The sequence below is a fragment of the Gymnodraco acuticeps genome, unplaced genomic scaffold, assembly GCF_902827175.1.
Source record: "Gymnodraco acuticeps unplaced genomic scaffold, fGymAcu1.1, whole genome shotgun sequence".
Taxonomy (NCBI): domain Eukaryota; kingdom Metazoa; phylum Chordata; class Actinopteri; order Perciformes; family Bathydraconidae; genus Gymnodraco; species Gymnodraco acuticeps.
Window position 1 is genome coordinate 2,702,663 of NW_022991216.1, and position 266,014 is coordinate 2,968,676.

At 40.5% G+C, this 266,014-nt stretch overlaps 1 protein-coding gene across 1 annotated transcript; it reads left to right on the forward strand.

The window, feature by feature from the left end:
- Positions 1–92,897: 92,897 nt before the first annotated feature.
- On the forward strand, positions 92,898–225,910 carry lamc3 (laminin, gamma 3). The gene is made up of 28 exons (XM_034238942.1): positions 92,898–93,484; positions 102,394–102,698; positions 127,738–127,868; positions 130,675–130,841; positions 144,069–144,257; positions 145,799–145,916; positions 154,421–154,519; positions 155,596–155,732; positions 156,600–156,719; positions 171,016–171,214; positions 184,358–184,467; positions 188,138–188,365; positions 202,677–202,865; positions 203,105–203,350; positions 204,969–205,122; positions 205,444–205,586; positions 205,753–205,931; positions 208,878–209,058; positions 210,628–210,863; positions 211,912–211,988; positions 212,592–212,726; positions 215,739–215,943; positions 216,451–216,597; positions 217,608–217,710; positions 219,196–219,398; positions 221,008–221,148; positions 221,255–221,354; positions 223,520–225,910. The coding sequence occupies exons 1-28, from the start codon at positions 93,097–93,099 to the stop codon at positions 223,756–223,758; spliced, it is 4,869 nt and encodes a 1,622-aa protein (XP_034094833.1). The 5' UTR covers positions 92,898–93,096; the 3' UTR covers positions 223,759–225,910.
- Positions 225,911–266,014: the final 40,104 nt, after the last annotated feature.

Genomic DNA, 266,014 nt, shown 5'->3' on the forward strand with positions numbered 1-266,014 from the left:
AAAGGTGAAATTATATTCATGTTATTGTGCAGGGAGTAAGTATGGATGGAAAGTAATATGGGTTCATGTCAGTTGAATAAAGAGTCAGTTCTTCACAAACATGCGTATATTTGCACCTGAATGTTCCAATAAGCACACACATTAGTTAAACCACAAAAGGGGGAGAGGAGACGTGTAGTTTGATTAAACCCGTATTGAGGAGCATCTATTATCACCTCGGAGCTATTCCTCACACTCAGGGCCTTTAAACAATACACTTAGGCCCATTCCCAAACCGCCCCCTACACCCTACCCCTCCGTTTGCGCGTTCACGCAGAGGGTCCGCCATATTAAGTGCTGTTCCAAACCAACGAGTGTGGAGCGGTGTGGAGGGGGAGTGGGCTATCAAGCCCTCAAACAGCGAGTCTGCAGCAGTGCTGACTTGAGACCGGTCTCTACCTGACCGGAGTCACGCTGTGTGTGTCCATCAGGAAACATGCTGTTTACAAGTAGTTCCAGCAAACATCCACTGATAAACTGCGATGTTAGCAACCTCATGATAACCTCATATATGTTTTAACTTAGGATCATACCTGTGTTTAGTCTAGAAAAATGTACATGTGTGCATTTTATTATAAAGTTGTGTATATTTACAGACTGTTGCAAAAACTAAGAAGCTTATAAACATCAGGTTTAAAACTAAAAGAGCTTTACAAAAAAGCAACACAATGAAAGATGTTTGGAGTTTTATTTGAGTTAATAATTTAAATTTTTTGTCTAAGAGATGCTGATTTAAACCGTTGTTACATCAGGGTTGCCAACTTTGGGTACCTGGCTGGAGTGAGATTTTGATATCATGGGTTTAATTACACATATGCGTACGAAATGACTGCTATCGTGTCAGTAGCGGGACCTTAGCATATATATAGGATATACAATATATACAAATACACAATATTGGACACAGACTATAAAGGGCACACAGTTTCATTCACTAATGAAAGTCAAACACATGTTTGTTTCTACTGTTTTATTGTGTGCCTGTCGCGATAAGCAATTCATTGATTTATAGACTCCGGAGTATTTTTGTTGGATAATCTGTGGTAGGGCTAACCCATACAGTGGTGGGGCTCAAGTCAGTATTTTCAATGTAATTACATACACACTATATCGCCCCCCTTGACAGTGAAACGCCACGCGTGAGGTTTAGATTATTTCCCTGTCTCAATCCAAATTGAACTGAATAAAACAAAAAGCCACATTTGTCTTGTAGTAAATAAAAAGGGCGACCTGGAGCCAACCCTGCAATTTCCCCACAGGTGAAAGAGTTGACATGCTGAAAACCCAACCCCTGCAGGGGGGTCTGGGGGGAATACTAACATAAAATACACATTCTGTTACTCTATTGAGAAGAAAAATAAATAAATCTATTACTACACATTTAAAAAAATGAATGCCATTTTAGTTTTGTGTTACTTTGTTCTGAAAGCTGAACCTGCTGCTCCTCACAGAGAGAAGAGGGAAGAGGCTGTGAATGACTTTACATTGTGGATAAGGGTGGATAGCCCCCATTGTTCTGTGTGTCAAAATGAAAGACAGCCCACACACCTATCAATCATCAAACCGTGGGGTCTTATTTCATTACGTGTTGATTTCTATCAACACGTAATGTATCGATATAGAGATGTAGGCTACTACAGCAAAAGTATTCTCCGTCGGGACTTCCTGCAACAACACCAAGCCGTTATCTTGATTCTGATTGGCCAGAAGACATTATCAAAGATGTTCTATTGAGAAGACGATCACTACGTGACAAAAGTTTTCAAAACCGTTTCTAGTCTTCGGTATTCTTGTTTTGGCGTGAGAATAGTTTGGGCAGCGTGAGAGCGTGAGATTGAGAGTGAAAGCGTGTGTCACACGCCAGATGCGTGAGAGTTGGCAACCCTGTGTTACATACAGTTACGGCATTTCCTGTTTCTGCCGGAGAGAGGGGAGGCCGTCCCAAAGCTTGCCGCTGTATTTATACCCTTAACCCTTAATGGAGGGAACTTCATTCAGCTGCGAGTGTGGCTACAGACGGAGTTCACTCCGTCACGGAGGGGTAGGGTCGAGGGAGTGATTTGGGATTGGGCCTCAACCAATGGCGGCGCCATGGTATGGCTGGGGTAGGCTACAGCCATACCAAGAAATGGCTTAGCCCCACCATGAAAAATGATGTTAAAGTAAGCAAAATAAAGTCCGCCAACTCGCGCGGAGTAAATTGCACAGACGGCAGTTAGTAATATTGATTTCAGTAGCCACTTGTCTGGAAATACAGAAACGGTTTTGAAAACTTTTGTCACGTAGTGATCGTCTTTTCGATAGAACATCTTTGATAATGTCTTCTGGCCAATCAGATTCAAGATAACGGCGTGGTGTTGTTGCAGGAAGTCCCGAAGGAGAATACTTTTGCTGTAGTACATCTCTATATACATCGATACAACATTACGTGTTGATAGAAATCAACACGTAACGAAATAAGACCCCACGGTTTGATGATTGATAGGTGTGTGGGCTGTCTTTCATTTTGACACACAGGACAATGGGGGCTATCCACCCTTATCCACAATGTAAAGTCATTCACAGCCTCTTCCCTCTTCTCTCTGTGAGGAGCAAAAGGTTCAGCTTTCAGAACAAAGTAACAAAAAACTAAAATGGCATTCATTTTTTTAAATATGTCGTGTAGTAATATATTTATTTATTTTTCTTCTCAAGAGAGTACCAGAATGTGTATTTTATGTTAGTATTTCAAAAAATCCCCCCAGACCCCCCTGCAGGGGTTGGGTTTTCAGCATGTTAACTCTTTCACCTGTGGGGAAATTGCAGGATTGGCTCCAGGTCGCCCTTTTTATTTACTACAAGACAAATGTGCCTTTTTATTTCATACAGTTCAATTTGGATTGAGACAGGGAAATAATCTAAACCTCACGCGTGGCGTTTCACTGTCAAGGGGGGCGATATAGCGTGTATGTAATTACATCGCAAATACTGACTTGAGCCACACCACTGTATGGGTTATCCCTACCACAGATTACCCAACAAAAATACTCTGGCACCGCCACTGACCTCAACGTATAACTGTGACCAAACCGTTTCAGGTCAAGCATGTGGGTAATGCTCTTGAATGCAGCTCAAAGCCTGACTCCCCCCCAGCTACTCCCCTCATTAGGGCTGTGTATTAAGGCACCTGTTGGCCTTTTGTTCTTCGTTGGCTCTGTCTGTCATGGTCCTGGTAGGCTGTCTATTTGAATAATTGTGTAAATTGATCTCAGTTTCTGCTATGTCATGCTCACTTGCTGCTTCCTTACAGATTGTCCTGCACATCATTCCTGTGGTGAGTAGGGCCAGAACACATGAATTGTTTGTATGCCATTTTTACCATTGTTCTTAGGTTTACCTGCTGCTGTTTTTGCCTTTTGATATTTTGTCTTTGGCAGTTTGCTTGTTTGGCATGTCTTATAATATAGTTTTACGTTTTTGCTTAATTTGGTTTTGTGTATACTAGTTATTTGCCTTTAAACTTTAGCTTTAGTTGTTAGTAGTTTAACTGGTGTCTTTCTTTGTATTTTGCCCGATTTGATACCATGTTTAAACCAACTGGGATCTTTTTGTTTAACCTTGTTTCAGTTGTTTTTTTATTTTAGTGGAGTTGAGTGTCGGTCATTCATCCTCACTGTTTGCTGTGGTGAGGAGCAATCGGGAGCACGGGTGAGGTACCTGTTATTTTGAAACGTGTCTCTGACCCACAGTTAATGAACCTGTGTCCTGATTACTTGTGACATTAAGTGTTTTGGTAAAAGGTAAAGCATTGCCTTTGTGTGTATAGGGGGCGTTGTCGGTCCTTTAAAATGAATATTAAAATGTATTGTCATTGCACAGAGTACAAGTACTAAGACAACGAAATTTAGTTTACATCAAACCAGAAGTGCAAAACAATAGTGATCGTATAAATATATACATCCGACAGTATTTACATTATGTATAGTATAAACATTACAAACAGCAGTTTAGAAAAGTAATGCCCTTTTAACTATGGTATAAATAAGACACAATACAGAATAGATACACAAATATTATGGACTGTTTTTGTCAGGTTTAAATACCAAGAATACATCTGAGTGTGCCATAGATGAGATGTTCGGACATTTTATAAATACAGATACGTTGGTTGACGTAAGTGAAAAAGTCAGTCGCTGAGTCTCCAGGGGTATGAGTATGTGTGGGGGGGGGTCATTGTTCTGAGTTCAGCCAGGTGATAGCTGAGGGAAAGAAGCTCTTCCTGAGCTCTTCCCCTTTTAAAACATCTAATTTTGTATAAATATTATTTAACAAACCACCCTATCACACATACAGTGCACATTTCCTGGTAAAAGGAGTTGGGGGGAGGGGGGGACGGGGGACTTTAATGTGAGGAAAAGAGGGAATTTGCACTTTCCTTGGGGAGTGATCACAGCCACCACACTGAGATAAGCCTCGGAGAGGTCAATAAGGAAAACCATTAGCTGACAAATGGCCTCCTCTGTAATGTCATTATAGTCCAGGCCTATAGGAATCTGAGGGTGCAAATCAACACATGAGAAGGAACAACAAGAGCCTGGACATTAAGACTAATGCATCCCAGAGATAATCCCTTACTACTTTTGAATAACATTTAAGTTGACACTTACACTCAGATGTAAGTGGGACATTTCTGCAATTATTAGTGCTTTAATTGATGCTTCTAATCTTTAATCCTCCATACTGTTAGGGTTCAGAGCTCAGGCACTTCACTTATATCTCACACTGGTTTCACTTCATATAAATACGCATATTTCTTCTTAAACTGCAAATATGCTTAAAAAATAGACGAAAGACTAATTTTCGATAGATGTATAGTATGCCTTTTTTTTGCTAGTGTTCGGCATCACAGACATGCCGGTTATTTAATAGTTACATTTTTGTTTTGTTTTTTATATCTGTTACTTATTCAGCTTCTCTTTCAAAGTCAGCACCCAGAGTTGGTGAATGTTGGCATATTGGATTCCGTTATATGTAGTTTCTGTTGGGTTAAAACAAATGTTTTCAGGTTTAAAATATTGTTTCTGTAAATGTAATCTGTCTGCAGAGTTATTTTTCCTGTGAATAAATGATGATTGTAACAAATTACACCAACAAAAAGCAGTATGTTAGTGGGTGTATGTTTTTTTTGTCCAGTAAAAAGGGCGCTGGACAGGAAGAGGGTTATTTGGACAAGAAGAGTACAACGCATATTTATTTTCTCCTAAAACTTTGTGTCTTTTGATCTCTGGCTGAGACGCATAGAATACTAAAAACTAACATTTGGCAGGACTTGGCCCGGCGAGATCTTCACATTATTCAGGGCAGCTCCGTGGCCTTGTTTACACGTACACATTCTTGCCCTTCAGTGATAGCCCTGATGTGGGATTAATGTTGTCATTTGCGCCCATTGTTCACACTCCCCCGCCTCTCCTTCTCCCTCCATATGTCCCGTCCTCCTTGTGTTGCTGTTTCCTCTGTAGCCTCTAGCCTCTCACCATCCTCACATCCTCCCAGCCTGCTTCCTCTCCTCCCTCCACTGACTTTTAAATGAGCAGAGCACCCAATAGATATATCACTAACTCCATTAAACAGACACTGTTAGCCTTAAGGTGCAGCCTTGTGTGTGACTATTTGTGAATATGGGTGTATGTATGTGCATATAGTGAGAAAAATGAGGAGAAAGGGCAAAGCACAGAGGTAAGGAGTGTGAAATGGTGTGTGTGTGAATTAACTGCATGTGTGGGTGGGCAGCAGTCACATATAGCACTGAGGTCAAATCTGCAAAGATTGAACATAAGCCAAATTCCCCTTTTCTATTGGCCTAGGTGGGAGAGACATTCAATTAATGACCTGGTCTCCCCGCCCGCCTGCGTGTGTGTGTGTGTGTGTGTGTGTGTGTGTGTGTGTGTGTGTGTGTGTGTGTGTGTGTGTGTGTGTGTGTGTGTGTGTGTGTGTGTGTGTGTGTGTGTGTGTGTGTGTGTGTGTGTGTGTGTGTGTGTGTGTGTGTGTGTGTGTGTGTGTGTGTGTGTGTGTGTGTGTAAATAATGCATCTGGGTGGAGCACAAACAAGAACCTCAAATAATGCAAATTATTGCATTACAGATGATCAAGGGATAAAAGCAGAGCAGACAAAGGTAAACCCATTTGAAGGTATCTGCAATGTTTGATTTATAGAACAACTTAACAAAGGCCTGGGTCTGGCTTTTAAGCATGGATGAATCATATTTATCAGTCACAATAGACACAGACCATTAGTTACAGTACGTGTGCAGCCGATTATGATGCAATGTATTTTTTCTCAGCCTCCTGTAAAATTCCTCAGACATATCTTTGGTATATTTGATAAAGCTTTAACAATATCTGCATAAAAATGTGAATGCACAAATTCCTCATGAGTAAAGATCAATATAGCTACCTTACCTCTTGGGGGAATTCTGATCTAATGGATGCAATACAAGGAGGAAGTGTGTAGCGTGAGTGGTAATTGGACGGAAAGGGATCATCACACTTACTTTGCTTTAGAGAGATGGGGTGATGGTCTCTGGGTGTATTCATTACAGCCTGTCCTCCTACAAAAAACGACCATATAGGTCGATTGTTCAGCAGCTAAATACGACCCAGAGTCACGTTTTAAAGTGTAGCACCTCTAGTGGTCGTGTAAGAAACGACATGCTCCTGTCGATTGCAAACGCTCCGGAGGGTCGTTTATTCACAAATAACCCTCTCTGGAAAATCCTAAATTGTGGAATAGTTTGGCCATTAAAATGCTTTTTTATTAGATTGCTAGCGAGAAGTGTATATTGTACTTTTATAATCTACGTCCAGTGGATGTGTAGGATCTACAGTTTGATAGATATACGAAGATGATTTGAGGTCTCGCCAGGAGAATGTGTACTGTATATGGGGCAGCTTCCATGTAAAGTTAGCATGGGTGAAAACAGTATTTCCGGTCTCGAAGTTTTCATAATAAAACTGGAAGTATTACCCACACTGTCAAATGATCTCCATTACTCATCCACTTAAAAACATCAGTTTATCCTTGTTAATTACACAATATTGATTGGTTTAAATTGTGTACAATGCTTTTGTGTTTTTAACCTTCGATTCGGAGAAACAAATAGTTTTTTCGGAGTTTAGATACTACAGAGTTTCCGAAGACACTACACTACCCAGAATCCCCAGCTATCGTTTGGGACTACAACATCCGCCTTGCTTTACAAACCCCGTGATTAGCCCTCAAGCTCTGTGATTGGATGTTGGAGTGGCAGTGCGACAAGGTTACGCCGAATGTCAAACAGCTCTTTGAAATGGAATGGAACCACGCCAGACTATCCAAAACTGGACTTGGACGGGTCCAGCCCAACCCTCCCCCCAGAATTACACATGCTGGCTATTGTGTGTTTCGCAATATGTTCTATGGCACGTCTCTACTGGGAATTGTAGTTTTATAAGACGTTTTCGTATTTCCCACAATTAGAAGTTGCCAGTATTAAACAGTATACATCCCTGGAGGTTTAGGGGATACGAAACACATTGGTGTTATCAAATTTAAAACATATAATTAATACATGGGTGAAAATTGCTTGTGCCCATAATGGGCAGCATTAATATACCCACATGACAGCTAAGGTCAGAAGAGCTTTATTTAACAGCTGGTCTTATGTCTGTGACCCCTCCTGTTGTTAATTGATAAGCCTGAAACATGCACTTGTCAAGGTTCAGATGCACATTTAGCAAATATGGCAGTAGCCATCGATCATCTTAAGATAAGATACTTTATTGATCCCAAGTTGGGAAATGTTTTTGTTACAGCAGCATGTACTACTTTGTTCTACTCCACTACAATTCAGAGGTCAACCTGGTATTTTTACTCTACTACATTTATTTGTGTTACTTTGCAGATTCTAATTCTAATAATTCGTTACACCTGAGTAAAATTCAGCCTTATCAGTTTGTCTGTTTTGCACATCCACCTGTTAATATCTTTGGACGTCCTGCACTAAACTGTTTTATTGTAGAGATCACTACAGTATCTTCTTGATATTTTCTATTCTATATTTCTATCATTGACCCCTATTTTGTATGTAGGCTACTCTTAATATTTAAATGTTTTCATAAAAATTAAACTTATTCTACAACTAAATTCAATAACGTGCTTTAACCACTAGGAGGTACGGTAGGAAAATACAGTTTCAGTCTCTCAATGTGAAGCTTATGCATTGTACCATGAACCTGTATAGACCTGTAACAGTCAACTGCATGAGGAGTTGGAAAGGTAGTTCAGAAAATCAGTAATATCTTTAAAAACTACAAAAAAGTCCCTTTCTATCAGTTGTGCACCGTTATGGTGTAAATACAGACTATCTACTTATTGGATCAAATATAAAAGTCAGCCGAATTAGTGTTGATACTGCAAGGAGACGTATTGTGTGAAAAGAAAATGGAAGATGTTGTTTAATTGTTGATATTTTATGGTCCACGTCACGTATTCAGTTTTGGCGGCATCTCTTCCCACTCAACGCAAACAAGTGTGACAAGCAAACATTCACTCATCTTTTCAAATATTCAGTTACAAAGCTAGTAGCAAGCTAAGTTAACATTACATAGCTGATGCTGAGCTAAACATGTTTGCTAACCGTCCATATGCGTTAATGTGACTGACCTCTCCGGGTGGGTTTTCAAGTGCCTGGTGAAATTTGACGTTGTTGCACCAGCATCCTTGATTTTAATATTGCAGACTTTGCAGTGTGCGCTCCTTTTGTTGGTGCCGCCGGCGTTTTGTTCGAAGTTTTTATAGTTGAACCCAGAGCCATATAATAGAAGAGTTACGACATCTCCGTTCACTCCAATGGACCAGTTTTTTACAGCAATGGCGGATCGTGGAGCCTCTCAATCGTTCCCCGGAAGTTAGCTTGCCGCTAACTTCCGGGGAACGATTGAGAGGATCTGCGGCTAGCAGTCTATGGTTGCAGCATAATAGACCGTTCGTGATGGACTTTTGAAGGTAAGAAGACGTTTAAAGATTTATATTGCAGATATTATCAGAACATCTGAATCAAATTAACTACACATGTGTATTAAAGGATGTTAGTGGATTATCCCTTCAATCAGTATATTTAACGTTTACAGATAACAGATTAGGCTAGGATGCCGGATAAAGTTAGCAACACACGTTAACCATGAACAGCCTATTCATCCGTTCTCCTAATGTTATTTCCTCCAACGTTGTGGAATTAGAGAAAAGGGGCTTCTTAACGTGCTTTTATCCGGGGTGGAGGGAGTTACATATTTGTTAAATATAACATTGGGGCGTGTGATTGTAGTGGGTGGAGGTGGTGACCAGGTGAAATGAGGATATCCATCTTGGAGTTCAAGCTAGTATAATATAGTTAACGTTACACAATAATAAGGAAGAGAGCTATTTTTGTGATACATCGCTATTTATTTGGATTTAGAGTGGATATTTGAGACTTCTAAACAGTAAACTAAAACGTAACTGATTGGTGAGTGTTTTTAGCAGTCATATTATGTCCTTGTGATTCTGTTGATTATAACCTGTCTGTATTTTATGTTGCAGCTCAGCTGATTTTGGATTGATGGCAAAGGGAGAGGGACTTAAGTGAGAGTGAAAACACAAGGTACGTTTAAAATAGGTCAGCAATTTCACATCCTATAGGTTGCTAGATGTATCTAACCCTTTCTCCTGTCTCCCTCTTTCAGCACAAGAACCCCAGGGGGATTCAATGGAGCCTGAAGACCTGCAATGAGACCCTGAGCCTGAGTCTCAACTCCCAGAGCTTTGCAAGCCTCTCCCTGTTCCTTATTTTTGAGTAAACAGACGTTAAGCTTCCCGATGGTGTGGTCTTCGTTTTGTGAAAAATATGATTACCTCACATATGTTGTTGCTGTTGTTGTCTTTTGTGATAGTTAAATTGCTCCTGCTGACTTGAGCCAGCCATTCTTTCCTCCTCTCTGTGTCAGTGGGGAAACCTTACATGTGTACTCCTTTCTCTGAGCGATTGGAGCATCCCCCGGCAGCACAGCAAACCATGGGGGAGACTATATGCCAGGACAACACGGAGGAAAAGGCACAGACAAACTGCATGCATGCTATTCAATGTTTATTGAATTCCATTTATTTACTGTCAGTTGACAATCATTGATAGGCACCTGTCGGTCTCCTGTCCTTTCTGAAAGTCATAAAGAAGACATTACTTATTTAGATTACTTATGTCCTCAATTACCAGGGGATTACTGAAACCACCATGAATTAAAGAAATTGTAGAAATGAACCTAATCAGAATTTTGAAACCTTCCTTCCCTCCCTCTAAATATATCAAACATTAGGAAGTGATGCTCCTGACTACCATTCAAGTTTAAGAAGATAATATTTGTTTTAAACAATTCAAAGCAATAAACAACAGCAACAGGCTCTTTAACCATGTATATGTTAACAGGTAAGATAGCTGTTCACACTATGTATATTTTCTGCTATTTTATTTCTATTTGAGATGTTTACATTTTCGATTGTTTAATTCTAGTCTTTTAACTGTCTTATGTACAATGCCTTGTCTTTTGCTGCTGCAAAGCAAACATTTCCCAAATTGGTATCAATAAAGTACTTCTTATTTTATCTTAATCCTCAAATATTAGCAAATTTAACTTTTTCAAATACTGATGTAACTACATACACATCGATTTGTTGTATAAATATTGCAAATCAAAACCTTTATTCACTACATATTACCAAAAATCATAGTTCTATCTCCTGTTATTAATGCATTCACATTGCCCGCCATGAACTTCCGGGGAACGATCCTCGTCTACATGAACCACGTGACGATAACCGTTTTTGGACTTCCGTTGTCGTAACTCTTCTCTCTATATAGCTCTGGTTGAACCTAATTACAAGCGGTACAGCTGCAGGTGTGCCGCCGGTCGCCATGGTGTTACCATGATGTTAATGTTAAAGGTGGGGTAGGTAAGTTTGAGAAACTGGCTCGAGATACACTTTTTGTTATATTCCATGGAATGCTCTTAACATCCCGATAGCCGGCCCGGCTAAAATAACTGGATGGCCGACCTGCCTGTCAGCCTCCCATCGGGGCACAAACTTATCTCGTGCCCTCATTGGTCATGTGCGCGTTCGTGTGTGTTGGAGGAGGGGCTCTGTGAGGAAGTGGCAGATTTTCTCCGGTTGTGTATTTTCAAATTCTAGCGATCTCGAGCCGGTTTCTCAAACTTACCTACCCCACCTTTAATACGCCAAAAATAGAAAACACAATAATTGTTCACGAGTCCCAAAACACGAGTCCAAGTCGAGTCCGAAGTCTTTTGAGCAGGAGTCCAAGTCAAGTCTGAAGTCTCTGTGTGTGCGACTTAAGTGCGACTCGAGTCCGAGTCACAGACTCGAGTCCCCATCTCTGTCAAGACCTACAATTAAGACCAAACAAAGCAAAAACAGACACAAAAAAGGAGCAGTCACAATAAAGTGAGTACTTATTTTGTTATATTTGTTACCCCCATAGTAACACCACACCAAGAGAACCAATTATGCTTTTGCGCACCAGTCCCCAACCATTTTCTGACACTCTGGCCCAATCCCAAACCACTCCCTCGACCCTACCCCTCCGTGACGGAGTGAACTCCGTCTGCAGCCACACTCGCAGCTCAACGAGGCTCCCTCCTGTCAGATGGAGGGAGTAAATACAGCAGCAAGCTTTGGGACGGCCTCCCCTCTCTCCGGCAGAAACAGGAAATGCCGTAACTGTATGTAACAACGGTTTCAAATCAGCATCTCTTTGACAAAAAATGTAAATTAATAACTCAAATAAAACTTCTAACATCTTTAATTGTGTTACTTTTTTGTAAAGCTCTTTTAGTTTTATACCTATAAGCTTCTTAGTTTTTGCAACAGTCTGTAAATATACACAACTTTATAATAAAATGCACACATTTACCTTTTTCTAGACTAAACACAGGTACGATCCTAAGTTAAAACATATGAGGTTATCATGAGGTTGTTAACATCGCAGTTTATCAGTGGATGTTTGCTGGAACTACTTGTAAACAGCGTGTTTCCTGATGGACACACAGCGTGACTCCGGTCAGGTAGAGAACGGTCTCAAGTCAGCACCGATGCAGACTCGCTGTTTGAGGGCTTGATAGCCCACTCCCCCTCCACACCGCTCCACACTCGTTGCTTTGGAACAGCCCTCAATATGGCGGACCCTCCGCGTGAACGTGCAAACGGAGGGGTAGGGTGTAGGGGGCGGTTTGGGAATGGGCCAATGTCTCCAATGGCAAAATTGACATTTTTTCAAACCATGTTAACATATAAGGGGCATCTTAATCCTTCCATTCAACGCACATTTAGCAAAGCAATTACAAGAATGTGCCTGAGTGTTGTGTTCTAATCAACTGGGGTTATTATAGTGTCATGGATTGCGTGTGTCTTTGTAAACAAACTATTAAAAGAACACGTCGCAAGTAAAGTCTGAAGAAGAGCATTACAATCATTGAAATTGATGCTTTCTGCAGATCTATTTGTTGAGACTTGAGAGAAAAGGCACAGTTTATGTTGAAACCGTTCGAGTGAGTGGCAATTAATGTCTGTTGCCGGACTGCAGTTAAGCTCGGTTTCTGTAAAAAATGGCAACAGAGTGTTTGGCCTGGTATTCATTAATCACATACGGCATTATACATACTGTTGTTTCTGGTGTTTGCTCAAGGGACTAAGGAACAGACGGAGGCATTTATACGCCTCCTTGTTGAGCACCGGTGTTGTGCCGTAGGCTGAAGGCTTGCCGCAGATTGAAGCCCTGTTCGCGGGGATGCGCAACGGTGACGTCATCTCGCTTATTGAGCGTTCGCCTAGTTTTCTAAGCGGAAAAACGTAAGAAATTATTTACTTTCTCTCTTTTGAATGATATATTTCCCATCAGATTAAACAGCAAACGGCTGAATAAATAATGTGCATACAATTATGAGGAGGCTCGTTTTAAGGACACTTTTCAGATCTGTCACAATCTTCGTATTGGAACAAACTTCCGTTTTTAAGTGTAGTCCCACTCTGTTATGTTCCTCCTTCCTACAGAACAGACAATTCAATCTTTATTTCAGACTCAAGGTCCATATCACATACAAAATGACAAGATACACATCAATAAATAAGATTAAAAAGCTAAACACAAAACAAAAAAACAAACAGATAAAAAACATAAAATCAGTCCAATCACAGCGAGCCACACATGCTCACTGTCTGTAGAGGCTATTGCACCAATGTCTCCAAATCATTGAAGAGAACCGAGTAGAACTCTTCACAGGGTTGATTAAAATCGAGATAACATGATTGTCTAACACACTCTCACTCCCTAAGCGTCCAATAACGACGTTTGGTCAGTGTCCGTGGCGTCCAGTTGTGACGCCCCTAGGCTCCTTCAGCGTCATAAAGTGACGCAAATAGCTTTCAACTGATTGCAATGTATTCCCATCTGCGGCGGGATTTGACGCTCATGGAAGCACGGCATTCGTTTGTGTCGGCTGCCCTTAAAGGCAATGTGAGCGTCCATTCCCATTGGATAACGGAGAATTGTACACCCAGAAGTAAGTATTCCCCTTACTGTCGATTGATTTTACAGTGATATCTGCACTACTCATTGACTAAAAAACACCAGATTTTCCTTGTTAATTACACAACATTGATTGGTTTAAATTGTGTGCAATGCTTTTGTATTTTTCCCCTTCGATTCGGAGAAACAAATAAAGGAGTAAAGGATGGCAGAAGACACTACACTACCCAGAATCCCCAGCTATCATTTGGACTACACCATGTGCTCTGTTTGACAAACCCCGTTTTTTTCACTATTCATTCCAATGGCTGGCGTCTATGTCACGTGATCTTCAAAGGGTCTAGCTGCGGCCGCGGCCAGTACACGATGGTACACGATGGTACACGACACGCCCACCTGGCACGACACTACGGTGGCTGAGAAGGGTCTAGCTGCGGCCGCGAAAAGTTGTACTTCCAAATATGGTCAGAAGAGAGCACGCCCAACACGTGAGGTTTACAGACAACAAACAACATGGCGCACCGAGTACAGGTACTTAACGTATTGTGGTTTTAGATATAATTACATACTATTTAGGTTCTCGTTTGTTTGTCGATGTGGCTGTTTAGCGCAGTGTAATTGTGTTTATTTTGCTATATATATATATATATATATTATATCTTAGCTTGACACGCTCGACGTTCAGTTAACTTAGCATATATGCTAACTGAACATGCATGTACTCTAATTTTTACAAGAATCTGATTTTATGTAAGTTTTAAATATTAATTGAAGGTGTCTTTCACATTTGAATGTTTTTTATTTAAAACATGTATTAGCTCTTATACTGTAGACATGTAAATATGTATAATTATTATTTTAAGTGTGGTTTAAAGTTAAATGGTAGTTATTGGGTAGAGCCAAGTAACCCAGGTGGATGCAATCAGGTAATTAGGACAGAGCCTCTGTTTTTAGATGGGGTTTATGCTGTAGGCCTGACATTTAAACTAGCTGAAGGGCTTTCTGTTCGAACCACAGTGAAATCTAGAGGTTGTTTTGTGCATTAAAGGGTTACCTTCTGAAAGTGAGGAAGTATGACCAGCTTTGTCCCATAGGATTATACAGGCCAGTCCATTGCTGCTTGTTTAAGGAGTTAACTATTTCCAATATTAAAGTCACTTAAATTGTATTCTATTTTATTCACCTATAGACAAACAACACAACACTCCGTGATGGAGCACGCCCAGAGCTCAACAAATTGGACTCGGACACCTTCCAGTGTCCATTTTGTGAAAGGACCGGGTCATACCCAGCCGTCACGTGTACATTATGTCTTGCATGTGCTAATACAATTCTCATTACAGTATGCCTGGTATTTTGCCATGGAGGCCAGCTTTGACTTCAGCATTGTAAGTATTAAGGAAAGAAGTCACATTAAAATGCTATAACAAACTTAATGAAAATTGATGCTCTTTCTTTAGCATGACATGTCTCTCCTGAGAAGGTGGTGGTGTGTTATCCTGGTGGAAAACTTTGGACTGGAAGGGTATGCTGCAGTGCTACAAAAACATTTGAATTTGTAATTGTATTATCAAGAAGATTTGGGGGGAACACCTGGCTCTAAAATTCAACCTTCTGGTGAAGAAAATGTGTCTTAATTGCAGGTATGGAAAGAGGTTTGCTCACTATAGTGAGGAAGGCAGGGCGACCCTTAGCGACAATGTCCCACGTACATTCAGGATCAGTCGTAAAAGGACGCATGCAAGCAGCACCATGGTCAGTGTATCGCTCAACGTATCTATGACCCTGTGTGCCTGTTTCAGAATGGGTTACTACTCCTAAAACACATACTACATAGAACTTATGGTACATGCAACATTTGTTTTGTGTGGTACTGTGTCATTCTGAATCGAGCCTGGATCATTTTTGGAGGAGTTAAACCGTGCATGTAAAGCACTGTCAAAATAATGGTTGACTGTCTACAGATGCCCCTGGACACTGATGAGGACCACTCCTATAACAAGAGGCCTTACAGCTTCCTTCCTAAAGAGTCGGTTAGTGAATGGACACATTAAAGTGTACAACCCCTGATGCATGTGATTTTATAATATTACATATGACTTCTTTATACCATCTTGTCTTATCAGTAAGATGGAACTTTGTTCTCATGACCTCGCCAAGAACATGAGTGAGGAAGCGCACCAAAGGCTGAAGGACTTGTGAAAGATTCCGAGGAGTTTATTATTTATTCAATATTTTTTTAAGTTGACCAGCTCTGATTTTCCATTTGATGTTCTGTTCAATAAATATTCATTGAGGAAAACGGTATCAGTGTCATATTTTATATACATCACAGTGAATGCTGAACTTGCCTGACCATATACTGCAGTTGAAAGTACACGATGAAACACTGGCTCAATCAATACAATTCCCACATGCTCTACCCCGGAACCTGTGGTCTTCAGACTCTGGCCCCCCACACCAACCTGCGATCCTTCGGGGACAGAGCCTTCAGTATGGCAGCCCCCACTCTCTGGAACGCTCTCCCTGCGGAGATCTGCAACATCCCCACGCTTGATGCCTTCAAAAGGGCCCTCAAGTCCCATCTGTCTGCCAAGGCCTTTGGCCCCAAATCTATTTGTTGTTTTGTCTGACTGCCTTTTGTTATGTTTGTTTCTACTCCTGTTCTTCTTTTTAAAGGGACCTTGGGTCTCATGAAAGGCGCTATATATATCCCATTATTAATACATCATTGGTAAGCATTTTTACAATATTCTGGCTTTCACTGTTCAAATGAGATGTCAACCATCAAAATGGGATAAGGGGTTCCAAGGGGTTCTCAAACGGATAGGTTATTAATTTATTTGCCTAATAGTTGCTTAAAACGGATAGGTTATTAATTTAGTTGCTTAAAACGCCTAATAGTTGCTTAAAACGGATAGGTTATTAATTTATTTGCCTAATAGTTGCTTAAAACGCCTAATAGTTGCTTAAAACGGATAGGTTATTAATTTATTTGCCTAATAGTGGCTTAAAACGCCTAATAGTTGCTTAAAACGGATAGGTTATTAATTTAGTTGCTTAAAATGCTACAATAACATGCCATGTACGGTCTCCACCGTAGGCGGCGTAGTTGTCGTCAATTCGCTTTTCATCTGCCATGCCTCTCAGCCACCGTAGTAGGTGGGCGTGTCGTGTACCATCGTGTACCGCCGTGTACTGGCCGGGGTTCTCAAACGGATAGGTTATTAATTTATTTGCCTAATAGTTGCTTAAAACGGATAGGTTATTAATTTAGTTGCTTAAAACGCCTAATAGTTGCTTAAAACGGATAGGTTATTAATTTATTTGCCTAATAGTTGCTTAAAACGCCTAATAGTTGCTTAAAACGGATAGGTTATTAATTGATTTGCCTAATAGTGGCTTAAACGCCTAATAGTTGCTTAAAACGGATAGGTTATTAATTTAGTTGCTTAAAATGCTACAATAACATGCCATGTACGGTCTCCACCGTAGGCGGCGTAGTTGTCGTCAATTCGCTTTTCATCTGCCATGCCTCTCAGCCACCGTAGTGTCAGGTGGGCGTGTCGTGTACCATCGTGTACCGCCGTGTACTGGCCGGGGTTCTCAAACGGATAGGTTATTAATTTATTTGCCTAATAGTTGCTTAAAACGGATAGGTTATTAATTTAGTTGCTTAAAACGCCTAATAGTTGCTTAAAACGGATAGGTTATTAATTTATTTGCCTAATAGTTGCTTAAAACGCCTAATAGTTGCTTAAAACGGATAGGTTATTAATTGATTTGCCTAATAGTGGCTTAAACGCCTAATAAATGCTTAAAACGGATAGGTTATTAATTTAGTTGCTTAAAATGCTACAATAACATGCCATGTACGGTCTCCACCGTAGGCGGCGTAGTTGTCGTCAATTCGCTTTTCATCTGCCATGCCTCTCAGCCACCGTAGTGTCAGGTGGGCGTGTCATGTACCATTTAGTACCGCCGTGTACTGGCCGCGGCCGCAGCTAGACCATATTGGGAAAATGCCTATTTTAAAGTTAGTTTGGCCATTAAAATGCGTTTTGATGTCATTTGATGCGAGAAATATGAGTTGTTATTTCAGATTATGTGTGCAGTGGATGTACATGATCTTTAGTTTGCTAATTATTACGAAGATTACTTCAGGAAATCGCGACGTTTTCATTGTTACCAAGGTGGTTGCTAGGGACGCTGCTATCTATATTATTTCTGTTATGTTGTGTAACTGTTTAATGGTGTTATCTTTATTGCTACCCCCTTCCCCGTCAATGTATAGTGTTGATCCACAGCGCAAACATATTAGTTTAACAAAATCCGCATCTAAAGATAGCCTACGTTATTTTCCCCTGTGCAATTCCAGTCTCACATCTCACAGCACATCGTCATTAACAAATACCGGAAACAGACCGAAAACATTAAAAAAAATAATAATAATACTTTATTCCGAGTGTGCTTGATTTTCTCTTTGAAAGTCATCACATAACGGCATTGTAATACACGGTTCGGCTGCATTAAATATTACATATCTGCCGTAGTTCTGTATTTATAGAGCCCTGATGAGAAGACTTCTAGACAAACATGAGGAACTGAAAACGTGACGTGGGTCATAAATATATCAGCAATTAAACAACATCTTACATTTATTTTCACACAATACGTCTCCTTGCAGTATCAACACTAATTCGGCTGACTTTTATATTTGATCCAATTGGTAGATAGACTGTATTTACACCATAAAGGTGCACAGCTGATATAAAGGGACACCTAGTGGTTAAAGCATGTTATTGAATTTCATTATTTTTATTATTAGATATTAATAGGATTCCTATAAAGTATATTCATTACTCGTTATTCTCTACTAATAGTTCACTAAAGACTGTATATAATTACTATTTTGCACATCCCTTTCAAGATTTCAAGATTTTCTAAGGTTTATTGACATATCATATAGGCCTACACAACTATGGTGTAGTTCTGCATTGAATGAAAAACTTGGGTCGCAGGTTCCTCAATAGCGCATTACAAGACATCTATCAATATTTGTGCATACCTCCAGCAATGTTAACTATGTTGAAGCACTTATTTTAACTGATATTATACATCATGTATTATACTCTTATAAGATGTATGTAGATATTTCATCTCCGGCCTTGTCAGGTATTGAACAATCAATACATAAAGAACACAGAATTGTTAAATATAAAACACAGAATTTGTGTGATTATACTAAATGATTTACAAATAAACACCACTGCATATTTACAACTGTTACACATGCTGATGTAACGCAAATGTTTCCAACCTGGGATCAATAAATGATATCTTATCTTAAGCTGATCGATGGCTACTGCCATATTTGCAAAATTTGCCTCTGAACCTTGACAAGTGCATGTTTCAGGCTTATCAATTAATGTAATGTAATGTTATCTATTAACAATAGGAGGGGTCAAAAACATAAGACCAGCTGTTAAATAAAGCTCTTCTGACCTTAGCTGGTGTGTGTGTATATATATATTAATGCTGCCCATTATGGGCACAAGCAATTTTCACCCATTTATTAATTATATGTTTTAAATGTGAGTGTTTCCTATCCCCTAAACCTCCAGGGATGTACACAGTTTAATACTGGCAACTTCTTATTATGGGAAATACGAAAACGTCTTTTAAAACTACAACTCCCAGTAGAGACGTGCCATAGATAGAGAGCATGTTGCCAGCATGTGTAGTTCTGGGGACGGGGTGGGGGAGGGGGGGACGCGGTGGACCCGTTCAAATCCAGTTTTGGACAGTCTGACGTGGTTCCATCCCATTTCAAGTGCTGTTCGAGAATCGGCGTAACCCTCGGAGCACACTCACCAATCACAGAGCTTGAGGACTATCACGGGGTTTGTCAAACAGAGCACATGGTGTAGTCCAAACGATAGCTGGGGATTCTGGGTAGTGTAGTGTTTTCTGCCATCCTTTACTCAGAACAAATATTTGTTTCTCCGAATCGAAGGGGAAAAATACAAAAGCATTGCACACAATTTAAACCAATCAATGTTGTGTAATTAACAAGGATAATCTGGTGTTTTTTAGTCGATGAATAGTGCAGATATCACTGTAAAATCAATCGACAGTAAGAGGAATACTTACTTCCGGGTGTACAATTCTCCGTTATCCAATGGGAATGGACGCTCACATTGCCTTTAAGGGCAGCCGACACAAACGAATGCCGTGCTTCCCTGAGCGTCAAATACCGCCGCAGATGGGAATACATTGCAATCAGTTGAACGATTTACATCCCTTTATGACGCTGAAGGAGCCTAGGAGCGTCACAACTGGACGCCACGGACACTGACCAAACGTCGTTATTGGACGCTTAGGGAGTGAGAGTGTGTTGGATTGTCCGAGTCTTCTAGGCGACACATGAATTTGTACATTACATTTCTTAAAAGGGCTTGACAGGTAGGTACCCCCAAGTTAACAAACAGCTGGCTGGCACTGTGCCATCTTGGTACCCTCAGCAGCAACCGTAAAGCATCATTGCATGCAACTTTTAGTTCTAGCCTTGTAGTTACTCCACAGGTGAGCCGTGTACAATGGAGTACAGAAAGCTTTAAAAAGTGATACCTTGACATCTACAGAGCACTTGTGAAATGTCCGCATTAATATGTTTGCCTGGCCATACAGTTTGCAGCGCTGTCTATGGATGTCTTTGTCATCTGTGAGATCATCAGAAATATAATGACCAAGACTTAATCTCACTGCACACAAGAAGAATGTTGCTACTGAGAATAAAATTAGGAAATACAGCCTTTGTATCCTCTTTACTTCGCACAATCATGATACTACTCTTCTTGGCGTTATACTTAATATTAAAATCAATGCCATACTGGGAACAAGTCCTCAGAAGCTGTTGTAAGCCAGCACTGCATGGGGAAAAGATGATTAAATCAGCTGCGTACATAAGGTGGTTGACAACAGTAGCTCCGATGACACAGCCAGTTTTACACAAGTTCAGTTTCCTAGACAGATCATCCATGTACAGATTAAACAACAAAGGAGATAAAATCCCACCTTGCTTGACCCCATTACCAACATAAAAATGTTCAGATACAGTATTGCCCCACTTCACCTGCATAGTCTGATGTGCATACCAGAAGGCTAAGATCCTTATTATGTACTTGGTTACCCCTCTGGCACATTTGGTCAAATAATTTGAAATGATTCAGTCTATCAAATGCCCTGGAAGCATCAATAAAACACAGAAACATGGTGGAATTATGGCTTCTATATTTTGCTATAATGTATTTTAAAGCAAAAATACACATAGGTGCCGTTATTACGTTCCCTTCTGAGCTAGGGGAACCAAAGGGAAGCAACACAACCAGAATGGGATTGGTAAATTATTATAAGTGGTTTTATTATAAATAGCAGCGGTAAACAAAATGGCAGACATGCAGCCTGGAACAACAAACAAAAGCCAAAAGGGCACAGGTTGACAAATAACCAAACAAAGGGAGGACTCTAAAAAGGGAGCCTGTTTATATACAAAAAAATAGATAATACCGGAACTAAATAGAAACTAAAACCCTCACTATAAAAGTGGTACAGACTAACACAGGGAATATATACAAAACACACAGCAAAACTAAAGGCAACAGTCACAAAAACCTAAGCTACTCTAAACACTATGTAAACTACTCTAACTAAGCTACTCTAGGCACTACTAATGCACAATATCACACTACCAGACACAGACCACACAAGTTAACCACAGAACGAAAAGCAAGTAGCGAGAGGTGTCTGTTCACTCAATAGACCCCTCCAGAGTGATGATTGTCCCCAGCTTTGTAGTCGTCTCCAGCAGGTGTGCGCCGGCTGTGCGCTGCGATTGGAGTGCGTCGGGCCCGGCGTGCTCCAATCACAATCTTCAGGGGGCGGACCAGGAGATGGCAGCCAATCACGACAGGGCAATCGCACAGCTCATTTACATACACACACACACAACAGAGTTAAGAGCACCAGGAAAACAGCAGCCGTAACCCTCCCCCCTTAAGACACAAACCCACAGGTTTTGTGGGCCTAAGCACACTAACGAAAGCTACCTAATATCACCCACACTACTATCACAAACTCAACCTGGACAAGCATCGGCCAACACATTCTCCGAACCCTTTAATGACGTCTGTTGTAGTCCCGCACAATCAGAGCCCATGCAGGAGACGCTGATTGTGCTTGGACACGCTAGGGCAGAATATGTAGGGGTCATAACAGGTACACACCACAATTGGCCAAAGGCTGGGTCCAACATGAATCTTAAAATGTTGTAGAGCTACCACCAACACTAGGATCCGATGAACGAGCTGACGCTCTCGGGTTACCGGGAGAGTCGAAAAGTCGAGAGGCTTGTTGCGCTGGTCTCACGTATGTTAATTTCGTTAACTAAAACTATGACGAAATATGTTCGACAACGACCTTTTTTTCCATGACGAAAACGAGACGATGACAAGACCGACGGCAGTAAACAATAACTGTAACGAAATCATTATGCAATATCGTTGACGAAAAGTGACGAGACGAAAATGTAGTTTACTAAATAAAAACTATGCCAAAATCTCTCTTTACTTTCGTTGACGAAAAATGAGGAGACGAAATATTATCAAAGATAACGTTACATCTCTGATAGTCAGTTTTTCTCCCAGCAGTTCCATTTCCGGTGCTGCGGCAGGGCAGCAGCTGTGTGTCTGTGCTGCGCGTGGCGGTACATTTGAATTACACCGGGCAGCGGCACACTGAACTGTCAGGAAGACTCGGGTCTAACTCATGGTCTAACTAACCTTATTCAACAGAAAATAAAATTGCAACAACAGGGCTTGGGAGCAGTGGTCGCACTCACGTTAACCGAATTAACCCCCCCCAGTCAGCGCGAGTGAGTGATACATTGTTTACTCGACGGGTAATAATGGATTATGACGGAAAAGTTACAATCCTGTCCGTCAAAATGACTGACAACGAAAAAGTCTAAAGCCACCACTGCTTGGGAGAAAGAAACAACGTGATATTTGGGCCCATTTCCGCTACAATGAGGCGGAGAAAAAAAGCGAATGCATTGTTTCATCAGAAGGGAAGCAATGTGGCCATAACACAGCTGGTAAAAACACCACAAACCTGACCAGATACTCTCTGCAAAGCTGCTTAATCATTGAACCTGTGTTTTTCATCAAATAAGGACAAGATATAATCTTATTTATTTATATATGCTAAAATGACAAATTATTGGTTTTGGCTAGACTAGTTTGACTGAAATGTTCTATATAATCTGATGACTAAAAAAGACTCAACAGTTTTCATTGACAAAAAGTAGACTAAAATAATTAGTTTTAAAATATGACTAAAATGCCTAGACTTTTAGTCGACTAAAACTTGACTAAATAAAAACAGGATGAAGGTGACTAAATATGACTAAAACTAAAAAGGAAATTTAACACAGGACTAAGACTAAAACTAAATAAAAAAATAGCTGACGAAATTAACACTAGTCTCACGACATCCTCACGAGGGGGAGCCACAATTTCTGGCTTCTCCTCAGACACAGCTTTATCTGGAAGCACCGGCACAATCACAGGATCAGACAATGGGACATTAGAAACACTTTTACTGTAAAAGTAAAAAAAAAAAGTAAAAGCACTCCCTATCCTCTCTTGTTACATCATACACATTTGATGGCTGAGTAAATGGTGCGGCAGACACACGGCGGGATCTCTCAGTAGAGACCGGGGAAAATACCGATTTATGCGTCAACTAGGGCTGTGCATCTTCACTGGTCTCACGATTCGATTCGATTACGATTATCCTGTCAACGATTCGATTGAATTCAATATCACGATGCATCACGATTCATACCAATGCGTTGCATCCTCAATTTTCTATATTACTGCACATGGCTTATTTTTCGTCAATGCATACATGCAGTAAATACATATGAACTCTCTTTTTATTATTTAGAAAGTGCTTCAGAAATCAATAACATAAATGTCTTGACATTAATTTATAAACCAAAATAAATGAATTGTATAGGTCTAGCCTCCCTATATCTGTGTGTGAAATTGTTCCATCCTCAAAAACAAAAAATAATGCTTTTGCAGTCTAGCTGCAGCTTCTAGCAACAGTCTTCTGTTAAAAAAAGGACACTGAATGTCCTGAATGTGGCATCACACACAGGACTTGAGTCTGAACACAGCAGACAACAGGAGTAACAGCATAACAACTAAAATACTGCATGTGGGTGCACACTATTCTCTGTCTTACTGTTGCATAAATCCCATGAATGTATGAGATTAAGTTAGCTTCATTATATCTCAGTGATTAAGTGAATAATAAAGTTTCTATCGGGTCACTATCAGCCTGTCACTCATTATTTTCAGGGAGGGGGCGGGGTTTGGAGGAACGGAGAGGAGACGGTGATCGCGGAAGCTTTTTTCCTCCTGCCTTCACAAACTTTACACACGTATATATCGTCTGAAAATTGCTAGAGGACATTCATACTCTGCAATCCAAGACTTAATTAAATCCACCAAAAACCTGACATGATTGTAACGCGATTATTTTTGAAAAACATAAATCCCTGTGTCTCTGAGCCGCAGCGACACGGAGTGATTCAGAGCGGGTCCTTCTGCTGTTGGTTCTGGACTGGTGTGCTTGTGTTGGTGGATAAAGCAGACTGCTCCGTGTTTGGTGTTGCTGTGCCGCTGTCACGTCTGTTCCCTGATCTCTGCGTCACCGACCGATTTGATATTAAAGTGACAGAAAAATAAACGTTATAGTAAAGCCGCGGCCGGAAAATCAGGAAGCAACGTTACTACGCTATAATCGATTATCTTCCGTCATTGCATCGATACCGAATCGTCCACGTCCGCATCGCAATGCATCGTAGAAACGATTATTTTCAACACCCCTGGCGTCAACACATACTCATCGGCTAACACAGCAGCAGCGGAGAGGGAATTTAGTTTTTGCTCATTTAAGTAAACAACAATGTGCTCCGGCAAACATTTCTTAAAGGAATGGTATGCTCATGACACTCATTTTTAAATAATTATCATCCGATAGAACAGACCAGTCTCTGCCAGTCTTTTTTTAATTTTTTTAATCCGATGACATTATCAATGATTTTAAACTGATTAATTACCGAAATAACATCAACACTGTGGGCGGCGCCATTTTACCGGACGTGACGTAAACCATGCGTTTGGTTTCGAGGACACGTTGATGTTCATGTTATTTAGTTATTCTCTTCAAATATGCCTTATTGTATCGCGAAACATTGCCACAATTCTGATAGGAACAATCCACGGAATGCTCGGTTCCATCTGTTGCCAAAAGGTAAGCGTAGGAAGTACGTTCGGAGGCAGTGGCTAGCGAAATGTGGCCGGCCCGAACCGAAAGATCCACAGGCGCATGTATGCAGCGAACATTTCAAGTTTCCGGACGACTACTCTGAGAGTATGATGAAACATAACATGGGATTTATTGAACAACCATTACTTAATGGAGATGCAGTACCATCGGTCTTTCTGGTGTCATCACCCACCAGGACACCCGTTCGGCCAGTTGAGAAATCGCCCTCTGCAAGTGTGAAGCGACGGAGGACCAGGTGTAGTGCTAGGAGTAAGAATAAGGTATGTTATGGCGCATTTCCATTGCAGCGGGTAGCCCCGTTTAAACGTCCTTTATCGTCCAGGCCAGGCCAGTTTTTGGTGGCCTTTCCATATAGCGTAGTACCGGCTAGTGGGTATTTTCCCCCAGTTTTTCCGGCCCCATAAAATCGTGGTTCTAGGTACACCATTCATGTACAGGTCTTCCTACTCGCCTCCCGAAATCAATTGCACGAGTATAGGGATCGTCTCCAGCAAGATCACCGTGCTGTTCATCCTCATCGTCACTGTCCCTGGATTCCTGACGGTTCTGACTACTTGGCTCGAACCTGTATGGCTGAATTCCCCCATCCAATCTATTCATATTGCTCAAAACTTCTTCCTCGGCTGACGAGTCCGAACTCAAATACTCCGCCATGTTTTCGTGTGTTTACAAAGTGAACGCATGGATGACGTCACGACCATCACGTGACTACTGAAAATGGCCAAAATGGCAGCGGCCTGACGGAATATACAAGTTTTGATAAAAAAGAGCTATAAAATCATTATTTACCGGGGAATATCGCTGATTTCTTCAGGGTATGGTTTAAACATAATGTTTCACTAAATACTGAAGTTTTGATTAATTATCTAATGAGTGGAGCATTCCTTTAAACTCCTCCAACATGATCAATTCCCTCAGAGCAGAATAATCCTCCGCTTTACATGACGTAACCCATTTAGCAAAAAACATTCCCTTTGTCCTAGCGAACTCGGCGTGTGTTTGATCAGCACCCTTCCTATGGTCTCTAAACTTTTGCCTGTAAGCTTCAGGGACTAACTCATACACTCTGAGGATGGCAACCTTCACTGAGTCATAATGCAGGCTGTCCTCTAACGTGAGAGCCGCAACTGCTTCCTGAGCTTTTCCATATAATTTGCACGTTGCCATCAGAGCCCAAACTTCAGCTGGCCACCGCAACGCTGTAGCAATGCGCTCGAAGGCACCAAAATAGGCATCCACCTCAGTCTCACGGAAGGTTGGCACTAGGGAAATGTTTTTACTCACGTCAAAGGCAGGTGAATGAGGTGGAAATGGCAAGTTTCTTCCGGCAGGATCAACAGCACCGGATGCGCGCAGTTGGGAGTCTAGCTCCAGACGACGCATCCGGACTTCCTTGTCGATTTCAAGCTTTCTTATTTCCAACTGGAACTGATACTGCCTGTCTTGCTCCTTGTCTTTTGCCTCCAGCTGAAGACGTGCGAGACGGACCTTTAGCTTAGCCCCCTCTCGGGAGTCTGGGGCTGCTTCTCAGGTCGACTATTTTCATTTCCTCGCTCCTCGGTCCTCGGTCTCACCGGAAGTTGATTTGCCTGCGCCATCTTGAGTACCGTCCCATGGCTCTTATTTCTGCCGGAGGACCGAGGATCGAGGAGCGAGGAGCGATAATGGAGGAGCGATAACCGAGGAACCACCAGACCATCCTCCGATGAAATCCTCAGATACTCACCCCGCCCCCTTACTGTGTATCGCTCACTGATTGGACGAGGCAGTGCATGCACTGATCTGATGCTTCTTGACATGAGAGCAGAGTGAAGAAAATACATGAACCTCACGGGAGTCACTCCTCAGTTTATACCGTGTTTTGTTTCAATTCATGTATCATTTAGTTACAAATATGTGATATATCTGAACAACAAAGTGGTCAAAAATCATTTAATTCATTTTTTGGAAACATTTTCATGATCGCTTTTTTCGTTTTACATTTTCATTTATTGTCATTTCCATTCAGTCAGTCATTAAGTGCTATTGAAATGTTAATTTACTACATATCCAAACAAACAAACAAAGTGTGCAATCCAATGAATGTTAATCTAACTGGGTTTTGATAGATAACATATCTATTTTTCTTCTCTCAATTATTTTATTTCTATTGTGCACTCTAATCAATATTAATCAAACTATTGTTCGTTTATACATTTTAAGAATGGCGTTTATCTTTTTTGAGAATTAGTTCTTGTTTTATTTTATTTATTGGGGTCTACAACAGATGATACAAATATTTGTGTCAGTAAATGTGTACTAACAGAGGCGGGGGGGTGTGTGGAAATAACGGGGACAGAGCTGCTGTCAGACGATCAGCTGTGCAGCGTCATCACAAACGGACGTCGCTTCACGTGACGCTCCGGAGGAAAGGACGTCCCATTGCTCTTAAAACTCATTTCCCTGCTTCTCGTGGTTTCCTTGCGTCCCTCCATGCTTCCCTGGTGGGAGGGACTAAACACAGGGAAACGACGCAAGTGAGGGAAGCAAGGATTTCATTTAATCGACCTGAGAAGCAGCCCGGGTTGCCAGGAGACGGTGGGTCATAGCGAGGCAACGCGACCGGTGCTTTAAACTGCCCACCGTCCTCACCCTCTACCTGAGCAACTGAAGGCTCCGCCTCAAACCTCTGTTGTCTCCCAGCTTCAGACAGGACATGGAACGCAGCAAACTCAGCTTGTACAGGCAGCACCAGGAAACCCCTTTCCACCAACTCATCCACCACCAAAGCCTTTAATTCTTTTTTTAACGTTTGCTTATTCACTAAGAGACTGAAATGTTGCGCTATCTCATACAAGTCGTCTCTACGACACTGATCTAATTGCTCATGAGAAGGATAGACCAAAAATGACTCAAGATCGAAAAGTGCCATACTCAGCAAAAACTGCACACAAACCTTACCAAATTGTTTCCAGCTATAAAAACCACCAATAACCCCAGGAAAGTAGTTAATGATCCCGGACGAGTCCCCATGTATTACGTTCCCTTCTGAGCTAGGGGAACCAAAGGGAAGCAACACAACCAGAATGGGATTGGTACATTATTATAAGTGGTTTTATTATAAATAGCAGCGGTAAACAAAATGGCAGGCATGCAGCCTGGAACAACAAACAAAGGCCAAAAGGGCACAGGTTGACAAATAACCAAACAAAGGGAGGACTCTAAAAAGGGAGCCTGTTTATATACAAAAAAATAGATAATACCGGAACTAAATAGAAACTAAAACCCTCACTATAAAAGTGGTACAGACTAACACAGGGAATATATACAAAACACACAGCTAAACAGTCACACAAACCTAAGCTACTCTAAACACTATGTAAACTACTCTAACTAAGCTACTCTAGGCACTAACGCACAATATCACACTACCAGACACAGACCACAGAACGAAAAGCAAGTAGCGAGAGGCGTCTGTTCACTCAACAGACCCCTCCAGAGTGATGAATGTCCCCAGCTTTGTAGTCGTCTCCAGCAGGTGTGCGCCGGCTGTGCGCTGCGATTGGAGTGGTCGGGCCCGGCGTGCTCCAATCACAATCTTCAGGGGGCGGACCAGGAGATGGCAGCCAATCACGACAGGGCAATCGCACAGCTCATTTACATACACACACACACAACAGAGTTAAGAGCACCAGGAAAACAGCAGCCGTAACGGCCGTGTTTTCTTTTAAAACCAAACTGGTTGTCAGCTGTGGTAATATACCTTTCCAGCCTGTCCAACAGAATTTTCTCCAACACTTTGGAGAGAATGTTAGCTAAAGCAATGGGTCTTTAATTATCAATGCCATTCATTTCCCCAGCTTTATCCTTGATGACTGGCACAAGTAGCACAGATAACATGGAAACTGGTAAAACGCCATAATTAAGGAAACCAGTAAGACACAGAGCAAGAAGAGGAGCAAGCTTAAGACTGGCATATTTTAAGTGTTCAGCCGAGATGTGATCCGGGCCACAAGCTTTGTTATTTTCTAGATTCATTATAGTGTTGTCGACTTCCTCTGATCTAACTGTAACGTTTTCAGTAGTGGTGCACGATAATTATCGGTCCGATATTAGGAATTATGACGTCACCCCGATAAACCCGATAACAGTATTAATAGCCCCGATAATATACAATATATTTTTTGGGTAAAAAAAAAGAAAAAAATACTGTGGTGTGGGTGGATTGGGATGAGGGGCGCTTGTTTTTCACTCGGCTCCTCCCGTTTTGCCAGTACTGTGGTATTAGTGGTTTAGGAAGAGGGGAGTTTTTCACAAATCCAGCGCTCCCTAACTCATGCCTGGCTGTGACGTAAATGGTGTGCGGCCGTGAAGCCAGGACAGTAAACAAACATGTCGTCGGTAGTATGGGACTATTTCAAAGTTTCAGAGTTAGATAGTTCGCTTGCTATTTTTATTAACAAATGCAATGCAGAAGTTCCACGAGGAGGGAAAAAAGCAACGAGCTATAATACTTCCAACCTGATTAGTCACCTGAAACATCGCCATCGCTACGATGGTGTGTTAAAAGCGTACGAAGACGCCTGCACTGCTAAACTAGCGGTGAATCCAAAGCCAGCTGTAAAGGCACCGGGGCTTTTACCTATCGACGAGGCTTTTGAAAAAGGCAAGAACTTTATTTGGGAAAATAAATATGGTCACTTTGAAGAGTCAAAACTGTTCTTGGCTTTGTTTTGTTCATAGTAGTAATGCTCATGTCATTTGCTCACTACTAGTCTTTTTTTTACCACCAGGTGTGCAAAAACTACAGGTACATTTAATATATATATATATTATATTATTATCGGTTATCGGTATCGGTCTTGAGAAGCAGGAAGTTATCGGTATCGGTTTCAAAAAACCAATATCGTGCATCCCTAGTTTTCAGTGGAGTAAACCTTTTCAACCACAAATGCATCACTCTTAACACCGTTGAAGAACTCATGATAGTGTTGTCGCCACAGTTCAGCAATGTTGTCTGACCCACACACTCCTTCAATAGAGACGGTAAGGGAGTCTTATAGCTGTTTATGACTTTGACCTCTTTCCAGAAATCATAGCAACTATTGTTGCGCAGCTTTCTGGCAAGTGAGTCAGCCCTCATTGTGTCCTCATTTTTTTTAATGAAGCGGACTGCATACTTATATTTGGCATTAGTGGCTTGTTTATGTTCAAACAAAGACTCCTGTCTCTGCCTACCTGATTCTGCCCACAATTTAAAAGCATCTGCAGCAGTGTGTAGCTCAGTCACATGTTCATTCCATCCAAGTTATATACCATGGTCCTTTTTCTTACTGTTGTAAAAACCCTTACTTGAGGCATTTAACACATCAATAATAAGATTATGTAAAACATAGATCTCTACCATGTTGCACATTTTTACAGTTGGTGTCACTGCACAGCATTGTTTCTCTTGGAATTACAACCAAGTCTAATGATTTGTCCGTGAGTGAGGTATAGTGATTAATATCCTTCTCACTTAACCTTGACCAATCCAGCCTCCCTGTGTATGTTTTATTGTCATCAACAGATAGCACCGGAATATTTTCAACATTTAGGGTCAATACAAAAGGAATATGATCTGTAGTGGCCAACTCATAACAGATGTCAATGTTGTCCAGAGAAGCGTGTGCATATACAGTGATCTAGCCATGACACAGTATGCCATGCTTCACTAATATATGTAATGCTTTTCTCAGGTAGTAGAGATTTACTTGACAGTATGAGATTATTATCGTTACAAAAATGCAGTAAACATTTGCAAAAACAGAGATTTATCATCCGAAATGTCAGCATTCAAGTCCCCCACTACATACACACAGGTTGTGGCATTATCCTTAATGAATGCGTTAACAAATGCCATTCTATTGCGATATTCATCTTCATTTTCATATGATTCATAAGGTGTGTAAATATTTACGATAATAAATGACCTATTTTCATACTTGATCTCTATACCAATGACCCAGTCGACATCCAATCTTACCACTGTAACCAAAGGATCATATTTACTGTTCCGGAGAATCACCACTCCACCCGGTATCCTACCATGGGCTATTTTATCACGGAGATCATTGACTCTCCAACTCCATGAAAATTAGCCTGTAGTGTATTCAGCCTTTCCAGATCTTGCTTAGGTAACCATGTCTCTTATAAGCACATAATATCACATTCCTCCAACAGTTTATCAACAACCAGCCGCCTCGCTTTATCCCCGGCCAGCACTGTGCCCCACACGTAGGCCATTCGTGTTATATGACACCACCCACATCCTATTATTTATGTACACTGAACAAAAATATAAACGCAACACTTTTGTTTTTGCTCCCATTTTTCGTGAGATGAACTTAAAGATCTAAAACATTTTCTATATACACAAAATAACCATTTCTCTCAAATATTGTTCACAAATCTGAAAAAATCTGTGATAGTGAGCACTTCTCCTTTGCCGAGATAATCCATCCCACCTCACAGGTGTGGCATATCAAGATGCTGATTAGACAGCAAGATTATTGCACAGGTGTGCCTTAGGCCCCGGCCACACAAGGACGAAAACGGTCGTTTGCGTTACTGTTTAGTGTCATATAGACCGTTCGGCCACACGAGGACGACCGAATACGGCACTAAACGACTGCGGAAACGATAACGGGTCCCAAGGTGGATAGAACGGCATACGCAACGCTCTGGGGGGTCAAACGGCTCCGTGTGTACGCCCTATACGATCATTTTCTGATAATGATGAGGCAATAGCCCCGCCTCTCCCCACCTCTGCTGCTCACCCCGCATCAAAGTAAACTGCACACTGACTTCAGATGATTTATCTTTCTCTCGATATGGACATAAACGCGAGTGAAGTCTAATCTGACAGGACGGACACCTCTCAAACTACCTAAACTAGTTATAAATATGTTTATTTTTACTGTCGGCCGGGTCACTCATTACTGGATCAGCTGCTGCATGAGACAGACACTGACGCTGTCCGAAGAGAGGGAGGAAAAAGAGAGGCTCCGTGTATTTTATTATTATATTATATAGAGTCGTTATTCATTTGTTTTAAAGCTCAATAAATAACAAAGAAGACCTTTGACCGGCACTTTTATAATTTTGTCGGAAGATTTAAACTTTAATACACGTTGACTGGCGAAAAACTCTGCCCGGTTCCCTCAGCCCCCACCGCGGAGAATAAACAGAAGGGCAACCATGACAACCATCCTTCTTCGCTGCTTTTGTGGAGGATGTTACAGCGCCACGTACAGGCTCGGCATATGTACTGCAGCTTCTCCAGCGGTTGGAACTAAACGGAGCCGTGTGGACAGACACTATCCGGTGAATATTGCGTGTGGACGGAAGCTTTTTTGCGATTGCGTTTGCGTTAATCCTATGCGTTTAGCCGTTTTCGTCCTCGTGTGGCCTTAGAAAGGCCACAATAAAAGGCCACTCTGAAACGTGCATTTTTGCTTTATTGGGGGGGTCTGGGGGGGTCCGAAAACCAGTCAGTATCTGGTGTGAGGGGTAGGGTTAGGGTTAGGGTAATGTTGTGAATCGAGTGGCCCATGGTGGTGGTGGGGTTATGGTATGGGCAGGCATATGTTATGGACGACGAACACAGGCCACTCGATTCACAACATTACCCTAACCCTAACCCTACCCCTCACACCAGATACTGACTGGTTTTCGGACCCCCCCAGACCCCCCCAATAAAGCAAAAATGCACATTTCAGAGTGGCCTTTTATTGTGGCCATTCTAAGGCACACCTGTGCAATAATCATGCTGTCTAATCAGAAATGGTTATTTTGTGTATATAGAAAATGTTTTAGATCTTTGAGTTCATCTCATGAAAAATGGGAGCAAAAACAAAAGTGTTGCGTTTATATTTTTGTTCAGTGTACTACAGACATTTACATCAACAGATGCATGATTCTCGTGTTGTACAGGAGCGACCACATTGTTTGTAGCAATGCTATCACCCGCAAGCGACCCACTAACAGGCCGTCTTGGCTCATAATAATAATAATAATAATAGATTTATTTTGTTAGCGCTTTTACAGGTTCTCAAAGACGCTTTACAGATATAATGAAAATAAAGGAACAACAAATAAATATATAGTTAAAGTTAAAGTCAAATAATACAAAAACAATCACACATTAAAAGCCAGATTGAAGAGGTGAGTTTTTGTGAGTTTTTTGAAGGTGGTGAGGTCAGTGCAGTCTCTGATGGGTTGTGGGAGTGAGTTCCAGAGGGAGGGGGCAGCGACGGAGAAGGCTGCCCCCTCCCTCTGGAACGTGTGGGTGGGGATGGATAGGAGGTGGGCTTCTGATGAGCGGAGGCAGCGGGAAGGGGTGTGGTGGTGCAGCAGGTCTGTGAGATAGGGGGGGGGCTGATTGTTGAGGGCTTTGTGAATAATGAGGAGGACTTTGAAGTTGATTCTTTGACGGACGGGGAGCCAGTGGAGGTTCTGGAGGACGGGAGTGATGTGGTCTCGGGAGCGGGTGTGGGTAAGGAGGCGGGCAGCAGAGTTCTGGATATGTTGGAGTTTATTGAGGAGGTTGGATGGTATGCCGTAGAGCAGGGGTCCCCAAACCACGGGCCGCGGACCGGTACCGGTCCGTGGATCATTTGGTACCGGGCCGCAGAGAAAAAATAAATAATTTACATTATTTCCGTTTTATTTATTATCTGAGTTTGAACAATGTTTTATTTTGAAAACTGACCGGATTCGCTCTGTTACATCCGTCTATGCCGCTAATCCGTTGCCGCTAAAATGAAACCCACAAGCTAGCAAAATGAGTAAAAAACAAACATCTTTGGAAAGTTTCTTTGCGAAGGGAAAAAGGCCCAGTGAGGAGACAGAAGAAGAGCCTACGACTTCCAAGGAAAAAAAAGCTGCATTTAACAGACAATACCAGGAGTCCTGCTTAAAATATGGATTTATCGCGACAGGTGATGCCCGCGCACCAAGCCCGCTCTGCATAATATGCGGCAATCGGCTCTCTAATGAGGCAATGAAGCCTTCAAAACTGCTTCGCCACTTGGAGACCAAGCACCCTGCATTAAAAGACAAGCCTTCGGAGTATTTTGAAAGAAAAAAGCATGAACAAGAAGGACAGAAGCAATTCCTGAGGGCCGCCACATCAACAAATGCGAGTGTACTGAGGCCATCATACTTGGTGGCTAACCGTATTGCTAAGGCTAAGAAGCCATTCACCATTGGTGAAGAATTGATCCTGCCCGCCACTAAAGACATTTGCCGTGAACTTCTAGGAGAGGCTGCGGTTAAAAAGATAGCACAGGTGCCTCTTTCGGCTAGCACCGTCACTCGACGCATTGAGAAAATAGCAGAGGACATTGAGACACAATTGTTGGAGAGGATTAATACATCACCGTGGTACGCACTCCAGGTTGACGAGTCTACAGATATTGACAACAAGGCAATACTACTTGTTTATGTGTGATATCTTTATCAGGAGGATGTGCATGAGGATATGTTATGTGCTCTATCGTTGCCAACCAAAACCACAGCCGCAGAACTATTCAAGTCGCTGGATGATTATATATCAGGAAAACTGAAATGGTCCTTTTGTGTCTGCATATGCACAGACGGAGCTGCTGCCATGACCGGACGGCTGTCTGGTTAAACTACTAGGATTAAGGAGGTTGCACCTGAATGTGAGTCGACGCATTGTGTCATTCACAGGGAAATGCTGGCTAGCCGAAAAATGCCACCGGAACTTAATAGCGTATTGAATGATGTCGTTAAAGTTATTAACCACATCAAAGCACACGCCCTTAACTCGCGCCTGTTCGAGCAGCTTTGTGAGGAGATGGACGCGGAGCACAGACGCCTTCTCTTATACACAGAAATAAGATGGTTATCCCGAGGGAGATCGCTGGCCAGAGTGTTTGAATTACGAGAGCCGCTGCAGAGTTTTCTCTCAGAAAAGAAGTCACCGCTGGCAGCACATTTCAGTGACAAGGAATGGGTCGCAAAACTCGCTTACTTGTGCGACATATTCAACCTGCTCAATGAACTCAATCTGTCACTTCAGGGGGAAATGACAACTGTCTTCAAGTTGGCAGATAAAGTAGCTGCATTTAAAGCCAAACTGGATTTGTGGGGACGGCGCATGAACAGAGGTATATTTGACATGTTTCAAACATTCGCGGGGATTTTGGAAGAGACTGAGCCCGAGCTTTCATTCTCCCAGATGGTGCATGATCACCTGTCTTTTCTTTTAAAAGAGTTCGAGCGCTACTTCCCAACCACAAAAGACCCACGAACTGCCAAGGAATGGATCCGCGACCCATTTGTCAACAAACCAGGTGAATCAAGCATGTCTATGCAAGAAGAAGATCAACTGCTGGAGATCGCAAATGACGGCGGCCTTAAAAGTATGTTCGAGACAACAACTCTGCCGGTGTTCTGGATTAAAGTCACGGCAGAATACCCTGAGATTGCCACAACAGCACTGAAAACCCTGTTGCCATTTCCGACATCCTATTTGTGTGAAGCGGGATTTTCTGCAGTGACAGCAACCAAAACAAAATTATGGAGTAGACTGGACATAAGCAACACACTTCGGGTGTCATTGTCTCCCATTACCCCCAGATGGGACCGTCTCGTTGCAGAGAAACAAGCTCAGGGCTCCCACTGATTTAGCGTTATGGTGAGCTGTATTTTTCATGCACTTTATATTTGTTTTTGTGTTGTATCTTATTTTGAAGGCATGTTTAAACGTTACCATAGCGACCAGAGAGTGTTAGGGGGCAGAGAGGATGTTACTCATGTTATGTTGTTGGTGCGATGTTCCGAGGTCGCTGATAATAAAGTTGCATACGAGTACACAGTGGATTCACGTTTAATATTATATTTATGAAAATACCACAGTTTTTATGCTGGTTGTATCATTTTATTTTGTGTATTTATCCGCCACACCTTAAAGGCCGGTCCGTGGAAATATTGTCTAACATTAAAACGGTCCGTGGCGCAAAAAAGGTTGGGGACCGCTGCCGTAGAGGATGCTATTGCAGTAGTCGAGTCGTGATGTGATGAATGCATGAATCAGGGTTTCAGCAGCAGAGGAGGAGAGTGATGGGCGGAGACGGGCAATGTTTTTGAGGTCGAAAAAGGCGGTCCTGGTGATGTGATTGATGTGGTGGTTGAATTTGAGCTGACTGTCGAAGATGACTCCGAGGTTGCGGATGTGAGGGAGGGGGATAGAGTGTGGCTGTCAATGGTGAAGTTGAATTTCTGGATGGTCAGGTCACACTTCTCGTTCAACTCCAACTCTGACATTTCAAACACTTTTGCTCAGATGTTCCCAGACAGCGAAATTGCCAAACAATTTACATGTGGCGCAACAAAATCGGCTTACCTTATATGTTTTGGCTTGTATCCTCATTTTAAAGAGCAGCTGATTGAAGACGTAAGAAAAGCAAAGTGTCTTTTGACGAATGCCTTAACAAAGTGATACAAACAGAACAGATGGATATCATTCTGCGCTACTGGAGTGAACGCGAAGGGAAAGTAGCTGTGCGTTACTTCACTTCAGAGTTCCTAGGACACACTCAGGCAGAGAAGCTCTTGGAGAGTATCAACAGATCCCTGTCACCTCTGGACCCCAAGAAGCTCCTGCAAATATCGATGGACGGCCCTACAGTGAATTGGAAGTTCTTAAGAATATTCCAAGAGGACAAGAGCAAAGAGGACCCAGATGCACCAAAGCTCATCAACCTGGGAAGTTGTGGTCTGCATGTTGTGCATGGAAGTTTCCAGACCGGAGAGAGACAAACAGGTTGGAAAATCGGAGATGTGCTGAGAGCGCTTTGGCAGGTGTTCCATGACTCGCCAGCAAGGCGAGAGGATTTCAGTGAGCTGACTAAAACGGCAAGATTTCCTCTGAAGTTCTGTGCCACTCGATGGGTTGAAGACTTGCAAGTTGCTGAGCGGGCAATCGAAGTGTGGACAGCTGTGATGGCGTACATCCACAGCCACAAGAAACTTCCGAAGAGTAAAGTGCCAACATCTGCGTCCTACTTGACATTCAAGAAGGCAACCGAAGACCCTCTTTTTCTGGCTAAACTTGAGTTTTTCGCTTTTGTTGCAAGACAGCTGAAGCCTTTTTTGAAGGTATTTCAGACAGATGCCCCAATGGTGCCATTCTTGGCAAAGGAGCTCCAAAGCACCCTGACAGGCCTGCTGTCATGCTTTATCAAGAGAGAAGAGCTGGCAAAGATCAAGACACCTCTCCAGCTCACTAAACTGGACCCCCAAGAGAAGCAAATCCATGTCCGACTCAAACACCTGGACATAGGATTTTCAACCAAGCAGGCTTTGCAGAAGGCATCTGAGAAGCTCCAGTGAAAATCGTGGAGTTCAAAAAAGAATGCGTCTCCTTACTCGCAATGACCTGCAAGAAAATTATGGAGAGAAGTCCTCTCATGTATCCAGCTGTGCGGCATATGAGGTCCCTTGACCCTGTGATGATTGTGACAGAAACCGAAAGTACAACAGCAATGTTTGAGAAACTCCTTCAGGTTCTCCTCAATGCTGGATGGTGCCCTGCCACAGCAACACACTCTCACTCCCTAATCGTCCAGGAGCGACGTTTGGTCAGTGTCCGTGGCGTGCAGTTGTGACGCTCCTAGGCTCCTTCAGCTTCATAAAGGGACGCAAATAGCTTTCAACTGATTGCAATGTATTCCCATCTGCGGCGGGATTTGACGCTCATGGAAGCACGGCATTCGTTTGTGTCGGCTGCCCTTAAAGGCAATGTGAGCGTCCATTCTCATTGGATAACGGAGAATTGTACACCCGGAAGTAAGTATTCCCCTTACTGTCGATTGATTTTACAGTGATATCTGCACTACTCATCGACTAAAAAACACCAGATTATCCTTGTTAATTACACAACATTGATTGGTTTAAATTGTGTGCAATGTTTTTGTATTTTTCCCCTTCGATTCGGAGAAACAAATATTTGTTCGGAGTAAAGGATGGCAGAAGAAACTACACTACCCAGAATCCCCAGCTATCGTTTGGACTACACCATGTGCTCTGTTTGACAAACCCGTGATAGTCCTCAAGCTCTGTGATTGGAGAGTGTGCTCCGAGCCTCGAACAGCACTTGAAATGGGATGGAACCACGGCAGACTGGTCAGTGTATGTTTTGGTCATTGGATTTTCTTTTCACAAATGGATATTCAAAAACAAAAAACGACTGGATATTTGATTTTTGTTTTCAAATTGAAAAACCAAAATTGAAATACAAGGCATTTTTCTTTATCATGGTCAAAAATTGATTTACTAAACTTAAAAAACGGGATGATTTTCATTTTCTACTTCTCAAAACAAAAAATAAAATCACTAGAAAACAGAAACAAAAAACCCCCACGTTTTTTCATATTCTGCTACCGGAAGTTGTCTTTCAAAATAAGAGCGCAGATGAGGACGGCCAATCCGTGTATCTACGGTCCATTTGTTCTCACAACGAAAACAGCCAAGACACATATTGAGCCCAGATAATGAATGTTATTGAGGGCTGGAAATATAATAGGCCTCTGTCTAAAATGGACAACATTGTTAGGAGATTTCAACTATACAGCGATTCTGCACTGCGGTCACTCAGCCGTCTCTCGAGTTTGTTATTATTTTTTCTGCCAATAGTTACTCGTGAATGAGATCGATCCTGTTGGACTCAGTAGCCTACTAGTGAAACTACTCCCACAACAAGTAGCCTACTATGAAGTACTTACTGTGTACTTTTTGAGTAATCCTCTGTCAATGTCCCCTCCTGAGAACAAGAATGCATGTTTCTCTGCTATTTTGAATCAGCGTTAAAACAACTTTCTTCATTGTTGGACAGAGTGTTTTAAGAGGATGGTAGACATGATATCAGCAATACTGCCAGTCAGTAGTCCGGCAGCAGCATTTGTACTCCTTGGACAGTCTTGCCCGCTATTTAAATTGACTTTGATTGAAGTTAATAACAATATTGATATTATATAGATATAGCATATTTGATGCAGTCTTTCTGAACACTTTTAAAATAAAATACGGCAAATTAAGAATATTTGTAATAGTGCCTTATCCCTCTATGGCATGACTTTTTATTTTGGGAGGAAAAACAATGTTTCACCATGTGTTTTAGGAGCTTAGGGGTCAATGATATTATATCAATTATAAAATGTGAACCCCCCCAAACCCCTCAACCAGGGGTTGGTTTGTTGCCTCAGGGCAACAATTATATAATACGAGGGTATTGAAACACCAAGGATTTCTACAATTCAGAAGAAATAGAAAAAGCAACTCTATATGAATTCAAAAGGTTTTCTTTGTGTGTGTGTGTGTGTGTGTGTGTGTGTGTGTGTGTGTGTGTGTGTGTGTGTGTGTGTGTGTGTGTGTGTGTGTGTGTGTGTGTGTGTGTGTGTGTGTGTGTGTGTGTGTGTGTGTGTGTGTGTGTGTGTGTGTGTGTGTGTGTGTGTGTGTGTGTGTGTGTGGTGTGTGTGTGTGTGTGTGTGTGTGTGTGTGTGTGTGTGTGTGTGTGTGTGTGTGTGTGTGTGTGTGTGTGTGTGTGTGTGTGTGTGTTTATGTACTTCCTCTAAGAAGAAAGGACAGTAACAGAAGATCTCTGTGGCTTCAGGCTTGATCGCCGTTCAAATGACAGCGTTGGTTTCCCCAAAAGTGGGCGGGCTGTAAAGTGACGTAGATTTTACTCTCATCTATTATTCAAAACCATTCTATTTATTCTAACGTAATTTACATGCCAGTGTTTTATCTTTTTATTTATTTGTTTTTATTTTAAATCGTATAATGTCGGACTTTTTTTGCCATCTGTGAGGAAAATAAATGGCTTAGAAAATAATAACAAATTAGAAGGAAAAAAATATTTTCAAAAATACAGATTTCAGTATTTTGAGGCTCTAAGCCTTAAAGCCTCAAAATACTGAAATCTGTATTTTTGAAAATCTTTTTTTCCTTCTAATTTGTTATTATTTTCTAAATAACAGACTGTTATTTACTCAACAATAACACACAATTATCCTTGTTTTTATTTATTCGTTTAATTCTATAATCTTGGGCTTTTTAGCATGCTTTTTAGCCGTAAATAAAGTCACTGTAAACAGACGTAGGCCTATAAGGGACATTTCGAGCAATACACACCACAAACCCACTGAACAGATTACCCAAGATCCTCAGCTTGAAGCTCGTTGATTCAATGTTTTAGCCGCAATGCATGTTGGGATATGATGTTAATGCGATATGATATCCGAAAACATTTTTTTTAAAAAATACTTTATTCCGAGTGTTCTTGCTTTTCTCTTTGAAAGTCATCACATAACGGCATTGTAATACAAATACACGGTTCGGCTGCATTACATATTACATATCTGACGTAGTTCTTTATTTATAGAGCCCTGATGAGAAGACTTTTGGACAAACAGGAGAACTACCGCCAAAACTGAATATATGACTTGGATCATAAATATATCAACAATTAAACAACATCTTGCATTTCTTTTCACACAATACGTCTCCTTGCAGTATCAATAGTAATTCGGCTGACTTTTATATTTGATCCAATTGGTAGGTTATATTTACACCATAACGGTGCACAGCTGATAGAAAAGGACTTGTAATTTTTAAAGATATTACTGATTTTCTTTGAATATAAGAATGTAAATACTGAGTTGAGCGAATAGTCAGGGGATTTGGGCGATGGGAGACACATCTATGGAATCACAATTTCAATAGCTTACCATTAAATGACGGATATGCCTTTCTGTCTGTGATGTTTTACAAATCAGATATTAATGTGTAGAAGTAAAACATGAGAAATAGTATAGCAATATCCTGTAAAATTATGTAAAAACATGAATAAAACTACACATCTTCAGATGTTATACATACATAAGTGTCCTACACTAATAATACAAAGTTATAATTAGTATGCTGTGTGTACCTTGTCTGCACCGCCTAGTGGTTAAAGCACGTTATTGAATTATTTTTGTTGAATAATGTTATTTTTGTTGAATAATGTTATTTGATGAAAACAATATTAAGAGTACATACTTTCATAGGTGGAAAGTAGAAGGTCAATGATAGAAATATAGAATATAAAAAATGAAGATACTGTAAGTGATCTCTACAATAAAACAGTTGGATGTACAAAAGATATTAATATGAGGATGTGCAAAACAGACAAATTAATTAACCTTTATTAACACATTACAGAATACTTAGGTTAAGGTCTTCTTTCAAATAAGAAAAAAGCTACAGATAAATATTAAGCCTGACAAAGTGTTTAACGTCTAATATATTGCTTTCCTGCAATGTTAACTATGTTGAAACACTTATTTTAACTGATATTATACACATTAATTATACTCTTATGTATGTAGATAGAATAAGAAATGTGCAGAATTTGACAGTTTAATGGTGGAGGTACACACATATTGATAGATGTCTTGTAATGCGCTGTTGAGGAACCTGTGACCCAAGTTTTTCATTCATTGCATAACTACACCGTAGTTGTGTGTATGATATGTCAATAAACCTTATAAAATCTTGAAATCTTGAAAGGGATGTGCAAAATAGCCATTATACAGTTTTTAAGTAACTATTAGTAGAGAATAACGAGTAATGAATATACTTTATAAAGATCTGCAGATACATGTTTAGTCTTCTCAAGCACCAACTATCAAATATCTCTCCTGATTGTTGGCACTTGACAATCACCTTTCCCTGAATTTTACTCAGGTGTAACTAAAGTCTGCTTTAAGGGTTGTTTATATTTCACATCATTAATCAGAATCTGCAGAGTTACTCAAATAAATATAGTGGAGTAAAAATACCAGGTTAACCTCTGAATTGTAGTGGAGTAGAATTACAAAGTAACAATGAGCTGTCGTGTGGGTATATATTAATGCTGCCCATTATGGACACAAGCGATTTTCACCCATTTAGTAATTATATGTTTTAAATGTGTACACACCAATGTGTTTCCTATCACCTAAACCTCCAGGGATGTACACAGTTCAATACTGTCAGTGTCAACTTCTAATTTTGGGAAAAAAGAAAACGTCTTTTAAAACTACAATTCCCAGTAGATGTGCCATAGAGAACATGTTGCGAAACACAATAGCCAGCATGTGTAGTTCTGGGGGGGCGTTCGAGTCCAGTTTTGGATAGTGTGCCGTGGTTTCGTTCCATTTCAAAGAGCTTGACGCTCAGTGTAACCTTGGCGCACTGCCACTCCAGCATCCAATCCCAGAGCTTGAAGATTAATCACGGGGTTTGTCAACGGGACTGTAGTGCCAAAGGATAGCTGGGGATTATGGGTAGTGTAGTGTCTTCGGCCATCCTAAACTGAATTTTTTTTCCGGATATAATATCGCATTAACAACACCACATCTGGCTTCACAGAGATCTTCTGTTACTGTCCTTTCTTCTTAGAGGAAGTACAGAAACACGTAACTCTGGATTTGTTTTAATGTTTGAGGTGCAATAAACGACACAGCAGCTTTTTGGCATGTTAAAACTATTATTTTCTGCCTCGCTCATGAGAGTAACAGCTGGCGAAATTACAGCCTCGCCTACTGATTTCAAATGTGTGCTCTAAAATGATATTTATAAATGACTATTATCATTATTATAAGCAAGACAATAAATGGCAAAGATATGTAGAAAATAAAAGTATTTAAGATACGTTCACAAGAAACGTTACGTGGGAGAAAAATATGTTTCTAGAAGATATGTAGAAAATAAACGTATTTGAGATATGTTCATAATGAACGTAACGTGGGAGAAAATAAGTTTCTCGCTAAACGTAATTGAGAATGCAGTTTAGGTCTGTGGGAACGTAATTTTTAGGAGACAGGGTTGCGGGAGGGGACATTGACAGAGGATTACTCAAAAAGTACACAGTAAGTACTTCATAGTACTTGTTGTGGGAGTAGTTTCACTAGTAGGCTACTGAGTCCAACAGGATCGATCTCACGAATAACTATTGGCAGAAAAAATAATAACAAACTCGAGAGACGGCTGAGTGACCGCAGTGCAGAATCGCTGTATAGTTGAAATCTCCTAACAATGTTGTCCATTTTAGACATAGGCCTATTATATTTCCAGCCCTCAATAACATTCATTATCTGGGCTCAATATGTGTCTTGGCTGTTTTCGTTGTGAAAACAAATGGACCGTAGATACACAGATTGGCCGTCCTCATCTGCACTCTTATTTTGAAAGACAACTTCCGGTAGCAGAATATGAAAAAACGGGGGGTTTTTTTGTTTCTGTTTTCTAGTGATTTTTTGTTTTGTTTTGAGAAGTAGAAAATGAAAATCATCCCGTTTTTTAAGTTTAGTAAATCCCCTTTTGACCATGATAAAGAAAAACGCCTTGTATTTCAATTTTGGTTTTTCAATTTGAAAACGAAAATCAAATATCCAGTCGTTTTTTGTTTTTGAATATCCATTTGTGAAAAGAAAATACAATGACCAAAACATACACTGACCCAGACTGTCCAAAACTGGATTTGAACGGGTCCACCGCGTCCCCCCGTCCCCGTCCCCAGAACTACACATGCTGGCTATTGTGTTTCGCAACATGTTCTCTATCTATGGCACGTCTCTACTGGCAGTTGTAGTTTTAAAAGACGTTTTCGTATTTCCCATAATAAGAAGTTGCCAGTATTAAACTGTGTACATCCCTGGAGGTTTAGGGGATAGGAAACACTCAAATTAAAAACATATAATTAATAAATGGGTGAAAATTGCTTGTGCCCATAATGCGCAGCATTAATATATATACACTAGGGGTGTTCACAACATTTCGGTTCGGTACGTACCTCGGTTTTTTGGTCACGGTTCGGTTCGGTACGTTTTCGGTACAGCAGCATTTTTTTTCACAAAACAAAACATATATATTTTTGTATTATTATTAAACTGTGAATAATGTATTCACTCAAATAAATACAAAATATAATAAAATAAACATTAAGGTGCAGCATTTCGATGAACTGAAATAATCTGTATTTGAACTTTACTGTACTAGTACTCACAAAACATAAACAATTAGTTTTGGGTTTTTTATTATTATTAAACTGTGAATATTCACTCAAATAAATACAAAATATAATAAAATGAACATTAAGGTGCAGCTTTTCGATGAACGGAAATAATCTGTATTTGAACTGTACTGTACTAGCACCTAAGCAGCCAGTTTGACATTAGGACTTGCTTGTCATTGTATTTTCATGTTTTTTTAAAGAAAAATGAACTTGTCCACATTGCTTGCCGAAAGGGCAGATCTGCTGGCACTAACAATGTCTCCTGCTGTGGAGAACACCCTCTCGCTAGGGACCGAGGTAGCAGATACAGCCAGGTAGCGCTTTGCTAACATGGCAACATAAGGATATTTGGCGTTTGTAATAGCTTTGGCTCGGTCTGAACGTTTTGCGAGTGGTGGAGGCTTAAATGCTAGCGGGAGTTGGGTTTGCACTTCAGTCTTTTTTCTTTTGGTACCGGTGATATTCACGTTCGGGTGATGCCTTTTCAAGAGTGTGCAAGTTTGATGTATTGCCAGCCGCGTAACCAATTTTAGTTGAACAATGCCGACAAACAGCTTTGGTTCGGTCCACCTGTCTTTGTCCGTCATCCTTGTACGTAACTGCGAAAACAAAATGTTCCCAAACCAGAGACTTCAATGATGCTGGAGGATTTTCGAGCTCAACTTTATCTGCGTTCGCCATTAATTTTCGACAGTTCCTCAAATTACTGACTACATTTGAACGCATCCCTCTGACCAGCTCTCATAGTATGCCTCTCATCCAATCAAATGACTTGCTCGCTCTATGACGCGTTGCACCCAATGTGAGCAAATTACTCTGAATGCTGCGACGCAGCACCTGAGATTACTTCCAAAAAGTTGTTCACGTTCTCAATTTTTTACGTTTAATGATATATTCGTTCGGTACACTTCGGTACACACTTGTACCGAATAATTTCGGTACGGGTACGTGTACCGTTACACCCCTAATATACACACATGCCAGCTAAGGTCAGAAGAGCTTTATTTAACAGCTGGTCTTATGTTTCTGACCCCTGTTGTTAATTGATAACATTACATTACATTACATTAATTGATAAGCCTGAAACATGCACTTGTCAAGGTTCAGAGGCAAATTTTGCAAATATGGCAGTAGCCATCGATCAGCTTAAGATAAGATATACTTTATTGATCCCAAGTTGGAAACATTTGCGTTACATCAGCATGTGTAACAGTTGTAAATATGCAGTGGTGTTTATTTGTAAATCATTTAGTATAATCACACAAATTCTGTGTTTTATATTTAACAATTCTGTGTTCTTTATTTATTGATTGTTCAATACCTGACAAGGCCGGAGATGAAATATCTACATACATCTTATAAGAGTATAATACATTATGTATAATATCAGTTAAAATAAGTGCTTCAACATAGTTAACATTGCTGGAGGTATGCACAAATATTGATAGATGTCTTGTAATGCACTATTGAGGAACCTGCGACCCAAGTTTTTCATTCATTGCATAACTACACCGTTTGTGTATATGATATGTCAATAAACCTTAGAAAATCTTGAAATCTTGCAAGGGATGTGCAAAATAGTCATTATATACAGTCTTTAATTAACTATTAGTAGAGAATAACGAGTAATGAATATACTTTATAGGGATCCTATTCATATCTAATAATAAAAATAATGAAATTCAATAACATGCTTTAACCACTAGGTGTCCCTTTATATCAGCTGTTGAGATCTTCATATGAAGTGAATACTTAAAACGAAAGTTAATTGAGATCATAGTATGAAGTGAATACTTAAAAACGAAAGTTAATTATAAATCATATATGATCAATCATATTCTTGTATAAACCCATAATGAGAATGCTTCTTGACGGTTTTTGAATATGTATGTATGATTACAATTTTTTCTGTTGCTATTTGATAACTTTGCGTTTGAAAAGAGGGTGTTGTGAGTTTTCATAGTATGTTTAATACTTAAAACGAAAGTTAGTTATAATCAAATATAATCAATTATATTCTTGTATAACCCACAATGAAAATGCTTCATATTTTAGGTTTTTCTATAGTTACAGTATAAACAAAACAAAGTGGTTTGTTTAGGTTGAGTGTGTAAGGTCTATGATTTATGGGTGTCTCTGATAAAGAGAGTAGGCCGTTTTCTCCCTCTCCTCTGGCAGCAGTTCACAGGGAGGGGGGCTCCAGGCTTAAGGAGAAACACAGAGGCCTCAAAAAAGGGTCAAGTCCTTTTTACACTAACATAGGAAGGTGTGTCTTATGCCATAGCTATGGAACATGTCGAGTCATGTTCAGCCTTGTACATTAGAGGGCATGCACAGTTTTCCACAAATTAGGTGTAGAGGAGGAGTTTGTTTTTTTGGAGTTTCGTTCCGGTTTTTTTAGCATAAAGAGACTGGTTTTTTGAGAGAGCGCGAGAGAGAGGGGGGTTCCCCTGGTAGACTCTCTCCCGGTAGGCTTTGTGCTTCAGAGCTGGGTTAATAGCTCTCGGTAAGGTCCTCCCAGACGGGGTAAATATCTCTCGAATTTCTTGGTTGTTGGCTGAGTGGAATGATTTGATGAGAGATGTGTTTGTGAATATTATAACCCGCCACCTGTGAGGAGATCTTCCTCCGAATTATTGCGGACAGGTATGGGTTTTTGAATGTTAATCCGCCGTCTGTGTCGGAAAAAGTGTATGAATATTATAACCTGCCACCTGTGAGGAAATCTTCCTCCGAATTATTGCGGATAGGAATGGGTTTTTGAATGTTATACCCGCCGTCTGTGTCGGAAAAAAGGTATGAAACTGATGTGAATTGATTTGGTGAATGAAAAATTGAATGCGCTTTTTATTGTCACCGGTCTTTTTATGAGGAAATACCTCTAAATTCTATCGGGAGATTTTAAAATGTCACAACTGAATTGCAGTTGAAATTAAAACATTTTGGTAATAAATGTAAGACTGTGAATTAAAGTTTCATATTTGAACATGATCACAGCACCATTTTTTTAGTATGATTATAATGTTGTAAAGAGAGAAGGTAAAAACCCTGTATTAGTTTGGACCTATTTTTCTTCAAATAAACTGATCCCACCTGTTGGACTGGGATCATTTAAAAGACAACCTGTGCAATCCTCTCCTGCTTCAAAGGTAAGATTGCACCCTGCCACACACACTTAGGTAGGAGCACACTCCATTTACTGATATCAAAATCCTTCGGGATCCCTTAAACAGATTAAAAAAGAGTTGTCTGAATTGAAACAGCAGTTAATTGAACCTAGGTTCTTCGGGGAGTTATAGAGGTGAGATCTTGCTGACGTTGGTGGATCTGAGCCAAGCAGCAACCTTACATAGACTCAATAACTTCGGTCAGGTCAATTAGTAGGTCAGAGTAATTTACCGGAATAAATTATCAGGACCTCTCCGACTCTAAACACAGCTGTGCACCTTTATGGTGTAAATACAGCCTATCTACCAATTGGATCAAATATAAAAGTCAGCCGAATTAGTGTTGATACTGCAAGGAGACGTATTGTGTGAAAATAAATGTAAGATGTTGTTTAACTGCTGATATATTTATGATCCACGTCACGTTTTCAGTTCCTCATGTTTGTCTAGAAGTCTTCTCATCAGGGCTCTATAAATACAGAACTACGGCAGATATGTAATATTTAATGCAGCCGAACCGTGTATTACAATGCCGTTATGTGATGACTTTCAAAGAGAAAAGCAAGCACACTCGGAATAAAGTATTATTTTATTTTTTAAAAATGTTTTCGGTCTGTTTCCGGTATTTGTTAATGACGATGTGCTGTGAGATGTGAGACTGGAATTGCACAGGGGAAAATAACTTTACATGCGGATTTTGTTAAAATAATACGTTTGCACTGTGGACCAACACTATACATTGACGGGGAAGGGGGTAGCAATAAATATAACACCATTAAACAGTTACACAACATAACGGAAATAATATCGATAGCAGCGTCCCTAGAAACCACCTTGGTAACAATGAAAACGTTCTATGGACGCAATTTCCTGAAGTAATCTTCGTAATAACTAGCAAACTAAAGATCATGTACATCCACTGCACACATAATCTGAAATAACAACTCATATTTCTCGCAGCAAATGACATCAAAATGCATTTTAATGGCCAAACTAACTTTAAAATAGGCATTTTCCACCGAGAATAAAACGAAGTTCGGCCATGTTTTTTTTTTCTGCAGGGAGAAATTTGAAGATCACGTGACATAGACGCCAGCCATTGGAATGAATGGTGAAAAAAAACGGGGTTTGTCAAACAGAGCACATGATGTAGTCCAAATGATAGCTGGGGATTCTGGGTAGTGTAGTGTCTTCAGCCATCCTTTACTCCGAAAAAATATTTGTTTCTCCGAATCGAAGGGGAAAAATACAAAAGCATTGCACACAATTTAAACCAATCAATGTTGTGTAATTAACAAGGATAATCTGGTGTTTTTTAGTCGATGAGTAGTGCAGATATCACTGTAAAATCAATCGACAGTAAGGGGAATACTTACTTCCGGGTGTACAATTCTCCGTTATCCAATGAGAATGGACGCTCACATTGCCTTTAAGGGCAGCCGACACAAACAAATGCCGTGCTTCCATGAGCGTCAAATCCCGCCGCATATGGGAATACATTGCAATCAGTTGAAAGCTATTTGCGTCCCTTTATGAAGCTGAAGGAGCCTAGGAGCTGTAGTGGAAATTGTATTATATCCTGATATGTTTAAACCAAATGCTTCTCATTTGGTTAGATGTGCTGTTTGCCTCTATCTACACTACTTCAAGGCCACAGAGCTGTTTTGGCTACTGAGTTGACTCACACAAAGTCACACGAGAACTTCTACAGCTCAAGGCCAGGTGTCTAATAACAATATGACCATGTGAAGATTTCTTACCTTCCCACCCTTTTCCTCCCTTTACAAGCTTTGCTATCATATTGAACTGGGCACACTCGCGCAGACATATTTTATACTCTGTGAGACCTGTGTCTATATATATATATATATATATTTTATTGTATCTGATGTTTGTTTGAGTCATCGAATAAACATCACCAGAAAGACAACTCTGTCTGATTCACCATTTATTTGATTTGATCACTTTGACTTGTACTCTACAGTATTGGGGTTTTTAGATTTCCATAACAATTGGCGCTGCGAGCAGGGTCTCTGCAAGTTCGATTGGGAACACCTACGAACGCTGGTTGGTAGCTCCAGGATCCTCGGATTCCCTCTACCCCGCGACAAAAACAGTACGGGACGAGAGGACCAGCGGCGGGGGTGGAACTGATTGACTTCACGAGATCAAACGGACTTAAAAAGGCTTTCCAATACTGGGTGAGATGTACAGTGTCTAAATTGTTTAAAGTTAAACGTAATTAAAACTCCATGACATTTATGAGAGGGACTGCTCGAAGATAGGGTTTATCCCGTCGTAGATTGTGGGTTTACGATCAGTTTTTGGGTGATTTGTACTGAGAAACAAATATCACATAGGGTTTATCCCGTCGTAGATCGTGGGTTTACGATCAGTTTTTGCGTGATTTGTACTGAGAAACAAATATCATATCATCGACGGATGAAAAAAAAAAAAAGGTGTTTAAACACCCCTTGTTTTGTCAGGGGTGGCTTGGTAACATCTAGACTTTGTCATGGGAACAAGGCAAAGTAGGGGGCTTGTACACCCTCCTGAGGGCCCGATTGTAGATGTCATGAGAGTAAAATATGGTGAGGACAGTCTGTCTAAATTAAATATATGGACGGAAATGTTCGGATTTCCTAAGGGAGGTTCTTTGAGTAAATTAAAAATCAAAAACCTAAGAGATAAATTGAAGAAGGTAAGGAAAATAAATAATTTCCAAAACCATGTAAACCCCAGACATCTCTGTGTTCGTATACATTGCAGGCCTGAATGACCTCTCCTCGACTGGGTATCCTTTCCCTCCCCCGGGGTACAACCCTGGCAATCCGACTGGCCCACCTCAACCACCTCCACCGCCACTACAAGTCCCAGCCATGCAGTCAACAGACTCCCCGTAAGCTCGTCCACCCCCATCAGCCCCAAGTAGATGGGGACAACAGTGGGATAAACAAACCCAAGCCCAAGCAGGTGTTTGGGCAACACACCTCAGTAATGCCTTTCTCAACGGACTCACAGACACAGCGCAAGCTACGCAGAATGCTGGCCGGTCACAATACCGAGGGAGAGGCAGAAGAGGTTTTCCGAGGCAGAAGACGAGAAGCAAGACCTTCATTTGACGAAAGATGTTTCAAGTGTGGCAGTGTTGAACATTGGATTATGGGACTGCTCACAGAACACTGGCGAGTGGAGGCAGAGAGGGGGACATCAAGGACGGGGCCATTCACAATCAGACTGACCTACACCAGATGGGGAGGAGGGGACCCGATCGAGCGAGACGGAAATTCAGCCAGCATCATCGAACCAGGGAAGTGAATACACACACACACATCATGCTATTGAAAATTGGAAAATGTAGAAGACATGCCTGTGGTTAAAGAGGGTACATATTTGAAATATGACAGTGAAACAGCATTTGAGAAATGTCCCACACTAACTTTAGCTATCATGGGTGTTGATGTTCTATAGTAAAAGGGCAGATTTGCCTGATTGCAAATTTAGTGGTAGATTTATGCACTCAATAGGAGCGGCTGGGGTAACTGTAAAGGAGAAGTTTTTGTATCACTTCACAGTAGAGATAACGGTGATGATAGTCAATCCATTTCCCACATCAGTAAAAAAACAGTTTATTTTATCCTCCGTCTGCCTAATAAATTTACTGGGCAGAGATCTGAAACTCCGGTTCGGCTTAGATCTCATTTATTCCACAAATGAGGGGTTTAAAGTCCGGCAGCCATCTCCTACGATGGTTCAAAAACTGGCATTTGATGATAAAGAACTGTGTGAATGTGTATTAAATGGCTGCTGACATATCCTGATTCTCAGGTGTTGTTGCGGGGTGACTGATCAACGTGTTTTTCCACCTGCTGTGTTCATGGAGGCTTCTCATTTGCATTATACGTGCTAACGTTGTTGATGATCCGTGTAAATGTGGTTCCCTGACCGGGAATGATGAGAGTTTTCTGTTAGAATGTGTGAATGAGGAGCTCATGCTTAAAATGATGCTTGGAGTTCGCTGCGCAGCTGGTTCCTGTTGCACACCCACACAACACAAACTGTGTCAAATCCCAGGGGCGGTCCACACATTTCACTAGCCAGGGGGCCCACTGAGAGATAGAGGGATTTGGGTCTAATCGTTAAAGATTTGGAGTCAGTCACTGATTGGACATCTACACACACAGAATATGTTATGTACTATATGTCAGGTGACATGTATAAGATGAAAATGTGCACAAACGTAGCCGTTTTGCGCACATTGCTGTTGGTTGAGGATGATGAGGTAATTATCATATCTCTGAGCTTCCTGCCGCGCTTTCAGATGTGCCATACTCACTCTGGGCAGCTCACAGATATGACGTATGTTTAATGTCCACGTTCCTTTCAAATCAACCCCCGTACCCATTGAAACGTGAAGCTGTTGATGGCATTCAGCCAGTGTTTACCTCTCTGTTTAAACAAGGGGTCATTATTCCGTGTAACGATTCCGGTACGTACTCCAGTGTTTCCTGTCAAAAAGATCAGAGACAAAACCTCCTGACGAGTGGAGATTTGTCCAGGATTTACAGCTGTAAATGCTATGCAGCTATGCCCGCTCGTCCCAAGTCCTTATCTGATTATTTCCTAAGTTCCAGCCTCTGCAGCATTTTTTTACTGTAATAAGATCTCTCAAATGCATTTTTCAGTGTTCCTGTACACAAAGACAGTCAATTTTGTTCACATTTGAATATAAGGGTAAACCTTACAGATTCACACATTTGTGTCAAGGCTACTGTGTACAACCAGGCATTGTATACAAGGTTGGTCTCTCTCCAAGTTTCTAAAGGCACCGCTCTTATACAAGGCCAGTTTGATGACCTCATGATTTGCGCACCCACAGCAGAACAGTGTGGAGCTGATACCATTTCCTTGTTAAAATACCTCGCAGCCGAAGGCCAGAAGGCTAGTTTGTCTAAACTCCAATATGTACAAAGAACAGTTACATTTTTGGGTCATGTCATTTTGGCGTATGTTTTCATAACACACGGCTGTTGTTATGCTTGTTGTGATGTTACATTAGTCCGTTCTCTGCTTGTAATTATGCCGTTACAAGTTTCAAAGTTGTATTTATCATCTGAATTTGCCGAAACAAGTTTGGTATTCTGAAGACCAATACTTGGTTTGTTCTAAAACAGATGAAAACAAACTGTCTTTTATATAAAATTGAAGTATTATACAAGTAAAACTACATGTTGCTTTAATCCCATGTAATTGTAGAATGAACACAGTCTTCCTTTGTATAAGTCAGGTGTTTTGAGTAGTCAAAATTACCTAAAATCATTGTACACATTGGTAAATATTATTTTCCACTTGTTACCATTGTGAGGCTATATTTACGCAGCTCTGCGTGATTTTGTAGCTAGAATTCAGACTAATGCACTACCAGAGGTGGAATAAGTACTCAGATCTTTTACTTGAGTAAAAGTAGAAGTACCAGAGTGGTACAGTAAAGGTCCTTCATTCAAAATGTTCCTCAAGAAGAAGTAGAAAAGTATTATCAAAATATAATACGGTAAAAGTATTCATTGTGCAGATTGGTCAATTTCAGAATAATATATATGATATGTTTTATAATGATTGATCATGAAAGTGTTCTCAAAGCTGGTAAAGGTGCAGCTAGTTCGAATGGCTTTGTATTCTGCAGGGTAGCTTGTGGATTTACTCCAGGTGGAACTAAAATCTGATTATATCACTTGATTATATTTCACATCATTCATCCACATCTATGAAGTAACTAAAGGTATTAAATACTTGTAGTGAAGGAAAAGTACACCATGTACCTCTGACTTATGTTCACTGCCAACCTAAAAGTACCTTAAAGAATAGTAATCAATAATGTATTGAAAAGTTATTTAGCTGATTGTTTTTATATCGGCTCAGCCAGGTTATATGGGAGGCCCAGTCTACGTACACTCTAAAAACAAATGCTTGGCTTAACAAAGAGAATCAAGGCAATAGGTTGCATCGATGGTTATTGAGTTAAGACAACTTCTAATGAAATGTTGTTAAAGCAACAAAGTTATTTGAGTTAGGGGAAAAGGCGCTTCCTCTACATAGAGGTGTTTTCAATTACCACTTACTTAATAATTGGTAGCATAAACACAAGTTTTTAAGTTGATTACTCCAAAAGTTCCAACTTGTTTTACCGTATGATTTAAAGGTAATCTTAAGTTGTGTATACTTAATTACCACATGTTGAACATGGACAGATGTTTTTAGGTTGACAGCCATTTGTAAATTAAGTTGCTCCAAATAATATTGTATTCAATAGGGTTTTTCTCTTAGCTTATTCATGTGTTTGCCTTTAAAGAACAATTAAGTTATCAAGCCAATTGCATTACAATACTTCAACTTGAATTTAGTTTGAAATCAATTAATGCAGAAATCAGAGTTCAAATGACACAATATTAAGTTGATGTAATTACCAACATTATTACGTCAACACAACTTATAAATTAATGTTGCAACTTGAACTTTATCTAAATCAATTAACTCACATTTTTATCTTGCAACCAGTGCATTTAATTAAGTGGAGGTGAAAGGTCGCTTGAATTGGGTTTTTAGATGTACAGATCACTCATTTTGATATTAATATTAAACTTAGTTTTCTTTTCTTTAATGTTTCATCCTCGTGTAGAATGCTATCACGAAACACACATTTGGTTGTTTATAGCATAAAGAACATCTGAGTTAATGTGAGGTAGGGAAATACTCACTTGAGTATGTGCATATAAATATGTAATTTACAACAGCTGTAAGATGCTTGAAAAGTGCTTGAATTTGATTTTGGAAAAGGTGTAAGAACCCTCTTATTGACCTTTGCCTGAAGGTGACGAACAAAACTGTGTGCACACCTAGACCGGACTTAAAAGACGTTCCTCTGACCAACGCTGACCTCATTTTGTATGTTGATGGGTCTGCCTCTCGCGACCAAGGGGGCACTAATCGGGTGGGGTTTTTCCTGTTGTTTCAGATTCTGCTGTACTCCGTTCCGGACCAATCCCATGTCACCTCTCATAACAAGCAGCAGAGCTCATCGCACTAACTGAAGCCTGCACGTTTGCAGAAGGCAAAAGCGTGACTATTTACACTGACTCACGCTATGCTTTTGGGGTAGTGCACGATTTTGTGGCTATTTGGAGGTGTAGACAATTTCTGCAAGCAGTACAGACCCAGTTTCCCTAAGAAATTGGGTCTGCTAATTTACCTGCTGACTCAGCCGCAAAGGAAGAGTCTGATTTCTCTCGCACCTCACGCACCTTACACTCATTTGTTAGAATCCCTGTCTCCTCCTTCACTGACAACATGTCGTCACTTCAGCAGCTAGCTACACCAGTTGAGAAGGCTCGGTGGAAGGCTGTTGGGGCACATGGGTTGGACAATGTGTCAAAAGGGGGGATGTTAGAGGCTATAAATCAGGAGTGGTTCACAAGGGGGGTGAAGCATGCCTAATTTGCATTATGCAAAATTCATTTGAGCACCTAATGCTGGATTTCATTGAGTTTAGCCCATCAGAGAACATCTTAAATTAGAACAACGGTTCACATTTTGCTAAAGAGGGAACGGCACAATCAAAAACAAACTAGCAAAATGCTGTGCAGAGACAGGTCTGTCATGGACACAAGCTCTGCCCATTGTGCTGATGTACATGCGGATGTGGGAACGAACACGGAGCCAACTCAGCCATTTGAAATCGTTTTTGGGGCTCCTCCACAGATTGGACTCAAGGCTCCAGGATGTCCTCTTCCCTCCACAACTTTGTGTGAGGATGCTATGTTGCTATGTTGTATGTTAACCTGTCATCCACTTTAGCAACTGCCACTGGTCCACTTAACCATCTCCAACCCGGCGACTTCGTGCTGGTCAAGGATTTCCGGAGAAAGAGCTGGAAATCCAATCGTTGGCCCCTACCTGCTTCTGGTCACCCAGACAGTGGTAAAGGTCGCCGAGAGAGCTACGTGGGTCCACGCCAGCCACTGCAAGGTCGTAGTCACAGGAAAGGGGAAACAGAAGCAGATGACAACAATCATATATAGTATCATATAATGTCCTTTGTTTTCTGTCATGTTTGTATTAATGTTTGGAACTAATTGAAGCAGGTCACCATTGTAAAAGAGGTCTATGATCTCAATGGGTTTTATCTGTATAAATAAAGGTTTTGAATTGAATTGAATTGAACAAGTGACATGTCCTAGTCACCAACAGATGACAACAAGTGACGTGTCCTAGTCACAACAGAAGTATATGACAACAAGTGATGTGTCCTAATCACCAACAGAAGTAGATGACAACAAGTGATGTGTCCTAATCACCAACTTGCACCACACTTGCACTACATACACTAAAACACACTACACACAAGGTATCACGAGCGAGTGCCAGCTGAGCGGTTCCATATGCTCTCTGGTTCCTCGTTTGTGTTACCGGTGTGCGGAGTCTGACTGTCCGTGTCACAAAATCAACCGAGGGAATACACACACACACCCCATGGAGCATTCCCACCTCGTGATGACGGCTCGCCTGGGAAAACGACAATGCAACCGTGAGCAATACTACTGGAGAGCCTGGACAATAAAAAAATGGTTCCTCTGCATACTTGCCATGATAGTTGTGTTAGGACTAGTTCTATATTTTATGTATCCATGGTCAGCACACAGCAGGTCAGCCAAAATCGAGGTATCTACATGGGGAAAGCAGGGCGAACCACATGGGCAGAGGGGCTGGTCAAGACAGGGATTGGTAACATTACTCTAAGGGATGGGGAAGATAGCACAGTGCAGTTACGGTGTTTACAATATCTCGTATTGCATATTCAGTGTCCCTGGAAGAATCCTTTCTAACGTAGCATTCCCTGATGTTAACCATATTTCCCTCCAACTAGCCTGGCCCAGTGATGCTGGGTTTGGATAGGTACATGCACTCTAGTGGATTTGAATCCAGCAGTCACTGTCCTCATGTCCTTAATGTACACGACACATCATTACCCAGAGTTCCAACACCACGAACACCACAAGGTAAAAAGCCCATAACATAGATACCTTACACGTTCGGCTAGAGAACCTCACTTACGAGACGACGCAAGGCTTCCAGGTCATGCCTCATTCATAATAGCCTCTAGGAATATGCTCATGCAGCACCAATTTGCTCTTGACCTTTTCTTCGCCTCAAAGGGTGGCCTGTGTCATGTGATCGGTGACTCCTGTTGCACTTACATTCCTGACGCCACCAAGAACATCACTGACACCGTGCTGCATCTTAACAACTTGTTGGCCGACATGAAAGTGGATGACATATCCAACGCAGGCGGCTGGGACTGGTGGTCCTGGCTTACATCGGGGGGGTGGCAAGCATGGCTGGCTAGGATAGTTACACCCCTGATAATCATTTTCGGCCTATTAATCAGTTGTACCTATTTGATTATCCCAATACTGAAGAAAGGCTTTTCCAGCCTGGTATCCTTAGCTTTCGTTCAGTATACTGCTATTCCATTACAAGACAATCCTTTGCGCCACAGTGAGATAGACCAGCTAGAATCAGAAGAGTCTGATTCCGACACTACAATATAATCAATATAATCATGTGAATCGAGTGTACTCTCCTCTTATGCTTACATTATATTGGAGTCTGTCCTCCACAAAAACAGCCAGTTTTCTATGATATATTTGTGATGTGTTTACTTAAACCAGTGATGGAGTGTATTCATTGATGTGTTATATCAGTCTATCCTGTCATTTGTTTTTTATTGATCAAGTATGATCAAAAGGGGGGAATGTAGTGGACATTTTATTATATCCTGATATGTTTAAACCAAATGCTTCTCATTTGGTTAGATGTGCTGTTTGCCTCTATCTACACTACTTCAAGGCCACAGAGCTGTTTTGGCTACTGAGTTGACTCACACAAAGTCACACGAGAACTTCTACAGCTCAAGGCCAGGTGTCTAATAACAATATGACCGTGTGAAGATTTCTTACCTTCCCACCCTTTTCCTCCCTTTACAAGCTTTGCTATCATATTGAACTGGGCACACTCGCACAGACATATTTTATACTCTGTGAGACCTGTGTCTATATATATATATATATTTTATTGTATCTGATGTTTGTTTGAGTCATCGAATAAACATCACCAGAAAGACAACTCTGTCTGATTCACCATTTATTTGATTTGATCACTTTGACTTGTACTCTACAGTATTGGGGTTTTTAGATTTCCATAACAGAGCGTCATAACTGCACGCCACGGACACTGACCAAACGTCGCTCCTGGACGATTATGGAGTGAGAGTGTGTTGTCCTGGTCAGCATTCACAGCTGCTGGCCGCGCTCGCTTGCATGGCCTCAAATACCCAGCCCCTGGGTCCACGCTGGTAGATCCACAGGGCTTCTCAATAGCGGACACCCGGTCGTCGATGGCCATGGTCGTCACCCGCAGACCCTCACAGGCCTCTGTTTGAGCTTTGAGCATTTTTTTCACACAGCACATGTCCATATTCAGCTGTTCCAACCGCCCCAGCAATGCTCAGACATCAATGTGGTCATATGAAACTGGTGGGAGGTCAACCAGGGAGACGAATCTTGGTATATTCTCCCCACATTCATTGAGCACCTTCAAGCACGCTTTTACATTGTTAGCGTCTTTCTGTGCTCCTTTGTGTGTAACACAGCGCTGCGACGTTTGAGGGACAATGAAAGGATAAGATGTCATTTGTAAGTATAGTCCTATTTCTTAAAACCGTCTCTGTTTTTTAAGTGTCTGATCAGGGGCGTCGAATGGACCTGGAAACATTCGGGGCTTAGCCCACAGTGGCGGCGCTACAGTCGAATTTTCTACTGCAAGACTCCCCACACGCACATACACAATTGCGTCATCTGGTGTCACAAACGTGTGCCTGCATTAGCTTTGTTACGGCATTGGATTGTGGGAGATTCTCATAGCACCTGAGGATCTCTTGAGGGTAAGGTGCCTGTATTATCTCGGTGGACAAAATGTATGTTTTTATTTTATAAGGACAATAACGTACTGTTGTGTTTGTTTAGTTTAATGTTAATTGTTTAATGCTCAGTCACAGCAACATGTTTTTGTGTGATTAGCTATTTGTTTTTATATGATTTATCAACGTGATCATCAATAGCTAATCTGAGCACCAGAACCCAGCTCACGTGTCCTTTTATGCTGTCCATTGAAATGCAGGTATGTGAGTTTTGTACACCAGTTTATTTATGCCTCGACCACAAAGTCTTCCATGTTTATACGCTTCTTCCTCTGTGTCAGTTTCGGGAATATCAAGATCATGGGGGGGGGGGGGGGGGGGGGGGTGGTCGGTCGATTAATCGATTATTATTATTATTATTATTATTCGCCAGGGCTGCCGAATAATCGATTTTGATCATGGTCAGTTTCTGGCAACCCTAGTACCTGTCAGCCAATAAAACACGTTTATTTCCATGCAACTCTCTGATTGGCATAGGTGAGTCCAAGTCATTGTTTTGCAAGTCCGAGTCAAGTCTCAAGTCTTTGCGCTCAAGTCCGAGTCAAGTCTCAAGTCAGGATGGGCAAGTTCAAGTCAAGTCCAAGTCCTAAACTTTGACAAAACGAGTCTTAAACAAGTCATTAAGTGCTTTTCACGAAATGTAATGTAACCACGCCGCTCCTCCGCTCCCTTCACTGGCTTCCAGTAATTGCTAGAATCCACTTCAAAACAATGGTACTTGCGTACCATGCTGCGAATGGATCTGGCCCTTGTATACATCCAGGACATGGTTAAACTGTACACCCCAGCACGTGCACTCCGCTCTGCATCAACCAAACGGCTCGCTGCACCCTCACTGCGAGGGGGACCCAAGTTCCCTTCAGCAAAAACACGTGGGTTTGCTATCCTGGCTCCAAAATGGTGGAATGAGCTCCCCATTGAAATCAGGACAGCAGAAAGCTTGCACATCTTCCGGCGCAGACTGAAAACTCATTTCTTTCAACTCCACTTCGAGCGATAGAACTATTAACAAAGCACTTATATACTAATAAAGGGCTGGCTTATCTAAAGCCAGTTGAGTAGCACTTGAAATGTTTTAGCTCTATGAAACCTGATGTACTTATATGATTCTGTTTTCTTCAAGTTTGTATCTTCCTGGTCGAATGTACTTACTGTAAGTCGCTTTGGATAAAAGCGTCAGCTAAATGCAATGTAATGTAATGATATCGATCAACAGAATAATACTTAATAATCAAACTGCTCTTTATTAGTCACATTCATAATTTAATAATCCATTTTCTCTCTGCTGGTAAAGTAACATATTTTCTTCTAATTTAAGAGGGATCAGTAAGGTAAGGCTACCGTGACGGTTTGATTCAGAAGGAGTTTAATGTATAAGATCCCTGATGTTGAGGTAACCAGAATGTTTATTTCCACTGTGTACAACATGTTATAAGGGACCTACAATCTATCTTTATGCAAGGGATAATGTGCAGCGTCTACATCTAGATCCCTCTGCAGGTGGTACTTTATTTTGATGCTAATACTTTTGTACTTTTACTTGCAACATTTTGAATGCAGGACTTTTTATCGTAACAGAGTATTCCTTAACTCTGGTACTTTTACTCAAGTAGGCTACAAGGTCTGAACTTCTCCCACCTCTGACAATAATTCCTGGTTACCAAAAAAAAAAAACCCTGCTCTGAAGGTTATTTTAATTTTACAAATCCTGCACTCAGCTTTGCTTTCTCCAATATCATTGAAATGCAGCCAGATGCTGCTTATTTTTTCGGTTTTCGCTAATTTCTTGACTTTTTCCGACGCTCTAGCATTTAAATCCGTCTCCCAGTCACTCTGTGCAGCTGGCCTGTACCACTACACCTGCTGTGCCCCCCACCCTTCTTTCACATAATGGTATGATCCTAGTGTGTCCTCGCATATGATTGGCCGCATGGTGGCTCAGCAAAATAAAGACCCGCCCCTGCCTGCATGGATTTTCAGCAGCAAGAGTAGGAGCGGCTGGAGATTCTGCTCTCCCCGACGACGACGGGAGGCTGCTCTTCTAGCGGTATCTCGCGATCGGCCTGTTGGAGACCTCTGAATTAAAGTATCAAGTCACCTCAAGTCAGAAGGCTCAAGTCCAAGTCAAGTCCCGAGTCATTGGTGTTCAAGTCCAAGTCGAGTCGCAAGTCTTTTGTGATTTTGTCAAGTCGAGTCTCAAGTCATCAAATTGGTGACTCGAGTCTGACTCGAGTCCAAGTCATGTGACTCGAGTCCACACCTCTGCTGATTGGTCTGGTGGTGTCTTGCCTCTGTTGCATTCACTGAACACGGGAAATTACAATCCTTCCGTCCTCTAGGTAAAGTAGGCTACGGTTAATATTATATTATTGAGGGAGAATTTGTCCGGGGCTAAAGAAAAAACATCCGCCCATGTGTCTGATACTTGATAACCACGAATAGTAAGCAATGATATAACAGTAATGATATAAAATATATGCAGTGGCGGCGCCAGAGTATTTTTGTTGGGTAATCTGCATAGACTGGTAATCTGTGGTAGGGCTAACCCATACAGTGGTAGGGCTCAAGTCAGTATTTGCGATGTAATTACATACACGCTATACCGCCCCCCTTGACAGTGAAACGCCATGCGTGAGGTTTAGATTATTTCCCTGTCTCAATCCAAATTGAACTGTATGAAATAAAAAGGCACATTTGTAGTAAATCAAAAGGGCGACCTGGAGCCAATCCTACAATTTCCCCACAAGTGAAAGAGTTGACATGCTGAAAACCAAACCCCTGCAGGGGGGTCTGGGGGGATTGTCCCCCAGGAGATTTTTTGAAATACTAACATAAAATACACATTCTGGTACTCTCTTGAGAAGAAAAATAAATACATCTATTACTACACGACATATTTAAAAAAATTAATGCCATTTTAGTTTTTTGTTACTTTGTTCTGAAAGCTGAACCTGCTGCTCCTCACTGAAGAGAAAAGAGGCTGTGTGAATTACTTTACATTGTGGATAAAGGTGGATAGCCCCCATTGTTCTGTGTGTCAAAATGAAAGACAGCCCACACATCAAACCGTGGGGTCTTATTTCGTTACGTGTTGATTTCTATCATGTTGTATCGATGTATATAGAGATGTACTACAGCAAAAGTATTCTCCGTCGGGACTTCCTGCAACAACACGATGCCGTTATCTTGATTCTGATTGGCCAGAAGACATTATCAAAGATGTTCTATCGAAAAGACGATCACTACGTGACAAAAGTTTTCAAAACCGTTTCTGTATTTCCAGACAAGTGAACATCTACTGAAATCAATCTTACTAACTGCCGTCTGTGCAATTTACTCCGCGCGAGTTGGCGGACTTTATTTTGCCTACTTTAACATCATTTTTCATGGTGGGGCTAAGCCATTTCTTGGTATGGCTGTAGCCTACCCCAGCCATACCCTGGCGCTGCCACTGGATATATGATAATGTCAGACACTGGGTGTTTCTCAATCTCGAGTACGCTTGCTTGGTAGCCAATGTCTCTGGCATTCGGAAAACGAAGAGTGGAACAGGCGAGCAAGTGTGCGTCATATGAGAGGCCCCGCCTTACATTTTCCGCCACAGATTTGGGGAAATTGGTCCGTGCGCAAAGCATTGTGGGGATTTTAAGACCGCGGAGTCTACACATGTGCAGCCTCGAAATATCTCCAAACGAAGTACGCTGGGCTCGTTAGAATTCCAAGTATGCTGGACATTGGAACAGTACTTCGGCACTCGATGACGTAGTATGCTTGAAATAGTGGCTCTGGAGCAGCTTTACTCGAGATTGAGAAACACCCACTGTGTTATTTTCAATCAAGCCTAAAAGATTAATTTGTTCTTACTAGCTTCACTCGATTTAATTGCTCCTTTGAATTTAATTTTCCTCTGTGGTTTACTACTCAACACATTTTTGTATTGTAATGCCACTCATATTTAAATTTAAATTACATTTTAAAGTGACATTGAATGTTTTGAAAGGTGCCTAAAATAAAGTGTATTATTGATCTTATGTCTGTGCCTATATCACACTATTAATGTTCCTTATTTTAGACTAGGTTAATCCTGGTGTCAATAGGGAAGATCTGCACTGTTCTCTACATAACATATTCAGCAGAGCAGGTATTTCTCCTGCCAGATATGGCACCCCCCCTACAACTTTGTCCAGGACAGTCACACCATCACCAAAATCACACTGGTGTTGGCTGTTCCCCTTTAGTTTGTGCTCACAAAAGCATGTTACTCTGGGGCCAGCAGGTGAACAACGAAAGAAGGGCTTCCATATACGGCAGAGAAGGTGTTGGTGCTGCCGGCTTTGGAACCCCCTCTTTAGTTTGGGAGGGCAGAACGCATGGCTCCACTTACAAACCAACTCAAGCCCAAACCAGCTATGTCCTGTTAAGGGAGGCACAAATTAAAAGTGCAAATTGCAATGTAAAAATCTGAGAGTCAAATTTAAATGTAAAACTTGAGACCAGGGTGCGTGCAGCATTCTAATGAAGCCAATGAAGGGGATTAATACATTGGGTAATTGCCGGATCCCTTCTTTCTCTCTAAAGCCCTTTTTTTAATCAACAGTCAACTAATTACTAAACTCAGGGATGTTATGAAAATAATGTTTCAAGTAGATGGGTGGGTGGACAGAGAGATAAAAAGTGGCCTTCCCTGCCGTCTATTAAAAAATGAAAATAAAAAGCAGGGGCGAAGCTGCAAATTCTGCTCCTCTGACAACAGCTTAACAACAGCTCAGACATAATACATATCTACAACCTCTGATTTGTTACAGGGCCTTTTTCCAGCTCTGGGGCACCCTTAAATCATTCAAATGATTCTCCTCCATGGCACCCCAGGGCAAAACTGTCTATACCACGTTTGCAAATCTCATGAAACTTTGAAACTGCAGTTCCTAAATCGATTTGTTTTTTCTGTCCTGTGTTCCCTACGCTGTAATAGCTAATTATTTTCATATCAGCCGCAGAAACTGACACATCACCCAGGAAATAAGACACAGTGGGGAACTCATAATATATAGAGCAGGAAAGTGGGGTGAGTTATATAAAGCAAGGCCTCTGCAATGCACATCCAACATTTCGATGTCATGTTCTACCTTTGCATTCCTTTTGCAATGAATAGCAGTGTTGAAAAAGTTTTTTTTTATGTACATGTACAAATAAAATGTAAATCAAAATGTTGGCAAACGAGTTAATGTTAATAAGCGCTGCATCCAATGACACAGCAAATAATTCTGTCCACTGCTCCCCTAATGGAGGGGTTTACAGTCAGAGGTTTAAAAGTGTATAGAGCTCATTAAATACATTCAGCCGCAGACGAGCGCTGTTTGAGTCAGAGGAGGGGATTTACACACACTATACGGGATAAATATAGTTAAAATGAATGATCATTTAAGGGTGTTTTATCTGAAGACAACAGAAACTTTTAAGCCTTTAGTGCAGGGGTATTCAACTAAAATTCAACAAGGTCCAGTTGGAGAAAATCTCCCCATGCAAAGGTCCGGAACATCAAAATGTCTAACTTGCTTTATGAATTAGTGTGATATATATTGAAGTAGCTGTAGCTTTATCAACGTCTGCATGTAATCAACAACTGACTGCCAATCAAATAAAGAAAGTACAATTCAAAAACAACAATATTTATTGTCAATTAACATTGAACTATACAGATAATAAAATACTGTGGATATGTGTAATGTTCCTCTCGGGCTGCATTTAAAAATAAAATATAGAAAATAAATAAAATAGCTGTTGAAAATATGTGCATCTTAAAAGTGCTTAATTTTAGATAAATAAAATAAAGTGTAGCAGCAGCTTGAGTTTCCCTTTTTCTGTGTTAACCGTTTCACATCATGACTTAACAGTTTCAGACGATTATAGAACAATATCAGTCTTTACACATCATAACAATTGAACAGTTTTAAAGTTTCTCTTTCTTTCTCTCTTATATTGCAGTCCCTCACTCGCTTTTTTTTAATTCAGTGTGAGAATTGAGCTCTAGTTTGTCCTGCCAGGAGTTTAAATCTGGGCTGAAATGGTGTCAGGGCCATTCTCATACACACATGCAGGTGCTCATTGGTTAGCCTCGGTTAGCCTGCCCTGGAACGATATTTAGTTTTTATTTTTGATCCTGGTGGACTGATCATATCGGGCTCTGAGACTGCTTATTTGTTGTGACCTCAGTTCTGACTTGAGAGGGAATGTTTGGTCAAACACTTTGTGTTTTGTCTCACAGTGGCGTTTTGGCACTTTTAATGAGCACCACAGTCTCTGAATGAGACACACTGGTTCTGTGCTCCCAGTAGGCAGGATGAACATGTATGAATTATTTGTCTCTCCCTGTCTGCCGCTAACACGCCTGTTCACTCTCCTCTCCGTCTTCGCTCCCTGTATCGCTAATTATTCTCTTTACTCCAGTGGCGTAGCCAGGAATTATTGTGTGGGTGGGCCTGGAGAAATGTAGGTGGGCCAGGGGGAGACATATTAAGCGTGGGGTCTGAGCTGAAACTTCATTAATGATTTTAATGATTTTTTAATGCACTAATAGAACAGAACATAAGCATAAATTAGCAGTGAAAACAAAAAACATAGGCACGGCGGCCTCAGAATGTGTGTAAAACTGACATCCACATAGGGTACACAACGGTACTACTACTTTTATCGATAGCGCTTATGCTTATGCTCCAGGTTCAGCACCAACCACATCATAAAGTACGCGGACGATACAACAGTGGTGGGACTCATCAGCGACAACAACGAACAGGCCTACAGGGAGGAGGTGAAACATCTGACAGACTGGTGTAACACCAACAACCTGATCCTGAATGTCGATAAAACAAAAGAGATCATCGTCGACTTCAGGAACAAAAAGCACTGTCACCCACCAATCCACATCAACGGCACAGCAGTGAAGACTACAGACAGCACCAAGTTCCTAGGGGTGCATATCACAAGCAGTCTGACCTGGTCCACTCACACTACATCACTATTTAAGAAGGCACAGCAGCGCCCACACTTCCTGCGCAGGTTGAGAAGAGCAGAGCTCCCCCCTCCCATCCTCACCACATTCTACAGAGGAACCGTAGAGAGCGTGCTGACCAGCGGCATCTCCATCTGGTCGAGAGACTGCAACGCCAAAGACTGGAAGTCTCTGCAGAGAGTGGTCAGGACAGCAGAGAAGATCATCAGAGTTTCTCTCCCTCCCATCAGAGACTCAGAAACGCTCCCTGACAAAAGCCCAGAACATTTTTAAAGACCCCACTCATCCTCACCATGCTCTGTTCTCCCTGCTGCCCTCCGGCAAGAGGTTCTGCAGCATTAAGAGCAAAACAGCCAGATTCTGCAATAGCTTTTTCCCCCAAGCCATCAGACTGCTGAACAGCAAGTAGACCAGTAACATAAAGATTACATTACGCTGTGTAAAGAGCACATATTTGTTATATAGTATGTCTATTTTATTTATATGTATAGTAAGTCTTTATATTTTAAACGCACACTTTATCTTTAATTTTATCAGCACCACGTCACTATTATTTATTTATATGTACAATTTTAGCAAGTTTTTATATTGTCCTGTTCCTGTAAGCCAGTACAACGAAATTTCGTTTTAATAGTACACTCTGTGTCTTGTTGAAATGACAATAAAGTATGTCTATCTCTATGTCTTATCGATCCTTTAACATTACTTTTATCGGTTCTTTTGGAGAACAAAATAAGGTAAACTAACTAAACAAATTGTGAACAAAACTAACATTGCTTTTTATTTCAATTAAATACATAATATTTCACATAAAAAGAAACAACAATGTTTTCACAAATCGTATTAAATAATCTGATGACAGAATTGTAAACAGAATAGCTGAAACTTTAACTAAATAAATAACTCTGTTACCTCTAATCATTAACCCATGTTTGCATAATGTAGTTAACTCTGTGTGGTGCTGCTAGCATACATAACATACCTGACGTGGAAACGTTACTCGTGGATGGGGCTACAGAGCTACTAGAAAGACAGTCGAACCCGGTGCATTCCTCCGTCTGAATGTGGAGCACTTTTGCTAAATGTTTAGACAAATTGCTCGTGTTTAGCCCTTACATGCTAAACTCTTATTCCACTTTTGGTAACGAGTATTGTCCACATCGACACGGCTATAGTTTAACCACACCTCGGAGCGCGTTCTCTCCGCCATCTCCTCCGTGTGTGCGTGTTGCTGCATGTAGCAGCTGCGTGTGTGTAAACTGCCCCGCCCCCTCGCTCATTCACTCACGGCAAAAGTTACTTTACTTAGCCTACTATAAAAACTCACGGTAAAAAAATGCACTCCCTATTCCATTGTCATGAAGGTGGAATCTAACTATATCCAGAATAAGTTTTATTGGATCCAGGCTAGAAACATGTTTATTTCTGCTGTAAAGTTGGGCATTTTAACATGGGGGTCTATGGGAATTGCTCCTTTTTGCATCCATCCCCTGTCGGCCACTAGATGAACTGCAGTTTGTGGCACTTCCTTCTGGGCTTCCCGGCTCTGCGCTATGAAGCGCTGATTGGCTATGGGTGGGCCAGACGTGCATGTGGGTGGGCCCAGGCCCACCCGGGCCCACCCACAGCTACGCCACTGCTTTACTCACTTTCCTCTCCGCTTCTCTCTGCCGCTCTCTCATCTCTTCTTCTGTGTTTCTCTCCCTGTATCGCTCACTCGTCTCTTTCGCCCCCCGACGGTTAAAATAGAATAGCCCTGTCAAAATTGAAATCCCCTATTAATGTATTGATTATAGGCAAGGCAAGGCAAGTTTATTTATATAGCACCTTTCAACACAAGGCAATTCAAAGTGCTTTACAAAAAACGAAAGACATTAAGAAAATGGCATTTAAAATTAGTCATTAAAAAGAAAAGATAATAAAATAAACATTAAAAGAAAAAATACATGGATAAAAGTTACAGTGCAGTCTAAGATATGAATAGTTCAATTAAAAGCAGCGACAAAAAGAAAAGTCTTCAGCCTGGATTTAAAAGTAGTAAGAGTTGCAGCCGACCTGCAGGTTTCTGGGAGTTTGTTCCAGATATTTGGAGCATAATAACTGAACGCTGCTTTACCATGTTTAGTTCTGACTCTGGGGACAGAAAGCTGACCAGTCCCTGAAGACCTGAGAGATCTGGATGGTTCATAATTTAGCAGGAGGTCAGAAATGTATTTTGGGCCTAAACCATTCAGTGCTTTATAAACCAGCAGCAGTATTTTGAAATCTATTCTTTGACACACAGGAAGCCAGTGTAAAGACTTCAGAACTGGAGTGATGTGATCCACTTTCTTAGTGTTAGTGAGGACTCGAGCAGCGGCGTTCTGAATCAGCTGCAGCTTTCTAATAGATTTTTTAGTGAGACCTGTGAAGACACCATTGCAGTAGTCGAGTCTACTGAAGATAAAAGCATGGACAAGTTTTTCCAAATCCTGCTGTGACATTAGTCTTTTAATCCTAGATATGTTCTTTAGGTGATAGTAGGCTGATTTAGTAATTGTTTTAATGTGACTGTTGAAACTCAGGTCAGAGTCCATGACTACACCTAGATTTCTAGCTGTATCTGTTGTTTTGAACATTGCAGACTGAAGCTCAGCGCTAACTTTTATACGTTCTGCCTCCAAAAACCATTACCTCAGTTTTATCTTTGTTTAATTGGAGAAAGTTCTGACTCATCCAGTCATTGATTTGTTCAATGCACTTACTCAGTGTTTGAATTGGAGCATAGTCTCCTGGTGAAATTGTTACGTACATTTGTGTGTCATCCGCATAGCTATGGTAACTTATTTTGTTGTTTTTCATTATCTGAGCCAGTGGTAGCATGTAGATCAGGGGTACTCAAATACAAATCTTAAAGGTCCAAAATAAATTTTTCAATAAGACAAAGGTCCGTTTATCACGGTCATTCGAACTTTTAAACAATTGCAACAAGATTCTTAACACGAGGTTGCGAAAACAAAAATAATCTGTATGCAGCAGTTTTCATTGTTATTGTGTCTGTGCTTGACCCCTCAGTGTCGCAGTGTCAGAGCTGCACAGTTATGAATAAAGGCAGCTGCACCCTCTTTCATTCAGCATTCCCATTATTGCTTTATAAATGTCTTGCCCCCTTGTGTGTCCACTGAGGTTCGTCAGGCCCAACACATCTTCAACAAACTCCCCCTTTGCCTCATCATAAAAACTCACGAACACCAGCAACTGAGCATTGTCAGTGGTGTCAGTGGACTCATCCACAGCTAAGGAAATGCACTGTGCATTTTTTATTCCATCACAAAGCTGATTAATCAAATCACCAGCCAGTATTTATGTTCTTCTGGTTGCTGTGGAATCTGAGAGGGGGATTTGCTTGATTTTACCTGTTATTTCCTCTTTTTGTTTGCATTCAACATGGTCTCCATCACTTCAGTCATGCATTATTTTATACTTCAGTTATTATCCAGTGGAAAGTCCTTACCTACTGGCCTAGTTAAATCAAAGTGGTTACTTTTTTTTGGCTGGGCAGTGTAGTTTTACACACCATCTTATTTGACTTTCTCAGGAGTTAAAAACAGTTTTTTGGGGGCAGACCCCCACAAAGAAAAAAATATATTTACACACGTAAGGTCATCATCTTAATAGTTTTGTATGCTCATCCATGAGCAGAGCATCAAGTTGACATGTCTATTACAGCTGAATGCGGCGATTACCATTTTGTTCAGCAAAACGCCTCACAAACTGATTAAGACCAACAGCTTTAGTGCGTTTTGATTCAATAGTGAGTACAGCCAAACTGACAGGCTCTTCTCTGTCAGTGTAGACCGCAAATACCTCATTCCTTCGGTGCTTGGGTCCGAATGCTTCTCGTTTTGCGCCGTCCCGTTCAAAAGAAATCGCTGCCAATCATATGTCCACGCTCGCGCCAGGAACAGGGGAGGGGTTACATGACATGCATCTTGTGCTGCATTCACTTGCACTCGGACTTTCTCTCATAAATGTCCGATGAGCCACAACTTTTCTTTCAAAACAAAGCTGCCAACTGGGGTGGCAACTGACACCCTAAAAATAGGCCTTGCCACCCCGGTAGGTGAAACTAGACTACTAGCTACAGTACAGATGGAACTAGATGAGCTGTTAACTCTCGCTCTGAATTTTTTTTTTTTAAACTCTCGCTCTGACTCAGACAGGTTGAAAGAGACGAGACACACCTTTTTCCCACCCGCATTCCGCGAAGACCCGCCCTACTGTGCCTCTGATTCGCAGATTGTTGGGAAAAAACGCTGACGGGATGCTGAATGTGATTGGACCAATGCGTTGACAGACACACACACAGACAGTGGAACAGGACATGCAGAGCGCTGTTTGCAGTCTATGGACATAGAGGATAATTTTGACTCGTTGCGTTGTGGCGATGTCTCGCAGATAACACAGATAATACAGATAATTATGAAAAGTATAATTTGCTCAGAGTCCGGAGACATTTGTGGTTCGGTCCGGATCCGGACCGGAGTCCGGACTTTGAGGATGCCTGATGTAGATGTTAAAGAGAAGAGGCCCCAAGATGGAGCCTTGAGGTACCCCACATGTCATATTTGTCAACTCAGATGTGTATTTACCTATAGAAACAACCTTTTTTTCTGCCCTTTAAGTAGGATTCAAACCAATTTAGAACTGTTTCCGATTCTCTATGGGACGTCTTTGGAATATAGCTGTTTCCGATTCTCTATGGGACGATTTTGGAAAATAGCTCGAAATAAGGTCTGTGGTTGACACATTATAGGTCCGGGTCCGTATAGGTCGGCGTCTGGATCCGGACCGCGGTCCGCCTGGTGCCGACCCCTGCTTTAGTGGATAGTAGACCTAATGACATACAGAGAAGGGAGAAAGAGGACAATACACAACAGAGGGTGCGTTTCACTTCTCTTATTTTTCATTTCCTCGCTCCTCGGTCTCGGTATCACCGGAAGTTGATTTGTCTGCGCCATCTTGAGTAGCGTCCCAGTGACCTTATTTGTGCCAGAGGATCAGCGATCGAGGAGCGAGGAGCGATAACGGAGGAGCGATAATCGAGGAACTACCAGACCAGCCTCCGGTGAAATCCTCAGACACTCGCCCGGCCCCCTTACTGTGTATCGCTCACTGATTGGACGATGCAGCGCATGCACTGATCTGGCTGCTGTCAGACGATCAGCTGTGCGCCGTCATCACAAACGGACGTCGCTTCACGTGACGCTCCGGAGGAAACGACGTCCCATAGAGAACCGCAGTGACGCATCCTAAAACCCGGAAGTAAACTCCTTCCGGTTCTTTCGTCAAAAACGTAATGCAATTTCTCCATAGGATTTTGGAAAATAGCTCGAAATAAGGTCTGTGGTTGACACACATTTAAGAGACGGATCACGTTTTGTTCAGCCGGATAATCTCCACATGTCTATCCTACTTTTATTATTTTCGAATCATAAATCTAGTCACCAGAAGCAAAATGCTAACGTTATGCTATAAAGGAACTACAGCAGGGTCGCTGCTTCAACGTCACGCCAACTTAAGATCCATATTCAAACATACAGATTGTAAATGGTACAAGTTGAAGCGTTTGCTTTAACAGTTTGCAGGAGGCACGGACTTGCTTTCAAGCAGAACAGGGAAAACAAACTTAGCGGGAGTGTTTTATGTGTTCGGTGTAATGACGTAAAACGGCCTCGACAACTTCTGTAGTCCTATTCAGCCACATGTTAACAACCATCGTTTTTCAGACATGTAAACTCTTCAAAAATCACCAGCTGCTGATTTTATTTAATGTCGTAGAACAAAACGTGATCTGTCTCTTCAATTTGTGTCAACCACAGACCTTATTTGGAGCTATTTTCCAAAATCCTATGGAGAAATTGCATTGCTTTTTGTCGAAGGAACTGAACGTGGTAAAAATGCTAACTTACTTCCGGGTTTTACGACGCGTCACTGCGGTTCTCTATTGCTCTTAAAACTAATTTCCCTGCTTCTCGTGGTTTCCTTGCGTCTCTCCATGCTTCCCAGGTGGGAGGGACTAGTCGCAGGGAAACAACGCAAGTGAGGGACGCAAGGAATCCATTTAACCGAAGTGAAATGCGTCTTTTATAACAGACATAGAAAACAAGTCATTGTGCTTTAAATTCCTAGGTTTTTTAGGTATTTCTTGACTAAAAATATAGGCGTATCATCAGCTTGTGACCACAGCAGTTCTCCAGAGAAGTCTCATCCTCAAGTTATTTTATGACCATTTCCATATAGAGAAGATTTAAACAGGAAGTTACATTTGTGTTATTGGTGGAGCCTGGCCACCTCCCCCCACTTTCAGCCCATAAACTTTCTAGGACTTTCAGCTCTTCTTGAAATGAAATTGGAATAACTGACAGCCAATGAGGAGATCATAGAACATTTGTTTTCTGCCATAAACTGCACAAATGGCAAAAGTAATGGATGGGAAATGTTCATCCTACATAGAATGATCTCAGAGTGCAAAGCTATCTAGCAATCTGGTCTGAGCCCTGGATTTTGATAAGGGGTCAGGTGGGTTTGCACTAAAACGGCAGGCAATAAAGCCATATTTAAGGTTAAACTGCTCAGACTTACTGATGTTTATAGGGGTTTATATAATTGTAACGCCTGTCAGTTTCTATGATCAATGATAAGGTTATCAGTTTGACATGCATCACATTTTGATAATCAAAGTGATAACAAATGAAACCATTATGCCAGACAAGCTAACTGGCTGAGCTAGCTTGACCACCTGGACTCACATGGAATTACCATGTGTCTGTTCCTTTATGATGGAAGTTCACAAGTGAAACTTTTCATGAAAGAGATATGTAAGTGAATTTGACGATGGAAATGTGCAAATTGAAATACGACACAGAAATGTGAAAGTTGAAATTGGAGGAAATTCTTTGCAGACGACTTGAACACCACACACATTCATCCCATTCATTCCTCTGTGATGTACCTTGACATCTGTGTCGGGGTTAGAACCAGCATCTCCAGGTCTCAATTCCCTCAGTCTCCTTCTTTCACCACTGGACCTTCTTCTGCAGAGAAACAACACATTTTAGGCTGACACAAATACACAAATAAACATTTTAACACCAAAAAGTTTTCACAAAATGTTTTTGTTCAGACTAAATCTTTCTTACACTTGAGACAAACCCATGGTTGCCACATTTTTTCAAACATAGTCCACCGGTACATGACACTGATTTATGCTCCAATGGCTGTGTACCAATACTCCATAAACTGATCCAAGTACTGCTCATCTGTACACACCCTGAGGAGCACCACCATTACAACATTAAATCAAAAAAAGAGTCTGAGTTATAATGCTCCTTTTTTTGTGAAAGCATTGCCCACACTTGTTTACTTCTTGGCATGCAGCTAGTCTTTTTCACTTTCACATCATGTCAGAAGAAGGACTTCTCATTGTGACAGCTTGAAAGCATTCCTGTGTTTTACTCACTGGAACACCCACATCAAAAAATATGTTTTGTGTTTGCATTTTATGTAAGAAATGAATTAAAAATATATTATTTGGCTGACAGTGAACATGACAGATAATTGTGTCTGGGCTTAAACCGCCAACGTATTTTGTCTTTCTGTACTCTTGGTAACAGACATCCAATATGTTGATGCCAAAATAGCACCATTCTCACAATCAATGTCATTTCATCCATTACTCGTGAACTCATTTATGCTTCTCTGCAGCTACATGTGGGGAGAGTTTTTATTTTGTCTGTGTTGTTTGACATCTTCTCAGTTTGTGATGTATTGCTCCATTTGCCGCAAGATCCGAACTAGAAGAGGGTAATCCAGACTTGAAGTTACAGATGATTGGTCATTCTCAATATTAACAGCTTATACATAAGGTCATTGTTAAAAGTCAGACTCTGGACTCCTGCTATTAATGGAGCCATACTTAGTAATGGTCACTTTGTGGGATATCTGTCTTTGAGATGACAGGCCTGATGTGAAGTATATTCAAGTTATATGGCATAATGGATAATCAGCATGCCACTTTAATGGGTCTCCAGTTCCTTTGTATCATTCATTATCACATTTCCTTAAAGTACACCCATGGCCTGCTTTAATGGGAAGACAAGCGGGTGGGGGCTTGAAATAGATCTCCTTTTTTTAAAGGGAAAGTTTGTTCCATTCTTCTCTTTAAATCAATCACACTGCTTAAACTTAAACGGTTAAACTGCTTTTTTTCTTATTTGTTTACAATTCTTCATGCATAGAAGACAGTTGAGTACAGATCACCAGTTACAATGAAATAGACTTGCAGTCACAGGAAGTAGTACACATTTGCAATAAGGGAACAGTATACATTGAAACCCTCCCCTTCTCATTGTCCTCTTTTTCTGATGTCTATCTTATACAATGTTCATGAACTTTATACAATAACAGAAGGGATGTTTCGTAACAGAGGCATAATTGACATACTGAGGGACAATCCTGCAGGTGTAATAACAGTCAAACAAACAAGAAATTACAATATTTTGCTAATTAGACCAAGCAACCTTTTTCTTTTGGTGGTAGTACTGGTTATCAGCTCATCAGTAGTTTGTTGTTAAGCAACCAGTGCTTTGTGATAGTTTTCTTACAAGCAGTTATCAGAACTCCGAATAAATATTTATTACAGCGCCCTAAATGAAAGTCAACCTTACCCAAGATAAAAGTGCAGAATTGGAATGGTATTTTCCTGTTGAGTAGTTTTTTCCAGTACTTTATGAATCTCTGACTAACAATGTTTTATCACTGGGCACTTCCAAAATATATCCCAGGGTTTCTGCTTCCCTGTTCCCACATAGTCTCCAGCACTTTGAGTCTTCTTCTGTAAAGTGTGCTTTCTGCTTTGGGGTAAACTGCTTTTTTCATGTGACATTTTCCTTGCCAATCCTGTCAAATTGTATTCATTATTAGATTTTCTAGTATGAAAGGATGGACATCCGGATGTTAACTTGAATTTAGTTTGAACGGTGTAATTCATTATATATGTTTCAGTACAGAGGATTTGTGGCTGCAAAATGTTTTGACAGCCTTGCTTTGCAGGCTAAGTAGTGCTAATTTAATTCATAGTCAAATGGTTGACAGTGAGGATGATATTTCTTGTTGCAGCCAGTAAATCTTGTTTATTGATGAATTCAGACTTGTGGCGTGTTCTCTGGTGGTGAGGTTGATGTTGTTGCAGTTTGACAGATGACCGAGGGGATTGTGACCTTGCATGGCCTCTAGTTTCACTATGGTAAACTGGTAGTAAAGGTCAGTTACTGCGAGCTGGATGTGGTAACCCTGATGTGTGTTTTATAAATATTCTGCCTACACTGCTTAGCTTTGGCTGCTGAGTGATGGATACATCTCTCATCGTTATCTTGAAGAGACTTTTGGCAGTATCCAGAGATTGACACTGCATATCATACAAATCTATATTGATATCATATTAGAATAGGTTTAATGTCAGAGTTTCCAAAAACATCAGAGTGAGCCCCTTCAGCAGCTGCTGACAGGATAACTGCGCTCTGCAGCTCTGATACATTTCAGATGTGAGACACTTCACAAGATAGGAAAGTTGATCAAATGCTTTTACTCGTCATCCACATTTCTACTTTTTGGAAAATTAAGGGGAACACAATTTAGACTAAATAGAACACCTAGAACACATTTCTGACAAGTAAAATATCTGAAATGTGACATATATGTGATGATTCTGTTTAGTTTTGGTTTTGTTGTGTGCTTTTTTTTGTGTTTTCTTCTGTCTCCCCCCTCCCTTCTCTGTTTTTCACTGCAGGGCTGGTGTGTGACAGGGAGTTGGCTGGCTCCTCCCAGCAGCAGACGAGGCACACCTGTTTTCACTCACCTCTTCAAACTGTTGCCATAAAATCCCGGTCCTCATGCCACTTCCCTACCAGATAATTCCGTCGTGTTCGACCCGCCTGTCTGCCTCACTGCTCTCCTCGTTCCTGTGATCTCGTCGCCTGGATTTTTGTCTCCTGTCCTTTCTGTCTCCGTGCCAGCCAGCTTCCTGCCTCCACTGCCGTTACCTGTGCCTCTGCTTAAAGTAAACTTTTTGTTTTTGACCATCTCTCTCTAAGTCTTTTGCTTTGGAGTCCAATATCTCTAGGCCGTAACAATATATGTCACATTGGGCTTTAATGGTAAAATAACTCTTATTTATAACTTAATTAATGAGGATGATATTTTTGGTTTAAATTAGTTTGAACATTCTTTGAATTGAAGAATGAAGAATAAAGAATATATTAACTAAATATAATTTAATCAGCTAAATTAACTGAGCAGATCATAATAATATTTCTAAGTGTGCATATATGTCACTACGGGTTTTCTATGAAAGTTTAGGGTTAAAGTCCCGATGTGACATCGGTGTCACAGCGATATTTGTTTCATATCAATTTAATCAAGAAATGTTTCCACAACAGGTTAAATGTAATAAAGGACATGTTATGTCCATCCATCCATCTTCTTCCGCTTATCCGTGGTCGGGTCGCGGGGGTAGCAGTTCCAGCAGAGAGCCCCAAACTTTCTTTTCCCTGGCGACATCAACCAGCTCTGACTGGGGGATCCCAAGGCGCTCCCAGGCCAGCGAAGAGATATAATCCCTCCACCTGGTCCTAGGTCTACCCCTTGGTCTCTTCCCAGCTGGACGTGCCTGGAACACCTCCCTAGGGAGGCGCCCAGGTGGCATCCTAACTAGGTGCCCGAACATGTTATGTAAGCATTGTAATTCTCTTAAATGGCTTGAATTTTACCTTTTTTAGCAACAACAAAAAAAGCTTTTGAAATGTAGCTAGTTCTGTCATGTGGTAGCCTGGCACATGGACATCTTGGACATGTTATTATGGGAACACAAAATCAAATGACCTGGACCATGACCCCCAGACTGTTCAGGGTGTGTCACTTAGGGACTTCATGGGATAAAATAAAGGCTAAAGCTGTATAAGGAACTTTCCAGAACATTTAAAGGTCATGTGACACCTGTGTCACGTTGGGTCCTTATGGGTTAAAGAAGAACCGACTTGTCTAACAGGAAACTGATTTTCTTAGTCTGAGATGTGTTTAGTAATTCAGGCTCTGATCCGCTTTAAGTGTCTTTATGAAACAAACTGACCCTGTGATTTTGTAGCGTTATTAAAGACTGGCTTTTCACAATAAGATACACCTTTATGAAACTATCCTCTGGAGGTTGACAGAAAGAGATAAAACACACAATAACAGGAGGGATTTGAATCCACAACCTTGTAACTGTACTGTATATGTTATTCTCTACTAGCTGAGTTATTTTAACTCTGTTTCACTGTATCAGGGTGAGAGCTGGCCAAGTCAATAAGCAACTTTTCCAGTGGCAAATTGCCAGACAGAAAATAAATTCACCTCTCTTATTCTTATAATTGGTTGCTGCCCTGAGGCTGAGAGTACTGAACTGCCAAAAAGCAAACATTAAAACATCGCATTTTCATGAAAATCTGCCCAATGACGATGGAAAACTGTGGGGAAAAACTGAGAATACTTTGGAGCATAATATCATAATAAAATGTTTTTTACATTTTTAGTACATTGTTGGTTACTGTGATCTTCTACAGTATTGTTGGTTACTTTGAATATCTACAGTACATTGTTGGTTACTGTGATTATCTACAGTACATTATTGGTTAAGTTCACAGTAACCAACAGTGTACTGTAGAAGATCACAGTAACCAACAATGTACTGTAGAATATCACAGTAACCAAAAAAGAAAGAACCAACCAAAAAAAAACATTTCTAGAATAGCTAAAATATCTTAAATAAACCATCATATTTTTCTTAATATAAATAATCTTGATGCAGTGTAATTACTAGTTTGGCTATATTAGACATGTTATATACTTAGTAGATATATATTTGTAAGACCCTATGTCTTTGCAAACCGGAAGAACTACAACTGTGGTGCTGATTTGTACCAAGCTGCATAGCGTGGCTCTAGGGAATTGTAGTTTTTAAATATATTAGTGTTTTTCCTAAAATTGGAAGTTATAAATACTGAATTAAGAATACACTGAGGGTTTAAGGGGATGGTAAACACATTTGTATGATCAGATTTTAAATATCACGTTTTCAAATGGGTAAAAATACATTTTAACCATATTTGACCCAAATTCGACAGTGCCCCCAGTTTTGACTATACTCACATGATAGCTGAGGTCAAGAGCTTTCTATAACAGTATGTCCCATGTCTGTAGTCCCTTTTGTTGCTTAATTATAAGCCTTCAAACATGCACCGAGGTCAAGTTTCAAAGGTCAGTATTTCAAAGCAGGAGCTATGTGGAATCTTCATACTGACATGTGTTACTCTCCAGGTCAAGACCTTTCCAACAATGTATTTGGTGTACCTCTACGGCAAAGTTTTAATTTCCTAATTTCATGGTCACAAGCCATCCCAGGCGTATAGTTTCAGAGAGCACTTTCAAGGCCCAATATATAGAAGCTTTTTTTTTGTTTATTTGTTTTTGTTTTATGGAAATAGTGGCCAAAATGAGTCACCTTCAGAGATTACAATACCACAGAATTTGTTTCATTAGCCAATGCAAGCATACAAAGAATGTGCCTTAAAAACGCAACACAGAGGAATACAAATAGACAAAAGTAAGGTAATAATCATTATTATTATTATTATTTTGGCGGCTCAATTCCCAGTCCAGTTTGAGTCGCCGAGAGGCTAAGCTTGGCTATAGGCTGTGACGCGTTTTCAAAGAGAAAGTCCACACCAAAGTAATATAGTCTGACAATATTTAATAAACAAAAATGAACGATAAACATAGGGACAAAAACGGTCAACAGAAAAAATGACAGCACAAGCTCACACTCTGTCATCCGCACTCAACATCAAACAGGTGACGTATATACACTGTAAAAAAATATCCTAATTTTACAGGAAATAACTACATTTGTATAGTAATTATCATGTTTTTTTAAATAACTTGCAAAATCCTGTAAAATTACAGATATTAACCATCAATTAACAGCCCAAAACATTATATTAAGTATTAAGTATTTTAATAACAACACATGTATTTCATTTTTTTTAAGTATATTTACTATATTATAATTACAGTATTTTTGCACTTTCAGAAAATACATGCAGATGTACGTAAAATAAAAAATGATTATCTGTAATTAAATATATAACTCGTAATGTAAAAGTGTATTACTATTATAAGACTTTAAGATATTTCTTTGTCATTTAAATGTAAACACAAAACTGTAAAAAAAAAGTTAAAAATGTTTACATAAATAATGTTCTCGATATTCGATTGAATCCACCACAAACACAACATATCCAATGTTGAAACAAAAGTAAATAAATAGTTTTTCATGAAATTCCTAACTTTCTATATTGTAAACATCTTCAGTTGACAATATCATTAAACCAAATAAAAATCATAGAAAGTGGAGAAATCTCTGCAGGGAGGACCAAGGTTTAAAACACACACACTGTTATTTACTCAACAGTAAGTCACAGTTATCTTTGTTTTATTTATGTGTTATGTTGCTGTGAGTTTTTTCTATTTGTAAATATACAGTAATAAGTCTTATAGTCTTACATGCAGTATAATGTATGTTTTTTTGTTTTTTTTAAATGACATTTAAATAAAAAATTAAATAAGCAACTTCCCAATTTACAATAATACCCTATAAAAGGTCCTGATTGGTTGATATAAACGTCATCTAAGAAACCTGCCAATGAGAACTGTCCGCGCCTGTCATTCACATTTGAAACATCCATGTCAGTTTGAGCGGGTCTCCTGCGGAGCTACAACTGTCTGTATGTCTGCTCACGAGTTTATGAATTAATATCGGGATCGTTTTACATCTACACTTAAATATGAGCTTCGGGATGTGAACAGAGAACAGAAGACTTGAGATCTGGTGAGACCTGCAACTCTAATGGAGTTAAACATGTATTTAGATAATCCTTAGTTTGTGAATGTTTTATTTTTTATTTAAGATTACGTTTATTCTTCTAGTTCAGTGAGTTTTGGTCGTACAGTGATGAGACGTATACATATGGAATCTGTGGAATCTCAGCGTTCATATGATATGTCGTGTGTGCAGATACCATGAAGTAAAAAATATCACTTTTGCCAGTTATGTGCTAAAGTAGCATTAGCCCCGTTAGCCCGTTTTCAGTAAGTGCTGATTTAGAGCTTGGTGTTAGACTTGTGTTTCGTTTAGGTAAAAATTGTTTATATTGTCAGTTAGCTGAGTTTCTTCCCGTTAAGTGGGATATGCATCATTAATAGGTTGTTAAATGTTAAGAAGCCCTGAGATGCTGTTTCTTGCAAGATGTTGCGTCTTCCCCAAGCGGCAAACTCTGGGGAAGAGCTGGGACGCCAATACGGAAGTGCCACACACTGCAGTTCATCTAGTGGCCAGTAGGAGCAGTCTGCAGAAGGGAGCAATTTCCATAGACCCCCATATTAAAATCCCCAACTTTACAGCAGAAATAAACATGTTTACATCGTGGTTCAAAAAACCATATTCTCTGTATAGTTAGATCCCCCCTTCATGAATATGGATTGGGGGGGGGTGCATTTTTTTCTCAACTCATCTGTTTAATTAATATTAAGCCTTAAAGTTATGCATATATTAGGGCGTGGTCACATTGAGTGACAGCTCTGTCAAGTGACTGCTGCTGCTATCTTCTTGTCTCTCTGCTAGCTGCTCCGTGAAGCTAGCTACAGGGACTCTGCCTGGTCAGTTTATCCAGGGAACACAACCTGAAGCCGGCCGTGGTTGTTTGTTCTTCATGCTTATATATCGGACTATTGTGACTCGTTCTGCGGTTAAAACAGACGGTGCATGAATGGGGTTTTGCGGTAAGTGAAATTTGAGTACTTTATTTATGTGTTAATAATGATTTTAATCAGCTACGTAATGAATGTTGAGGCTTGGGTTAGCGTGTAAGCGAGTGGTAGCTACATATGTGCTAACGATGTTAATAGTAGCCTCCAAGTTAAAATCATATATATATAAAGGTTAAAACAAAATAGACAAGTGTTAAGCGTTAAGTGGGATAATACTGTTGAACAAACGGCTTCTGTTTGAGGTTGATAAAATAAGGTCATCCTTGTAACTTAGAGAGATATTTTATTATGTAGGTAGGAACTGTATGCATCACTAAGGTTAATTTAAATTGGCTATGCTCAAGTATGTAGACAAGCTAATGTCGAAGTAGTGTATGTGAAATCAACCACACAATAAGATGTGTGTATATTACAAATAATAATGTCATATTTCAAGATGATTAGTTAGATATTACAATATGGTTGGTTGAGCTGGAATTCATTATTGAGCTTACACGTTAACGTCACAGTCATCTGAAGAACGAACCCAAACCTTGTTGTTTTTATGAATTGCATTACCAAATGGGTATCAAATAAACAGTAAGCATTGGTAACACAACTTCCAAAGTTACAGTAAAATAAAAAGGACCCTGACTCAGACAATACACAATCCAACATGTTCAACAGAAGATAATCAGTTATATTGTTTGTACACATGGTACTTTACATATATATCTGTTTGTTTAAGGTGTCCAGGTGATGCAGACAGGCTGGACCAGAGAGTGAGAGACAGAACTGGACTCCTCACAGCAGTGAACTTCAGCTCAGGTACAAAGACTCTTTTTTTCATACTGTACAAAGAATCAAGAAAGATATTGGTTTAAATAAATGAAGTATTGACTTTAATACACTGATATACATTCCATTAAACAATACTAAATACTAGATCACCTACACATCAGTTAAGTTGAGGGTTTTTTCCATGCAAAAAGTTACATTTAGATATTTAGCAATATGACTTTGTCAGCTTTCTAATTTAATGTATTGAAGGCAAAGATATTTAACACATAGTGGGAACTGCTACTATTTATCTCTCAATATTGTCTGAAAAAACGTGGTAAAAGTTATTCTTTCAGTGAGACAACAGAGCAAGCTTCTACAGTTGCACTACGTTTTGATAACAGTTCAATATTATTTTGATAATAACATATATGAGAAGAACATCCAAGAGGAACATTAAAAGCTGATGTTATGAGATTTTAAGACCAGTACACTAAGAAACTATTTTTATTGTAAAAAAACAGTCAGCTGATCGAATGCAGCTATTTCCACATCTACACTCCATTAGCTGATTATTTCTATTTGCTTCGCTTTATGAGCTTCATATCGCTTGTGCCTTGTACCGCAGAGTTTGCAATGTCACAAATAAATGGGGCCAATCTTCAGTCAGATGTGAATGTGTAATCTAACATTTTCAGTAAGAATAATGGACAAAAGGAGTATAAATACAATTTATTGAAATGTGAACCAAAGCTTAATCAATCATTTTTAAATAAAAAGCACATATGGACAGAAGTTGTAAATGTATAAGTAAACACATTTAGTCAAATAAAGTGACAGACTAGGCCTGTGCAGTTAGTATCAGCTTTGCCCAGCATGGGCTCCTCCATCAGGCCTGGTCCTCCTCCATCAGGCCTGGTCCTCCTCGCTGATGAAAGACCCTCAGTCCTCTCCAAACCAACAAACAGGACGTCCATCACACGGAGGTTTCTCCCTGAAGTCTCAGCAGCTCTCTGGACACCACGCTGTCTCAATCCGTCCACACTGAATATATAAGAGGGGGAAAATGAAAATAATAAATGCTTTAGAGTAGACAATAAGAAATATAAAGTTGACTGTTGAGTTGCTCAGTTTTTTTAGATTGTCAATACTATTAGTGTATAACTAATATATCAGGTTAAGAGGCACATTCAAATAAAGATTGGAATACATTTTGTCTCTTGAATTGTTTGTCTAAAGTCAAGGATCTAGAACTGGTACTTAGTTTTAATGATACAGTCTGGTTATTATGCTGTTTGGAGGAGGCCTCACAGGTAAGAGCACTAACTAGCTACCATCACATGTACCTTAGCTTGACTTAAATGTATTAAACGTGTAATTAAGTGATATCAAAATATAAATAACTAATGTCATGCAAACATATTAATATTTGCTTGATTCCAGTCTTGAATTTAACACAATTGCATACAAACGTTAAGGGATTTTAAGATTCTGAAGTATTAAGCTAAAAACTCAATAACTTAGATTACTAGAAAATGCATTTCCTGCAGAAAATGCGTGCGAATGCTGTAAACTGTGAACATTTATGGCTGAATTTAGCTGAAAATGCAGAAAAAACTGAATATGTTATTAGCTGAATGGTAGCTGCTTTTAGCTACAAAAATGCAGAAAAAGCTTAATATTTAAAAGAAAAGGTTTAAAAAAGGTATAAACAACATGTATAGCCTTGATGTCCTGAAATAGCTGAATAATGTAATAGTTGAATGGTTTCTGCAGCTGAAAATAGGCTGAAGGAGTTAAATATCAGATGTAAGTAGTAGTGAATACATTTGTATTAAGATGAGAAAAGAAAGTAAAAAGGCTTGGGAAAGCAGCAGAATATTTGAACTGCAAACTTTTGAACTAACTTGATGGTGAATGATCTGTCGCCATGGCAATGGCATTTGATGACACCCCATAATACGCTTAGATGTGTTGATGGCTGCATCGTTACCAAACCTGTGAAGTTTTGGGCCATTTCGAGCATTTTCACTGAAGTTATGAGAAAACCGTGTTTCATGGTGAGCATTGTGTTGCCATGGCAACAGTATTTGAAGAAATCTCAAAACGTTCCCGTAGATGTCTTCACGGCTGGACTGTTAGCACATATGTGAAGTTTGAGCACTTTTTCAAAATGTTCATAGGAGTTATACATGACATTAGGAGGTTACATTACTCTCTCTCTTCTCTTGATCGCCCTCTCTCTCTTCTCTTGATCATTCATCATCATGTGTGTGTGTGTGTGTGTGTGTGTGTGTGTGTGTGTGTGTGTGTGTGTGTGTGTGTGTGTGTGTGTGTGTGTGTGTGTGTGTGTGTGTGTGTGTGTGTGTGTGTGTGTGTGTGTGTGTGTGTGTGTGTGTGTGTGTGTGTGTGTGTGTGTGTGTGTGTGTGTGTGTGTGTGTGTGTGTGTGTGTGTGTGTGTGTGTGTGTGTGTGTGTGTGTGTGTGTGTGTGTGTGTGTGTGTGTGTGTGTGTCTCCAATCTGCCCAGCAACACCATGACAACCAACTGCAGCACTGAGTCCCATAAGAATGCATTGGGGATTATATCTGACAATTTTGCCACTTGTTCAAAAACTATGGCTCTTATAAAAAAATTACCAGACACGGTCAAACGTTCCACCTCACTACTTACTGCATCTATCGACCCCGTTAGTGAAATGAAAATAACCGATGTACCAAACAAAGGCATATTCCAACTCCAAACAATAATAATCATTATATCAATGTGGTCACACATCCCAGGGGTGCCACATAACAAAGGGTTACCATGACAGCTGTGATGTTCACTCTTTTGACAGAGCACCAGTGGACAGTGAGGACTATGGAAGAGATGATGTGATGGCTTTGTGTGGAAAGCTGCTGAAGCCAGCCGGTGTCCCTCTCATCAGTCTCTCCAGGCAGCACCCAGCTATTCTTCTTCCATCTTGCAGATGAAAATACTTTGATATGTGAGTAATAACTAACTTGTGTCTAACATAATATTGAATGTGGTTTAGTAAAGTATTTAAAAATACCCCACATTGTACAGCTACAGGACAATCAGACCTTGTTAAACAAAGATCATCAGACAATTGTTTTGTCTTTGAGGTACAGCCGCAGCAGAGAGTCTGAGTTTGAAGAAAACACTAACATTTGATTTAGTGTTGTTTAATCAATCAATACTGGTCTTGAATTTCCTCACTGGATTACAAAATGCTCGAATCTTATTGTAGTAATACATTTACAATTGACATGGACATAATGCAGATTTCATCAACTGAAGATGAAAATATAGATTCAGCGATATGCCATTTTAAGGAAATAGACTGTTAGCGGTATTGACCGAAGCTCCGCAGCTGTAGCTAGGCGCTGTTAATGAAAACTCAAGTGCTCAATTTATTATTTTCACTTTTTTATTAAGAATTGACCAAGCATATCTTCCTCTTCGAAATCCCAGTTGTACTTCGCTAACACGCAGTGCCTGGGAGGGTGCGTTTGATTGTTCCCACCCTTACCACATTTATGGACTAGGTCATGTTAGACAAGCAATCCAGCGGTTAGTTTTAGGGTAAGCTCCATTGTTTGTTTTTTAATGTATTCATTTTAAGAGAAAGGGATTTCAGAAACAAGTCTCACAAGTTTGGCTCAAGGTAACATTAACAAAAGCTAACTGTTGTTAGACTATGTTCCCCCCTTCTAAACTTATGAAATGAATGAGGAAAATATGAACGACTCTTCATAGAGCCACATCCACACAGCTTTAAAGTTGTAGGAAGCGGAAGCATTACATTTGTGCCATCGCCTAGTTGTAGCTTCTAAGGTATTAGATTATGTTGAAAATGTTAACAAATATTTGTTTAAAACATAAAGATAAAAAGGTTTAAAAAAGTTATTGTTTAATGTTTTAAGGAGGTGACGCTACTCAGCCAAATCGGTGCAGGCAGTGAGTCAGCACGGTAGATTCAAACACACACACAGAGACGAGACAAGAAGAGAGAAACAGTCGGAGTAATTTCAAATGGCGTGCTCAAAAAAGAGAAAGGTAGACAGTGAAAACAGAGCATTTACTGACATTTAATCTTACTGGACCTCTTTGAAATGCATTTGAATACCCCTGCATTATAGTAACAACAACAATAATAATAATAATAATAATAATAGCTATGATAATTGGGAGGGGGGGCGCGGCTGTTCTTATGTTCTCTGAGGGGAGGCTCACCTTCCCATACTTTGAAAACCCCTGTGCTAGAGGAAAGGAGCCATAGACTTTTTATGATCACTTTGTTTCAACCGTGGAATAGGGTGAGCTCTCTGTGCATGTGGATTGTATGTAAAAGGAAAAACACTTTTTCTCTTTTTGTTACACTTAGTTTTTTCCTCCTTGTGAGTGTTTTTTCCGTTATTCCAGTACTTACTCTGTTAAGAGGGATTTTCTGTTCATTGACATTAAAAATACATTTTTTGTTACATTCAAGACTGTGTCTCTGGGTCGTGCATTTGGGTTCTCCAGTTTGTGTCGAGGTCGTGACACCTTTTCAACTACAGCACGTCTCTAAAATGGCTTGGCAGAAGAAATGGCTTCATATGTTTTGTGTTGATTTGTTATCGCCACTGTTTTAAAAATGCAATCTCCATGTTTTTGGATATTCATATCGATTGTTTTATGAATGAAAATATTTAATAAGTGTAGGAATTGCAGCTGTTGGTCAGTTAAGCACAGTTTATAAGACAGGGAAAATTATAGCATTAAAGTTTCTATTTTACAGTTGAAACACTATTACCGTAAACAAAAATACAATGCTTGGAAATTACTGTTTTATTTTACAGCTATAACAAAAAATAAAGTAATTACATATTACTGTGTTTCATTTTACAGTTTAAACACTATTACCGTAAACACAAATAAAGTACTTGGAAGTTACTGTTTCATTTTACACTGTTACTGTAAATAAAAACTTGTAAATACTGTGATTACCTTTACAGTATGTAACTGGCAGCAATTGACAAGTTACTTACTGTAATTCATTTTACAGTAAGTAACTTGTCAATTGCTGCCAGTTACATACTGTGAATTTCACTGTACGTTTCTTAGTGTAGTGACAAACATTTTTAACGTGGTTTACCGTCTATTCACTGTTAAATGTATTAGATATTATTTAATGTGCTATCTTACTAATGTAGTTGACAAATAACCATGTGAGGAGTTCATCTTTAACACTGCAAACAACTATTGATACAAACTTTAATATTTGAGTATTGCATTCGTACTCCATTCATAATATTCATGGGGACAATTATATTTGTGTGCACATTTTCGCTCCATGTGCCACAATGTTGTGACCAAAACATCATACGGCGTAAACACGGTTGTCATGCATAAATGAAAACAGGTTATAATGGACTTTCATGAAGGTGTGTGATGGCAGGAAATCTTTGTGATGGTGCAGCGCTCATTAGTTTGTCAGAAAAGCCCCTCCCTGCAGGGATATGACAGCCGCCTTCTGCATTGCTAAGTCAAGCGCTGGCAGCTGTGACATCAAATCACTGTTTGAAAGCATAACTCATCGCTACGACATTGTGTCATCAAGAAAAGGATGCCATACCTGCTACTGTAGTCTCAGTGCAACACGCCTCACACGCTGACAGCAAACCACACCAATCTGCAGCGAGAGAGGGAGGTGGAAGGTGGAGGCTAAAGGATCATGATGCATCTTACTTTTCAATCATGAAAAGTAAGATGCATAGGGAAAAGGCGCGGAGCATGTGGGAGGGCAGAGGGGAGGTTGAAGTGTAACAAGGCGCTGGGGGAGAAACATGTGGACAGGAAAACTAAAGGAAAATAAATATCTGAAGTTTGAACAAACTGAAACAATTATCCAATCAAAATATATCTTCTGTCCATATTCATTTTTATGAGCAGGAACTTAAGAACTTGTTTGACCTAGTGGTACTTTTCTTGAGAATTTCCATTTAATGCTTTACTTCTACTCTACTACATTTCAGAGGAAAATATGATACTTTTTACTCCACTACATTGATTTTGACTGCTTAATGCCTGAGCTCTGTTAAGTATAACATAAAGCATTCATGTGTTTCCATCTTACAATGTATTTATCAAAATAGTAATTACTAGAATAACAAGTATTTAATTGTATTTCACTGTACACTATTTCATTTTACATTCTGTTCTTGTATATCTTATTCATTTTACATATATATAGACTCCTGCCTTTATTTGATCACTAACAACACTCTCTGCATTATTTAACTTATTGTATCTATTGATTTGTTCTGACATACGTATATTACGCTGAATTCATTTGCATTACTTGCACATGGGTCTGCAACTTAATCTGCCTTATTTTTATCATAATTTATTCTACTCTGTTTCTTCTTGCACCATTTTTTTTTTTAATAAAGATAATAATAATGTTTTATGTCCTATAACTATGTTACAAGTTTGAGGAGCTTAGGACTTAAGATTTCCATTGCAATTTCACCATTGTAGCTAGTGTACATATAACAATAAAGCCTTTGAATCGTTGACTGTTACTTTGTACATATCAAAACACTGATATATAGTATGTTGCAGTACTTCTTATCTACAAAATACAATATTAAAATGATCTGACAAAAACAGGAGAATATACCAACCACTTTTGATACTTGTGTTACATTTAGCTGATAACACTTCTGAACTTTATATTATTCTGAAGTGGGCCATTTTGCAGAATGAATACTTTTTATACATGAAGTATATTTTTTGATGCTTAAACTTTTACTTAAATTAAACTTTGAAATACTACTTCTACTTGTAGTGGAGTATTTTAAAACCATCGTAATGTATGTGTACTTTCACTCAGTTAAAGCATCTCAGTACTTCTCCACACACTGCATTTAGGCATAAAAAGTAGCTGGCATTATTTTGGTTAACACAAATTAGCTAAATCCGTCCTGAGCCATGTATAAACACATTTTCTTTCTTTATATGCTCAAACAGAGATGTATACGTTTAGGTTGAGAGGCCTAACTATTCAGTGCGGAAAAGAGATTGACAAGTGATTGACACTTATTTTGAAAGAGATGTATACGTTTGGAAACTGTAAGTTCCTACATTTATATCCTACAGCTCGTATTTTGACATGTGACTTTCAACCGGTTTGTGTGAAGTCAGCAGAGGGATTTTTGACAAGCAGAGTGTCGTGCTCTTAGTGTGGGGTCTCTCTTTTTCTCCTAGGTAACAGGAAATCATGTGGTTGACAGTAGGGGGTCCCAGGGAAAAGTATAGCCCTGGGTGCTTTTGAAGACATCCCCCCCTAGTTTCAGCAGGCCCCATGCTGAGCTCATAAAGTCAACTCAAAATTTAAAGTAGTTTCCGCCATTTTAAATCAAGAATATTCATACGTGTGTTGACGTTTTCTTTTTCAATAATTTGATTCTCCAGCTTCAAGAATGTACAACAGGTAATGCCAAACATATTATTTTCATCCTGGCCAAATCATTTGCAGCTGCCGACAAGAGAAAACACCCCGTCATTTTCAGATCTAAAATATAATTTCCTTGCTGTGATATTCTCTATTTGCACATTGTAAAAACAAGTAGTCATCCGATGCAATGGTTCTCTCACACTACACATGGCATTCAGGTGGTGTAGTAATGAACCTGCTTGATGAATACAAAAGTATATTTACAGAGGCATTACATCCTTCATTATAATGCTAACAGATTTGATACCAAGCCTGCTCTGATCCAAAGCCAGCAGAGGATTTCACTGCAAATTGGTGAGGTCCTTTTAACAATGTCAATAAATCAAGGCAATCACAAGGAGATATGGGAGAGACTTTGCCGTAAATCCCACCGGGATCATAAATGTACAGCATCTAAATGCGTCTGTCCACACTCCCTGTCTCGCTCTGTCTCATGCTTTCTTTATTTTTGTTTGTTCGTCTCCATCTTTAAACACTCCCATGTGGATGTCGATCCAATCATCATTGAAATGGTGCTGCTGCTGATGTGCTGTCACTTTCAATGCTCACTGGTTCTTTGGATGATTGTGCCAAATGTCTAATGGCATTTAGCAACAGTTACATCATTCATAGTAAAGAGATTAGAGTGCACCTAATTAGCTCTCCACAACCACTTGTCGGACGTGTCACTTGTGGTACTGGTCGTTGACACTATAGATGGAGCTGTGTATCGACTTGTAGAGCAAGCACACTCAGGAAGCCATCAGGAGAGTTCAAGTATACAGGACACACACTCAGACTGGGCATCAGCACTAGGAAAATGAAGGAATTGACCGTTATAAACCTACTAGCAAGTGGTCTAGAGATTGTGACATTGAAACAATACCAGCATTTGATCCTTTAGTGTTAATATCTAGAAGATAATACTCTTGGTTTTGCTTGCATAAAATCACTGAAAATGTTCAATTCAATATGACATGCGAGTTTAGATATTTGTTATATTTGAAAGTTTTGTTTAAAGTATTTGTGTAACAATATTTGAAAGGGGGGAGTGGTGGTGGCATTTTAGGCCACTGGATGCTTTAGGCAAGGCAAGGCAAGGCAAGTTTATGTATATAGCACTTTTCAACACAAGGCAATTCAAAGTGCTTTACAAAAAATGAAAGAGATTAAGAAAATGGCATTTAAAATCAGTCATTAAAAAGAAAAGCTAATAAAATAAACATTAAAAGAAAAAATACATGGATAAAAGTTACAGTGCAGTCAATTAAACATTAAAAGAAAAAAAGTACATGGATAAAAGTTACAGTGCAGTCTAAGATATGAATAGTTCAATTAAAAGCAGCGACAAAAAGAAAAGTCTTCAGCCTGGATTTAAAAGTAGTTAGAGTTGCAGCGGACCTGCAGGTTTCTGGGAGTTTGTTCCAGATATTTGGAGCATAATAACTGAACGCTGCTTTACCATGTTTAGTTCTGACTCTGGGGACAGAAAGCTGACCAGTCCCTGAAGACCTGAGAGATCTGGATGGTTCATAATTTAGCAGGAGGTCAGAAATGTATTTTGGGCCTAAACCATTCAGTGCTTTATAAACCAGCAGCAGTATTTTGAAATCTATTCTTTGACACACAGGAAGCCAGTGTAAAGACTTCAGAACAGGAGTGATGTGATCCACTTTCTTAGTGTTAGTGAGGACTCGAGCAGCGGCGTTCTGAATCAGCTGCAGCTTCCTAATAGATTTTTTAGTGAGACCTGTGAAGACACCATTGCAGTAGTCGAGTCTACTGAAGATAAAAGCATGGACAAGTTTTTCCAAATCCTGTTGTGACATTAGTCTTTTAATCCTAGATATATTCTTTAGGTGATAGTAGGCTGATTTAGTAACTGTTTTAATGTGACTGTTGAAACTCAGGTCAGAGTCCATGACTACACCTAGATTGCTGGCTTTATCTGTTGTTTTGAACATTGCACACTGAAGCTCAGCGCTAACTTTTATACGTTCTGCCTTGGCTCCAAAAACCATTACCTCAGTTTTATCTTTGTTTAATTGGAGAAAGTTCTGACACATCCAGTCATTGATTTGTTCAATGCACTTACTCAGTGTTTGAATTGGAGCATAGTCTCCTGGTGAAATTGTTACGTAAATTTGTGTGTCATCTGCATAGCTATGGTAACTTATTTTGTTGTTCTTCATTATCTGAGCCAGTGGTAGCATGTAGATGTTAAAGAGAAGAGGCCCCAAGATGGAGCCTTGAGGAACCCCACATGTCATATTTGTCAACTCAGATGTGTATTTACCTATAGAAACAAAGTTGTTTCTGTCCTTTAAGTAGGATTCAAACCAATTCAGAACTGTTTCCGAAAGTCCCACCAAGTTCTCCAGTCGGTCTAGTAATATGCTGTGGTCAACAGTGTCAAACGCAGCACTGAGATCTAATAATACTAACACTGAAGTTCTGCCACTGTCTGTGTTTAAGTGGATGTCATTAAAGACCTTTACAAGAGCAGTCTCAGTGCTGTGGTTTGGACGAAAGCCTGACTGGAACACATCAAAACAGTTATTTAAATGCAAGAAATTACTCAACTGTTGAAAAACAACTTTTTCAATGATTTTACCTAGAAATGGCAGGTTTGATATAGGCCTGTAATTGTTCATTACTGAAGGAAAAATACCTGAGTGAAGAGATTTGTTTACTATATGAAGTTGATCTGAGGCAAAACATCTTTGAAAAATCCTGTTGGAATAATATCAAGGCAGCAAGAGGAGGATTTCAGAAGTTGAATAATGTCCTCTAGGTTTTTATCATTAATCTGATGGAATTGTGTCATGATGTCTGAATTGATGTTAAGTGGACACAGAGACAACACATTTGCTGTTCCTGATGCAGAGGCACTGACTGCTTGTCTGATGTTCTGAATTTTGTCAGTGAAAAAGGCAAAATCATTGCACGCCCTGGTGGATAGAAATTCAGAGGCTACTGACACTGGGGGGTTAGTTAGTCTGTCGACGGTAGCAAACAAGGCACGTGCGTTGTTTTTGTTTTTGGTAATGATGTCAGAGAAGAACGATTGTCGTGCGTTTTTCAATTCCAAATTATAAAGGCCAAGTCTCTCTTTATAGATTTCAAAGTGAACCTGGAGATTTGTTTTTCACCACCTGCGTTCAGCTTTTCGACATTCTCTTTTTTCTGTTTTCACGCTCATGGCCTTTCTCCATGGAGATATTTTCTTGCCAGACACTTCCTTTACCTTAGTTGGAGCAATGGCATCTATAACATTTTACATTTTTGAATTAGCTTTAGTAGAAAAAAGGTGTCAAATTAATTGTATAACTTGTTGGGAACTGCGAAAGAAACGTTTGTATATTTTAAGGATTCCCTAGCCCTAGTTCACACTTTTAAAATTATCTGCACAATGCCGATCATTTAAATAAACACATTAGAGTAAAGCAAAAAGTCCCATGGATGAAAAAATTACACTGATTTAATCAGCATATAAAGGGAATCAGTGTTTGTTTAACATGTGTTTTTACATTGTGTATGTTCTACACATACTGTCAAGCAGATACATAATTCAGATCTGGAAAAATTGCTCTGTGTTAACTGTTTAAAACGGTTTACACAGTCCAGGATCCAATCATCAACAAGGATAAGTGCACAGGAAGGCTGACGATGAGCTGGAATTCCCTCCACTGTAAACTGTCATCTGAACTACTTCGCAGTGAGCCTCCCCAGCATTAGGTAATCGGGTTAATATTGGTGATGAATTACTCGCCTTAGTTTCCCACCTTTCAATTCATGGCTGGTGGTGAATGGGACACTGAGCAATCCGTATGAATCACAAGGATATGCAAACCAGCTTTCACTTTTCATGGTGGCTCGGCCTTGAGCAGATGTTGCTGAAAAAGCAGTGCGGCTCCTTTGCTCCTCTATTTTTATAAATAAATTGTCCCTTTAGGTCACAGAACTCCCCAGGGCGACATCTCTTTATGGAGATGACCTGCGCCCGCTGAAATATTCTAGACAGTTTTAGCACCTAGTCTCCCTCTGTGAATCACTAGAGTCAGCATTTACCCGAACGTCCTGCTGTAGGGCCAACTGCCAAGTACATTTATCACCATATCGACAATATTGTGCGTTCCTGTAAGTGGTGAATGCAGGCAGGTGCTTCACTACCGCAATGCCCAGAGGAGCAACAACCTCACTGCAGTGTTATTTAAATATGTTAGAGAATGTGTTTTTCCTGTCAAAAGAGATTATTATTTCAGAGCCTGCTTTACATCTGAAGCTAATACTGGTATGTTACTTGTGTTAACCAGCAGGTGGAGAAGTTTTCATGGAATTTTGCAACCTCCAGCCCCCACTCCTGTTCCTCCTCTGTCTGTCTCATGCTGACCCTCATGAAAGGAGTTCCTGCACCAACTTCATTCCTCTCCACAGAGGGAGAACATATGTTGGAGACTCACCAGAGACACAGCAAACAGAGAAACAAAGCTCTCACACTGGACTTAATTTTTGTTGTTGGATTACTTCTCTCAAGTCAGGGTCTTCATGGATGCGTCTTTGCATGTGGTTTTATGAAGTTGTGAAGTATACATATAACTTTAACCATGGAGACATATTTTGCTGTGAACTCTTTTCTCCTTGCCCTTCTTCTCTCTCTTCATCTTCACTGCCACCTCTTTGTTTGGGCCGCAATGGACTCCTGCTTGGATGAGGAGGGGGCCCCGAGCCGCTGCATGCCCAAGTTTGAGAACATTGCCTTCAACCGCACAGTGGTGGTGTCCAATGTGTGTGGTTCCCCACCTGAGGACTACTGCATGCAGACCGGCTCCACGCGCTCTTGCCACCACTGTGACGCGTCAGATCCAGAACTGAGCCACAACGCCAGCCTCCTCACAGACTTCCACATGGATAAGGAGCGCACCTGGTGGCAGAGCCAGTCCATGTTTTATGGTGTCCAGCACCCTAATTCTGTCAACATCACCCTACACCTCGGTAAGAGCATAACAGCAGTACACCCTTAGTGTAGTCTGACCCCAGAATCCTTAGGTTTTGCTTCCCAGTGCAGTTTGCTGCCAGGTTGAGTGAACTAGGTCATGCCTGTGAGTCCTCAGGGTTCAATTATGGTCCTATAATGTTGTATATAATGTCCTATTTCCTTTTCAAAGTGGTTGAAAGCTTTTCATGAGGACTGCATTTGTCCCAGAATAGAATATGAATATCAGTAATAGATTTAGCGCTCTAATGCAGACGGTTTCCAGTGTTAGAATCTGGTGATAGGATTTCAGATCAATGCATGTTAGTTGTCCTTGCACAAGTTAAGTTGAGGTTTCAGCACTTTTCATGTGGTGCAGTAAGTATCTTGATATATCACCCTTTGTACTGCAAGTCCATCGATGGGGAAATCTTTAATATGAAACAGCCGTGCTCAATAACACATGATTTGTATTATTCAGTTACAGCTTTGTGCTGTCTTCATAAAACAGACTTTGGGCCAGACATGGCTTAGACTTGGAGTATTTGTGAGCACATAACCACAAGGGCATGTCTGAGAATTTGGTGGGATTTAAAGTGGATGAGGATGACACATGCATCTGACATGCCGAGATAGCAACCAGAGTGATGGTTCAGTGCTGGCCCAAGTTTACATTCAGCTCACGTACTACCATGGAGTATTGGTGATGAGGCCATCTGAATCTGGCTGACACCAAACAGTCACAACTCAACTTGATAAGGCTTTTTTCTTGGGTGTGATTTGGGCCAGGACAACTCAAATGCAGCCACCACACATTGAAAGATGTTTCTGATTAGGCCTAGGCCAGAAATCAACCTTTAAGTAACTATTTTATCTTAAATCCACAACATTCCAATACAAAATATAACAACAATCTTCTGCTGGAGGCTCATTTAATGTTTTCAACCTTGCCAAAACAAACATACTGAACAACTGACTGTAGAAAAAACATAAGCCACTTAATATCTTCGGAGAAATTCCAGGAAATATGCAGCAGATAACCTACAGTAAAGCCCCAAGTTTGGCAGGAATAAGACTACGATAAGGAAAGGAGGACCAACTAAGGTTAGTCAGGAATTTACATAAAAATGTACTTGGAATTCAAAAAGATAAACTTATACTTTTCAGGGAGGTATATTTTATGAACCCCCCCATCAAGAGTCCTCTTTGCATAGTCAAGGGTTTGGTCAGCAGGTTTTCTGTCACTTACAATTATGCAAATGTTCCCCTTTACTTTAAAATGTTCATGGAGAAATCCCTTTAGAGATGTGTTTTAAACAAAGATTATATGTTGGTGTTTTGAAACATAGTCAAAGGCCTATAGTGAATACTGTTCCTGTCAAAACGTTTAAGTATCTACAAAATAAAAAACGACTTGCCTTGAGTGGATCATACTAAACAAAGTATGCAACTCCTACACCAAGTGAGAAAGCCTTTGTTTTTGCCTTGTCCATTTGCAGTGATTTTAATCAATATAACTTATGATGCAGTTAAGGGCACAAATACATCGAGCATTGTTGAGTAAGTGTATGAACATTTGCTTAATGAATTTGGGAAACTAAGTGGATCATAATTGCGGTTTCTTTTGATATTTTGATTTGATTTGTGAAAAATAAGCTACGTTTTGCTGGCACAAATTATGTAAACATAATGTTTCTCCAGCAGGAGCTCTGGCAGTTGTTCAATTTGAACACTTTTATTTTGTTTAGAGCTTTACTTACAGCTACTCATATAATCAATGCACGTAACACATTTTAGGCCAACCATCCTTTGTTAATACAAAGACAGGTTTGGGCTGTGTTCATGCTTTTTTACAGTAAGATATGATTGTGGTCAGGGTTAAGTCTTGGGAAAAAGCTTAAATCATTCAACTTTACGTTACCTGGAACTACATTGGGGTTTTCACATTAAAAAGCAAATGTAAAATAATTTTTACCACGCTGCATTATCCCTGTGTTAATAATACACGTTTTTAGGATTGCTTCCTTGACATACTCTTTTCCTTGGAGAAAATGCATTTGACACGCTTATTGTACAATGCGTACATATTTGCATTTGAAGACATTCCTCATTTCACAACATTTCATGAGACCAGCCTGAGCCGTTAGCCTCATTATCCCATTACCATGCTGCTGAAATGAAGTAACAGACCACATTTGTAACTTTAACTGAATTCAAATGTGGTGATTAATTTCAAAGCATTAATGCAACACTTTCTAAGAAATTACCTTTCCAACTTGTGTGTGTGTGTGTGTGTGTGTGTGTGTGTGTGTGTGTGTGTGTGTGTGTGTGTGTGTGTGTGTGTGTGTGTGTGTGTGTGTGTGTGTGTGTGTGTGGGTGTGTGTGTGTGTGTGTGTGTGTGTGTGTGTGTGTGTGTGTGTGTGTGTGTGTGTGTGTGTGTGTGTGTGTGTGTGTGTGTGTGTGTGTGTGTGTGTGTGTGTGTGTGTGTGTGTGTGTGTGTGTGTGTGTGTGTGTGTGTGTGTGTGTGTGTGTGTGTGTGTGTGTGTGTGTGTGTGTGTGTGTGTGTGTGTGTGTGTAGGTAGAGAGTCAAAGCAAGGGCCTATAGAATTTCGGCCCACTTGAAGAATATTACTTAAGGCCCACCTTGTAACCGAATGAATACGGTAATTCCTTTTAAAAAAAAAGACTTAATCTTATAAATGTGACTCTTTAAACTTGAATTGGCAGTTACAGGTTAAACACATTATTTCCTGTGCATTTATTTGTTCCTCCTTCATTGTTCACTATAACAGAACAATACTGTATAATACATTACCAATACGAGAACTCAACAGGGACTTACAGACAAATTAATCATTTATTATTTTCAGGCTACCTTCAGGTTGTATACATATTATCTCACCCAAAAGAGGGAATTCAAACATATTATCCAAAATGGCAAACAATTCTATAAATGCATTTGAACCCTGCCAGTATTCAAATGAGCTATTACTATATTTTACTGTACATTATTTCGATTTCCTCAAAGTTATGTAACTGTGTGGAAATGTAGCCTAGACAACTCGTTTAAAATAAATTGCTGACACGGCATGTTCAGGTACCTGTGAGAAACGTATCATTTGGAAACAATGCTTCCAGTTATTTCTAGTAAATCTATGGGTTTAAACTAAACGTTCCCATAGTGTGATGATAGTGAGTCGGATTTTTCCAATGTGTGCTGGGATGGATTCCATTGTGTTTTAGGCTGCAGGATAAGCGGATGATTACTCATGGAAGGATGTATTTTCATAATTTCTCTGTATCATCTCCAATTCAGCCACAAATTAGATAAACTACATATGGGAAGATGTTGAATTCAAAGGTTGGATTGAAAGCTTGTCTATTTGGTATTTTAATTCAAATGCAATCCAAAAGGATTTTTAATTGAATTCGAATGTCACATGTAACCTGTAATGACGGGGTTTGGCCACTTGGGAGAAGCGTAAATAAGCTTAAAACTACACAGCACTGCAAATAAACATTGATAAGGCCCACTGCAAGCTAACAACTGCTAGTGTGCACAACCAGCATTTTCCGAGCAACACGCATTTGAGTCCTGTTTTTGGCAAAGTGGCGCATGTAAGTCCATTGTTCACTGTCTTTTAGCTTTGTTTTACTTTATTTATTCCAATTCCCAAAGGAATTAGCTGTCTAGCATTTAGTTTAGCTGCTACCGTTAAACCATATTAACGTTAGCAGCTTAGTAACATTAGCTGCTAAGCTAGCTCCTGCCGGCCCTGCCAGCTGTTTAAGGTGCATACTACTGTGAGCACTTTTAGCTAAAAGCAACGCTTTGAAAGTGGTGAGAGTGAACCACAACAGCAAAGCAGTGGTATAAAGTACTACAATTCAGAGGTAGATAATGTACTTTCTCTCCACTAGATTTATATTGTATCTTAAATTACTGTACAGATCTGGAATAATGTTGTGAAATATAATCATAAATAAGACTTTAGTTACACCTGGAGTAAATCCACAAGCTACTTTGCAGTGTCTTGCAGTGTCACGCACAGTGACGTCACGAGCTACCCACAATGTAACGCACGCCATATATATATATATATAAATACGCCATTTTCCTGGAGGTGCAAATATAAACAGCTAGCTAATGTAGCCAGGCAGAGCGCACAAGGTTTTTTTTCTGAATTAACGACCGAAGAAATCGCTGCTTTGGATTACATCTCTGGACTTGAGGGGTGTGCTCTAGGTCGTTACCAGCGTAAACTAGAGCTGTGTGGGTTGTCGGATTGCCCTTACAGACTGCCTGCAGATGTATGGAAAAACGACCCTCGAAAGTGGCCTTTGTCGATTTTGGCTGCATCTACGTCTAATTTCTGGAAACACCAGGTGAATACCCCACTTGTCACAATAATATTATCATGCCATTGCATATATGTGGTATTTTAGAGTTGACTAGATATTGATTAAGGCAATAAACTATGATATTCAGTACAGGAAGCTGGCTAAACCCTCGGCCTGCTTGCACCTCGCGTAAAATGGCGGATACCGGAAGTACGGTGTCGCCCTCGGCCCAATACCCGTATGTGTGTGTGAAAGAATTAATTAGCCGTCCCTTTACCAGCTTTGATCACTCTCTAATGCATCAATGATTATAAGAATAGCATCTGATATTATTCTGAAATGAGCCAATCTGCAGAATGAGTACTTTTACTGTTGGTACTTCATGCAGACCCGGCGCCAGAACAAATCTACAGAGGGCATATGATTTTCATGGGAGGGCACACAAAACCGTCATGTGCCCTGGCACAATATAGATCGTATCAAACAGCATGGCCAACAGCATTGCGTAAATACACACACCTATCGCAAATCAATACACAAATAAAGGGCAATATAGAAACCACTTTTGAAACATTGTGTGCTCATGAGCAAGGCACACATTTGAAATAAAAAGAAAACATAACAGCAACAGATTTGCTTGGGCCTTAAACTTGGGTAACCGTTGACCGGAGCAGCAAACCTAATAATACAGAGCGACGGCGACACCACATTATGCAGTGCGTACTTGCGTAACTCAGCCCTAGGGTTTGCCGAGGTCAAGATATAACCTTACGGCGTGCTGCTGCAACAGCAGGTGCAGGGTCGCCAGCAGCACCATCGGCTGCAGTTCTCTCATCGCGATTTATTTGTAATAAAGCCAATTTCTGATGTCCATTTTGTAATTTAAAACAGAAATGGGAGTCTATAGAATGCATAATAAAAAACAAATCCAGAATAGGCACAGTAGTGTGATGCTGTGATTGGTCTAAATGTGGACAAATCACAAAAGATACATGAATTTATTTGACGTAGCCTACGATTTTTGTTGTAGTTACTATCTATACACCGTAGCATTAAAGTTCACAGTTTATTTATAATAAAACAAACGTGTTTATTGGGGGAGGGCAGGAATGTCAAATGGGAGGGCCTGGCCCTCCCACGGCGCCGTCGCGCCGGGTCTGACTTTAAGTATATTTAGATGCTAATGCTTTTCTGCTTTTGCTTGTGACAGAGAATTCATACACTCTGGTATTTCTACTTTAACTTAAGTACAAGATCTGAGTACTTTTTACACCTTTTCAGCAAAGTTTCAAACTAGCTTAAAGATAAGGTGTGTTTGGACATCCATCAATCAGTCAGTGAAGACTCTGTCCAAACTAGACATTTCCATGACAGGTCAAATGTCCTCCCTCCTCCTCCCCTTTGTAGGGAGGAGACCCCCATCAAAGAGCTTTTCTTCAAAGAAACAAGAAACAGGGACAAAATGACGACACAAGTTGAAAATGAACTGTTATATCACATGCTCAGAAGGCCAGAAGTCGCTCCATCAAATAGAACATATTGATTTCCAATAGCAAGTAGATGCCACGCTATAAAGGCTTTGCTGTTTATAATCTCAGGCTAGATCTTTTCCTGGAGAAAGCAGCCAATGTTACTTTTGCAGAGGTATTTTCCCGGTTGTCTGCAGGGCTGTTATTCTTCAGACAATCCCGACACCCACATGTCTGTCTGTCTCAGACTGAATTGACCTTTGCTCCCTCTGTTCTACTCCAAAACATGTGTTTCTCTAAACCTGGCGCCTTAATAATTCCAAAAAAAGAGCGAAGATTATGTTTTCATAAAACATCTTATGTAACTGCACATCCCTGAATGTCGGATGTGTGGCATCTTTTCGGTCGGTATAAAAGCTCTGTGATCCATCTGGGTTGCTGGTGGGGGGTTACTCCAACATTACTGTTTTCTTTTGCCTCTCCAAACAAAACAAGCTCTCTCTGAAAGGGAATGCAGGCGAAAGCTGGGATGATAAACACAGCGGTGGGATGCAGGGACATATATTGCAGCCCGGTCAGAGTGGGTCTGTGGAAGTGTAGAAAGAGAGGGGGAGCTGGGCTGCTTCAAGGGGAGTAAACAAAACATAATGAGCAAGAAGGGGGGGAGAAAGAAAAAAATGCTGGGCGGTTTGGTGGTACGGAATTGGGGTCAGGTTTTTCCCACAAAAAAAGACTTTGTGAGATACACACACACAGCACACAGAGATTTCTGCAGCTGGTTCTCATTCAGTGCCGTCAAAGACAAACAACATCCTGTCTCAGATGTAAAACAATGATAAAAGTCTGCCACAGTTGGCAGGAGGCTCTCAAATGATTCCCGCGCATTTGCGACACATTTCTCTGTAAGACGCTTGTCGACTCTATTGCATTTGTTAACCAAGACCCAGCGTGATTAGCTGATAAATACACTCATCTGTGCATTTGCTGAACACGAACATCTGGGAGTAAACAGATTGTAAATATTGAGTCTACAGTACTTGTGGTGAGTTTAGTCTCAAACTGTCTAGGTCTTTGGCAGCTGTGTTGAGTTGACATTAGTGACTGGGCGTAGGGTCAGATGCTGTACGTCCTCAGCTCATAGTCTTTACTCTTTATCTCTGTGTCCAAATAGTCCTTTTATTGGTGTGCAACATGAACAGCTTTGGTTGGATTTGTGATGCTACAAGATTCTCGATCAGCCCTGTAAAGTCACACCTAGGAAGGTGATAAACTGAGTTGAAACTGTGAAGATTAATGTGTGAATTCTATCTTAAGGTATATTTTATCTATAGATATTATGTGTTACTTGGCTTGGTTTCGATTCAACAGCCTAAACCCTAATGAATATATTAAGAATGCACTCCTGAAGGTGGATGAATCACGAATCATTAAACATTACGCATAACAACATACAAATACCCTCTGCAATTAGTCTGCATTGCATCATGGGATATTCAACAAATGCTTCATCTTCTGCCTCTTTTATGTTTTTGCCTCAGTTCCAGCAGGGCTGAGCTCACCTCATGCAGGGAGTGAATGAAAGCTAAATGTTCTCTCCTAAAGGAAAGATACCATTAGAGCTCGCTGCAGAGACAAGAGACAGAAATGCCTAGCTCTGACTATCAGAGAAAAGCAACAGATGTCATTATGAATGTACCAGTGGATTGCATCCCTCGATGAATTTGCAGAGCGGGTGAGACTTAGTGTCTAATGATGTAGAAACAAATCCCCAAGAGCGCGATGAAGAAGCCTGTTAGGAGGATTTCTACATGTTACTCCTCAGTCTGTTCTCAATATGACTTCAGTTTGTGTCTGCCCAGTTAATCCCCCGTAAAGCTGCACAACATTTGGCACATTCTGTGAGCGTGTTTATATTCAGGAAGTATAGCTCTGCAAGCCTCCGCAATATGGCTTCAAGATGACTGTTTGAAGTGTCCGACCCCACAGTGAGTAAACATTGACACCACTCGATAAAAGAGAAGCATCGATTCTTCGTTTGCTCTGAGATTAGGAAGAAGATGTCAACATTCCTGCAAAACCAAACAGCTGTGTTGCAATCAATGACTTTCCTTCTTCAGTTTTCCACATTATAAAGCAAAATCCCCCATTAATTCAAGCCATCTGCGTATGCAATATGCAAAAAAGATAGCACAATGCATTTCTCATTTAATTAAACATATACCTGGGAGATTCTTCCCTTCACTTATTTCGAAGCTTTAAATGACTTTGCTCACATTTCTTCGAGTAACAATGCAACACCCATTACACGAAAACCTATTTTGATCTGCTAAATCCCCTAACAGCAACTCAAATGCAAATCTGGATATGGTATATCTCCTCGCTTACTGCAGATCTTCTTCCAGATGAGATTGTGCTCTGAAACCATTTTACTTTTAAACAGATTGAAGTCAAATCAGTGTTTCTGGCGAAATAAAAATCCATGAAAAGTCTCGTTTTTTTACCCCAGGCACCAAATGTACGGTGGACTAAAATCTTGCCTTCGATTTTTGACCTATCATTCAATCAATGATATGTTAAGTTATAAGCAATCCTCAGCCTCTCATTGCACTCCTTAGTGTTTTAGTGGGTTGACAAATCACTTTTCTATCGATTAGATCTATCCCTTTCCTGTCGCACCTCAAATGTTGCATCAGACTACATCCTAACCAGTGATTGGACAACACTGGCATTTCCCCTGTGATTTTGCACTCATTGACCTATTTTGTCTTACAATTCTCTTTCCCTTTGACCTATGTTTCACCACTGCTGGGGCCCATTATGGTTGGTATAATGAGAAAATAATCCTTGGGATTCTTCTAGTCCTGCAGGAATGACATTCATTTACCCTGCAAAGAGGCATGGGAAATTAAGCCTACCCCCCATTGTTTTCCTTATTTCTATAATGCAATTATGTCTTTTTTTCCTTTTATTTTTGCTCCTGGGCCCTAAACTATCACCCTCCAGTATTTGTCTCTCACATAACCAGCCTCTGATCCGACTGTGTAGCTACAATGGATCTAGTTCCACCAGTAATTCTTTCAATGATGCCATTCAGAGCTAATCATATCTGTTTTCCACAGGGAAGGCTTTCGAGATAACTTATATACGATTGAAATTCTACACCAGTCGGCCGGAGAGCTTTGCCATCTACAAGCGCACGGAGCAGAATGGGACCTGGTTGCCTTACCAGTATTACAGCGCCTCTTGCAGGAAGACCTATGGGAAGGATGACAAGGAGTACATTCGCCCAGGAGGTGACGAGAGGAATGCTTTATGTACCGATGAGTTCAGTGATATCTCTCCCCTGACCGGAGGAAACGTGGCTTTCTCCACCCTGGAGGGGCGGCCCAGTGCTTACAACTTTGACCAGAGCGTGGTGTTGAAGGTAAGGACACATTGTGATGTGTATATTTGTATCCATATTATGGATATTATTCTTTTTTGCAGATATTTTAGTTGACATGGGTGAATCTAGGTTCAATTAAGATAAGAAAAGATGAGATAAGATGGACCTCACCTTTATTGATCCCTGTAGGGAAATTCAGGTCACTTACAAATAAAACATTTGAAAAACAAATTAATACAAAGTAAATATTCCTTCAAGAGACATGTTTTACGTAGAATACACTTAAAAAAAATGTGAATATTTGCTTCTTTTTTTACTACCTTACATTTCAAAATGTTGCCAATGTTAGATCTTAGTTTTGACATCCAATATTTATTTTCAAAAACTCCTGGAAAAATAATGTGTCCCAGCTTGTATTCTGATTCTAATTCTGACAGGGTTATTATAGGCCAGCTATCATCACAAGATCACATGTTGTAACAGTGCCGTGCAACTTAAACGTACACTTTTACACAAACAAACATACCTCGGAGCTATACACATATACATATGCATGCGTTCAAGCCCTTTGGAAGCCACTGAAGAGATTCTAATATGATGTTTGGATCTAATTAACATTTATGAAGCTTTGAGAAGGCTGTGCTGAATTAATGGCAGCCTCTTGGGGGAGAGTCTGGGAGGGGCGGGCACAGTGAAACTTAGCAAAAAAGGAGTAAATAATATAGCGCTTAATGCAGCCACTCCTTTATTTATTTGACAGGGCTGTGTGTAAATATGTTTCCCTTTGGTAATTACTAAAGATCTTAGACGTCATGTGTATTAATATGTGATATATGAATGTGTCAGCATTGCTTACAGTAACTTATGATTGATCCAAATAAAAATAACCGTGTCACAGCAGTTTATGTGAGTTAGCTAATTAGAGCAGAGATTGTTCAGGACCACCCATGAATAATGAAACAATGGTACTTTCATCTCTGAGCAAACATATGCATTTATGGCCATAAATAGCATATCAGGAAATTGAATTGAGATTGTCCGACTTCAGAAGAAAATAAGTATTTTAAGATGGCAAATCAAGACCAACATTTATGAAAATATCAGTACAAAACATTTATACTGATATTTTCTTTTCTTTGGTTTAACCTTAAAATCTAATGGTGTCATCTGACGGATCACATTTACATTTTAGAGACAGCAAGATTAAAAAGAAAGTCAATGGAAAATGGTTTAGTAGTACAATTCAAATCACAATCAGTTTTTTCCAGGTTTCCCGTTCAAAGGATTTGGCCTATTTCTTAAAAAATGTATTAAAATGTAGATTTAATTTTCTATTTTTTTTTAATTTAGAATAGAAAAAATGTAAGGTACAATAGAAAAAGTAAAAAAATATGGACATATCTTTTTGTATGATTAAAGAGATATACAGCTGTGTGCAGCCTTACAGTATATAATGTTCAATGGCATCAATTTCTGAGGGAAGCAGGTTTAAATGTGTAAGTATGTGGTTAGCTGGGACATACTAAGTGAAGGACCAGGGTTTACACTTACAAGGCACGTTGGGCAAGTTTAGAAGAAGATAATATAAAAAAATGATTAAATGTTTTGTACTTAAATTGACTGGAGTTTGTCAATTTTTAACCACGAAGTTGCGTGCTTTGAGTACTTAAGAATCAACATGAAAACACTAACTCTGGTTGCTACAAGCGGAACACATAATGTAGAAAAATACATTGATTCTCGACGACCAGTTTGCATATTTATGGTTCATTCAATATCTCCTCATTATTTTAAAGAAAATGTATTCATGGCATTATGTGTCTCTCAAAAAGTACTTGCTGTTGTAAACAGTGATTGGAGAAAGGAGAAACCATGATGAATAATCATTAAAAAGTTACCATTTCTCAGTAAAACTTCCACCACCACCTCCATAGTGTTACAGGATGTTTACATATAGGCCTCCCTCTGCCCGGGTGTTTTCATTCTGGATGTTGCTTGTCTCCACTCTACCTTGCGGTGCTGTATGCATGTTGCTATTTTTACTTCCTGTCTCTAGAACATGAGCAACAACAAAAAACCCAACCCTGTAGAGTACATACAGCTTCAACAGTAACCCTTAATTATTAAAGGAACTTCATGCCGCGATGATCAGTCCTCAGTGATGTCCCTCTCATGTTAGCTAATGATAACTCTTCACCTGTCTGACCTTTTCCCTCAAATGTCATATCGAAATAGTTCTGGCAAAGAAAGAATAGCACTTCTGTAAAGGAAGGGAGCTGTCCTCCACATCATTAAAAAAAGATAAGTAAGGGTGCTTTTTAGAGGAAGTGTGGATGATATGCACACTGCATACCTCCTAACAAAAAAAGAAATGTGTCAATTTACACCCAGTATTTATGGAGGTTTGCAGATTAAGATAAGGCTCTCTATTCATCTGTATTATACTATTTGTATAACAAGATTACAGTGGTGGTAGGATTGTTTCCGACTTGTTTGATCCAAATATTTGTATAGAACTCCAGAGCATTGTAAAGTACAAAAGACAAAATCTATTGAAAAAGAATAGATGTAATAAATCAAAAATTCACAGTTTTTCTTTCAATTAATTTCATATTTAGCTTCAAGCTGTTTTTGCATAACATCAATGTAGCAGCACTATAAAATACATATATATCATCTAAATAACAAAAATCTAATCTCTTTTCTCATTTTTTCATAGTGATGATACAGTATCATGAAATATGATTACAATTGATTGACATTCAAAGCTTCATTCCTTAAAAGACGATTCAAATGTTTAATAAAAGCATAGGTAGAGCCTTGAATCCATCTTCCACAACTTAATCAAGTGAAGACGAAGAGTGTGTGTGTGTTGCTCCCTCTGGCAGTATCTGAGCTGTCCGCTGGATATGATAAATGAATATGTTATAAATCAATCTGAAGATGATTAAGCTAGACTATAGCACACCCGAATCCCAATATTTATCTCGGCTCATTCTTGATGCTTTGATACTCGACTATGAAATATGTTGTTTTAAATATCTGAATGCAACGTTCAGTGCTATCAAATATTCACATAATAACCTGTTCAGAAACATACGGCTCACTCTGATAGATTGTAACTGATGAGGATTCATTGTGACGGCATCATTGTTTTATTCACACTCTCAAACTTCCTTAAGATGTTTGATTTCAAAAGTACAACAGTGTGATGTGGCTGACAAGCCCTTAGGGCTACATATGGTATCTCTGCACACACACCTTCACCCCACCCCCCTGCCACCCTAACACTCACATGCTTTCTGTGCCGGATGCTGTCCTCTCATAAATCCTCCTCTCCCATCAGCCACGGCACTTTGAGTAGGTGACATCTCTCCAACCTCCTGCAGAGTATAAAGTGGCAGCTTTCCTCCAGAGTGATGCCATTTCAAACTGGGAAAACATGGAGGCTGGAAAAACAGCAATGCTGAAGACACATCAGCTCTCAACATTTGCTAACTGCGGTGAGCAACAGGATGGAGACAAGTTCTATTCCCCTAGTGCAGGGGTGGCCAACCTGCGGCTCTCGAGCCGCATGCGGCTCTTTGCCTAGTTTCATGCGGCTCTTCAGTTCATATTGAATTTTATATGTGTGAGTTTGGGGGAGAGACACTGACTCCTGACTAGTGGTGCACGGTGTACCGATACTTGAAAGGTATACCGCGATACCCTGCCGTTAAAAACGTTACGATTCCTCAGTTTAAGAATGACGGCGGAAAGTACTCCGGTGAGAAAGCGCCGTTTAAATAAGAGCCGTGTGTGTTCAGCGCTCTGCTTCCACTCCCTGCTCTGCAGCCGTGCCTGCAGTCCCGCCCCTCTAAAGCACGCTCAAGTGCCTCCCCGCTCTCGTGCACGCGCTAGTTGCCAGAGCATGTGAGAAAACGAGAAGCATGGCTGCAAGTGGGAGTGCAACTGCCGCTGCCCCTCGGCTTGTTGACAAAAAAGACGCCAGAAGCGAAATGTGGAAGTATTTTAGCTATATCTCTGACAGTGAGGGCAAGCCTACGGACACCACGAGGCCTGTCTGTAAGAAATGTATTAATTTTATTTAATACGAATTCTTGTCATTTATTGTATTTATTGTTCTCATTGTTTAAAGGTTGTGTTATGGTTCTGGTTCTGGTCTGAAATAAAGCACAATAATTACATTTAAGACTGTTTCCCTTTTTTTAAGAAAAGTATCGAAAAATAATCGGAATCGCAATTCTTGACTTGGTATCGAAACCAAAATGTTGGTATCGTGACAACACGACAGTTAAACCTGATATTTAGTAGGTCTGTTAAGTATTGAATGCTGATAATTCTGACGTAATTTGGCCGGTCAAAGTTGTTTGGGCTCGGATAAAATTGCTCCGTTACTTTCGTTCCGTGTTACTTTCGTCCCGTGTTACTTTCGTCCCGTGTTACTTTCGTCCCGGCTCTCCCTACGTGTGTATGTGTGGTGTCAGGTGTCAGTATGAGAGGATGACAGCGCGTCTAATTTTGATGTGGCCCAAGAGCCAATCACAATAATACCTGCGATGCAGTGAACCAATCACTTTTTGAGGGGGGGGAAACCTATGATTAAACACTACTATCCAGTGTTTCCCCTACCATTGTCTTGGAAGGGCGCTGCACCCCGCCAACGGAGCCCCGCGCCCCCCCCTGAAATTCAAGGTGTTTAAAAAATATATATAATTTTTTTTAAATATATATATCGCACCAAATTGCAAATAATCTATAACTACTGTCACTTTTCACATTGAACATGTGCTCTTTTATTAAATAAACTAAACGCTTTCATTTGAAGTTGTGAGTTTAGTGTTTTTGACCCTAAGAAACACTGATGCATTAATCAATAACAATAATCCACAGCTCCTCTCTGCTCCAGAGGATTTAAAAAATATATATCCCAATGCCACAAAAATGCATCAGTGACGTGGTTGAAATCTTGTCTCCAGAAAACAAAAAACTGAAACAAGCGGTATCAGTGACTGTGTGTTTGATGTGGCTCTTTGCAGTAACATAGAAAAATGTGGCTCTTAACCTCTGACTGGTTGGCCACCCCTGCCCTAGTGTCTACAATGAGTGAAAATAGAAATGAAATGCTAGTGGGCAATGGGTTGTGCACATTGTGTGTCAGGCTGCTGGCAGTAAAGCGACACACAGCCGTATGAAAGAGGAATCTGCATGTACGACTGGTTTAGCTCCTGAGCTGAAAGCCAACAGATTATACTCTTAATATCTGTCTTGTAAGAGCCACAAATAAAGGAGAGTGAATGAAAGAGAACACATTTATGTGACTGAGCAACGGCCACTCAACCTGCTGTCGATAAAAATACCTCTAGAAGTTTCTACAAGTAAGGATGTACTCTCCTCAACACATAATCCCTGCATTGTTCCCTTTCTCTCTGCTCAGTCTGTTCCTCCTGCGCTACTTTTTTAAAGAGAGCATTTTTTTAAAATGCTTTCAAGAAATGGTAGCAGCAGAGATTATTAAACTGTCACTTTCTGAATAATCTCTTCACATTAGTCTATCACTTTTCGGCCTCTCTATCCATCTGATATATACTTCTGAACTAAGGCAGGCTGAGACATTAGAACATTGTACATTAGGTTTGTTGTAAATACAGCATTGAGTATTTAAAGTATTGTTAAGTCAGCATTATGTTTTCAGTTGATATGCATGCTTCATACATGAACAGGGCCACAAAAAAATGTAAAGGATTATGTGGGATTAAGGAATTAAGGTAGCATACAAGTAATTGATAGGGAGACAGAGCATTGGTGTTATTCAAGTTGGTGGAAATGTGTAAGCCTGTTACAAGGAAGAAAAATAAAATAAAGTTTATACTGTAATCTTACTTTTTTCATGACATTTAAATTTGCCAAAATAAAATGACTGAAGGGACTTTTTTGTATTGCTTACACTCAGCAGTTGGTCAATTTTGTTCAGCTTTCCAAAAGAAAATAATGTTCAGTTGGCTGCTGCCTGCTGCTGTCCCATAATTCAGTGCAGGTGACATGTCATTTTGTCCACACTGAATGTTTCCCATTAAGCTCTGTAAGGTGTAAAACGAGTGGGGACGACGACTCTATTTTTAGGCTTTTTGAGCACTGAGTTCTCATCATGTGGGTATGTGTGGGGCGCAGTGTTTTGTGCTACACCTTGTAAGGTGTTATCACACCTTAGGTGTAACAAGAAAGAATGTTCTACACCAAATGATCAGTAATGTAGCACAAGTGTTGTTGCAGCTTTTGTCCAGACTCAAATTTCTCACCTATTCAATAGATTTGCACGAACTTTCATGGAGCCTATGCATCCAAAGAACCTTAGTAACCCCCTGACTTTACTTCTAGCACCATTTATGTCCTGTAAATATGCTTATAATTTTAATTCCCTCTCAAGATGAATTTTGTCAACTTCAGGGATCCTTTGGCTCTGCTTGCACAATAATCTGAACACTTTTTACCATGACCGTGCATTCCCATCATCAGGGCCGTTTCTTCCTATTCGTAATACTTTTTTTTGGGATGTTATTATTTTTTGTAGATTTGTTGAGTACGTGTTTCCCCATATTTCGGAACAGTAGTAAAGGTAAGGGAGAAATAGACTGTTATAAAGAGTATATTTTCTTCAAGAATGTTCTTAGTATGATACAAAATACCTATTGTTTTTGACAGTTTAGTCATATTTTTTGTACATAATTGATATGGTGCTTCCAATTGAGTTTTTCGTCAACAAGCAGTCCTAAAAATGTACATGCACCAACTTTTTCTATCTCTGTATTGCAAATCTGTATAATGCAGTCATTTCTACTCTCAGATTGAATAACATGTAATTTGTTTTGGCCACATTAAGGGATAATTTATTAACTGCAAACCAGTTACATAGTATTTTTAATTCTGCATTCACAATTTTAACAAGATCGCCAAGATTATGATGGGAGCAGATAATTCAAAGTTCAGGTTCAGACTCAATATATTTGGGGAGAATTCAAATGAGCCGTCTTTATTTGTAGACAGCCAAGCCCCCTCCTGTGTTCGCAGTGGCGTTTTTATATGTACAAAAGTGGTGGGGCACAACAAACGTAGATGTCTATGTATAAGCTTCTGCAGGGAGGTTCATGGCTGGTGAGGCTCTGACTCTTCAGGTTTACAAATATTATATTTTGACCTAAATCAAAATATAATATTATTTTCAAAAACTTTTTTTGTCTGATGCTTCGATTAATTTTAAACAGACAGTTCAACAAAAGGATACCCAAAATGTTTTAATTTGATCATTTAAATATTGAATTGTTCTCTCTTAGTAAGATCCCATTTTCAATAAAATTGCGGTCTTACCTTGACTTGAAGATGAAGTCCATTTGCCTATCCTTCTGGACAAAAATCTCTATTACTTTTTTGTAAAAGTCCTCCTTATCTTCTTGTAGTTTCAAAAGTCTATCATAAATCTAATCGATAGATTATATAAAAGTAGGGTAGACATGTGGATATTATCCGGCTGAACAAAACGTGCATTTATCTAACAGGTACGTTTCCCACAGATCTTATTTTGAGCTATTTTCTAAAATCCCATGGAGAAATATCATTGCTTTTTTGTGGAGGGAACCCATGCGCAGCTTCCTTCCGGTTTTTAGGACGCGTCTCTCGTCTCCTCTTCACACACCACACTTTTCGCGGCACACGTACTTACAGCCAATCAGCTCTGAATTATGTGAGATGACGTATGGTGGGGATGGCAGCTCTATGCCTCTATGGTCATTATTTTGTTGCCACACACATTAAATAGGACAATACTCTGAGCATGCGCAGTGTAGTTTTTACAGTCACCATTCACTTAGACAGTAAGAGGGAGGGGCATGATCGGGTTTTGTCCCACATGGCTCTAAACAGCTCAATAGGCACACACTGTAGACACTAATTAGAAGAACACAGACTAAAACAGCAATGTACAGACGAATCAGATGATTAACCATGATCTTAAAATATATGTTATATATTTTGTTATTTATTTTTTGCCATTTTTTGTAATCATTATTTGTAATACTTTCTGCTGACACTAGGTGGGGCTGCCCCTAATGACCAGTCGCCACTGTGTGTTCGGTGAAGCATTCGGTCTTGGGACCGACCCTTTTTACTATTTATATAAAGGATGTGGGTCAAAGTATGGATGCCTCTGTACATCTATATGCAGATGATACTGTTGTGTACTGTTGTGCTAGCACTGTTGCCCTTGCATTTGAACGTCTGCAGTCTGCTTTTGACACTTTTCAGTCACATCTGTTCCACCTTAGGTTGGTGTTAAATTCAGATAAGACAAAAGTCATGTTGTTTTCCAATAAGAAAAAGTTACCAACTGTTCTTCCCTGCATCATGTCTGCACAGCATAACCCCATTGAAGCTGTTAACACCTACAGATACTTCGGCATCACTATAGATGAAAATCTCTGCTTCAAACCACACATTGACAATCTTTTAAGGAAATTGAAATGAAAGCTGGGATTATTTTTTAGAAATAAGGCCTGCTTCTCCACAAGTGCGAGGAAACGGCTTGTAGCTGCTACATATTTGCCGCTCTTGGACTACGGGGATGTTGTGTACATGAACGCCTCAGCTCACTCCCTTCATCTGCTGGACGCTGTTTACCATGGGGCTCTGAGGTTCATAACCAACTGTAAACCCCTCACACACCATTGCACGCTGTACGCTTTAGTCAACTGGACATCATTATCAATGCGCAGATCACTGCACTGGTACAAACTGATCTATACCGCTATGCTTGGACTGCTACCCCTCTACATATCTACTTACATGTCACACAAACAGTACAGCTATAGACTAAGATCTCAACATTACATCACTCTGTCCGTCCCCTCAGTACGCACGGTGCTTGGGAAAAAAGCCATATCATACTCTGCCCCCTCGACCTGGAACACACTTCAGCAGGAACTTAAGCTGACCACTTTGATACCCATCACGGATTTTAAACTCATTTTAAAAAAGCTGGAGAAATCATCTGTGGGTGTTTGCACCTGCTATATCTGACTGTATATGGATTTTAATGACTACTTTTTTACGATGTTGTATTTTAGTGTTGCCTCTGTGTTTAGTGTCCTGTCTGTCTGTAACTTTGTGTGGAAGTGTTACCACTGACAGGTCTCTCTTGAAAATGAGACCTTGTGTCTCAATGAGATCTACACCTGTATAAATAAAGGCTAAATAAAATATGCTTACAAATCCAATGTAGGATATAAACACGACTAAACTGCAATGATAGCAAAGCTGTGGCTTGGGTTTTTGGGGTAATAAAGTCCAAATCATGGGATGACAGCCCAACGATCACTCATTGGCTGTCAGCCAATGAGTGACGTCTGAGGAAGATGAAAAATGTATATTAAACATTGTTGAGAAAATGCTGCATCTCTTGCATTTATTGACATAGAAGAGCCTTATTGTTAACCTTTTTAATATCGTTTTTTATCATTTTCAATTGCTTGGTTTTTGTGAAATTAGCCTGTTTTCCTATTAAAGTGTAACAGATTGATGCATCTCCACAGATCATCTTAAAGGCTTCGGAATCCCCCCCATTGTAGTTAAAAAACTGTCAAAACTAGGGCCCCCAAACAGCATCTTGCATAGGGCCCCCAAAAAGCTAGAAACGGCCCTGCCCATCATCCTCAGCTATACTGTACGTTGTTTAGAGCTGATTACCAACAAAAACATCATGGTGGCATTGTGTTAGCATCTTAATGTTAGCATCCAGCTCAAAGTGGTGCTACACCTCTGAAAGAGACACTAGGATATCTTTACTATAGCTACCAAAAAGGGGGCTTTAAAGTTTTTGAATAACTTTTGACTAGGGCTGCTCGATTATGGCAAAAATCATAATCTCGATTATTTGGGTCAATAATTGATATCACGATTATTAAAAACGATTATTCATTTACTTTGAAAACATCAATTTATTGAAAAAAAAAATGTGAACAGTATGTTTTTAACAGTTGATTACCCTGAACTTTAAGTAAAATTCAACTGAAAAACCAATAAAATAAAAATAAATAATCGTTTTATTTAGATTATGTTGTTTTCATAATCGTTGCAAGCCAAAATCGTAATTGCGATTAAAATACGATTAATTGAGCAGCCCTACTTTTGACTATAAAGTGGGATATACTATTTTAACCCATAGCCGGTCTACTCTTTAGCAATCTACAGTAGCATTCATTGAATCATAAAACCCATAATGTTCACAGGGACTCTTAGGCCCCGGCCACACGAGGACGAAAACGGTCGTTTGCGTTACTGTTTAGTGTCATATAGACCGTTCGGCCACACGAGGACGGCCGAATACGGCACTAAACGACTGCGGAAACGATAACGGGTCCCAAGGTGGATAGAACGGCATACGCACCGCTCTGGGGGGTCAAACCGCTCCGTGTGTACGCCCTATACAATCATTTTCTGATAATGATGAGGCAATAGCCCCGCCTCCCCACCTCTGCTGCTCACCCCCGCGTCAAAGTAAACTGCACACTGAATTCAGATTATTTATCTTTCTCTCGATATGGACATAAACGCGAGTGAAGTCTAATCTGACAGGACGGAGACACCTCTCAAACTACCTAAACTAGTTATAAATATGTTTATTTTTTACTGTCGGCCGGGTCACTCATTACTGGATCAGCTGCTGCATGAAACAGACACTGACGCTGTCCAAAGAGAGGGTGGAAAAAGAGAGGCTCCGTGTATTTATTATTATATTATATAGAGTCGTTATTCATTTGTTTTTAAAGCTCAATAAATAACAAAGAAGACCTTTGACCGGCACTTTTATAATTTTGTCGGAAGATTTAAACTTTAATACACGTTGACTGGCGAAAAACTCTGCCCGGTTCCCTTGGCCCCCACCGCGGAGAATAAACAGAAGGGCAACCATGACAACCATGCTTCTTCGCTGCTTTTGTGGAGGAAGTTACAGCGCCACGTACAGGCTCCTGCATATGTACTGCAGCTTCTCCAGCGGTTGGAGCTAAATGGAGCTGTCTCGTGTGGACAGACACTATCCGGTGAATATTGCGTGTGGACGGAAGCTTGTTTGCGATAATCCTATGCGTTTAGCCGTTTTCGTCCTTGTGTGGCCGGGGCCTTAGTAGGCTACCTGTTGAATTGTCATGGAGGTGATCTCTGGGCCCATAGATCTCGGCCTCCGTTACGGGTTGTATAGCTTCATTGTGGTTGATTGTGTTCACCTGGTGCCCTGTGGTGTCTCCTCCCCCCTCACCTGTGTCTTGTTGATTGATTAGTGTATGTATTTAGCAGTGATGCAAATTAGTCGCTTTTCGGCGCCTCCCGCTTTTTGTGTGTATTTAGGCTCTGGGGTTTTTCTGTTTGGGAGAGGTGTGTGAGGTCCTTGTGGCTGGTGACTGTGCTCACGGGAACAGCAAAATTGAGGCTGTGTCCTGTGCTCGAGTTTAATAAAAGCCCACACCGGGTTATATTTTTGGACGTTCTGCCTCCTTGCTTGGTTGGGGCCGCTCAATTGTCGGCTTCACATGAATCATTGATAGTATTACATGACAAATTAATGTTTACAGTTATCTTCCATTAAAAGCACACCACCTCTCCTTGCTCTGGCTTTAGAGAGGGGTCATGCGTTTCTAATACAAACCCCTATGACTCAGCCTATTGAACTGGTTTTACACTTCAGAGGATTCATCCAAAAAGCAATGCGTGTTTATCTTGGAGAGTTTCTTCAGGTGTGTCTGTCCACAGCAGCTGGTTGTGGTCGAATTGTCAGTTTAGTTTAGGAACCTTCCTGACGGAGGGAAATGACCCGAAAATACTTCAGTGGCCGTTCACGGAAACAACCGATCGTAACCGAGAAATTATATCATGAAAGTTACGGTGCTTATTAAGCATTTTAAAATGTATGTGGTAACTTTTAGTGCTTTATTTTGAACGTTCAATACTATAATATCAAAAGGAGAAATATGAACTTTTTTCCTGATATGATCAAATAAAGTCTCACAGTGTTTACTGAGCTGTGGGGTTTCTTACACTTTAAACATGTTTGACTGGTGATATACACATTGATAGATTAAGGACTAACAAGTTTATAATAAATACATTTGTATTTATTTTAAGATCTTTTCATACAAGATGCGTATTGGGATCATATGGATTAATGTGGACCGGAGGGAGAGGGTGACGAGCATAAGTTTCACTTCACTTTTTTATTTCAATTCCAACCTTGGTCGTGAAGAACATAGTTTCTCTGTTGTCCACTTTCTTAAAGCATAAAAGAGAGCACAGTACAATATATCTAGGTGAGTTTACAGTAGTCCGTCGTTCCTTATTATACATCCATGTGGTCCGCTGTATAGAAAACTGTGGTTTACCCACAGCAGCAGACGCACTTTTAATGCCGTCCGCTGGCGCATCATAAATACGTTGATAGTGCAAGTTGGATTCTCAAAGCACCGCAGTCTCTTCTCCTAAGTCCTTTTGAATTCTCCTATCCACTATTCCTTAACCCTGTGACGTTTCACACGGAGGTCAAGGAATAGACGATAGGAGCTGATTTTTGGACAATTCGACTGCAACCCCTGTCTCTGCTGATGCACCTCAGCAGCATCACAACTGTCTCTTTCTGAACGAGGAACAGCAACAGCCACTTTGATTCTGTTGTCTGTTCCTCACTCAGTATCTCTGGTCATTTCAGTTTTCTGTGAATATGAAACCACCGTGACCAGCTGGGTGGAAAAATCAATGAATTAAGCATTAGTCAGTTTTTCGGGAAAGAAACAGTATTCAGTCAGTAGAAAAGAAATAGGTTTGCATTCAAATTATACTCCATTGTATTCCATAGGCGGTATTTTTCTACACTAAACATTGTGTTAATTCATCTATTCCAGAGATCACATATTTCCTGAGATTAACTGTGAAAGACGATAACATAAATTGCTATCATAAAGTGTTGAATTATTTATTTACTCTGTACAAAGTCATTAAGATCAATATAAAAGCTCCTTATCAGATTTTATATATTCAATGTAAAAGATAAAATATGTAGAGAGAAATAAATACTTTATTTTTGAACAACTTAATGACTCTACTGTTTCTGATTTAAGTACTACTGAAGTTAAGATAAACATTAATATAACTCAACAAAGTGTTTATTATTGAATTAATGGCCGCTGTTATGAAGGCAATTAAAACAATGTATTGTATTTAAAACATCGTAAATTACCCGCCTAGCAGGTTATTATGAAATGTTGCTTTAATTAAATACAAATAATTACATATTAATGTGTACTGAGGGAGATGTGGGGGGCGAAGGAGAGGGGATGTTTGGCAGCTCTTAAAGTGGCTCTCTTTGTATGCAATTTTAATTCAAACAATTTTAGCATGTGATCTCTCCTGTTGATTGTAATTAATGTATGAAAATAAGTCTTTCCTTTTTTGAGTCCATCTGTAAACTTACTTTTTCAGTCACACTTTATAAAACAGCTTGGATTCCTGTTCACAACGACGGGAAATATTCAAATGTATAATTAAACTATTGAACCTTTTAGATGTTTGTATGAGGCCATGCTAAGAAAAAACCGTGTGTGATCTCTCAGGACCTTAGTTGCATTAAAACCTTGCCACTAATGCTGTTGTTGGCTGTGTTTCAGTAAGCTTTAGATGACATCGACCTGCTGATTATAAAGCTGTGAGGATCAATATTAGCCAAGAATACATAGATTGGGTGGCAAATCTCTCAAAAGACCTGCCAAACATCCCCTCTCCTTTGCCCCCCACATCTCCCTCTGCCTCCCTCTTAAACAACAAGATGAGAAGACTTATAATTGACTGTGATCTGTTCCCCCATTAGAATAAAAGGTGGATCAATGGCACCGTTTCTTTCATTAAATCTCTCATTTCCCCTCTGTTTTAGGGCTGATGGGACAGATGGGTATAGTGAGCAAACACAAAAACACATCAGCCATCCTCTTTGATGCGAAAGCAAAGCCGGTGGAATGTCAACTACTATTCTGTGCAGTGAATCATCTTTAAAAAAAACAAGATGGTGAAGCATACTCTTCTTTAATGTTGACATACTGCTTCCCCACTTGACCAACATATACTAGAATAACAAAAAGAGAATCAATAAAACTCAACTCAATAAAAGGGTCAGGGTCGAGAACAGCACTCGAAAATAATACCCACAACTGCACTATTTCTTGAATATAAGATGAAGTGCACAGACAGGATGGTGGAGAGGGCCACAGAGAGGGATGTTCAAGCAAGGTTAGGTTAGTGTGGTATGATTTAAACAATTTATACAGCTTAAAGTTCAAATCCAAATCATTGCAACTACCTGCTGAGTTGCAATAATAATAATAATAATAAATAATATTTTTATAGCGCCTTTCAGGAAACCCAAGGTCGCTTTACAAGTCGGGTAGGGGGGGGGGGGGAGTAGGGGAAAAAAGGCAGACAGGTTAAGGGGGTGGGGGGGGGGGGAAGTAGCGGAAAAATAAACCTATTAAACTAACTATACAGTGGCGAAAGCCTTGGTAAAAAGGTGCGTTTTGAGGGCTTTTTTGAAAATGTCCAGGGTTGGGGCGCTGCGGATTTCGGGGGGGAGAGAGTTCCAGAGGGTGGGGGATGCCACACTGAAGGCTCTGTCACCAAAAGTCCGCAACCTGGTGCGGGGGGTGGAGAGGAGATCCTGTCCAGATGATCTTAGCTTCCGGGATGGAGTGTGGTAGCGGAGAAGGTCAGACAGGTATTGGGGGGCGAGGGCATGGAGGGATTTGTAAGTCAGAAGAAGGAGTTTATAGGTGATACGGTGCTTGACTGGGAGCCAGTGTAGGTGGATCAGGGTGGGGGTGATGTGCTGCCAGGGCTTGGTGTGAGTGAGCACCCTGGCAGCCGAGTTCTGCACATACTGGAGCCTGTCCAGGGCTTTACTGGGAACCCCGAACAGGACTCCGTTGCAGTAATCCAACCGGGAGGAGACGAATGCATGAATGAGGGTCTCGGCCACGGAATCAGAGAGTGATGGTCGTAGACGGGAGATGTTCCTGAGGTGATAGAAGGCAGACTTAGTGACGGATTTGATGTGTGACTGAAATGAGAGAGTGGAGTCAAGGATGACACCCAGGTTACGGACTTCGGGAGACGGGGAGATGGAACAGCCGTCAATGTGGAGGAGGAGATCCCCAACCTTCCGGAGCAGTGCTTTGGGGGCCACAACCATGAGCTCAGTCTTCTTACTGTTGAGTTTGAGTAGATTTGCTGTCATCCAGGTTTTTATGGCGTGGAGACAGTTGACCAAAGACTGTGGAGGGAGCTGGGCGGATGGTGAGGTGAGAAATCGAAAAGTAAACGTGAAACGTAAACGTGAAACGTCTGTGTCAGCGCCTCAATAATGCCGTGACTGACATTTCCATCTGAAGCGGGAGGTCAAACGGTAGGTAACCACATTATTTTTACAAATATTTTTATTTTGATGAAGTCAACGGTGGGTCTGACTACGTGAGACTACACAGGCTGCTGGTGAGCAGTGTGGCAGGTTGCTGCGGTGGGTTTAACAACAAACAACCGTGACTAATAGCAGTGTTAGTTAAATCATCACGTATTTGCGTGTGTGAGCTAATGGATACTTACTATGAGCTAAGGGAATTTACAGTAATGTACCTGTGCTGTTTGCATTTCTGTCTAATAACGTATTCAATCAAACAGTTACATGTAGCTATATTTTGATCCAGAGGATCTGACTGTGGATGACAATGACAATGACATGTAATGATCATTTTCGGCTGTTCTCGTTATTTCACAAGCACATCAGGAGATGTAAAGAGCTTTACCGACCATCAGTATCATGCATCTACTTGTGCATATACAATTCACAAACAATATGACATGTGCCATTTGCACCATTATACACCAAGGCCAATTCATTGTATGGGTTAAGGTTAGGAATAGGGTCTTTACAGTGTCTCAGGTGTATTTTGGTTCAGATGTTTGTTCCCACTTGACCCCTGTAGGCTAGTTTAGTTCCTTGCAGATCTGTCCATGCTAATTTCAGATAGTGTCACCACAACACTGAGGTGCTGTTTACACGGGAACGAAACGGGTTGTATCCGTTACTTTTCTCTTTCGTATAGCCCGTTCGTTCACACGAGGCCGCAACGGAACCGCGGAATCGGACCCCTAAAACGCCTCTCCCCAGCTCTGCTGCTCACTGCTGTAGCATGGTCAGTAGCTACTGTCAGTAGCTACTGACCATGCTACAGATGTTAGTGCAAAATCTACAGCTCCTCTACCACAACCATCAGCAACAAGTGGACATGGAGAACTACATGAACTAGATGTTGCTAAATCCACAGAGAATAAACAGAAGGGCAACCATGCTCAGGGGTCTTCTTCGCTGCTTTTGGTGCATTTTGTGGCGGAAGTACAGCGCCACTTACAGGCCCGGCATATGTACTACAGCTTCTCCAGCGGGTCGAGCGCTCTCGTGTAGGGACACGTTTATTTAGCCGTATCCGTATGAACGGAATACTTTTTTGATATTGAATTTGTTTCGTTTGCGTTCCCGTGTAAATGGGGCCTGAGGCTGCTTTAAAAGGCGTTGTGTAAGTCCTGTACTCGAGTCTTTGCTGCTGACGGGTCGGTGGTGGAGCCCAGCTATATATATTCTGTCATGGGGGCACTGTTTGAACAATATTGTCAGTGTAGCTACTGTAGTTCTGCAGTTCACTATACCCATTACCTTCAGAAGTTGTTGATTCCATCACTTTTCCTTTATTGCCGTTAGGGGCTAAATTCTAATTAGTCCCAAACTTTGGTTTATGAACCAATGTTTGCTAAAGTAATTGCCATCCGCCTAAGCTGTATTTTGTGTTAGGTGGGAAAAAGCTAATGTTAGCACACTGACATTGGCAACCCTGGTAAATATTACCTGCTTTTCATCAGCAAGTGAGTGTGCTGATGTAAGCATTACGCTTGATTCTCTGCTGTGCCTGAGAGCAGCTTCACAGCTGCTGGCTCTACCTTAGGCTTGTTTTCATAACTTGTTTTCAAAAACATCATGATACTCCAACTATGAGAAATCTCGTTTGTATATCATCTTATTTGATAAGTTAAGGCTTGCTTTATTGATCCCAAATTGGGAAATTGTTTTGTTACAGCAGCATGATAAACAAGGAATTGCACATGTTAAAAATAAGAATCAATCAATAGAGTATCACTATCACATATACAATGTTGTGTGCAAAAGTAGTCGCTGTTTTTTAATTAAAATATAAATGCAATGAGGAAATTAGTTAGATTATGTCAAGAAGAGCCCATACCATTTTCCTGTTAGTTAAACTCCTGTCTGTCTTATTTTGTTGATTTCACTGACGTCCAGCGCTGTGTCTTTTAACTTCTTTCCTTCTTTTGAGCTAGTTTTCTTATTTTTACTGGGGACCATTTAGCCATCTTTAATCTAAAGTCTCCTGCTCACCACAAATATACAATAAATATTCAAAATATATCCCACTGTGTTTTTAATGGAGGAAACTAATGTCCACAGCTGATGTTAAATTGACCAGACTTCTTTCTGCGGATTGATATGACTGCACATAGTCCCTTAATCTCTGCTCTCCTTAGCAGTGGTCTCTTATCTAGAACTATCAACCTCTGGAAGGTCCAAATTGACCAATGAGCATTGAGGCTACATGCTTTGTAATAACTTATGTTATACATATCATATGCACATCTGTTGATATATACCAGTTAGTAAAGCTTTCTAAACATTTCACTGGCAGTAATCATGCTCCTTAGTGTATTCAGTTTCATCTTCATTAAGTCAAGTCTTGTGTGAATATGATTAGATTGCAATATACAGGTAATATTGGCTGACTGGGAGTTGTTGTATGGCTAGTCTGGGATGATGGTAATAAATGGAGCGTCACATTTTATGATTAGTTTCTACTTACAATGATGACCTCACATTGTCGCTGTTATGACTTGACCTTTTCTCATGTCGTATGGAGGTAAAGAGCCTGGGAACACTGTAATACCCTGCGGTTCGGTGTCTGGGATTGAACTCCTTTAATCCTCAGAATGTAAACCCCTATAGCTGAAGCACAAGTGGAAGAGAGGTAGTCGTGATTATAATCACTGACTGGCCTCAATGAAAACACATTTACAAAACAAGCCTCAGTCTCTAATTTAGTGAATTCCATTGCTCAGGCTGAATGTGTTTTTCATAAAGTCGATGTAATCAGAGTAAATGCCTCGAGCACTTACTTATTCCGCATTGTTTGTAGCAATATTGCATTTCTATAGACATGAGCAGTGATCCAGCTAATGCAGTAAAATCATAGCCTGGAGGTACAAAAGAGGCCATAGCCTGTAATCTGTCCATCTGAATGACACTGTGAAGCACAAAGAAAGGGATGCATTTCAAATGTAAGCCTAGAATAAGTCTCTGTGTGCATATAATACACAATAAAACAGGACCATTGAAAAAAAACCTTCTCTGATAAACTTATATTGTCAAAAATGTTTCAGTGGACGGATCACTTTTATTTTTTTCCATAGAAATCAAATTCATCAACTGGCTTTTCTTATAGTGAGATAAAGTTTGTGAATTTGTGTCGGGGGTTTAAATGACAGTGTTTACGTGCAGATTGTCAACAAAGCATTAAAAGATCCCTGTTCCTCTCTGTGCTATGTCACTGTGCCACTTCCTCTGCATATGGCTCATACAGAAGCATGCATAATTCATGAGGCTTAAAGAAGGAATTGCATCCTGACTGTTTTATTAGCATTTTAATCCCTTTGCAGATTAAACGCTTGTGCCTCAGTCTGAAAAGCACATATATAACTTTCCATGCTTCATTTGCTCTTTCTACACCTTTTTTTTCATTCTGAGAGATCAAGAAAACATGTAATGACACTTACAGGTGTTGTTTGCTCATGTATGTGTCACCTGCATACATATGCTGTTCTGTATCATACCATTGTAATGTGTTGCCAAATGATTTTAATTTGGAGTAAACAACACTCACCTTGTAATGCATCATTTAGGTGATTTCTGTAAAGAAATGGCTTACTTCAAAGAGGGCTCAATTGTCAAGTTTGTAAAGCTCTCTTTTTTTCAATAATCACGCAGAAGATGAAAGCTGCTTTTTGAATTCTAATTTAATTTGTTCAGTCATCCATTAAAACGGTTTGTCTGTCTCTCCTGCCACCAGTCCAACTTCTTCTTCAACTCTCTCTCTCTCTCTCTCTCTCTCTCTCTCTCTCTCTCTCTCTCTCTCTCTCTCTCTCTCTCTCTCTATCTCTCTCTCTCTCTCTCTCTCTCTCTCTTCTCTCTCTCTCTCTCTCTCTCTCTCTGCCTCTAGAAAGCTGTGTGGCAAATTGGATCTCCAGCATTGAATGACAATGAGTAAAAGGGGAAAACATACATATTGAGGCCACAGTGAACTCAAGCAATTAAATTAAAAAGTTATTAACTTCGGAATGAGGGGCACTGCTCCCGTCAGCGCCTGTAGCCAGAGTTCAAGGAGACAGACATACTGATACCGGAAGAGGGGGGAAGGGAAGGAGACAGACATGTTTGGGGGGGGGGGGACCAGGAAGATTTTAGAGGTGAGGGTGAAGGTGACAAGCCCTGAGCAGTGATGTGCTCTGCAAACTGTGTTTAATATCCTCAAAAACTTCCCTGGCACCTGCTCGTTTGATCATTAGACCGTTATCGTCTCAAGCAAAGCACTGGCTCATTGCCACACTCAACGCCTCAACCTATCCCTAAGTCAGCATCATTGTAGTATTGTGAGGCTAATTTCCAAGGGAGTGGGAATCAAAGTTAATTAAGCTTTTGCTGCGGTTTGCACGAATAATATGTAATGGGCTGACTACTAATTAACCCTAAGACACTGCTTCCGTTCAGCGCAGCAAGTGATATTTGGAACTATGTCTGCTTTTACTTACACACTTAGCACTGTTCTACCAAGCAGAGCTAATAACTCTACTATATGATAATGGTCTCACGCTCGTGATAAATGGTAGAGTGTTTGCTTTAGTGGTGTGTAAGAACTTTAAAATGCTAACAATGCATTTTAAACTGTTTATCATCTATGTGTGTGAAAACTGCATGTTGGACGCAAAAACAATGCAGAAACAGTGTTGAGAATTGACCATTATTAATAGAGGCTTGAATCTCTTGGGCGAAGAGATATAATCCCTCCACCTGGTCCTAGGTCTACCCCTTGGTCTCTTCCCAGCTGGACGTGCCTGGAACACCTCCCTAGGGAAGCGCCCAGGTGGCATCCTAACTAGGTGCCCCGAACCACCTCAACTGGCTCCTTTCGACGCGAAGGAGGAGCGGTTCAACTCCGAGTCCCTCCCGGATGACCGAACTTCTCACCTTATCCCTAAGGGAGACACCAGCCACCCTGCGGAGAAAACCCATCTCGGCCGCTTGTATCCGCGATCTCGTTCTTTGGGTCATGACCCATCCTTCATGACCATAGGTGAGGGTAGGAACGAAAATGGCCCGGCAGACAGAGAGCTTTGCCTTCTGGTTCAGCTCCCTTTTCGTCACAACGGTGCGGTAAAGCGACTGCAGCACCGCTGCCGCTGCTCCGATTCTCCAGCCCATCTCACGCTCCATTACGATTATCAGTTTTTTCATTATTTATTTCATAATTTAAAAAAAGGTCAGGTCATTAGCATTGTGTCCTTTTTTAGTGCTAATAGGAAACATTGAATTTCAGTCAATAATTGATCACATGAAAAATACAAATTAAGTTTACCATTGCTTAGAGATAGACGGAATACATAAAAAAGAACAAAACAAATATCCAAGTGGATGTCAAACATTCCGAGATTAGCTAGCATTAATAAATTATTTGCAAACTTTAGTCATGAAATATATTTTTATCCTAAAACACAGAAAATATTTCATCATTGTTTTTTCACGTGGTTGCATCTGAATAACACTGCTACCTGTGTGGCCTTTATGTAATTCCTTTGCTGATTATAAACCTCACTTATTGTGCAGGGCGCATGCATTATCATTACGGCAATATGTATATTTCCTATATAATACCAAGAGAGTAGACGCTGAGATAATGACAAGGTAGAAAACGGGAGCAATCAAATATCATTTGTATTTTTTTAAGCATGTCAGACAGGAAGAGAATCATTTCCTATCCCTTGTGTATTCTCTTAATTTGTTCTTTCCACTTTTTTTAATGGAAAGTTAAACCATAATTTCCTTTTTTCTGTTTCCCGTCCATTTTCTCAATCTGACTGACCTTCATTTTACCTTAATTTGCTACCTTGCAGCTACGTTCCCCATCTCAAACCCCACCACTCACCTCTAATTAAGCATGAATGGAAATCATGTCATGTCCAGGCAGTGTAAAACAAAATGAAGAATGAGCATTTGTTTTTCCCTGGCCACTGCAGTGCATCAGGTTCATTCAGTGTCTTCCAAACCCCATTAGCCAGTAGAGCCATGTCAAACAGGGGCAAAGTCGATAAGCACAGCCGGAAAAATAGCATGCCAGCCAACTGCGCTCAATGCTGCAACTCTGTAGTTATGGGTGCTTCAGAATAAAGGCCCCATAGTCCTCAATAGCTGCTCTCCAGCTAGCGGGACAGTGCAGAGATAAGCCTGGCAAGTAAGGAAAATAAGAGATGAAGTGTAGTGTGAAGGCAGAGGTTATCACAGGTGGGACACTGAAGGTGGGATGAGTTACAACTGCAGAACAGAACTGCATTTTACCGAACCACCTGGCCTTGTTAAATTCTTGGTAATTAGAAGCTTTAATACACAGTTTCATTGATTGCACATTGCTGAATAGACCAAACTCCGCTCTGAATAGTCTTTTTTTCCAGTAGTCATGCAGACACCATCCATGCAAGCGTTAAACCAATCAGGAACACATGTGCAGCATATTCACACCAGATGTTCCGTTAGGGTTTATGACCTCTCCATGCCTCAGCAGTGTGTCTTTAAGGTCTGTAGGCACAGTCAAAGCAGGTGGTCTTAATCCCAAGACCCTTTCCCTTTGAATCAGGAGGATGGTGTTCATGCTGACAGAAGAAGAAAGCCCCTGAGAAGCAGCTCTTTTTTGAGACGACTTAGTTGGAATCTTTTACCGCAGTGCTATTTTAGGCTGAGAGATCACGCTAGGTACCTTCGGAGAGAGCCTCAGAGGGCTCAGTAGTGTCATCTCCCTCTTAAAACTAACCAATTAAGCCACTTTATTCACTGGCTGAACAGAGAATAACGCTTAACTAAATTGTTTTACATTTTAACTACTATCAAGCTAAAGAATAAAAATGGTCAAAGGTTACTATACAAATTCTGCACAGCCCTATTTCACAATGTTTTTGTGTACAGTATAATGGGAAAAAAACGAATTGTACTGACAACACCGGCAATTATGCACCGTCATTGTAAGTGTCTGAAAACAACATATTAGAGATTTTGCTAGAGGATTAGGCTTTAAACACCTTGTCTAAATCAGCGAAATATTCAGCCTTGACATCGAAACTCTTTCAGATGCTTTCCGTCACTAAGGAGCCAGACTTGGTTAGAAACCATAACAAACGACTTGATCAAGTGAAATATAAATATATAGGTTTTATTTCACTTCTTTCTATAGTTTTTTCAGACACTTATACAAATCTGAGTCCTTGGCAAGAACTAACAATTTGAGTGGAAGTTCATTGATGGTGCATTAATGCCTGGAAGGGTTACGTTGCAGTCTGTTTCACAGATGGCAACAGCAGCGTTCTTGCTCAATACTAGACCAATAAAAAGTCACTTAGACACAAATGTTGGGCAAATAGCATCTGCGTTGACCTGAGCTTCTCTTTAAAGGACTATACAGTACCATCTATTCTCATGCAGTTGTCAGCAGGGACTGTTTCTCCTTATGTTCTGTCGCACTTTTTTATGTGCATGTTTATGTTAACAGATGTAACATAAACCAGACTTTTGAAATCAGTCTAAGACAAGACTGGGAGTATCCAAGGATACAGTTGCAAGAAAAAGTATGTGAACCCTTTGGATTCTCCACACATACAGTAGCGTTGTGTGTTCCTTCCAAGCAACTCAACTTTGGTTTCATCTGTCCACAGAATATTTTGCCAGTAGTGCTGTGGAACATCCAGGTGCTCTTTTGCAAACTTCAAACGTGCAGCAATGTTTTTTCTGGACAGCAGTGGCTTCCTCCGTGGTGTCCTCCCATGAACTCCATTCTTGTTCAGTGTTTTACGTATCGTAGATTCGTCAACAGAGATGTTAGCATGTGCCAGAGATTTCTTTAAGTCTCTAGCTGACACTCTAGGATTCTTCTTCACCTCATTGAGCATTCTGCGCTGTGCTCTTGCAGTCATCTTTACAGGACGGCCACTCCTAGGGAGAGCAGCAACAGTGCTGAACTTTCTCCATTTATAGACAATTTGTCTTACCGTGGACTGATGAACATCAAGGCTTTTAGAGATACTTTTGTAACCCTTTCCAGCTTTATGCAGGTCAACAATTCTTAATCGTAGGTCTTCTGAGAGCTCTTTTGTGCGAGGCATGGTTCACATCTGGCAATGCTTCTTAAGAATAGCACATTCAAAACTGGTGTGTATTTTTTATAGGGCAGGGCAGCTTTAACCAACACCTCCAATCTCGTCTCATTGATTGGACTCCAGGTTGGCTGACTCCTGACTCCAACTAGCTCTTGAAAAGTCTTTAGCCTAGGGGTTCACTTTTTCCACCCTGCACTGTGAATGTTTACATGGTGTGTTCAATAAAAACATGAAAACATATAATTGTTTGTGTGGTATTAGTTTAAGCAGACTGTGTTTGTCTATTGTTGTGACATAGATGAAGATCAGAACACATTTTATGACCAACTTATGCAGAAATCCAGGTCATTCCAAAGGGTTCACATACTTTTTCTTGCAACTGTATACCCACTAATTTTCATCTAGTTTTCACTCATAGCCAAACATGTCTGTAGGATGTATCCTCTTGGGAACATGTATGTCTGTATATATCACAGACATGCTGCTATCATGATAAAGTTACGGTATGAATCTTTTACTACTTCATTGGCTGAAATAGGCAAACTTTGCTCTATTTAATAGGTGTTATCTTATGGGTTTCAGCACTACAAAGACCAGCTGTAGTGCCTGGAAAAAAAACATGAATGAATGAACCCATCACATGTGTTTTCAGTCTGAAACCCATCTGCTCCAATCTCCCACTGCCACACTTTAAAGACCCCTCTGGGGACAGGCTTCAAAACGTACAGGATTTTAAAACCTCAGTTTCAAAACCAGCCAGGAAACAGACAGAAAGTTTCTCCTCAGCTATTTGTTTTAAAGTTGGTTCTGTTACGAGGGAGAGATTTCTCATGTCAATTTTGTTCTCCCTTTACCTGGCCGCACTTTTATCTTCCACCCCACTTCCTGTTAGCTTTTCTCTGTTTGTGTTATCCCTCCACACTTTCTTCTCCCACCCTGGCTTCATCCTGTCTTTACCTTTGCAGTGGGATCAAACAGAGGAGCTTACATCATATCAGGGATGGGAGCTTTGCCTTCCGCCATCCATTATACCCAAGTAGTGCTGGCTGCAGGTGTTGTCTCTTTTCTCATGTTTCTTTCATATTTTGGCTTTCAGTCTCCATTAATCCCCTTCGTCCTTCACCCATCTTTCTGACATTAACTCCATTTCCTACACCATACTCATTATCTGCCCATTACATCTGCTCTATCCCCTGCCGTTACACCATCACCCCTGTCTCCTTTCCTTGATCCACCAACTATCCATTTCCACTTTTTATTTTCTTTGCCAACTTTTCCTGTTTTATGTCCTCACACCTCTTCCTTCTCTCAACTAAAGCCCACTTTGTGTTTTTCCTCCTCGTGTCTACTTTCTTGTACCACCAAGTGTGGCAGCCACCAACACACTGACTGAAGTGGCTAACATCAATAGCTAACATCAGTCTCAGCCTGTTGGCCCTGTTTCTTCATCCCTATCTTTTTTCTCTTCCAGGAATGGGTGACTGCCACTGACCTGCTCATCTCTTTGGACAGGCTTAACACCTTTGGAGATGAGTTCTTCAAGGACGCTAAAGTGTTGCGCTCGTACTTCTATGCCATCTCTGACTTCTCTGTGGGTGGCAGGTAAGAGAGGACAGAAAAGGCTGCATAGCCAACACACACTTTCTTGAATGTTCAAAGTTTGTCTCTTTTAACCTTGGATTGTCGGATGAAATTGAAGTTGAGCCAAACAACAAAAGAAAACTCAAAGGCTGGTGGTGTATATATTGTTGTGCCATGGTTCTTCTATTTATTGATCAAATCATTTATCATTTGAGCACACAGCCCTATCTATTACTAAATAAATGTATGTAATGCTAGAGTTTTGGAGGAAACACAACTGCTGCAGGAATACAAGGCATACGATGCAAACATTTTAATGAGCCCAATGTTAATGTCTTTTATCTCACATATTGTTCAAGTATGCCTCATAAAGCAATTGGTTATGGTTAGGTAACGATTATAGTTTTGGTTAAGTTTTTTCAAATTTGGCATGTCTGGTCTCAAGGATTGTCAGTATTAAATAAATACCACAATCTTCTTTATTTAAATATCATTATTATAAACATTTTACATGAAACTACACCTAATGTTATAACGTTTTTTTCTAAATCAACTTGCCTACAGGAGCAATTTGGGATTAAGTATTTTGCCCATGGGAACTTGGACATGTAGACTGCAGCGGCTGGGGATCGAACCAATGACCCTCTTATTGGTTGACCTTTAACCCCTTATCCAACCTTGCAGTATACAGGTTTGCAGATATGCCTGAAATAATAAATCCTTCTCCTTTCAGGAGACTGGAACTTTGTAACCCAAGTAATCTGTTTCGTCACAAAGCAAGAAAAACAATCAACAACTTTTCCTAAAAATAGGTACAGTATGCAAAAAACCTGCTGTCCGTCAAAATACAATTAGATGTGAATATATATTATCCTGCTTCCTCCTTCCACTTCTTTTGGTTTATTACTCAAAGTAATGAGAGAAGACGGGGTGCCAAGGATCAGGCTGCACCTTGGCATCTCACATATAAGTGGACAATTAAATAGTCGAGATGAAGCCTTCACACTGAATATAAATCTGATCTGACACATGTCATAAACACTTAGGATCACTGCAGTGACAGGACAAGTTACCCACCAGTGCCACAGCACCTGGGGGAGAGACCCACATGACAACACGTTAGCCTTGTGCTTTCTGAATGAGTAAACAAGGCTTTACACCTCAGTGCTACACCTCGCCAAGTCCCGCTCACAGAAGCTGTGAAAGACTCCTCGTCATTAATACAGAATATCAATGCAGCCATAACCCAAGGTGGACTGCTGTCAGAAGAGATGGGCTAGAGTTCAAGTGGAGACAATCCATATAAATGAGGAATGCTGGCAATGCATTTGCTTTTAAATATATTTGTATTGGCATTTCTTTATTTTTCAGCAAAAGACATTACCGAAATGTATAACCCCCCAAAGAAGAAGAAATACAAATAAATGAATACAATACAGTTACAATTACAAAAAAAGTACTTAAATTAATAACGTAAACAAATATACATTGAACAATAATTCAAAAGAGAAAACTGAAATAACATAAATGTAAAAAAATGATGTAATAGAATGTGAAATTGTCAAAAGGTTAAAACAGTTACATCATATCCAATCATATCTTGCCTATTAATTGACAAGGTCGTTTCTAGTTCCGTTCCAAACAATATATTTCCCCCATAATTTATAGAAGGTATTAGACTTTCCCTTCATAGCATAGGTTGATTTCTCTAAGGCCAGACAATGAGAGAAGTTTTTTGGTAATGCATATTTTCATTCTAACATACAGACTTAATGTCTTTTGAACTTCACATATGCTGCCTGCTCATGTCACCTCCCTCCCTTGATATTCAGTCAGAGTGATCACAGAGCAGCTCACGTCTCCTCCAGCAGAAGATCTGATATGTGGATTGGAAGCACTTTGGAGTGACTGGGTTGTTGTCGTCTCAGCGACAACAGAAATAACTGGGTCTGAGCCTCAGGCAAGCATGCGTCTGGATCCTCGACAGCTGGCTACATTTGACAGAGCCTGCCACTCAGCGACAAGTCCCCATCCCCTATCACAGCCACTTGACAAAACCCGACGACAGTGCCAGGAAGTATTACACACAGGAGGGCGTAGCTGCCACCGCGCTTCACTGGAAATAATAGGCTTTCCAAATGCAGGGAGAAGAAAAGGCAGCAGATATTAGCTATCTGGTTTGGAAAATGTACTTATTAAATCATGTTTATCTCATGATTATTTGTTCAATTTTGATCATTAAAAACATACATATATTTAAAGATACACACACATTAAAAAAAGTGTATTTATATAGTCAAACGTCACAAAACTACAGATTAACAAACATGTATGACAGTTTTAAATGATGAATTAAATTACAATAAAAACAATGAAAAGACAAGATAGAACATGAAATACAAATAAAATAGATCAAATGAAATGAGATGAATCACAACAGAAAGACAATAAAAATACAATAAGAACTATCAAGTTCTTCAGCACACCCTAACAGTTTGGATAATGTCTGCCTCCCTAATAAAAATAAATCTAAACATAGGAGTTCACATAGATAAACATTAACTGTTACTATTACACAGTGTATAGCATTGAGTGGAGTTTTGAATAGTAATGTTTCTGAATGGAAATGAACACCCCACCTCATCTGAAGCCATATTATAACTGTGAAAGATGATACCATGAAATCCAATTTACCATGGAAATCCCTTCTCACTTTCCCCTCTCCACTGACTGTGTGTGTTTCTACTCAGTCAGTGAGGAGAGTCAGAGACAGAGCAAAGTTGTTCTTCATCCTTTCAACATAACTATCTGTCTGTGTTTCCCTCAGATGTAAGTGTAACGGTCACGCCAGCGAGTGTTTTGAGGGGGAACACGGGGGGCTGGTGTGTGCCTGCCAGCATCACACGGCGGGAGATGACTGCCAGAGATGTCACCCCTTTTACCAGGACAGACCCTGGGCCAGGGCCACGGGGGACTATGCCAACGAGTGTCTGAGTGAGTAGCTGCTTCTGGACCTCCGACACACACACAGCGGGGAGAACCTCTCGTGCAGCTTCTGCATTTGCTGCATGAGAGAGTAGATACTATACAACAGCATGGCAACGGTTTCATAGCAATTGAAAGGCAGGGTTCTTATAATGCTGTAAATTGAATGCTTTGTTATTATGTTGAACAGAGCTTCAACAGCATTTGTTGCACAATCTACCAAAACTAAAAAGGTATCTCAGTAACTCTGCCTTTGAAAAAAAGTTCACTAAACACACACTGTGAGTTGAGTGTAAGGCAAAGCACTTTCAATTGCCTTGTGTTAATAGGTGCTATATAAATGAACTTGCCTTGCCTACAGTATAAGCCATTGTATTAGTAGGCCTATCTGTAGAGAATGTCAGTTTCAATAAGAACCGTACTTATAATTTGCTTGGAAGTGTTTGTGTGCTTCCGCTCCCTGCAGGCATACTCGGCAAGCCAAACAGGGCTGTTTTTCTCCTATATGCATGCTGCAGATAAAAGTGACTAATGGCACATAATAAGGCGCTAAAACACTTCAGCCAACAGTGATGAGTTGCACCTATACGAATGAAGATAATGACATTTCAACTTTTTTGCTCGCATCTTGTTAATTGCAGCTGCGGCACCTTAGAGCTTCACTCTTTCACTTGGTACTTTTCACAATAAAAGCCCTATATATACAGTACACTGCTATGTGTTTTGTCTGAGGGAACTTTAATTGACACAGAGCCTTTCGCTTACTCAACTAAATAATTGACAGTACATTTCGCACTTATCTCTGCTAGGCTGCTACCTGTTATAGGCAGCAGTGTGTCATGTGGATGTGAACGTGTAAAAACCTGTTCTTAATTCAAAGTTGTTCTATTCCTTGTTGGAACTTAACTTGTTCAAACCATAGACTGTATGGTTCAAACACAATACGTTACAATAATGAACTCCTGTTGCATTATGGCTTCGTGTCCATCCTCTACTGTCTTGCATATTTACAAACAAAGTAATGCAAATAATTCTGAATCAAAGTGAATTAGCTGAAGTCTATAAGTACTGGCTCCTTCGTATGCACATAATGTTTGCAGGCATCCCCACTTCATAGCGTCTTTATATATGAATTAGTGTTATTATTGTTATTATCAGCTTTAGCTCATCACACTGCATGTTAACTGAATGCTTCTGGGGAGCAATTGTATTTGGGCTAAAACCCATAAAAGAGTGTTTTGATTTTGTATTGTTTCTGAATTCCATTAAGCAGCAAGCTTGTTTTAATTACTATTCGTGGTTCCAAGCAGATGGCGTCTTGAATGAGAACTGCACCCAACTTAATCAATGTGGTAAATTAATAAATGAACACAAACCATGTAAAGGAGAGACAGAATGTGGAAACGTAATAATAAATGCTCAATGTAATTGCACATCTCTTCCCTGCACAAAACTCATTTTGTTTCCCCACCAACATTTTATATTTCCATTTTTTACAACAGCCATGATAATATTTTCTCTCCCTGACATAGATGTATGTGCATTTGATTTGCATCCGTGAAAGGAAATACAATAAATGAAACAAGTAGTAAGATATTAAAGTTGTTTTTATGTTTCAAGGGTTAGGGTCAATCTTATATCATCCATTGTGGGCCAAGGTCAGAAAGGTTTTCGATTACTAAAATCTCAACAAAAAAAAAACATTTTGGACAGTTTAAAGAATCTGCTAACAAAGGATAACAATATTTCAATATCACCTAAACAACTAGAGTATAAATATGAATTAACAGTACTTTTTTTTGTACACAAGTCGTTCATAAAATGATCTAATAATATACCTACAGTAGTTTGGCATTTTATATTGGGGAAAATAAGCCTTTCATGTTTCTGTACCTTAAGACGATGTATTGCTTGGTATGCTGTAAAAATTGACTACAGTTGCTGTTATTTTGTCCACGTTTTACTACAGAGGGGTGAAAGTGTCATGATGGTCCCGCCCCCACCGCTGCTAGTTATGGGAGAGATGTCTTCATGCTAACAAATGCAGGCAGAGCTATCAGAGGTCTGAGGTGTGAAACATGTGTTGGCTGAGACTTTTTTGATACCTCATGTTAAGTTTGGGGTTCCAGCAGCGGCACCATTTGAAGTGTGAGACTTTTTCTGCTGAATGTAATTTTAGACGATTGTGAAATAAGGTGGAAGGGGTGAGGCGCTCTTTCAGAAGCCGGCTGGATTGAATAAAAGGAACACGACCTTTGGCTTTGCAGGAACTGTTAAAAAGCAGAAAATGAAAAGTCTTGCATGGCTTTATTTTTAGCGCATGACTCAAATTGCTAATCTTCAATACATTTGACATGTGTGCCACTCTGTGCACGTGTTTGCTTTGTATTGCTGTTTGCATAGTGCATCCATCTGCCATCGTTTACTGTAGCACTTCGAATGCATGTTTGGTTATGAATGGATTTGGACCTAAAATAATCTATAAAAGCCATTTAGATTAACAAAGCACCAGGGGAAATGATTGTGTTTCACATACGTTGTGTATTTAACAATGACATATAAAACTATTGCACAATAAGCTGAAGAATATCAGTGGCTAGAAGTCGGGAGCTTAAAGTTATACATGCTAAATAGTGATCTTTCTAGTTTTGATGATCACTGTTCTTTTTATAATAATTTAAATGTTTTATTTAATGGTTTATTTGGCAGGGACAACGCACAGTAATGAACACTTAAAACATTCAAATGTATCAAGCGTAACAGTTCCAGATTTAGCTTTGAGCTCATTTCCATCCTCAGTCCCTCACATAAAACATTTAAGGAAATTACATTTTACAAACATAGAAAAAACAAAATACATGATATGCAAAAAGTGCAAAAGAGCAAGAGCAGCACACACGAGTATTTATGACATGGTAATACAATATAGCAGCTACGACATATAAAGTGCAAGAGAAGATACAAGAGCTACATAAAGTGCAAGAGGAGATACCCCTGTGTTAAAGTGCATTTAGCGGTGATCGCACGTCTGTTTGTTTCTTAACCATTCTTTGAGTTGACCTTTGAACCTATTGAGAGTGGGACAATCCCGTATCTCAGTTGGGAGGCTATTCCAGAAAGAGCTGCCTTTAACGGAGAGGACATTTTGTCCAAAAGTGGTCCGTCTGCGGTGGACCTCACAGTCTCCTCTGGTTTCTGACCTAGTGCAGCGTCCAGTGTGTTTTCTGTGGATGAATTCCCCTAAGGAGGGGGGGGGGGGGGGGGGCAGTCCATGTAAACATTTATAAATAAAACACATTATTTTAAAAGACTTAAAATTGTAAAAACTTAAGAAATTGTGTTTTTCTAGGATGGTTCAGTGGTGGTATGAATGTGGCTCTCTGTCAAAAACCTTGATAGCTCTCTTGTACAGCCGTTCTATGGGTTTCAGGTTTGTGGCACAAGCAAACGACCAGTTTGTCAAATATATCATATTTCTTCTTGTAACTTCTGACACTGTTTGTCTGTATGTACGTGAATTCACTGCAGAAATATTATTCTTATAAAGCAATCCTTGCATTAGGTATTTAACAGTTATCAGAGATCAGAAGACATTCAGTGATTAGAAGGAGCTTTAAGTTCTACATGCTAAATAGTGATCTTTGTTTTTTCTTTTTCTTTTAATAATTGTCCTTGCAAAATATTGATCATTTCTGACACCGTTTGTATTTATTTATTGCATTCACTGTGGTATTTAAAAACAATCTTCCCAAACAAAAACAACACTGTCATTTCCAGCTTATGTAAATATCATTTGCATATTTTGTAAAATGTGAGAATATAGTCTGTATATCTTTTTTGACATGCCAATATAGTACATAGAACAGCTAGAATGATCCTAACTGTAATTCAGGTGTTATATCAGGCAGTAGTTTAAAAGCTGAAGCACAGTGCAGCAGCAGATCCAGATATAGTTATGTATATGGCACGCTCATGCAAATAGAGGTAGCAGCCTATTGACAAATGCTTTACAACATCGCCTCCAATTATTGAGGCACAAAGGAGACATGTTGAAAGGTGGTGGTAAGTCCAAACACGTGCGGTGCAATTATTTCATCTTTTTACAGTGAGCGGTATCGCTGCTTATTGCAATTTCATACAAATCTGCCCAAAATGTCAAGTGTCTCTTTCAAGCAGCATTTGAGCTAATAATCTTTTAGCAGAGGGAGGATAAACTATAACAAGATCATGACCTTTTGTGGCTCAGAAAACCGTGCAATCCAAGCATTAGAAAACAATTGTGATAAAATCTGAACTTTAGAAAATAAACACAAAGTGGCATACAGTTAATAGACTCCCTAATGTCTGCACTGCAGTCTTTTTGCTTCCTTACCTCTTCAACTGTAAATCCTCTTTGGCACCGCATGCAGTACACCTAACTGAGAGGCTTTGCAATGTACTACTCAAATGTGTGGTTATATAATATCATATAAAGACATTCTGGAAAATCCAATTGCAGCACACTGTTTATAAAACGTGTCTCTTAGTCAGTGTGGTTTTTAAGTATGCAAATAATTTGAATCAAGCATCACATTTTCTAAAGATCAAATAATGTAGTGTTAGGTGACCGGCAATACACATCAACCAGATTGCCAGGAATAGTAGCAAGCACATTCATTCAAACATATTAAAGTAACCCCATTGTGACCCTTGATGGAAAGTGTCAGTGTAATGCTTTGGTCAATTAGGCAAATTAGCATTGTCCTCCCACACGCTATAACACAATGTGCTCTAGTAATGCAGTATGGTTGCTTCAGTTTTTGATTCTGTATTTATATAGAGAAAAAAACTCATCTCATTATCAAAGTAATATACATCCTGCCCACTGAGCACAGCCGCATGTCAATTGTGCTTATTGTATTTTAAGATAGCAGACTGCATGAGACTTCTTTTAAAAGGCAAAAAGATGAACAGCAGTGAATACCTTGTGTGATTATTACAGCTATCTCCGCTATTGTTATTGTGTGAATCGTTGTAGCAGGTGGTAAATGGAGGCTTGAGGGGGGCTTTTTATGTAAGTCTGAGTGTTTTCATTGGTAATTCACAATCGGTCGAGGTTGTTCATCACAACTTGATATTGGACTGCTGATTTGTCTGCTCGCTGTTTGCTTTGTGCTCTTAAAACTAGGTGTGGAGAAATATGCAAAGAGTATTTCTGTGTGCGTATCTAGGGTGAAATAGGGTGTCATTACCATCAAGATGCTCCCCTCTGAGACTGAAATCATTTACAGCCCGAGCAGGCTGCTGCGGGTCGTCATGATTTCCGTTGTTTGTTTGATGCTGTCATCGGCTTAGCCCGAGGCGGTTCCAGTAAGAAGACACTTTAAATCCTTCTTTTTGCCACTGATTTAAGGTTGAAGGCTGCAGTCGTAGCTCGGAGACTGTGATAATGATTTGGAATATCAGCAGTACACTCATAATACTGCAGATCATTATCATCTGGGCCTCCTGGTAGTACTCCCACTGTGAAATGAAATGGATCTATAATAAAAAATGAAGTCAAGTTTAATCTCCTCTTGTATTTTTCATTTAGTTTGATTTGTGAGAACATGTTCTATCTTGCAATTTACAAAATAAAAAACATGATCTACCACTGAACCGCAAACGCCTCCGCAGAAAAACAACATTTTGTGAAATATACTGTAGTCCAATTTACAGACAGCAGGTAGGTAGAAAATAGGCTGCCAAAATGTCATGATGACATGTGTTAGGGTTTTAGAGTTTATAACTAAAACAAATGTCTCGAAGCCAGCTAAAGAGATTTTTAAAGGGGCCCTTTGTGCTTGTTGTGGTTCTCCCTTCCCTGTAGTGTGTAGGTTTATGCAAATGCTCTGCAAAGGCTCAAATCCCATAGTTGCCTGAAAGGCCTCCATTGGTTTCCTGTTGGAAGATTAAAGCATGTTGTCACAGTAGTCAAAGTCAAAATATCACAAAGTCAAAATATAAACCTGAAAATGAGCATCAAAGGGCCCCTTTAAGTGTATCCTCCTGGGACCCAGCCCATTGAAAATGTCCACTGTTGTGGACATTTTTTTTAACATGCATCTCCTTTTACTCTTTTGAGCTACTCTATCAATCCCTGATGTGCTGAACAGAGGACATCCTGGTCTTTCCAGTGATATGTCATGGGTTAAAATTGCATGCTGGGAAGTTCCTCTTTCTTTTCATCCAAAATGGCCGGCATATGAAAAACAAAATTGTATAGAAGCAGGAGGAGAAGTCAAATATTGTTGAATAATTGTCATTTTTACCATGAAAATCATATATATTATTGTTTATTAACATGTGAGGAACTATAGAATTAGTTCTGAAAGCAATTAAATAATTCAAGTTTTCAAATAACAGCCCTTTTATAAATGTCCATTCTAGTGGACGTCAGGACCATCTTCATGGACTTTATGACTCAATATTGTTGCAGGAGACGGAACTGAAGCAGACATTTTCTGTACCAGATAGTTCAGGGAGATTAACATGTTGAGCTCTCAGATGATGAGAGAGAGGAGGCTTTCACACCTGGGATAGAAGAGGGTCAAGAAGAAGGGGGGGAAAGATGCAGGATGCTCCATGAGCGCACAGATAGATACATAGAGACAGATAGGGACGAGCTGGAAAGACATGGCCCTCTGTGGGCCAGGAGTAACACGTATGTCTTATTGTTGTTTTTATTTGAAGTGGAGCCATGAGAAATGAGAATTGCCTCAGGAATGCAAGCTTTGTTTCTATGAGCAGGTCAAATGGAGACCACATCCATAAAACTAGTCAAGATGACCCTACAGCCCGTGCTGACTGGAGTCAATGAGGTACTTTTCCCAGTACATTGACTACATTGTCTTTGAAGATCTGGAAAGATTCACCAAAAAACAAGCAAGTTTTGTATTGATCAAATAAACAGCAATGTTCAGATCAATTACTTATTCATGTTTTAAATAAAGGTGAATGTATTATTGTATTAATATCACTCTATAACCATAATACGTTACATAGTCCATCTGTTAATTTTGGCTGTCTTTTCAAACTAATATGGTCCCGACGTCCTCTACAGTGGACATACTGTAACATTTTAAAATAAAATAAAATAAAAAGTCTAAATTGCAAGATGTTTTTTTAACTCTAAATAGGTATGAAATCACACAAAAAAGGAAATTGGAAGACACTTTTTTTCCTCGGGTCCCAGGAGGGTATACCTGTTTACAGAATGTAGCACCAACCCAGGCTAGCTGTTCCCCCACTTTCAGTCTGCATGATAATCTAATCTTTCCTTTATTGGACTGTTCTTATATGATTTTGATTTTATTTTCTAATGTTGAACTGCTCATACGATATAGGAAGTCATGTATACTAAAATAAAAAAAGCAATTTAAGCAACTTTCCTTGCTGCTGGCTAAGATAACAATACAGATGATATCATATAACATACAAACCAAAGGCTTCATTTTGCATTTCTCACTGCAGATACTGTCCTTACAGATTACTTATGAATATCTGGAGAGGAGATTATGAGATTTCACAGCAAGACACTTGAGCCTTCCTCTGGTTTGGTAAATAATGGGGATGGCTGCTTTTTGGCAGTACTGTATCAAAAATAAATATCCTAACCTAAGGTACAAGGCACAATAGAGTGTGTGTTAGGTGGAGGTCTGCTCCGTCTGTAACAGAACACCAAAGGTCACACAGATATGTACGCAGCATGATCCCTCACACACTGCTTTCTTATCAATGCTGCTGCTCTGCTCCGTTGGCTAGTCCGACATCTCATTCGTCCAGCAAATTAGATATAAAAATGAGGAATTATTGTGCCTGGAGGGTTGGTGGTCCCTCTCTGAAATACATTCTGCAATAATACTAAGACATTATTTATATAGAAGGCAGAGGACAATAAGATGCTGTATTGCGTCACCTCTCATGCAGGTGTGGTGGAAGGTTTCATCTTCCACAAAATGTCCATTATTACAGCTTTTTTCCATCAAGAAGTGTGGCTATTCTAGCTCATATATAATATTTGTTCCATATTTTGTAATTGGTTCATCCCTTTTATTAATAAACATGTATTATATGACGTGTCATTTATATATTACAGCTTTTTTATTTGTCAACTTAGTATGAGTTGTATGCATCAAATTCCTTTCTTTATGTGTGTTATTTTATATCCACTACCAAAACATTCTCCAACCTTTCCTTTTTTGGGAAACTTCTGTTTTATTTGATGAGTAGTTGAGGAAGTATTCACATCAAAGTAGCTGATTTTCTGATGCTTTTCAATGAGCAACCTTAATAATAATAATAATAATAAATGATATTTATATAGTGCCTTTCAAGGGACCCAAGGTCGCTGTACATGGTGGACAAACAAAACAAACAGACAATCAACGGGCAAACCAAAGAAATAAATAAAGGAAGCCGGGGGACCAGAAAAGGGCTCGGGCCCGAAGGCCAGGGTGACCAGGTGTGTTTTTAGTGATGATTTGAAGATGTCCAGGGAGGCAGCATTACGGATCTCGGCAGGAAGTGCATTCCAGAGGGTGGGGGCCGCAACACTGAATGCCCTGTCACCAACCTTGATAAAACATCTTATAACAATCTTTAGATCCATATACATCAGCCCGCCCACTCAGGTCACACGTGCACAATTTACTGTCTGTCCCACGTACCCACCTTAAGACCCGCGGTGATTGAGCGTTCGAAGCCGTGGCTCCTAAGCTCTGCCCGCTCATCTACGGTCTGCTGACTCTGTTGACTCCTTTAAAGCTAATTTAAAGACATTCCTGTTTGGGTAACCGGTGTGCTTGATTTTATTCTATTTTATACTACGTTTTTTTGTTTGTTTTCATTGTGTTTTATTGTGTTTTTATTGTGTTTTGGTGCTTTTATATATATAGACATTTTGTATTGATTGGGATAAACCCCTTGAGATGCACCATCTCGTTTTCAAGGGGGTCCCGACAATAGCAACAACTTACAGACATACATAAACAAAAAGACAAAATGCAAAACATGACACACAAGACAAACCACATACAGTCTGTTAAGTACAATTCAAGCGTAGCAATGCACTACAATCATTACAATTTGAGACAGTCAAGCAAATCAGTTTAATCAATATCAGTTTCATTAATAACAAGTGCAGACCAGTTGAAAGTGAGATGATAATGCATGTTTAAACATACCCAATGATGACAGAGATCTAATAGCAGCAGGTAAAGTATTCCAGTCAGTTGGGGCTTTGAACATGAACGCTCTTCTGCCAATACATTTTTTTGCAGAGGGGACAGAGAAATAAATCTGAACAGAATGTCTAACTTGATGAATTGGTGAGTAGGGTACAAAATACTGCTTTAAATACGGGGGATAGTTAAGATAAATGCATTTAAATATCAGCTGAAGCCAATGCGTGTGTCTTCTTACATTTAAAGAAGGCCATTTAAGTTGGTTATACATTGTGCAGTGATGTGTACGAAAAGGACAACCAAGAACACATCTGCATAGTCTGTTGTAGGCTATGTTGAGTGGAGCAAGATCTGATTTATGTGCATTTTGGTAGACAACATCACAATAGTCCATAATCGGAAGAATAAGTTGAGAAGCAATTCTCTTTCGGACACTGAGCGTAAAACAATTGCGAGAGCGGTGTAAAACATGTGGCTTGTGTGTCCATTTATCATTGTACGATTCCTATATGATGTTTTATTGTTTTGTCAAGCACTTTGTGACTTTGTCTGTGAAAAGCGCTTTATAAATAAACTTTCCTTATTTACTTACAACATTGCTTTTCTATGACCTGATTGTACATTGTGCAAAAAAGGAGTGTATACTGTGCTGTTAGGGGCTGTGTGTAGTAGATATAGAATGAACATGGCTTTCACTGTGTGTCCAGACTAATCTCCATGAGACAGAGCCCCAAGGAGCACTATAGGGGCTGCGTCCACGCCTATATGTGCTTGATATGCAAATTAACGAGTCCTTGAATGCCCTCACCTGGAGTGTAAAGTGCTGCAGGACTGGCCTGTCAGGAGAGGTTGGTGCCACTGGAGTCACTGGGCCGTCCCTTTTTTCACACACAGATAATGCAGCACTTTCTTTTATCGTGTACTGGAGACATGCACTTACATTGAAGTTGCAGAGGATCTGGTTATTCAGATTGCTTCGCTTTTTGATTTTAGACTTCTAACACTTCTACATTACAAACATATATGACCAAGGGTAGTGAATTTGTTACCATTCATACCAAACCATTAAACTAAAATTGACTCTTGAAAGTGCCACCTTTGCAAATGAGTATAAAATAAATATAGTTTCTAGGGAACCAATTCTTAACACAACGACAGTACATACAAATCACTAACCTTGTGTAAAGCTAAGTGCTAAACATACATTTACAGTTTACTTATTTACCTTAAGAAGAAACTGAACTATCAAATGTGCAATTGAGTAAAGTAGAATTGATGGCTGAGAAAGCTGCAGGCCACCACCACATTGCTCCATAGTGCTGTATTCTAAAGTACCTCTGTTGTAATACTGTTGATCTTTCATCCAAAAATGTGTGAGGCATAGTGTTTAGTGTTTAGGGAGGTGGCTTCATCCACCACTATGATTGTATTCATGTTGTGGACACTGCCTTGTTTCTTGTGTGGAGCTTCCACAGTGGCAATGAAGCAAAGGCTGAGGAATTTATGGGAATTTAAGAGGTTGTTGTTTTGGGTGGGCAGACCTAAATGTGGTCAAGATGGCCAAACATGAGGGAGGCTGTGTGGAAGTCTTTGTGTTGCATCGGTAGAAAACATCTTTAAGTGATTTGCGCTGTCTCAGGTTCCCTCCCTGACATAATACAAGCAACATACACCACCTTTAAACTGTCCTGCTACACTGGGCCTTGGTCCCTGTTTTTAGAATACATTCATATATAAAAAGTAAAAACCACTCACAAAGTTTTTAAATAGATTCTGAAATCATCAATGTTTTTTCTCCTTTGGGATTTGTTCTTGGGTAAAAACTGAAAGTTGTGCAAAAAACGTTGGTTATTTAGTTTTCGCACCTATTTCAAAAGTTCCAAGTCTAATAAATGGGTGTTATCAGTGGTTATTGCCAGATGGGGCAAACTGCACCTACATGAATAAACTATAATGTGTTCGAACAAAGATCAAAAACGATTGCCATGCCTTTGGTTAAAAATGGGACATGTTCATTTCCAGTTCACATTTCGAGTCCTGTGCTCCACTCTGGAGCAACTTCGGTCGACAGCATTATTTTATTAGTTCTCTCACTCTTTTTTAAATTCCTGTTTAAGACATGATATTGATCTTTATGAGATCACAGGTACAACTTATTCTGTGCTTTTAAAAAATGTCATACATCTGATGTAGCCTTTTCTCAAGAACAAGTTTAGGGTGCTTGAGAAAGCCAATATGGCATTAACATCAAAGGCTGTTCATGGTAATCACATTATTTAACATAGTCCTCACAGTTGTGAACTAAAACTAGTCACATTCCTATTTTTAAGTAAAGATAACAAACCAAATAACCAGAAAAAACAAAAGCCCATTAAACAGGAGCTGCAACTAATTAAAACATTATCAAATGTACGTTTTGAAGTTGCCGAGGGGGATGGGTATCCAGATGTTCAGTTTGCCCAGAGGCTCAATCCAGGGTGACAGGCCCATAATTAAACAAACAAAATGTCCCCGCTTCAGTTCAGAATATGAATTAACTAGACATAACCTATTGATAAACCTGAAGTTATGTGAATATAACATCACTTTCAGATAATAGTTATCTTTTTCAGGATAGTCTGCAAGCATCAAAGCTTCTCCTTTCAGAGTCAACATATCTTTGTGGGACTAAAGGAAATGAAACAGAGGCTCAGCAGTGGCAGCAGCAGTATAGCAGCACGATAAAGACACAGTGGATAAGAGCTGACAGGTAGAGCCGACCGGATGGATTTGTTCTTTAGTTGACCACCAGTGCCAATCAGAGCTGAGTCATGCTGCAGAGACTTTCTTTGTGGAGTGTCAGTTTTTGTCAGATTCTGTTTCCATTGGAGCAGAAAGATTGCAGTTGTGAGAATAAGGGACACAGCATAAGTTTGAGAGGTGATAGACAGTGCAAAATCAACTGGTTTATTTTACTTTTTTAGGTGTTACTCAATTTATTATCTTGACTGAGCAAGTTGTGATTGATGTTTTATAGGTCCAAATTGATAGAATAGAATTGGGAGGGAGGAAACCCTCTCTAATGGTCACACATGCAGAGCACACACAGTGAAATATGTTCTCTGCTTTTAACCCATCCTAGTACCAGGAGTCTAGTACTAGGAGCAGTGGGCAGCTATTGTACAGCGCCCGGGGAGCAATGAGGGGGGAAGGGGGGTGTCCGGTGCCTTGCTCAAGGGCACCACGGCAGGGCAGGAGGTGAACTGGGACCTCTCCAAGTAGCAGTCCACACTCCATATTTTATGTCTGGTCGGGGACTTGAACCAGTGACCCTACAGCTCCCAGTCCAAGCCTGAGCCACTGCCGGATAATGATGTAATATTATTTTATAAGAGATTAAACAAAGCTTTGTTGATGACTTTTAATAATTAAGTTACTCATGGTCTTTGATGAATGGTTTCAGTCCCAAATGGAACAAAACACTCTTAATTAAAAGCCTTTCAAACTTTCACCTTCAACCCAAAGTTTTTAACATGGGTGTTAAAGCAACTGGTGATCATTACATTTATTCAATAACGTGAACCCTGCCGAGTCTACTTATTTACAGGAAGGAATGATCATGTAGTTATTTCCGGGAAACAACAGAGAGCTTGATTCATAATAAAATGTAAAATGGGCAATTTCACCTAAATCCCCCCACAGAGCGACTGGTGGACTAAGGAGGGATTTGATATGAGGGGTATGAGTGCTGTGATGTTGTGTTATCAGCTGAGTAATTTGCTCTTGTATAAACATGCATTACTGTTATCTAAGTGCCCCCTGACAGCCGATTGGCTCCTCATTAGGCCTGTGTGAAATGAGATTAGCAGCGAGCCTCTAAATTATGATCCAATCCCGGAACACATAATCTCTCAGACATTCACCCTCCCTCTGCCTCTCTCCGTCTATTTCTGTCTCCCCTCTTTCTACTTCCTCTTCCTGTGAAATGCTCTTTCTTCCACGTCTCTCCTCACTTGACCTATTGCTCTTTCTCATTCTTGTTTTTCCTCCACAGAGTGCAACTGCAGCGGGAGGTCTGACGAGTGTGTGTTTGACGTGGAGCAGCACCGCAGCACCGGCAGGGGGGGGCGCTGTGTGAGCTGCAGAGACCACACCGACGGACCCCATTGTGAGCGCTGCAGAGAGAACCACTACAGGAGGTTTGATGAGGAGCCCTGCCTACCCTGCAACTGCAATGTTAACGGTAAGCTGCACAGAGCCCATTGTTTGCATAATAACTTGAAACCCCTAATTATAATCCATGTAAATATCATTACTCACCATTTTTGTTCAGTCTGCCATGAGAACATTTAATTATGCTTAAATTGGAACGCCATATTGGCACAATAAGGCATCACAATGTAGCTACACAGAAACAGGACTCGTAGGATTAATGTTATTAAATCATTAATAACATTACTCTCACGCATCGACTAATACTAAACTGCCAAACCTTACCTGAGTATTTTTCTGATTCATAATTAATACAATCTTGTTCGTCTTATCTCCTGAACATCTCATCAGATTAATCCTCGCCTTATCCTCCCAAATGACCATTAAAATAAATCCATGACTTTGCTGTTAAGACTTCATTCAATTGACTTTGCCAGCTCATAGAGTCCTATTGTGAACCCAGAAATGTTTAGTGCCCCAAAGTTGTATGATAGAAATGTATAGTTCGGGTCCCCAGCACATAAAAACAGCTGGATGCTAACTTGCATGTTGAGCAATTTGCACAATTAGCATACGTTGCGTTAATTAGCACATGCAGACAATGGTCAAGAAATAGCTTGGCCGATTTGGAGAAGTTTTGAGTGATTTTGGAGGTTATTGAGGATTGAGGCAATTTCTCAAATGTTTGGGATAAAAAAATTGCAGTTTTAACCAGAAACAGTCCACATTTGTAATCCCGTTGGGATGATTTTGACGAATGTAGGGTTTTAGGAGACTCACAACTGCTATTTTTGATCCAAAAATTGATTCAACATCCTCAATATACTATAAAGACCACACCAAAATTGTCGAAATCGGCCAAGCAATTTTTTTGCTATTGCCTGCATATGCTAATTTATGCTAACTAATGCAATTTATGCGAATGGTGCACATTTTGCTGGCAGTTTCTGTGTCCTGGGGACCCGTACTATACATTTCTATCATAAAACCTTGAGATACGTTTCCGGGTTCACACTGCTGGCAAGTAGACTATAAAGTTATCAATGAAAAGACTCAGTGCTCATTAAACACCGTCTAATTTTAGTTGCAGGGAAATGTTGGGGCTGTTAATTACATCATGTTGAGTGCAAAGAGAGCGATCCACAGAGAGAAATGGACAAATATCTTAGCTAACTTTCACTCTTCATTTCCTAGGTAGTGTAAGGTGATTGCACACAGTTGTTGGAGTCCATTATATTGATCAAAGGTTAGAGCAGACTCCATTGGGCTTTCTTTTTCTCTCCAAGTCCAACAATACCCCAGCTGGTCTTTTTTCTCCATTAACTTAAGCTACAGTATGTCAGACACAGTGTGGAAGCAAGGTTATCTCCTGCTCCTCAGAGCTCGTCTCTGAGGCTTTTGAACAGAATTCAATAACAGGTATTCAGTTATCCCCGTCATGACAAATTATTAATGATGTACTGATGGATTTTTAAGTCCCTCCAACGACCATGTTCTTGAAAATACTCCCTTTCCTTGTTTCCGTGTACCCTTTTAACTTTTCTTTCTTTCTTCTGATCCATCTGCTGTCAGGTTCACTGAGTCTGCGGTGTGATGTAGAGGGAGGGTGTGCGTGTAAAAATGGCGTGACAGGGAAGAAGTGTGACACATGTCGGGCTGGCTTTCACTCGCTTGGCCCTGGTGGCTGCAGGTGAGAGACACACATGGTCATAAAGACGATTAATGAAAGAAATATTATAATTATAATAAGGCATCTTAAGGGGTTAATAGGAATAAACAGGTTCAACAGACACACATACATCCTCCCTGTTTTGCAGTTGCACCATCCTACTTCCCCGAGCTTGAATTTATCAAACTCCAAAGCAGCCGTAAACAAGAGGATTTCATTTCTCTCTGTGACACCACTGTGAATTAGTGACCTTCTTATCAGCATGAGTCAGGATGTGCTCTACAGAATCTATCTGCTAATAACCATTTCTAAAAAGGCAAGACAACCCGGAGCACTTTAATTTTCCACATGGAAACTTGAACTTAAGAAAAACATCAACATTTGATTTAATCAAGATTTCCACAAATACTTTAATACAACTCAAAACAGGATGGTTTACTTATTTCTAACTTCTGTTAACCTCTAGGATTCCTACGTGTCACTTCTTGGTACATTTGTTGGTCTTTATTAACGTATATTAACTGAATTGTTTAATCCACATTATCTCATTCTTAGAGTAATATTGGAATATTGGACTTGGAAACATGGGGTTGCTTAAAACATAACTCCAAATGATTACTACAGCCTGTCCTCCTTCAAAAAACGACCATTTAGGCCGATTGTTCAAGCCCTTATTCTGACCCAGAGACACGTTTTAACGTGTATGTTGTTTCTTAACAACAACATGCTTGATTGCAAACGCTCCGGAGGGACGTTTATTCACAAATAACCCTCTCTGGAAAATCCTAAATGGAATAGTTTGGCCATTTTTTACCATTCTTTTTGATTCGATTTCTAGCGAGAAGTGTATATTGTACTCTTAGAATCCACGTCCAGTCGATGTGTAGGATCTATAGTTTGATAGATATTACGAAGATGATTTGAGGTCTTGCCAGGAGAACGTGTATATGCGGCAGCTTCCATGTAAAGTTAGCGTCAACCCTCACGGGGTGAAAACAGTTGTTCCGGTCTCAAAGTTTTCATAATAAAACCGGATGTATTCCCCTCACTGTCAAATGATTACACAGTGATATCTGCATTACTCATCCACAGTGGCGAACCGTGGCTATCACAACTGGACCTTCTGTAGATACCCACCACACACCCCCCGCCCCCCCCCCCCCCCCCCCCCCCCCCCCCCCTCGGAGTTTAGACACTACAGTTTCCGAAGACACTACACTACCCAGAATCCCCAGCTATCGTTTGGGACTACAACACCCGCCTTGCTTTACAAACCCCGTGATTAGTCCTCAAGCCCTGTGATTGGATGTTGGAGTGGCAGTGCGACAAGGTTACGCCGAGCGTCAACAGCTCTTTGAAATGGAATGGAACCACGATAGACTTTCCAAAACTGGAATTGCCCCCATGTTTTTGTTACAGCAGCATACTACTTTTTTCTACTCCACTACAATTCAGAGGTTAACCTGGTATTGTTACTCCACGACATTTATTTTAGTTACTTTGCAGATTCTGATTCATGATGTGAAATATAAACAACCCTTAAATAAGACTTTAGTTACACCTGAGTCAAATTCAGGGAAGGTGATTGTACTTTGTCAGACTTCATATTTATCTGTGGATACCCCCAACGTTTTTTTCTTATTCAAAAGAAGACCTTAACTTAAAGTATTCTTTAATGTTTAAATAAAGCCTTATTAGTTTGTCTGTTTTGCACATCCTCCTATTAATATCTTTGGACGTCCTGCACTAAACTGTTTTATTGTAGAGATCACTACAGTATCTTCTTCATATTATCTATTCCAGTGGTTCTCAACCTGTGGTACGCGTACCACTGGTGGTACGCCAGCTCCCGCTAGTGGTACGTGGAGGAATCTGAAATATAAAAAATATTTAAAAACATTTTTTTTAATTTAAAGCTGGGGTAGGTAATTTTGGAGAAACCAGCTTGAGTGCGCTAGAATTTGAAAATACACAACCAGAAAAAATCTGCCACTTCCTTACAGAGCCCCTCCTCCAACACACACGAACGCGCACATGACCAATGAGGGCACGAGATAAGTTTGAGCACAGATGGAAGGCTGACAGGCAGGTAGGCCATCCAGTTATTTTAGCCGGGCCGGCTAAAATGATTGGTCGTGCTTTTTACAGCGCCACGGCTTCCACAGATGAAATGTTTTCATGTATTTATTGTCAAAGCACTTAAGATATTCATTGCTATCGGGATGTTAAGAGCATTCCATGGAATATAACAAAAAGTGTATCTCGAGCCGGTTTGTCAAACTTACCTACCCCACCTTTAACCTTTACACATAACACAGACATATAAAATACAGGAAACACAACTAAGTAAACAAAAAGACGAAAAGCAGTCGCTACATTGGCACATTTGGGACATTAAGGTACACTACTTATTACTGCAAGAGCAGCTGATGGTAAGGACCTCAGACAACTTCAATTTAAAACAGGCTAGGGACAAGTGCCATCAGTTTGAGGCTTGATTGAATAACATTAATTAAAAAAGAAATCATACTATCAACATACTACAACGAATGAAAATAAGCTTGAGATAATTGAAACTGTGGTTTAAATTAGCTCTAATAGGCTATTGTTGTTTTTAGATTTAGAAACAAAAACGTTTTTTTAATTTATTTCTGGCGTTGCTAATTAAGACCTTACTACCCGCGAACGATTAGCAAACGTTGCAAGCAAGCTAAAGAAAGAAGAAAGCTGAATGATGTTAAAAACGTGGCTCAAAACGGGAGGTATTCGGAAGAGAGGTACAGAGGAGAATATTACCAGCAAAAGTGAACAAGTGAATGAGGAGGAGGACAGTCATCAACCGAGCACAAGCGCAGGCTCCGCCAGCAACGCAAAAGTGATATACACAGCCACTGTGATGGAGGAGAGAAGTGACTCAGGAAGAAGGCATTTGCTCAAAGAATGGAGAGAAGGCTGTGACCGAGGTCAAAAGCTGAAAAAGCACACACTTGTCTTTAATTGTTATCTTTTTTCTTATCTTTTTTCTTTTCTTTTTTACTTTGCCACCACAGAAATGGCAATAGCAAACATCAGCAGACTGAAGATGAGCTATTAGCCCTTAGGCTCATCTGCTCCTGGAGGCTTCATTATTATTGTGGAACTGAATTCCCAAGAGGACATTTTCTCTAACATTGGTCATGTGGTGGTACTTGGAGAGCCAACTATTTTCTCAGGTGGTACTTGGTGTAAAAAGGTTGAGAACCACTGATCTATTCTATATTTCTATAATTGACCTTCTACTTTCCCCCTATGAAATTATGTACTCTTAATATGTTTTTTCATCAAATATAACATAATTTCAACAAAAAAATGCAATAACGTTTTTTAACCGCTAGGTGTCCCTTTCTATCAGCTGTGCACCGTTATGGTTTAAATACAGCCTATCTACCAATTGGATCAGATATAAAAGTCAGCCGAATTAGTGTTGATACTGCAAGGAGACGTATTGTGTGAAAATAAATATAAAATGTTGTGTAATTACTGATATATTTATGATTCACGTCACGTATTCAGTTTTGGCAGCAGTTCTTCCAGTTTGTCCAGAAGTCTTCTCATCAGGGCTCTATAAATAGAGAACTACGGCAGATATGTAATATTTAATGCAGACAAACCGTGTATTGCAATGCCGTTATGTGATGACTTCCAAAGAGAAAAGCAAGAACACTCGGAATAAAGTATTATTATTATTTTTTTTAATGTTTTCCGATTTGATGTCGCATAAACACCATATCCCGACGTGCATTGCGGCGTGATTTTAGCCTATCAAAACCTCTGAAAAAAGAAATGTGTCTCTCAGAATCGAAAGAGAAAACTCTATGGGAAAAACACAAAAGCATTGTACACAATTTAAACCAATTAATGTCGTATAATTAACTAGGATAAACTGATGTTTTTTAGTGGATGAGTACTGCAGATATCACTGTTAAATCATTTGATCATTGGTTTTATTATGAAAACGTAGAGACCGGAAATACTGTTTTCAACCCGTAACTTTACATGGAAGCTTGCCGCATATACACGTTCTGACGAAACCTCAAATCATCTTCGTAATATCTATCAAACTATAGATCCTGCATATCGACTGGACGTGGATTTTAAAAGTACAATATATACTTCTCGCTAGAAATCTAATCAAATAGCGTTTTAATGGCCAAACTATCCTACAATTTAGGATTTTACAGAGAGGGTTATTTGTGAATAACGACCATCTGTAACGTTAGCATTCAACGGGAGCACTTGAGGGCGAAAACTTTCAAACGTAATTATAGGTCGTATTAAGCGCTTGAACAAACAACACATTTGGTCGTAATAAGGGCTTGAACAATCGGCCCATTTGGTCGTATGAGTTGGAGGACTTGTTGCAGCACTAATATTGAATGTTTGGTTGATAATGTCTGGTGTAAACAAACAACTCTTTGCCATTTCAACTTTATAGGAAGATACTTGGTCTCTATGTTATACAAATAATTGGACAACAATGCAACATTTGTCTCAAATGTCAACTGAAAACATGTGGCAGCTAGAATAGCCCTCATCAAACTGAATGCTCCTCTGATGGTCCCATTTCCAATATGAGAAGTCGTATTCCAACTTGTTCAGGAGCTTTGAGTCGTAATGTGGAACAGCATGGATGCTTCAAGAACATAAATTACATTTAAACACACACTGAGACCTGTTTTCTAGTTGTTGTACTTTAGGGGGTGTTTATGTGAAATATTCGAGTCTGGAACACGTTTTTCAAATTATTCTGACATCATATAGTGCAGTAACAAAGATGAAACATCATTTGCATATCTTAACCGTGATTTTGTCCACTCCTGTTCTTCTTTTACAACCTTACAAGAAATGTTTTGAAAATCAGGACATACTTTTTTTTGTATTCCTGCTAACAGAGTCAAACCAAGCCAGAAACATTACCTCCCTGGCAGATGTAATTATCCAGTGTCATGGTGACCCAAGCCTAGAAAGCAGAACACTAATACATTACAAAAAACTGTTCTTCTAAATGGAGAGTGGCCTGTTGCATTGTGTTCAACTGGCACTCCTGTAAACTAGTGAACTAGTGAGTTCACTCCTCCTGCAAATGGCTTGTGTTTTGGTGAGTCAGCCAACCTTCTGACCAGTTCAAAAGCTTAAAGACCCCCCAGATCCAAGTCAGAGACCCTGCTGTCTCTTCCATGGTGACAGGATCCAGCCTCGCTGCCTTCATAAAACTGCTTAAGCACCAGCCTACCCCAAAAGTAAACGTAACCCTTTAAAAACCTCCCTGCTAGCCTGCAGATGAATATATAATGATTTAGTTAGGAAAGGTTTCTCTAGTCTTGCATACAAAATCTATAATCTCTTTTGACTTATCATCTATTTATTAATAGGCTTTTAATAGATCAGGAATGTCATCTTAGTAATACAAGCTTATTCCATACTTGTGTTTAATTCCTGACATTGAATTATTTAGTATGCAGGCAATAAATGCTTTTATTTATTTTTAGAGATACTGTTTGATGGTTCCTTGCTGAGACAAAGTAATCACTGATTGTGAAACATATATTATTTCCAGATTGATGGCTGATTAAAATTGTTTGTCTATAATTGAGGTGGTCCCCTGAATAAAAACAAAATGGCCGTGTCTATTGAAGAAACTTTTTTTTATCAGTATTTGTATTCAGCTCTGATTTTGATTGTTTCAGTATGCTGAAATAATGAGCTCAGTGGGTTTAATTGATTTTAAGATAGGTTGAGTTTCTTTCATCCCAGAGATATGAGGCTGATTTGGTTTTGAGGCTTTGCACACTCAGTCTGTTTTTTTTTGTTGCATCTTAAAGTTACATTGACCTACTGCATACATTTTGATGATAAAAAGCAGATTCCAACTTTTTCTGAACTGAGAGCTCTCCTACTAAGTATGACTGCATGATAGTGTGTGTGTGTGTGTGTGTGTGTGTGTGTGGTGTGTGTGTGTGTGTGTGTGTGTGTGTGTGTGTGTGTGTGTGTGTGTGTGTGTGTGTGTGTGTGTGTGTGTGTGTGTGTGTGTGTGTGTGTGTGTGTGTGTGTGTGTGTGTGTGTGTGTGTGTGTGTGTGTGTGTGTGTGTGTGTGTGTGTGTGTGTGTGTGTGTGTGTGTGTGTGTGTGTGTGCGTGTGCGCGTGCGTGGAGTCTAAGCAAGGACCTATAGAATTTCGGTGTGTGTGTGAGAGAAGTATGTTTATATTCATAAGAAGTCCACCGTATCTCTCCCTGACCCCCTCTACCTGCAGAGGGAATGCTAAGATGTGAGGCCGTTGTCTCGCATAACTATGAATATTTGGTGTTAACAGTATTTCTCAACACATCACTCTGGATACTGTGACAACAACAAACTCCCACCAAATTGAAATTCAGTTTTAGCATTTGTCAAACATTTACAAAATGTATTCTTGGGATTTTAAAGCTGCTACATTCAATATGTTTCTATTAACAAGGAATGCAAGGACTACTGTATGCGTAATTTAAAAGAGGTGATGATAGTATAATTTTTAGTAATTTAAATCCACATAAAATGAGAATTGGTTAGCCAAGTGAATTAATAATAAAGCCTCACTATCACGAATTTGCCTCAGGGCTTCACAATCAGAGAAGCACCCTCTCAGATAGTATTAAAGAAATGCAGTTTCCTTAGCTTGCTGTTTCCAGTCCTTTGTTTTTCACAAACAAGCCCCAACATATGATTGAGTGATTACAGTCCAGCTACAGTGGAAAGGCAAAGTTAGCTAGTTAAATAAAGTGGCAGATGTGGTTCTTATAAGCTGATGGAGACAAGCCATTACCAGAAATATTAACTAATTTGGAAACCCTCCGTTTATGTTTGCCTATCAAACACAGTAGTACCAGCCAATTACAGAACATTTGGTGATGACAAACCACGCCTAAGAAACAGAAATATGTAAATCTATAACAACATGACTCAGTATATTAAACTTTGGCCAAATCCTGTTTGAAGTAAAGCAAACACTTCTCCCTCTCAAGTAAAGCTTTATGCACAGTTGATTGTTTTTCCTTTAGCGCAGATGTATCACCTCACTTAAACAGAAAGTTCCACATCAGCTGCAGCCATCTTGGTTGTTTTGAAAATTCCCTCAACAGCAAACTCTTCTGTACAGTTAAAGTTACAGAACCCATAGTAGATAACAGTCGTCTGTCCAAAGTCAAGGGGCCGCAAACATGTCCAATATGAGCTTGCAAATTGGTACGATTCCCAGGCAAAGTGGAGACCAACTAGAGATTCAATGGGAGTATATTGGTTTTGCATCAGCCAGGTGCAAAAAAAACTCCCAATGAATGCTAATATTGCTCCCAGTTCATCAGCCTAAATGGTTATTATGCCAGCACTGCCACAGCTTGTTTTCTTTGCCCATAAACGTCCGAACGCATCAGTTAATGCAGGTTTAAAGAGAGGCTCAAGATCAAGGAGCCTTTAGTGAAAACACATTACTGATTTAAGAACCCTTCGAACTCATTTCCTTTAATAAATATCACACGTTTTAAATAAATAAATCTATAAATCAACAGCGTACAGTATAATGATTTTACAGTTGACCCTTATTTTAAATGTTTCTCCCTCAAAGAATTATACACACACACATATGCACACACACATGCCAACACGCACACTTTCTCTCATCCATGCAGTACAATCAGGCCGTTGGGTTGAGGTGAGAATTACTCAGCCCACTGGAGCAGAAACAAGTAGAGATGCCTCGCCTGGGGATCATTTCATTATTTGTAATAGTGCCTCATTAAAAAATTGATTTTGTGTTACAGGTTAAAACAAAAGCAATCAATCAATGCAGATGATCAAACGCTTTTTTGACATTACCCAACACCTCGCCTCGTTTTTATCAAGGTTGTTTACACAGCCTTTTAATTGTTGTGTTTGATTGTGTACTTAACCGAGCATCTTCGTGTTTATTGACCGTTAATACACCTTGGCCATTAATATCTTTTCAAAAAGGTCATTTTTGTACCACGGTTTGGCTTATTTGAAGCTAATGCAGTTGCACTTACAATGGCTTGGGTTTTTGAAAGCTAAAACAACTCTTGGCTAAATTTCCTTGGATAGAAATGTAGAACAAATAAATGTAATGGAATGACTTACAAGGACACACATACATTCACAGAGTAGACTAGTTATTAAGGAGAGATTTAAGGCCAGAGACAAGTATATAAATAATGGAATAAATGTGTTTCCATGATTAAACTTGTATCTCTATGGGTTTTCAAGGTATGGGAGGGAGGGGTTGGGTTCATTCTAAGAAAAAATGAAAATGGAAGAATATCATTGTCCCAATTGGGAACCTGGATGATTGAACCTGTTTTTTCAATAAACAAAACATTGACCAAAAAAACAAACCAGTCCACACTTTCCAATTACTGCTCCTTGTTTCTTGATAATGTGCCTCATTTTCTCTTGAGTGCAATGGATGTTAATCCTGTTTCCTCTTGTTTCCTGCAGGCTCTGTGACTGTGCCTCCAGTGGCAGTGTGGGCGTCTGCTCTGCTCTGGACGGACGCTGCCACTGTAAGCCACACGTGGAGGGGCAGAGCTGCGACAGGTGAGTTATAAGATTATTTATAACGTCGCGTATGTGCGCAAATGACCTATGGTTACCAAGGCAACTGAGAAGGCCTCCACAATAGAACAACTAAAGACTTTACTGACCATTCATTACTTTGAGTGCAGAGTAAGCATTCACAGAAAAAATACTTTCCCCTTATTATGGAGCAAATACAAAAAGAAAATAACAACATTTATGGGTTCCTTTTTAGATAAATCGTATTTATTGTTTTTAGTTGTGCACGTTATCAGTCCAAAAAAAAGCATTGATGATTTTTAGGAAATGAAGTCCACATTTTTAGGATAAAACCTTAACATTATCAGTCCTCAAAAATAAGAATCACAAAAGCTTTATTCGTCCCACTGCAGGGAAATGTACAGAGTTACTGCAAAGGGGACAGTGCAGATAAAAAGGCAAAAGTAGACTCACATATTAAATAAAGAGGTAAGCGCACATTAAATAATTCTAAAAAGTAGTATAAGGTGATTAAGTAATGGCATTAAAATGACCCAAAAAAAAGTATTTGTTAAATATGCATTAGTTCAGATGACAGGTAATCACACAATCAGTATACTTTAGTTTTAAGAATATTTTGTATAAGCATTTCTCCCAGGTTTTGAGTTTTCTTCCAAATGTTGCACCGTTGCAACACGTCGATAACCAAGTGCCTGCGCCCCTCTGTCTGTTTCTATCTCGCTCCTCAGGGATACAGGATCAAACAGATGAACTCACTGTGACATTAGCAATACACACAGCCACAGGTCTCAGACTATTGAATAATTCTGTGCTCCCTGTTTGTTGACTTTTTGGCTGATTTCACGGCTGGTTGAGCAGGCTCCTCTCCTGTGTAATGTGACGAGTGTAGAGGCTGATTTTTAGCGCTGTTCCTGTCCCACCCTTATGCCAGAGAGTGTTTGTAGGTCAGTGCTCAGGGTCTTCGCAGCTGAGCTCCATTTGGCCCCATCTTCCATAACACTGCAGCAACCAGCAGGCATGTGATAAATAGCTGCAATGAGGGGCAATATTTAAATGTTGTAACGCATGAGGGAATGTTTGTGTGTGTGTACCTACAGATGCAGGCCTGGCTTTTTCAACCTACAACACGTAAACACAGCAGGCTGCCAGGCGTGTTTCTGCTTCGGCCACTCGCTGGCCTGCTCCCCATCCAATCACTACGCTGCTGTCCACATCACCTCTGACTTCCTTGAAGGTATTGTCTAAGACTTGCCAGATATTAATAAGGTTTCTTTGTTTCTGTGGGGATGTTATTAATCAGCAAAAATAAAAATTACCGGGGGTTTACTTTGTTCTTTCTGAAGTGTCTTGTTTGTTATTTTTTCTGTAGTTCAACCAAATTGAATTTATGTTTGCTAATAAGAAATACTTTCCATCAATTTACAACCCATGAAGATGTAGACAAAATGCTGCAAGGGAATATAGAACCTGCATTCCTAAAGAGGACATATTATGCACATTTTCAGGTTCATATCAGTATGTAGTGTCTCTACTGGGACATGTCTCCATGCTTTAATGTTCAAAAAGCTCTTTATTGTTCTCATACTGCCTGTGCTGCAGCACCTCTTTTCACCCTCTGTCTGAAACCAGAGCCCAGTCTGCTCTGATTGGTTGGATTGTTGGCTCTGTTGTGATTGGTTAACCGCTTAGAGATGTCCCGCCCCTTAGACGTACAATGTGTTACAAAATACATAAAACAGTATTCTGATTGCATGCTTCAAATGCAATGGCAGATACTGTGCTGAAAACGATGTATATTGTTATACATATTATTATTATTAGGTTTATTATGTTCTATTTGTCAGATTCTATTTGCAATGTTTCTGCATATGTTTTCTTTATTTGCTGTGTGTTGAGTTCTCAGGGCCACTGTGTGTACTGTTGTTATTTTTCTCTGTTGATCTCAGATAAAATAAACCTAATAGAAAAATAATCTGAACACATCTCGTGTAAGAACTCAAAGGTTTATACTCTTTGTATACAAAGCGCATTTACCATCCAGACTCTGTGATGCAGAGAAAAGCCGTGATTCATGTTCTGAAATGTTTTCTTTCATCTCCAGATCAGGACGGCTGGTTGGGGAAGTTCTCTGGAGGGCAGGAGTACCCCCTGCTGTGGAAGGAAGGTGAAGTCTACCTGCTGCCTCTTACTGAGGAAGACATTGGCTTCTACAAAGCCCCCGGTAAGTCGGAACAGAAAATAGTAGAGATCTGTGTTCATCCATGAGGACACATCGTTACCTCTGGTTAGATGGTCCCCAGGAAGCTTTTGTCGTATTGTTGACATTTATGTTATTAGATAACAAATCCTCCAGTTGTTGCTCTTCTTGCAAATATGTTAATGATACCGAAGCGTTCTTAATACCCATAGCTTGTTCCTGTTGTTTCTTAGTAAGATTAATAAGGGTCTCTGGCAGCGGGTCATGCGGCAGTTATTCTGACACAGTTTCCTCCAATCTGTTATCAGAGCCATTAGAAGATAAGGGAATAAGCTAGCCCGGCTACAGGATTTAGGGCCCATTTTCTATCTGCCGCCCAGCAGCAGAGGCCTGATGGAATTGGATGTCTTGGCCATGCTGGAGAAGCAACAAAGTAGAAATTGGCTCGGCTTCTTCTTGTCTCCGCTAAGTCGTTTCTAGGCATCAACTCACAGGCTCTCCAGCCACCATGCAGCTCGCAGCCAGAAGCAAAACAGGAGCAATCCCATTAACTCCGCATCCTGGAGGCTTAATGCCCAAAACGCACGATCACAGAGAAACGGCTCCATTTGGAGGCATCTTTTTTTAGAAGGATGAAATGCTTACAGCGGGATGTGACAAAGCCTGGTGGTCAGGCATAAGTCATGGTTGTGCAAGTTCGACTGTGTGCATGTGTGTGACGTGGGCATGAGTCCATAATGAGTGCTTGCATGCTTTGCAATGTATGTGTAATAAAAAATGTACATAGTTAATAGTTTCTTTTAAAGTTTCTTTCTTCTTCACACAGTTTATAGTCTCTGTTGGCCACGACGCACAGATTAGTGGCCGACTGGCCGACAGCAGCTTTGTGGCAGCCTGCTTATCTACTTCGCACAGTGCTTGTTTATGTTGTTTCTCCGCATAATAAATGCACAAATCTATTGCCTTGCCATCCCTATTAATGATCTCATTTTCTCTAGCTGTGTTTTTTTATAGGGGTGCATGTGTACAGTTACTTTAAAGATTAGACCGGAGTGGCAGCGGCTTTGAAAGCAGCTCTGAAATTCCCTCTCTTCCCCACTGTCTCTTCTCTTTTATATTTAATTAGTAAATGTGCTGAAATCCCTGCACTGTGTATTCACCAACGCACCAGATAATTCTGAGTGACAAGTCGGAGTCGGACATCATATATGAAATGCAATTTCTGTGATTCCCAGGAATGTATTTGTTACCGTAGTTTGTCTTGGCTTCGGGTGTCAGACTAGACAGGATTCAATCATATAGGCTTTTTTTTATCAAATTGAATTTGTAGAGAGAACTAGTGTTTGGGATATGCGTCACTCATCAAGCTCCACAAATATCATCCAGCGCTAAGACGTCACAGATATTGAAGAAAAGTGTCTGACAAGGAGTCTTTGGACCAGACAGAGATAGTTTGAGGAAGAAAAATAATTTCAATTTGAGTTTCCTGATTTTCTCATACCAACGCCACTTATGCCTTTTACTTTTTTCATCTTTAATTTCTTCAAATCACTCAGGCAGGACATAAGAATGGCTCCTTCTATTTCAAAATCTTTCAAACTCTCCTGTCCAAATGACTTTTTCTCACCAGTAAGTGCCCAAGTCATGAATGTATGAAGGTAGACATGTGTGAATGTGTATGCATGCAGACACTTGGGGACACCATCGTCTTCTGAAGCATGTGCAAAGCCACTTGTCCTCCTCCTGATCCTGGACATCTGCTTGACGGTTGACACACGCAGAGTTCAAGTCCCCCCGGAGTCTGAGCAGACTGAACACTCGAGCGCAGCTGCCAGGAACTATCACAGACAAACCTCAAGCACCTCCCTAAACAGTCGCTCTGACCTGCCTCCAACCACCGCGGTCAGCACTTGAGTCTGCTGGACGGTAACCGTGGCTCTCGGCTGAGCGGAGTTTCATGCTGAAAGCCGGAATCATATACCACGAGTCCTTGCAGCCATCTGTTGAGAATCTTGCCATGTTGATCCTTTGCACAACCAACCTGCTAAGGCCTGAAGCGGCAGGAAGACAAGAAAGCGAAAAATAAAAAAAAGATGGAAAAGTAGACAACATTTTAATGAAATAACCCTCTAGTCGAAGGCAGAGGAGCAGCATATGGCTGCTCTTGTGTTCAGGAGGGGAACAGAGAGCAAGAAGAGCAATGAGAGCAGCTCCAGGCTAACTGTCACTCTGATTCAAGCAGCAATTGCAGCTGAGAGCCTCACACAACCTGAGCACTAAATGCACCCAGCGTCTGCATATGAGCCTGGCTGGTGGCCTTGTCGTCTGGAAACATAAGCAAAACAGAAAGGAGATGTAGCTAAGGGAGATGAGAAAACTGGGTGGAGAGATAGAGAGACAATAGAGAACAACAACAGGGAATAAAGAGTGCAGAGAAAGAGAAGCAGAGAGAAAGTCAACTAGTGAATGAGTAAAGAGTTCCGTAGGCTTGAAACCAATGCAGTGATTCTTGTTGTCTGACCACATCTAGAAGTAAGTGTGTATACCCAGTCTTCATACTCAAAGGCTTGGTGAGAAGCCATCACAGCCTCCGATTGGCTGCATGACTTTCGAATCTCTCTCCAAAGCTCTGTGCCTCCTGCATGTTGTGTTGTCTGGACACAGTCAATCTTTCTGGCACTCTCTTTACTCTCATTCATGGTGTTACGCTTGGTTGCTCACACACACACACACACACACACACACACACACACACACACACACACACACACACACACACACACACACACACACACACATACATACACACACACACACACACACACACACACACACACACACACACACACTGCAGGACTGGGCACACGCAGAGGAACTTTCATGGTTTCAGGTTCAGAATTGCATTAAACATAATTTCCAATTTGGACAGTTGGACTACTGAAAATAGCCAGTGTCAAGCAACTTAATATCATTGTTTATTTGACTATAAGTTGCCAGCTAGGTTGGTCAATTTTAACCTGTAGTATTGTTGCATCTTTGCATCTTATTTCGCGTTGTTTATTTGCTGGGAAATATCAACGTGTACGTTGTGTATCGCTTTTTCTTTGTAGACTAGCCTGCTTCTTTGTTTCATAATGATTTTCCTGGAGCCATTGGTGCATTAATGCTTATTGATATGCTGAGGAAAAAACACAATCTAAAAGAGCTAAATTCTCTAGGTGAAGGACTGGCTACTCAAAGCAATCTCCGCGCTGTGTAAGATTAAGCAGGTTTCAAGAGAGACAGAACTAACATAATATGGATTGCAATAACAGCAGCAGATTTTCGAAGATTAGCTGATAAAACAGAAATCAAATGTTAGCAAATTGTTTAAACAACCTTCATGTTAAAGCCAGCCGTTTGACAAAAAAGTCAAGAGAGGACAATCTACTTCTGAAGCACCCAAGACACCATATCATTTTTGTAATATTTTGGTTATAAGGTTGAATCAGTTTTTTGATTGGCTGTTTCAGACGGGTATCAAATGTGTTGCTCTGGGCTTTACACCAAGCAACTCAATATAGGTACAGTTGAGAGAGAAATCAAAACATTCCTGTCTTCCTATATTGTATCTCCTATCAAATATTCTGTTTCAGAAAGTAGGCCCGCCAATTCCAACATCAGAAAGATGTCTAGAGAGGGGATTTCAGACACTGTTCGACAATCTCTGGAGCTCTTTGTTTGAGCATACTGAGGCCTTAAGGCCGTTAAGACCGACAATAGCTCTTTGTCAATTCATTTCCTTCTGTTCATCTCAGAACACAGCAGCATCGGCACAGTGGTGCAGACCCCAAGGGCTCAGGCAAATGATTTTGAATGTGTTGATGTGTTTCCTTACATAGGGTAACGGTGAGGTTATTGGCTGCAGAGGTGTATTTCATGTGTATATGAATTGGTCTTCATCTACAGTATATTTCTTTAAAGGATACCTTGTGGTTTTTGTTCATGTATTCCACCTGCAGACAGTTTAGTAAAGTGTCGCGAGTGGATCTGTTTAAAAGTTGAAATGTTGTCACTTCACCCTCTGCCCTCACACTGTCTGCTTTGTGGTCGATTGGAGCCTCGGTGGGACCTGTGTTTGTGAGAGGCAGCTTTGATTGAATTGAAATTCAGTTGATTTAATTTGGTTGGAGCAAAGTCTAAACCCCCTGATTGATAGTTTGCTCCTCAGCCATTCCCCAAAAGTTATAGGGAAATCTATCAGCGGGTGGCAGACTCAGCACAGTCCGTGGACTTCAGATCATTCTGACACATCCATTGAAACTAAATGGAAATAGACTGGCACAGATTCAACCTTTGTTTATTTTCAATTTGTTTTGAAGTTGTTGATTGAACGTGCATGCATCATTTATTTAGTTTGACCCAGGACTGTATGTTACCTTGAAGGACCCCAATGAATAGCTTTCAGTCATGTATTGCAACTGCAGGCAGTTGAGTAGAATGTAGTGAGTGGATCTGTTTAAAAGTGTGTCACTTCAAGCATTTATTCTGAAACTCAGGACTTAATCTGTTTTTTTAGGTTTTCCCTAGATAGACTGTGGCGCAGTGGACTAGTGCGTTGATGTTCAGATCAGGGGAGCACAGGTTCAAACCCCACTGCAGTCAGCATGTCGTTGTGTCCCTGAGACACTTCACCCCAAAGTGCTCCTGTGGGGATTGCCCACAGTATTGAGTATGTTAGTCGCTTTGGATAAAAGCGTCTAACAAGTAACATGTAGTGTGTGTGTTATATAGGTTGTTGTGCATGTAAATTGTCTGCAAAGGCTAAAATCCCTGTGTTCCCTCCAGGGGGAGTTTCTCTCCTACTGTACATGTTCTTTGTAACAAAGTATAATCACTATGTAACTCTTGCGATTCTATTGGCTAGTGATCCAACACATTGTACGTGCTAAGTGGCGGGACTTCTCTTAGTGGTTCACCAATCACAACAGAGCTGGCCAGCTAACCAATCAGAGCAGACTGGCATCTGGTTTCAGACAGAGGGTGAAAAGAGGTGCTGCAGCACAGGCAGAAAAATTAGAAAAATAAAGAGCTTTTTGAACATTAAAGCATGGAGACATGTCACAGTAGAGACATTACATACAAATATTAACCTGACATTTTGCATAAACCCATTCCCAGAGCCCATGTTGACATCTTAAACAACATGTGTTCCCCACAGCCTCACACCAAAAGATTCAGCGTACAATGATAACACAGAAAACAACAAATCTTCTAAAGCGGACTAATTAACACATTATGTATTGTTTGTTTAATCTGCACAAAAACAGAAGAGCAAAAACAATGAATCTATTTCCTGGCCAGCAGCAGTGACTTCCTGAAGTCAGGATAGCCTGGCACAACCCTGTAAAAGCAACATCTGTTAATACTATAGTTACTATTTTGCTATGGGTTGAACAAACAACACAGAAATTGCAAATCTGAAAAGTAAGGAGGTGCCGGTAGTCAGATCTTAGGACTTTTGGCTTTCCCCCTGAATTCAGTCTTCATGCCAAGCTAGAGCAATTGTTTCCTGGCTCTTCATATTGAGCATACAGACATAAGAATGGAATCTAGTGATCAACATACTGTATGCATGTATTGCCCTAATGCTTAAAGTACTACACAGAAGAATGTGATCTCTCAGTTGCAGAAAGGATAGAAATATCCTTAAATACAGTACATTATGTGCAGACTGTGGTATTTAGAGATTGCTAAACTTTTTCATTCTCCCCAATTTGTAATGTAAGATGAAATAATGAATATAAATCCATGGTAATACACAGACAGCAGATCACACTTACACATGAATAATCCTTTCATTGTTTTTTATAGTGATTCATTGCTTTGGAGAGGGGCCCGCTAGTAGGGGCCAATCCTGGATGCTCTATTAGGGTTATGATGAATTATGCTGTGGTACTCCTGTCCTCACAGACAAAAAGAAGAAGTACCAGAAACAACAGGAAGGCAAATCACACCCCAGCAGAATAATGGCCAGCACGCTGTATCTGAAACACGACCATAGGGAACTCTTTAGGAGAGAATATTAGCTTAGTCACACAACAGTATTACTGGACTCATTACCGACCATTATGCAAGGAATGTGCGGTATGCATTTCCTATTAATCATTTAAAAAGTAATATCTGTTGACCTTTATTTTCTGTGAACATGAGTTTCTTATATTATTCATTATTATAGTCTGTCACTCTCCAAATAAAGGTAATTGCTTCTTCCCGTTCCCCCAAAAATAGTAGCCCTTTAGAGATTTCCCGACTTATTAACGCAACACAAAAGGAGCGTGTGCTTGCAGATGCTGTTCTGTTAAGTGCATCGAGTATAGTATGTCCTCAAAAGAGAAGGCTGCAGAGATAAGGTTTAAATAAATAAATCCCCAGTATTATGAACATTTTGTTACTGTATCAAGCTCAGATACTTAGATAATTCATAATATACTTAATAATATCAATGAATATATAGTAAATCAATTGTGATATTATTGCAGTGGAATGATGTGGGAGGAAAATAAAGAATAAATAAATGATTATTGATAGTATTGCTATCCATTCATTTATTTGTTGTGTTTTTGCACACTTGAATTTCCCGTTCAGCACATTTTGGCTATTCTAAACGCCAATCAAAATGCGACAAATCCCTACCTATATTACTGTTTTTACACAAAACATATGTGGAGATAATTCGCCTTATATCAATAATCATTATGTATTCTTTATTTTCCTCCCACAGCATTGACCATTCAGTAGCCTTTTTAGCTAGTACAGTAAATAACTTGAAATAATGTTAGCCTAACCATAGTTGCAAAATTGTGCCTATGGAAACTGTTGACAGCAGGTTAAAGTCACTAATCAAATACAATGCTTTGGGACTTGGGGAAAACAATTCGCAGACATTTTTTCAAGGCAAATGGAGTTTGCCTGAACAAGTCAGGAGTGAAATTGTTTATCTCTAACATATTCAACTGCCTGCGTCATCAATCTGTTCCCTCTGCCAAGGACAAGCGGCAAGAGGAATCAAAACAGGAGAAAGACACAACACATCACGCAGAAAACCCTGAAGAATTATCACTGCACCCGCCTGAGGAATGTTCTGATTATGGGAGACCTATGAGACAAATGGAGGAGTCTCCACTGCCCGTCACCCCCCCCCCCCCCCTGTCAACGCCTTTGAGGATACTCCGTTCACCCTTTCACCCTCGCCCACCCTCCTGGAGATCGATGAACACACAAAGGAGATACAGAGGGTTGGCACCGATTCCTTCCTGGAGTTCAAAGACCAAACTAAGGCGATACGCAGGGTTGGCAGCATGTCCTTTACCCCCGCTCCTCAACGACGCCCACCAAAATCACCGCAGAGACGCGCACCATCTCCCCCGTCCTCATCACCGCGCCTACGTCAACCACCTCCCCCCCCTGGCAGCATGTCCTCTACCCCCGCACCATCTCGCCCGTCTCCATCACCGTGCCTACGTCGACCACCTCCCCTCCCTTCGAGGGGGCATCTGCAGTCTCCGAAGCCTGATAAGGATGTGTGTGTACAAAACACAACAAACTCTTACTGATATGTGATGGGTCCAGGCTCAAGGGCGTATGGCACTCTCAACTCTTTCCAGGACATGTCGGGGCCCTGCCTGCCAGTAGCTTTGCCGATATCTGTGTTGATAGGTAATAGATTAAGAGCGGTGAATCATAGAAACAGGAAGCGCTCAAACGTTTGTGTGAGTTTATCTAATTTAGCAGTGATTCCATGTCAGCCACAGCTTGTTTAAAAAAACCTGACTGATAGTGTGTTTAACAAACTTAAACTAGCTTTATTAAATGTCAGGTCTTTGGCAGGAAAAACATTTTTAATCAATGATTTTATCACTGAGCACAATCTCGGTTTTATGTTTTTAACAGAAACTTGGATTGAACAAAATAACAGTGCAGCTGTTCTTATCGAATCAACCCCTCCCAACTTTAGTTTTATGAGTCAGGAAAGAATGCATAAGAAAGGGGGTGGAGTTGCTATTCTGTTCAATGATTCCCTTCAATGCAGGAAGACATCTTATGGGAACTTTGATTCTTTTGAATATGTGGCCCTTCAGCTGAAATGCTCCTCTCGAGCTCTGTTCCTAAATATCTATAGACCACCCAAATACTGTGCAAGCTTTTTTGATGATTTTACTGAACTGCTGTCTATAGTGTGTATTGACTTTGACCGTCTAGTCATTGTTGGTGATTTTAACATCCATGTTGACAACCCCCAGGACAGAGGGGCTAAAGAACTGTTTTGTGTTCTTGATAGCTATGGACTGACTCAGCATGTGACGGAGCCCACGCACAATAAGGGGCACACTCTGGACTTAATTATCTCAAAGTGTCTGAATATCTCTAAGGTTGTGGTGACTGATGTTGCACTCTCTGACCATTCCTGTGTTTTCTTTGAGAGCTCTATTTTTGTTCACAAAAATGTTCAAAAAGAGGTAACCACAAAGCGATATTTAACTGAAAATACTAGGGAAATGTTTACTCAGAATTTCTCTTCCACACTTGCCCCTGCCAATATCTCAGTAAATGAGCTAGTAGATCATTTTAATTCAAAAATTAAAAATGTTATAGATGCCATTGCTCCAACTAAGGTAAAGGAAGTGACTGGCAAGAAAATATCTCCATGGAGAAAGGCCATGAGCGTGAAAACAGAAAAAAGAGAATGTCGAAAAGCTGAAAGGTGGCGAAAAACAAATCTCCAGGTTCACTTTGAAATCTATAAAGAGAGACTTGGCCTTTATAATTTGGAATTGAAAAACGCACGACAATCGTTCTTCTCTGACATCATTACCAAAAACAAAACAACGCACGTGCCTTGTTTGCTACCGTCGACAGACTAACTAACCCCCCCAGTGTCAGTAGCCTCTGAATTTCTATCCACCAGGGCGTGCAATGATTTTGCCTTTCTTCACTGACAAAATTCAGAAAATCAGACAAGCAGTCAGTGCCTCTGCATCAGGAACAGCAAATGTGTTGTCCCTGTCTCCACTTAACATCAATTCAGACATCATGACACAATTCCATCAGATTAATGATAAAAACCTAGAGGACATTATTCAACTTCTGAAATCCTCCTCCTGCTGCCTTGATATTATTCCTACAGGATTTTTCAAAGATGTTTTGCCTTGCATGGCCTCAGATCTACTTCATATAGTAAACAAATCTCTTCACTCAGGTATTTTTCCACAGGCCCTGAAAACTGCAGTCATTAAACCGCTCTTAAAAAAGAATAATCTAGATGCTTCAGTAATGAACAATTACAGGCCCATATCAAACCTCCCATTTCTAGGTAAAATCATTGAAAAAGTTGTTTTTCAACAGTTGAGTAATTTCTTGCATTAAATAACTGTTTTGATGTGTTCCAGTCAGGCTTTCGTCCAAACCACAGCACTGAGACTGCTCTTGTAAAGGTCTTCAATGACATCCACTTAAACACAGACAGTGGCAGAACTTCAGTGTTAGTATTATTAGATCTCAGTGCTGCGTTTGACACTGTTGACCACAGCATATTACTAGACCGACTGGAAAACTGGGTGGGACTTTCGGAAACAGTTCTGAATTGGTTTGAATCCTACTTAAAGGACAGAAACAACTTTGTTTCTATTGGTAAATAAACATCTGAGTTGACAAATATGACATGTGGGGTTCCTCAAGGCTCCATCTTGGGGCCTCTTCTCTTTAACATCTACATGCTACCACTGGCTCAGATAATGAAGAACAACAAAATAAGTTACCATAGCTATGCAGATGACACACAAATGTACGTAACAATTTCACCAGGAGACTATGCTCCAATTCAAACACTGAGTAAGTGCATTGAACAAATCAATGACTGGATGTGTCAGAACTTTCTCCAATTAAACAAAGATAAAACTGAGGTAATGGTTTTTGGAGCCAAGTCAGAACGTTTAAAAGTTAGTGCTGAGCTTCAGTCTGCAATGTTCAAAACAATAGATAAAGCCAGCAATCTAGGTGTAGTCATGGACTCTGACCTGAGTTTCAACAGTCACATTAAAACAGTTACTAAATCAGCCTACTATCACCTAAAGAATATATCTAGGATTAAAAGTCTAATGTCACAGCAGGATTTGGAAAAACTTGTCCATGCTTTTATCTTCAGTAGACTCGACTACTGCAATGGTGTCTTCGCAGGTCTCACTAAAAAATCTATTAGAAAGCTGCAGCTAATTCAGAACGCCGCTGCTCGAGTCCTCACTGACACTAAGAAAGTGGATCACATCACTCCTGTTCTGAAGTCCTTACACTGGCTTCCTGTGTGTCAAAGAATAGATTTCAAAATACTGCTGCTGGTTTATAAAGCACTGAATGGTTTAGGCCCAAAATACATTTCTGACCTCCTGCTAAATTATGAACCATCCAGATCTCTCAGGTCTTCAGGGACTGGTCAGCTTTCTGTCCCCAGAGTCAGAACTAAACATGGAGAAGCAGCGTTCAGTTATTATGCTCCAAATATCTGGAACAAACTCCCAGAAACCTGCAGGTCCACTGCAACTCTGACTACTTTTAAATCCAGGCTGAAGACTTTTCTTTTTGCCGCTGCTTTTAATTGAACTATTCATATCTTAGAATGCACTGTAACTTTTATCCATGTATTTTTTCTTTTAATGTTTATTTTATTAGCTTTTCTTTTTAATGACTGATTTTAAATGCCATTTTCTTAATGTCTTTCATTTTTTGTAAAGCACTTTGAATTGCCTTGTGTTTAAAAGTGCTTTATAAATAAACTTGCCTTGCCTTGCCTTGCCTTGCCTTACAAGTAGTTTATTCTATACCTGAGTCTTTTTTCTGGTATGTGCTTAATTTCCACTGGTATGAGTTGTGGCCTTTTGACTCAGGAATATTGATTGGTTATTCCATTTAGACCTCTCATATCGGCAGTCTTTCTACAGGTTAAGATGTTTAAATGTGAGAGGGCTCAATAAAGGCATTCCTGTCTAGTTGGTGATGGATTTAATCGAAGTCTCTTTTAGTTCCCGGACTGGCTGAGTTATTCTTATTCCTCGTTATCAATATGTATTGATTGTGAAAACTACACTGAGATGTCTGGAAGATCATTTGACTTCAAAAAGAGTTTTGTTTTTGCTGGTGATGATTGTCAGGTTGGTTTTCAAGCCCCTCCCCCTGCTCCTGATTGGCTGTAATTATCTATTTCTATTGATTCTGAAGGCACATTGGTATGAATGATGCCTTATTGGACTCGGGACATAAAGTGCTATTGATTGGTCATGTCATTGAAGACCTCCCTTTTCCATCACTGTCTGTTTTTCATTTCCTATAAATACTAAACCCACAGCGTGGAATGATAAATATAAACAACACAGTGTTCAATCATTCGTGTATCATCTCATTAAAATGTAAATGATCAAAAGCTAGCTATGACCAAAGCAATATTTAAGAACGTGAACAAAAGTTTAATAGTTAAATGTATTATTTATGTACTTATATAGGTTTGCAGGTATTCAGAAAGAAGAGTGACACAGTTATAAACCACTTGAGAACAATATATATATATATATATATATATATATATATATATATATATATATATATATATACTGTATATAATTGAACTCCCTAGCTAGTGCCACTGCAGCTGGATAGTAGCTGGAGAGGTACAGCAAGAATACTAATATAATATAAAATCCAATAAATGTAGTGATTGGTAATGCAAAAAGCATTATTTACTGGACCATGAAATGCATTAAATGATTAAAGAAGACGAAAATACCAGTTTAGACTTAATTGAAAGAATAATTACAAAAATACATTAAAAAGTAATAACTTGTTACTTTAACTAATGACTTTAACACATCGCTGAGTTCATTACCGACAGCAGCCAAAACCTCAACGGGGAAGCCTTACAAATGAGTTGTAGGTCAGATAGAAATTGAGTAAACTGTCTGTAAATGTTTGTGTGAGAGTGAGCTACAAATATGAGGAAGGGTCTGTGGAGGTGATGACAGGCGGCTGTCGGCTGATTGGACGATCATACAGTGGAATGCTCTGAATGACGGCAGAGGCCCCTCAGAAGTCAAATCACCCACTCAAGTCCTTAGCCCCCACAACCCCCAGAGGAGCTCAGGATGTACTTCACACACAATTACGCTCCAAAACAAGGTGGAAACCAAGCATGCAGGATTGCCCACTCGCTCACCCAGAGCTGATAGAGAATGGCAGCAAAGTTGTTGTTTCTTTTTCAAAATGTTTATGATTTTTTCCTTTTTAGATCATAACTGGTTCAAGTCTTTCTTCAACAGATTAGATTCAACCTTATTGTCAATTGACAGAGTGCAAGTATTAGGACAACACAATGCAGTTAGCATCCAAGCAAAAGTGCAAAACAAGTATTAAAGAGCAGAGTTATTCATAGTATAATATAAATATATACTGTACATATAACAGTATTTACACTATGAAAAGTATGAGGCGGTATGAAAATTACAAACAGAAATGTAATACACTATAGATCAGGTATATATAAGAGAGTATAATACACACACAATACAGAATAAATATACTATAGAACATTTGTTGTTTACATTTTTCCTATTCCCATATTAAGGGATGGCAAGATTTCCTATTTATATACATATACAAATAAAAGTAGCACTTGTGAGTGTTTTTCTTTAGCCAGTTGTGGAGTTGCTGGTGGGTAGTCGGGCTAAGATCTTTGAAGTCCTGCTAATGTGCTGTAATGAGCCAGAGATGAGAGGGGGGTAATTACAGACACAGAAGAATCCTGCAGAGCTTCATGTGGGCTCAAAGAGCCTGAACCCCGCTGAACACACTCTGAGAGTTCCTGAATATATCCACAAAGATAAATACTAGCTCATCTTATTCTAATTTACATGTTTATAGTTTACTTTTTACATATTAACTTGCACATTGGTCACTTGCAACATTCTCTTGCGCTATTTTATTTATATTCCGTTTCTTTTTGCACAATTGTTATTGTTGTGTATGCTATATATATTCATGTTGCATTGTTGGAGGAGCCTGGGACTTACGTTTTCATTGCCATAACTACATGTAGCTACTGTGCATATGCAGGCTTGGGCAGTAACAGATGACATGAAACATGATTATGTAATCAGGATACCAAAACAAGGATTCAATTATGTTCCTTCTATATCAGAGTAGCACATGATAACAGAGGCCCTACGTAGCTGTATATGTAGCCGGATGTCTGACTACATGGATGACGCTCATGAGACAGCACTGTGTTGAAGTTATGATAGCTATGTTCCTAAGATTGGCATGGTGACACAGCCCCTAGAGAGATAGGCATATGACTGTCATGCTTATTGCTTACGCAGGCCTTAGGTAATCTTAACTAAGGTCAGAATACTGCTTTGAACCAGTATTCTTCCATCTTGTTGACTGTAACTCCCTCTCTTGTATATAAGCATATCAAGGACTCTACTCTGAAAACTATTTGTCCCATGCAACCTCTGTGTGTGATGACTACTTCCATTCTTGCAAGGATAATAAATACATGTATCCTGATATTGAAGACCAAGCCGGTGACGATTGATATGTTTCTAACAATTACATTAAAACATGTTTTATCAGATAACTGTTACATTATAAAAAAAATAGATTGCTAGCAGGATTTCAGTGTTACAATACATTTTGAAATACAGATCAATATACTAAAGGTAGACTTTGTGAATTATTTTTCTTTAATAATGTTTACTTTAATTATGTTTTATTTTAAAAGACATTTATTTTGTAAGGTGGACACTTGTTTGTTAAACAATCATACAGTCTCTGCTTTTGATTAATATATCTAGCTTAAACAGCCTTTGTGAACTATTACTGTTACTACATTTTATATATGAAATACCTTGTTTTCTTCTTTTCTAAGCTAACATTGTTACATACACTTAAGTAAAAAACATCTTATAGTAATTGTGTTTCTCTTGTTTTTATTTGCATTGCATTTGATATTTAGGTTCTCCAAAAGTAACAAAAAGTGCATTCATTTTATATTTTGATAATCAGATTTAGTTATTGATTGCATTTTGACATGTAACTAGTTATTTTAACGGATTACCTTTTAAAGTAACAACCCTGTGCATATGACCATAAAACCTTTGAATCTACTAATTCAGCTCCCACCACCTGCAGACAGGTAAAGGTCTCTGTGTTCCCTACATGGATGGCAGAGAATGAGCTGAGCCTTCAATATTAAAGCTGACTCCACTCTAACATCCAACCTCTGTCCTCCATCTAGAGAAATTCCTGGGTCATCAGATCCACAGCTACGCCCAGCTCATCTCTATCACCTTCACCTCCGAGACCCCCGAGCTGCTGCCGGACCACGTCACCTTGCTGCTGCGCGGCTCCGGAGTCACCCTCACTGCTGACCTTTCACCCCAAACAGTGCTTGACCCTAACCCCCGCCTCACATGGCAGCAGACCTTCACTGTCAGGTACAAGGGTGCAGGATTGTTTGTCAGTCTATGTATATCAAGGGGTCAATTTGTTTTCACTGAGAGCCACATACAAAAATATATACGAAGGGCTTGGCCACTCACTAGAGGTTAGGTATGTTTTCTCATATGTTAGGTTAAGTTATAATTTAGCAAAATCAATCAAATGTAGATAAATTATTCTTGATCATTGAATATGCTTAAAGAAAAAAAACAGCCTACATCACAGCTTTCCATTAACAGGGTTTAATTATTTTCATTTTGTTACAAAATGGTTTGGAAACTCATCCCTTAAAACAATAGCGTCAGATTGCTTCTCAACTCCCTGCACAGTCATGTATAAAGGAAATAGGAAGGGTAGGTTTCAAGCTTGTTATGCAAATAAGTTATTGGGCTTTTTTTTGTTTTATCAACTAAGATTTGTTAGAAAATGTTATCAACTTAAATTGAAATAGAAAATGTGTCTTAACACATGACTACAGTCTAATATATTTAACATATATTTAATAAGAACAATATAAGTAAAGCGCAAGTTTCAGGTGCGGGCCATATTCCATTTTACTTTTAGAATTAGCTGAGGGCCAATTCAAAATGGACCCAGGGCCACAGTTGGCTCCCAGCCGGTAGTTTGGACACCCCTGATGTATGCTTCCTTTTCACACTGTTGAGCTTGAGTCTCTCTGGCAAGAATTAGCCTGAATATGTGCATAAGAAAGGATGTTTGTTTTTCTCTGCATCTATTCATCTCCCTGATGCCTGACTTGTTCCTTGTTACACTAAATGTAGAGTCTGCTGAGGACAGAGTATCCAGGACAGCCATGTTCAGACTGCAGCTCACCTACATCGAGTGTGCTGTCAGGGTCCCAGCAGAACGTTGAGTTATAAATGTAGTGACGAGCCCACTCCCCCTTTCACCGGCTATCATGTAGAGCAGCGGCATTACACTTCCATTTGTATATTTTATACATTCAGCAGATGGTCTCATCCACAGCAACTTGAAGTGTGTGCTTCAGAAGTACACACAAAGTGATAGTCCGGAGCACCAACAGTCTCACTTAAATGATTGAGTCACTCAAATAATTATGGAATAGAGGTGAAGTATACAGTGTACATGGACAAAGTGATGGTTAGGGCAGCAATTTACTAGTATTATTATTATTATTATGTTTTGATTATGTTATCATTTGTTGTTAAAATATTTCACGAAAAACTGAAACATTTCAAGCCCTGTTTCTCTCCAAGCAGATGTGTTTTGTGTTTTGTTTTATCAGTTCATATTTTAATATGATATGATAGGGCTGCTCAATTAATCATATTTTAATCGCAATTACGATTTTGGCTTGCAACGATTAATGAAAATAACACAATCGAAATAAAACGATTATTATTATTTTTATTTTTTAATAAATAAAAAAAAATGTGTTATTGGTCTTTCAGTTGAATTATACTTGCAGTTCAGGGTAATCAACTGTTAAAAACATACTGTTCACATTTTCTTTTTCATTTCTTTTTCAATAAATGGATGTTTTCAAAGTCAATGGATAATCGTTTTTAATAATCGTGATATCAATTATTGACCCAAATAATCGAGATTAGGATTTTTGCCATAATCGAGCAGCCCTATGATATGATATAATATAAAGAAGAGCAGTACATGTCTATTTCAGAGGCTGCAATCAGTATTCTCTGCAATGTGTACAGGAAAAACTGCTTAAACCATTCATCTCTTTTGGAAAAACTGAGGATTATATTTCCGTTGATAGACGTATCGATTCATTTACATATGGATAAGTGAACGCTTTGAAGCTGCTGGTGCTAGTAATAATGTAGGATCACCAAATCCTCCAGGGCTTATCCCTGCTGACCATGAATGTTTGGACCAAACGTCATGGCTTTCTTCGATATTTTAGATCCGATATTTATTCCCAGCCATAGTGCTAACACGGCTGAAAACAGGTAAATACTGTATGATAAAGAAGGGATTAGTTCAGAAAGCTTAACCAATATAGTAAGTGAAAACACTTTTATATGAGGTACATCTTTAAAAGATTAAGCTTTCAAAGATATTGTCACTCCAGGAGGCAGAGGAGGGGGGTCGGGATAGAAGGAAGAGAGGGTTGCTACATGGAAAGAGAGCTGAGTGGATTACAGCAACACCATGCAGAGCTCTAGATGGAGTGCAGGGTGGGTTCGTGGCCCGGAGGCTCAGGATGTGGGCAGCGGTTCTTTTGCAGCCTGCTATGCCAACACCAGGGCTTCAAATTAGAAACAAGCATCAACACACAGTGAATGAAATGTAACATCGATCTCAATGAGGAGAAGTGAGCTATGGAAGAAGTGTGTGGTCATGTAAACTTTAGGGATGTAAACTAAACGGAGAAATAAGATGTATTAGACTGATTTAAGGTGGGGTTTAATCGTGTGGCAGTTTAACTTACATATGAGGAGGATAAAAAAGTAAAGGTATCATACACTTGAAATATACACACTTAATATGGCCAAACATGTGAAAAATGTTATGGAGAAAGCAAATATGTATAGTAAATATGCAATATAAGCCTCTCTAGATAGAGATGAATGTAACCTTTACAAATGAATATTGTTATGGTATCATCGGTACTCTTTGTCTTTCTTTTCCTGTTCTGCTACTGTTTTATTACTTTAAGGCCTGAACTATATATTTCTATTGCAATTTAAAGCTTTTCCACTCTATACATGCATAAATGTGCAGTTACGTAACAGTTCATCGTCTCATTATTAGGAAAAGTGGTGGTCTGTTGTCAGGATCCATTCCTAAAGAGAAATAAAGTGAGTGGATGTATAACACGGGTAGAAGCAGCCCACGTGCTAGAATTTGAATGATGGATTTTCTTACGTTATTTTCTTCTTAAAGTTAAAGGGGACCTATCGTGCAAAATGCACTTTGTGATGTCTTGTATACATAAATATGTGTCCCCGGTGCGTCGGGGAACTCACGCAGCGTCAGAAAATAAAACCCTCTCTCTTTTCCTCCGTACCCAAATCTTTTAAAAACAGGGGTACAACGAGAGGATACCTATTTGCTGCCGGTATGACGTCAAATCATCAGCGGACCCACAGAAAGGTTGCTATCAGAAACAAGGCCTGACGTGTTTTGGACGTAATCTCGTCTTTGTTTACATTAGCAAGCCTCGCTAACACTCAGAGCTAACCTGTACTGTAGAGCACATGTGTTTAAAAAGCAGGAAATAAAAAAAGGAACTCACCTTGTGGTAAACCTGCAAGAGAAAAAGCATTTGAGCTCCATACTGTTTCAGAAATAACCCTTGATGTGGTTTAGAACAGGATGGCGTTTTATCACGGCAGAATTTAACTTTATCTCCAATAGAATTCTGATCAGGCATTAGCTCCGCCTCCTCTTTTTTTTCAAGCTAAGGACCCAAAATCCGCGTTTCTCTAACAGGGCTGCAAAAGAGGGGTATGAGCAGTATGAGGCATGGCTACAATGGGTGATCTGTTTGGTATTTTAAGCACAGACATGTTTTGGCCCTACAATATCGTTTTCCAATATAGCATGATACATGTAGGTCCACTTTAAGTTTAAATGAAATTAATTGTCCATATTTTTCCACCATCAATGGATGAGTTAAAGATCTCTGTCCTACCTCAACACTTTGCTTTTAACAGTCACAGTTTTAAATATAATCAGTCTCACTTCCTCTGGTATAATGCATACTGCCTCCCACACCTATACTTGTAAGCCTATTTTCTCTAAAAAGCAATTAGATCCTATTCAAACAACTGCAGCGGCATATAGAGCAAAATATACATTTAAATCCAACCTAACAGAGCATTTCCATATGAATGCTTGATTAGTTCACTCGTACATTGTGACAAGGTTTACCAAATATTGCTATTTAATATAATAAGAGGGCAACAGCACCTCTTTAAATCCTGCAGCAATCAGACGTTAGATGTTGTAACAAAGATGGCAGCAATCAGAATCAAGCTGTGACTGCGACACAGTTCCTGTCACAGAGCGGATGCTGTTTGCTTTACTCGTGGATAGCAGTCTGCTGTTCTTGTTTTCTTAGATCATATTAAGCAGTGTGTGTCAGTTTGTTTGTGTTGTTAGACATTTGATTAGCATCTGTATTTTGAAACTAAGACTAAATCAAATTTGAGTTGTCTTGTGCCAGCCCGTATTTCCTCTTTACTGCAGCATGACCCTGGGATTATGTCCCTTTCTGAAGAAGCTGAGGCAGGCTTTCCTTTATTTACTTCAGTGCAAGCTAACCCAATATACACTTACAGTATGTTAAAAGTTAGGTTTCCAACAATTACAGCCACCAAAAAGTATTTCAATATACATATTGGCATGTGAGTGCTATTATAAAAGATAAAGAATCAATAATTATGTAGACTTATCGATTATTCAATCACCAGAAAGATATGAATTATCTAAAGTACTTCCTTCAGGCGAAAAACTCAAACCTAAGAGAGATATTTGGTTTTCATTAGTTTAAAATTATATTAAAATAATATCTCTTGTTCTCAAACTGACAAATAGTACGCTTGAAGGCATCCCCTTGCAATTTAATTAAACTTGGATTAACATTTTTCACAATTTTCCGTCATTTAATCAATCAATTTAATTTATCGATTGATCTAGAAATAAATCATTAAGGAAATTGTCACCTTACTCGAAAACATGTAAACCTTTCCTGGCTATTATCTTTGGCTCCGTTCTATTAAATATTCACAGCATCTGCCTCACCAATTGCCCAAAGAGGCAGATTGTGCTAGAACATGTAGTTCCCTCCTAAAGGGGAACGACAGGGGTGCCGCCAGGGATTTTGGGCCCCATGAAAATATATCACATTGAGCCCCACCACCAGGCCCAGGCCACGCGAACCAAGCACAATGCTGTAACCACACCTCCAGAACCCAACCGACTCATTTATGCTTTAAATAACTCTACCTGAACAAGCTTGCATCTATCTTGTAGTCCAATACTAACTGCACAATATTTACTGACACTGAGCGGTGAACACATAACACTGTGCAGACGTGCAACATTCTACTGCAGTAGAATTCACTATTTGATATAACACTAACATTCCTGACAATAGACCTCAATAGTCATCTTTTTAATAAAAACATTTTTGAATGGAACATTCAAAAATCAAAATAAATATAACTTAAATATACATGACCTCTTAAATTAAAATAAAGTGAACATTAACACCAATATTATCAGTTATAAAATGCTATAACAAAAAAAATAACATAAGCAGCAGATTTTTTTATTAAATATACATACCAACTACAAAATAAGCGGGTATTAAAGTGTAAATGGACAACAAAACAGAAATGGAAGTGAATAGGCCTGATGGTGGCGCTAAATCAGAGCCTATTACCTGTTCTGTCTTTTTCTCATCATGCATCTTCTGTGTAGTGATCCAATATCGTTACCATAGCCTTGCCCTTTAACAGTTATTACGAGCCCTGTCTCAGCCTTACTCACCAAGAGCCCAGCGCCAAGCCTTCTTACAGGCAAAGTCACTGATCAAGTCCTTGAAGTCCAGCTTTCTAGCCAACTGGCTTCAATGGACAGCATGGCAAGACTGCAAAGCCTTATGTGGGGAGAGGGCTGCGGAGCCTAAAGATGGATCTGTTGGTCCTGGCACCAGGGGAGGCACAACTGATTTAGTATGAATAGCTGCTAAAAATGTACCTGCATTTATTAAATGTCTGCTAAAAGAGGAGTGAAATGAAAAACCTCTGAATTGTCTGTGAAGATATTAACAGTACTTAATGTCAGCAAAACATTACAATTATTATATACAATGGACTAAGCTTAGCTAACAGACTAATTTCCACCACTCATGGACCACTCCCACCTTTTCTTTTGAAAAACTGGGTGACATACTGTCGCCCTTTAGTCCCTCTCTCTTGTCTTTCTCTCCTTTCTTTTCTTTTTTAACACACGTAAGTACTAGCATCCCTCCTCACATGCTCTCACTCGCTGCCAGAAAGTGCGGTGCTGCACAGCGTTTGGAGGCAGGACCAAACCATTACATGTAAATAGAGGGGGGTGTCCAGAGGCTTTGGATAATTAACTTTTGGAAGAAAAAAAGTGAAATGAATCGTAAGTTTACTGAGTACATTATCAATGTAACGTTATATTAATGTTAATTGTTGATGATTGATGACAGGTTACTTAAACATTTTTTCTTAATGTTCTAAAAATGTTTGGGGCCCCTGTCAGTCACGGGCCCTTAGAATCGTCCTAACTTTTCACCCCCTTACGGCGCCCCTGGGGAACGAACCCACTCTCATCATCAGTTGTTGGACAGACCTGTCCAATTGGTTGTTGATATTGACTCGACTATATGTAGTACTGCTCCACAACCACTCTCTGCTTGCAGTCTGCTGGCTCTTTCATCTCACATTACACTTTGCTTGGTTGTCCTTGCAACAATCTGCTCTCAGCCCAGACCCATGCTGGTCTTTCCCTCCTCAGCCTTCACAGTGAAGCGGTCAGAGTCAGGAGAGACTGGAGAGCTGAGGTCTGGTGTAACGGCCTGTGGAGAGCAGGAGTGTAATCAGTCATATTGTTGTGGCTAGATCCAGTGGTGTAAAGTAACTAAGTACATTTACTAGAGTACCGTACTTAAGTACAATTTACTACATTTGTCCTACTTTGTACTTCTACTCCGCTACATTTCAGAGGTAAATGGTGTACTTTTACTCCACTGCATGTATTTAATATCTTTAGTTACTTTGCAGATCTGGATTAATGGTGTGAAGTATAAAACAACCCTTAAAAGTTACTTTACTGGAGTAAATTCACAAGCTACCCTGCAGTATACAAAGTCATTCAAACTAGCTGCACCTTTGCCAGCTTTGAGAACACTTTCATGATCAATCATTATAAAACATATCATATATATTATTCTGAAATGGACCGATGTGTATAATGAGTACTTTCACTGTTGGTACTTTAAGTATATTTAGATACCAATACTTTTCTTCTTTTACTTGAGTAACAGTTTGAATGCAGGACCTTTACTTGTACCAGAGTATTCCTACACTCTGGTTCTTCTGGATCTGAGTACTTCCCCCACCTCTGGAGAGATCTCATTATGCCCGTCAACTCTGTGGAGTGGGTGCAGCTGGCCCAGTCTCACGTTCAATCTGTTCAAAACGCACCCAATTCATTCTCTATTTTGGTTGTCGTCCCCCATTTGGCCTGGCGTCCTGCAGACAGTAATCCTTCTTATCCCACTCAGCACCTCCTTCACACTGTTTTCTTTCAATTTGTCTTCAATTCCACCCCTGTGTTTCTATCTTTAATTCTCCCCCTCAGCGCCCGCAGACCAACTTAACTTCCTCCCTGTAGCAGCCCCTGGAACCGTCTTCCTCCCTAAGAAGGGATTTAATTGTCTTTGTTTTCTAGGGTTTGTTTAAAGAGAACTGCAGAAAACATTTCAAAGACACTGTAAGGTCCACATGGAAATTGACATGTTATGCAGCCGGGAAGCCCTGCGTTGTCCTCTCTGTGTGCTCCACATGGTCTAATCCAGTCCATTAGCTCCAAACAGTCCTTTAGATTCTCCACGTACTTCGGGGATCAAAGTCTCGCTGTGTTGATGACAATGGGAAGCTGGCTGCTGCTGACAAGAATCTGAACAGGCAGTGATATTTTTAAAATGTAAAGAAGCTGAAGAGAAAGAACAGTAGGTTGTATCATCCTGAGTAAGACGTACTCTCCTAGCTTCAATACTTCAGATAGGAGATGATTAAAGCATAAGCAAAGAGCTGGCCGGCATTCTGGGTGATGTAAGGTCGGATTTGATGGATTTTGTGAGGTGTAAACCTGTAGGAGTGTGTTGTTGTTGTTGTTGTTGTTGTTGTTGTTGTTGTTGTTGTTGTTGTTGTTGTTGTTGTTGCAATGACCGGCTCACACAGTAGTTGGGTGTCTGAAATCACACTGCAATTGTTGGCAGTTTGGGCAGTAGTCAATATACCTGTATTGTCAGGGTAAAACAACATTTCTCAAAGGACAGGTCAATCTTGTTGAAATTGGTTAGTGTGATGGGGGAAAGAAGAGATGTCCACTTCAACTGGAGGATCAAGTGATGGAAGGTGAGACAGAGCCCCCACTCCCAGGTACTGGGAGTTTGATGGAAACCTTTCTCTTTTGTAGAGCCGACTACATTGCATGGACTCTGTACTTTAAGCTGCTACATGCAATCCATACAGTCCATATCCTGTATGGATTGAATTTGTGTACATGCTGCTAGCTTGCCTCTAGGGATGGCAATATCAGTTGTCAGTTTGTCAAAACTATATAATGAACTCTCAGTGATTGTATACAAACATTCATGGTCCCCAGGGGATGACTCCTCCAGAAACACCATGAGGTCCAACTCTCTGATTATTATTCATTCATAATGAAATTTGGTACACAACACTGAAGTTATCCACATGGTTCTTGTTTGTGTGGAAGAGAAACTCCCTCTGGGTGGAACTTTAATATGTTAGCCTTTGCAGACAATTCACATGCACACAAACCTGTATAACACTACAGGAACATTGCAAAAAGCTACATAGGGCCCCTATAAGTTCACCTTCTGTATAATCTTGTATATATTTGACTTTTGGAAGAACCATTAGTTTGGTTTGTGTGTGTAATCCTTTAATGGGGCAGAGGGAAAGCTCCAGCCTGGTCTTCAAGTCAAGAAGAACACATCTACTTTGGCTTCTTTGGGGATCCAGCCCCTGAACATCTTGTTTCTTTCTGTCCCTTCCCATATTTCCATGCCTCTTTCTGGTGTCTGGGCACTGGTAATGAGTTTCCCCCTCAGCACAGGAGCTCCGGCTCAAGATGCTCGTTGCTTACTTCTCTGAAATGCACTGGAGCTTGAGCAACAGACTGTCATTAAGTGTTCCTCTCTGGAGAACCTCTCCTCAGATCTCATTACACTTCTCTGGTGCACGCACAGATGCACTTCACTACATGCTCTATATCATTCCCTCATGCTTCCTCTATCTTTGTCTGCCTCTCTCTGTCACACACACATGAACACACATCAAGAAGCTGAGCAAATGCAAGCTTTCACTCAAACACATCCATCCATGTGGCCATCTGGAAGTTTGATTTGCAACAATCCAATGAATCAAAAATAATAACGGTTCGAAAATAGGAATGTATTTGTTGCCAAGTGTTTTGCTAAAGCATGAAAAAACATGAGCGAAAACACACACTTCACATCCGTGTTGACTGACAGCATCTGCGTTCATAGCTGGTAATTATGTTAACCTGTTAAGTGGCCGTGTCCCCACCTGGTGCAAAGATCACTTCAAAATCTGATAGAGGAAAAATATATGGAAGCGTGGGTATTTGAGCGCAGGAGATTGATGAGAGGAGGAGGTGAATGGCTTATATAAGGTAGCATCCACTCTTCCCTCTGTTCACTCTCCATTCCCCTGGATGCAGTAGGCGGGAGCTTTTATTGCTGTGCTTGTATGCGTATGTCGCGGGCATGTTAGCATAATATATATGCCATAAGGAATCCCTCAGATGTTCAGACCCTTTACAATCAACTCTACATACACTGGGGCAAAAAAGTGTTTCTGGAAACTGCCTATATGAAAAGGTATGAGCCAAAATGCAGGAGTCAGCAGAGTTCTAGTAGTAATGCAGGCATATTTTCCATCTGTCTCTGACACCTTTTAAAGATTCACCAACTTGGATCATAGATCAGGGCCAACTGAATATAAATAACAAAAAACGTGAAAACAATTGCTATGTGCCATTTGTGATTTATTTACCCACAACTCAATTCCATTTACTATTTAAATTTACACTTACTTTTTCAGAATAACCAGTGATGTTCTAGTATTTTATGTAAATAATTGGATTCTATATTTAAGGATTATACAGTAGCCTGTATTATATTTAAACTTTATATAGGTTTGTTTCCAAAATGTCTGCTAAAAAATGCATGTTATTGTTGAGTTATAGCCCAATAGGGAAATTGATAAAGTACAACAGAAAAAAACGAAAGACTAATAGCTTTGATTCAGTTTCACGAGTCATGTTGTATATCTTTCTGGTTTTGTAGAATTGTAGATAACAGTTTAATCAATAAGTAAAACAGGCAACTATTCAGTGAACTCTTTACACACTTTTCTGCATTATAGTTTACAAACTTTGATGAGTAAACGTTGTTTAAACGGCGATATGATTATGGTAGACCAATACGATAAGTAATTGCACTTAGTGCCATAACTTTCCTAATCAGTGGGTGGTTTTATATTATTTTTGATATGAATAAGAAATCTAATGAATGAATAAGCATACACAAGCTTAGCTTGGGAACATGCTAATAACATATCCTCATACACTTTTATTAAGTAGCTCATTTGTATTTTTTACGTTGTAATTGACATGCTTATTTATCTGCCCTTATCATTTCCTTCTCACACAGCGACCGTTCTGTCGTGCTCACCTTGTATCTCATCTGTGTGCTCTACTCTAAAGTGTGTGTGTGTGTGTGTGTGTGTGTGTGTGTGTGTGTGTGGGTGTGTGTGTGTGTGTGTGTGTGTGTGTGTGTGTGTGTGGTGTGTGTGTGTGTGTGTGTGTGTGTTGTGTGTGTTGTGTGTGTGTGTGTGTGTGTGTGTGTGTGTGTGGTGTGTGTGGTGTGTGTGTTGTGTGTGTGTGTGTGTGTGTGTGTGTGATGTGTGTGTGTGTGTGTGTGTGTGTGTGTGTGTGTTGTGTGTGTGTGTGTTTGTGTGTGTGTGTATGTGCGGTATTCTGTTGGGCTTTTCTCTCCCGTTGATCTGCTCTCACCCTCAGCGGAGCAGGCTTAATTACAGCGTGGCTCTCTGCGCTGATTAAAAGGGACACTGACGCTCCATAGGGAGAGCATGACTGGGAGTTTGTTCACTTTCATGCACACTCTGCTTATCTCTGTCTGACCAGCTCCATTACCATGACTCTGAGGCCCAGTTTGTAATTGCCTCTCTTTATTACTGCGCCTACATGTCAGGCCAAGGAACAAGGACCCGCCGCATCAATGGAGAGTTTGTGTGGCGAGCAGGGAATGCACACATACACATTCTCTCATGTGCACAGCGTAAATGTGAATGCGGAGACATAGGGCATGCAGGAAAAAAAGTATTTTGAAAGTGAGTCAGTGCCATGCTGAGGAGAGTTGACCTAATAAAACAGAGACCATCGAACCCTCACATGACTTAGCCTCTGATGGTCAGCAAACTAAAGGTTTTACACTTTATTCTTTTGTGCTTTGCACCTATGACTACTAGGTTCATATATAACTACTTTTAAATAATGTTCCCTTTATAAGTGTGGTTTATAAGTTCTATCTAATGCTTTAATTAATAGAGCAGTTATTTGAGCTGGAAATGCTAACATCAGCACTACCGCAATGACAATGCTATATTGCTGATATTTCTGAATATTTACTATAATAGTTTTTTGTGGTATGGTGCATCAGCATATTATCACTAAACTCAAAGACCCTAAGGATAATAAGATGGTTTTCCTAGGTATATGGTTATAAACCAAACTATTGGAAATAAATCACAAATGTTGTCATAATTCACACTGAAGGGAATGTCTTTTCCTGCCATTCCTTAAAATAGATGCAAACTTCAACATCATCAAAAACAGCTTACCCTAACCCTCAAATACCACTTTTCGACCAAAGCGGTTCCAAGGCCGGTTCTGATCTGGCCCGAATCCAAACCGCTTTCCACTGCTTTGTGTTTCCACCAAAGGACCAGAAAACTGATTCTCATTTGGAACCAACAACTACTGAGCTGGAACTGAGAAACACGTACATGCATCAGAGGGTTACATCCAAGGCTTGGGCGAAATTAGCCTTAGCAATATACTGAATACAGTGAAGAGTAGAACATTTTTTAAATCAGTAGAGCCGAGAACCCAAAGTGACTAAAACTAGTTTTTAGCTGAAGCACCTGTTTGAGAATGCCGGTGAAGCACATTTCCCGTGCCCCTCCAGGACTCTACATATGACGCTGAATTAAAGTGCATAAAGATGTGCCACGTCCCCTTGGAGAAGAGTATAAAGCTTGGGATGCCGCCCTTCAATTAGATCTGGCTTCGTATGAATAAGAGCAGCATGAGCAAAGCCCTAAAACAGTCTACCATTGTTGCTGTAGTGATGTCATGACGTGGCTTTTACTGGGCTTTTGACAGCGGAAAAGCCAACTGGTTCCCGGTTGGTTCAACATTGTGAACCAATTGCAAACCAAGCTAACACATTACATTACATTGCATTTAGCTGACGCTTTTATCCAAAGCGACTTACAATAAGTGCATTCGACCAGGAAGACACAACACCAGAGCGGAACTTATTTTAATTGAAAAGGGAAGCGTGAATGTCTGTTCAAAATGTCAGCTAGAGATATAAAGGTTATATAACATTGATAAGAATAACTTGAGGATGGCTAAACATCTCTTGCATTGCCTGGTTGTGGAGCAGCAGGGCACCTGGGCCCAAAATCCATTCATTAACACCTGTATTTAAACCGGCTAAATGGCTCATTAGAAATGTAGAAACTAATGATGACTCGTTAATTACACAGCGTATTAGAAAGCGTTCCCTGTAATTGTGTTTCCTACAGCTGGATGATATGGATATGTTCTTCATGCTGCTGCTGCTCCTTTCCTTGGGGACCTTCATGCTGGGACTAGATTCTGTAACAGTACATCACCTGTGTGGAGCTGACTCAGCGCCTCTCATCAGGGTAGAGAGAGTGCATGATTCCTGGGCTAAAACAGGCAGATGTCAGCTGGCTTCACGGAACATCCTTCAGCAGATGGCAAAGCTCACTGATCAAGACCCTGAATATGTGTGGAAGTCAGCAAATTTACAATTTTCTTCACACTCTGTGTGTGTCTGCTTGTAGTGCTGCAGATAACCCGCTGTAAAAGGTCAAGAACAAGACAGGACATTTCTTATCTTCTATCTAGGCGGTGGAGAGTAATTAAATTGCTCTAAAAAAACACATTTACAGCGTTGAGGTTTCTCCTGTTGAATTACTGTTATCATTGAAATGCATAAACACACTTATAAATGATGTGTTCCCTGTTTTGTCATTTCACAGGCTCCATGAAAGTGAGATAGGATTTAAACCAGCGTTGTCTGCGTTTGAGTTCCAACAACTGCTTTACAACCTGACGTCTCTCAGAATCAGCAACGCCGGAGGACAGAACTGTAAGTGTTTTTGTGTCTTTGCATAGAAAATCTAAATCAACACATATCATTTATATTCCTTTTTGCTGAGGATTTTAAAGGTTTGCCCTGAGTCGGCAAAGATACCAAATGCATCATTATAGACTTGTTCCTTACCTTTGGAGCATTGCTGTGCATCTACAAGAGTATGAAGGCAATATGGTAGAGAAATTAACATTGTAAAATATATTAGTTGAATGCATACCTATTAACAATTAAAAAGTGCCACAGAAAAATTACAACATTTCCTAATCTTGTATTGATTAAAAATACATTGTCTAGTAGCTACTGCTGCACCAAATATAGTTCCTAAAACAATGTCAGTGTTGTATTCGGGGAATAGTTCAAATGTTCCAAATCTGGCTCAGCAAAAAAAAGAGGACATTTATTCCCACATGTAAATAACTAGTTCTGGAAATCCTCTTCTTATATTTATCCTCCTCCCTCTGTATCTGAGAGTCTGCATTGTGAAGTGCAGGCAGGATCTGAGAGGCATTACGGCGGATTAGAGAGCGAAGAAGACAGAACAGCTGGCCAAAATCATCAACTCACTCACACTTTACTTACACTATTTTAATGAGTTGCTCAGCAAAGGCGTTGTGACACACACTCATGCACATTCAAAAAGACTACCACAGGAGTTTGTGCACACAGAAACAGGAGCGTGATCATGCATTTTCCATCAATGAGCTTCCTGTAAGCACACACCCACATGAGCGTACTAACAAAGTCAGCTCACAGTTCACTCTGTATCTATCGCACATCACAGGGGAGAAACTGTGTTAATGATTCAAACACATTCTCAAACAGTGTCAGATGTGCCTTATCGCTGAAGGCTGCGCGGCAAACTTTATATTTAAATTCCCATAAAGCTCTCCTCTCTCCCCCTCACATCCTCCTCTATTCTTCAAATGTCTCTCTGAGTCCCCTTCTAACAAAACCGTATTATTTTAAGGCGAGACACCCCAGGTGAATAGGGTAATTTTTTTAACTTAAAGGTATCAGCTAGAAATGTCTCCAGTTAATTACTTACAATAAGGCAATTGTCTTTTGTATTACAAGTTTTCTGAAATAGCATGTTTAAATATGCAAATTATCCATTATCTCATTAAATATGCACATATTTTAACACATTTCAGGAATCGAAATCTGAACTTTGGATATAGCCAGATTCAAAATTCTTGTTTCATTTTGTAGTCATATTAGTATCTAAGCCTTTTACAGAAGGGATATTGGATATCTCTTTTTATCACTCCATAAATCAGAAAATACTGTCAACAGCCCTAAAATATCCATTTTCGCCATGTTTTTAGGTAATTCAGGCTATGAATGATATATGGACAAACCCTTCTGTAAAAGCCTTCATAATATTGATAGGAATATAACTGGAAGGTTTGGTGAATGTACGTGCTACTGAAGTTGAAATTTCGAACTCAGAGTAGGAGAAAAAACTCATTTTGAGAAAACGACCTTTAAAGATTGCAGTGAGGCGCTAGCTAAACCCTCCTGTTCTTTGGATGACAGCTTGCGCATCGACGCACTCCGTGAAGGTATTTCATGTTCAGGGTCATTTTTTTTTTTATAACCTTGCTTCGTGCAAGTGACAATTGTTGTCGTCTTCTCTGTGAACGTTTTTTTCGCCGTTCTTTTTGCATTTTGAGATTTCAATTTCTAGCTGAAAGCTAACCAGGAAGTGTTTTAGCACACCACGTGACGCATCTGAACGAATCACGTTGTCATAAATTGACACCAGCCAATGAGATTTCGTTTCTTGGTTTAAGACCCCTTTGTGCTTTCACGATTGGTTGCTGATACAAAGGAAATGACCATATTTGGATCCGATGAGATTGTGCAGGAGAGACACAGCTTTCCAGCGATACCTCTGTTGACATGGTGCACACAGCGGTCGCGGTACTTTATGTTACGTTAGAATGCTAACTTTTGGTGAATTTAGGAGAAATCTACAGACGCAAATAGACAAACTATAGTAAAATAAACACTTAAATGTGTATTTTGTACGTTTTCCTTCCAAAACCCTGAAAGAAAACATGTTATGGAATAAAAATAGCACAAAATCTCAAAATTGACCTGTACTTGAAAAACGATGTTTTTGCCTGCCGTGTCTCGCCTTAATGAGAGTATTGTCCTTAGACTATAAAGGCAGTCTTTGACAGCAGTCACGGTGAAGTCCTTTCATTCTCACCGCCACAGAAATATAGATTTGAACAGAGATCACAGTCTTAGTGGAACTGTATGATAAATCAATGGCTTAATCAATGTACAGGTACCTACTGTAAAGAGACCCACACTGTAATAGTTGGCAGGGCTGCAGTGAGCCATTTAAGATTGAAGGGAATTAAAATCTTGACAAGGTTTCCTGCAGTAAGGATTGATGGAGGGAACTTGCACAGCGTGACTTAAAATGAAATGTTTTTAATTAACTGAAATAGTGGTTTCAGTGTCTGAATATTGTTTTAATTGCACATTTTCCTCTGTTGAATGAGCCAGTAGAATTCAGGAGTCAGAGGGGAGTAAAGGGTACGGGCTAAGGCGAGTGATGGAGAGGAAAGAGGACAGGCCTACTGATTATCCCTCAGAGGTGCAAATGAAGCGGGTTTCATCACTGCTGAAGGAATGGCTGGATCATGACTTATTAGAAGTCAAGGTTCCCTCATTATGCAGCCATCCATTCACACATGGTTTATTTCTTATCTGACAAAGCTACATAGAGAGACGTGCACAGCATATTCTACCTATCCATCCATCTTGTGTTCCTTCAGCGAGAGCAGACACTGTATTGGACCAGGAACAAAAGTAATTTTAGTTTTCTGTGGCTGCGGTTTAGAGAGTTAGGGTGAAAGGATTCGGTTCAGGACGGCCTGCCCCCATCACTATTCATGAGAGGAGAGAGGGATGTTGAAAGCCCAGAGGAACTGCACGTCTGACATACCTCCACCGAATCTTCTGTCTCTTTTTCTTCTCGTGTTGCCATGCTGCAGTGATTTATTCATTTGCTATATCAAAGATTCCCTCGGTGACGAGTGTACGTGTGTGGGCGCATGTGTGTGTGTGTGTGTGTGTGTGTGTGTGTGTGTGTGTGTGTGTGTGTGTGTGTGTGTGTGTGTGTGTGTGTGTGTGTGTGTGTGTGTGTGTGTGTGTGTGTGTGTGTGTGTGTGTGTGTGTGGTGTGTGTGTGTGTGTGTGTGTGTGTGTGTGTGTGTGTGTGTGTGTGTGTGTGTGTGTGTGTGTGTGTGTGTGTGTGTGTGTGTGTGTGTGTGTGTGTGTGTGTGTGTGTGTGCAAGTGAGCATTAAGTGTGGCATTTATGGGCGTGTGGGTGGATTAATCTGTTATTGTGTGCGTCTGTATATGTGTGTGTCAGACTGTAAACACAGTCCAGAACCTGTAATGAGACAGGGAGGGAGGTACAGCACTGCAACAAATGCTAATAACCGACTGCTTAACGAAACACAGAGGCACACACACACACACACACACAAATACACACACACACCCCTCATAAGAGAGAAAAGCAGGTTCCACAAACACGTCAACACGTCAACAGGCCTCTGAGGCAACGGTTATTAGTTTACTACTGACCTTTGTATGTATCAGTTTTATAACAAAGCGCTAATTCATCTTCCTTCCTCTGCAGACACGTCGCAGCTCGCGGAGGTATCCCTCACCTCAGCTTCCATCTCCTCCGGCCCACCAAATCCTCCTGCCCCCTGGGTAGAGTTTTGTTCCTGTCCCCCGGGATTTACGGGACATTTTTGTGAGCGGTGCGCCCCAGGGTTCACCCGGGAAGACCCCAGCAGAGGGCCGCTCTCCACATGTGTGCCCTGCAACTGCCACGGGCATGGAACCTGCCACCCAGAGACAGGTGAGAGAAGAGTGAAACATTTACAATTGATTTAGTATCTACATGCATTGAAATTATATTTTTGTATGCATGCTGACTTTGATGATACTTTACTGAAAGCTATTGCCAATGCCTGTGTTTCAGTGACACGGATAGCCTGAAAAAGCCTGATCATGAATCAAGTGCAGATTATTTTATATTTGAAGAAAACCTCCATCAGTTGTACATGCCAAAGTCAATTTACTATTCACTGGGAGTGAATGACATGCTGTGAAAATGAGAATGTGTTCTATGGCTTAGCAGGGGCTTTGTCGGGTTTATTAAAATAAATGATATTACCTAAGCATATCCGCGCGGAAAGTCTGTGTGCAAAATCACTTCCTAATACTTACCTAACGATATGATACACTATATATCATATCGTTAATATCTGGCAATATATTGTCAGATATTAACTATTTGACAATGTTTGTGTGTCGGAAAAGAGTGTGCAAGTTTATAGAATGCGCTGAGAAATTCCACAATGGAAAAAATAAGTGTCATAACATTACACACTACTTTGAACAATCACACATTGCAGAGCTTTGTTTTTCTTGATAAGAAAGACAGCATTGTGAAACTCCATACATCAACATGGATATCTTTCCAATCCCTGCCATACGTCCTATCACCGGATCATAATGAAAGATGGCTATTAAGTTGCCTTATGCGATGTGTAAAATCCCATATATTTGGAGGCTGAATTATTAGGAACGAAAACTAAGGATGACTCAGCCTCTGCTTCATCAACTTGACCTTTATTTGGCAATCTGTCTCATGCCAGTGCTATCCTATACTGTCAGTACTCCTAAAACAAGGAGTATGAGTCAAAGGCCTCATTGTGTTACTTTGTCCTTAGTGTTGTGACTTTAGTAGTGTCAAACGGGTTGTAAACTTTATCACTTTTGTTCATATGTTTGCCAGTAGAGTAAAAAAAAAATCCACCATTTCACAATTCATTGCTCAAACCATTCCCACTTTAAGTTCTGGCTGTGGAAACTAAATTTGCTCTAAAACTCATCCAAGTTGCTACTAACGGTACGTCCACACTGCAGCTTTTCAAAAATCTTGAAAATCTTGGAGCTGGGCGTGTCTGAAAGCTTGGGGATTTTTTGCGAGCAACGAGACCAACAACCAATCACATGAATCTCCCGCCCCCGACATACAAAGCAAAAAACCCCAGGGATTTTATGCGAGCCATATATATATATATATAAAAACTCCCCAAACAGGCGAAAACCTACCAGTTGTTCACCCACTGTCTCTGCCACCTCCCCCCATGCCTGGTTCCTCCGGTTTGTATCCCGTTAAAAGTTCTGGTCGTAAAGAACCGGGTGATTTGCTACCGTAATTTCTCGTTTGGAATATGAGAAAATGAACTGCGGTCTGGCTCTCCCTGCTTACACGCGGTTTGATTGGCTAGCGCTTATACTGTCAGATTTGCATAAACGGGATTTGATTGGCTGACGCTTCCAGCTCCAAAAGTAGAACATTGCTCAACTTTTGAATCCTGAAAATCCTGGAAATCTTCGCTTCGCTCCCCCACAATGCAGTTCGGCGACAAGCGAGGCAAAGTGACGTCACCCCCATTCAAAGTCAATGGGCAGAGAAGCGTTGGAAGCGGTTGAAGATTTGTTTAAAGCTGCAGTGTGGACGTACCGTAACTGTCCACACGACGGCGTGCGTTGAAGCTTCAACGCTTCTGCCCATTCACTTTGAATGGGGTGACGTCACGCTTTGCCGAACTGCATTGTGGTTCCGACGCTTCGCTTTGCTCGCGTTGCTCGCTTCAAAAGTAGAGCAATGTTCTACTTTTGAAGCTTCAACGGATGCGTCAGCCAATCAAATCATATGCCAGTACAAGCTCTAGCCAATCAAACCGCAAGCTTCAGCGCACGCCGCCGTGTGGACGCTGCGTTAGGCAACAAAGCTGTTCTTCCGCAGCATTCAGCCGGCGTTACACGAGACGAGGGACCATCAGAGGTTGTTGAGACAATATTTTCTGTCACCGTGCCTCCGAGAGAGTACAGGGAACAGAAAGAGATGAAGGCTGTTGCACTGAAGTATTTGTCTGTGTCTTCCCAGAGCTGACATTCAGTCATCATCGCTTCAAGGGAATGTAGCTCAGCCTTCCCTCAGGTGTGTTGGCAAGCTATCACTCAAACTGTGAACGGGATGACTGTGCCTTTACAGCAACACCCTCATTTCACAAAGCTAATCTTTATAATAACAGCCTAACTAGGAGTGTGTATTCAACGCACCTGACATTTTTATGGCCGATAATAACAGCAGCTGCAGTATTCTTTCAGATTCATATCCTAAACGCAGCGTCCCATAAATGACTGAAGTAAAACAGCAGCTGGAGGTGTGTAAACATGTCAACCTCTATGCTGTTATTTATATGTGTGTGTGTGTTTGTGTTTACTTGTTCTCCCTGAGACTTTTCCACACTTATCTCAGTCTCACAGCTTTAAACAAGTCCCGCCATCTCACCAAGAACAGACAACTCTCCCATCCTCCATCTTTTATCTTTGTTCAATCTTTCCCTTCCTCTCTTTCTCTCCCTACTACCCTCAGACTTAAAGTATCAGAGATCTGACCTAGTTAGGAGACGCCTCGAGCTTTGGCTGCGAGTGTGTGTGTGTGTGTGTGTGTGTGTGTGTGTGTGTGTGTGTGTGTGTGTGTGTGTGTGTGTGTGTGTGTGTGTGTGTGTGTGTGTGTGTGTGTGTGTGTGTGTGTGTGTGTGTGTGTATGTGTGTGTTTGTGTTTGTGTGTTTGTGTGTCTGAGGTCCGGAAGCAACTTTGGTATCACTGCCTGCCTGCCTCCCCACTAATTAGACTTGTTAGCCGCCTCTTGGCTAATGATGTCTAATTTGCTTGCAGATTTCCTGTGTCTCTTATGTCTCTTCTCAATCTGGATGTATCTCTTTCTCTCTCACACACACACACACACACACACACACACACACACACACACACACACACACTTGCTCTCTCTTCCTCTTCTTGTTCTCCCTAGTCAGCCTCTTGCTGGCTTCCTTCCTTCTTTTAGCTTGGATTGCACCTGCTCTCCCCAATCACCTTGACTTTGTTTTTAGCGTCCTTGACTCCCTTCTGTGCAAACTCCTCAAGTTTCCACTCCCTGAAGTACTTTGGATCTTTCATGGTTATAATCCCTTTGTATTTATGTAGTATCCAACATGCTGTTCTTTCATAGGCTGTGTCATTTGTCAAGGCTTTAATGTAGAACAGGTTTCAGTGCCAACAATGACTTGAACCGGAATCCAAAAGCAGGTGCGAGAGGTAAAGTAGCGTGACTCAAACTGAAACAAATGTTTTCCTGTTCTTTAAAAAGATTGAAAGTGTCCGAAGACAGAAGGAAGTCTCCAAGGCGTTCTGAACACAAACGTGCTTGTATTTTCAGGAAACCTTAATGTATTAATGATCCTGTTTAACTGTTCATCATCAAAGTAGGTTCATCACTCAGCAGGGTGAGCTTAGTGGCATTTAGCTTCACACATCACAGGTCCCCACAGACTATGAAGATGTTTCATAAACACTCACACAAACACGTGTTTTCCAGGAGGCTTTAAAAATATTTCAGATGTTAAATATGGAACGCGATGTGTCAAAATAAATCAAAACCGCTGTGTTGTGTCCTCTGGCAGGAAGCTCTTGGGTTGAATAGCTTTAGGTGACTATCATAAAAGGAGGCTATTTAAAATGAGCCTGTCTCTTTTCAATGGATGAGGATGGCATGTCATCTTCTGACAGCTGGTTGGCTTGTCTTTAATAAAACATATTTTTAAAAAGAGGCAAACAAACAGCAGACGATCTCCGTAAATCCATAAGTTCAGGTCAAGGGGAACTATCAAAGTAAGTCGATTAGAGACTCCCTGTTCATCATTTGTCACCAGGAGGGCGGACCAACCTGCTGTTCCTCCTATCAGAATCCTAATTGCTGGATAATTACCTAACGACTTGTGTCATCGTGCAGGGTGTGCCCACAGACAGAATTGGGATGGAGTGTATTCGCTGGATACCGAGGGAAGCTCCAGCCAATGGTGCTTCATAATCATGATTTATTAACACTCTCTGAGTCGTGTCGGTTCTATTTGCCGTAGCGCAACACAACAGATTGGAAATGTTCATATTTGTGGTGGAACGAGCTAATTGCAATCTCTGCCGAGCATTTGCGCTGCAGGGCTGATGAAGTCAAACATATGTCCTTCAGAGAAGGAGAAAAAGTGTGTATGTGTGCATGTGTTTCCACCGTTTTGGACATACTTTATACTGTCCTGGACTTGCTTCTATGCAGTATTTGTTAATTGCATACACACCATCCATAACATTGGGCAGAGGACATGATTTGTAAGCTAGAGGAAGGGTGTTGAAGAAGGAGGGAGATGATTATAATGCATAGGTAGAACTGAGGCACTCAATTTTCTATGCAGCCCACACTGTAGGGGAGTGCTCATTAATCAACTAAACAAATGAAACACATGATGCTCTCGACACTGTAGTCTCTGCTGGGTATTGAGCATTAGGCTGCAGTATTAGAGCTGTTATCCCTGCTTCCTGATAGACCTGTGTGTACATCCTTCATTGTGGACCACACGTACAAGCATCTTAAAATAACAATGTCAAAAAGTGTCTTGTGTCTGAAGGAAAAAAGACTAATATTAGTCAAGGACAACCTAATGCTGAGCAAGATATATTTAGGCGACCAAATTGTTTAAATGAACCTCCATTACTAGAAACTAGGAGTGTAACGGTATCCGTATTCGTCCCGTACCGTCACGGCCCGTCCACACAGCGGTGTGCGTTGAAGCTTCCAACGCTTCTGCCCATTCACTTTGAATGGGGTGATGTCACTTTTAGCCGAACTGCATTTTGGGAAGCGACGTGGAGCGTCGCTGGCGTTGCTGGCTTCAAAAGTTGAGCAATGTTCAACTTTTGACGCCTCGACAGAGGCGTCAGCCAATGAAATCCCGTTTATGCAAATCTGCCAGTACAAGCGCTAGCCAATCAAACCGCGTGTATGCTGGGAGAGACTACGCAGGTCATTTCCTCATATTCCAAAAAATGGAGGGAAAATTCATTATAGCGGTAGTGAATCACCCGGTGCTGTATGATCAGTCTCTGTTGATCTACCGGGATACAAACCGGAGGAGCGAGGCATGGAGGGAGGTGGCAGAGACAGTGGATGAAACTGGTAGGTTTTCGCCTGTTTGGGGATTTTATATCCAGTTTACTTCGTTTTAACATTGCTATTGCTTTGTATGTCGGGGGCGGGAGATTCATGTGATTGGTTGTTGGTCGCGTTGCTCGCAAAAAATCCCCAAGCTTCAGACACGCCCACCTCCAAGCGTCAACGCACGCCGCTGTGTGACGGGCCGTCACGGTTCGGACGTCACGGTTCGGCACACGCAGTCACACGACGAATACGCCTTTTTTTTACGAGTGGGAAAAAAGTCTTTCATTCAGGGCAGTATCCACTACACTATATATAATCCAGGGGGCGGTATTGCGCCTAAAAGCTGTTTGCCAGCCGCCCTTAAACGACAAATGAAGAACAAGAAGAAACACAACAACAAAACGAACAAAATACAAGAAGAAGAAAAGTTAGTATGGCGATTTCAGATAACACAGGAGCTAGAACCCACCTGCTTCTTTGAAATCAGCTGTGTGGGAACATTTCGGGTTCCCTGTGGACTACAATAACGATTAAGTGTGCGAGTGGTGGATCGGACGAGGACGGTGTGTCGCCGTTGTTCTACAGTGGTGCGGTATGCTAATAGTAACACACGCCAAACATGCTAAATCATATCAGAAGGCATCACCCAGATTTGCCAATCACCGGAGCCCGGCAAAAGACAGCAGCAGTTCAACAGCTGATCCCCGCTGTTTTAGAAGCCAAGAGACATGAGAGCCGAGAGACCAAAATAAATAACGGAAGCTTTTGGCATGTTTTTCAACGACTTTGCGCTCTTGAAACACTTTGTTATTATTTATGATGTCATATTTTCAAGACATTCTTTTTAGTTGTACAGCTTGATGAAACCTTTTTGTTTGACATCAGCCATTATAGATAATATGGCCATCTAAGTGTACTGTGTATGGTTTGTTTTTAACTGTTTAATACAGTTAATTATTCAAAATGTCAGAGTTCTTTATTTTTAAACTGAAACTTGCACTACTGTTCAAACATAAATAACAACAAACCTGGAATTATGCATTTGGGACTTTTTTTTGCTTTTTCTTGCTGTACCGAACCGTGAAGGGTTAAAGTTTAAAACATGGATAACCCTGTAGTTGCGACTTTGCAGGGTTGGCAGGCCTTAAAGCATATCCTTCTTTGTTGTGCATTTTACTCTTATCATTTACTAAATGAATGTGATGCTGTATTAAAGAAGCTTTGAAACTGGTAATTGGAACTCTAAACTTGTCAGGAAAATGTTTACTAAGGTAATAAAACAAGTGAGAACTAGGGGAATTGTTTTAATATACTTCTATACAACTGGATTAGCTTGATTACACTAAGGATAACAGCTTAAAAAATAAGAACTGTTTGCAGGCAAAGTCAAATTAGTAGTCGAATAGTAGAATTTCAAAATTGGGGGAAAAGTTATAAGTGCATTGCTTTAGTCTGAGACATTTATTAAAGGTCCCATGTCATGCTTTTCCGGTTATTACCCGTCCCCTTGTGTGTTATGAAGGTTTTTCTGCATGTAAATGGTCTGCAGTCACAAACCCTCAAAGTGCACCCTGTAGCGAGTACAACTCTAACACAGAAAAGACCTGTCTATGCTGCCCCAGAACGCCTCGTTGGGGATTTCTCTTTTTCCATTTTTTTTCCGGGAACCGCATGACGCCATGCGGTTCCCGGAACCAAAATGGACTAATCCACGGAGCTCCTCACACACCAGGGAGTTGGGATCGCGGAGAAATGCTCTCTGCAGACCCATTCTCTCATTCTTTTGCTTGTTCTCGCTGTATCGCCAACCCGGAAACCACACCAGTAAGCCAGCTCACTGAGCAGCGAGCCTCGCAACGTCCCGACCAATCAGAGCACACTGGGCTCACAGGGAGGGGGGGCAGTTTAGGACAGAGTGAATACACATACTATACAGAGATGCTGTATGAGAAACCAATGTGAGTTTTGAAAATGGCACAATATAAATCTATTCTAGTAGACCTCAACAATGGAATTATGATCAGTAGAAATGTCATGGGACCTTTAACACTTGAGAATGGACTATACATTTTCAAAACAACTATCTTGAGATCTTGTTGCATAGATTTTGTAATGTGTTTTTACCAAATCGTCAGTCTGATTAAAGATATTTTCTAGTTGCATTATGGTAAAGTATAATCTGGTGTTTTTATAGCTAAAATCAGCAGGTCTCTGCTGTTCTGATTTTGACGCTTCCTTTAAAGCCATACTAGCAGCAGCGGGACTTCGGGGAATGCAATAGCAGTCTGTTGATCGATCTATCCACCACTTTGGTGCAGACTGAAATACCCCAGCAATCACTGGATGGATGAACATGAAAATATGAGCAGACTCTCATAGTCCCCAGAGGATGAATCATTTCATACTTTACAGATCCTTTGACTTCTCCTCTAGCACCACCATGAGTATGACATTTGTGGTTTTGACTTCTTTTTAAATATTTGATGGATTGCCATGGAAAATGGCATTGATATTCTTGCTCACGCCATCAGCCTCAGGTGTTTTATTGTTTAGTCCGCATAAGCACATCTTAGCATTGTCTTTTAAGAACGTAGCTATAGTAAGCTGCATTCTACTGGATGCATCATCTACTTTACAAACCCCAGAATAAACAAGGTCTTCTGTTTCTTTTCTCTTTCATAGCAGCATATGCTTGTTTCCAACTATGACATTTGTGCAGGGCCAACTTTTTTTGAATAATGCACAGTGGTTTTGCATAGCTAAATGTCACACCCACTGCAGTCTGGTGGAGCAGTCCGGGAAACAGAAGCTTTTGTTAGTTTTGCTCCTGCAGTCAAATGCATTGAAGTCCTGCTAAAGGCCATCACCCAGAATACCTGTCTCATTGCATCACTTCTTAGGGTACAGAAGAAATGAACAAACATGCTTCTCATTAGAATGCTGGCTACAAATGGAGGATATTGTGAGTAAGTGTTTACCAATAAAAGGCTGCTTTACAATGAGACTGAAGAGCCAGGGCGTGCATTTCCCAAATGCCTGCTCAAATGCCATCTTCAGCTCTCTAAGGTCATTAGTTAGAGAAATCTATGGAAGAAAGTTGAGGCAGACTAACTGATAGAGAGTGAAGCCGGCTCAAGCACTGGCTTATTCTCCTGCCTAATCTCTCTGGTGGGCTGCATTTGTTGCAGGCTAAGCCCTAAGAAGCACAGTCTGTATCAGAGTGATGGGATATGAGGAGCGAGGGGAAAGAGGGAAAGGAAGTGAGAAACAGCCAAAAAAGACGGATGTAGACAGTTCGAATGAATCTTACCATGTAATTTCTCAAGCTTATCCCATTCATCACGCTTTACTTATCTCCTCACGAGCAGTGCATTTATTTTACACCAAAATAAACAGAAAGATAAACAATGTGCATATGCTGTCTCCCTGCCTTGGTCTGCAGTCACACTGCCAGAGATGGTTGATTTGAAAAGGTTTCAACCTTTGCCTTGATGAAATTGGTTTAGACAAGGAAGACTTAGCACAACCAACCTGTTGCATCACCAAAATGAATACAAATGTGGATGTTTTCCATGCCTAAAAAGGGCAAACCTTCAAAGAAAACCCTGAAATAAAAGAAAACTACACAAATGTATAAGAGAAACTACAGAAAAGCATGGAAACCCTTGCGATACGTATAAAAGGACAATAATGACATTTTGTATTTTACCTGTGCAAAGTCAGGCGGGTTGAGAGGTTGTGCTGAGGCATGGGGAATAATGTTAATCATGTTCACTATCTTAATGTAGCATGTTAGCGTGCTAGTACTCGTTGCTCGTATTGTGCAACAAAGAATGGCATTGGGAAAATTCGAATTTTGACCTCATGATTTTGTCAAACCTATATGGCAGTCAAGCCAATAGTTATTGAAACATTTCAGTAAACACCGTAAAAGTGAATCTAATATTGACGCTTGCAAAAAAGTCAGGGGATTATCAAAGCCATAGAGGTGCATCTTCTGGGGACCATTAATATATATGCAAAGACTTTTGTCTGTCCAGCAGATGGTTACGCATGGGGACTAATGTGAATCATTGTCACTATCTTATTATGTTTAGCATATTAGGATGCCAACATTTGAGACTTCCTGGAATGTCATTAATTTGTTTGTATTTTGTAACCAATAATAATATCAGAAACATTTGCATTATTTTGCAACCCAAAAATAAGCCAATCAATGATGAAACATTTCAGTAAAAACATGTGAATCTCATGTTGATGTTTGCGGAAAAGTATGGGGATCATCAAAGCCAAAGAGATCATCATCTGGTGACTATGAACGGCTTTACAGTGATGAAAGGGCAAGATATTTAACACGAACATTTGATCAGAGTAAAATGCAGAGTCAATTGTTTATCCAGCTATATTTCAACAGCTCTGTGACCCAGAGCGAGACAGCATGAGCTGCAGCGCTGCTGATACACTTCCCACCCCGTCACCCCAGGGCCTTGGACATCACCATTCTGCTGACAGCCTCCATACACAAAACAGGAATGGATGCATTTATTTTCCACAGTCACAGTAAGACAAAACATATATCCCCAGTCATCCATATTGTGTGTATGGGGTTGGACAGAATATACAACCCCTCCTTCTGTCCTCCCAACATCCTCCCTCTCTCCTCTGCAGCAGACCCCACTGAAGAGCCACATCTGCAGGAGCAGGCGCTGGCAGCATATCTGTGTTCAATTAGAGAGCAACATCCCCATCAAACAGTCCCGCAGCACATTTACCCCAACTTCCACCCTCCAGGGTGGAGCTGCAGACAGAATGTTCCCTCTCTGTCTCTCCCTTTCTGTTGTGTTCCCTCCTCTCCTTCATTAAATCAGGGAGTTCACATGCATTAGTAAATACTTTTTCTTGGCCCGAAGCTTTTTAATGTTCCACTGGGTTGAGTTGACAAGCCTCCTGGAAAATGTGGAGGTCTTGAAAAGCTCATGTTTTTGACATTACATCTATATGTAAAGCAAGAAAGAAATCTTATGTTCTGCTTCTACTGTGCAGAAGACCAACAAATAACCTTAACAGTCACATGACTCGCACAGCCACATGTTGCTTTGAACTCATGTGGCTTTGTTTTACTTGTATGTCTCGCCTCGCACGTCATCAAAGAACCCACACATTGCCCTTTCTTCTTCACAGAGACCTCCCAAGATGGTGCAGATCTTCAGAAACTCAATTTGGTCCGAAAATAAATGAGATTGTTTGGGGACAGGGATGAAATAACAGAAGAGAGGTGTGCTGTTTGTTCTCCTAAACAAAAACATATTTAAAATCCATTTCATGTATTTGTTGTTACAGCTTTTACAGGCTTCTGCAAGCAATGATCTTTGCAAGAGCTTCTCATTGCACTTTGTGTGGTAGGAACACTGAATGACGCACGAGTATGAACACGAGTGGAAAAAGGTTGAGCTGCCAGTCTTTCATTTGTTCTGTAGTGCCTCTGTGCCTCTGCAGCTATAATACGGTGATGTATCCACATGTAGTCCTATCCTCCACAAGGAGCATCCATAATGAAGTGCATTAGTCCTGAATGTGTGTTTTTGTAGAGTAGGCTACAATGAGGAGAAGAGTGGAGGGATGAGGTACAGGTAGAAAGGGTGCTGGTAGAAAAGAGCTCTTTGGAGAGTAATGTGTATACAATGGCTTCTCTTTGAAAAAGCAACTGCTTGTTTCCCATGCAAAAATATCGCTTTGCCATCACAGAAGAGTGAGGCAGAGGTGAAGTGCAGCGCTCCATAGCGAATACGGGAGGAGAAGAATAGTGGGAATGTGTAGATTTATCAAAGGATTTCAAAGTGTGCAGATACAGGGGGAGCTTCACAGAAATCCCATATCGTTAAAGGCTGGTCATTGATTCATTGAAGAAGATTATTCAGCAGGGATGTTATTAAGTAAGGATGATTAGCATGACGAAGAGGAACATCATGTGAAGAGCAGGCGACGGTTTGTGATGCATGCCGTTAGCTTTTCCGAGGAGCCGATGGAATGATAATAGTGACGAGGAGGACCTCCGCTGCCTCATATCACGCTCAGTCATCTTCACACTCAGTAAAGTCAGCACATTTCTGCTGCCATTAAATGTACTATGGCTCAATGGGGAGTGACACCGCACACCATCAGTGTCATTGTAATGAAATTCAAGAAATATTCTCCTCTTTATGCTTGGAACAATCATTATTACTAAATACTCTGTTTAAATGACTGGCATTACATGCTTGGAAGTCATGTATTATTCACCTCACTTCATCGAGGAACTAATGATTTTCTTTTTACCCAGAAGTCTACGCTCCATCGGGCAACGGGATAATTGTTCCCCCTGTGTGATAAATTCAGCTTGGCAGACGTTATTCTATCTCGTATACATAACTTACAGGTCTGAAGTTAACAGGGCTTTACTTAGTGATGGCAGACATTGGTTGCAGTGACCCTGTAACCAGCGGCAACATGTTCTTTAGTTCAATATTCAGTGATGTGAGCTGATTTGAAAATGCACAGCGAAGAGCTCCTCACTGATTTACACCGTAGGCTATGAGGAGAGTGATGGGAAATTTTAATGAGGACTTTGTAAAATCCCATTTGCTCGCATGCATCGAGATCTTATTGGTGTTCTCTAGAAAAATCAGTTATTGCAATTATTGTTACCTACCAAGCTGAAGCAATTTTACAAACTTTGAAATTTTTGAAATGATTCAAATAATGTAAGTTATCAGATATACGGACGCTCTGTGAATATTAAAAGCCAAACACCATTCTAGGGCTGTACCCGAATATTCGACTATTCGAATATTCGTTCGTTGGCCAACTATTCGGGTTTTAATTTCATTATTCGGATATTCGTTTTTTTATTTTTTTTCTATTTTTTTTCCTAAATGTATGCTATCAATAAAGGCGAATTGCCATATTCTTATACTATATTTATACTTTTGAATTGCACTGTTAAAATGCGGAAATATATACAATCTCAGCCTGAGCTCCTGACATCGCGTTCACAGTCACGAACGCAAACGGCGCGCTTCACCTCGCTTCACACACCGGAACACAAAATGCCGAAGACTTCAGCTGTGTGGGACCATTTGAAATTGGACGACGGTAAGAAGAAGGCAGTGTGCCAAATATGCGACAAGAAACTGGCCTACCACGGTGGCACAACAACTCTGAAAAGTCACCGGATGCTGTAAATACTAGTCTAGCTTAGTTTAGCTGTTGTCAAGTTGCCGTGATGAAGCTGCTTTATCCGCCGTTTAAACAGTAACGTTACACATGATAAAATCGTGCACTTACTTTGCTTGGAAAATCGTTGCAAGCAAGCAACCGAATTGTTTTTTTATATTAGTTTTTCAATTTGATCCGAATAGTGAAAATAATAGGAGCAATGTGGGAACATCTGGGGCTAAGGCAATTATTGGCATACAGTTCGTTCATTTATTTTTCGTTCTTCATTTATTTAAATACTGTTTACTGCATCGGTAACAAGTGTTACACTGTTAGGCCTACTGTTACGGCTATGTTATTAAAAGTATTGTTGTTATAACAGAAATATGTGTTTTGTATCTTCAGGTTGTAAAACGTTATAGACGGAATTTGGAACCGGATTTGGTCCCCGGGCGCTGCGCTGCGGCTGGGTTACATGCAGAGGACACATTTAGTTTTAATGTATGCGAGTACTGCGACAATAAATAAATATAAATCGTAATAGTATGCTCTTTCTGCGCTTCTGCTTAACAGCGTGTTGTCAGGTGTCTCGGATTCGGAGCGTGTTATCTGTTATGACATTTTTTTGAAAAAAAATTGTTTTATTAAATAAAATAAAAAATCTCTCCGCATCGAATATTCGCTGCTGATTACTACCGAATATCTGGAGCCCGAAAAATGGTATTCGGGACAGCCCTACACCATTCACTGTGGCAGGAATGCTAAATATCTTCTCACAGCAGTTTTGTTACACTTCAAACTGCATACATGTTGATTACAATGTAATGAAGGCTTATTTTCTTTTTGGTTTCTGAGAATGTTAATAGTTATTACTTTGTGGATCTGTGTAAGCTTTAGTCAGTCACTTATTCAATTAGATGCCACATTGTCACTGTTTCATTTCAGAAGTTGCACGAGTTCAGTAACATAGTAGGGGTTAAGAGGGTGTGTGTGTGTGTGTGTGTGTGTGTGTGTGTGTGTGTGTGTGTGTGTGTGTGTGTGTGTGTGTGTGTGTGTGTGTGTGTGTGTGTGTGTGTGTGTGTGTGTGTGTGTGTGTGTGTGTGTGTGTGTGTGTGTGTGTGTGTGTGTGTGTTGGTCCGATCATCACTGCAGGTCACTGAACTGCAGCAGGGTTATTCTACTCTCAATCTTTTTGCTATTTTACAGTCATACAGTCCACCGCTATAGAGAAGAGGACAGGCGTACTATAGTAATTTCAAAATAAAAGCATATCATGAAGATGACGATATGTGTCGATGTGTTCACTCCTTCCAACAACGTTATGGATCATTTATCACTAAATCGATCCATATCATTGTAGCCGGTGGGAGCTAACACTAACCAGCACAGAGAGCCTGACATTACAACACAAACACACATACAGTGAATTAATTATCTGCTCAGGACACATTATTGCATAGCAAAAAGTTGTGTGTTGCTATGTTGATGCTGTGAACACCATATATAGAAAGCGGTTTCAAGCTGTGGGTTGTTTTTGCAGGGCTCTCGAAACAACAGTTTGTTTTTAAGGACATCATAGAATTGGTAATCTCTCCCACTTGTTGGGGGAATTGCTTTACTTCTTGAAGGTCTTTCGGACTGCATTTGGCTCTTATATTTCCCAAAGCAATTATAGTCATAGTGAATTTGGTTGTCTTCCGCTCCATGGTGGGCTGTGGGGACTTTTCTTTTTTTACAGGATTGGGCTTCAGAGTGTTTGAATGCAGTTATTATGGTCAGAGACACAGCGCACTCTAGTGGTGATGGATGACACATCGCCCTCTGTGGTTTTATTTGAGTGTTAAAAACAATGAGGCATACAAGCAGGTGTGTGTAATCGTTCCGCTCCTCTCTTTTTTTCAGGGGTGTGTGAGTGCTCAGACTTCACCACTGGGATGACCTGTGAGCACTGCCTGGATGGTTACTACGGCAACGCTTTGATTGGCACGCCTGCGGACTGTCAGCATTGCCCTTGCCCGGACCGAACCAGCTGTGCTGAAATTGCTCAGACAGGACAGGTGGTCTGCACCAACTGCCCTGCAGGACAGACAGGTGAGACAATATCTTTTTCTTTTTTTTCTGGCACCACCCACTCAATATTTCTCTTGAAGTAAATGATGAGAACAAAAAAGCTAATTTGCAGGGATTCATTTGACAATGCCACCTTTGATTCACACATCTGATATTACATTTAGTTACATCAGAGTCAGAGGTGACATGGGGGATGACCTCCAACCTCATTCATTCATCCTGTCTTTTGCTTTCACCTGTCGTCGTCGTCCCCCATGTAGGTATCCGGTGTCAGATGTGTGAAGATGGTTACTATGGTGACCCACTGGGACAATCTGGTTCGGCTCGCCCGTGTGTGAGATGCGACTGCAATGGTAACGTGGACCTCAACGCGCTGGGAGTGTGCGACCACCTCACCGGGCGATGCCTTAAGTGCCTGGGACACACAGAGGGAGAACACTGTGAGCGCTGCCAGAGGGATTTCTACGGCGACGCCCTCAACCATACAGCTGTGCAGAAGTGCAAAGGTGAGTAACTGAGGAGAGACTCATGCTAAATCATTATTTATGTAGAGGTGGTGAAAGAGAGCGATTCTATTTTGGCCAGAGAAGTCCCTCCTAAAAATGTACTTTACTTCTACTACTGTTGTTTGAGCTTCCCGCTGCAGACACTAAAATAACTGCTGTTTTTCATACAACTTTCACATATAATCCATTCATCTGTGCTCATCTTAAATCAGAGTGTCGGATGTGTACACTGAGCATGACTTGTGACAAAACAATTGATTGGATGTCAATCATGGTCCAATGTGCAAAAATCTGAATTGGAAATCCTTTATATGTCCTAAAGCGGGAAATGTACAATGTTATATCAAATTGGACGGAACAATTAATGACAAAATAAAAGATTAAAGGGGCCCTATTATGCTTTTGGAGTTGTTCCCTTTACCTCCGGAACATAGTCACATCAATATGTAACGCTCGAGATTCTATTGGCTAACGCTCCAACACATTGTATGTGATAAGGCTAAGGGGCGGGACCTCTCTAAGCGGTTGGACAATCACCACATAGCCGGCCAGCTAACCAATCAGAGCAGACTGGGCTCTGGTTTCAGACAGAGGGTGAAAAGAGGTGCTGCAGCACAGACAGTATGAGAACAATAAATAGCTTTCTGAACATTAAAGCCTGGAGACATGTCACAGTAGAGACACTACATACTGATATGAACCTGAATATGAGCAGGATATGCCCCCTTTAAACTAACATATTAATAAATAAAGAAGCAAGCACATGTTAATATAATCAAAATCAAAAAAAATAAAATATAAGGAGCAGCATTATAAGTTAGTGAAACAAATGTAATGAAGTCCTGCCAGAACAACAGAAGAAAAGGAAACGTTAGGGCCTATAGGAACAAAGAATTGGTGCCATTTTAGGAATTAACTGAAATATTATGTAAAAAGGAACCATATCTTTATATTTTTTATTCATAGCTGCTTTTGTTTTTCTATTTATCTTCAAACATTCCTGGAGTGTATCTTCACAAATCCTTGAGTCCTCTGTTAAGACATGCACGACATGCCATGAAAATACCTTTAAGGATTCAAATGTTTTCATTCTCTGCAGCGGAGTCAAGTAATAGTCGAATTCCATGAAAGATTACATAGCCTTGAGTCTAGCTTTTAAATGAACTCAATTCTGCAGTTCACGTTGGACTCTTTAGTCATGAAAGGCAAAAGCTTAAAATGGGGTGTATAAATGGCAGAGTCAGAAAGATATCTTCAAGAAAAGGAAAAGATAAAAAGGTCTTTGGGTTCAGAGAATTAAAAAAGGGTTTAAATGTAATGAAATGTTGAGATAGGACTACACAGACATACCCTAAGTCTAATAGCTATGATATGTTCCTCCTCTGACTTTCTAATAATACTTAATTTCTACCTGTACGCCCCAGGATGCATTTTTGTACAGAACAATGTCAAGGAAAGATCCAGGAGTCTCTTTGGTGCTGTCTTTCATTTTCTTCCATTTCCTCAAGCAATGGAGTGAAATCAATCAAAAAGTCCTCCATGCTAAGGTGATACACTGCCAAAATATGAGCAGTTACCAATGTAATATTTAAAAAAATGTTTTATTTGTTTCTTCTAGCGTGCAGCTGCAGTCCTGGAGGAACCTCTGGCTATGTGAATGAATGCCACCCTCACACAGGAAACTGCCTGTGCATCGGTCATGTGACCGGACGGGACTGCAGTTATTGTGAAATGGGCTTCTTCAACCTCCAACCAGGCGTAGGATGTGAGAGGTATAAACACCTGTCATTAGCTTGGTAGATTTGGTGATAAGACAAATGTATATACAGCATCTCATATAATAGCTTATTCAAGTTTTTCTGCATTACTCTCTTCAGAAAACTTCAGTTTTCACAGGAAACAGCTTAATGTGGCTTTATGCAACAAATATAGTTAGTTAGTTTGGAAAAAATATTGTGTTTTAGGGTAAAATAACTATGAAGGTGGCAAGGTTACGTGACAAATGACTCAACTGGCAATTATATCAATTCTGGTTTCAAATGGGATACACACACACACCCTCTATTATTGAGACATTTTCCTGCCTCTCTTAGGTGCAGGTGTAGCCCTATTGGCTCAGCATCCGACGCTTGTCATCCAATCACAGGGCAGTGTGTGTGTCGTGCAGGAGTGGAGGGGACACTGTGTGATTCTTGCCGAGTGGGCTTCTTTGGATTCTCGTCACGAGGTTGCAGAGGTACAGGATTTTACTGCAGGCATCCTCTAATCCTCTAATACACCTTCCAACACAGATCCCACATGAAGGCATTTCTAACTCTTCAAATGTTTACCTCTGCCCCCCGACCCCACCCCCATCCCTCTTCCTGTGCCCCCCCCCCCTGCTGTCCTCTGGCCTCTCGCAGCCTGTAACTGCGACCCCATGGGCTCTGTCTCCATGCAGTGTCACGGTAACGGGACCTGCCACTGTCGCCAGGGCTTCGTGGGTTACAAGTGTGACAAATGTGAGCTGAACTATTACCACAGCAGAGACACCCACCAGTGTGAGGAGTGCCCCGTTTGTTATGGCCTTGTGAAGAAACAGGTGAGATTATGGTTGTTTGTGTAATAACCGTTATTTGTGGGAATTTTCAAATTCTACAAATTAGATTTTTAACATGCATTACTGGTTTTTTGGGCATGGTTCGACCGAAACGAGCAAAATATTTAAACATCAGAATGCCATTGAAGTTGTTATGGCCAACTTGTTGCCTGCAGCAGATATGAGCAGTAAATAACTGACGACGCTCGTGAACTGTCAACAGGAGGGCGGGGAGTGCCTCGCTGCGGGGAAGCAGTGTGTGGACCTGTCAGCGCAACTTACATGAGGCCGAATTTAACAAACAAATTTAAATAATTGGTTTAAACGGCATAATAATAAGGGCTTTCAACTAAAGACACAGCCACGCAAAAACTGCGGCATTTGTACAGCTCCTTATGGGTACTACAATTTGTGAAGTGCTTTCCTCTGGTGAAACGATCAGCACTGCACCACGGGCATGGCTTCCTTCTGCAGGTAACGGGGAGACACGCCCTGGCGGCGGTCTCATTCAGGATCCGAAAATAAAATGTAAATATTTTGCCCACTTATTCCACTTATTCCTAGTGTGCCACTGGTTACGGTGCCGCATGCCAGCATTGGCTGACCCCTGCCCTGAGCCCTTTATGTACGAGCCCCCAAATAGATTGCAGTGAAAAGCATTAGCATTTTCATTGTGTATCAATAAATGTATCATATTTATTGGATAGGGCAATTCATACCTAAATTATTTTTAAGATTTTTGAGGGGGCCCAAAAGATCATTTGGACAGGGATTTACCCCATGCTGCCTGCTCTAGTTGAACAAGTTATGGGTGCATTTCCTCACATACACTCAATCAATGGTTCAAATACATTTGATGCAAGCTTTACATTTTGCATGAGCAGATCTATTTCCCGAGCAAAATAACTGCTCCCTTCTCCAATTTGTCAAATCTGCCATTTATAAAGCAATGAGTTGTCATCCTGATCCCTGATCGTTTTTAAATAATTTGTTGGCAAAAGCTGACCAATATACAGACTAAATACAACCTTTTGCCCTTGAGGATTACAATGAGCCCAGATTATACTCTGTAACTTTCAAAAGTGTGTTGGATTACGCTGTAGAAGCTCACAGCATGCATTTCTACTATATATTGTTCATATAGTACCCACTGTGTCTTAGCGAGCCCTCAGTTTTGGGGTACTTACTGACCAGCTACAGCAAGCTTAACATTGACTGACCACAGCAGCACTTTAAAAGGTCCCTTCGGCACAGCAGATTTTAAAGAGTGTTTTTTTCCTGCTGAAAACAGCAAAGTGATTCACCCAAACAGCGATATGAGTGTGCTGGGCGATAAACCAAAACAGCCATGTTGAAAGAAGCTGAAAAGCTCTGTATAGCTGAGACCGGGTAAATGTTTCATGATTACAAATGACTTTAGCTTTCTTTTCCTACTCTATTGAAACATATTAAACTCCAGGAGTGCATCGTATTTGAACCTTCTAGTCTGGATTTGATTGGGACAAACGACTTTTGTCTTTACTGATTCATCTTCTAATTCTGATTTGAATACAACCTTTAAAATACCTATAAAATACTAAAAGATGACCATCACAAGTTTGCACAACGAAGCTTCTAGCAATAATGATGCTTCATTGAAAGGAAACTTGGGATACAAAGCTGCTAATCCTCTCATTATGTGAATGTGGAAGCTGTGTGTTTTATTCTGATAAATGTTGTCTTGGCTCTGCATTTGTATAGCTAGGTGCAATTTGTTCTTGAATCAGCACAGTCCGCCCTGCAGGCTGCCTTCCTGGACCCCCGTGAAAGCCTCGTGGCTCCTTAGTATTTGTAGATTGCAAGCAAACAGTAGATGTGCAGTGAAACAGAAAGAGACGTTTGCCCTAATGCTCTCCTGTGCAGCTTCTTTCTGTCCCTTTAGATTTATTGCAACCCACGTCTGTATGCTAAGGTGCTTCGCCCCTGGATTCGCCTCCTGAAGCCAATTCAATAGCAGCGGCATGTTCTGTCTTCTCCCTGTACATATTCTAAAGTGGCTGTGTGTTCTCTCCGGACTGGCTTGTACCCGTGTGAATGCATGCAGTGATTTCCACACTGTTAGCAATTCAGTGAACATCCCAAGCCTTGTCTGCTCCAAACACCTTCAATTACTTCTCAGTCTCCCCCACGCTCTTCTTTTCTGCCTCGCCCACTCTCTCTGTCTCCGCTCACAATGTCATCTGGCTTTACACGCAGAGAGGTAAAGACTAACGAGGGCAAAGGGAGGAAGGTTGGGAAAAGACAGAGGTTTGCGATCGATGATCAAGAAAGATATGACAAAGACTCGGGAAAACAGCAAAAATAAAGAAACGGAAGCAATTATTAGAGGTATATTTGATACCTGTTAAAAGCAGTAGTGCACAGTATGTTAAAGCATTGAAACTAGTGGTCAATGGACTGAAGATGCAAACCAATTAACACCTCACTTACCAGGTAATAAGATCAGCTATTTCTGCTCCCGGTGAACACACCTTATAACCTCACACATGTACAACACGTCCAACATGCCTCCTGCTTTGAAAAAGGAGTGTGATTACAGTCTCTTGTTATATAGATCCAGACCATTACACATCTGAGCACCTTCATTCCTCTCTCTCTCCTCTTCAACAAGTCTAATCCCGTTATTTCCTGATATGCCTTCTCTGGCCACATGCTTTGCAGAGAACAGGAAACAGTGTTCTATCCTCATCCTGTTGTTGATATTCATTTATTCATTGCTTTTGGTGAAATACTAAATGTTGATATCCTGGTGTACCGAGAATCAAAGTCCTATCTCAATGCCTGTGTCTGAATAAATAAATAAGAGCTGGATAGATATCTCTTTTGTTGCTGTAGTGTTGTTGTTTTTAGTTATTGCTAAATCTGTATTCTCACTGACGCCGACGGTGATAAATCGTGCTGCTGTTACAGGCAGAGAAGCTGAGGACACGCCTGCAGGATTTGGAGAAGCTGCTGGCTCACTTTGATTGCCGAGGTAGATTTGGGAAGCAGCACCACCTGCTGAAGTATCACATGGCCAAGCTATATGACCATGAGCACCAGAGGGAGGATTCTCTACCCAACGCTCTGGAGGATTTTCTAGCCTTCCAAGGTAACAGCAGCCAGAAGCCCAGATCATTCCACTTGGCCTGACCCCCCATTTAATGTTTCCTATGTGGTGGTCACGCGAGAGACACTTAACAGCCTTTGCCTTGTGAAATGTGAAGCCAGTTATGTGCCATTGTTAGTATCGTGTCATGTTTTTTTCTGCGCGATGATAACCTGCAATATCAGTGCCTACAAGACCAGCGAGCATGGCTAAGAAATTTGACATCAAACCGCCCACGGCGTTCTGCAAAACGGGCTGTTGCTCTGTCTGTGTCCTCAGAGTTAGAGATACAACACAACAAAGCGATTAAATCGGGAAGCAGACAACAGTGCAAACGTCTCCCAATTACTTTAACACAATGCTGATATATCCTCATTATCTTTGGAGGGGAAAGGGCGCAGGCTCAACGGCACAGGCCAAATGGAGACAAATCATAACAATATAAAACAAGGCGCAGTGTGACCAACTTAATCCCTATTTATGTGACAGGCGGTGTATCTCTAATCCCTGGTTTATTATGATTATAGTTGCAATCATGATAACCATTGTCTAACAACCCCTGTACCAACACCCTCATACTTACACACACACACGCACACATATCGTTAGCAGCCATGCACTTTATGACACTGGGAGGCCTATTAATGATTTAATGAACATGTGCGGGAAAACACCGGCTAATGAACATGTGCGGGAAAACACCGGCGCTCACACTTTTTAACTGCTATTTTATATGACAAAAAGTCACAGAGGCAAGCGATCACGCACAATGCAGACACACAACACTGTGCCTGTGGATCCTTGATTTTTATTTATCTGTTGCTATTTTATTATACTATATATATACTATAATATAGATATTATATAGTGTAGTGTATGGTGTAAATGTTTTCTTATACAATTGTATTTTTTATCTTTTCATTGTAAACCTTTATATAAGTATTTTTATTCAATATTTTATTTATATTTTATTTTATTCCAAAATAAAGCAACTATCACAAATTAAAAAAAAGTTCTCCTATGATATAAAAAACTATAGATTTTGATTATTCTGATTCTGAAAAGGCATTTAATATTGAGTATATTTTAACAGTCTTAAAAATGCAAAATAACATACATTTCTCTTTATGGTTTCTTTTACTGATGTTGCGTTGTTTAAACCCCAAAATAATTGGTACTCTCTAATTTAATCTAATAATTATTAGCGTCTTGCACAAATGACACGGAGATGAGAGTAAAGCAGAAAATGATGTGAAAGATTTGAATGAAATGTCATTGCGCCCGGCATTAAAAAAGTCTTAACTGCAGAAACCCTGTTGTACTAATTGTACTCAGCTCCAGTGTGGATAGGCAGCCAGTTAGAATTCACTGAGACAAAATTAACTCGAAAAAATGCTCTCTGGTTCAGTTTTCTTTCTCACATCAAACACAGGAAAGACACAGCGGGTGAGAGATGTGTTTTTAACTCCTGCATTCTAGCTGCAAACAGTCGGAAGAAAATTGTACTTGCTGAAATAATCAGTGAAGAACTTGATGTGCTTTTATTTGCCTTGTGCCCTTTTGTTCTTGCAGAGGCGCGGGAGGCCTTCATAAAGCAGTTTTCCTTGCTGGAAGCGTCCGCAGGCTTCCTGTTAGCCCAGCTGAATGGCATTACAACCACTTTGAACTGCAGCATCAGCATGACAGAGATGGAGAGCGGGACGGGTGAAGGGAGCAGGGGTGTGTGTCAAGCCTTCACTGACACACTGTTCATTGTTAGGGCGTCTCAGAAACAGCTAAAGCAGGCGACACTGGACCTGGACAGCATGGTAGGCGAATCAAACACATCCTGTCCTCATTATTGTGTATTTACTCCACAGAGCTCTTGTAATTCCCATGTATTTCATTGCAGAAAATGCTCCAGGTAGCTGTAACATAAGAGTTCACCCAGTCCATAAGCATACTGATATTGTTTGTGACACAATTGATGTTGTTGTCCTTATTATGGGATGCTGCAGTTTACTCCTCTTGATGGAGCTGCTCTGTATAGATCCTCAAAGATCCCCAAAAGCAAAAAAATATTTCATCCTCCACCACCCTCCACCAGAAAAGCAAAGGAACGTTTGATAGACGCTAAAATTAGTGTCACTGCGGCACTTGTAATGTATTACGGATACCGCCGCTGTGTTATTTAGGTTTCTGGGAGATGAGAGAGAGCTTGTTTTGCCAATATATAACACTCTATTTCTGATTGTGTGCACACCACAGCCCTTATCACTTGGGTAAGCCTGAAGCTGCAGCAATGGAATTTCATATTAATAAGCCGAGCAGCCACCCCAAAAATGAAGAACAAATGCAAGCACTGCAATTGTTGATTTCAGTTTTATTTTCATTTTCCTAAATTAAATGTACCCCGGAAAGCATTTGACTGTATACACATAACATTTATCAAGTCAAAACTTCAGGGGATTTATTTTGAGAGAGGTTCCTTCAAATGCTCCTGCTTTGAACGTTATATTTAGGAGAGGTTCATTAGAGGAACTCATTATTTGCAGAATGAAAGCCTCTGTTTTGAGGCTCGGTCCAGCAAAGCAATCAAAATATAGCAAAATGAACCTCTACACTTAAAGATATGTTTTTTAAAATGTCCGCCCTGATTTGAATAACAGCTTTCCCAAGGATCCACGATTATCTGAGCAGACAGTGCTGAGTCTAAAGAAAGACTCAGCTGTGAAAAGTTCCTTAATTACTCCATGGAGACTTGAGTTCACATGATTTCATTAAACGGTGGAACAGTCTGAAGTCTCCACGAGGCCAAACGTATTATTTGTTCATGTCTCAGACCCCCTCAGCATGTCGCTTTTGCCTTATTCATAGATCATTCCTTTTGAGATGGTGTCAGGCCCTAACAAATGGAACACGATGGTCAATGACTCACAGGCCCTACTGAAAAGGTAAGTCAGGTCAATGCACCTACTATAAGAAAATAATAATAAAGCTTTACTTATTTAGCACTTTTCATATAGCAGGTGCAGCTCAAAATACTTTACAAAATGGCACACATCACAAATCAAAGCAAAGAACAAGAAATTCCCCTCAGTTCAGATGGTAAGACTTCAGGAAACATGTAGCATAGCAGCAAATATAACAGTTTAAAAGACACAAGGAGGTAAAGGTATGATATTACAAATAAAATACAACAAAATAAATAATGATTCTCTCTGAAAATAAAGGTAGACATAACACGCTAATGTCGCTAATCAAAAGCTGATGGCCTGGGAGAAAAGCTGGATGGATAGTAATGTGTGAAACTTGGTCTAACCTTGCCTTCTCCTCTTGGCTCACCCCTGACACTGTGGTTATGCAATTGTGAATCGATGCCCTGGGCTACTCCGAGCATGCAGCATTGTTACGTGGTAGTTACAGAAATGTGGACCGGAGAGCCAGAGATGGGGAAGTTGTCGATGCTGAAATCCATTTCATCTGTCCTCAGGCGGTTGTAATGGTCTGTTATTCTATGTTACTCACTTCCTCTGTTCTTTCTCCATCCCTTTTAGTCAGAGAGAAATGGCAGAGCACATGGAGGCCGTAGCCAGCAGGGCGGTAAGAGCCTCGGAGCAGACCTTCAGCTTCCTGATGGATCTACTGCAGGACAACTCCACAGAGGACTACATCAGGAGCCTAACGGAGCAGTGAGCACAATAACCAATCCTAACACACGCCCACCCAGACAAACACAAGCAGGAAGAATGCCTCCCATTCACATAAAGCTTACAGTTTGGCGCGATCCCAACAAGCTGCATGACTCTGTGGATTATTGTGCTTTCTCACTTTATTTTCTCACACAGTGCACCAATGTATTACAACTCAAGCTCCTCTTCTTCACAGCAGCCTGTTAGAGCACATTGGAGTTTAGGAGTAAGACATTTAGCCACAGGGGGACAGCTTCTCTCCACTGTAAGCCTATTGCCTTCTCGGATTTGCAGCACGCTCGCTGCATCTCCTAGCGTGTGATTGCTCCGAGGATTATCCTGAATGCTCGACAGAATGATGCAAAAAGCCCTCCAGTGGCCATGATGAGAGCAGGGGGCGAGGAAACTCAAAATTGATTACCCCCTCCTAACAGTAGTCAGCACGGTCCAGAAGGGTTCTGTTAATCTTTGCATAACTGCGTTATGACAGTGTATGCGAGTCAGTGTGTGTGTGTAGCTTTATAGGATATGAATTGAGTGGTTTATGCACAGATTGGCAACATTAACTTGCATTCCACAACATATTCACCCATGTGTTTGGACTTAAGCAAATCACATGCATTTTAGACGCAGGGCAGTCCGAAGTATTCACACATTCAGCCACAAACAATAGCCCTCTATTAGAAGGCTTCAGATATGACTAATATCTATTGCAGTATTACTTTTGCTAGAACAACTAAAATGACAACGGTTCACTTATTACCAATATTCAACCTCTATTTTAAATTCAGCTGCAGTAAAAGCAGAAGAAGAGTGACATTGTACCGCCTAAAAAAGTCTGTTATGAACGGCGAAGCGACGCAGGAGCTCGAATATATATTACAAAAAAGAAAAAACCTTAAAAAGCCAGCCATCGTTTGCTCTTACATTTTCAAGTGCCTGGATTGCATTCCTGGTAATCCTGTTTTCCAAGAGCATGGAAATCATTTTGGATTTACCGTTGAGTTTACAGAACATTGAGTCATCTTTTGTTCCTGACGATTAATCGGTCATCAAAATAGCTGCAAAGGATTTTCTGTTGATCCACACAATATTTATGTGTCAACGTACACTACTTTTGCAGCTCTAGTCTGTCTCGGGGCTCTGAAGTACAATTCTGAATCACTGCAACAACAAAAAAGGTGAACCACTGGAAACCAGCAAAAGCAAGAAGCGATTTTTCGGCTAAACTGAAGTCAAAATATCAAATGTTACCAAAAAAACGAAACTTTGAGAGAAGCCCCAAAAGTCAGAGACATTTTGGTAGCGGAGCAATATTTTCCTTACATCCAGGAATATTATAAAATCCTCGTGTAACCCTTCCAGATGTATCTTGGGACCCTTTGGCGTTGTCTGGTCCCTTAGATAGGGGACTCTTGACCAGCTACAACAGTAACATATTACTTATCTATCAGTCCTAATCTAAAAATATCATATTTAATCATATATTTGTCATAGAGGTCATTTTTCTGCGGAACTTTAGCTTATCCTTCTGATACAGTAAAGTACATTTTTCTAATACTGGTTTGACTTATAATGGAGTATTTTTACATTGTTGTATTGATATTTTTACTTTGCCTGACAATTGCAATATGACTTGTTTTAAAAGCTCCTTACAAAGAGTTTTACCAAAACATGATCAATTAATCATTGTGAAAATCAATTAGTTTCAACTTCCCAAAAGGCATATGGTTTTTGCTGAACACAGGAAGAGAAAGTGACACAATGTGAATTCTGTGTCTGTTGAGGCAAAACAGATTCATTACAGCTGTGGAGGTGATACAAAAGGCACTGCACTGTGTCTAACACTTTTCATTAATTCATCATGCTGTCTTCGCACGCTGTTGCTTTATCTTTTAATCCTCTTTACTCACTTATAACAAGCGGCTTTGTCTTCCCCCCAGATTTATATGGATTTCAATATGGCACAGCACAATGCTTTTCACATTTCTCTAGTCAAAGATATAAATGTAATGTGCTGAATGAAGTGCAACATATGTGCGGCTGTAATGATACTGCACTATAGAATCTCTTACCTCCTTTTCATCATCTTTACAATAATAAAACATCAGATCAACAGAAGAAAAGGGGCTATAGATTGGTGCAGGAATGAGCTGTAAATCAGTATTTGACCACTTCTGGGTTCCTTCTTCTTAAGATTGGTTAGATGAATAAGCTCTATTGTTAACACAAGCTAAAGACATTTTAAAGTGTCCCTTTGCTTTTAGGGTTTTCCCTCTCCTGTGGTGTGTTCTATAGGTTTGATGCTAAATGGTCTGCAAAGGCTGGAACCCCTGTGTTCCCTCCAGAGGGAGTTTCCCTCCCACACACTCCCAAAAAGCCTCCTTTGTTTACTTTTGTAACATAATGACATCACTATGTAACATTCTTGCGTTTTGATTGCACTCAAACACATACGTGAGAGGCTAAGGGGCGGGACACAACAGAGCCGGACAGTTAACCAATCAGAGCAGACTGGGCTCTGGTTTCAGACAGAGGGTGAGCTTAATAGGGTCTTTTTAATGATTCTACGACATAAAATATGTCAGTAAGTTCCCCACTCGTAAACTTGTGAAGCTTCTGTGTCTTAAAAACTGCCGTTGCTAACAAGTGACTAAATGAGACAACTTAAAGTCATTACGTTGAACATTAGCTGTCTTTAGCTTAGCGGTGGTGACGAGGAGGAGTCATGTGACCGTAACATAGTTTGTTGGAATTTAGGCTTCAACTATTATAAAAGGGGTGTTAGTAAGTGGAACAAAAGGTCCAGCTGAACAAAAGAATCATAAATGTGTGTTTTCTACAGAGCTCATTTTCAGTTTATTTAAGTCCAATGGAAAGATCCCACTGATTGATATCGAGGTAGCCCGAGTGATGCTAACCCCAGGGTTGGCCGACAAAAAGACATCATGTCTGAACCAATCTAATGCAGTAGAATATATTTTACAACATGTTCTCATCTCTGTCTCTCAGAATAACCCAAATGCAGCAGCAGAAAGGGAACCTGACAGTGCAGGTGAATGAAACTGCAGCCAAACAGCTGGCCCTGGAGGAAGAGGCTGCAGACATGAAGATCGCCCTGGGTAACATCACATCATCCTTACATCAGCTGGCTCTGACTGAGGCCAGCCCATCACCAGAGCACAACCAAACACATGCAGCCAAGCACACCACAGAGGTCAGTCTGCCGCAGCACCTGCAGGGTACACAACTGAATGTGAAGCATTATTATGTCACATTATAGAGCCATGAGTGAATCATTTAGTCTTATTACAGCCGGCTTGATAGCTGCACATATTATATAAGGAACCATTCCAGCACATTTAACTAAGCTCATATACGGATACAAGTAGCTATCATTTTAGGACGAGTGGGCAGTTAACTACTCATCATTTTTCTTTTTGATGATTTAACATTGGCAAGCAGAGGGGGACACTGAGTAGGCACAAGAGAGAGGATCCTGGCAGGGTTTGCTGCTCATGGGGGTACATGTTGTTCCAGAGGAGGTGATTAACCACTGCAGCCTCTCTGAGCACACCAAACATTGTAAAACAACACAGAAATAGTTCCCTAATATTCCCTCTGCAAATGGCTGATTAAATGTTTTGCAAAAATGAGAGAGAAAGCAAAGTGAGATTTGTTGTAATGAAAGCATTCAAGTGGTGCGTTTCTTCTTCCTGTTTAGTGGGGCGGGACCTGTTTAAAACAGACGGAAGAGCTGGACCGGCAAATTCAGACCAAAGAGAATCTTGTGAGGAAGATGAGAGAAGAGATGGAGCCTCTTAAACAAACTGCCAATAAGAAACTGGAGATAGAAGAGGACATCAGTGAGGTGACTAAATTAAATCAGCATGTGGCTTGAATGTCTAAACACATTGAATGTTTATTGAATTGTCATATTAAATGCTTACGGTTTATTAGCCATGCTAGGCAGCTGAATGTGTGGTTTGCAGTTCTGATGGTCCACTACTTTTGATGAAAATCACTCAATGACTTTCACATGGATTGACTTTAAAATTGAGTACGCACATTAAAGACCAGAGTCCAATCCGTGGTATTGAACGAAGTGTCCTCGTCAACTACTTGGTACATTCCATGATACTTGGCACAGACATTCATTTTTACCTCAGGATAAGTTGTAATAACTGTAATGATACCTTGAATTCCAGTATAGCTCAATACATTACATTACAATCAACTAAATGAACTAATGACTGTAATTTGTATTGATTGATAAACATTAAATGATAGCATACCAACACACTAAACAGCAGGTATAATGTATACCTCTCTGGTTGCTAAAATAAGTATGTATAGAAGTCCTATGAAATAATGACCGGCCTTCCCCATTGATTTATGACCTCAGAGAACCAAGTAAACAAGAGTTTACGGGCTCAATTGCTGGTCTTCTTTAGAAATAGATGTAAATCATGGTTCCATTTAAATTCAAACATTTGATAAAAGAGATGTGGTCTTTTAGGGCGTGGCTACCTTGTGATTGACAGGTGGCGGCCCAGTCGGAGTTTTGGCTGAGCTTTAACCCTCCTACAGTGTGTTTTCACTTCATGAAAGTTAATTGTAACATTTTTGGTCACCTGTAAAAACATTATACTTAGTTTCCAACCTCTCATTTCACTTCTGGTTCAAAAAAAACAGAAATACCAAACTAAAGGCTCCAAAACTTGAAAAACCAATGTGTGTCGACTACTTCCACGTCTAGGCTGCATGGCTGGAAATGATTGTAATGCTGTCCTCCCTCCTGTGTTTGATATCTGTTTTTGCAAGCTTTACACTTACACTTGACTCCACTGAGGTTTTGTTTCCTCATGTCTCATTCTTAAGCTGCGGGTTCACGCTCAGGGGTCAAAGGTCATGGCTCTGACGTCAGTGGTGAGAGGGAAAGAAGTTGAGTCTGAAGCCATCGCCCTGCACAGAGAACTGCAATGTGAGTCTTTTTCCTTTCTGTTTTTCACTCTCTTCACTGTCTGTCCTGCATTGTTGTTTTTGTTCAACAACATTTTTCTTCTTAAATTGAAATGTCAAGTGCAGAGTCTGAAAACAAACATATCAACAACAAGAACTGAAATATTTCTGTAATAAATATGTCATCACCATTGTAACATTTTGACCTAATTGACCTATTGCATGCAGCAGTGGCTTACCTTATGTGGAACATGTAATGAAGTGGAATTTTTTGAGAGTTTCCAATGCGTCAAATTCATAAATGAAATATCGACTCTTTATGATGCGTGCAGAGAATCTTAAGTTACTCCTCAGACTAAAACAGCACAGTAAAAACAGAGCATGAAACCTTTAAATACAATTCTGCCAGTAGACAATAGTATGTTTAAGTCAAACCTTTTATAATTCAAAACAACCATGACTCCGAAAACCTGTTTTTTTACCCAAATCTGTCACCTCAAGCTAGAACATGTGAATGTATTGCATACTAGATAAAAGGTAAGTGCAAAAAGAAGTAGAGTGCAGTGTAATGTACTGTACAGGGTATATGGACATCACATACAAAAAATAGAATGTGGAAGGGGTATCAATATGAAAGAGATGTCAGAATTGTTGGTGTTTTCTGAGCTCTTCTGACTCACTATCACGTCATATCACAGAAATGCATGCAACATTCATGAATAAGCAACATTTAACCCATTGAATGTATTTTCCCCAGCTTGATATTAGATTGTTGCTCATGTAATCATGAGAATAATAATACATGAGACTTGTATAGCGCTTTTCTAGAAACTCAAAGACGCTTTGACAGAGAATAAAAAAAACAACAAAAAAAACAAGACAAATACAAAAAGAGATAAACAAAATAGGGGGGGGGGGGGTCAGTGGTTGAATGCAGTGTTGAACAGGTGGGTTTTGAGTGATATTTTGAATGGTGTGAGGGAGGAAGAATCTCTGATGGATTGGGGGTAGTGAGCTCCAGAGGGTGGGTGCAGCAACGGAGAAGGCTCTGCCGCCCCAGGACTTGAGGTTGGTCCGGGTGGGCGGGGGGGACAGGAGGTTGGCCAGCAGCAGAGCGGAGAGAGCGAGTGGGAGTGTGTCTGTGGAGGAGGTCAGTTTAGGTAGGATGGGGCCAGGTGATGGAGGGCTTTGTACGTCATGAGGAGGATTCTGTACTGAATTCTCTGGGGGATGGGGAGCCAGTGGAGCTTGATGAGGACAGGTGTAATGTGGTCACGGATTCGGGTGTGGGTGAGTAGACGGGCGGCGGAGCTCTGGATGTATTGAAGTTTGTTGAGGATTTTTGCAGGTGAACCATAGAGGAGGCTGTTGCAATAGTCCAGACGGGAGGTGGTGAAGGCGTGGATGAGTCGAGAGAAGTACTGCTACTTTAATAGCTACATTTTGAGATTTAAAACGACTTTTCACTGCCTCTGTTCCTTTCCCTTGCCTTCTTCCTGATCCTCAGACATGGTGAGGGAGTGGCCCCGGCAGCAGGCCCAGACAAAGGCCTCGATAAAGAAGGAGAAACCTCTGGAGGAGAAGGTTCTGGCAGATGTCAGGAGAAAGGTCTCGCAGATAAAAGAGATGCTGGAACCTGCTCTGCAGAACTCCAGCCTCTCCAGCAACATCACACAGCAGGCAGAACACACCGCTCACGCTGTGGCAAAGGTGTGTGTGCGGCCAACACACCGCTCTGTGGCACAGGGGTCCAGGTGTACTTTTTAGTTTTGCTTTGCAACTTGGAATCTTACCCCCCTCTTGATGAAAACAGTCAAGTTCAAAACCCAGTTCCAAATCAGTTCTCAGTTGTTTTTGATATTTGCCATTATTTACCATTTTAGCCTCAGCTTGTGCATGTTTTGCTGTTAATAATAATAATACATGACACCACTTATATAGCGCTTTTTTTAAAACTCAAAGACGCTGTGACAGAGAATAAAACTAAAAACAAAGAAAAATACATAAAGAGATAAACAAAAACAGATTCAGATTCTGTTGTGTTTTGGTATGTTTTTCAAAATGATGATCTCTGTCCTTGATTGTCCTTAGGCGCATTCACACCGCAGTACTTTTCCCACAAAGGTTCATGAGAACTCTTTTGTCGCGTTCACACCAAAAAGACCCGGTACTAAAATTAGTTCATGTGAACCTTTTTACCCACACGAAAGTCCCTGCTAGAGAGCAGGGACTTTCGTGCGGCTCTCTTGTGAGAAAAGAACTATATTTCTGATTGGCTGGGCGGATTGCAAACCACGCCCCGTAAAACTCCCAAAAAGTTTTGTGAAGCCGCCATTTTATTATCCTCGCATTAGCATTATTAGCATTAGCCCAGCGCAGAAACGCAGAGAGACTAACTTATGGCAACACAAAATAAAACATGGGAGCGGTGGAGATGAGGAGGTGTCGGCATTCTGGCGATTTACTCGGAAGGCTTCAGTAGAAGCTGCTGGGAGTCCCAGCAGCTTCTACTGAAGCCAGTCCCCAACTCCGGGGACTTCCGGCCGGGGACTTTGGGCGGCAGTATACGCCGTGAAGTGTTTTGCAGCCTGCCAGTAAACCCAAAGCAGAAGAAGAAGAAGTGACGTCAGCGGCTTCATTTTCCTAATCCACCCCCAGGGATTTATTCCGGTATGAACGCGATCTGTATTTAGTTCATGAGAACTAAAGAGTTCTCATGAACCTTTGTGGGAAAAGTACTGCGGTGTGAATGCGCCTCTTGTATATACTTGAATTTACTACATTTCTACTTGTATGTGAACCTTTATACTTGTTGCCCATCTTTATTCGGTCTCCATGGAAGAATACATATTATAGAGAAATGGGGCCTTTTTGGTTAAATAAAGGATAAACAAATTCATACTTTGCTTCATAACCAAAAACCCTAAAAAACGATCTGAACTAAATATCTCAAATAGTCGGTAGGGCTGCACAATAATTCATATGTCATCGTCATCACAATGTCAACTTGCAAAGAAACACATTACACACTTTCTAACTACACTTCAAAATCAATATTTTGTGTGCAGTTAGATGTTCAGTTTGGACAAATCAAACCATCTTCCAATTGATTTCCCTTTTATTATTTTATCTAAAAGCAATTTGTGTATCTTGGCAGTATATATGTTTATAAAGCAGAACTGAGTACACTTTAATATCTGTTCATTTATTGCCTGTAGTATTTATATCACAAGTAATAACATATGTTCCTGATGTTGTGCAGCCCTACTAGTTGATTACAGTTTGTCTCTCCCCTGTTCTCCCCTTCCTTTGTGTGCAGGAATCCAAAGCCATTCTGATCCAGGCCAAGCACACGAGGACAGCGTCGGCTCACCTCAGCTCGCACATCGACTCCGCTCTGCAGCAGCTGAGTGAGCAGGAGCTGCAGACTGACAGAGCCCGCTCCCTGGTCACTGCAGAGGTAACACACACGTCATCCACACATCTGAACAGCAGGATCCATGCATATTGATCTGTGCTTCCTGTGCTCAGTGATAAGGACGATGTTTCTGTCTTCTCATTTCCAGCCTCAGGTATCCCTGGCCGGCGTTAAAGAAGACATGGAGGCAGCCAGGCTCCAGTTGAAGGCCTTCTCTGTTACACTTACTGAGCTAATCAGCAAGATTGGTAAGTCACTCTCTTATAGATGATGTTCACTCTGCCTCCTTTAAAGTCAGGACAAACTCATACATCTTCATTATACCGTAAATGTCACTTCACTAAAGAGCTATCTGCTTTTTAATGCCTAGTTTAACATGGAAATGTTTATCCCATATGATGAAGTAACTGCTGTTCATGGGCCCAGCAGCGGGTTCTCTGTGGCTAAATGTCACTGCTAAATATTTCAACTGTGTTTCTATTTTTAACACAGTGGTAAATAATTACATATTATTTTACTTAATTGCATATTTGAGTTACTTTAGGGTATTTCTTGCCACTGCACACTTCTACTTCACTACAATGTCAAGGAACACATTGTGATTTTTACTTTACTACTTTTTTATTTTTACAGCTTTAGATCCTTAACAAATTAAACAGATTTTTATTATAACATTACATGTTTTGTTAAATTTAAAAAGCCAACTATCTATACAAAAACATCTTGTTTGATACATTTACAAGCACACTACATTTCAGTATTTCTTTTTTCTTTCTTTCTTTATTCTTATTTTAGATTTTTCTCTATTGGGAACTTGTAATACTTTAAAACTATACACATTTAAGTAATGTTCTTTATTATTTCTAGTCATTTAAAAAAGTTTTTATTTAAAGTGGACCTATCATGCTATATTTGAATAATATATTGTAGGGCCATACCTATATAAAACATGTCTGTGAAGTTTACCAAACCGATCCTGCATTTTAGCCATGCCTCATTTCGCTCTATTTGCTCTTTCCAGGCCTGTCTTTGCAGGGGCTGATTCTGTGACATAGCTTTAATGCAAATGAGCTGCAGCTGACCACGCCCCCCTGCAGGAGAGGGGAGCGTGCTCTGATCAGCTGCTTGGCTGTCAGAAGAGGGGGAGAAAAAGAGAGACTCCGTCCTCCGTGTTTTATTCGTATATGAATATATAGAGTCATTATTCATTTGTTTTAAAGCTCAATAAATAACAAAGAAGACCTTTGACCGGCACTTTTCTAATTTTGTCCGGAAGATTTCAACTTTAACGGACATGTTGACCGGCGGAAACAAATCTAACTCTGTCGCACGGTCCCCTCGTTCCTTGGAAGAGGCGGAGAGGTGGGTGTTTGTCATCTGCTGGTGGACTACCGGAGAGAATTACAGTGAGGGAGGGATTGCATTGAATTACAGCAGCAGGAGCAAACGCTTGCCTCAGGGAGGGAGAAAAAGAGCCACAGCAGAGAATAAACAGAAGGGCAACCATGGCAACCATGCGCGGGAAGTCTTCTTCGCTGCTTTTGTGGCAGACTACAGCGCCACTTACAGGCCTGGCATATGTACTACAGCGTCTCCAGCTCTTTCGAGCGGCAATGGCCGGCGGTGGCCCAACCCCACATTCCCCTGATAGGTGGAGAGTTGCCCATTTAGGCGGAGCTCCTCGTTTCTGACGTCAGAAAAATTAACCCAGCCCCGTTTTTAGAGATTTGGGTATGGAGGAAAAGAGAGAGGGTTGTCTTTTCTGACACTTGGTGAGTTCCCTGACACACCGGGGACACATATTCATGTATAAAAGACGTATAAAAGTGCATTTTGCATGATAGGTCCCCTTTAAATCTTAGATTGTTCTTTATTGGGAATTCTTAGTACTTAAAGAAACTAAACTCATTTTAGTAATTTTCTATATTATTTCCAATCATTTAACAAATATATATATTTGAGATATTTGAGCGTTATTATTATATATTTTTTATTATTTGTATTTCTGTACGGGGGATTTTTAATACTTTAATAACATGTTGCCGATGATACCTGCCTACTTTACCTAAGTGATCAATTTGATAACAGGACTTTTGCAATACAGTAACTTTACAGTGAGATATTCGTACATTTAGTAAAGTCAAGGGCTTCAATACTTCATCCATCTCTGTTCAAACTGAATTACCTGTGTAATCTATTGTGTAGAATGAATAAGACAGGCAGGCCTTTTCTGGTGAATATGTTAACACACCTGAGTGGATAATATCTGAAATCACTGTAATTAGGGCGTCGTGGCTTGAATCGGTGATGTTGGACGGCTGATAACAAAACTAGAGCGACAGTAAAACTTCTGTCTCCACTAAATGCTTTTCCTCTGCCTCCATCTGTCCTCTCTCTTGCGTGTCCGGATCAGATGGGAACGTGCCGCTGGAGCGCTTTGACCGGATCCTGGATGAGACGGAGCGGCGCCTCAGCATGCTCCGCGGGAGTGTCGACAGCCCGACGCTGGGAGTGAAGATTCAGAAGCTGCGTTCAGCCGCTCAGGAGCAGCACAGCCGGATGTCCCTCATTGAACAGGACTTACAGGAGATCACAGAGGAGAGAGACAGTCTGAGGGACATCGCTCTGAACCTGCCCGCGTCCTGCCCCTAGGCCTCAGCCGCAGGTACAGGCTACACACTGAAGAGGAGAGGCCTTAAAAGGATACCTCAGATTGCTTGAAGTGGGATTTGATCAGGTACTTATCCATATTCAGTGTAGTACCAACAGTAGATGAAGGATGGCACGCCCCGAGATTGGATGAAAAGACAGGATTACCATGGAGGAGACGGAAGAGTAAAAATTAACTGCTGGGGATGGGGCGGCAGCATAATATATTGTAGCCTCCTTATGAATAGCAAAATCACTTACAGTGTGTGCTATATTTAGAATACTTACACTGCTTTACTTTGCTGTCAGACAGCTCTTTCCAATGGGGAACTGAAGTGTATGTACGATTTCTTTAAAGCCACCAGACTCTATTGACGAACACAGTCAGTTTGCTTTACATTTTCTTTTTTTCTTTTTTATTAGAAAATATTAAAAATAAATGTTTTTCAAGGAATGGAAAAAAAGTACAAAAATAATGACAATTTAGTCTGAGAATAAAATATGTGCATTATAGAAAAATATGACAGCTTCAGTTCTCCATTGGAAACTGTAGAGTGGTACAAATATTCCAAATTTAGCGTACACTTCATCTAATATTGATTCTGTAGGTTTCTTTAATATGTTTTGCTGCTGCTCCCGTTCAGCAGTACATCGCTGAGATTTGCAGCCAGTACTCCTGTGTGCTTTTTCAAACTAGGGGGCATTCCATCCATCATCGACTGTACAGTAGGTAGTGTGGTAAGTACCTTATACAACCCCTCTTCAGAAAACTCTCCCTCTAAGTCATTGATAAGACACTCCAACATCAGAGAAGCCTGGAAGGATTTTGATAATAAAAGGGGCTGTGGTAATTTTTGATTCTGCTTCGAAAAAGTGAGTTATATCCCTTCATATTTTCCAGCTTTTGCCCCAAGGTACAATTTATTTTACCACCTCAAGAGACTCAGTCTCGCACATTCCCAGCAAAGCCTCAAACCCCTCCACTGTCTCGCATGATTCAAACCTAATCTTCCTTTTTGTTTTCCTTAATTTCTTTCTACCACTCTCTCCTTTCACTGCAGAACTGTAATTTCACCGTGAATAATAACCAGACGTACTGAACTGCTGGAGTGCCCTGTCAAGTTTAAAATAAAGCTGATTTTCCTTTGTGGGGGTAAAAGGTGTGTCTGAGTGCTCCTCCACACTGACACTTTCATTTACACTTGAGCTCTTTTTCATCAGTCTGGCTTAATTAACAATTAGTCCCCTTGGCCTCGGTGGGGTTCAGGTCAGGCTTCAATAGCACACAACCTGTTCTGATTCTTACAATGCCTACCTCTCTTATTGTACTTTCTAAATAAAATAAGTGAGTCTCCTTCAAATGTAGGAATGTTCAAATTATATAATGTTTGTAGAAAGTTACAGTCTTGGTCAAATTATCCGAGATAATCAGTTTTAAAGAGGCCCTATTTTATGTTTTCCCTTTCCTGTAGTGTGTTATATAGATGTGTGCATGTAAATGGTCTGCAAAGGCTAAAATCCCTGTGTGTGTGTCCGTCCGTCCCCCCCCCCTGCATGAAACGTCTCCATTGGACTCCTTTGTTTACTCCCGGAACATAGTGACATCACTGTGTAACACTCGCGTCGCACCGTTATTGTTTGCTGCTCCAACACATTGAACGTGATAGGCTAAGGGGCGTGACATCTCTAAGCGGTTGACCAATCACAACAGAGCCGGCCAGCTAACCAATCAGAGCAGACTAGGCTCTGGTTTCAGACAGAGGGTGAAAAGAGGTGCTAAATAAAGAGCTTTTTGAACCTTAAAGCACGGAGACATGTCACAGTAGAGGCACTACGTACAAATATGAACCTGAAAATGAGCACAATATGTCATCTTTAAGACACATGTTGAGGTTCTCATATGACCCAGTTACACAGCTACATCGACTTATAGTAAATGTATTGAATGTAAGGCCTTCACATAGAAACCATTACACAATGAAAGGGCCATTTTGAATACTGAAATGTCTGTAATTATTGATAGTCACTTTTGTACAACATTGTAATGCACAGTGAAAAGGAAAGAGCTGCACACAGCTGAGAAGAATGTGTTGGTGATTGCGCAAGGAATTCTCTGAAAAAACAAGCAATAAATGAAGTATTTCATCCTGAGAAACATTCTTGCTGTTTGTTCATTTTCTCCAAAGCACGTCACAGTATAATAAACACTAGGTTACACACTATGTGAGTACATCGTTTTTTATGTTGTTTTTCTATTATTTGCATTTTAAGAAATTATGTTGTTACAGTCAGTGGCGACTCGTCATTAGGGGCAGGTGGGGTACAGCCCCACCTAGTGTCAGCAGAAAGTAATGCAAATAATAATTCCAAAAATATGCAAAAACAATATATGTTCAAATATATTTTAAGATCATGTTTAGTCATCTGATTCGTCTGTACATTGCTGTTTTAGTCTGCGTTCTTCCAATTAGTGTCCACAGTGTGCCTATTGAGCCGTGTTGAGCGATGAGGGGCGATGAGGGGCTAGCCTCTCTCTGCTGTCAAAATGACACTACACATGCTCAGATTATTTTTCTATTCAATGTGTGCGGCAAACAAATAATCACCAGTGGGGCAAAGTGCTGGCATTCCCACCAAACGTCATCTCATAATTCACAGAGCTGATTGGCTGTAACTACGTGTGCCGCGAAAAGTGTAGATGTGAAGAGGAGACGAGACAGAGCAGTTTATAGCGATTTAAAATCTGTAAAACGGAAAGAAAATGAAGTTGACCATCTACTTCAGCTTTGGTAAGTTACTTTTATGTCATATCTTTTGTTGATCTTCTGTGTGTGTGTGTGTGTGTGTGTGTGTGTGTGTGTGTGTGTGTGTGTGTGTGTGTGTGGTGTGTGTGTGTGTGTGTGTGTGTGTGTGTGTGTGTGTGTGTGTGTGTGTGTGTGTGTGTGTGTGTGTGTGTGTGTGTGTGGTGTGTGTGTGTGTGTGTGCATAGCCGCGGGAAGTAGGGGTGCTGGGGGTGCTGTCCCCTGTTGGCGAGTGGTGTACATTTGAAAAACTGAGTGACCACCTAAATAAAAATGATTAAACTACATAAAATAGTTATGATTTTACGTAAAATAAAATTAGCTGTATACAGTAGCATATAATAGTCATAGTATATATTTGTATATATCAGGGGGCTTGAATTTATTTTCCAAATAAGTAAAATCCGAGTCATCTAGGTCGTAGGTCTTGGGAGAGTGACGTAATTGACGCGACACACATACTGCAGACTGCAGAGTGACAACTTTCTAGAATGGCGCAAAAAAGGACACATCTGACTTTGATGCATGTCCATAGTAACATTTTGGACAATGTGGATGTATCTGCTCTAATGAGGGTCTTCATTAGTGCCACACCCAGGCTACATTTGGAGTTTTGTGAAGCCCCAACACAAGGTAAGACGATTTTTTTTCCTTTAATGCTGCTGCCGCCGTGCAGTGTTTTGCCTTGTCAATCAGTTAAAATTGAATTCATAGTTTTATTAATATTGTAAATAATATTTTCTGACTATTTGTAATGTTATGTAGGTTTGTAAGACCCATAGTTAGCATGTGGGCATGTGCAGCTGTTGCTAAGTGATGTAGGTCTAATGGTTTATTAACAGGGGTGCACATCACTTTTTTGCCCTGGTTCTCAAAGGAGCACCTGGAGATGTTGCTTGGTGCTCATCCTTAAAATGAAATAAACCGTAACTTTTGAGGGGGTCTTGACTTTATTTGCCAGACACACGGCACTGAACACACATGCAGAGGTGAACACAGAACACACATGCAGAGGTGAACACAAGACAACATTAGCACGACCAGTAATCCTACAAGCATCACTACCCTCCTGACTGTTCTCCTCACTGTCTTCCTCTCTGTCAGACATGGTAGCTGATGATGTAGGCCTACTACTTCCTCTCTGGTTGAGTCTGTGATTAGATGCTTGCATCCACAAGTCAACAGCTGGTTTTGGGTCGAAAGTCTCTGTTGTCATCTTAGAAAAGTGGATGTAATCAAATAAGTATGTGAACATAACCAATAACAAATTAATGTAACTTATTTTATTTATGTTGTTCATTTTACCTTAACATTTATTTATGCATTTTTTTTTATCTCTCCAGTTTTAAAGGATATTTTTGGTTACTATCCTATAGTATACATTGGAATGATTTCAAACCTGTTTATCCCAATAATTATAAAGGAGTGCCTTGGAAATATGTGTTTACATAAATTGTGACCAAACCGTTTGAACTTAGACTAAAGTGAACTATCTAAACACTCAGTCCTTACCTCACTGAGCTGTAGTATCAGCCTCTCAGTCTGACTGGAGAGGACTCTCCCTCCACATTATTGTAGAAACATCTTCTTCTTATATCCGTTAAAGCAGCTAGCACCAGATTCTAATAACAACAGCGCCGGTACCGGGCGTTGCGCCCTTCTCTCTCCCTCGCTCACTCGCATTTTGACTGTGAGCTGCGGGCGCCAGATAAGCCAACATCCCCCATTTTCATCACTTACAGCGCCCATCGTACAGGGCAAATGAAACGTGTAACCGGGGTGAAAAGGGTGTTACATTGACTTAATTATGAATATTGTTACATCAAGGCCGAAAATTAGGATGAGCACCTACGGTCAAAAATGCTTTTTTCCCTCCCAGAGCTGCCAGCGCAGCGCCTCCCCAGATCTGGCGCCCTAGGCGAACATCTTTTACGGCCCTGAGTTCATATCATAGGTTCATATGCAACTCGCAAATATATTTATCTCTCTCTCTCTTCTCTCTTTTCTATTCTCCCTTCTCTCTCTTCTCTCTCTCCCTCTCCCTCTCTCTCAATGTTGGTACGCAAATGCGCCTTTTTTCAAATGACACGGTGCTCTTTTTTTGGCGGAGGTGCGCATGCGCACATGCGCACCAGTTATGTGCAGCCCTGTTTATTAAGCCTAGTTAAGGCAAGACACCTCAGGTGAATAGGGTAATTTCTCCAGTTAATTACCTACAATAAGGCAATTGTTTCTTATATTACAAGTTTTCTGAATATGCAAATTACCCATTATCTCATTACATTTGCGCATATTTTAACACATTTCAGGAACCGAAATCTGAACTTTGGATAAAGCCAGGTTCAAAATTCTCGTTAATTTGTAGTCATATTAGCATCTAAGGTTTTCACAGAAGGGATTTTGGATATCTCTCTTTATCAGAAAATATTGTCAACAGCCTTAAAATATCAATTTTCGCCATGTTTCTAGGTATAAAATCTTATATAATTCAGGCTATGAATGATATATGAACAAACCCTTCTGTAAAAGCTTCATAATATTGATAGGAATATAACTGGAAGGTTTGGTGTATGTAGCCTAAGTGCAACTGAAGTGAAAATTTCGGACTCAGAGTAGGAGAAAAAACTCATTTTGAGAAAACAAACTTTAAAGATTGCAGTGAGGCGCTAGCTAAACCCTCTGTTCTTTGGATGATAGCTTGCGCATCGACGCACTCCGTGAAGGTATTTCATGTTCGGGGTCATTTGTGTTTTGTATAACCTTGCTTCGTGCAAGTGACAATTGTTGTTGTCTTCTCTGTGAACGTTTTTTTCGCCGTTCTTTTGCCATTTTGAGATTTACATTTCGAGCGGAAAGCTAACCAGGAAGTGTTTTAGCACACCACGTGATGCATCTGAACGAATCACGTTGTCAGAAATTGACACCAGCCAATGAGATTTCGTTTCTTGGTTTAAGACCCTTTTGTGCTTTCACGATTGGTTGCTGATACAAAGGAAATGACCATATTTGGATACGATGAGATCATTGTGCAGGAGAGACGGAGCTTTCCAACGATGACATTGTGCAAACAGCGGTCGCGGTACTTTATGTTACGTTAGAAATGCTAACTTTTGGTGAATTTAGGAGAAATATACAGATGCAAATAGACAAGCTATAGTAAAATGAACACTTAAATGTGTATTTTGTACGTTTTCCTTCCAAAAGCCTGAAAGAAAACATGTTATGGAATCAAAATAGCACAACATCTCAAAATTGACCAGTGCATGAAAAACGATGTTTTTGCCTGCCGTGTCTCGCCTTTAACAAACAATGTATGCGGCTCGTATCGCTGACAGCCAGGCCCGGCCCGGCACCGCCTTTTAAAAAAGTGTTTAAACGGCTCCATCCCCACTTTTGGCAGCACCCCCTGAAAAAATGACTTCCCGCGGCTATGGTCTGCCCCACTTCTCTGCGCCTCCGAGAGTAACAGCAAAGTGAGATCTTACCTAGAGCAGTTTTGTGTCCAGTGTCCCCCTGTACGCTCTTTCATCTCTCTGGAAAGTAGTCCACTCACAATCTGACAATAATCGCACATATTGCTCGCCTCGAAGTCTACACGAACATCTCCGGCCGGTGTTGCGCTTGGGTCGCAGACGTTCAGGCGTTGTTTGTAGACCCGCCCGCTGTTCAGGGCTTGTTTAAAGGCCAATCTCAGCGTGGTAACGAGACACATTGTGTACCAAAAGCGTCCAGTGCATTTTATATCCCCACTGCAATAACGATGGCAGTTACAACGGGTGTATGTGAGATTAGATGTTAAAAAAGGTGATCGAGTTCCTCTCACCACTCAACCCCATCAAGAAGAATGTCGTAATATTCACTTCAGTACGAAGCAGGAATATTGTAATAAAGTGATGACTTTCAGCACTCTTTCCCATTTTCTATCTCCACATCACCTCTTCAATGGTCATGAATTAAAATTTTCATTTTCATATGGTAATGACACTCATCTCTACTTGGCCGCTAAACGGAATGAAAATGACTACTTTTAATTCCTAAAACGTAGCGCTGCATTTATCCTGGTGAAGGGTTTCCATGAATGTTCTCCTCTGTGATTATCTTTGTACAGAGTGGAACAGAAGCACTGTTTCTTTGACCTTGTTCAACATATGGCTCATCAGCATTGGACGTTTCAATGGAAAGAACATTCACATACACAGGTTGTGCACATGGTGAGTGTTAAAAGGTAAAAGCTGACTACAATTGTTATAAAATATGTAATTAATTTTAAGCAAACTTCTACAAAAAATGCGCATATTGTTATGGCTATTCAAGGTGTTTCAACATCAAACAGAGCTCATTACAAAAGCAGCATGTGGAATTTCACAATGATTTCACAGCACAGTGGAGTTATTGGAACTTTTTCAATCTAATTGAGCTTCTTTTCTTCTTTTTGAGCATTGATAACATGCGATATATCACTCTTATTGTTCTTCTCATCTATGACACAGGTCGGAAGGTGATTAGTGTAAAGACTAGTAGCAACATGAGGAAACAGTGAGCATGGCTCTGTCTGTAAGGGAAGATATTCAGCTACCTGTGCCTCCAGCACTAATTATACTGTTATATGTACGTTTAACGAGATATAACACTCAAAGTGTAGAAAAACAAGATAACACGTCTTGATTAGAGAACTTTGCAGGTGTAGCTTCACATTCAACACAGAAGAAAAAGCACCTATATATATTTCCCCAAATGTAAAACTTTTTCTTCCTTTTCTATTATCAAATACGACGGACAACTACAGGTTTATTTATGAGCAAAGGAACAAAGTGCACTTTTAATGCACACAAATGATGAATGAATGAATTAAATCACCATAAATAGAGGAAATACTCATGCAACTAATCGTACTCAGATAAATAAATGGTTAGTTTTAAATGCTGGAAAGATTGTGGTGAGCAGAAGGCACAACATAGTTTTTTGCTTCTTGGAAGTAATTATAAGAGAACTGGAAATAACAAATAAAATCTCACTTATCCCTCTACTTGAAAAACACCAGAAGAAATGTTCTTACTGATTAAGAGCCATAATAAAAGAAAATTCCAATTAATTGGTTTAAAGTCGATATCCTAATACATTCTGAATGTTAAGAATAGCCATTAGAAATCCATACATTTTTAAACTATAAAAACCTGGCCTGTAACCAGTGGCGTTTTTATATGTACCAAAGTGGTGGGGCACGAACAACTTAGATATGTGTATATATTGCTTCTGGTGGTTTCTTAAACAAGTAAAAATAGCTGTAGGCTATCCATGGTTCCGAGAGACACACACACACACACACACACACACACATAGCCGCGGGAAGTCATTTTGTTCAGGGGGTGCTGCCAAAAGTGGGGATGGAGCCGTTTAAACACTTTTTTAAAAGGCGGTGCCGGGCCGGGCCTGGCTGTCAGCGATACGAGCCGCATACATTGTTTGTTAAAGGCGAGACACGGCAGGCAAAAACATCGTTTTTCATGCACTGGTCAATTTTGAGATGTTGTGCTATTTTGATTCCATAACATGTTTTCTTTCAGGCTTTTGGAAGGAAAACGTACAAAATACACATTTAAGTGTTCATTTTACTATAGCTTGTCTATTTGCATCTGTATATTTCTCCTAAATTCACCAAAAGTTAGCATTTCTAACGTAACATAAAGTACCGCGACCGCTGTTTGCACAATGTCATTGTTGGAAAAGCTCCGTCTCTCCTGCACAATGATCTCATCGGATCCAAATATGGTCATTTCCTTTGTATCAGCAACCAATCGTGAAAGCACAAAAGGGTCTTAAACCAAGAAACAAAATCTCATTGGCTGGTGTCAATTTCTGACAACGTAATTCATTCAGATGCATCACGTGGTGTGCTAAAACACTTCCTGGTTAGCTTTCCGCTCGAAATGTAAATCTCAAAATGGCAAAAGAACGGCGAAAAAACCGTTCACAGAGAAGACAACAACAATTGTCACTTGCACGAAGCAAGGTTATACAAAACACAAATGACCCCGAACATGAAATACCTTCACGGAGTGCGTCGATGCGCAAGCTATCATCCAAAGAACAGAGGGTTTAGCTAGCGCCTCACTGCAATCTTTAAAGTTTGTTTTCTCAAAATGAGTTTTTTCTCCTACTCTGAGTCCGAAATTTTCACTTCAGTTGCACTTAGGCTACATACACCAAACCTTCCAGTTATATTCCTATCAATATTATGAAGCTTTTACAGAAGGGTTTGTTCATATATCATTCATAGCCTGAATTATATAAGATTTTATACCTAGAAACATGGCGAAAATTGATATTTTAAGGCTGTTGACAATATTTTCTGATAAAGAGAGATATCCAAAATCCCTTCTGTGAAAGCCTTAGATGCTAATATGACTACAAAATTAAACGAGAATTTTGAACCTGGCTTTATCCAAAGTTCAGATTTCGGTTCCTGAAATGTGTTAAAATATGCGCAAATGTAATGAGATAATGGGTAATTTGCATATTCAGAAAACTTGTAATATAAGAAACAATTGCCTTATTGTAGGTAATTAACTGGAGAAATTACCCTATTCACCTGAGGTGTCTTGCCTTAACTAGGCTTAATAAACAGGGCTGCACATAACTGGTGCGCATGTGCGCATGCGCACCTCCGCCAAAAAAAGAGCACCGTGTCATTTGAAAAAAGGCGCATTTGCGTACCAACATTGAGAGAGAGGGAGAGGGAGAGAGAGAAGGGAGAATAGAAAAGAGAGAAGAGAGAGAGAGATAAATATATTTGCGAGTTGCATATGAACCTATGATATGAACTCAGGGCCGTAAAAGATGTTCGCCTAGGGCGCCAGATCTGTGGAGGCGCTGCGCTGGCAGCTCTGGGAGGGAAAAAAGCATTTTTGACCGTAGGTGCTCATCCTAATTTTCGGCCTTGATGTAACAATATTCATAATTAAGTCAATGTAACACCCTTTTCACCCCGGTTACACGTTTCATTTGCCCTGTACGATGGGCGCTGTAAGTGATGAAAATGGGGGATGTTGGCTTATCTGGCGCCCGCAGCTCACAGTCAAAATGCGAGTGAGCGAGGGAGAGAGAAGGGCGCAACGCCCGGTACCGGCGCTGTTGTTATTAGAATCTGGTGCTAGCTGCTTTAACGGATATAAGAAGAAGATGTTTCTACAATAATGTGGAGGGAGAGTCCTCTCCAGTCAGACTGAGAGGCTGATACTACAGCTCAGTGAGGTAAGGACTGAGTGTTTAGATAGTTCACTTTAGTCTAAGTTCAAACGGTTTGGTCACAATTTATGTAAACACATATTTCCAAGGCACTCCTTTATAATTATTGGGATAAACAGGTTTGAAATCATTCCAATGTATACTATAGGATAGTAACCAAAAATATCCTTTAAAACTGGAGAGATAAAAAAAAATGCATAAATAAATGTTAAGGTAAAATGAACAACATAAATAAAATAAGTTACATTAATTTGTTATTGGTTATGTTCACATACTTATTTGATTACATCCACTTTTCTAAGATGACAACAGAGACTTTCGACCCAAAACCAGCTGTTGACTTGTGGATGCAAGCATCTAATCACAGACTCAACCAGAGAGGAAGTAGTAGGCCTACATCATCAGCTACCATGTCTGACAGAGAGGAAGACAGTGAGGAGAACAGTCAGGAGGGGTAGTGATGCTTGTAGGATTACTGGTCGTGCTAATGTTGTCTTGTGTTCACCTCTGCATGTGTGTTCTGTGTTCACCTCTGCATGTGTGTTCAGTGCCGTGTGTCTGGCAAATAAAGTCAAGACCCCCTCAAAAGTTACGGTTTATTTCATTTTAAGGATGAGCACCAAGCAACATCTCCAGGTGCTCCTTTGAGAACCAGGGCAAAAAAGTGATGTGCACCCCTGTTAATAAACCATTAGACCTACATCACTTAGCAACAGCTGCACATGCCCACATGCTAACTATGGGTCTTACAAACCTACATAACATTACAAATAGTCAGAAAATATTATTTACAATATTAATAAAACTATGAATTCAATTTTAACTGATTGACAAGGCAAAACACTGCACGGCGGCAGCAGCATTAAAGGAAAAAAATCGTCTTACCTTGTGTTGGGGCTTCACAAAACTCCAAATGTAGCCTGGGGTGGCACTAATGAAGACCCTCATTAGAGCAGATACATCCACATTGTCCAAAATGTTACTATGGACATGCATCAAAGTCAGATGTGTCCTTTTTTGCGCCATTCTAGAAAGTTGTCACTCTGCAGTCTGCAGTATGTGTGTCGCGTCAATTACGTCACTCTCCCAAGACCTACGACCTAGATGACTCGGATTTTACTTATTTGGAAAATAAATTCAAGCCCCCTGATATATACAAATATATACTATGACTATTATATGCTACTGTATACAGCTAATTTTATTTTACGTAAAATCATAACTATTTTATGTAGTTTAATCATTTTTATTTAGGTGGTCACTCAGTTTTTCAAATGTACACCACTCGCCAACAGGGGGTGCTGCAGCACCCCCAGCACCCCTACTTCCCGCGGCTATGGGGCAGACTGGTGACAATCCTGACCAGCGCTTTTTTCATTATTGGAATATTCTCCGCGACGCAACGAAACTCGCGTCCCTACGGATTCCAGCTTCTGAAATATGTCGCCAGAATCCTGAAGAAATTCCCTCTTTCTGCCAACTTCCCGGTGGACCTTACAGCTGACTCGCTGACACCTTGGATAGAAATGCAGCTTCGCTTCATCTGTGAGAGAATACAACCAGCGCTGCGGGTCGCCGGGACAGAGACACAACGGCAGCAAAGGAAAGTGTATGTGTATGACTACTATAAAGCCAAATGTCAAACTGTGCCGAGGGCTACTCCCCTGGCCACGCCCCCTTGGTACAATTTAATTGACAGAATAGAGCCAGGCTATTTCCCAGATACCCAGGATTTTACAACAGAGGAGGTGGATGCAGTTCTGGCTTCTCTTCCTAATAACAAGGCTAGTGGATCTGATGGGGTCATCTATGAGACGCTGAGAGCTACCAGGCCCACGTCAACACAGACACTCACACACATCTTCAATGCCTGCCTAATCAATGAGAAGTTGCCTGCTTCATGGAAAGGGGCCCTCATTCACAGGATACCAAAAAAGGAAAATGTCCCAGATGATCCTTCCACTTGGCGTGACATTTCACTATTGCCCACTATATACAAAGTCTTTATGAAGTGCCTATACTCACCCGCATCTTACCCTGGCTGGTGGACACAGGGATTCTCTCCCCCCATCAGAAAGCATATATCAACAGACAGGGAATGAACGAACATGTGTTTTGCTTAAAAACCGGAATAGATGATTTCAAACATGGATCATCTAAATTCTACACAGTGTTTTTGGACTTTAGAGACGCGTTTGGTACACTCTCCCATGAGGTGATGCTACAAGCATTAGAGGAAATACACCTGCCTCAGCCTTTTGTGAGTATTGTATCCAATGTGTACCAAGGTTCATTTCTCTAGGTTATCTGTGGGCAGCAGCTCACAGAGCCGATTGCACTGAAGGTGGGAATAAAAACTGGCTGTCCCTGGAGTGCCGTGAACTTCATCCTAGCACTCAACCAATGGATGAAGTGGATTTACCAGTGCGCTCCGCTGCATGTCAAATCACCAAATCCTGTTCAGGGATACGCTGACGACGTGCAGGTGTCATCACGACAAGAGGATGTCATCATTAACATGCTGGCGCGCACTGATGAGTTCCTCCAATGGTCAGGGCTGGAGGTGAAGCAAGCTAAGTGTGCCGTACTCCATGAGCGCCGCAGTGGAGGCAACTGCTGGTATAAGGCCAAGAACGACAAGCCCCCCTCCTTTCTTGTAATGGGCCAACCCATTAAGGTGTATTCCCGTAATGAGACCTACCCATACCTTGGCCACAGGTTTAACATCGCTGGCGAGTGGGGGGAGCAGGTCAAGGAGCTCACTACAGAGTTTCTCCATCGTCTCCACCTGATTGACTTGTCCCCCCTCCCCGTCCTCATGAAGCTCCAGGCTGTGAGAGAGGTGGCTTTGGCTAAAATTCAACATCTCTTTGCCAATGTACACATCCCTCTCAAGGCACTGAGAGAAATGACAAACAAAACTGTCCAGCTGGTCAGAAAGTGGGTGGGCCTCAACACACACTCCACACGGGGCATCATCTTTCTCCCATGTGGAGAGGGGGGGCTGGGAGTCCCCAATGTCGAGTGGACCTACATAGCCTCCAGGCTAGCCCACCTGATCCACATGCTTAACAATGATGATGTCACCGTAAGAGAAATGGCCAGGGCCTCTCTCCTGCTGGATCTACAAAGAAGGAAGATCCCCCTGGCCAACGCAGACCAGAACAACTTCCTTGGCTTCAGGAGGAAATACTCTGGGAAACTGGACTTTCAGGCCAGGGGCTTCGGGGTCTGACTGGCCAGATCTCAATGACCTCTGCAATCGGACTGGAGTCCAGCTGAAATGGACAAGACTCAACACACAGACTGAAGTCCCCGTCTCTGATGAACTGATCACTGACCCCAGTGTGGTTGTGAAGGCCGACATCACAACACCTCAGGAAGAGACTGTGGAACTGCACAGAGACTCTGCAAGGAGGGTTCTGCTCAGCACGAAGCAGTCTGAGATCAGGCAGCACTGGTGTGGACTCAGACTACAGGGAAAGCTAGCCTGTTTGGGGTTTGCTGACCACTCAGTCTCACACTCAGTGTTTAAGAACGCCGCTGTTGGTGAGGATGTTCTGACATTTACCATCAAAGCAAGACTGCAGGTATTACCCACTAAGTACAATCTGTCCACCTGGTACCCTCACATTCACACTCCATTCTGTTTAAACCATCAGGATTCACAACAACACCTAGAATCCATTGCACACATAACAAATGGATGTAATGCATACAAACGCCTGTACATAGCCCGTCATGACCGTATTGTGGACATTGTGTCTGATGCGGTACGAAACATCTTACCATCTAGCGCAGCAATGTACAAGCACGCTAGAGTGCTACTAGAATGGTTTGGTTTTACCAATGATGTCTTTGCTAACATCCCAAATACACCTGATGTGGTTTTTGTTGACACCAACCACAGGGAGGTGCTAATATTAGAAGTAGGCTGTGCCTTTGACCTGTACATGGACCAGGCTTTCCAGGACAAGTATATCAAATACCAACCAATGCTATATGTGATAACCAGCTTTGGGTACAAGTGTAGATATAGCATACGTTTATTCGGAAGTCTTGGCCATGTATATAAATGCACCATGATTGGTCTGAGAATTGCTGGAATGTCAAAGAGAAAAGCCAAACAAATTGCCAAATATTGCTCTGTTTCAGCTATTATTGGCAGCTTAGCCGTGTGGAGAAGGAGGTGCTATGTGTTCCCCTAAGTGTTCTGTGCTGCTTAGCCCCGATATATTTGATTCCCTGTCTTATGTAATATAATTTGTTGTAGGGCTGTGCAATTAATCGTATTTTAATCGCGATTACGATTATGGTTTGCGACGATTATGAAAACAGCATAATTGACAAAATACGATTATTTTTGCTGGGTGCGCTTTCGCCCATCCCTAAATGCCCACTCGGCCACGTGGGAGTGACATGTGTTGTGAGTGTTCAGCGCGAGCGAAGATGTCAGATCAAGAGCAGCAACTCGTTAAAAAGAAGGGTACAACTATTTCCACTATTTGGAAGTACTTTGGCTTTCAGGAGTCCGACGTGGAGCAAAACAAAGTATAGTGCAGGATTTGTTACCAGGTTGTGTTGGCACCACACGCTAACACAACCAATCTCTTTAATCACCTGAAATACAACCACAAAGTGCAATACGACCGGGCAGTAATACAACAAAAAGCAGATGCCCGCTCGACTTCATCCACCACATCATCACAGTCATCGATTCTGGACGCATTGTACAGAGCAACGGCCTACGCGACGAGCTCGCAGAGACACAGAGATATTACAGGTGCCATTACATTTCACATCGCTAAAGATATGTGCCCAGTTAGCACTGTTAGCAACCAGGGCTTTAAGCAACTTGTCAACACGTTGGACAAGCGTTACGCGATGCCGTCTCGGTATTATTTCAGCAGGTCTGCGGCTGCGCTATATGACAAATGCCGTGGGGAAGTTGAGAGAGATGTGGCTTCAGCTGACTACTTTGCTACCACAACAGACCTATGGTCTAGCCCAGGGGTGCCCAACCAGTCGATCGCGAGATGTGTCTAAAAATAGAACAACAATATTCTGTTTTATCGTTAATGTCCTGTAACATAATCTTCCTGTGCCAGAATAATGCACTTGAACGAATCAAAGCTTTGTGATTGGCCGGCGTCACCCCATGTGTCGGGGCGTGGCTGAGGGTCTTCAGTACAGGTGGCAATATTGTCACCTGCCTGCGCTCATCTCTGAAACCAGACCATGTCAACAGGCTGGTGTTTCTTGCAAAACATCTTTAAGAGATGACATGAGCAGCCCTACCAGCATTTGCCATGGTGGCCTAAACATTTTTATTTGGTCTTAAATTGTAGTTCAACATTTATTTCCTGTTACTTCTGGACCATGACGGTTGGCCAGCCTTCAACGTTTAACTGAGTGGAATATGTTGAATATGTTTTACCAAAATGTTGGCTATATGTTAAGGAGTTTTCAGTAGGTTGTGACAGTGCACTGCAACATGTTTGATTTCATTTATTTTGGTCTAATTTATTTTTATTTATCATATTAATAATATATGTTTAGTATGGTTTTGGAAGTGCGCTCCAACATATTTGTTGATCTTGTTTATTGGTAAAATATTATTTGTTTTAAAGTTCAATAAATGGTCAATGAATAATCGTCAAAATAATCGTGATATCAATTATTGACCCAAATAATCGTGATTATGATTTTTGCCATAATCGCACAGCCCTAATTTGTTGAACCAAATAAAGTGTGTGTGTGTGTGTGTGTGTGTGTGTGTGTGTGTGTGTGTGTGTGTGTGTGTGTGTGTGTGTGTGTGTGTGTGTGTGTGTGTGTGTGTGTGTGTGTGTGTGTGTGTGTGTGTGTGTGTGTGTGTGTGTGTGTCTCGGAACCATGGATAGCCTACAGCTATTTTTATATACACATATCTAAGTTGTTCGTGCCCCACCACTTTGGTACATATAAAAACGCCACTGGTTACAGGCCAGGTTTTTATAGTTTAAAAATGTATCGATTTCTAATGGCTATTCTTAACATTCAGAATGTATTAGGATATCGACTTTAAACCAATTAATTGGAATTTTCTTTTATTATGGCTCTTAATCAGTAAGAACATTTCTTCTGGTGTTTTTCAAGTAGAGGGATAAGTGAGATTTTATTTGTTATTTCCAGTTCTCTTATAATTACTTCCAAGAAGCAAAAAACGATGTGCCTTCTGCTCACCACAATCTTTCCAGCATTTAAAACTAACCATTTATTTATCTGAGTACGATTAGTTGCATGAGTATTTCCTCTATTTATGGTGATTTAATTCATTCATTCATCATTTGTGTGCATTAAAAGTGCACTTTGTTCCTTTGCTCATAAATAAACCTGTAGTTGTCCGTCGTATTTGATAATAGAAAAGGAAGAAAAAGTTTTACATTTGGGGAAATATATATAGGTGCTTTTTCTTCTGTGTTGAATGTGAAGCTACACCTGCAAAGTTCTCTAATCAAGACGTGTTATCTTGTTTTTCTACACTTTGAGTGTTATATCTCGTTAAACGTACATATAACAGTATAATTAGTGCTGGAGGCACAGGTAGCTGAATATCTTCCCTTACAGACAGAGCCATGCTCACTGTTTCCTCATGTTGCTACTAGTCTTTACACTAATCACCTTCCGACCTGCGTCATAGATGAGAAGAACAATAAGAGTGATATATCGCATGTTATCAACGCTCAAAAAGAAGAAAAGAAGCTCAATTAGATTGAAAAAGTTCCAATAACTCCACTGTGCTGTGAAATCATTGTGAAATTCCACATGCTGCTTTTGTAATGAGCTCTGTTTGATGTTGAAACACCTTGAATAGCCATAACAATATGCGCATTTTTTGTAGAAGTTTGCTTAAAATTAATTACATATTTTATAACAATTGTAGTCAGCTTTTACCTTTTAACACTCACCATGTGCACAACCTGTGTATGTGAATGTTCTTTCCATTGAAACGTCCAATGCTGATGAGCCATATGTTGAACAAGGTCAAAGAAACAGTGCTTCTGTTCCACTCTGTACAAAGATAATCACAGAGGAGAACATTCATGGAAACCCTTCACCAGGATAAATGCAGCGCTACGTTTTAGGAATTAAAAGTAGTCATTTTCATTCCGTTTAGCGGCCAAGTAGAGATGAGTGTCATTACCATATGAAAATGAAAATTTTAATTCATGACCATTGAAGAGGTGATGTGGAGATAGAAAATGGGAAAGAGTGCTGAAAGTCATCACTTTATTACAATATTCCTGCTTCGTACTGAAGTGAATATTACGACATTCTTCTTGATGGGGTTTTTACGCCAAGAAGGAACAGACAATGTAAATGTGCCACTTACATTTTTAGAGTTTCCAGTAAAAACATTTAGAAAAATCTGCTTTTAATTTGCGATAGATGTGTACAGATTAGGTATGACCAAATGAAACATCAATTAGTAAACTGCATGAATACAAATGCGTTATTTCTTGAATCTGCCTTTGTACAGTAGGTATGCATGCCCTCTCATACGTTTTTTTCTATTTGCACAGCTCTCTCCTCTTGCCTGAAGTCTGTTTCTCACGAAAATAAAGTTTCTCCCACAGAGACAAAAATATATTCATGAAAAGCAATCGCCATGAGCAGAGAAATAAGGGTTGGTTTATTGATAATAAGCCAAAAGCTAGGAATCATATATGCTGTTTGGCTACTGGTGGGGGGCTAATTATCATCAGCAACTATACAAGGCATCTCTTCACATTTCCCTCCTTGTGTCTTTGGTACAAGGTCGGGAGGGTTACTTTAATAATGTATTTCATTTACAATTACTAGTTGTATATTATCCAATTAGGAAGATTAAAGGGGCCCGCTAATGTTTTGGGGGTTTTCCCTCCCCTGTTGTATAGGTTATTAGCATGTAAATGGTCTGCAAAGGCTAAAATCCCTGTGTTTCTCTCTCACCCCCCCCCATTCATTGGACTCCTTTGTTTACTTCAGGAACATACAGTAGTGACATCACTGTGTAACACTCGAACTCCTATTTGCTGGTGCTCCACACATTGTACGCGACAGGCTAAGGGGTGGGACATCTCTGAGTGGTTGACCAATCACAACAGAGGCGGCCAGCTAACCAATCAGAGCAGACTGGGCTCTGGTTTCAGACAGAGTTTGAAAAGAGGTGCTGCAGCACAGGCAGTATGAGACAAATAAAGAGCTTTTTGAACATTAAAGCATGGAGACACTACATACAAATGTGAACCTGAAAATGAGCAGAATAAGTTAGTAATCTCCAAAGAAAATGGTATGTCCCAGTTATCCAATTACACTTTTTTTTTATGTAAGGAAAATATACAATACAGTTATCTTTTTTTGAACCTGTAATCTGTTACTCCTCAAGCTGCACGCTGGCAGTGTTACAGGTTTGATGTCATTGACATGTGCTGAGGATAGATTACTTTGTACTAGAAAACATTGTACCCTCTCGAGGAAATACACATCAATGTCAAATTAGCTCATTCAGACCCACCCAAAAAAAGCAAATAAATCCAAACAAAATAGATCCTCGACATGGTCTGATCAGGCGACACCAGTGCAAATCCTAAACTTCAAACACAGTGGCTGACACGTCCCCCGCTGTGCATCCCGTCCCACCTCACAGCTTGTCATGAAATGAGTTCAGAAGAGGAATCTAAGTATGTTTATGCTCCCAAAATATCCATTTCACCCCAAACCCTGCCATGCCCAATGTCAGAAAAATGAGATCCAAGAGCTGCTGGCTTTTCTGCGTAAATATCAAGCATCTCACAGCGGCTGTGAATGTGAGCCTGCTGTTAGCATGGGGTATAGATTAAATAGGCTCATAACAAGAGAATAAATACATGTCAAACGACTCTTAGGGATGTCAGAGGAACACAACTTCAAATAACTGCAGAGGGATTTGTGCTGTACAGTTTGGGAGACTCACCTTTTGAAATCATGTTAACATATGCAAATGAGTGCTTCATAGTTGTGCATTATGATTTGTATAAAAATACAGAAATGTATTTTAAACCCTGCTTTCGGGGATATGTCTGATACTGTTACCACCTTTTCCCCCACATAAGTGTTTTACTATTATTATACTTAAGTACAACAATATGCTTCGTTGGCTGTTATTCTGCATCTGTACTCAACACATGCTATAGTAAATCCACGTTTAATAATCATCTGCTGCACACAAACTGTGCCAAAAAGTGTATACACTTTAAACCAAAGCCAAACAAGAAAAGTCAATACAAAAAATGAATATTCTTTCTTTAAAATGAATTAAAAAGGAGATTGCGGCGTGATACGACAAAACGGATCCCCTTTCTGCATTGCAACACGTGGAATCATTCAAGTTGAAACTATAAAGAAAAGGGTTTTGCATGATGAAATAATTGTAACCTCATTTACAATCAAACCTCCTGCCTGGAGCCCTGCTGCATTCCCCCTTGATGATGAACGTACCCCGCGTCCTGTCGGGAATTGTTTAGCTTTAGCAGAGCTCAAATGAACTGTGAAAGCTGTGGTGTTGATGAAAGCTGATAAGGGGGTCTTCAATGGAGAGTGAACATGTTAAAACAAATTAGCAGATGAAAGAGGATTCAGATTAAAAATTTCAAAATCAAACACACAATATTTAGTTGTAAACAAGTTGCATATGGGGAAAAGAGTAAATATGGATGATTTATGGGAAGATTACTTTAAAATATATGTTGGCCATTTAGGGCCAGCACAACAAATACTGACAAACTATCACCTTTTAAATTGATAAAGCAATCGTATTGGCCTATTAAACATCCAACATATTTTAAGTCATTTGGAGGCATGTTTCTTGCCACCTGATAGATTTTTTTCAATATTCACTCCCTTTTTAACTCTGTTTTGGTGTCCACCAACTCCTAAATGGAAATATCTGGCTCTAGCTGCTAAACACTGCTGTTTTGGTGATGGTGGTGGTGTGAAGAGTCCATGTCAGGTCCTCAGTGATGTGGACCCCGAGGAACCTGAATCTGCTGACTCTCTACCGTAGTCCCATTGATGGCGATGGGGGCGTGTCCCTCTCTCTGCTGCTTCCTGTAGTCCACAATCAGCTCCTTGATTTGCTGACGTTGAGATGGAGGTTGTTATCCTGGCACCAAGATGTCAGGGTTTCCACCTCCTCTCTGTACGCCGTCATCTAAGAAAGAGAAAAAAGTCTGAGTAGGAAATGGGTAAAGGTGGATAGATGTGTCAAACAAATACAAGACTTTCACCCATTAGTACGCTTTTCATGTCCCTATGTGGATCCAAAAGTCAACATTGACTTATGTTATCTTACATGATGGATCTTACTTACGTCAGCTAAGTTACGTCTGGTCCCCCAAACATTTTCTCAGGTGCTGTCATGTTGTCATGTCAGAGCGATCCTGGCATGTTGTTGTGTTATTCTTGGCTACAGCTCATTTGGAAAATAAGTATACTTTTAAAAAACGTTTAAAGAAAAAGGCTCAGGCTAACTGATGTGTGTTTATTAGCCACTAATACAGGCAGGTATGATAAAGCAAAGCTGTAAACACTCTGCTGTTTACCTCTGTATTACACTCTGCACATTTTCTCGTTTAAATGACATCAGCTTAAATGGAATCTCTTTTTAGTTCTGTGCTGTTACTTCACTAAATGTAAAGGAAGCCATAAAATGCAAGTAGGAGTTTTTATCCCTTTTGTAAACTTTTATTACTTGAAGTTTCAGAGGTGGCACATTTTTTTTGTGTCTGGTTCAGCCCGCTCTGTTGGAGTCTCTGTGCTCTAAAAAACATTTAAAGAAACCCAAGCACCTGCTGGGGAAAGACGAGGTATAATCACAACATTCATCATACGCGCTGTTTACGGAAGTGGAGCACAAGCTTTTAAAAGTAGATCTATTTGGGTTACACAGACAGAAATCTGTTCTGAAATTGGCCACAATCACTGTGGGGAGGATTGATTTATAAAACAGGTGTATATCTTTATATATATCTATTTCAATAATAAAAGAAAACGTTCTGCCTGGATGATTTTTGTTGAATGTTGTGCAGTTGAATATATTTGTGTGCACTCAGCTAAATGTAAAAGTCATCAATAACTTGCTCTTGTGGTTTTGTTTGTCCTGCTAAATGCACACCTGTGTTGGTCACCCCCTTGCTAACCTCAGCAGATGGTACGACCCAGGTTCTGTGAAATGCCAGTCACTGGTCTGTTCAAGGAGGCATGCTTAGAGGAATGTGATTTGTTTTTACTTCTCTTTTAAGTTGCTTTCTGTTTATCCTCCTGGGGTTTGTTTTAGGACTCTCTGACTTTTTCATTTGTATTAATCAAACTCCTCTTTCCTGCATTTGAAGCTGCCTGCAGTTGTTGTGTTTCCCATCATTCTGCTGCAGGTTTTCCTGCCAAATAACAACCTTTATTCGTGCTGTCAATGCTACAAAATGGAGGAATAGCTGTGTAGTAATCCGTGTATCTACCGTCCAATTGTTTTTCTTTATTAAACACGTAAACGGAAGAGCGTCTGTGAGAGGCGTTTTTGCTTTTTGCTTTTCACCTTACTAAATGGTCAAATGGTCCTTGGAGCGAGGGGCGGGGCGAACCTCACGGAAGTGATTTCAAAACAAAAGCACTCGTTTGCTAAAATCACATTTGAATCACTGCAGTATCCTGCTGAAGGACCGGTGATTATTATAAACAAGGGAAATTTAGCGATCACAACGAAAACGGCCAAGACACAGATTGAGCCCAGAAAATTGATGTTATTAAGGGCTGTACATTTATAATAAGCCTCTGTCTAAAATGGACAACATTGTTAGGAGATTTAAACTATACAGCGGTTCTGCACTGCGGTCACTCCGCCGTCTCTCGCGTTTTTTTTTTCAAATCAGCTGCTCTTCATTCCTGCTATATTTGACGAGTGATACAAATATTTGTTACCACACGTTCTTAAGGAAACTGACTCTGTTGGACTCGGTTCTAGTTTGACTTCTACCAGAAATAAAATGAAGTACTTTTGCTGTGTAGCTACTTTGTGAGTAATCCTCTGTCAAAGTCCCCTCCATAGTACATAATGCATGTTTTTCTGCTATCTTTGATGAGTGATAAAAATATGATTTTACCATTAGTTCTTAATGAAATTGATACTGTTTGACTTTGTATTAGTTAGCCTACTACTTACAATACGTTGAAGTACTTACTGTGTATTTTTTGAGAAATCCTCTGTCAAAGTCCCCTGCTGAGAACAACATCAAGTCACTTCTGCTAAGTTTGATGAGGGAATTCTTTTTTGTTGCCATTAGTTCTTTGTGAGATTGATCCTGTTGGACTCAGTACTAGTGAAACTACCCCCACAAGTACTATGAAGTACTTATTGTGTACTTTTCCAACAATCCTCTGTCAATGTCCCCTCCTGAGAACAAGAATGCATGTTTCTCTGCTATTTTGAATAAGCGTTAAACAACCTTTCTTCATGAGACTGATATTGTTGGACAGAGTATTTTAAGAGGATGGTAGACTGCACACTGACACACTCTGTCACTCTTGTTGGCCTCTTATGATGCTGCTGTTTTTTAATATATGATTATTTCTCAGCCGCTAGTTCATCACAGATTCTTCAGTCTCATCAGCCTCATCCTTCCATCAGTCCCCTGCAGTCAACGCATCAGCCTCCAGCACACTTCCAGTGTCTGACTCCATATGATTTTGTCCTGATGCTGTAAGGGCGATGCCCCATGATCACAAAATGACCCAAGGAGACACCCATGAGTGCCAAGGACCTCATATTATGTATGTAATTAATGTTACATCACCCATTATAACAATTTTCTTTCCTTTTTCTCTTCTCTTAACTGAATAGCCCTGTCTTTAAGTACAATACAATGTAAAGTCCTTTTCCTGCACCATTTGAAGGCTTCATAACAGGCATTTTTACTGTATGTGTTTGGAGAAATGACACAATCAATGGCCCAGAATTGTACTTTATAAACTCTGAATCTTGTGGTGCTAGAAGAATTACACACTGGTTAAGCCAGCCAGGTTATATATGTCTTTTTTGGAGCCCTTTTTTACAATATGTATTAAAATGTCACTAGTTATTTAAACAAACCATCAATATTTGTATTAACTTCAACCAAAGTCAATTTAAATAGCAGGCAAAAATGGGTTAACTGCCATGCATGTGGTGTTTGATATAGTTTACGTTCAATTTCAACTATTTTAGGCAGAAAAACGTATATTCACTAAACCTTTTTTAATGATTTACTATAATTTAGAAAGGTTTTTGTGAGAAATCATTTCAAAAGTAAACTTATTTTTCATTTTATATTTAAATTTGAAATATTTGCACTAATGCTGTCAAAATTATCGCGTTAACGGCGGTAATTAATTTTTTGAATTAATGGCGTTCAAATATTTAACGCATTTAACGCATCCGTGCAGAATGGCCCGCCCCATACATGCCACCAGTGGCAGCGCCAGGGTATGGCTGGGGTAGGCTACACCCATACCAAGAAATGGCTTAGCCCCACCATGAAAAATGATGTTAAAGGAAGCAAAATAAAGTCTGCCAACTCGCGCGGAGTAAATTGCACAGTTAGTAAGATTCATTTCAGTAGCCACTTGTCTGGAAATACCGAAGACCAGAAACGGTTTTGAAAACTTTTGTCACGTAGTGATCGTCTTCTCAATAGAACATCTTTGATAATGTCTTCTGGCCAATCAGAATCAAGATAACGGCGTGGTGTTGTTGCAGGAAGTCCCGACGGAGAATACTTTTGCTGTAGTACAGGTAACCCATAACTGGTACGCAGGTTATGTGCGTAATCTGAAATGCGTACCGTCACTTGTGTCACAAAGCGCATTTGCGTACCGACGTACTTGTGAAGCTTTTCCAGAAGGCGGTTAGATCACCGGACGACAGAGGCTGCTTCTCAGGTCGACTATTTTCATTTCCTCGCTCCTCGGTCCTCGGTCTTACCGGAAGTTGATTTGTCTGCGCCATCTTGAGTACCGTCCCATGGCTCTTATTTCTGCCGGAGGACCGAGGAGCGAGGAGCGATCATGGAGGAGCGAGGAGCGATCATGGAGGAGCGATAACCGAGGAACCACCAGACCATCCTCCGATGAAATCCTCAGATACTCACCCCGCCCCCTTACTGTGTATCGCTCACTGATTGGACGAGGCAGTGCATGCACTGATCTGATGCTTCTTGACATGAGAGCAGAGTGAAGAAAATACATGAACCTCACGGGAGTCACTCCTCTGTTTATACCGTGTTTTGTTTCAATTCATGTTTCATTTAGTTACAAATATGTGATATATCTGAACAACAAAGTGGTCAAAAATCATTTAATTCATTTTTTGGAAACATTTTCATGATCGCTTTTTTCGTTTTACATTTTCATTTATTGTCATTTCCATTCAGTCAGTCATTAAGTGCTATTAAAATGTTAATATGCTACATATCCAAACAAATAAAGTGTGCAATCCAATGAATGTTAATCCAACTGGGTTTTGATAGATAACATATCTCTTTTTCTTCTCTCAATTATTTTATTTCTATTGTGCACTCTAATCAATATTAATCAAACTATTGTTCGTTTATACATTTTAAGAATGGCGTTTATCTTTTTTGAGAATTAGTTCTTATTTTATTTTATTTATTGGGGTCTACAACAGATGATACAAATGTTTGTGTCAGTAAATGTGTACTAACAGAGGCGGGGGTGTGTGTGGAAATAACGGGGACAGAGCTGCTGTCAGACGATCAGCTGTGCAGCGTCATCACAAACGGACGTCGCTTCACTAGTGCTGGGGGGAAACGATTATTTTGAAAACGATTAATCGGGCGATTATTTGATCGATTAGTCGACTAATCGAACGATTATTTTTCTGTTGTTCAATTCATAAAAAACGTAATGTAAAAAAAACGTAATGTAAAAAAAAATTTGTTCACGATACTGTGTCTCAGAGAATCTTAATATTTAAGAACCTATTAATGTGTTATACCAGATTAACGGAAATAATCTCAGCTAACTGACGATACAAACCATGTTTACCAAAACAAAACACAAGTCTCATAAGAAGCATCTAAATGACCCCTGAGCGAAAAATGCTAACGGACATTGGCACAGATCTCAAGATAAAAGTACCCTTATTACTTATCGTAGCTGCACATACAATATATCCGATTAAAGCTGAGACTCCACAGATTATGTAGGTATATAGTATCATCACTGAGTGATCCGGACTCGCGACAGGGGAAGCAAATACAGTCATCACAACACGTACCTTCACAGAGCTTCTAGGGAGATCGTCTCACCGCCGTAGCTGTCAATCTGATCAAAATACGTGTTCAATGGCATTCAAATGAGAAAAAACGCGGCTGAATCGGTTAATCCATAGGTTTTTAACGTCTATGTATAAAAAAATTATTGAATTTATAATCCATAATTCCATTTTAAATCGGAGAGCAAATGCTAGCTGCTAATGGTTGCCACCACAGCTAGCTGCTGCTTCCGGTCAAGCAGCAGTCTCAGTGAGATATAAATATATAAATATCTTTGCGTTTTGGACTAACTTTAAAATATTCCCATGCTTTTGAAGACCTGGGGCGAGATGTTTTCGTTTGAGGGCTTCGTGCGCAATCCCGTGAGGAGGAGTTGGTAGCCGTTTCAGTCTCCATTGTGTTAGAAGTGCGATTGCGAACTGCTTGTTGCTTTGGGTGACCCACGTGTGTGTGGCGTCATACAGTCTATGGTGGCGACGCGTCGACGCGGAAATATGTCGTCGACGATATTTTGGCGTCGACAACGTCGACGCGTCGCTACAGCACTACGCTTCACGCTTCTCGTGGTTTCCTTGCGTCCCTCCATGCTTCCCTGGTGGGAGGGACTAAACGCAGGGAAACGACGCAAGTGAGGGAAGCAAGGATTTCATTTAATCGACCTGAGAAGCAGCCAGAGTCGGTCTCCGTGTGCACAGACAGGGCTGCTGTTAACGTCGGTCTGTACAACGGAATTGTGCCAAAACTACGCCAACCGGCTGCGGAGGGAGACTTCCTTCCCCCCCCTTCACTGGAGAACTGCGTTTAAACAGCTGATCACAACGTTCACACTCTGTGGTCACGAAGTACTCCACTAGCTTAACTTAAAATTGTTAATCGTTTGACAGCCCTAGTTTGCACACAACATTATTAATGTATACATTTGTATCGATTTTTTTAAAATTATGAATCCATTTATTTTATTGTATTTCCTTGAGGCTGGGGAAGATATCATGTAGGCCTAGTTCAACATGCACATGTTCTAAGGCAAGTAAGTATAAGTATAACATGGAAAAGGAAATAAAATACGTTTCATAGGAGGATGTGGATTTATTTGCTCTCACCTTGTATTTACACAATCAAACAATCTATAATTTAGCTCTGGCCTTCACTCACAAAAAAACATTTTGTTGAATTGGACACATTTTTCGAAGCTCTATTGACTGACATGCAATGACTGGGACTGAAGGAAGAATCTGAGAGGAATGAACTGGAGCAGAGAAATAATCATATTTTAAAAGACAGCAGCTTCATAAGAGGCCAACAAGAGTGACAGTGTGCTGAAGGATAGACCAGCTATCCAGGCCAGACTCTAAAGACTTTCCAATGTGTAAAATGCTGCTGCCGGAGTACTGACTGGAAGTATTGCTGATATCATGTCCACCATATCCTCTTAAAATACTCCGTCCAACAATTTCAGTCTCATGAAGAAAGATTTTTTTTAACGCTTATTCAAAATAGCAGAGAAACATGCATTCTTGTTCTCAGGAGGGGACATTGACAGAGGAGTACTGGAAAAGTACACAGTAAGTACTTCATAGTCAGGGCTGCACATAACTGGTGCGCAGGTGCGCATGCGCACCTCCGCCAAAAAAAGAGCACCGGGTCATTTGAAACAAAGCGCATTTGCGTACCAACATTGAGAAGGAGAGAGAGAAGAGAAAAGAGAAAATAGAGGAGAGATGAGAGAGAGAGAGAAGAGAGAGAAAGATATTTGCGAGTTGCATATGAACCATGATATGAACTCAGGGCCGGCCCGTAGCGCTGGCTAGATGTTCGCCTAGGGCAGGGGTGGCCAACCAGTCAGAGGTTAAGAGCCACATTTTTTCTATGTTACTGCAAAGAGCCACATCAAACACACAGTCACTGATACCGCTTGTTTCAGTTTTTTGTTTTCTGGAGACAAGATTTCAACCACGTCACTGATGCATTTTTGTGGCATTGGGATATATTTTTTTTAAATCCTCTGGAGCAGAGAGAGGAGCTGTGTATTATTGTTATTGATTAATGCATCAGTGTTTCTTAGGGTCAAAAACACTAAACTCACAACTTCAAATGAAAGCGTTTAGTTTATTTAATAAAAGAGCACATGTTCAATGTGAAAAGTGACAGTAGTTATAGATTATTTGCAATTTGGTGCGATATATATATATTTTTTAAAATTATATATTTTTTTTAAACACCTAGAATTTCAGGGGGGGCGCGGGGCTCCGTTGGCGGTTGTCTCCCTTCCAAGACAATGGTAGGGGAAACACTGGATAGTAGTGTTTAATCAACGATAGGTTTTCCCCCCCTCAAAAAGTGATTGGTTCACTGCATCGCAGGTATTATTGTGATTGGCTCTTGGGCCACATCAAAATTAGACGCGCTGTCATCCTCTCATACTGACACCTGACACCACACATACACACGTAGGGAGAGCCGGGACGAAAGTAACACGGAACGAAAGTAACGGAGCAATTTTATCCGAGCCCAAACAACTTTGACCGGCCAAATTACGTCAGAATTATCAGCATTCAATACTTAACAGACCTACTAAATATCAGGTTTAACTGTCGTGTTGTCACGATACCAACATTTTGGTTTCGATACCAAGTCAAGAATTGCGATTCCGATTATTTTTCGATACTTTTCTTAAAAAAAGGGAAACAGTCTTAAATGTAATTATTGTGCTTTATTTCAGACCAGAACCAGAACCATAACACAACCTTTAAACAATGAGAACAATAAATGACAAGAATTCGTATTAAATAAAATTAATACATTTCTTACAGACAGGCCTCGTGGTGTCCGTAGGCTTGCCCTCACTGTCAGAGATATAGCTAAAATACTTCCACATTTCGCTTCTGGCGTCTTTTTTGTCAACAAGCCGAGGGGCAGCGGCAGTTGCACTCTCACTTGCAGCCATGCTTCTCGTTTTCTCACATGCTCTGGCAGCTAGCGCGTGCACGAGTGCGGGGAGGCACTTGAGCGTGCTTTAGAGGGGCGGGACTGCAGGCACGGCTGCAGAGCAGGGAGTGGAAGCAGAGCGCTGAACACACACAGCTCTTATTTAAACGGCGCTTTCTCACCGGAGTACTTTCCACCGTCATTCTTAAACGGAGGAATCGTAACGTTTTGAACGGCAGGGTATCGCGGTATACCTTTCAAGTATCGGTACACCGTGCACAACTAGTCAGGAGTCAGTGTCTCTCCCCCGAACTCACACATATAAAATTCAATATGAACTGAAGAGCCGCATGAAACTAGGCAAAGAGCCGCATGCGGCTCGAGAGCCGCAGGTTGGCCACCCCTGGCCTAGGGCACCAGATCTGGGGAGGTGCTGCGCTGGCAGTTCCGGGAGGGAAAAAAACATTTTGACCATTGGGGCTCATCCTAATTTTCGGCCTTGATGTAACAATATTCACAATTAAGTAAATGTAACACCCTTTTCACCCCGGTTCCACCTTTCATTTGCCCTGTACGATGGGCGCTGTAAGTGATGAAAATGGGGGATGTTGGCTTATCTGGCGCCCGCAGCTCACAGACAAAATGCGAGTGAGCGAGGGAGAGAGGGAGGGTGGTACCAGCGCTGTTGTTATTATAATCTGGTGCCGTGCTAGCTGCTCTAACGGAGATAAGAAGAAGATGTTTCTACAATAATGTGGAGGGAGAGTCCTCTCCAGTCAGACTGAGAGGCTGATAACTACAGCTCAGTGAGGTAAAGGACTCTTAGTCTAAATTCAAACGGTTTGGTCACAATTTATGTAAACACATATTTCCAAGGCACTCCTTTGTAATTATTGGGATAAACAGGTTTTAAATCATTCCAATGTATACTATAGGACAGTAACCAAAAATATCCTTTAAAACTGGAGATAAAAAAAAAATGCATAAATAAATGTTAAGGTAAAATAAGATATGAATGAACAACACAAATAAAATAAGTTACATTAATTTGTTATTGGTTATGTTCACATACTTATTTGATTACATCCACTTGTCTAAGATGACAACAGAGACTTTCGACCCAAAACCAGCTGTTGACTTGTGGATGCAAGCAGATAATCGCAGACTCAACCAGAGATAAAGAAGTAGGCCTACATCATCAGCTACCATGTCTGACAGAGAGGAAGACAGTGATGAGAACAGTCAGGAGGGTAGTGATGACAGCTTGTAGGATTACTGGTCGTGCTAATGTTGTCTTGTGTTGTGTTCACCTCTGCATGTGTGTTCTGTGTTCACCTCTGCATGTGTGTTCAGTGCCGTGTGTCTGGCAAATAAAGTCAAGACCCCTCAAAAGTTACGGTTTATTTCATTTTAAGGATGAGCACCAAGCAACATCTCCAGGTGCTCCTTTGAGAACCAGGGCAAAAAAGTTATGTGCACCCCTGTTAATAAAGCATTAGACCTACATCACTTAGCAACAGCTGCACATGCCCACATGCTAACTATGGGTCTTACAAACCTACATAACATTACAAATAGTCAGAAAATATTATTTACAATATTAATAAAACTATGAATTCAATTTTAACTGATTGACAAGGCAAAACACTGCACAGCGGCAGCAGCATTAAAGGAAAAAAATCGTCTTACCTTGTGTTGGGGCTTCACAAAACTCCAAATGTAGCCTGGGGTGGCACTAATGAAGACCCTCATTAGAGCAGATACATCCACATTGTCCAAAATGTTACTATGGACATGCATCAAAGTCAGATGTGTCCTTTTTTGCGCCATTCTAGAAAGTTGTCACTCTGCAGTATGTGTGTCGCGTCAATTACGTCACTCTCCCAAGACCTACGACCTAGATGACTCGGATTTTACTTATTTGGAAAATAAATTCAAGCCCCCTGATATATACAAATATATACTATGACTATTATATGCTACTGTATACAGCAAATTTTATTTTACGTAAAATCATAACTATTTTATGTAGTTTAATCATTTTTATTTAGGTGGTCACTCAGTTTTTCAAATGTACACCACTCGCCAACAGGGGGTGCTGCAGCACCCCCAGCACCCCTACTTCCCGCGGAGCACCAAGCAACATCTCCAGGTGCTCCTTTGAGAACCAGGGCAAAAAAGTTATGTGCACCCCTGTTCATAGTACTTGTGGGGGTAGTTTCACTAGTACTGAGTCCAACAGGATCAATCTCACGAAGAACTAATGGAAACAAAAAAGAATTCCCTCATCAAACTTAGCAGAAGTGGCTTGATTTTGTTCTCAGCAGGGGACTTTGACAGAGTATTTCTCAAAAATACACAGTAAGTACTTCAACGTATTGTAAGTAGTATAGGCTAACTTATACAAAGTCAAACAGTATCAATTTCATTAAGAACTAATGGTAAAATTATATTTGTATCACTCATCAAAGATAGCAGAAAAACATGCATTATGTACTATGGAGGGGACTTTGACAGGGGATTACTCACAAAGTAGCTACACAGTAAAAGTACTTCATTTTATTTCTGGTAGAAGTCAAACTAGTACCGAGTCCAACAGAGTCAGTTTCCTTAAGAACTTGTGGTAAAACATATTTGTATTACTCGTCAAATATAGCAGGAATGAAGAGCAGCTGATTTGAAAAAACAAACTCGAGAGGCGGCTGAGTGACCGCAATGCAGAACTGCTGTATAGTTTAAATCTCCTAACAATATTGTTCATTTTAGACAGAGGCTTATATTTTCCATTTTCTGGGCTCAATCTGTGTCTTGGCCGTTTTCGTTGTGATCGCTAAATTCACCTTGTTTCCCTTTGTTTATAATATTTTCACCGCTTTTGTTTTTAAATCACTTCCGTGAGTTTCGCCCCGCCCCTCGCTCCAAGGACCATTAGACCAAATCAGCGCTGGACCAAATTAGTAAGGTAAAAAGCAAAAATCAAAAAGGCCTCTCAAACGCTCTTCCGTTTACGTGTTTAATAAAGAAAAACAATTGGACGGTAGATACACGGATTTGTAGTCGCTCATTCAATTATTTTTGTGCTTTTGCATAACATTGTATATTTGATTTTGCCTCAATATGTAGGATGTATTTTTAAAAATAATGACATGAACATTGAAGGAGATTGGAAAGTGTCAAACTAAGAATCTAATAAGTTAGTGTAATGGTGGTGGAAAATGACCTAAAAGAAACATGTCAACCATAAAAAGACACAAAGGCTTAGCTAGAAAAATGAGTTAAATCTTCCAACAGATTTGAGACAAAAACGTTTTTTATAATTGTTGGTCAAATGTGAAGATTAAAGATATTATATAAAAAGATCAAATGCGAAACCATTATTTGTAGGTATTCGGTATCTACTGTAGAGGCAGAAGAAGTGTTTAGTCCCCACACAGCGGGGTCTCTCATTCAGACCAAGAACCTTCATTCAAAGGAGAATCTTTTTCTTATCTATTGTCAGTGAAAGTATTTTGTTTGGTGTGCTGTGAAATGGGCATATAGAGGAATGACAAGAGTTCCCAGTTCTAACAGAAATGTATTTCTCTTATAAATATGAAGCAAATCATGACAGATGCTGCTGGCAATGCATGAAAAATGTAAAATGCAACATGTCAAAGGAAATTGCAAAATGTCCAGAAGACACACAAAACAGCAGGTTTTTACTATACTGCATGTTATGAACTGAGACACAGGACACAGGCAGTGGCGGCGGGTCATTAGGGGCAGGTGGGGCACAGCCCCACCCAGGGTTTCCGTTAGCCGGTAATTACCGGTTTTTAGCTGGTAAAATTTATTAAAAACCGGTAAATTCAAAACCTGCCGGTCAAAATGTCTGGTAATAATTAGGGAGGCTCCGATAGATCGGCCGCCGGTCATTATCGGCCGATATTCTCTCTTAATAGTTTGATCGGTGCTCTCTATAAAGGCCGATCAGGAGAGCTGGATCTGATCGATATGGACATAAACGCGAGTGAAGTATAACCGGACACGCGAGAGAGATCAGATCAGCTGCTGAGTCTGACCGAGACACGCAGCTCTGCATAATCACCTGAAGCCCCGCCCTCTGTTTAGCTGCATGAGAAACTGACGGGCTGTCAGAGAGAGAGGGAGGGAGAGGGGAAAAGAGAGGATCCGTTTCTCCCGTGTTATTATTCAAAGTTAATGTAAACTTTTGAATAATGTACGTTATCTACTACAAGTAGTTTGTTTGAATGTAATAATTATGTTGTCTGTTGTTTGTGGAATAATTTATTGAAAAATGAATCTGAATTTTTCGATCTGTTACGATTATAAACTGAAGCAATATAAAAATGAGCCCCGTGAACTGAGTTTTAAACTGAAGCATATCTGCTCATAGTCCGGTAATTACCTGCTAACGGAAACTCTGCTACACAACTCTTATTATTATTATTAAAATATGACCGGTAATTTTCAAATGTGTCCGGTAAAATAAATTCTGCCCGGACATTTGACCGGCGAGAAAAAATCCTGGCGGAAACCCTGGCCCCACCTAGTGTCAGAAGAAAGTATTACAAATAATGATTACAAAAAAATACTAAAAAATAAATAAAAAAACATATAAAATATGTTTAATAATGTTTAATAATCTGATTCGTCTGTACATTTCTGTTTTAGTCTGTGTTCTTCTAATTAGTGTCTAGAGTGCCGTTTTGAGCTGTTTAGAGCCATGTGGGACAAAACCCGATCCTGCCCCTCCCTCTCACAGTCTAAGTGAACGGTGATTGTAAAAACTACACTGCGCATGCTCAGAGTATTTTTCTATTTAATGTGTGTGGCAAAAAAATAATGACCGTAGGGGCATAGTGCTCCCATCCCCACCATACGTCATCTCACATAATTCAGAATTGATTGGCTGTAAGTACTCACGTGTGCAGTGCTGCGAAACGTCACGTGTAGTTTGAAGAGGAGACGAGAGAGCAGCATATAGCTAACATCACCAGCGATTAAAAGAAGTAAAAAACTGAAAGAAAATGAATGAAGTTGACCATTTACTGGAGCACACATTTGAGACACTTAGTCTCGGAGAGAAACTGGAGGTAAAGCGCCTCGGTGCCCACCATCCACCGGATTTCCAAATGGTCCAGACTGCGGGCAAAGTTAAACGTGGGTTTAACGCTGAGTGGTTTGCTAAAAAGAAATGGCTAACGGCGAGCATCCAGAAGAATTCCCTCTTTTGCTTTCCTTGCCTGCTTTTTTGTGAAGATCAAGGTACTTGGTCGAGGACAGGTTACAAGGACTTAAAGCATCTTTCGGAGAGGACAATGAAGCATGAGAGCAGCAACAGTCCTTTGGAAAATGCCGTAAAATTGGGATTACTTGGAAGGGTGAATGTTGCAGCTCAGATTGACAGCGCCTACAGACGCGGCATTGATTCTCATAATAGGAAGGTGGAAGAAAACAGGTACGTGCTTGGTCGGATCATCACCTGTATTAAACTGTGTGGGAAATGTGAGACAGCACTGCGTGGCCACAACGAGTCGGCGGACTCTCTGAATCCAGGGATATTCAGGTCAATTTTCGAGACAATGTGTGAGGGCGATTCCAGGCTTCAACGGCACTACGAAGCTCAGCTTGTTTTCAAAGGGACATCAAGCACCATACAGAATGAACTCTTGAACTGCATGTATGATGTGTACAGGGAGGAAATAGCCAAGCAAGTGGACAACACATCATTTGTTGCCGTTCAGGCCGACGAGACAACCGATGTCTCCTGTAAATCGCAAATGGTGATTGTGCTGCGATACATTATGCCTGACCTCACAGTTACAGAGCGTTTTTTGGAGTTTGTGGAAGTAAAGGACAAAACTGGTGTAGGTCTCTCTAACAGCATCAAGGCTGTTCTGGAACCCCTGAAGCTGAAAGAAAGCTAATCGCTCAGACCTATGACGGGGCGGCCGTCATGAGCGGTAACGTGCGCGGGGTACAGACGGTGATGAAGGAGACGTACCCAAACGCTCAGTTTGTTCACTGCTACGCCCACCAACTGAACCTGACCCTGCAGCAACTGTGTTCAGCAAGGATGAGCATCCTGAAGGTGTTTTTTGCAGATCTAACTGCTTTTTCCACTTTTTTCTCCGGTGCTCCAAAACGTGTTGCAGCTCTTGCAGAGGCAACACAGAGACGCATCCCACGGCCACCGGCTGTGAGATGGAACTTTAAAAGCAGAACTGTGAACGCGGTTTGGGAGACCCGAGAAGCACTTCTTCAGTGTATGGAGCATATACGCACACAACCAGGATGGGATGCGGTCACCATAAGTGAGGCATACGGCCTGTCAAAGAAACTGCGGGACCGAGCATTTATGCAGCTCCTGGAGTTTTTTTCGTTGCTTATGCCAGAAGTGGATGTTCTATACAACACTCTGCAAAAACGAAGCATCGATGCACCTGGGATCAACAGCGCGCTCTGCCGTTTCAAGGAAAATGTTCAGAAAATGAGGCAGAAAACTGATGCATTGGCCGCCACTGCTCATGATGGAACAGACGAGCCAGGCCGACGAGTCAGCAGCACAGCGCCGGTGATGAAGGAGGCTTGTGACACAGTCATCTCACAGGTGGAACAGAGGTTCTCACAGAGTGACCATTTGATCGCTGCAAAGCTTGTTGCCAGCTCATTCTTCCCACAGCATGTCCTGTCATTTCCTACACCTGAGCTTGACTGCGCCGTGAAACTGTGGCCTGCGTTGGGAAACAAGGAGAAGTTGAAGTCTGAGCTGACCACGCTCTACCGCCACAGTGAGCTTCACACTGGAAACACTGCCCTGTCTCTGTTGAAATCCATTCACGAGAACAACTTGGAGGAAACGTTTGCTGAGACTGTTATTTTGGTCAAAATAATAGTGACAACTCCGATGACGACATCCGAGTCAGAGAGGAACTTTTCCACCCTCAAAAGGATAAAGACTTTCACTCGCAACACCATGGGACAGCCGCGACTTAACGCATTGGCCATGCTTTCAATTGAAAGCCAGTTGATCCAGCAACTACAGGACTTCATCCCCAAAGTGATAGACACATTCTGTCAGAGGAAGGACCGCCGTGCCGCTTTTCTTTTCAAGTGAGCCTTCAGCTTTGGTAAGTTCATTTATGTCATATATTTTGTTGATCTTCTGTGTTTTGCCTCTGCTGGATCGATTGATATTGTGACCTCGATGATGAGTGTCTGTGTTTTCCTTATATTTACAGTCTATGGTGTTTTAATGCTAAAGCATTACGGTTGTTGTTATTGTTAAGAATTACTTTGTGATGGTGACCTTTACTCCATGTATGAAGGTGCATTACTATGACATCCCCACGCTGTGTACGTAAATGTATGCGCTCACAGTGTTGCTCCTGTGGTCTTCAGTATGTAATTTGACACTCCCCCTCTCTCTCTCCTCCCCCCCCTCTCTCTGTCCCCCCTCTCTCTCTCCTCCCTCTCTCTGTCCCCCCCCTCTCTCTCTCTCTCTCTCCCCCGACCTCTTTCTGCCCCCCCAGTTTTGTATACCTAGAAACGCCACTGGACACAGGACCCAAAAGCAGGACTCGGAGACAGTTATCCAAAAATAGAATGTTTAATAACAAAAACTAAGTCGTACTTCCAAAAAATAGAAAGTAGGCCTAGTTAAATAACAAAAACGAAGTCGTACATCAAAACAAAACTCACTTGACAAAAGGTATAACTCAAAGTATAAGTAAAGTATCAGGTAGTGATGTTACGTATTGCGCCGAGGCTTCGGAGCATGTGTCGAGTAATCCCCGAAGCTTTTTGTGAAGCATGTATCGAGGCTTGTATCGTTTTGGGCCAGTGACGTCATCGATGACAAACGAAGCCTCGCTGCCTGTCGATACCACGTGACTGCTTCAGGAAACCATTCAGATCGGTTGAACCGTTGAACCACAACGCTCATATTACCCATGGATGTATAATAAGAACCATATTACCTAGGGATGCACGATAATTATCGGTCCGATATTAGGAATTATGACGTCATCCCGATAAACCCGATACCAGTATTAATAGCCCCGATAATATACAATATATTTTTTGGGTAAAAAAAAATAAAAAATACTGCGGTGTGGGTGGATTGGAATGAGGGGCGCTTGTTTTTAGTCGGCTCCTCCCGTTTTGCCAGTACTGTGGTATTAGTGGTTTAGGAAGAGGGGAGTTTTTCACAAATCCAGCGCTCCCTAACTCATGCCTGGCTGTGACGCAACTCAAGGCATATGCTCGAACCGGAGCTGCCTGGACGCTGCAATCATATTGCGCACACTTTTCGTACAATGTCCCACTGTCTGGCTTCCTGCATAAAGTCAAGTGCTCGGCGCAGTTGTGGCGAAATGTCGCTTCTCTGTTTTCATTTAAACAGCTCCGTATATCCGTTAGCGCAGCTAGCTAGCACCAGATGCTAACAACAACAATGCACGTAAGGTCTCTCTCTCGCTCGCTCGGGCCACACATACACACACCCTCCCGGTCCTCCAGATGGCCAGTCGGTGCCTGCCGGTGAGCGTGGAAGTGTGGTCTGCCACAAGCGGGCGGCAGGAGCGGGGCTGTCAGCATCAGCGTGTAGATGGTATTTTAAACTCGATGCGCTCTGAAACTACGGGGCGGCCGAGGAAAAAAAATACACATGCGTTAATCGCGTTAAAATAATTAGTGGCGTAAAGATTTTTTTATTATCGGTTATCGGTATCGGTCTTGAGAAGCAGGAAGTTATCGGTATCGGTTTCAAAAAACCAATATCGTGCATCCCTAATATTACCCCTCCTGTACCCGGGCCCGGTGACACGATGGAATCAAGAGAGCTCAGACCCTCACTTATATAGAGGTCGGAACATGTCATAAGTATAAATGGATGCAAGCATAAATAAATGTAGGAATAAAAACATGAATAAATACAGGAATACATATGTGTCAGTGTTTTCAGGAAGATTTAATGTGTGTGCTGTGGCTCAGATGGAAAGCAGTTGACTCACGACGGCAGGGTCCCTGGTTCAATGACTGCACAATACGTATTTGTTGTTGTTTATAAAAGCTACAGCTAAATGAGATAATGTTGTTAATAAATGTATTCTTTGATATGGTTTAGCCTTTCTCAGGCTACAACATGGTTAAGTTTATGAATATTATTAAGGAATACAAATCCCCTCTTTGCAATGTTTACCAGCCTCCTTAGGCTTTTCAATCACAATCATTAAACTTGAATAAATACAATATTGTTAACATGAAAATATGATTTTATGTTGGTTGTTTAGAGTTATTCTAAGGCTTTACTCATTGGGAACTCGGTATGAGAGAGCACACTGTTGAGAGGTCCAATCTGCCTGTTTTATACCGGATCTCCTCTGGTAAACAAAAACACCCTGAAAACTCTGGCAGGAGCACTCATTCAAGGGTACTATGACTATGCTTGCACGTCATGGTACCATAGCACCTCCAAGGCGCTAAAAATAAAACTTCAAACATCGCAAAATAAACTGGTCAGACTACTGCTTGACCTTTCATCTAGAACCCACCTCAATCTCTGCCCACTTTGACAACCTAGGATGGCTTAGAGTAGACGACAGAGTACAGCTACTTGCAATGGGCCTGGTCTACAAGATCCACTACACCTCTATGGTACCCATGTACATGTCAAAATTCTTCCCAAAGGTCAAGGAATACCATGATCATAACACCAGAGGGAGCTCCACAAATCATGTGAAACCCAGATTTGGCACAAAAAAGGGGGAATACACGTTTCGCAATGATGCCACATCAAGGTGGAATGCTCTTCCCACAACTGTAAGGAAAGTAAAACTATACTTACCTTCAAAACCTCTCTTAAAGAGCACCTTCGGGGGAGAGCATTGCAAAACTGGCCCGGTAATGGTACAAATCTCAACCTGTCGTTCAATGGACAGCTTCCCCCCCCCCATCTACGTATATACTCGCATTTTAGACTCTGTTACTAACTGTATATCTGTAGACTTGGTATGTCTTAAATGTCCGGTTAGGATGTATTAGAACGAAATCTAATGTTCATAAACGTTTCAATCAATCAATCAATCACACACTTTGACCAACAGGGGGTTTGTGTTCAAAGTTCAAATGAAGCCCATGATGAAGCCTCATGAGATGAACCCTTTTGCGAACCAATTGGCTGGAAAGCTTCAAAGCTTCATAAGGCTTCATCTCGCCATCACTAGTGTCAGGAGTCAAAAGGCTAAGGTTCTCACAACATGAAACATAACGAACTGACAAGGGAACAAAGAAACACAAGGGCTATAGGTGAGGAGGATGGGCACAGGTGAAAACTATCAGGGCAGGGCCAAGCAATCTCAAGGGCGGAAAACACACAAAGGCAGGAAATGTGGGATCTGGAATGAGAGGGAAGGATTACTTTCAAAATAAAAACAGGAAGTGACAAGATCAAAACACAAGAGTAAAAAACATAACTTAACCTAACATAACTGTCGAGCCACTGTTCTTTACAATGGTGATGAAAGAAATACCATATCCATTGATCAAAAAATGGGAACTATATGAAGAAAATAATCCACAGACAGACAGTTTTTCTGCGAGTGTAAAATAAATGTTGTGATTTTTTTAATATAAAGCTCCGTGTGTTTTTCCGGACGTTAAATTCCAACTGCTAAAATATCTCAGAAAACCATTCCCAAAAAATGCCAGGTGTGTAATAAAAAATGTGACGGAGATTTCTCCAAATATTTCCAGTTTTAGTTGCACACTGTCCCTGGTAGAGTCAGGTCATAAACACTTTTTGGAAGTGTGTTGAAAGAGGAAGAAACCTGAGAGAGTCGGAGGGAATGAAAACTAAGGCCAAGCTGTTTTTCTCCCCGACAGGTGAGTGCAGTAAACGCTATCCAGAGTTTATTAGCTGTGCTATAGCTGCCAGGGGAACTGCCTCAGAGAACCGCACTTCTCAGAAAAATGGTCCATGCGGAGCTATGAAATTATGAAGCTAAAAAAAGACCAATCCCAGCTGGTTCATTATGTGTTTTACACTAACAGGTTGTCTCTGCTTCACTGAGATTAAAGATACTTTGTGCATTGTTTCATTCTGTAAATACTGAATACCGCAGGTCAACAGAGCGTAGCCTACTTTAGGTTGTGCGTTTAGGATAATGACGAGGCTGCCTGAACCTTAATGTTATGATTACAAAAATGTATAGTTCAAAGTTTAAGATGTATGTCGACCAATATAAGTAAAAGCTGCTATAATAGATATTTTTATAATAATAGGTTTAGAGATTATGCTTAATGGGAAAGGGGTCACCCAAAGATATCCTGCAGCTCTTCAAATATTTGTTTCCCTTTTCAGCTGATTGTTTTTTACGTTTTCAACTGTTTTGATTTACTCTTACAAATGCCATTAGCATTGTTTTTATTGTTTTCTGCAAAAAAAACGAAAACCCTCAGTTAACGATATTGCTCAGGACCAAACAACATAACACAGAGTTAGCCAATACAGAGGTTAACACAGTGGAGCAGATAGAGTTGGTGGAGACAAAAGATAATGGGAATATTGGAATCCCTTCTTTCAAAAACACAAGTCCTAATTATTGCTGATGGAGCTCTCTAACGGTTGGATGTTAGCAACTGTTTGTCCTCTGACATCTCGATCATAGGTTAGAAGAGCTGAGCAAACGTTAGTGGCAGCCGAACAGCGTCGGAGAAACTCTTATTTTTGAAAAGCTGACTGCAACGACAGGTAATGTTATAAATATAAGAACTCCCATGATCCCAGGATGCTTGAAGAAGTTAATACAACGCCATCTTTTGTTCCTGTTATGTTTGAGACACCCCTAGTGGCAGACAAATAGTTATTTACGATTAAGAGCAGATTAATAGATGTCTTCTCCATGATTAAAAAGTTAATTTAAATCCGTACAACCACTAGAAAATACTTTGTTTTGTTTGTATTTTGAGCATTTACAAGGTCCTATACCTCTAACTACTTTACATTTGAATTAGATTGATTGTATGTATCATTATACAGTCAAAAATAAGGCACCAGAATGAAGAGCTTTGACATGGCCTTCCTCTCCGTCACTCCACCTTTCCTCAACATGCCACTCTGCAGCTGCTCGGGTTAAAAAAGATACGCATGAGGTGAATAAAAAGGGTAATTCTCACTTCAAACACCTCTCCTCCCGCTAATCCCTACATGCACTCAACCTTCACACAGTGGAAGTACACCGCTGACACTTGGACACCGACACTACGCACTCAGCTTTCCGGAACATACTTCACTACTGAGGAGTAGCAAGAGACTGGGAAGAGGGGAGATTATTCACAAAGGGGGAAGAAAAGAGACGGGACATGACATCTGTCTGCACTTTAAGCCGGCATATGTTCCCCACAAAGCCTTTAACCAAAAGGGAATATATCTGTAACTGTCATGGGAAATAAGTGAATCACACCACAGCAGCAGCCATGTTTTATGCGTGATAAAGGTGTATTCTTAGCTTAATAATGTAATGAGTTCTGTCACATGGCACATTGCTAATTGCATTGTAGTGAGGTATTTAAAGAAAGTGTTGAAAAATAATTAAAACAGTTTCTGCTGCTCAAACACCTCTCGATACTGCAGTCTTTTTATTCCTTTTATCATGTTTGTCTTTGCTTTTCGTTTCTTTTATTTGGATTTATTTAGAATTGATTTAGTTTAGTTTTGCCTGTACCGTTTGACTTCCTGTCAAATGGGTAAACCAAGTTAATGGCAAACAGGAAGCGGATGTTTGTTTTTGATTGTTGCTTGTTTATGCCTCGATTGGACTCCTTTGTTTACTTCCGGAACATAGTGACATCAATACGTAACACTTGTGTCTGCTATTAGCTAGTGCTTACACCAGACAACCCAGTCTCACAAAAAAACGTGTAATAACTACGTTGGTCCACAACTTGGGACGTAGTATTTCTATAGACTGTATATATAAATGGACGTAGTGTCCGTGACGTCACCCATAGGTTTCTGCAGAGTTGCTGAGAAGCCCTTGGTAGGTGGAGTCGGCCGCTGCCGTCTCGACAGTGACGTCAGAGTCTAACTCCTGCCTGCGGCATAAGATAAGTCCGATATTTAAATGAGGAATACTCCACCAGGCACCAACACAACAAACACGTCCGAGTTCAAGTTGTGTTCCCCGGATCAGCCTTGCAGCTGAGCCCCTGTAGCATCCAGGAGCTAACAGAGCTAACGGAGCTAGCAGAGGGACAGAAAGCTAGAAGCAGCAGTCACCGCAGAGACTTGTCACTCAAGGTGACCACGCCCTAATTTATGCAAACGCTTTAAGACTTAATATAACTAAAAGGGGTAAGTTATAAACAAATCACTCATCAATCCATTGTCATGAAGGTGGAATCTAACTATATCCAGAATAATTTGTATTGCATCCAGGGGTAGAAACATGTTTATTTCTGCAGTAAAGTTGGGCATTTTAACATGGGGGGAGGGTCTGTGGAAATTGCTCCTTTCTGCAGCCATCCCCTATCGGCCAATAGATGAACTGCAGTTTGTGGCACTTCCTTATGGGCTTCCCGGCTCTGCCCCAGAGTTTGCCGCTTGGCTCAAACACATACGTGATAGGCTAAGGAGCGGGACATCTCTAAGCAGTCGATCAATCACAACAAAGCCGGCCAGCTAACCAATGAGAGCAGACTGGGCTCTGGTTTCAGACAGAGGGTGAAAAGAGGTGCTGCAGCACATGAGAAACATAAAGAGCTTTTTGAACATTAAAGCATGGAGACATATCACAGACACTAAATACTGATATGAACCTGGACATTAACATAATAGGGCCCCTTTAATTTCACAGTCGAATGGCAGGCTCAAAAACCTACTGTACATGACTTTGAAACAAAATATCCACTCAGAAATGAGATCCTCAATATTGAAACCATGGTGAAGCTTTTATTCTGTCT

What these genes read in the sequence shown, in the direction of transcription:
- lamc3 (XM_034238942.1), top strand. Translation starts at nt 93,097, where the DNA reads ATGGAGACATATTTTGCTGTGAACTCTTTTCTCCTTGCCCTTCTTCTC. An exon ending in CACCTCTGACTTCCTTGAAG is followed by an intron (nt 155,733 to 156,599) that starts GTATTGTCTAAG and finishes TTTCATCTCCAG; the next exon opens with ATCAGGACGGCTGGTTGGGG. An exon ending in CACTGGACCTGGACAGCATG is followed by an intron (nt 210,864 to 211,911) that starts GTAGGCGAATCA and finishes CCTTATTCATAG; the next exon opens with ATCATTCCTTTTGAGATGGT.